Below are 288,358 nucleotides of genomic sequence, written 5' to 3' on the forward strand. Positions count from 1 at the left end.
TTTATACTAAGTCATTGCTGTGTTGCATTTCTTCAGTGGTTCTAAACTTCTAGAATTCCCAAATATATCCTTTCTAGTCACTCTTATCTCATGCCTTAGTGACGTTTCTTTACTTCTAGGTTAACCTATTAATAATATCTATTCTAACTTGCTGCCCACCCCCCTCCGCCAGCAAAGTCAAGCACATATTCCAGCTTTCTTCCTCCAGGAGCTGCTCCAGGTGACAATCAACCCTCCTCTCCTCGGCCTCTTCCTGGGTACCCCCTCCTCTTGACCCCCCTGCCTCCCAGCATATATACACGTATAATCTCCTTTCATAGTTCTTAAGGCATCAAGATAACAATGAGAAGCTCCTCACCAAGAACCTGGGCTGGAGGGGCAGGGGTGGAGAGATGAGTTACACTAGGATCACATAAAATCACATGTTACGGGTTGAAGTGAAAATCTACAAAACTACCTGAAAGAGACACAATGGCTCTAAGGTCACAAAGACTTGGAGAATATGAGATTCGTAATATTAACACAGATATAGAAACTACGTAATTAGACTGTGATTTCAGAATTACAGCGGAAAGGAGAAACAGAAGAAACTGCGGTGATGGAGAGCAGACCCGGGGTTAACAAGGAGTCCGGTGGGGGGATGAGAATGGACTGCAGGGAACATTTTAAGGTGATGGAACCGGTCGACATCTTGATCTTATGATATATACAAAGCTATATACATTTTTCTTTTTTTTTTTTAAGATTTTATTTATTTATTTGACAGACAGAGATCACAAGTAGGCAGAGAGGCAGGCAGAGGGAGAGAAGGAAGCAGGATCCCCGCTGAGCAAAGAGCCCAACATGGGGCTCGATCCCAAGACCCTGGAATCATGACTCCAGCCAAAGGCAGAGGCTTTAACCCACTGAGCCACCCAGGCGCCCCCACATTTTTCAAAAATCATCAAATTCTACTTGAAAATCAGTGAATTTTACTGTAGGTAAATTATAATCCAACCAAGTTCATTTTCTAAAATTGGGGTCATCCCATACACATACACGAGTGTTCGTTAGCAGTAACAAAACTGGGAGAACATACGTCACAACTGAATCACTACCCACCCATGGGACGACACCCTGCTTACGATGCCAAGTATTGAGAATGGGTGCTCCACTCTGCTCGGCCCCCACCCTGTCTGTGGCAGTTGCTCTGAAACTCCTTTTTTCTGGGAGATTCAAGTTCTGCACAAAAGCCTTACTACATGGTATCACGATAAAATTATCCTTACTTTATCTGAATATATTGAGAATCTCCCTCCTGCACAGAGTGTACTCAGGCATTACAGCTTTTTTTTTTTTTTTTCCCCGAGAGCTAAAAGGGCACACACTAAACCTTTTATTTGTTATCAGATATTATCCATCCATATTGGGCTTAAAATTACCAGTAACAGCAGTAAAATTCTGTCCTTCACATTTTTTTCTTCTATTTGTCTGGGGGGAAAAAAAGACAACGAAAAATGATCTAATTGCATCCAGGATGGATTTTTCCCTTTTGTTACGCTCAAATAACAAACCTAGGAAATTCTAAATCCTAGAAGCCCGTCTGCCAGCATCTAGCTCCCCAGAGACCAAAAGAATGCTTTCATTTAGCTGAAGGCTGCTATAGGCAGTCACCTGCCCGCCTGGGAAAATACATCATTTTTGCAAGTCTGAAAATGACTGCTAAGGGGAGCCGGAGCCCTAGTTACATGCCCCATTGCAGAGCCTTCAGCCCCAGCTTCGGGGACCAAATAGGACAGTGTTTCAGAAATTCCATTTCTGCCTGACATCTTCGCAATCCCTAAGCCACATGGAAGGAGAAATACTTCTTTCACCAGCTCAGAAAAATCATCGATGGCAGGCTTGGCTCCAAAAGAGTCACTGTCAGCCCCTCACTCAGCTTCCCCCAGGCTGGATCCTTCTGAGAACTAGGGATGCTCTCATTAAAGGTGGTTCTGGACCCACGGTCTCTCCTCTCTCCTCAGCATCCAGCTAAAGCACCCAGGCCATCCTGGCTGTTTCTCATTCCCTGGCCCTCCATCCCTGACCCTCATCTGTACTCTCAGTCTCTGCCATCTCCCTCCCCAACAGCTTCTCAAACCCCCACACTTAGCCAGACTGAATAGGCCCAGGCCCGACAGGATTCCACGGCACCTCTGATTGTCTAATTATGTTCACAGATTTTGACGACTGCCTGGGTTTGCAAATAGCACTTTAGCATATCGTGTCTGCCATAAAATGTAGTCATTCTAAAGAGAAAATGTTCTGTATCTCCTTCAGACCTTTCACACAAATTCCTGTCACAGGATAAGGATGAAAAAGGAAACAGTCGGCCATGGTGAGTTACAAATACTGGGTAGTCATCCAGGTCCACACGGACGCGAAACTACAATGACCAGGCTTTTTGCACCTGCTTCTCAGCATGTACAAACCAGGTGCAAGTGGCCAGGGAGCTCCGAGCCCTTCCTAAACAGAGAAGGCAGGGGCTCCCAGAACCCTGAGAGCCCTCTACCACCACCCCCCTGTCCTCTGGCAGGCCCATCCCAGCTCTAACTGGAGCGTGGCAGCCTCAGCTGTATCAAGATCCCACCATGACCACTGGCTCCTGAGCCCACCCACCCTCCTGCTGAAGGGGTGCCCAGCTTTACATAAAGGCAAACAAAGCTGGCTGCGATGGAGATATTCCAATGGAGAAGCCCTCACCACAGCCAGAGGTACCGCATTTCCCGTCCCTGCAGGTTGGAAGTTTGCCAGTTATTTCCAGTCCTGTCTTGTGATGGACTGTTATTAGTTTCACTGACATTTTTCTCTGCAAAACCGTGTTTTCTCTCCACGTCCTCCTCTTAGGCCAGTCCTCTAGGTTGGCCTCTTAGGCCATCAAGTCATCACTGGATTATCCTGCCAACCCTTTTGGGGTTTTCTTCCCATTCTCAACCCCAAAAGCCAGATGTATCCTAAAGCATCACCTTTATCTTTTATATTATTTTTGAGAAACATCGGGGGATCCCCTTGGTCTGAAATATCAACTCCAAATACCTCGGCCAGGCTTTCGATGACTGCCAACATCTTCCTCCCCCACCACTTCCCAGCACTTCCCTGCAGCTCCTGCCAGCCATATTTACTTCCCTGTTTCCTCTCTTGTTACCTCTGGAATCGAACACACCCATTTCTATGGGACAAGACTTGGTTTCTCTATAAAGCCTCCCTACAATTTCTTCAGCTAACACTGTCCTTCCCTCCCTTTCTGGGGCCCTAATGCAATTGGAATGCGCACCATATGGGTTTTCATGTTACTGTTTGCAAATTATTTCACTTGTGTGTTTCTGTGTACTTTGAAACTTACCCTCTATCCCTCTAGTACCTGGAAAACTTCTGGAAATGCATGAGAGCCTTTCCTACTGATTTCTAAGCTGAAACACTTTGAGAAAATTGTTGCCAGCTACTTCCTTGTATCTTAAAAAAAAAAAAAAAAAAAAAAATTACACCTAATCCACTCAGAGTGATGCTCAAAATTCAATAATCACCCTGTGAAATATTTCCATTCCCCATGTGATTTGACATTTTTCCCCAGGAGAACATCTCTCATCTTCTACGCTGCTACTCTATGGCTTTGACAAATAGAATTCACCTAGAATCTCCCTTCAAACCATATTTAAACCTCCACCCTTTGAGCAACGTCTCCAGGCTGGATCTCATGGAGCCAGTCGGCTTTGCTAATTTGTAACCAATTTTTGATTTACTAAATGCCAGCGTTCAGCTGGAGGACAGATGGAAAAGCCCCAGGTAACTGCTGACCTTCTGATTAGAGGAGTAAGATAACCATAGCCGATTTCGCATTCAGATATCTACAGAGATGGGACGTAAAAGATCTTTCCCAGGGTTAGAGGGAGGAAGGAAAGCATATGGCCCCCAAATGGCATGTGGTTAAAGGATTTATGAATTAACAGAAGAAGGGATTTATTTTAACCTTCGAAGCTGATAAGAAATATGCTGGTGCTGGGCTTTTCTGAAAACTTAGCATTCTGTAGAGGCTCGCTCTAGCAGGCGGCTTTTGCTTTATGCCGAAGTGGAACATACTACTCACAAGAAGGGGTTCTGCCCTTAATGAGAGGGACGGGTGGGGAGAGGAACACCTGTGGCTGCTGTGTGGCAAGCAGGGCTAGCTCAAGGCAAAATCAGACGACAGAAGCCATTCAGTTTGGTTCTTTTCTGCTCTCGAGGTGTGTGTACCTGTCCCAAGCCCTCTCTCCATTCTCTTCATGGACATCTCCCATATTAACCACCTCACCCCTGTGTACCTTTTTCCTCCCTTTTGGGCCTACCACAAACTTAGCCCAGCTCAGTGTGAGATTCACGCTATTTAAAATAGATGGCTGGACGCGCGTCCTCCCCAGGAGCACGTGCTTTTGAACAGGGAGAAGACAGACATCACCCAGAGAAGTGACGTTTACAGCTGCATTTCAAAGGTATTTTGGCTTGAAGGCTCTCTAAACACAAATTACACTGCGCACCATCTGGGTGTACGACAGCTCAGGAAACACAAGGCAGGCTCTTTTGCAGTGACCCTGAGGAGCAGCACCCAATGTACTCCGGGGACAGCTGCAGCTGGGCTGAGTCAGAGAAGGCTGACCAGCTGGCTTGGGGACAGCAGCAAGGAGGACTCTGGGGAAGAATGAGTGTTGTCGATGTCACATCTGACTCACAGCGGGGAGCAGGGGGAGGGAAGACCTCTGCCTATTCCACAGGGGCCCCGGGGCAGGGGGGACCATAATAAGGAGCAACATTGACTCATCACAAATAAACTTCCACCTCTGTGGGGAACCAAGGCTCTCTGTATGGCTCAACAGCCGGCAGAGTGACAGAAACATTCCTGAACTTCAACATTTTTTAAAATAGTAAGTATTTCTATTCCTGCATGTCCCAAGGAAATGCAGAATTTCATCTTCAGTCAGGTTCAGTCTTTCTTTTTGCTGAGTCTATTTTTGTATCCAGCACGGACTAAGAATGTTTCTACTTCAGAGATTCTCTAGGAAGATGGCACTGTCATCGGAGGTTCCAAGATGGAAATAATGTGGAACGAGTACAGGAATGGGACGATGCCAAGGGTATTCTTGGACTGGAAAATGCAACAGTGAGTAGAGACTGTGTGAACTGCGTTAGGGAGACGTAAGAGACGAGCCTGGAAGGCCATGTCTGAGTCTGCAGGCCAAGAGAGTTCACTGTTGAATACAGAGATTGTTACCCAACCAAGCACCTTCCCTTATTACTTTCTGCGACCCACAGAGCAACCTCACAGGACTGGTGTTTTGCTTCTTCTCACTTGTAGATTCAGAAACAGCCTCAGAGATACTAAGGGCCTTGCTCAAGATTAAGAGAGCAACCCAATGACAGATCCAGGATTCGAACCCACTCCCACACACCTCACTCCAGGATTCGAACCCACTCCCACACACCTGACTCTAGCCAGTAGGTCTCTGAACACTGGAGAAACTGAAAGAACTGATTTGGAAACATATAAGGGGAAGTTAGTTGAATAATGGGAAACCATATGCCCAGGGAGGTGCATTAAGAACCACCTACTTACCTGCTATTTTAGGGGAAAATTTTAGTTTGACTTACCAACAAATATCTTAAATCCCAAAAGATTGAGAGAAGGAATTTCATACTCTTGAATGGTAATGCTTTCTTATTTTTCTGTTGTTCTGATTGCTCCTTAGTCTCACCTAAGTTCTCCTAGGTATAAAAGAATTGCTACTGCTTAACTGAATGCTAAAACAAATGTTTTTGCTGCCATTTTTACTTACTGTGCAATCTACTCAGTTCCTAAGAACGTGCCCTAGACTCACTGCCTTTTCAAAATATGGACCATCTAAGTTTATATATGCTCAATAACCCTCTAAGTGTGTTTATTCAAGCACCCTTCTCCTAATTATTAAGTTTGGGTGTATTTCAAGGGACATTTAATCTATCTGAGTCATTTATTTTTGAGCTCTTTCAAACCATTCAGAAGTAGACCGCAGGTAGTATTTGTATTTTAGGTAGGATGAGAGCCACCACATACCTTAAAACTTGGTTCACTGGGCCAAGATAAAATGAAAATGTCCATTTTCAAGCAAAATTTTTAATTTTGAGGTTGAAAGAACAGGTTGTTGGCAGACAAATACATCCTAACTTTATCTTCTGTGCTAAAATCTATAGCCCCTGTACAACATCAAGGAGCATGCAAGAGGCAAAGGAAGGAGTTAATTTGTGTTAGTTGCTGACATACTCGTGGCATCAGCTCTCCTGCCCTGTATTCATGTCCCTGGGTCAGTATTCATGGTTTTGCCCTGAGGCCAAACTCTGTTCTTTTTTTTTTTTTTCCTATGCAGCACATTTCCACATGAACCTCTTAGGAAAAGACAGCATTTGATAAAGAAAAGCCAAGTCAGAAATAAATCATAATATTAAGTTACACAGGAGCAAAGCTGAATACTGAACAACTGGTATACCAGGATAACACAATTTAGGGCAGCTATAAGTAATATCCAGGTCAGCATCAGGAAGTCATACAGGCTGTTCCTTGCTGAACACAGAGTAACTATGTAAATCAGAAATCAAAGGAAGACTACATGTAGGATATTTTATCCCATCTGAAGATCAACTTTCCCAGAGCCGCATAAATGATATTTTTCCCTGTGATATTGGACTGGGAAAGAAAAATCAGCGATCTCCCAACTAGGATGGGTCTTCCAAGTTTGTTATTGAAATGGTTCAGAAAAATACAAAATCCCTCAGCGGAATAATGCAATGACCAGGGCTATATCTTAAGATGCTTTAGATGTGGGACATACTGTGATCTGAGTTTGCTTTTTTCCTTTGGGTTTATGGACAACCACAGACTTCCTAACTGTCAAAAGTGATCTTGTCGTTCCAGGTTTGAATCTTCTGTCGGCCTTACAATTTCCCCAATATTCAGTTTGACCTATCGGGTCCTGAATGGCCTGCCCCTCCTTATTTCTCATACTCTCCTCCAGCCACTTGGTTTCAGGCAGACCAAAATTTCCAAAACAGACTATGATCTTTTTGGATTCTGTGGCACATCCAACTAGGAAATCCTTTTATTTCCTTTATGCCCCCCAAAATTTTACGAATCTAATCAGTTGGACTGATTGGACAAAGGACACAGTGTAGGTACCTTCATGCCTCTAACTCCAAATAAAGGGCCTGGAACCCTCTAGGAACCCTGCTAGATATAAAAAAGGAGAAAAAAAAAAAACAGTACTCAATATAAGCTGAATAAAAGCTCCCTCATATGACCTAATAACCAAGACTTTCCACAGCACTCTCAGCCAAGAGGAATCTCATACTTTTAAGGCTTTGAATAATAACTTACTTTGCTACTCGGTTTTTTTTTTTTTAAGATTTTTATTTATTTATTTGACAGAGAGAGAGAGAGAGAGATCACAAGTAGGCAGAGAGAGAGAGAGAAGCAGGCTCCCCACTGAGCAAAGAGCCCAATGCGGGGCTTGATCCCAGGACACTGAGATCATGACCTGAGCTAAAGGCAGCGGCTTAATCCACTAAGCCACCCAGGCACCCCGCTACTCGTTTTATTAACATTCCTATTATTTGGCTAGAGGTGAGGTCAAAATTGTCCACATACTCTAGAGATATCACTGCAAGTCTGTAAATGGGGGGAAATAATTCACTGTGACCCCAGAGCTGCAGGCTGGTTGATGACTTCTCAGTTGATGGCCATGTTTGATGTGAGGGGGAGCTCAGAGAACCCCCGGTTAAGAAATGGATTCTGTAGTTCTACAGTTATACTTATTTAAGAAATAGATTATGTTAAAGATCAAGCTCTAATCACTTATTGTAAATGGGACTGTATTGAAATGACTCATGGGGGAATTTTAACGTTTCATCATGGCAATCTATCCACAGTTGGCAAAAAGTCACTGGATTCTTTCTACGTATCTGGTGCAGTAAGGGGCCAAAAGTCATTTTTTCTTTTTCCTACACTGGTTGTTCTCCAAATTCCAGAACTTCAATTTTTTAGTAAAAATAGGAAACAAATTCTTTTTCAGAACACACAATTAAGGTAAAGAGACCAAGTTGAGAGTCTTCAAATTTTGAGAATATTATGGAGAACAATCTATGCAATTCTGAAGTAATTTACAGACTTTGTGCTACAAGACACACTAATCATTGCCCTCTACTTAAAGAGGGAAAATCAATTCTCTTTCCCTGAATCTTGCCTTCCTAAATCCTGCTGAATGCATGTGATAGCAATCCTCTTTGGAGAGATTTTATCATGGTAGAAGAGCATTGCCAATACAGTGGCATTAATAACTATTAAAGAAATGTAAGCTGAGAGCTCAGAGGGAAATCTATTCTGACAAGCATCTCTGGAGAGGAATTATCATTCACTTAGAGAGTTAAAATCCTCCCTCACCACTTCATCCCCCACAGGTAGCCTGGTCTTGAGGAACCCTCCATAAAGAAGGCCTGATGGACTGATTAGGGCTTTCTCCAAATTAATGGCAGATTCTCTAGGCTTTGCCTTTCTGATAAGCAAGGGAGGTTGCAACCCAATTCTCTCCTGGAATAGGAAAATAAAATTGGCTTTCTCAATGATGTGCATCCCCGGGGCCTTTGTGATGAATCAGCTTTCATAGATTCCTTCTTTGACCTTATTAAGGACAGACACAGCAGATAATTTTAATAATGCAGCCTTCAATAGATCAAGAGTATTGCTTCCAAAGACTGCATAGCTGAAAAGACTAATTAATGTTGTTTCTTTGGGGGAGGGAGCTGGGAAAGTAGTGAGAAGGTGGGGCCATTTAACCAGAGCTTGGACAATAAAATGCTGGCCTTAATATTCCTTTTTCTTATCTGGCTGCCTCACACTCTGAATCGAAAGCAGCACATTTAGCCTGGCATGTGGAACCATAACCAGCCCACAATCAATGGATTCCTAATGAGAACAGCCAGCTGAGCACTCACAATAATCACCTTTTGGACAATCGATACAGAAGGAAATGTGAAAACAGTTTGATATCAGGTATTTCTCTAATCACCCCTAATCACCCCTAATCAGAGGGGTATGGTGTGTATTCCAGAGACCTCTGATAAGTAGACAACATTGGAATCTTTTCAAATAATTGCATAATTAAGATGTATGGACTACTTGGCCTGAGACACATAAAACAGCAGGGGCCGGGAACCACATGCCGGCTTGAAGGCAGAAGCCGTGTTCCTTCCCTGAGGCTGGATAGGACAAACCAAGTGCCCAATCTGACTTTACCAGAAAAGAAGATTTGAAAGAAGATGCAAATGCAAATGCATTTGGTCAAATATCAACCCATAACTACAATGAAAGCAACCATCAAAAACCACCGCCAGAAAATGAGCCAGCGATTGACGGAGGTCACTTTCAGCCAGACACCCAAATATCCCAGGATGGCTGCAAATCCCTGACGCTCTTCAGTCACCCCGCCTCAGCGCATTCTTTTTGAAGCAAGAACTCTGGCTTCCCCTCACCAGCAAGAGCATCAAAAATCAGAGAGTGATGCATGCTTTGCCTGCAGTCTACTGCGGGAGTTTGTCTTCTGCAGCTGTGTGACTTTTGACCAGTCACTTAACCTCTCTGAGCCTCAACTTCTTCATCACCAAAATGAGGATGTGACAAGCACCCAAGCTTTTCTCAGATTTACAACTCAGGATCTGCAGAAATGTCTATCTGAGCAGTCTGCTTATGGCTTCATTTTCACTCCGAGAGTAAATTCTCTTCACCATGAGCTGCAGCTGAACACTTGGCAGGTCTGGCCCTGCTGCCCCTCCAGAGGAAGCATGAAGCCAGATGAGTACTAGTCATATATGGTGAGGGAAAAAAATTAAACACTGGAAGATGAGAATGTTTTGGCTATTTCCGATCCCACATCTAAATGACAGATGCCAGACACACAAACCATCCAGATAATTTAATGAAGAGTTTCTTTTTTTCCTCATTTTCTCATATGGTACAAACGGGAACAACCTGGATTACACTGTTAGCCCTCATTTCTCTCACTATTGCTCTTGTGCTCTAGTGAAAACCAGCACTCTGGTTGATGCAGAAAGTCACAAGCAAGTGAGAACCGAGGGCATCACTAAGACAGTAGGAACATGCCACTGCTTCCAGCTGCTCCATTTCTGTTTGGTGTCCAAGAAACTAGAATCAGACCATGTACTTTGGAAGAACCAAAAAGTGGTCAAATGACATAAATATTTTGATTTAAAAATCCTTGTAGATCACTTTCCATGAGGCCAGCTTAAGGAATGCAAGCCGAAGGAGAGCAGAATATGTCACCCCAAAATAAGACATGATTATTTCAGCTGTAGGCATTTGAAATGCCTATAGCAAATGCTGGGAGAGGCCTTCTCTGAACTCTCTTTAACTGCCTAAGGACAGATCCTCTGAAAGGAACACACCTGTCAGAAATCTCCTTCCCAGGAGTTTTACCAACCGGGAAGGACTGAGTGTTATCAGAGGAGAGAAGACTAGAAGTCAACATCACCCCCTGATAAACTTTGCTAGACACGATCATGTCTCCCATCCCTTCTTCTAAGGGTCCAGTCATCTTTCCAAATAATCATTTACTATCCCATGAGAGCCACACCTCATCTCCTTTTCCTCTTAAGATTGTACTAAATCTTAAATTAAAAAAGCTGCCTCTTTGGGTTACTCATTTTTCCTAGGTCTCTCTCATGGATACATGAGGTATCCATATTAATAAACTTTGGTTTGTTTTTCTCTTGTTAATCGGGCTTTATTGCAGGAATTTCAGCCAAGAACTCAGAAAGGTTATTATTTCTCTCTCATACAGAGCTGCAAGCCCATATTTCACAAAAACAGCAAAGTATTAAGTCAGCTAAGAGTGACCAGTGTGTGGTTCAATGCCAACAGATCCTGTTTTCCACATCCCCTTTCCTAGGATTATCATATACAGTGCCCCCCCCACCCCCTACCTGTGGTTTCATTTTCTATAGTTTCAGTTACCCTTGAAGTTCTAGAAGCAGATGATCCTCCTTCTGATTTCTCCTTAGGTCAGTGGTATCCTAACACTACATCACACTGCCCACATCGTCTCATCACCCAGACGTTTTATCACCTCCCATCCTCACAGGAAGGGTGAGTGCAGTACAGTAAGATATTCTGAGACCAAGAGACCACCTTCCTATAACCTTTATATTCTTATTAGTTCATTCTTAACCCTTATTATAGCATATTCTTAGATATTCTTTTTTTTTTATTTTTATTTATTTGTTTGACAGATTACAAGTAGGCAGAGAGGCAGGCAGAGAGAGAGAGAGGAGGAAGCAAGCTCCCCACTGAGCAGGGAGCCCAACACCGGGCTCGATCCCAGGACCCCGGGACCATGACTCGAGCTGAAGGCAGAGGCTTTAACCACTGAGCCACCCAGGTGCCCCGCATATTCTTATATATTCTTAATCTTTATTATAGTATATTCTAATAATAATCATTTCATTAGTCATTATTAATAACCTCTTACTGTGCCCATTTTACAAAGTAAACATTATCATAGGAATGTATGTATAGGTATATACAGGGCTCAGGACTCTCTATGGTTCCAGGTATCCACTGAAGGCCTTGGAACATACTCTGTTAATGGGGAGGGGGGTAGAGAAACTACCGTAATTTGTCTGCCAAATCAGGACACATTTGAGACTGAAAAGGGACACTGGTAATAATTATACCCAGTCAATAAGAGTAAATGAGGACTGAGCCAGACAAACTGGACTATAAGTCACACTATCCATGTTCCATGATCTAAAGGCTCTGAGTCACAAAAAATATCCCCATCTTCTCTAAAACATTTGAAGAGTCTCAACCAAGAGCTCAAGGACTACAACTGCACTGTACTTTCTGTATTCAGTCCTTCCTCCTTCTCATCTCTTCCTTCCTTCCTTCCTTCCTTCTTTCTTCTACCAGTATGTACTTAGCACTACTATTTGCTAGTACCTGTGCAGAAACCGGGTATCAGTCAGGAATGGTCTCCACATTCAGGTGGTCAGAGGGAATACAGCAGTTGTAAACTAAGCACACAAATAAAAGTTGAATTATGAAAGGGCCACAAGGGGAGGTTTAGGAGCACAGTGCTTAGGACATGCATATGGAACACATATATATGCTTAAATGCTTCTGGAAGTAAGGGGTCATGATGGCCATCTCCATGAAAGTGCCTCCTTCCTGCTGGTTAATGCCACAAGGCAGAATGAACACTCCTCAAGAAAACTTCATTTTCCAAACTTGTTTTCATTAATCCCAAGAGTGTTATGGAGGTTATGTCATTTGATCTTCAGCTTAAAATAATGCTATGATTTCAGCTATCTTTATCCCCAGCATAACTTCATAACTCGATGACTTGGAGACAACTGATGGTTTCTATCCCAGAGGCAAAAAAAAAAAAAAAAAAAAAAACCAAACCCCAACCTGCTATGTTCATAATATGGTTGGGGAGATAAAAATACTTGGCTTAAACTTAATGTCTTTCCTCCTTAGAAAAAGGAAGGACCCTATAAGTATATGTATGTGGATACTGTTCTATTAATAATGCAAATGGGGCTCACAAAAGAGAGAACTAAGCAGAGCTCAAAAAGAGAGAACAGAAACCCTGCCAAGACATTCCATTAGAAGCCTTCTCTCTCATCACCAGGACTAGCTCCTCACTGTTTGTTGGCTTAACCCTAAACCAAGCCTCAAAGTTCACCAAGACTTCTGTAATTTGCATTGTATCACTTAAAATCGGAATAATTCTGACTGAGGCTAAAGTCTCATTCTAAGCTGCCTGTCAAGGGACTTTTTTTTTTTTTTTCTGACACAGAGAGAGAGATCAAAAGTAGGCAGAGAGGGAGGCAGAGAGAGAGGCAGAGAGAGGGGGAAGCAGGCTTTCCGCCGAGAGCAGAGAGCCCAATGTGGGACTCCATCCCAGGACCCTGAGATCATGACCTTAGCCAAAGGCAGAGGCTCAACCCACTGAGCCACCCAGGCGCCTGGGACTTTTGATGAGTAATTAATATTGCAACGTAAATTCTTAGGGCTAAAGTAAGAGATATTTAAATCTATCTATAAATGATTTCCAAATATTTCAGTGGAATGGTCATTTACTAATAAACAACTGTGAAAATTAAAAACCATTCTTTTATCTCTTTTAAAAACTAGTCTCCTGTGGAACACTTGAAAATATTTAGTTTAAATTTCTCTTCAGAGGTAATATAGTAAGCCTGAAGTTTATAAAAAAAAAAAAAAGTCTGCGTTTCTGATTTGGCACTAATATCTGGATCTTATTGTATCTGCCAAAATATTGGTCATGAGTGGGTAACTCAGCGTGCTAATCCACTGTTGCCATGGAAATGTTTAATAATGTCTGCGGGAAATGTCATCGTGCTCATGCTTCTGCACAGAGAGGGAACTCGTTTTTCAACCAAGACTTTAAGAAGGAAGGAGGTCTTTCTGCAAAATAGAGTGGACCATCCCACCCCAAGACCCAAGCACCATAGTTCATAGAGAATCTACTTCTCCAAGACCCAAGTCACAAAAAGTTGCAGTATCACAGAGCTGAAGGCAGCAATTCTGAGACACTGTGGAGGCAAAAAATCCTTCACCAGACCTAACTAAAGGCTTTATTTTGAGTGTTTAAGCACAGACTATGCCTTCGTAATAGTACTTTTGAATCAAAAGCAAGAAACACTGTCATTAACTGATAGAAGAATACTATGGTACACCAAGAAGAAATCCAAAGTTGTATCCACGGGTGGATCCGAACTGTCCTCTTAAACACGCCAGTTCGGATCATTACCAATTTCTTATGCCAGGTGAACTGGGTGCCAATTTCAGAAACTTTTGCCTTTAAACAGGTAGTAGATATTACAGTTAGTAATTTTCCTCTACCCTCCCCCCCAAAATATTTTTATTGTCTCCTGAGTCTTAGCTTAAAAAAGACAAAAGTCCATTTGGTTTAGTTGAACTAGGAAACTCCATGTTAATATTCGAGGCAAGATTCTGATACCTGGATACCCAGGTAAGAAGACCCTTGACAAATTCTGTTTCAACCTCTCTAATGTCTCCCTGGATATCTAACAAGTTGCAATAACCCATATCACATTGGTATTTTATTAAACAATTTTCACAAAATCATTCTGAGAGAAAAAACATATGTGTGTGTGTGTATATGTGTACATATATATGTGTGTGTGTACATATATATATATGTATGTATAACTATTTATATTTTTATAAACCCTTTGTGAGGTGTATTTTTGTGTAAGTTTCATAATGTTCAGATTAGAGTGTCAAAGTGTTAGGAATAAATAAGAATAATTGGGATGAATGATGAAAAGTGTTAAATGCTGAGGTATGAGATTTAAAACACAAAGGGAACACTGTTCTATACGAGAAGATCCTTCAAACACAATTATATCTTATTCTGTTTTATGTATTCAGACCCTAGCTAACTTGCTAGAAAATAGTAGGCAGTCAATAAATGCATGTTGAATAAATTAATGACTAAATGAACATGGCCGAACTTGGTATTCCTATACTCTGTATCAGCCAATTTTCATCAGTTAAGACAAAACTTTAGGACCTGATCACAAGTAACAACTTCAATGAGACCAACCATCAGACTCCTTCAAACAGGAGATACAGTCTGAACTCATCAACTTTTCATCGGTCATCAGATCCTTTAGAGATCATGATGTTGGTTGAAAAATGCTGGCCCTTCTCATTTGCAGGCTTACCACAGCATGAAGAGCTTTGTACCCTAAGGAGGACTCAGGTGTTGGAGGAAGCGTTAGCCCCTAATAAGGCAGGTAGCTATCTGCTATGAGCTGATAAAACATTATCCAGCCTCAAACAAGCCCTTCTTCCTACCTGGCACAAACCTGGACTTTCCTACTCTGCCTTGTCTTAGGCTTTAAGTTGATGCCTCCAACCAACAGGGTTTGGCTTCTGCTTTCCTAACTCCCTTTCTTCTTCTTCTTCTTCCTTTTTTTTTTTTTTTTTTTTGTATTAAAAAAATTTTTTTTTCTTTTCAGTGTAACAGTATTCATTGTTTTTGCACCAAACCCAGTGCTCCATGCAATACGTGCCCTCTATAATACCCACCACCTGGCTCCCCCACCCTCCTCCTGCCCCTTCAAAACCCTCATATTGTTTTTCAGAGTCCATAGTCTCTCATGGTTCACCTCCCCTTCCAATTTCCCTCAACTTCAATTTCCTCTCCATCTCCCTATGTCCTCCATGTTATTTGTTATGCTCCACAAATAAGTGAAACCATATGATAATTGACTCTCTCTGCTTGACTTATTTCACTCAGCATTATCTCTTCGAGTCCCGTCCATGTTGCTACAAAAGTTGGGTATTCATTCTTTCTGATGGAGACATAATACTCCATAGTGTATATGGACCACATCTTCCTTATCCATTCATCCGTTGAAGGGCATCTTGGTTCTTTCCATAGTTTGACGACTGTGGCCATTGCTGCTATAAACATTGGGGTACAGATAGCCCTTCTTTTCACTACATCTGTATCTTTGGGGTAAATACCCAGTAGTGCAATTGCAGGGTCATAGGGAAGCTCTATTTTTAATTTCTTGAGGAATCTCCACAATGTTCTCCAAAGTGGCTGCACCAACTTGCATTCCCACCAACAGTGGAAGAGGGTTCCCCTTTCTCCACATCCCCTCCAACACATGTTGTTTCCTGTCTTGCTAATGTTGGCCATTCTAACTGGTGTAAGGTGGTATCTCAATGTGGTTTTAATTTGAATCTCCCTGATGGCTAGTGATGATGAACATTTTTTCATGTATCTGATAGCCATTTGTATGTCTTCATTGGAGAAGTGTCTGTTCATATCTTCTGTTCATATTTTGATATGATTATCTATTCTGTGTGTGTTGAATTTGAGGAGTTCTTTATAGATCCTGGATATCAACCTTTTGTCTGTACTGTCATTTGCAAATATCTTCTCCCACTCCGTGGGTTGCCTCTTTGTTTTGTTGACTGTTTCCTTTGCTGTGCAGAAGCTTTTGATCTTGATGAAGTCCCAAAAGTTCATTTTCACTTTTGTTTCCTTTGCTTTGGAGACATATCTTGAAAGAAGTTGCTGTGGCTGATATCGAAGAGGTTACTGCCTATGTTCTCCTCTAGGATTCTGATCGATTCCTGTCTCACGTTGAGGTCTTTTCTCCATTTTGAGTTTATCTTTCTGTATGGTGTAAGAGAATGGTCGAGTTTCATTCTTCTACATGTAGCTTTCCAGTTTTCTCAGCACTATTTATTGAAGAGACTGTCTTTTTTCCACTGTATATTTTTTCCTGAAATTGAAGCAGTGATCAAAAACCTCCCAAAAAACAAGAGCCCAGGACCAGATGGACTCCCTGGGGAATTCTACCAAACTTTTAAAGAAGAAATAACACCTATTCTCCTGAAGCTGTTTCAAAAAATTGAAGTAGAAGGAAAAATTCCAGACTCTTTTTATGAAGCCAGCACTACCCTGATCCCCAAACCAGGCAAAGACCCTACCAAAAAGAAGAATTTCAGACCAATATCACTGATGAATATGGATGCTAAGATTCTCAACAAGATCCTAGCAAACAGGATCCAACAGCACATTAAAAAGATTATCCACCATGACCAAGTGGGATTCATCCCTGGGTTATAAGGATGGTTCAACATTCGCAAATCAATCAATGTGATAGAACAAATCAATAAGAGAAGAGAGAAGAACTACATGGTCCTCTCAATCGATGCAGAAAAAGCATCTGACAAAATCCAGCATCCGTTCCTGATTAAAATGCTTCAAAGTACAGCTAGGGATAGAGGGAACACTCCTGAACTTCATAAAATCTATCTATGAAAGACCCACAGCAAATATCATCCTCAATGGGAAAAAGCTTGCAGCCTTCCCGTTGAGATCAGGAACACGACAAGGATGCCCATTCTCACCACTCTTGTTCAACATAGTATTAGAAGTCCTAGCAACAGCAATCAGACAACAAAGAGAAATAAAAGGTATGCAAATTGGCAATGAAGAAGTCAAACTCTCTCTTTTCGCAGATGACATGATTCTTTATATGGAAAACCCAAAGACTCCACTCCCAAACTACTAGAACTCATACAGCAATTCAGTAACAAGGCAGGATACGAAGTCAATGTACAAAAATCATTGGCTTTTTTATATTTTCTGTATGAAAATACAGAAAGGGAAATTAGAGAATCAATTCCATTTACTATAGCACCAAGAACCACAAGATACCTGGGAATAAACCTAACCAAAGAGGTAAAGGATCTGTACTCGAGGAACTACACAACACTCATGAAAGAAATTGAAGAAGACACAAACAGATGGAAGACCATTCCATGCTCTTGGATCGGAAGAATAAACACTGTTAAAATGTCTATACTGCCTAGAGCAATCTACACTTTTAATGCCATTCCAATCAAAATTCCACCGGTATTTTTCAAAGAGCTGGAGCAAATAATCCTAAACGTTGTATGGAATCAGAAGAGATCCCAAATTGCTAAGGAAATGTTGAAAAGCAAAAATAAAACTGGGGGCATCACGTTACCTGATTTCAAGCTTTACTACAAAGCTGTGATCACCAAGACAGCATGATACTGGCATAAAAACAGACACATAGACCAGTGGAACAGAGTAGAAAGCCCAGATATGGACCCTCAACTCTATGGTCAAATAATCTTCGACAAAACTCCCCTTCTTCTGCTTTTATTCTCCCTCTCTGACTTGTGATGGTCCCCTAAGAAGGAAGGATTTGCAAGTCAAAAAAAAAAAAAAGAAAGAAAGAAAGAAAGAAAGAAAGAAAGAAAGAAAGAAAGAAAGATGATGACAATATTCATGTAGCCATCTGGAAAGACCACCCATAAATATAGCAAAATAACAAAAAGAGAGACACAGAATGATGTGCATAGTCCATAGAGGAGAAAAGATATGTAAAAAAGAAATACTGGAATGATAAACAGGAAACTATTAAGTGAGTACATGAAATTGGTGAAGGGAAACGAAAGAAGACTTCTGTGTATATATTTTGTATTGCTCTGACCTTTGAATTATGTTGATAGAGTAAATTTCCTAAAAAATTAAATTAGGCGAAAAAGCCTCAAATTGAAAGAAATAAAACTAAACTACATATTAAACTGGTAACAGTGGAAAGATTTAATTCGAAAAATTTGAAAACACTGTATTTTGACTGTGAAGACTTAGTACGAGATAGTCTAAGGAAAAAATAACCACATACACAAAAATAAACCTTCCTCAGTAATTATACCGTTTGTTACAAAATTGGTGTTGGTATTTTCAAATTATATTTAATATAAAAGCAAGTCACTATGTTGATAATGGTTCAGGGATCAAAAGGTTCAGTGTAGAGTACCTGGGTGGCTCAGTGGGTTAAGCCGCTGCCTTCAGCTCAGGTCATGATCTCCGGGTCCTGGGATCGAGTCCCGCATGGGGCTCTCTGCTCAGCAGGGAGCCTACTTTTCTCTCTCTCTCTCTCTCTCTCTCTCTCTCTGCCTCTCCATCTACTTGTGATCTCTGTCAAAAAAAAAAAAAAAATCTTAAAAAAAAAAAGTTTCAGTGTAAAAAGAATACAAGTATAAAATTAAAAAGGGTAAGTGAAAACACGACAATGTTAAAAGTTGAATTTAAAGTATGAATATGAGCTCATGACTTTTTAATTACATATTTAAAGCCCTGAAAAATTCCCAGAAGCAGTGTAACCTCAACAGCAATGAACATTCCCGGCCCCCAGATTATGGCCTCTATTACCACTCTCCACGGAAAGAAACCAAGGCTTCCAGAAAAAAATGGCTGATTCATCTGGGGAGAAAAGAAACAAAATGAGCCTGGGATCTTTTATTGTATCAAAAAACAAGGGAGCCTGCGAAGATTAATGGGACTGTGCCAAACAGATCCAGGAGCCAATGTGAAAAGGCTACTACCCCTGGTCAAAGTAGTGACCATCTGGACCTCAAAGAGAATAATGAGTTTAGTGGATTGAAACAGATTGAATCAATGAAAAATCAATGAGTACATAATGATACTATAAAAGAGAAAGTCATAGAAATCACATTTGTCACCATTTGAGGTAAGTACTTACACAACTCCTCTCTTTGAAAATTGGGAAATAAAGAAAAACAATTGATCATTTATTTGTCTTTCTGGTGGCAACTTGTTTCAGGGTAATAAAAAGAGCCCACTTGGTGAGGGAAATGTGTTCTTTACCTAGAAATGTCAGCCAAAAGATAAAGGAGGAGTGGCAGAATTTTAAAAACATTTTAGAAACTCAAATTAACTGCTTCAGGGAAGGATTATCAGCTGGGGTCAAAACCAGTAGGTGAATGGTTTATAGTAAGAAATTCATTTAGTGCCAAATAATACCACGCAGATTTCTTCCTGGTTCCAGGAGGGAAAAAAAGTAATTTTTACAATGGAGAGACTGAATTGTCCTTATTTTAACCCAGGATCAATGTTAGTATCAACAAATATATGTTTTCTGGCATACTACAATATTATATATCTAAAATCAACTAAAATAGTCAGAATGTTTAACTGGAATGCATTAAGCTTTTTGACCCAACTTCCAGTATATGGGAAATTCAGAGGACAAGAGACATGTGCCAAATGACACAAGCCAGGCAGACAAGGATCGTAGTACATTCTGTCCTACTTGAACAAGTCAGTGGCATAAGAAAGAAAGGGTTGGGGAAGCTACACCAGATTAAATGAAACCAGGGACAAAGGAATGCCAGCAAATGCTTCACAACGAGAGTGAAGGGAAGCCCCAATATGCACTATTTACCAATTTCAATGCCGTGAACACCCCCATGATGATGATTTCAAGCTACCTGTGTGAGATCAAGCAGCTCGCACAACTCCTTGTGTACAGTACAAGACAGCTGTAGTTCATATACCACCGCGGAGGGGACGTAACACCTCGTGACTGCAGTCCCAGACTGATACAGGAGAAACCAACTAACTACAAGGAGTCATACGAATGTCCTCTGGGAGAACATATGACAAGTTTGTAATTCAAGAAAACGGAAAGGTGAGAATCACGACTGCAAAAAGAAGCAGGTTGGGCGCCTGGGTGGCTCAGTCATTAAGCATCTGCCTTCAGCTCCAGTCATGATCCCAGAATCCTGGGATCGAGCCCCGCATCGGGTTCCCTGCTTCTCCCTTTCCATACTCGCCCCGCTTGTGTTCCCTCTTTTGCTGGGTCTCTCTCTGTCAAATAAATAAATAAAGTCTTAAAAAAAAAAAAAAGGCAGCAGGTTGCAGTTAAGTGTGTACAGTATGATCTCACTTGGGCATCAATACGCACAGACGGATATACAGTAAGGTGCGGGCCGTGCTGACTTCTGGGTGATGAGAATGGACTGTTGTTTTTTGTTTGTTTTCTCTAAATGTCAGTGATGTACCTCCACTGGGGCTGTAACACTGGGTTTTCACCTTATAGGAATATTTTTAAAAGAGAAATGATGAATGAGGCAAAATGGACATATCCGAGCACAGCAGTACCATGATAGATGCTGTTTGAGGAATTGATGTCTGTTCTCATCCTTCAAAAGGCTTTTTCTTTTTCTTTTTTTTTTTTTCCAGTAGGCCCTATGTGGGGCCCCTGGAAAAGAAACGGGCTGCACCTGGAGCATTTCACAGATGAAACAGAAGTCATAGCTCATTAAGTCTTCCTTTTCCTTCCTAGAGTTCTCTGTGAGCCCTGCAGCCCAGTCTGTCTTGAGCCCTCTCTCCGCTTCAGTCTGACAGAGCGGACTGTCAGACTTTCATTTGTTTATTTACTCCGTCACCCGCTCCTTCACTCTGCCAGCCGTTCTGGATCCCCTGCCCCTGGGCGGCTTTGCCACAGACACTGGGCGTGGAAACTCGAACGCATGTTTGTGGCCCTTGGCAACTTTCCCGGGACTCAGCAGACTCCTCTTTTCCACTATGGGGGTGTTTTGAGGGTGGAGACCATCACTCGTGTATCTTTGTTTCTATTGCAAAGTTTAGCACAGGACTGTTCACATACTCCTAAAATAATTACTGACTATCAGAGGGGCCGACTCTGTTTTTGTAACTTCCTAAGACAAAAAAAAGCATACCAAAAAGTATAGGCCATTGGCTGGTTACACTCCCTCAGTACAAAAGTACACGAATAAAAACTGAGCATCGGGGCGCCTGGGTGGCTCAGTGGATTAAGCCGCTGCCTTCGGCTCAGGTCATGATCTCAGTGTCCTGGGATTGAGCCCCACATCGGGCTCTTTGCTCAGCGGGAGCCTGCTTCCTCCAATTTCTCTGCCTGACTCTCCGCCTACTTGTGATCTTTCTCTCTGTCAAATAAATTAATAAAATCTTAAAAAAAAAAAAAAAACTGAGCATCGTTTCTCAAAGTATGGACATTTCTTTATCTATGAAATACATGTTATATACCACTATGCTAACTTAATATGTCTAAATTTTCTTATTTTGGTACAGTAAAAGTATTTCCACATGTTCTCAAAAACACTGTGCTAAAATAGCCTTCCTTTTGTCCTTTTTTTTTTTTTTTGTCATTTTTTATCCTCTCTGCCCTTTTTCCAAAATCCACAAGGACAGGTAGCACAAAATTCTCATTTAAGGAAAGAGGGATATGGGAATCACCGCCACCCTGAATTAAAAGCGGGCCCCCAGCCTCCTCCACCTCTTCTCCGCCTTTCATTTGGAGGAAATGTCGCCCAATGGGTCTTGCTCACGTATCTCCCACTCTCCCACACCCTACCTCTTCAATCTGGAATGTAAGCCAAGTAAATATAGCTTTGTTACCCACTACATAAATAATACCAGCCCCGAGAAGCTTCCAAAGCGCTCCAGATGTGCTCTCTGCACAGCGCCAGAGAGAAAATAACTTTGAGCGAGTGTCATTTCGGCAGAGAGCTAACTCAGTGATTTTCATCTGGATGAAATAAGGAAGAACTATCAGGACTTGTCTATTACCCATGCAGGTGAGATAGGAATAGAAACCTTGGCTCCGTCAAATTGAACGGCCTCGTACTTTAGCACTCTTAGACTCTGGTTTAACATCAAGATGTCTCGGGCTTTAAATGAAATGTCAAATATAATTTGGCTCTGGATTCCCAAGATATATAGTTGCCCTTGGAGAAAACTTGATAACTCAGCGTTCCTGTGTCAAATGTGTATCTACCTGATAGGGCACTCTGTAAAGCTGGTCCCCCACTCTCCCTCCACCACATAAAAACCCTCAGCCAGCCTGATGAGCCAGACTCCACTCCTTGCTTTAACGGGCATGAGACTCCACAAGGAAAATTTTTATGCCCACGAGGCAAAGGCCACTGTTCAGAGTTCTCTCTGGGACTCCAATCTGCACGGAATATGACAGCCTGGTATTAAAATGCAGAAACTTGTGAAGTCTTTGGACACAGCTGGCCAGGCCAACAACAGTTTATCACCCATAGTACCTTCCCTTCACATCTCCTGAGTTCTGCATTTCACTGCCTTTAGTTTGGCATTAATTTTCTTAATTTGTGGGAGAATCAGACTTAGTCCCAAAATCCAAATGGAAGAAAAAAAATAAAGTGCGCACACACACACAAGAGCGCCTGGGCGGCTCAGTGGGTTAAGCCTCTGCCTTCGGCTCAGGTCGTGATCCCATTGTCCTGGGATTGAGCCTGGCATCGGGATCTCTGCTCAGCAGGGAGCCTGCTTCCTCTTCTCTCTCTCTCTACCTGCCTCTGCCTACTTGTGTTCTCTATCAAAACAAATAAATAAATAAATAAATAATCTTAAAAAAATAAAATAAAATAAAGCAAAAGAAACTCAGACTAAATTTGGTACAACTGAGGAGCTGGTATTTGCCCAGCGACTATTAGATTACTAGATACGAGAGATAGGGTAGTGAATGAGATCAAAAGATTCACAGTCTGGTCCAAAGCGATTTTTGAAAACTAACATAATAGATAAAGAAATGTGACAGCCTTAGCCTTGAGAGTACATAAACATTTTAGTGGAATTTGATCTATAATAAAGGGCCTTTCTCTCACTGATACATTGGCATGTCAGAAATCCCAAACTACAGTCAGTGTGCTTAGTGTAAATATGGCCGTGAACTGTGTCTCTGGGCAGGGCAATGAGCCATCCTATTACGAGCATACTGACCACTCCTCATTAAGCATTTAAAATGAGCCTGGTGGTTTAGATCCATTATCTCTAATCCTCAGAACAGCAAAGGATGATGCTCTGATTTGAATTGTGTGCCCCCCCGCCAACAAAATTGTGTTGAAGTCCTACTCCCAGTACCTCAGAATGGGACCTCACTTAGAAACGGGGTCTTTAAGAGGTGATCAAAGTAAAGTGAGTTCAATGGGTTGCAAAGTGCTAATCCCATGACCAGTGTCTCTATAGAAAGGGGAAGTCTGGACAAGAGACACAGAGGGAAGATGAAGGTGATGTGAAGATACAGAAGATGGAAAATCTGTCATACGAAGATAGAAGATTGGAGTGATCCATGTACAAGCCAAGAAATGTGTGAAGCCACCAGAAGCTAAGACAGAAGCATATGGCAGATCCTTTTCTGGTGTCTTTAGGGGGAAGACAGCCCTACAGACACCTTGATTTCAAACTTCTAGCCCCCAGAACTATGAGATAATACATTTCTACTGTTGTAAGTCACCCAACTGTTAGTATTTTGTTATGGAAGTGCTAGCAACTAATACAGAAGGTATCACCATGACTGTGCTACAGAGGTGGAAACTGAGGGAAACTTGAATTCAAATTCAGCTCTGTCTGACTCAAGCGCACAATTGGGCAACCACAGCAATGTTTCCAAACTGGTTTCCGCAGGCCTAGGATTCATAGGTATCTGGAATTCAAAGCTTTCAATCCAAAAAAATTCCAAAATTTTCTATTTGTACTGCAACGGTTTTTGAAATGGTGAGTATATATGGGCTTGTGTTAACGGCCATCTAATAGCCAAACACTACCCGATGATTTCCATGTCCAAGCTTGTGTTTGGGTTGGTAATGGAGCTGGTTACAACTGGTACTACTTTGTCACAAAATAATGAAAAAGGAGTACAGCATATTTATTATGTAAATAATGATTTGATTTTGGCACAATGTGAAGTCCAAACAGCATCACATGTGATTATGTGAAAAGAGGTCACAGTAGCTAAAACAGAAAAACTGGGGGCAAATAGGGTCATCATCACACAAAACATAACAGGACACTCATGCTGACCTCCAAAGGCCCAGGCCACAGCTGCCAGAGCCACGGTGACACCTTCTGTGGTTTTTTCTTTCCCCCCAAATACCATCATTATATATGAGTAAATTGTTAATATAACTTTTATTGGATTGTGCATTTGCTCCTATTTAATTAATAACTATATTATGTTTATTACTATGTAAAAAGCCAGAGGCATTAAACACCCTATAACCACTTCTTTGACTGCACAAGAGGTAAAAGGATTTACCGAGATATGAAATTGTGTTTTCTGGTCTGTATCAGGCACTTTGTATTATCACACGTCAGGAGTATTTGTGGGGTCCTACTGAAGCTGGGCTCTATGTAAAAACTTCACTTATTGAGGAAATATGTTGAGAATATCAGAAGGGGATGGAAGAAGGCAAAGATCCTTGCTAGAGAGGAAGAAGTAGAAAAAGTAATGTTAGATTTACCCAGCTGTGGAGGGGGGGAAAAGCCCTGAAGTTCCCTCAAGTAGTAGAAATCCATGTCTACTCCCCAACAGGAGTAGCACAGGAGTAGAAGATGGGATGAACGGCTGCTTCATGCCCCTTGGAGAGTCGGATCCTGGGGATTCCTGGACCCCAAACATGGTCTAGAGGGGGCACAGCAATAGACTGGAAGTTGCCTTGAGAGCTTGGACAAGACCACCTCATTGATAAGTAGTACAACTAATGGCTTACAGGCTTTGTCACTGCCTAAGGCTCTCCTAAGAACTTTGCACAACCTTTAGTAAACGTTAGCTGAGACACAGAGAACAGTAATAAGACCAAGATTCAATATCTTGCTGGCCTGATATTAAGAGCTCAGAGTCTTATTCAGTCTGAATGAAAATACATAAAGTAATATAACATAGCCAGTACACGCAAATGTTCTGCATACCTACTGAATTGATGTTATAACTCAAAATTATCTAGGTTATTACTTTGGGTCTGAAACACTTTTTTTCTTCTAAATGAAAACTGTATGTTACTAGGTTTAAAAGGCTCGGCATCATTCAGAGTTCCCTCCTATGGTATCAACTAACAACTCAGCATGGGTTAGTCTACCTGCTAGCTAGCTGTCACCGTGGAAACCGAGAAGCAGAATCCCGAGGGATAGGATGAGTGGATTTATAGACTTAAATACCAATTCCATATAACGAGAAGAAATGTCACATGATTGATTGCCAAACGAGTTGCACAAATAGGATCTGCTTAAAAATAAGAGCTCCTTACATGTTCTCAGGTTCGAGTTTATAGAACATTTCCGTACACCTACTTCACTCAGTCTTACTGAGCTACCTAAAAATGGGCTATCACCATATGAATCTGCTCCACCACCACCAAATAAATACTCTGCCACCCACTCACCCGTATTTGTCACACCCCTGGAGAAGAACACAGAAGGTGAAGAGACTCAAGAAAACACAAGACAACTGGGTATCTCAGGAAGATGTAAGAAAGTAAAATTTTGAAGGTACCTGCTATTACTGGGGGACCTGGACAAGATTTTACCCCCTACCCATAGCCCACTAGGCCCCATCTGAAGATCTTTCTCCAACCAGCCCTCCTCTCCCTGTCTATCCTGCCTACAGCCGACCTTCATTATCCTTCATCTACACATGGCATAAGTCTCCTAACCACTTTCTCTAGTTCCTTTCCAAAGCCCCTTCTGACGGGCAAATGATATGGTAGTGCCACATACCTACAGCTTGTGGGAAGCCCTCCACCCATCCCCCACCCCAGTGTGATTGGCCTCTGCAGTCCTGATGGCCACTCCTTCCTCACAGACCCTACCTGCAGACTTGCTGTGCCAGCATGGGAGTTCACCACCCTCTGTCATCAAGCTTGGTCTCAAGTCTCTGCCTAGAATTGCCTCCTTGCTGTCCTTCCTGACAAGACCCCACTGGGCCTTCTAGATCTCTCTCTTTCTCCATGCTTGACGCCTAAGGCACTCCTGCCTCTCCCTCCCGTTGGACTTGTTTGGTGCCCGGCTCCCGTTAACAGTTAACAGTGCGGTTAGGAATAGTTTGTATTTAACGAGACATCTCCCATTGTCTTAGAATCTGGGCTAAAACTGAGGACAAGAGATATGTACCTACACATTCTAGTGAGAAGCTGAAGAACACGTCACCATCCAGGCTGTGTGAAGCAGGAATTGTGAAAAGGGGGTTCAGTGAAGGAACAGAAAGTTCTTGGTTTTTCTCAACCAAGGGGCTGGAGGAAGGACTTGAAGAGCATTATTTTCAGATCCTGGGGTAGCTGCGAGAGGAGGCTGAAGTCCCACCCCCAGCAGGACACTCACTGGGCCACCGAGTTACAGGCTTCGCAGCTGGCTTCACAATCAGGGATCCAAGTGAAGCACAGAGTATTCTTGGGAGAGCTTGAGTTAAGGAACCCATGTAGACAGGGTTCCCACATGGAGGATCCTGGAAGTGTAGGGCTGGCCAGGGGAGCCCAGGATGGCAGGGGGAGGCCAGCAGGATGCGGTGGAGCAGTGTTGGACTTGACCTGTGCCTGTAAGTTTCCTATGGACCAAGTATATGGCACAGAAGATTCACAGCCGAGGTGGAGGCAATGTGATGAGATCCTGCCCAAGAGGGCTGGATGCCTCTGGACTGACCTCAGAGAATGGGAGCTGGAAAGGGGTTGCTAGGAGTCATTCGGAGGATGTGGCCCCCACATCAGGAAAACACACTGCGGAAATCCTCATGATGGAGGTGGGTGGTGGTGCTGGGCAGCAGCTGGATACCTGCTACAGGGAAGGCGTGGGTCCTATCCTACAATCCATTAATCCTGTGAATCACTGCCTCCCCTACCCTTGCAACATCTGATGCCTGACCTCAGCTCTCCTACACCACCCCCAAGCCCTGAAGGAAAATGAAGCAGGAAGAGGAAACATGGAAACAAAATGAAGAAACAGATCACACTGGTCCCCCGCCCTCCTCCCCCACAACCGTCCCTAAGCCACCAGGTCAACCTGTTCTGAGAGAAAAGAAGCTTTAAATTAGACAAGGTCTTGAAGTTTTAAAAACAATAAAATTCGGCTTCCAAATACCTGAAAGGGACTCTACATTGTCAACAATAAGGGAAAGGAATGGCATTGCTTTGGAACCGCCCGTGATGCCATCAAGAGGCAAGGAAGAGGGCGCCTGGGTGGCTCAGTGGGTTAAAGCCTCTGCCTTGGGCTCAGGTCATGATCCAGGGTCCTGGGATCGAGCCCTGCATCGGGCTCTCTGCTCAGCAGAGAGCCTGCTTCCCTTCCTTTCTCTCTGCCTGCCTCTCCGCCTACTTGTGATCTCTCTCTGTCAAATATATAAATAAAATCTTAAAAAAAAAAAAAAGAGGCAAGAAAGGGAAGTGAGATAAAGCGTGCTGAAGGATATAAGCCATTCCTGTTTATACTCTCCAAAGTTCAGCCCAAGTAATAAATCCATTTTATTTCTTACATATATATGTGTGCACGTGCATGTATGTAGGGACATATGTGTATGTGTCTGTAAATGAAATGTATATAAATAAGTACATATGCACACAGACATCCTTTTAGTCTGTAGCTTTTCATAGAAAAGGGCACATTTGTTCATTTGTAGGGCCCTAGCCCGTAGCACAGCACTTACGGCAAGATGGAGATTAAGGGGTGCTAGGGGAAGAAGGACACGTGCTGTCGGACGCACCCCCAAAATGTCAGGCTGCCCAACACAGCAACTCTGGGCCCCGCTTCACTCTCTCTTCCTGCAAGAGTCCCCTCTGATCCACGCTGCGACTCCAGGTGGAATCCTAAGAGGGCCTGCGGTCATTACAGAGACTTCCATCCTTCCAACTCGACTTGTCTTCTAAAGGCCCACTGTGATGGGGCGATAAATCCCACGGCCAGGCTCATATACTCCCCCGTCATTCACCCCCTTGTCAGAGGGTTTCTGCCGGTCGGCTGTGTCCAAATGACAAACGCATTCAATATGAAAACGGAACCGCCCAAGCCCTCTTTTACAAAAACGACTTCTCTCACAATCAGGCTTGTGTGAGGTCTCAGCAGGAAATGAAATTTCTGTGGGAGAACCTGAAGAGAAAGTGGGTGGAGAGGAGGCTGCAGCTCCGGAGTATATTTCCCAGGGAACTACTTAAAGGTGTTGTTCTAGTGACCCATTGCCGTGCCACAAACTACCCCAAAAGGTAGTGGTTTGGAAATATATACATGTATTTTTGTGTGAAATTTAAGTACATGACTGGATAATATTAGGAAGAGGTAGACATATATAAAAGCAAGTATCGCTCTCTCTTGGTTGGATTTAATTGTTCAAATCCAGAAAGATAAGGGTATTCATGCCTAATAAATTGTCAGAACCTCAAAAAAAATCCCAATTATTTTATTTGCCTCACATTTTTGTGGGTCAAAAATTTAGAAAAGGCTGGAATGAGGAGTGGAAATCTGAACCATGCAGCATCAGCTGGGGCAGCTGAGGAAGGACGAGTCACATCCCACGGGGCATCTGCCCTCACGACACTGAAGGCTGGCCGCGTGCCTGCCAGCTGGTTCTGGCTGACGACTGGGAGCCCTGTCGTCTCTCCATTGCTCAGTTTCTCACAGCAGGTGGCCAGGCTCCCCAGAAAGCTTCCCCAGAGCAAAGGTATCCAAGGGCTCAGGCAGATGCTACAAGGGTTTTTATGACTGATCTCAGGAGTCTCAGAACATTGCTTCTGCCACATTCTTTTGGTCAAGCAAATACTAGAAGAGCAAGATTAGAGTCCATCTCTCAATGAGAAGAATAACAATCTGTGGCCATTTTTTTAAAGATATATTTACTTTGAAAGAAAGAGTTCAGTGGAGAGGGGTAGAGAGAGCCTCAAGCAGACTCTGTGCTGAGTTCAGAGCCAGATGCAGGGCTTGATCTCAAGACCCTGAGATCACCACCTGCGCCCAATGCTTGACCAACAGTGCTACCCAGGCGCCCCTCCGCCATTTTAAATCCCCAAAGGGATGATGAGATGTGTTCCACTGGAAGGGAGGGTGACTCCCTCTTCAGTTACTTCTTTCTTCACCTCCTCTTTATAGAAACGGGGCACAGCATAGATATGACAGCAAGAGAAAAGCTGGGTCTTCCTTAGACCCAGAGTCAACTAACTGTTCTCACCTTAAGCAAAAGTTATGCAAGCTCTTCCTGCACATCAGAAAAGGTGCTGTTTTCCCAGGTTTCGGTGAGGTTAGAAGCCACATGTTTGCAGAGCCTGCGAGCCGAACCTCGCCTCCCAGTTTGTTTGGTATAACCACTGCTTTAACAGACATTTACACACATTTATATTAAAGCATATATTTGCTTAACTGACACACTTAAAAACTGGACGATGCCACATACCATTCAGAAACAGCAAACAGGACATGCATTCCAGCACGGCCAAAACCATTCAGAACCGAGGGTCAGTTCTGCAGAGCAGCAGCCCCTCTCTGGTGCCTGCATCACTGGGGCACAGCCCACACCGGGGCCAGAGGGCATCGGGTCTGCTTTTCCACCACGTGGGGTGATGGTTAAGAGCACACCCATGCTGGCTTTGGGAGGCAAGTACTCAAGTCCCTGCTCTGCCACTTTTAAGCTGTGTGACTTTAGGGAAGTTGCTGGACTTCTGGCTGCCTTAGTTTCACTGTGTGTCTTATAGAGATGATGACCTGCCTCCCAAGCTTTGGTGAGGCCTGAATGAATTTACATGTACTGTATTAAAAATTGATATAATGTAATAATTAATATATTAATAATATATGTAGAATAGTGCTTAGCCTGTATTATTATCACTTTCACAGTATGATAATCACAGTAAGAATCAAATGAAAGGATTAATGTAAAATTACTTTGAAAATGTGTAGGCATATACACATACCAGATTATTATATTTTTACTACATGCAGCACAGAGTTTTTTTTTTTCAAGTTGTTTTGTCTTTTGTTTTAATTCAGGTATAATTAACATGCAGTGTTCTATTAATTTCAGGTTGACAATGCTATACAGGTCTCAGTGCTCATCAAGATAAGTGTCTCTTAATTCCCTTTGTCAGTTTCATCCATTCACTCACCCCACACTTGCCTCTGGCATCCGCCGGATTCTTCTCTGTATTAGAATTCTGGTTTTTTGTTTATTTTTGTCTCCTTTTTCCATTGTTGCTCATTTGTCTTACTTCTTAAATTCCATACGCGTGAACTCAAAGGGGCTAAAATCAAAAAACACAAGAAATACTAAGTGTTGACAATGCTGTGGAGAAAAAGGAACCCTCAGGCAATGTTGCCTGGAATGCAAACTGGTGCAGCCACTGTGCACAACAGTAATGGAGGTTCCTCAAAAAATTAAAAATAGAGGAGCTCCTGGGTGGCTCAGTCAGTTAAGAATCTGACTCCTGGTTTGGGCTCAAGTCATGATGTCAGGGTTGTGAGACTGAGCCCCACGCAGGGCTCTGAGCTAGGTATGGAGCCTGCTTAGGATTCTCTCTCTAGGGACTCCTGAGTGGCACATCCAGTTAAGTGTGGAACTCTTGGCTTCAGCTTACGTCCTGATCCCATCAGTCTTGAAACCGGAGCTTGAGAGCTTCAGAAAAGGCTCTAACTCAGCGGGGAGTCTGCTTGAGCATCTTTCCTCAGCCCCTCCCCCACTCCCTCGCTCACTCCCTCTCCTCTCTCTCTTTCTCTCTCTCTCAAATAAATAAATCTACAACAAATCTACAAAAATTCTCTCTCTCCCTTTCCCTCTGCCTCTCTCCACTTCCCCCTCTAAAAAAAAAAAAAAAACAAAAACAAAAACAAAAAAACAATTACAATATGATACAGTAATTCCACTACTGAGAATTCATTCCTTCGTTAGTAGTTCTATTTTTAGAAAGCTCTTCCTTATTAAGCCTCCGTGAAAGCTGTCATAACACCTTTCCATAGAACCAAATTTCCTTGCTCCTATGAACTTCTGTAGAACTTATGTTCTGTACTTTTCCTCTGGCATCAACTTCCTTATTTCTTCCAACATACATCATCCGTCAGACACGGTGCAGGGAACCAAAACGACCACAGTGAAGAGCACCCAATTCCCACGTGAGAGCAGCTCCCAGATGAGTGCACCTGTCTACAAAGGTTGGGGGATGCTCTATGCAGTAACTATTTCACTCTTTTCTGCATGAAAGTAACACCACCCTGATTTCTCTCATGGGTTACTATTTATTAAGTGCTTCCACAGACCTTATAGCAATTGATTCTCAGAAGAACTCCGGGAATAAACACTTTTGTTCCAATTTTAGAGCAGGAAACTGAAGTTTGTGCTGTGCTCTCTCCACACCATCCCCTGACCCACTCCATGGCCTGGCACAGGGTTGGCCCCAGAGCACAATGGAAAAAACAGATCAGTAAATGAATAAACCACACCAGAGCCAGTGAGGAGCTGGAGTAGTCCTGGCCAACACTGTTTCCAAAGCTGAGCCGCTAATTCAGTCCAAAAGCAATGTAGCCCGTTAGAAAACAACCCATCTAGTTAGGAACAGTCTGAGAACAGAGGGCTCTGGGAGGCGCATCTCCAAGAAAACACAGATCATGAAATGTCTGATATGTTTAACTCTATAAAAGCCTTTGAAAAAAGTCACTGGATTTAGGGGAAAAATTAGCAACAGACATAAGGAAAAAAAATGACTACATTTTAAAATGAGGCAGTTATAAATCTGGACAAAACAAAAACATATATGAGAAAGAAAACATAATTTCTGTATAATCCTTGGCTCAGAGGTAAATGACACGAAGCATGTGTGTGACTGTATTGGGAGATCAGGAGGAGCAGAAGACAGTGGCGGCACTGCTAACTCTTTGTCTGCCAGGACAAAGCAGGGACAGAAAACCAAGGGTGCTTTGCCAGGGACAGGAGGGAATGGGGAAAGGAGAACCGGTTTCACAGGTACCAAGCTTCGCTTTTACATGACGAAAAGAGTTCCAAAGATGGGTTGCACAAAACATGCTTGTACTTAAGGCCACAATTGAACTGAACGCCTACAAATTTAACCTTAGGTGTACTTAACCACGATTAAAGAGTGTTTTTAAATTAAAGCAACAAACAAAGATATCACAATCCGAAATGTGATGGGGTGATAACCAGACCATATTCCAATACTTCCCAACCAGCCTGGCATGGCTGTGGGATAGTCAGAAGGGACACATACAGTTAAACTGTGAAAAAGTCAGCCACCAACTGCAGGCTTACTCCACATTATTCAAATCCAAGCTTCGACCTTTTATATCTATAGGACGGCTTCATGCTATGAGTACACAGTGTAATTCTGGAGGAACCGAGCCAACAGCAGAAGTCAGGAGACCCGGCATATGATAAAGCAGAAAGATCAGTGAACCTACAACCAGAAGGCGCCCGTCTAAGCTTTGTTTCCTCCCTGCTTAGCTGAGTCACTAACCTTCAGCCGATCTGTAAACTGTGTAAAGCGATCTTTACCTATAGTGCGAGGAACATAATAGGAATTCAAGAAATATTTGTTGAATAAATCAACAGAAAGAAAGCTTTAAAAGGATCATAAATATGAAAGAATACTGTGGCTGTGTGTGATGATGGGTGCTGACTAGATCTGTGGTGATGATTCCACAAATTATACAAACATCAAATCATTATGCTGTGCTTCCGAAACTAAGACAACATTGTAGCCAATTATGCCCCAAGGGGGGGAAAAATGTAAAGCAATGACCATCCCCACCCCCCTCCCAAAAAACAGAAAAGAAATCTGACCACTGATATTCTTCCCAGCCTACTCCAACTTGTTCAAACATGATAAGCCCTCCTTAATTACTAAATTATTGAACAGAGGTGGGATCAACACTCTAGGATTTTCCTCAATCAGCTCTCCATGCGAGTCACCCACTGAATTCACTCTCTCATGAAATAAAAAATAGAAATTGTACAAACAAGAAGGTGGGCACTAAATCTTGAGTCCCCTAAAGCATAAATCAGAAAAACAATACTGCCTAGAAGAGTTAGCTTCAGTGGGATACAGAGTGGGAAGGAACTGCAAAGGATGATGACATTTTTAAAGGGAGGTCTTCAAAGTGGAGAGGTAAGGGCAACAAACAAAGACCTTCTGAAATTCACTCTTGAATCAAAGGAAAGCCCCAAGGACAGACCATCTTGGGAGTTCCTTTGGCTTTCTCGTTCTGCAGCCTCCTCCCAGAATTAGGAACTGGAAAGACATTTACACTGGTAAGTCCAGACTCTTGGATTTAGTGATTCTGGCATTAACTAGTTGAATGAGCCCAGTGCAGCCCTTTTGATCTTTTTGAACATCAGCAGTTGCATCTGTTAAGACAATGGGATGGTTAAGATGGCGTCTCACGCCCCGTTAGTTCTAAATTTCTTTGAATCTGTCTGTTCCCCTGTCGTATCCAAGAGTTTCACTATGAGCCAAACTTGGTGACAGCCACTTCTAAGAAACCGCTGGGGTAGAAAGGAGAACAAAGTGGAAGTGAGGCCATTTGGCTCAGACAGTATTTTCTCCTGCTCTCAGGCATGGGGAGGGGCTGTCACTGACAATCTTAGGGTTCATGAATAGAGCTCAGTGACTATCCACACACTTCTGGGGTCAAAGATGTGCCTGGAAGACTGACATCCAATAAAAGGCAAAGGGGAAAGACAACGTAACCTCCACCAATGAGGAAATGGGAAAAAGGAGGGTTTGAAGAATTAAACAGGTTGCAAGAGCTCCAGCAGATGTGGAGTGTTTAAAAGACCCAAATCACTCATTCATCTCTTCATTCATTCTTCCAGCAGATATTTAGTCCCTTCCAAGTAAAAGTAATTAAATCAATGTTGAAAAATACCTTTCTATCTGAATGATGCTTTGTAATTTTAAATGAAGTCTTGTTTTGTAGTTTCACCTGATTATCTTAACAATCTTTTGGGGATATAAATGGCAGGTTAGCATTGTTCCTGCTTAAGAAGAAAACAAAACTTAGAGAGGTCAAGTGAGTTTAATGAGTATCACAGAGATAATTCACTGAAAGATCAGAATTTAAATACAGCTTTTCTTATTCTTGCTTTTAGGCTCCTCCTCTAACACACAGACATGACCATGTGTTCCAACAAGTTTTACTCTTGGCCTATCAAGTGGATGGCCTTGGGCCTCACCATGTTAAAGTCCTTCTTTTCCTTTATTTGGTTACTTGAGAACAACAACAACAACAAAAAACTGAAGATAGAAGACATGTAAGAGTGAAAATATCATCCAACAGGAAATGAAAATGTACATTTTCTTCCCAAGAGGTAACAGACTTGTATTCTTGGACCATAGATGGGCTCCCAGCTCTGACACTAGCTCTGTATTAGCTTCTCTGGACCTCGGGCTTACACCTCCCAAACCAGTGATCACATTTTCCCAACCCAATGTAGAGACTAGTTTCTAGTACTGAATCAGGTAGAATATGTAGAAGTCCCTTGAAAAAAAGAAATGAAGCCATAAATGTGTGGTGTGGTTATTATGGTTGCTAAATGAGAAGATGTAATAACCGAAGCTGGCTTGACTTCAGGCTTGGAGATCAAGCAAATCCAGAGGAGAGGAATTTGGATGCAACTCCTATCCAAAGGAGCAAATTCCATAAGCAGCTCAATGCCTGGAAAATAAGGAACAGTTGGTCTCACAGCCTGGCGAGGCAGGAGAGTTGGCACGTACCCCCGTATCATTGTGCTCTGCTGGTGAATCAAGTGTGCCTCGCCAGGGGCTGGACATTAGCCTCCTTCTGGCCGGAGAGAAGCAAGAGAGGTTGTGACCACCTGTTCTGCTCAGGATGACACTGTACCTCTTGCACATCTTGCTGCAAAGGCAAAAGGAGTCCAGGTCAGGTCCTAGGCAAAAATCACAAAGCAGGAATCTCCTGCCATCATCCTCCCCCATTTCTTCTTCAACATCCTTGTTTCCTTACTTCACAGTCCCCTAGAAGTGCCCAGTGGACCCTAATAGCTCACGCCCCCGGCTCTAGGGGCCTGGGGAGCCAGCATTCTGTGCTGCAGATATTTCTGTTCCCTACCCCCAAATTCACTGAAACTGCACTGCTCCTTCCTTGTCCTGCTCTCAGCAAGCTGCCAGCTAAAAATCAGAGCTAATGAGTAGCTCACACTGAAAAGCTTCTAAAAGATGACCAAATGTAAAAGTAACTCTTCTCAGGATCACTAGTATAATAATAAGCTTTTGAATAATTTTTCCCAAGAGAAAGAATTCATGAATATCAAATGGATTATCTCCAGGAAAATTAGCGGCATCACAGGGCTGACATCTTGAGGCTAAGGCTTGAGGAGTAAGGGGAGGATTCTGCTTACTCTCCTCTAAAAAGCTTGCATTTCAGGTCCTGATAGAGTTCTCCTAAAAAAAATAGAATCATTAAACAAAAGCCAAAAAACAAATATGAAGCCTATTTGACAAAATAAAAGCTTTCATCAGTTTAAAATGCAGGCATGTAGAGATTATATTTCTCTTTTTTTTAATTAAAAAAAAAAACAGACATTGAATTGGCTCTGGAAACATCAGATGGATAGTGCAATGTTAGTAAGTCAAGTGGTTTGCTGTCTGATGTCTGCCGAGGGCTCAGAGTGACACACGCCCAATTCTGGTTGTGCACCTTGATTCAGCTCGTTTTAACAAATTCTTCGCTCTTCAACACATTAAGATCTGAGGTCACTAGGGGTTTCACTAGCCATTGGGAATATCAGTATCCTCTAGAAGACACCTGAGAGTCTGAAACCTGCCTACCTGCTCCCTACGAGCACTTGTTCTGTATCCTCTCTGTAGAGTGACCCATACTGGAGAGAGACCCAAAGACAGTCTGTAGCAGGCCCACTTCCTCTCCATCCCATATGGTTCTAGTCTGCATCAGTCAGGTCCTCCAAGAAGTAGACACCAGGTCTGGATGAGTAAGCAGGAGACTTTTAGGAGGAAACTCCAGTGAAGGATTGAGAGAGAAGAAATACATAGTGAGAATCTTCATTTTAGACCCCAATGGAGGTTTGGCATCTATAAGAGAGAAAGGGAAGGAATAATTGGGTGGAAAGGGCCTCAGTCTACAGGGCAGTTCTGAGAGTCTCAGTTAGACCAATGGTGGGGGTGGGGAGTGCCCAGAACTCACAGAGCCCATTAGAGGAATCAATCCGTCCCCCTCACTGGGCTCGGTCATTGGCTGGGAGCAGCCCAGTGAAAATGTGGCCTGGCCTGAATGAGGCAGCAAATCCGAAGAAGCAGCAGATGCAGGCACTCAGTCAGCTATGCTCCCTGCAGCAGGTGCTCTAGACGGGAGATCCATCTAGAGCATCTCCATCTGGTGGGCTGTCAATCATACCACCCAACACAGCGAGAGAGGGACAGAGCAGCCAAGTAAGACCCCTTAGAGTCCATCTCTGGAGCTGATACACAGATATTAGAAGGAAGCAACTCCTGTTCCCACTGAGGAATCCACGGGGCCACCAACTTTTCTTGGCAAATACTGGAAGCTAAATTGCAGACCGGAGAAAATAAGACCAAATCACAGATGAAAACGAATTCAAATTGAGAAGCCCAGAGTCATTAAATATCTTCTTTTCATTTTTTTCCCATTCTAGTTTGAGTTGTATTTCTGCTGTAGTAGTAATAGTTATTTGCCTAATACTGGCATGTTTTCCCTGTCGTTATCATCATAGATCAGATCTTGAAAGGCCCAAGTCACCTAGTCCTTACTATACATTATAATAATCTATGGAATTTTGTTTTGTTTTTAAAGATTATTTATTTATTTATTTGACAGATGGAGATCAGGAGTAGGCAGAGGCAGGCAGAGAGAGGGGGAAGCAGGCTCCCCTCTGAGCAGAGAGCTCAATATGGGGCTCCATCCCAGGATCCCGAGACCATGACCGGAGCCGAAGGCAGAGGCTTAACCCACTGAGCCACCCAGGCGCGCCCGGAATTTCGTTTTGATACCTACATTGGACCCCACACTAGTCCAATTTAAATCAGAATCTCTACAGGTAGAGCCCACCTATCAGTTTTGTTGTTGTTGTTGTTAAATTCTTTTCAGCATAACAGAATTCATTGTTTTTGCACTACACGCAGTGCGCCATGCAATACGAGCCCTCCTTACTACCCTCCACCTGGCTCCCCCAACCTCCCACCCCCTCCCCTTCAAAACCCTCAGATTGTTTTTCTTTTTTTTTTTTTAATATTTTATTTATTTATTTGACAGAGAGAGATCACAAGTAAGCAGAGAGGCAGGCAGAGAGAGAGAGAAGAGGAAGCAGGCTCCCCACTGAGCAGAGAACCCGATGTGGGGTTCGATCCCAGGACCCTGAGATCATGACCCGAGCCGAAGGCAGAGGCTTAACCCACTGAGCCACCCAGGCGCCCCTCAGATTGTTTTTCAGAGTCCGTAGTCTCTCATGGTTCACCTCCCCTTCCAATTTCCCTTAACTCAAGTGATTCTGATGTCTACCTAAGGTTCAGAACTACTGGTCTTATCAAACCCTCATTCTGAGGATGTGAAAGCTGAGGTTCAAACAGAGAAAGTGATTGGTTCCAAATGCACAAGTTCTTGGAAACAGAGCCAGGAGTTAAACACAAATTGCCTTATTTGTAATCTGATTTTTTAAAAAACATGGTATGTCATCTTACCTTTGTTCTTTAAGAAGTCTATGTTACTCTGTCTCTCCTAGTGCTTAGAGTTATTTATTTAAGTATCAAAACAGGAAGAAGTTACCCTTCTCTGAAACAAGACTCAACTACAAAATAAAGAGTGCATTACTCCACCATCACAAGTCCCTCTCTCACAGCGCCATCCTCCCCTTCACAGCCCTCAGATACCCAACACTGGAGGAGAGAATAGGAATTCTAGGAGGAGCCACACCATCATAGAGAGAAACACGGAACAGGAGAAGATTGTTGGTTTTCACAGTGGCTGTACTCACACACAACGGTCATTTGTTCTATAGCCTGACGTAAAGATGCATCCCCTTCACTCTTGGGAAATAATGATTCCTACCACTCAAAACCCAATTAACAGGGTGCCTGGATGGCTCAGTGGGTTAAGCCACTGCCTTCGGCTCAGGTCATGGTCTCGGGGTCCTGGGATCGAGTCCCACATCGGGCTCTCTGCTCAGCTGGGAGCCTGCTTCCCTCTCTCTCTCTCTGCCTGCCTCTCTGTCTACTTGTGATCTCTATCTGTCAAATAAACAAATAAAATCTTAAAAAAAAAAAAACCAATTAACATGTAACATGACTCAGGTTTTTGTCTTCTGAAAAGCCACCCTATTTGAGTCCTCTAGCATTTCAACATCATTATTATAAACACGTTATTATTTAAAATGTTAGTAGAAGGAAGAATGCAAATTTGCAGTTGTCGCTGCAACTAAGCAAAATGAATTAAAAAAAAAAAAAAAAAAAAGCATGAGTTAATGATGACCACGTCTGGATGATGGGGTTTGGGATCTAACACAACATGGCAGGGGCCAAAGTAAAGGAGACAGTAACCAAAAGTCTAGGCAAGCTGAAGGATGAGATAATAGTCAATAGTCTGAGGACAGGTACCAAGTCCAGGGCAAAGGTGAATGGATATAGGGGGAAGACCCACAAGGCCTGGGGAGATCAGGAACATATCATATCCCTGGAAAAGGGATTCATGTTCTGTTATGTTGTTGGTGTTGTTTTTAATATGATATATTTCTTTTTGGCTTTATTATTTTTAAAGATTTTATTTATTTATTTGTCAGAGAAAGAGCACAAGCAAGGGGAGCAGTAGGCAGAGGGAGAAGCGGGCTCCCTGCTGAGCAAGGAGCGCAATGCAGGACTCTATACCAGGACCCTGGGATCACGACCTGAGCCCAAGGCAGACACCTAACTGACTGAGCCACCCAGGCACCCCAGGGGATTGATGTGTTAAGGGAAAATGGTTTCAGTTGCCAATGCAATAACAATTGTACCAAAAGTTTTTTTTTTCTTAAAGGACAGAGTAGAAGCACTGTATGTTATGACTTAGTACCAAGAACTCCTGATTCTGTCACTAATCAGTTTTGTGACTTTAGAGATGGCATTTCCCCATTCTGGGCCACATTGAAGCAACAGTCTTCAGTACACAGTAGACTGTAAGATAAAAGCAGTGAACTAGATCAGTCAGCGAATATTTTTTGATACTTGTTTGTGTGCTAGCTATAGGACTTTCAGTTCCCTGTTCTCATGGGTAATGGCTTTTAAGCATTTTGATATGACCCACTGTAAGAAATATACAAATATATTTTAAATCATATACCTGTATGTGTGCATAAAAATAAAAATTCCATGAAAATTCTACTAATCTTATTATATGCAGTACACTTTGCTGTACTGCTATGTTCTAATTTTTAAAAACGCTGTCATTAAATTGATTTCATGCCTGACTAAAGGGTTATGACCAGTGGTTTGCAAAACATCATTCTAGAGGACAGTCTCTAAGATTTCTTACAGCCTTTTAAATCAATGATTCCATCACTCATCTCTCATCTCTTTAAGCTTCTCCAAGCAAGTGACCATTTATTTAATTTGTGTTTAAAGCTGGGCCCTTTATAATCATGTGGACAGTCAAAGTGACCTTCTAGATCCAAAAAATATCCACATAGGGAGTGACTTTGGCCAGAGCACACAATATTATTTCTAACATGCCCTATCTACTGACTTTCATGAGTTTCCTGATGTTGAGTAGCTTTGAAATGCTCTTTTTTCCCCTCAAATTTCATGATCTTTTATTATTATTATTATTATTATTATTATTATTATTATTATTATTAGAGAAAATTCACATTCTCCCAACACCTCAGCATTACAGAAAAAAGAAATACTGCCCATGGCAGAAGGTAATTTCAAAAACAACAGTATCAACCAGTATTTCCAGGAGAATGCCTTTCTTCCCTTGTCATTTTGACCCAACAGAGCTGGGTTACCTAAGAACACAGTGCTTGCAGCAACAGGAAAGGTACTTTTGAAACAGAGCTGTGCAACAGGATGAAAAAAAATTTTTACTTTCTGATAAAGAAACTGTGCTTTTCTTGCTTTACGAAGAACAAATTGGGCCAAAGATGATACTCCAATCTGGTGTTTGGTCAATTGCTTGTTAGTTCCCCAAAGAAGGGAATTTCTAAGAACTGGAGAATAAAAGGAATTTGTCAAATGTGTGTTATTAAGAATGTGACACACTCACGTCCAAGAGCTCCTGACTGTCTCTGTTCTTTAATTGGGCAGTGTGGTCTGATGGAAATACCATGGAATCAGAGACAGAAGATAAGAATTTGAGTCTGGCTTCTCTTACGAGTAGGTTGATACAAATAACGACTAAACGCCTTTATTCTTCCCACTGAGAAATCTACAAAATATGGGGTATTATATAATATAAGAAAATAAATAGGTAGATCAAAGAGTTTTTGTAAGACTTGCCTAACAACTGTGACATCTCTCGCACCTGGAAACTCCACAAATGTCAGCTCCTTCTCATTCCACGTGTCAAACAGGTGCTCTGCCAACTAACAGAGAAGCCAGAGGTCAATGGGGGTTGGGGGAGGGCGGTGAGGTGGAGCCATTATACTGAAGGCTTGGGACAATCCAGGTAGATGGCCAGGATTTCTAGAATCCAAGGAGAGGGGACTCTGGCAATCATCTCACTATGGACACAGCGAAAAATCATTCCGCTGAAGTCATCAATAATGATTTGAATCCTACATCTTGTGCTTTCTAACTCAGATCTTGGCCAGATTCCATCCCATGCGAATCTCATCCTTTCATGTATTTAAAAAAAAAAAAAAGTTAATGTTGCCTGCCTCACCCATATAACCTCCTTGCTTTTGTTAAAAGAGATGGTTCTGATAAGAGAATTTTATAAACTGTGTTGTGTCTTAGAATTCAAATTAATAATATTCTTTCCCCCAAACCAACATCGAGGACCTGGGCTGGAGTCTTCGGACATAAATGCCAGTAACCTGGCTGCTTTTCTCCAACTGCCTACAAGAAGGTCAACGGGAGGCGAGAGCTAGGTGAGGTTTCACCAACAGTTGTGGATAGCAGGTTCTTGAGAGATAAAAAGTAGCTCACTATTTCAAGCCGGCAGTAGGGTTGGGGGAAACATGGCTGGAGGAAAGACTTAGGAGATGATTCCCAAAGAAGAATAACATGAGCGGAAATCTGTGGTTAGTTCAGCTGAATCAAATATACAAGCTTCACACTGGGAAACCAAGATGAATGTGCCATAGGTTCTCCCCCCTAGAAAGACAAGGTCAGGTTTACATCCCATGCGAGAGGCATGCCCGGGATGCCACAGGTGAGTCAATCAATGCATAAAAATGCAGCCAGATGACCCAGAGAAGTAGATCACCTCTCAGAACAGGAAACCAGCCTGTATGAGCACACGAGGACATATGAAAGTGTGTAGCATGCAGGGAAGGAAGATGGCCAGTTTGGGGGAGAACAAAGAAGCCAACCTATCTGGTCTGTGTTTGTGATGATAGAACATAAACATGGCTTGCACACAGCTTTCAGGAGACAGCTAATGAGTCTTGATCCTGTCAGTGGTGGGGCACACAACAGTCTTCTGAGCACACAGATGATAGTATCAGGGGGAATATTTCCAGCAGCAGTGACCTGGACATTTTAAGGTGGAGAACTAGAGCCAGAGAAGACTGGTTGCAAAGTAAAGGCTGAAAAAATAAACCAGGCCTGGTGATAGCCCAGACCCAAAATAGTGGCAGGGGAAATGAAGAGTTTGGACATATTTTTCTCATCTGTCAGATGGAGGTAGAGTTCTTTCATAGTATCCGTTGACGATATTAACGTGGATTTCTTTCATTTTAAAATTCTGATGCCAGGATATTTTCTGCTGGTTATTCCTCAGCATATATTTAAAAAGATCAACAGCAGAACCATTAACACTGCAAGCCCAGCCCTGAACTGGACCAATGAGAAGCCTGAGGCCAGAAAACAGAGAGGACTGTCTTAAATCAGCCAGTCTTGGGGACCAGTAAAGGGGAACAGCTCCATTTCTGCAACTCCAGCGTACCTCTTGTCATACTCACATTTCTCTCTAGGAAAGATCCATCATTTTCTCGAGAGACCAATGTACAGAGGGAGGGTTGCAGAGGTGGAGGAGGGTGGAAGATGCTCTCGGCTCTGGATTCTCCCGGTTACTCCAAGTGAGAGGCGGGAACTTCCCACCCTTCAGGCCCTGCAGTCGCAGATCACACGTTTACCATGGAATAGTAAATTCTGAGAAGCAGCCCTGATGCCTGAGGGTGGAAATACAAAGACAAACACAATCCGAGGCCTGTGAGTGTCTACAAGGAGTCCTTATGAAGATGAGCAGCACTTTGCTGACTCCAACAGCCAATGGGATCTGGAATTCCTTCTGTACGGTTGGGTCCGGAACGATCAATGCATTCACTAGGGCTGACACATAGATCTGAATCTCAGTCTCCCTTGGATGATACCCCCTCAAGCCTGCCTTACCAATCCCCCTCACTGGAACCGAGGCTATGCCCCCGGAATCTTTAGCTCCTGACTGGGATCTGCCCTGCAAGCAAATGGGCACCCTGCCATGGGTCTGACTTTGAGCATTCCTACTACACAAAGACACCCCCTGCTATTTCACCTGTACTGCAATCTCTTGGCTTGTATGGGAATTAAATCTCAATTTGCCATGCATGTGTATCCAAACATTTTTCACTAAAGATGCCTCCTTTGGGGTCAACGTGGCCAGTTTGGTCAGTCCTCATACTGCCTGACCCAAGGTACCCAAAGTTACTCCTCTTCACATGCTCCCTTACTGCAAACCCAGATACATGTCAGAGCAGAACCCTGTGGGGCAGGACAAAAGCAACAGGTAGGCAAGACAGCATTTCCCAGAAAACCCAGAATAAAACGGGGCTTTCCCTAAATACTGTCAGCAAAGTACCAAGAAGTAGAAAAAAAGAAACGCATTGACCCTCCCTGAGACTAGTGAAACCCAGATATATGGCTGTTTGGACACGGCTTCATTCTTAATCCAGGCTCAGCTGACCCAGTTAAACTGCGTAGGTTATTTACATGGAAGTGTTGAGCTGCGGTAGGGATTCTTCACCTACAGCTCCCAGGTTTATGTGTGTTCCAACCGTTCATTACAGTTCTCCGAACACGATGGAAAGTAAAGCAGAAATAAACCAGCCAGAACCATCAAAGGGGGGCCCCCTCCCTCCGCTAATGAGCCACCACAGCCAAACAAATGATGCTTTCTGATAATGCACATATATTGCCGTAGCCATGGAAACATACTTAGCAACAAAGAAACCTTGACCTTTTCCCATCTGTTTAGAATCTTCACAATGACACATTAATTTCAACATATGAAAACAAAAAAAAAAAGAAGGGCACAAATGTTACATTTTCTGTCATGCCCAGGCAGCACCTCGCCAGTGTGGATACATCTCATAGATGAGGAAGGGATGTTGCTGTTAGTTCTAGCCCAACACCCCGAGGTGGGACCCAGGTGACATTTTACTGGCATTAAGCAAAATGACTCAAAAATGCTCTGCAGCTTACCGAGAGACTCCTGGAAAGGCTCCAAAATTGGGCCAGAGATGGACAGCTATGACAGCCAACACTAGCCAGTGTAAATATTCCCAAGAGACAATAATGGAGATCTCCAGAATCTAATATTCTGTGAACACTACAGCTCTCTTTCCATGCAAGCTATCGTTAGCAGCCTAAGGCTGAAGACAATTGAGACAGATTCAGTTCAATTCTATCCAATCCAATAAACATTTCAGGAGACTGTCTCTATTTTCATTGACGGATAAGAATTGGATATAGAAGAAGTATACAACACAGGTTTTCCTCTAAAATAGTACACTTTTTGTAAATAAAGAGATTTTAACTCACTTGAATCGATTACAAAAACTCTGTGAAAGGCAAGATGGATGCTGCGGAAAGAGTAAGCGAAGGTTTCTGTATGAAGTGTCGCCTGAGCTAAACTTGAAGATATCAGAACATTTTTCAATAAGGTAACTGTCATATGAGTAGAGAGATGAGTCAAAGATGTATTTAACTCTTTAATAAAAGGACCAGCAGGATGGCAAAGCCAATTGGAAGGAGGTGAGAAACTGATATATGTCAGTGGAAAAAAGAAGATTGCAAACTTCGATTGAAAACTGGTTAATGTCCTAACGGACAATAAAACCATAGCCTCTGGAGGGATATTTTCCACCTAATAAAAATCATTTGCAACCACATAAATCTTCTACAATTTAGAATCCAGTTTTAGAGAATCTAAGCCTTAATCAAATAATAAATAATAAACCAAACAGTCACTTTCCTCCAGTGTGTGAGATGACCCTTGGGTGAATTTGTTACAAAATGCTCAAGGATGACACTGGAAGGGGCATGCCTGATTTCCAAGTGCTGGATAATCTTCCTTAACAAAGACAGAATATAAGTAGAGAGCAACAGTGGAAAGGAACATCTTTAAAACTAAAGGAAGAATTGGGATGACAGGGTCATTATTCAACTCTCCACTCAAGTGCATTGTTACAAGAAAAACATCACTCTCAGCTATGGACTGAATAAGAGCAAACAGAATTCTGAGAAATATAAGATTGAGCAGATAATCTTTACAGGATTAGAAAAATGTTGAGAATCCTTTTTTTTTTTCCATTTTCTAAAAATCCTTGTGGGTAGGTTACAAACAGACTAATTAGAATTACTAATAATTAGTAATTCTAATTCTAATTCTAATTCTCTCTTCTGAGAATTACTGACCTCCTAGGGGGAAAAAAAAACAAACAAACAAACCAAGAGCTACATACAAAAAGGATTTTGACTTGGTGCTGTTTCCCTTAGAGAAATATGAAATACTCAACACCTGCTATTTTTTCAAGATTTTATTTATTTATTGGAGAGAGAGTAGGGGGAGGGGCAGAGGGAGAGAAACTCAAGCAGACTCCATGTTGAACATGGAGCATCGATTTGACGACCCTGAGATCACAACCTGAGCCAAAATCAAGATTCGGACACTTAACCAACCGAACCACCCAGGTGCCCCAACACTTGCTCTTGTTAATTAAGAGCTAATACTAATACACTCAATATAAACAATGTGTGCTGAAAATACATATCGTCCTTCAATGTCATGTTTATGCAAAGTGGATGGGAAGAAAGCGGGGGGATAGATAGGAAAAGGCAGAGAAAAGGAAAAGCAGAAAAGAGACCCATGAGCCAACTGTCTGACGGGAATAGAACAGACAAGGAAGGAGGCTGGTTGGAACAGGGGACGCGAACAGTGGAGAGAGGGAGAATCCGGAGAAGTCACAAATAAGGAGGAACAGATGGAGAAGAAGACATTTAAAAAGAGGTGAGGTTACCATAAGTGACTCTGAATCTCACAAAACAAACTGAGGGTTGCTGGGGGGAGGGGGTTTGGGAGAAGGGGGTGGGATTATGGACATTGGGGAGGGTATGTGCTTTGGTGAGTGCTGTGAAGTGTGTAAACCTGGTGATTCACAGACCTGTACCCCTGGGGATAAAAATATATGTTTATAAAAAAAAAAAAAAATAAAAAAAAAAAAAAAAGAGGTGAGGTTAAAAGAGCAAAGTGAGAAGGGGCAAGCAAAGAGAGGGCGGTTCAGGAGAACCGTAAACAAAGGCAAGTTGAAATTTCCACTTGCCCTCTGAGGTCAGAAGCAGGGATCCCTTGACTGGCCATTACTCAAGGTCCTTTAGTCACTCTTTTCCTTAACCCCCGAGTGGGGAAACTGCACTCTATTGCACCGGAGAACATCACAGTGCCTGGATGAACTCAAGCTGGAGTCCGAGACTGATTCCCGGAAGTAAAAGGTTTCTGCTCCCAGTGAAACTGAGCAGCTGAGAGGAAGCGACCCATGTCCATGGTCCCGCGGGGCTGTCACCTGACTCTGTGACCTAAGCAAGACCCGGGGCCCTGGCCATCTGCCATCTTCTCATGGGGCAATAGGAACAGGGGCTGTATATTGCAAGGACATAATCAAGTTCGAGTGAAACAACAGAAGAGAACATGTGGCTGGCGGCAGGGGGCGGGGGGGGGGGCTCCAGTCCCCAGGCATGACGGCCCCTGTCTGGACAGAGTGGGCCAGGGACCATGCTTTCAGGGGACAGGGCACACACGATGATTCCACAGCCACCTCTGTGCTCCTGCTTCTCTGACTAAACCTTCTTCCACTTTGCCCTGGGCTCCAGACATAACCGACCCTGCCTTTAAGTGGTTAATACAAGTTAGAGACTGGCTACTTGGAAGTTTTCTGCTTTTAATTTCTGTTCAATGACATATTGGCTGTGGCGCTATCACATCGTCTTACTTAACAGCCTTTCCTGGACAATAAACTGTGCTTGGCACCCACCTCGGCCCACAAACCCCACAATTAAGTGATCGTCAGTCCTCACAAGCCTGACAGAAACAGGAGTCTGAGGCGGGCTGGGAGGAACCCAGATTTATTAAAGTAATAAATAACCCGGAAGCCCCCACCAAGCCGCTGACTCCCCCTTATTTACTTCCTTTTTGCGGCTTCTGAGATGAGGAGACGGGGGTACTTAATTGCTTGGAAAGAAAGTTGCCTAAAAGCTGCGTAGCGCTCTCATCCCAGAAACAATAAAATAAAACTGGGAGGCTTTCGGGCTACAGCTTAATAACGGCTCTGCTGCTGGCTGGGCTGGGCTTCTTGGCAAGCGCTCACTCATTCCATGTTTCTAGAAGAGCAACACTCACTCCTGCCCATAAATGCGCCCACTGAGGCAGACGGCCGCCACCGTGCCAGCCAGGGGAAGGGCCTCCAAGATGAGGTCCTTATTCACCTTGTCATTTGTTCCAACCCCTTTATTTTGTTGTTAATGACCAGGTGTATTTTTGGTTTGGGGTTTTGGGGGAGGGGTATTTTGTTCGTTTGTTTTTATTTTTGTTTTTCTCGAAAAATCATTTGGCAAATGCGATCTTAGATGTAGAAATTCCTGGTTGTTATCTTGTACTTCGTATTTTTAAATGTCATTCTTTCCCTCAGATGTTCTATCTCATTTGATCACAAATTTTAAAATTATCATCACAAAATGTAGGCTCCTGGCCAGAACTCATCTTTGTAGGATATTCTTGTATCCACAACTTTATATCATTATATATTTCTCCTTTTTCAATTCAATTTAGTTAACATGGGGTGCATTATTAGTTTCGGGGGTAGAATTCTGTGATTCATCAGTTGCATGTTCATACCCAGGGCTCATTACATAGAGCATTACATAAAAGTCTTAAGTAAACAAAGCAGTTTTCTAGAAAATTAAAATACTGTCATACATATATAGTTGTCAATCTATATATCTATATCTACACACACACACACACACACACACACTGCTCACTTTATTTTATACAGAATTCTCACAAATGTATTTGCATATTTTATGAATCCCCAATCTAGAAAGTAATAATCCTTCCCACAGGCACATTCTTAGAGACAAATCACTCCTCCTGCTACCTTCCTTGTCCAAATTAACTTTGTGAAATTTACATAATGTAAAATTTACCACTTAAAGTGAACAATTCAGTGGTATCTAGCATATTCACAATGCTGTATAATCACAACCTCTGTCTTCTTCCAAAACATTTTCATTGCCCCCAATTTTGACAGTAAGAACCTCGACTCAGTGACATGTGTATCAACCACAAACACAGCCTGAGCCTCCAGCATGTCAGTAACACCGAATCAGGCATACAGGGAGTCAATGATTAAATCTCATGGCCAATATAAATCTAGTAAAAGAACTCGAAGAAGCAATCTCAAGAATGTTCTTCTCTGGAATATTACCAAAGGAAATATCAAACTTTTGAATCCTTGAGCCCAAAGAACCATAAATTGATCCTAAGATCATTTCATTATTTAGAATTTTTCTTTGCTGTTTCCTCTTTTCCAAACCATTTGCTCTGACGGCATTACACCGGGCCAGGACAGAATGTCAAGTGTGGCGGCTACTGTGGACATTAGGAAACTTCTCAAACACCAGGGATCTGGAAGCAAAGCGGGTTTAATTAGTAGTTTTCCTCATGTCCTGCCAAAGTTTTTTTTTTTTTTTTTTAATCTATTAAACAGAGACATCTAATTATAACCTGTAATTATTTTCTTTTGGGATGTTTTACTTTCATCTTTGGCCCTCTCATACAGTTGATATAAATTATCAGGTATCGTGTCTTTTAATAGCAGCCAAGTCTATAGATGTTGCACATGAGAAGGAGGTCCCAACTGCATATACTTGTACAAAAAAGTCTAGAAAGGCCCCACTCCACAGTTGTGTCTATATATAAGGAACCACCCAATGCAACTATCTGAGTTAAGATTACATAGGACAGGTGGTTGCAGTATACTGAGGGGTTAAAACTCGAAGGGCATGTGAAATGTTGCAGTGGAGAAGAGGTTTCCTCTTATTGTATAAGCCTTGTTCATAATTTATATTTCAGAGATAGGAGGGAGATGTCCACATCTGGCTTCTGCATCATAATGTGAATTATATGAATCAGAAAGTTCTTTGACTTCTTACCAGTTATTTCAGGGCTACTGCAAAAGGAGTCCTCATTTGAGGATCAGAAAATAGCAGCTCATTTTTAAGGAAGGACTAGAAGTATGAAAACACATGCAGACACCCTTGACGTCCAAACGACCCAGCTCAATCACCTTATAAAACACTGATAAGTCATCTGGTCTTTATAAACCTGGCTTTCCCAATCTGTGATATATGAAAAGTAATTCCTTTCTTGGTTATTTCACTATATTTTATTTAATACTAACATTCCACTGAGCAGTTCTCTGTACCTCACTTTTCTGAGAGATTTTTTTAATCCCTAAACATCCTTTCAATTATAATAGTCTCTACATCTGTGAAAGTAAAATTAATCACTCTGAGCATTGGCTACATGAGGAGGAAGTTAGCTGAGCTTCAGAGAAATTCCAGGAGCAACTGAATTTGTCCTTAGAAAAGAGGTGGGACTTAGTGGAAATGAGAGAAAACAGTTGGATCATTTTCATGGTCCTGGGAGAAAGCTAAGACTAAACATTGGACAGTTAGCTATTGTAGCTACATCTTTTAGCACTGTTGGCATTAAGTATTAATTATAAGACAAAACTAGATGTAAAAGAAATATATGTTTTTGGTTCCTTGGTAATAAGTATTTCTTGAGATTATTATGAATACCTCTAACTTTATCTGAACCTAGGCTTTTCTCATTTCCTGACATCTATATTCTATTCATTTTCTTATTTTTTTGTGATTTTTCCCCCTTTTAAGGATGTTCATAGGACTTCTGCTTCTGGCCAAGATAGAGCAGCAAGAACCAGATTGCTTCCCCTGGAACCAATTTTAAAAAGGTAACGTATAAACAATTTTTAAGAGATTACACATCAAGCAATGAAAGAGAGTGATACGATACCCAAGAGACAGAAAACATTTGACTGTCAGATTGCTGCAAGAGTGCATCTAGACAAAATGCTATTCTGGTCCCACCTAAAAAAATTTTAAAAATTATTCCCAAAAGGATCAAACTATTTCCAGGCAATTTAACCATTAACTACAACAGCATTTTAAAATATTTATAAGAATACACAAATATCTACCACCCCCCAAAATAAAATTCACCATGTTTGGCATCTAATTGTTAAAGCCAGAGAATACAACCCCTAATAAGGAAAAAAATTAAGCAACTAAACTAACCTAAAACTAGCACAAATGTTATAATTAGCAAACAAGAATATAAAATAATTATTATATGGACACTGAGGTGGCACAGTCCATTAAGTGACCAGCTCTTGATTTCAGGTAAGGTCATGATCTCAGGGTCCATGAGATCAAGTTCCATGTTGGGGTATGCTCAGTGCAGAGTCGCCTGCGATTTTTCTCTCCCTTTCCCTCTACCTTCCTGCTTCTGCTCTCTCTCTCTCAAATAAATACATAAATCTTAAAAGAATATATAGCTATTATAACAAGTAGAAAATCCCAATATAGGAAGAATCTGAAAGGTAGCAAGAATACAAGTACTTGAGATAACATGGCAATGAGTTCCCTGGGTTTCCGTTTTGTCTTCCATATATCCAAGAGAGGGTGCTGGGGAAGCCTGAAACCTTGAACTCCAAAGAGGCACAAAGCTCCAAGAAAAGTTTACTCTCTCTAGCTAAAAGAATGGGAAAAGAGCAGCCTCACAAAACAAAAAATATTTTTGACAATACTCACCCTACTCCAGTCAAACACTGATAGAAAACAACGGGAAAATGCACTGTGGTATCTGCGGGGCCAATCAGGTGGTTAATCATCCAGCCCCCACCCACAGAAGTCAGTGGCACTCCAATTCCCCCATCAGAGTGCTGATGGCACAACCAACTGGTGAGTTGGGTTTCCATACCCATTCATCAGCAACAAGGAAGTAGAAGTTCATGCTTCACTTTCTCCAAAGAGACATCAGCAGGGCCCAACCAGAAGCTTAACACACACCACACTCCTGTGCAATAAGGCAGTGTTAAATCAGTACTTCTTTTTTGTCAGGGTAGTGTCACCAAGACCCAGCAGGAAACTGAACATTCACTCCCCAACCTGGACCTATCCTTTGTACCTAAGTAGAATGAGTGCCAGTTAAATCAAAGAAGAAGAAGAGGTTAAAAAGGATCCAAAGTTTCATAATACAATACCAAAAATGCTAGGATACAACAGAAACCCCTCCTCATGCCAAGACCTAGGACAATCACAAACAGATTGAGAAAAGACAATCCATAGATACCAACACTGAGAAGACTCAGATGTTGGAATCATCTGACAAGACTCTTAATGCTATCATCAAAAATTCATCAATTAGCAATGATAAACAGTCTTACAACAGATGAAAAATGGAAAAATCTCAGCAAAGAAATAAAAGATATATTAAAAAAAGAAAAAAGAAAAAAATGTAGAGATGAAAAATACAATAAGCAAAATAAAAAACCAAACAGGCTCAAAAGTAGACTGGAGACAACAGAGAAAAGAATGAATGAAATTGCAGACAGATTAATAGAAATTCCCCAACAGGAACAACAGAGAGAAAGGAGATTAAAAAAAAGAAGAAGAAGAAAGCCTCAGGAACATCTGGGACATTAATAAAAGATCTAGCATCTACATCACTGTCTATACAAAGAGAGAGGAAAGACTTGGAGATTGAAAAAAATAATAATAACAGATACAATGGGTGGAAAATTTCCAAGTTTAGTGAAAGGCATAACCCAATAATTCACGAAGATAAGTAGCCCTAAATAGAATGAAGCCAAAGAAATTCACAACAAAACATATCATAATCAAACTTCTTTTTTAAAAAAGATTTTATTTATTTATTTGACAGACAGAGACCACAAGTAGGCAGGGAGGCAGGCAGAGAGAGAGGAAGGGAAGCAGGCTCCCCGCCGAGAAGAGAGCCCAACACGGGGCTCGATCTCAGGACCCTGAGATCATGACCTGAGCAGAAGGTAGAGGCTTTAACCCACTGAGCCACTCAGACACCCCTTAATCAAACTTCTTATTACCAAAGACAAAGAAGAACCCTTGAAGAAGTTAGTCTTTTCTTTAGGGGACAAAAACTTTTCAAATGACAGCAGATTTCTCAGTGAAACCCTAGAAGCCAGGGAGATGGCATGAAAGAGGCACATTTTCCAAACTCTGCAAGAAAGGAACTGTCAACACCAAATTCTGTATCCAGTGAAAATATCCTTCAGCAATAAAGGAAAAAATAAAGTATTTCTCAGGATAAATAAAACTAAGACATTTTTGCCAACAAACGTACTCTTAAAGAGTGATCAACAGGACTTCTCCAAACAGAAGAGAAGTGATAAGAGAAGGAGACATGAACAATAAGAAGGAACAAAAGAAGGGGCAAAATAGGCATAAATAGAATAGACCCTCCTTTCTTTATGAGTTTTTTGTATTATATGTAATGGAGGAAGCAAAAATATAACATCCTCTGGTGTGGTACTCAGTGTACACAGAGGAGATACTCAGCAACATTTCTCAGCAACGTTTATGTCTTAAAACAGGGAAACAGAAAGGACCTAAATGGAAGTAAGGCTTTTACATTTAACTCAAAGTAATAAAATGTTGATACAAGTAGACTATGCTATGTTACCTGTGCATATGTAAGAAACTATGCACTTTTATGTTTAACAACACTAGAGGGAAGTGGAAATGGAATTCTAAAAATGTTCAAATAAGTTACCAGAGAGTCAGAAAAGGTAAACAGAGGAATAAGAAAAAGAATGAACAAATAGAAAAGATATAATAATACAGCAGACACAGGAACTAACATTTTAAAAATGTATTCCAGATGTTCAATAAAGAAAAAAAGTAGCACTACGGATGATATGAATACAGGTCCAATAAACATCTACAGTTGAAAATTACAAAGTTTGAGGAGGAAAAAAAAAATACATAGTACGTATCTAGTGTTAGATTAGCCATGGCAGATAGGAGATTAGTGAACTTCAAGACACAGAAATTAAAACTACTCAAAACGGAACACAGCAAGAAAAAAAAAATTAAAAACCTAAAAATTTAAGAAAAATATTAAAAATTAAAAAGGGCTGTGAGCTGTGGAACAAGCACTCTAATAATGTGTAATTGGAGTCCTTAGGGAGAGCAGTAAATAAATAAATAAATAAATAAATGAAATAACCAAAACTGTCCAAAACTTGATAACTATAACAGATCCACAAATGTGAACAAATCCTAAGCACAAGAGCATAAAATTAAACCAGGGTAACTCATAACCAATTTTCACAAAAGCAGTGATAAAAAGAAAAAAATACTTCCTCTGACCTTAGTGGAATATAAATTACAAGTAAAAGAAGGATATCTACTCCTCCAATATTTATGAAAGAAGTAGTACACTTCTGCCTAACCCATGAATTAAAGGAGATCAAAGAAGAAATTAGAAAATATTTTGAACTGAATGAAAATGAAAAAGTAACATATCAAATTCTGTATGAGATAGCTAGATCAGTACATAAGAATTTACAATAATCATGGTAAAGACAGGGAAAAAAACAAATAAGGCCTCAAATTAATGACCATCTTAAAACACTATAAAAATAAGAATAAGTAAAACACAATGTCAGCAAAAGAAGGGAAATATTAAACATGGGAATGAAAATCAAGGAAAGAATTCTGATATTTGAGAAGTGCAATGGGTCCCAAGCAGGACAAAACAAAACAAAACAATAAATCCACAGTAGCCGTCTCCCAGTGAACCTACAGAATGTAACCGAGAAAGAGATATCCCAACGGCTACCAGAAAGAAGTGACTGCTTCTCTAAACAGGAATGACAGACTAATAATATAGATTTTCATAAGCAATAACAGATGCCATAAAACCAAAGATTGATATCTTCAAAGTAGTGTGGAAATTAATGTCAGCCTAGATTTTGACAGGGAACTAAAAAATCATGCAGGAACAAAAGGCGCAATAAAAAAATGTTTTCATAAATACAAACACTGCAAGTGCTCACTGTTTCCAAATCCTGAAGCAAGTAACTATGTGAGCGAGATACTTGCCCAAGAGGAAAACTAAACCAAAGAGCAGAAGCAGAGTGCAAGGAGCAAGAAAGAAGATGGCCACCACTGGGAAGAAGAAACCTGTGTTGAGCATTAAAAAAAAAGGGCAAAAATAAGAATGAAACTTCAGAGGATGTTTCAGAGAAGAAAAGACACTAATTTTAACCTTTTCAGAGTAAGTGTACATGTTTAAAATGTAAGAGCAACTACGAGAAGAAAACAAATTATATGGATAACTTACAAAGCAGTAGAAGTAAAAAGAGAAACTTAAAAATCTCGGTCATTGTATAATGGACCTTGGGGAGGGTATGTGCTATGGTGAGTGCTGTGAGGTGTGTAAACCTGGTGATTCACAGTCCTGTACCCCTGAGGATAAAAATATATGTTTATAAAAAATAAAAAATTAAAATAAAATAAAATCTCGGTCATTGTAACAGAAATTAGAAATGAGAGGAAGGAAAAAAAGAAAGGATAATGCTGTCTACTTTGGATTGAGAGGGGTCAGAGAAAGCGTCTCTCCAGGAAGTGACACTTGGTTGAGAGGTGAATGACAAGTCTCCAGGCCTGCAAAAAGCCAGGAGAGAACAAACCTCATAGGCTGAGTTAAAAGCTATAGTGAAAGCCTGAAGACAAGAATGAGCTTGATTATTTCTGGGACAAGCGCCTAGTCCCTGGCGGGAAAGCCCAGCAAAATATGTCAAAAAAGGAAGAGAGATATAAAGTGCATTTAGGATCCCAGGGAAATTAAAACTTTTTTTTTTCTTCCCTGAGATGGAAGCAGTAGTTTTGGTGGAGGAGGACCTGGTGATGATACAGGGGTTGGAGGTAGGTGCCACCCAGGCAGAGGGAAGAAAGGCAAACAAGCTCAGAAGATAAGTTAAGTCTAGGGGCGCCTGGGTGGCTCGGTGGGTTAAGCCGCTGCCTTTGGCTCAGGTCATGATGTCAGGGTCCTGGGGTCGAGTCCCGCATCGGGCTCTCTGCTCAGCGGGGAGCCTGCTTCCCTCTCTCTCTCTCTCTCTCTGCCTGCCTCTCCGTCTACTTGGGATCTCTCTCTGTCAAATAAATAAATAAAATCTTAAAAAAAAAAAAAAAGATAAGTTAAATCTAATTTGTGGGCACACTCAGTGCCAACTGAGATCAAATACCCTGTCTACACTGGTGGGTCATCCTTTCTATGGCTTGGATTCTCCCTTTATGGCATGTGTTCCTGTGAGTACCACCCACCCCAAAGAAGAATGAGTTCTCCATGTCTGACGTCAGCATATGTGAAGACTCATCAAAGTCCTCAGGAATAACATCCACGTAGAGAAAGTAAACTTCAGAAAACTCCCTGCCTGCATGCAATCAATCTGCAGTCATCAAAGAGACTCACAGAACATTCAAGCTATGTGCAAACTTAGAGATAATTCACTTTTACTACTTTGTATTTTACATCTGAGAAAATTGATGCTTAGAGATGAAACAGTCTTTCCTATCTAGAAGCAGAAACTTCCTTGAAATCCACGCACTTCTTTTACATGCAGATGCCCTAAGAAGGAAGAGAAGAAATAAGCTTTTATGTCAGTGCAAGATAGTTTTAAAGTAGATCCAAAACAGCAAGTCCTTTAAAGAGAATTTAAGACAAACAACAGACTGGGGGGAGGGGGGGAATATTTGCATAAAGACATATTTAATAAAGAACATATATCCAAAATATACAAAGACCTCTTAATACTCAACAGTAAGAAAGCAATCCAATTTAAGAAATGGGCAAACAACCTGTATAGACAACTCACCAAAGAAAATAGCACATAGCAAATAGATATCAAAGATGCCTAACTGCGGATTAAAACAATAAGATACTGCTACTACACTCCCGTGAGAATGGCTAAAGGCCAAAACCCTGACAACACCAGTGCCAACAAGGATATGAAACATCAGGAGCTCTCATTCATGCCCATGGGGGTGCCAAGTGGTACAGCCGCTCTGGAAGACAGTTCGGCAATTTCGTACAAAGCTGAACATACATCTCTGTGACCAGCAATCATGCTCCCAGGTATTTACACATGACGTGGAAACATATGCCCACATAAAAACTTGCACACAGGGCGCCTGGGTGGTTCAGTTGGTTAAGCGACTGCCTTCGGCTCAGATCATGATCTTGAAGTCCCAGGACCAAGTCCCGCATCAGGCTCCCGCCTCAGTGGGGAGTCTCTCTCCCTCTGACCCTGCCCTCTCGTGTGCCCTCTCATTCTCTCTCTTTCAAATAAATAATAAAATTAAAAAAAAAAAAAAAACTGGCACACAAGTGAATAAAGTAGCTTTATTCATAGTGGCCAAAATTGGAAGCAATCATGATGTCCCTCAGTAAGTGAATGGGTAAACAAACTGGTACATCCAAGTAATGGAATATTATTAATTAAAAAAAAAAAAAAAAAAAAGAGCTACCAGCCATGAAAAGACAGGGAGGAATCATACACTCATACTGCTACGTGAAAGAAATCAGTCTGAAAAGCTAAGTACAATGATTCCAATTATAGGACATTCTGGAAAAGGCAAAATTATAACAACAGTAAAAAAATAAATAAACAAACAAAAAAACCACAACCCACTATATATAAAGTCAGGGGTGATCCAAGTTTGGGGGCCCGGGGAAGGAGGAATGAACACTTTGTGGAGTGCAAAGTAGTTCTAAGGGGTAAAACTATTCTGTATGCTGCTACAATGGTGGAAACATGACACTACACATTGGTAAAAGCCTGTAGAATTGTACGACACAAAGGGTGAACCCTAATAAAAGAATGGTCTTTAGTTAAGAAAAATCTGTATCCATATTGTTTCCTCAGTTACAACAAAGACATCACCCTAATGCAAGACATTAATTATAAGGAAAATTGGCACAAAGAGTGATCTGGGAACTCTCTGCATTTTCTGAGCAAGTTTCCTGTAAACCTAAAAATACTTTAAAAAATAAGTCTCTTAAATAGAAAAAAAATAAGGATATTTTTTAAAAAGCAAATCACAACAGTAACTAGGACAGAAGTATTTATCACGCAAAATATCAACAGAGATTGCAGTGCAACAGCTAAGACTAAACGCAAGCTCAAGGCCAGGGTTTTCTTATATTTATAAAGTTAATATTTTTAAGAGAATAGAACAGAGTGTATTAAACAAAAAAACTGGAACTCCAACCCTATGACGGTATCTCTTGGGTATCTGTAATTCAAAGAGAATGAAGTTTCAAGATAGCATTTCTCCTTTTAATTTATTCTGTGTTATTATTACCAAAATCTTATCCAAATGATGTGATTTTCTTTTGGCAGTCATTCTTTAATTGTTAATCTTCATTTCTCTCTAGCCCATATTTTGTCTGGGATGTCACATTTATTTTCTTGATACCTATCTTGACGTTAGTCATGTAAACCAAAGTTCTAAAAAGTGATCCAATCTTGAAAGTTTACTTTATAAATGCTGCCTCCAAAATGGACAGCTACTTCAGGAATACCGTGTTCAGATCTGTACCTCGACACTAACCACACTAAATGACAGCTGAGCTGAGAGGAGTTAAGAGTGACCCCAGAGGGGCGCCTGGGTGGCTCAGTGGGTTAAGCCTCTGCCTTCGGTTCAGGTCATGATCTCAGGCTCCTGGGACCAAGCCCTGCATCAGGCTCTCTGCTCAGCGGGGAGCCTGTTTTCCCCCACTCTCTCTGCCTGCCTCTCTGTCTGCTTGTGATCTCTCTCTGTCAAATAAATAAATAAATTTTTAAAAAATATAAAAATTTAAATTTAAATTAAAAAAAAAAGAAAGACCTTAGAAAGGGCGCCTGGGTGGCTCAGTCAGTGAACCCTCTACCTTCGGCTCAGGTCATCATCCAAGGGTCCTGGGATGGAGCCCCGCATCGGGTTCCCTACTCAATGGAGAGCCTGTTTTTCTCTCTCCCTCTGCCTGCCTCTCCCCCTGGGTGTGCACTAGGCTCGTTTTCTCTCTCTCTCTCTGTGTCAAATAAATAAATAATTAAACACTTCTTTAAAAAATAAAAATAAAGAAAGACCCTAGAATATACAGAGAGGCTTTCTTCTTTTAGTTATGTAAGGAGAAAAAGCTCTTTTGGCCTTGTTTCCTGAAAAACAAGGTCCCTGGACTGCAGGCAGTACCGTACCAACCGTCTGGTGGGCAGCGCCATCTAGTGGCAAGACTTTGTATCTAGTCCCAGTTTTACCAGCAAGAGGGGTGGATGGCTTCAGAAGTCCTTCATCTGCCTCAGCTGTCCCCTGCATAAAACTGGAAATGGCAGTGGCTGCTCTGTCAACCTTCTCAGCTATGGGGATGATAGTACAAAGTAATGCAAAGCCTTGGGGTCTCTGTCCTAAGTTCATAGCTTCACTTCAAAGATGAAAGTTAATTTTTGCTCTAACAGACAGTAGAACCCCTCAAGGTCTTTTGAATTTGGGGAAGTGTGGCTGAAAACCATGTGTTTTCCCTCCTTTTGGGACTGCAGCACACATCAACCCAATTAGTGCATCTGAAAATTAATGAAGTGACTGTGTAGAGTCCAATAACCTTTAGGTCGCATGTGGTCCACACAAGCCAATTATGTGGGGGAAATTACAGGCCCGGTTCTGAAGCAATCCTGGTAAATCTCACAGGAGGGTGTGAGGGGACCTGACGCTCCCTGAGAAAGCAGACAAAACCAGATGCCGACTTCCACCCGGCTTGGCCACATTGTCCTGCCTGGGATCCTATGGCACTGAGGGGCTCAGGCCTGAGTCCTCTAATTGGCTTTTCTGGCCTCTGGGCCTCCTTGGTCGCCTCCTCTCTCATTTATATTCAAGACCATGGGCGGAAGCCTTGCACGGGTATGCAAAGTGTTTTTTAAATGTAGACATTTGAAATATAAATGTTCCTCCCATGCGTTATTAATTAGTTTACAGCGTTCCCCAAGCACCCTTTGTATAGTTAGTGACGTCAGTGCTGACCACAAAATGTGAAGTGAATTTTCCCCCAGTTTTTCTGCCCCTGCTTCTTAGAGGCCTCTTGGGTCTACATCCAACTTTCCCCTCTCCCCTCTTAGATTTCAAGGAGGAAAATCTGCATCAAAAATATGCTATGCCTTTCTTTCTCTCTCTCTCTCTTTTTTTTCTTCAGTGAGATGGTAAAGAGCCAGAAGCTCTTTGAGTACAATCCCTGCTACTAATCACCTCTGTGACCCAAGTGAAGCTGCCGCTCCCTTACCTTCACCTATGGCACGAAAAGAGCAGGAGCGGACTCCAGAAAAGCATCAGCACTGCCTAGCACACAGTAAATGCTCATGGACCAGTATTTTAACTAGCTGGGGACGGAAGCATTTTTAAAATAAAAAGTGTGGCCGGTTTCCTGGTAAGGGAGAATGAGTTCAGTCCCGAAGACCTATCAGTGCTCTCGCAGGAGAGAAACTGTGGAGGTCACTAGGGAGGAATCTTCGACTCCACGCGATTCACTGACTTTTGTCACTGACCCCAGTGCCTAACACAGAGTAGGTTCTCAGAGAAATCATCAACGATGAATGGGCATGCCACTTATGGGGAGACAATCCTCTGTGGGTCTTTGTTGTGCCCCGTAAAGCAGAGGCACCGACTCTATTCTGATCTTTATAAGGATGTTTGTGAAGCGAATACTCTTAGAAGATCTCTCTCCAGAGCCGACAGCAGGTCTATTTCCTGTACAGTAGAATAAAGATGACTTCTGAGGCACATATTGGAGAGTCTATTATAAAATGTGAGGGTTTCCTAAATTGGGGAGTTCTCAGGTATGATACAAGCTACTATGTACACAGCATCTACTTGGGCTGCCCATGTCTTCAAACTTGGGGGCCAAAGGGAACTGATATGAGGCTACAGCTCACGCTGTTTGCTGTGCCATGAGCAATGAAGTCCTTTCTTTTTGACTTGGGAGATGTATGCCTTCCACCAGTGCCCAGGAGACTGGCCAACTGGTTAGCATGCAGTGTTGGGTAAAATCATCAGACCCTGAGGTGCCTGGGTGGCTAGTCGTTAAGTGTCTGCCTTTGGCTCGGGACATGATCCTGGGGTGCTGGGATTGAGCCCCTCATCGGGCTTCCTGCGCATCAGGGTCCCTGCTCCGTGGGAAGCCTGCTTCTCCCTCTCCCACTCCCACTCCCCCTGCTTGTGTTCCCTCTCTTGCTGGGTCTCTCTCTGTCAAATAAATAAATAAAATCTTAAAAAAAAAAAAAAAAATCAGACCCTTCAGAGTGTTGACATCCGGGCTTTAAGTTCGTTTTCTAGTCCCCAAAATGAGTCCTCCAAATGGGCATCTTAGGCAGGCAACTGTGAGAACTCAATAAAATGAGACTCCATCTCCACTTAAAAACCAGTTTGGAAAACCCAAACATGACTGAATCAACTAGCCATTTCATTTAGATAAGTCATTCCTTATCTAAATTAAACCTATTTTCTGCGTGTATAAACACTTCTATGTGTACCTTGAACTATCTTCATTTGCGTCTTCCTCATTCTCCAAAAAGAAGAAGGTCAGTGTGAGGTATTAAGAATCTGAAATATTCAAGGGGGTGGGATTATGGACATTGGGGAGGGTATGTGCTTTGGTGAGTGCTGTGAAGTGTGTAAACCTGGTGATTCACAGACCTGTACCTCTGGGGATAAAAATATATGTTTATAAACAATAATAAGCTGGATTAATAACTGAATTCTGTCTGATTCCACATGGGTTTTGCTTTCCCATATTATTTGTTGGGATGAGGAAGAACAGAGGGCCATCCTCAAAGGGCTGAGTAAGCTTCTCTAGCCAAAAAAATCTCACTTCCTCTTCTATCCTACCACCTGAAACTCCATTACTAGAGAAGTCAGGCAGCTGGGTGGCTCAGTCGGTTAAGTGTCTGCCTTTGGCTCAGGTAATGATCCCAGGGACCTGGGATGAGTCTTGCATTGGGCTCCCTGCTCGGTGGGGAGCCTGCTTCCCCCTCTCCCTCTGCTAATCACCCTGCATGTTGTTTCTCTCTCTCTCTGACAAATAAATTAAAAAATCTTTAAAAAGAGAGAGAGAGAGAGAGAGAAAAGACAGGTAGTGCGTGTCATGGAAGGAAAAAGTACTTGTGAGATGCAGTGAATCCTCCTATCTTTGGGCTGAGGCTTACTGTGGCTTTAAATCTTTTACGTCTCTAAATACCAGTTTTAGCATCTGTGGAATATACATAATAAAATCTGTCCTTTCTATTGAATAGGGCTTCTGTAATTTAGAACGAAAACCTAGAATAAGATATATGCAAAAACAATCTTTCAACTAGGTTTGCTTTCACTGTTGAAATTCTTAAAGCATTCCGTGTTTTTAATCTTAGATATCGCAGGTCTTCAAGAATGCCCACTGAAAACTCAATAGAAGGAAAGTGCATTTTAAATGATAACTAGTGAACATCAGGACTCCAAAGAAACCCTTCAGGAGAAAGACACACTGTAGGTGGGTGGTAACAGAGGCCGGGCGGTGGGAGAGGTCCTAATTCACTAATTTGCCTTACACCCAGCATTAATCCCCAAAGGTCAAACATCCCAAGGGCACAAAGCACTTAAGACTGACAGTGAGTCAGATCCTCTGAGCTTTTCATCTTCATTTCAAATATTAATTCATTTTCCAAACAGAAACTGGAACACTAAATCAACTAAGAGCATCCATCTGATAAAAGATATGCAAATATCTTTATAAATATACAGTATCATCTATAATGTTGACAGGTCAGATAAAGGCACCAACCTTCCCTTAAAACTTTAAATTCCAAACACAGGATGGAAATACAGAGATTTTATACAGACGCACACACAGTCTGTTTTACGTTCAGCTCCACAGATGGTTACAAATTGCATATATTATTCATAAACTTCCCAATCCGAACCCACCTTCACATACAACCCAGATTCGAACGTTGGAGGAACCTCCGACGCCAAGACTTGAATTTTAAAAACCACAGGTTATCAGAATTGTCAAGAAATGATCTAGAAATACAATTAGGGCACCTCTCCTCTCTGGATGAGTTCAATAACAACAAAAAAACATCTGAACAGAATAAAGCTGGTTGAACATTTGAGAAGCCCATCCTTACATCCAGAAGCCATGTGCTGCTCTCCAACCATGGGCTCCAGCAACCATTCCTTTTTGTCTCCTGAATAAGTAACTGGGATGTGAAGCCGCCGAAGGTAGCAGGAGGGCCCTCATGGGAAAGGCAGGGTGACCACACAGAGGTGGCCCTAGGGTATGACAGGTGACTGCCTAAACAGCTCTCACTTGGTCCAAGCCGGCCCTGAGCCAGGAGTCCTGGAAGATGATGGATGGTTCCTCACTGACTTTCCTAAGGCAGGCGCCTGTGAAGAGAGGTCCCAATTGGTAGTTCTTTTGTTCTTGTGTTTCTGTGAGCACTGACCTCCTACTCCCTCCTCCTTGATTCCGTCCGCCCCCCTCCCCCTGGCTCCCCTTGCCCACATAATTCTGTAACACTAAGAGAGAATCAGAACAAGAAGAAAGAATAATCAGGGTCAAAAGACCAGAGGGCCCATCTCTGATCTGTCTCGTGCGGCTGACAAGGCCACAGGCTCCTGGGTCTCTGACAAGACATCGATGAAATCAATGTGGCTAAATTAAAACATGCAGAACATCCTGTGTTTTACATGCAGCGTTTGGGAGAGAGGAGACACAGGCAGCCGGAGCGGAGGGGACATGCGAAGGCTGCACTGGTCACCAAGGCTCCTGAAACCGGCGGATGGGGAGGCCAGCAGGAGGTGATGAGAACCAAAGCATGGAGATACACAGAAAGAACACCCAGAGCAGGGGACACTGATCACAGTGCTAATTAGTTCAGGTGGGAGGGATCTGTTATCTGACTATAAAGAACGTGTTAATTTTATAAAATTTGGAAAACCCCTAAAGGACCCCCAAAACAAGGCAGAGCACGTTGAATGAATGAAGGTCCCTGGGTAGGCCAGTGAATGAGCTCTCTCTGCGAGGCATTCCCTGTGCTCAGGATGCATGCTTCGCGCCTTTCAGGAACCCAAGAACAGAGAAGACACGGAACCAACCCAATGTCTAAACCGGACAAGAACTCAGCTGCTGACAGGAAGATAGTGACCGCCATGGGCGAAGGAGTTGACATCTTAATTCTTATTGGGCTTTGAGGCTGTCTGAAACCTTAGCCAAATCATTCAGACACTGTTTGAGGAGTAAACTGAGGTTTTAACGTTTACCTGGTTCACTGAGTCACACATTACTTATCATATACATTTAACAAGGCAATATGTCCCATCAATTGTTTCTTCCAAGCCAGCCAAATGCAAAATTCTAATATTTCACTGCCTGAAGCCAAGCTCAAAGAATTTCAATAATACTGTATCTAATTAGCTACTTCCTATCCAGAGAATAAACTGTGTGGACATAGGTCCCCCCACTCCTAGTCCCACGTCTCCCGTGAAGACTAATCCTCTCGCTTCCCCCACCTCTGCCTACACCCTCTGCCGCAAGTCGGGGGGAACTAGACGGTTCATCCACATGGCATTGTAATTATGATAATAGCTGATACTTACATGGCAATTACTATGTGCCAGGATCTGGTGTAAGTGCCTTATACACATTAACTCATTTAACCTTCACACACCCTCTGATGTAGGAACTATTATTATCCTCATTTTCCATGTCTGGAGGGTCTCTGGAGTGGCCCTGCTCTGAGAGGGAACTGCAATCTAAGGAAAAGAGAAGAGAAGAAACTTTCGGTTCAAGGACATTTGCTCAGGACTGAAAGGAAGAAGAGATTCAAAGCCTAGCCGTATTTTCCACTCAGCGTCTCCATGGTCCAGCTTCTCCTGTGGCCCGGCCCTATAACGAAGTGTTAAGGAGGAGACCACAAGTGAAAACTCTGTGGGACCCCTGCAGTAAGGAAGTGCTCAGTGGACTGGTCCCCGACTCCAGTAGAAGAAACGCGACAGGACAGGAGGATGGCTGGTGCACAGCTTGGGAGGGAACATGAAAGAGAGTCACTGTGTTGTTGGGCCAAAATTGTGCAAGAGTTTCTCCTGGACCAGATGTGGTCCAAACAGAGAACTGGCCAGAAGCCACGATCAATCCCACACAAAAATAAACTGGCAGGAAGGATGATGGGTTCCAGCAAACAGAGTGTCTTTGAAGCAAACTGCCAAAAAAGAAGGGTTGAGAGCAAAGCAGCCAGCTGGAGGAAGTCACTGGCAGTGTGGTCCCTCAAGAAGCCTCCGGGAAGCCCACTAACGCCAGCACCTGAGAAAGAGACAGCTGTCAACAGCAACTGGTCCAGAACGTTGCAAAGCTAGCTCAGGGCAGCACCATTCGAGCGATGACTTTCCAGAACCCCTGCTCACCTCCTCCCCTCTCCCTACCTTCAGAGTCAGAAACCCACCTGAATGAGACAGGAGAGCAGAGGTGTGGAGAGAAGATGGGTGATGTTCCCGCTGCCTACCCCTTCACCGGCTATGGGGGTCTTGCCTACATCCGACTACCAGAGAATGACTCTCACAGTCCAGCTAACACAACTCCAGGACATCTGCATTAGGGAGACAGACATCTCGAGGGATGGGGGGAGGAAGGGGAGAAGGGGAAAAAAACAATATGCTACATATATCACACCGCCACAGCCAGCCCTCTGCAAAGCACAGTGGAAGGAACAAAACCTTCCCAGAAATGAACCGAGAGAATCACTGCTTAAGGACTGATGTTAGCAGCGGTACAAGTCCCTAAGCAGCAGGTAATACAATAAAAGCATCATGGGCTGCAAAGGGAAATCTTCTAGACACAACAAAGCTGCCCCTTCAGTCACACCTGTTACAGGTTTTCCCTCCTTCCAGGAAGCTCTCCTTATAAATTCTTTCATATCAGTGATGCACACACAGGAAGGTGTAGACAGACTGCTCTCCAGAGCACAGGTTAAGTTATTCCCAACACATCTCCTGGCTGCACTGGAGAATTTCTCTAGGTATTACTGCACAGGGGGGCAGCTGTATGGGTCACACCTCACCACCAGACAGAAGGTTCTATGCAAAATCCTCCTGGAGCACCACAATGGGGCCTCCCTGCCCAGGGGGGATACAGACGGGTTACACGCTTTAGAAGAAGCAGGTGTGAGGTGTGAATCGTGCACTGCAACTTCACAATTTTTTCTCTGAATCATGACAGGCAGAGGGGAGCTGGAGAAAGGAACAAGTGCTTTTTGCACCCTGGCAAGGACTCAGTGAAGTGATCTACAATACCACAGGAGGAACTCCTGATCTACTTTAGAGAAAAGAGAAACACATACCCCTGCTACCTGAGCCCTGTCAGCCCCTGCCAGCCAGCAGACAACAGCTATTTGATCCGGACAAGTCCTCAGAGCCCGACAACGGAGGTGGCAGCAGGAACATTCTTGTCAGCAGCAGGCAGGTCTTTTGTCAGAGAGTAAGAGTGAGGACCAAAGTCCCCTGGCAGCCGGCAGCCAGCCTAGAACCGGATCTGCTCGCTGGGCTGCACTGAGGGGGACCCGGCCACAGGTGTCCCCTGAGGCAAACAAGAGCTCTGATCACAATGTCTGAAGAGGGCAAATGAGTAAGACAAACACAAACCAGAGGAACGAAGATGAGGGCCTGGACTCAAATTGGAGTCCTGGAAAATGAAGGGGTGGTGAAGCCACCAGAGGAAGGGGGGTCCGGGGTCCCGTCAGAGAGTTTCATAGACTCCAACCTTGTGAACTCACTGACGTTGCTCTGTCATAACCAGGTTACTACAAAGAAATAGTACTTTTCTCATGTAGTCGTCAGATGTCATAGACCCTTCATTAAAAATGACTGAATCTCAAATTATGCCTTCTCTTCAACTAAGCATTCCTAGGTTACCCCTGACGCAGGATTGGAGACATGACCCCAGAGGAAAACCTCTCTGAAACTTTGCCAATGGAATAATTTGCAGATTTTAGAACAAGGCTCACATAATCACCAGTTCTAAAGGAAATTCATCCAAAGGCTGTTCCCATGTTTCAAGCTTTGTGTTTTCTTGGGTTTTTTTTTTTTTTTAATCTTCCATAGAGCGCTTTAATGCCAAGACTTCCGTTCTCCCCGTCACTGTTAGCTTGTTCTGATTCAGTCTGTAGAAAGTTGTCACTGCTAATTTGTCTTTTTTGTGTATTTGAACATTCTAAGAAGCAAGCTCAAAATATCTCTCTACGGGGTTTTTTTCTGTATTCAGCAACATTAAGCAGCTTATTTAGATTCACAAACCTCTGCTAACTCTTGCTTTTTGATTCTTTCCATCAGTCATATTCAAAGAGAAATGCTTCTTCTCCAGTAACCCAACCAATTTTTCAGCTTGCTGGAGACAGGATGATGGGTATCTATCTGTTGTCCTAATGAAGCCCCCAGCAGCTCTTCCTCCTCCTCCCGTTTCGTCGCTGCTTCTGGGTTTCACTTGCTCTCACGCTCAATGATTTGTTTCACCTGGGCTCTGTTTTGCATTTCTCTCAAAGTCAACAGCAAAGGGACAAAGTCAGTGACCTCCCTCTGAGAGGATACCTCCACCTCAGCTTACGACCTCTTCTGGCCAACTTGATGAAGTCATGGAATCTTCCCTGACACCCACGTGCTCACCTATTGTCAATCCACTCAGGTCCAAAACCGCCATACGTGTTGAAATGGACTTTAAAAGTCATACATATTTATGATATATATCTGATATTTATAATATATATATATACATATATTTTTTTTAATTTGGCTTTTTGATATTTTACCTTTCTAAGCCCATGGCGAGGTCTTTTTACTGACATCTCCTTGCTTAAAATTTCCTTTCAAAACAAAATCCACCTTGCCATTTAAAACACTGATGACACAGGGCACCTGGGTGGTTCAGTCGGTTAAGGGTCTGCCTTCAGCTCAAGTCATGATTCCCGGGTCCTAGGATCGAGACCCCACGTTAGGATCCCTGCTCCGTGGGGAGCCCACTTCTCCCTCTCCCTATGCTCTTCCCCCCTGTTCAGAGTCCCTCTCTCTCTCTCAAATAAATAATCTTTAAAATTTTTTTAAAAAATAAAATACTGATGACATAAAGCAGGCACAACAGAGAGCCCTCCTCAATTCCATTCCCTCTCTCCTCAACCCCCAGGAGAAGAGGCCACCCCCCCCACCCCCCAAATCTCTGCTTCTGCCACTTCCACTTCCTATCAGGATGTCCATTTATCTTCCATTCACCCAGCCCTTCCAACTTACCACATTTTGGTTATGTTCAGGTTTCTTATATTTTTCTATTATTAATGCTTAAGTTTCTCTTACTATTTTCTTCTAGTAAAAATTACGCACACTTACTACAAAAATACTGTGAAATATAGACAAGCAAAATGATACAAAGAATCTATTCATGACACTTGAGTACCCAGAGTCACCTGCTGATAATACACTGGAATATATCCCCTTATAAATCTTTCAGTAGGCACATGCATTATTTTATTCAAAAGTAGGAATATGCCATCTATTATGTTTTCCTAACCTACTTTATTCCCCAAACCCATCAGTGGTTGTGCAATTAGTATACCAGATTTCTCTATTACAAATAGCACTAAGAAAGAAAGACTTATTTAGAAGCAAAAATAAAGAGAAAAGCCATACAAATTCCAAGCCGAAAGGAAATGCTTAAAAAGTTACTAAAATACTCCATGGTACATCACAGTTACGAATACTAGTAAATCCTTGCTAACGAGATATTCTTTTTTTTTTCCCCACCAAATCTTTAGTTCTAACGACGTTCTTTTCAGACTAAAACATCTGGAACCTCGGTATCTCAGGGGGTCCTCACCCTATCTTGGGGGCCTTCTCCAGATTCTTCAGCTGATCTTGACTCCCCGTTTCCACAAACCATGGGTCTTAAGGTTGGTATGTTGACCTTCTCATGTTCTGACCTGCTCCCAAGCTTCATTTTTTGCCCTGTCCTCAGTTTCCCTCCCCCTAAGTTAGGGTGCTTTGCATATGCAAAGTGCTCAATAAATGAATGAGTAAATAAAAATAACTAAGGATTGTGGGCAGTCTTACCCACTACCCTTGGGATTTATTCTGAAGCTTTTTCCTGACCCAGTTTCAATTCCCCTATTGGGCATACATAATAGCATTTGTCAGGAGTCTTTCAGATAAAGGTGATAAAAAACCAATTCAAATTAGCTTAAGCAAAAAAGGAGTAATTTCCTGCTTCACATAATTGGGAAGAGCAGGAAGACACTTCGGGCATAGATAAGGCCAGGACTCAAATGAACGCCCTTGCCTCTGCCCCTTCCCCGCACTCACTCGCCTCTTCTCTCGCTTGTCATATTTTCTTTACAGCAGGAGTTTGGGGGCTAGGGTCAGAGTTGGAAGGTTGGGACTACAGACCCACGGAGAGCTCCAGGATTCTATCATCCCAGCTGCTAACCCCATGGCAAAGACTTCTTCATTGCCTGTCTCAGTGACAGCCCACAAGCTTCCACTTGTATATAACACAATACATGGGTCCTCTGATTAGGGCAGGCATGAATCGCACAGCCACCTCTGTTGCTGGGGATGCTATGAACCATTAAGCGGAAGGTCCCCTAGAAGTACACAGAATGATACAGAAATGTAAAGAATTTCTATATTATTATTTTGAAGAGAAAAACATGACTGAAATTTGCAATGGTGTCAAAAGTCCCATTGAGCACATTCTTTTCCGATCACTCGCATTCCTTTTTTTTTTTTTTTTAATATTGTATTTACTTATTTGACAGAGATCACGAGTAGACAGAGAAGCAGGCAGAGAGTGAGAGGGAAGCAGGCTCCCCGCCGAGCAGACGGGACCCTGGGATCATGACCCGGGCCAAAGGCAGAGGCTTTAACCCACTGAGCCACCCAGGCACCCCTCACATTCCTTTTTATCTAAATTCAGAGATTACGATCATCTGGTTTTCTACCAGGCAGAACTCTAAAGTTTTAATTCAACTCCTTTATTAGACAGATGAGAAACCGGGATCTCATTGCACTTCAGTGAACCACGCGGCATTGGGAAAGTCATGCAGGTGCCTCACCACACGGAGGAGGAGCTAGTGTGGGAACTGGGAAATCAACCCACAACCTTAGCCTCACACGCATTCAGCTGTGACTCAGAACACTCACTTGCCCTTTCTGGGCCTCAGTTTCTTCCATGAAATGAAGAGTTTAAACTCTGTGATTTCTAAGCATCTTGTGATTTTAGGCATTGTAATTGTGAGTTAGAAAGATTCATTTTTTACGGCTTCAAACCACTGCCATCCTATAAAATCTTGAAAACAGGGCTTTTTAGATATTTCTCATAATGATGAACACTCTACCCTGCATTCCATGAAAAATGGTGGAAACCTCCAGTCACGTGTAAAGAAGCTGAAGATTCAGTTACAAGCAACATGAGCAAAACTGTTTGCCCTGGTATTTGCCTTATTCTCCAGATCCAAGGTACTTGTGAATTTTAAATGTAAAATCTCACAAATGCTATATATAAAAATCTGTATGGGAATGCTTTCATAACATGATACGTTTCGATAGCAACATTCATTTTTAGTTCCGCACTATGTATTCTCAACTAAGCAGAAACACGTGGAAGTGGGAATTCCACGTCGGTTAACTTGAGGAAGACTGAGGATGGGGAGGGTGAGTGGGATGTCTTTTATATCGTAAGATTCCCACAAAGCACAAAATGAACTTTTATTTTGAAGTCCAAAGGGAAATTAAGATGTAGGAACCGGAGCACCATGTTTGCAAACCATAGTTACAACTCCTTTCTTTTTTATGAGAATGGCTAGGAATGGGGTTGCAAAATGAGGTCATTAGAAAAGTTGAGAAGATTACCGGTCGCCATTTCCTTGGCTAAGCTCAATTCTTCCAGTGCCAAGAAAATGCCCTGCCTGGGCCCGTGAGCAGAACTGCTTGCTTTCTGACTGACTGAAATGCTGAGGAAGGCCAGCTACCCTGGCTGAACATTTAAATGACAGGAGGGCTGAAGTAAAATTTAAAAAGATATTTGAAAAAGAAGGAATGTTTGATCATGAGAGGCAGCTTTCAGACCATCCCCCATACCAAGAGGAAAGAACCCGAATCTCCTTTTCTCAGCAACCTGCATATCCCCAGGAGGAGAGTTTGGGAATTTGTTCAATGGCTGTGATTTGGAATCAGGGCAAGTAGCTTCCAGCAATAAGTTCTTGACACCAGATTTCAGAAATCCTTCAATCCTAAAGACTTCAGTGACACATATCCTAACACAAGACTACCAAATGTTCACTCCAAGACATTCTAGGTTCCTTGTCTTAAAATGTTAAAGTTTAGAAGACAAATATATCAAACAAATCAAATGAGACAATGCTAAGAAAATAACTTCAGGGGCACCTGGATGGCTCAGTGGGTTGAGCCTCTGCTTTCGGCTCTTGTCATGATCTCAGGGTCCTGGGATCGAGCCCTGGCATTGGGCTCTCTGCTCAGCAGGGAGCTTACTTCCCCCCGCTCCCCGCCTGCCCCTGTGCCTACTTGTGTTCTCTGTCAAATAAATAAATTTTAAAAATCTTAAAAAAAGAAAAGACAAGAACTTCAAAAGTAATAATTATAAATGAATCTGGGCAGGTCTAGTGATGTCAGCAAGACAAAAACATGTGACCATTAGGACCTTCAGTTCCTAATGGTGGATCATAAAGCATTTATTAATGTACACACTACAAACTTCACCAGCACAAGAGAATTACCAAGATATATAAGAAGTGACCATATTGTGTACACTACTCTACCGTCTGTCACACCAGGAGCTCTAGGGAGGGGGGTCAGCTCTAGAGCTTGTGCCCCAGAACTTGCAGTCCCTGCACATTCCTGCTACAAAGTATCCAAGGACTAAGAATTTGTCCAATAAATAAACAGACAAATTAGAAAATATAGAACTAGAGAGGCCCACAGAGCAATGGAATGTCCTTAGAAAATATAGAACTAGAGAGGCCCACAGAGCAATGGAATGTCCTTTCGGATATGGAGTAATAAAATTGTCCCACAAAGAAAACCTTTTAAGATTTTTCTAAGTTTTAAATGAGAGTGTATAAGGATCCTTGGTACACACTTAGATATGACCACCGAAAGTGATTTCCCATGTGTAAGTGAGTGACAGTGATTCTCTGTAGATAGATGTTGCAAGGTGTTCTCTATTCAAGTCACACTGAGGTGTCATTATAAAGTAGATTTTGGAAGCAAAAACAACTACTACTGCCATGAGTAGTTTAGGGGACCATCATTTTCACCCTCTTCTATATGCACACAGACAGTCCATCCAATGCCCAGGCCTCTCAACTGAATATTTTAACTTTTTTTTAAAACATTTTGTTTGTTTATTTATTTATTTATTTATTTATTTGACAGATCATAAGTAGGCTAGAGGCAGACAGCGGGGTGGGGAAGGAGGTTCCCTGCTGAGCAGAGAGCCCTATGCGGGGCTCTATCCCAGGGACCATGAGATCATGACCTAAGCCGGAGGCAGAGGCTTAACCCACTGAGCCACCCAGGTGCTCCTACATTTTACCTTTTTTTTCCTCATCCCTTTCTTAGCTATACATTTGCACTGCCCTGTTTAGCACAGACTACGTCAACATCAGAAATTCCATTATCTACAAAATCTCAGCTTCAGCTGTCCCACTCGGCGACTATCACCACCTACCTTTCTATCTTACTTGCTCACCCATGCCTACCACATTTTCAGTCTCCTAAACACCTCCAACGCACTGCCTCTATCATTTCCACAATCTACTCCCTCTCCGTCTTCACATATCTGGGTGGAGCATGGACGTCAGGCCTCACCAACTCAAGCATCCCCTGAAAAAGTTGTAAAATCTTCACATTTGTGGAGCCAAACCCAAGGTCTGGATACCTCCAATAATCTCACTTTTCCAAGCCTGAAAATGGAGACTGTCAGGAAAAAGAAATCACCCAACGCTCTTCACTTCATTTCATGACCACAATCTTGAAATGGGCCAACCATGCTGTCAATTATTTACTGGGGTAATCATCCTAGCTAGAGCGATCAAGCGAGAAAAAGAAATTAAAAGGATCTGAAATAGAAAGGAAGATGGTCTCTGTTTACAGATGACATAATCTTATACATAAAAAATCTTTAAAACTCCACCAAAAAGCCATTAGAGCTAGTAGGCAAATTCAGGGAAGCTGCAGGATATAAATGCAACATACAGAAATCAACTGTGACCCTTTATACTAACAACAAATTATCTGAAAAAAAAAAAAAACAATCTAATTTACAATAGCACCAAAATTACATTACAAAATTACAAATATAAAATTCACTAGCACCAAAAACAATCAAATACTGAAAAATAAATTCAGCCAAAGAGGTAAAAAAAAAAAAAATCTATACACTGAGAACTATAAGACATTCATAAGAAAAATTAAAGAAGACACAAATAAATAGAAAGACATTCTGTTTTCAAGAATTGGAAGAATTAATATTGTTAAACTATCCATACTATCCAAATCTACAGATTCAATGTAATCACTATAAAAAGTCGAAAGGCACTTTTTCTCAGTAATAGAAAATTCATATGGAGGCCACAAAAGACCCTGAATAGCTAATGTGATCTTGAGAAAGAACAAAGCTGGAGGCATTTTACTTCTTGATTTCACACTACAGTACAAAATTATGATGATCAAAATAGTATGGTACTCGAGTAAGAACACATGGAACAGAATCAGGGGCCCAGAAATAAACCCACAGAGATACGCGCAACAAATATTTGCCAAGCAATTAAGGAACACTCAATGGAGAAAAGGCAGTCTGTTCAATCAATGGTGCTGGGGAAACGGGACATTCACATGCAAAAGAATGAAACTGGACCCCTACCTATACCACTCCTACAAATTAACTTGGAATGGATTAAAGAATTAAATATAAAACCTGAAGCCATAAAACTCCGAGAAGAAAACACAGGGAAAAAGCTCCTTGACATTGGTCTTGGCACTGATTTTTTTGGATATGACCAAAAGTGCAAGCAAGCACAAATAAACAAATAAGCACAAATAAACAAAAGGGACTAAAACAAACTGAAAACCTGCATAGAAAAAGAAATGATCAAAAAACTAAAAAGGCAACCTACAGAGTGGGAGAAAATATTGCAAATCAGATATCTGGTTAATCAGATCAATTAATAAAATTCTTAATGTATAAACTTATTAATTATTATATTTGTTATTATATTTGTTAATTATGGGATTAATATGCAAAATATATTAAAAGTTCACACATTAGCAAAATAACAAATAATCTGATTTTAAAAAGGACAAAAGACCTAAACATTTTCCCAAAAACATCCAGATGGCCAGGAGACACATGAAAAGATGCTCAACATCACTAATCATCAGGGAAATGCAAATCAAAAGCCACAATGAGATATCTCCTCACATCTGTTACAAAGTCTATTCTCCAAAAGACAAGAGATAGTGTTGCTAAGGATGTGGAGAAAAGGAAATTCCTGTGTACACAGAAACCCGTATGTTGAGAATGTAAGCTGGTGCCATCACTATGGAAAACAGTATGGAGGTTCCTCAGAAAGTTAAAAATAGAACTAATAATATGATCCAGCAAATTCCACTTCTTACGGTTTATAGCCAAACCAAACGAGATCACTACCTTGTAGAGGTATCTTCACCTCCATGTTCACTGCAGCATTATTTACAACAGCCAAGACATGGAAAAATTTACATGACTGTGGATGGGTAAATGTATAAAGAGAACCTCTCTCTCTCTCTCTCTCTCTCTCTCTCTCTCTCACACACACACACACACACACACACACACACATTGGAATGTAATTCAGCCATAGAAAGGAAATATTACCATTTGCAACAGCATGGATGGACCCTGACAGACATTATGCTAAGTAAAATAAGTCAGAAAAAGACAAATACCGTATGATCTCATTTATATGTGGAATCTAAAAAAAAAAATAATAAAGAATTAAAAAAAAAAGAACTAGAAACAGGGAGTAGATTTGTTATTGGCAGAGGTGAGGGAACCCATGAAGTTAGTCAAAAGATACAAACTTTCAGCTATAAGATGACGAAGTTCTAGGAATGCAACATGAAGACTATAGTTAACAATATTGTATATTTGAAAGTTGCTAGGAGAGCATATGTTAAATGTTCTCAACACACACACATACAACACCATAATTAATTGAGGTGATGAATATATTAAGTAATCTATTGTAGTATTCATTTCTCAATATAATCTCTCCCACCCAACCTCCTACACTTTCCTCTTCTATCACTCTCAACTCCTACCGTTGCACTGTACAGTTGAAAACTCAAATTAAAACTCCCTCATATTTATCAACTTTCTTATATCTCCCCAGGTCCCACCACTGCCTTCCACCCTTTACAATGGGAAAATCACTCTCCTGCCATCTAAAACCAATTTCTCCATCTGCCTGTGGGATGACATGCCTCCTCACTTTCCTGGGAACGTCACTTTTTACTTACAGCCCCCTTTCCATAATCAGCTTCCTTCCTCCGACTCATCACCATCTTCTTATGGCTCTATTATCTAGTTCTGTGCTTTTTTTTTCTTTTTCTTTTTAAATCATCCCTTCCCCAATAGCCTCTTCTATCTCTCTCCTCACCTACCTGCTCCGTCAGTAGTCTGGAAAGAAATGTCTACAATTATTGCTTCCTGTCCTTCACCTGCCGTCCCTCTACATCCCACTCCAGCTGGCCCTGGCTCTGCTGTCCCATACAAATTGATGGTCTTATCAGCTTGCCTTCAAGGGACTTACAGTCTAATGAGACAAAGATGATGTTGCTTGGTCAAACATAATGGCCATTTCCTCATACTCAATTTGCTCGCCTCTCAGTAACATTCTAAGACACTCTTCTAACTGGCCTGTGTCACGCCACACACGCATTTCTCTTACTTCTTGGGCCATTCCGTCTCAGTTCCTCCTCCCCTCCCCAATCTCTGAACATGGAAGTTCCTCCCAAGTCAGGCTGTGTACGTTCTGTTACCCTTTTATATTTTTTTCAACATTTTCTCCCTAGGTAATCTCACCAAATTTTACAGCAGTTTTATTGAAATATAACTCACAGACCATAATACAGAGTTGTACAATCCTGACCACTTGTGAGTAGTTTCATCATCCACAAACGAAATGGCATACCCACTAGCACTCACTTCCCCATTCCCCTCCTCCACCCACCCCTTGGCAACCAGTAATCCGTTTTCTGTTTCTAAAGATTTGCCTACGCTGAAGATTTCTCTTTTTTTTCAATTTTTTTATTTACTTATTTGACAGACAGAGATCACAAGTAGGCAGAGAGAGGTGGAAGCAGCCAAACGCAGAGGCTTTAACCCACTGAGCCACCCAGGCGCCCTGAATATTTCATATAAATGGAACCATACAATATGTGGTGTTTGTGGCTGGCTTCTTTCATCTAGCACATTCTCAAGGTTTATCCATGTTGTAGCATGTATCAGAATTTCAATGTTTTTGATTGATAGATAATTTCCACTGTACTATATACCACAATGTTTTATCCATTTGTCAGTTCATGGGTTTTGGGGGTGCTCCTACTTTTTGGCTATCATCAATAATGCTGTTATGAACATGTGTGTACCAGTTTTTGTGTGGACGTATGTTTTCGTTTATCTTAGATATATCTAGGAGCAAAACTGCTAGGTCATATGGTACCTCTGTGCAACATTTTGAGGAAATGCTAAACTGCTTTCCAAAGTTGCCTGAACTATTTTACAATCCTACCACCAGTGAATGAGGGTTCTGCTCTTCCTACATCCTTATCCACAATTATTGTTATTATTACACCTACCCTAGTGGGTTTGAAGTGGCATCTCCTGAGTGACTAATAAGGTTGAGCATCTTTTCATGTGCTTAGTGGCCATTTGTGTACATTCTCTGGAGAAATGTCTATTCAGATCTCCCATTTTTCAATGGAGTTATGTCTTTTTATTGCTGAACACTAAGTGTTCTTTATATTCATGTTTATTTATATTCTAGATACAAGGCCATCATCAAATATATGATTTGCAAATATTTTCTTCCAATAAGGGAGCTATGTTTTCACTTTTTCAATGGTATATTTATAAGCGCAAAAGTTTTTTCATTTTTATTTAGTCCAATTTATTTTTTTCTTTTGTTTATGGTTTTGGTGTCAGCTAAAAAGCCCTGGACTAACCCAAGGTCACAAAGATTACCTCCTATGTCTTTTTCTAAGCATTTTAAATAGGTTTTAGCTCTTCCATCAATGTCTATATCTATTTTGAATTGATTTTTGTGTGTAATGTGAGGGGACAGCTACAACTTCATCCTTTTACACAAGACTATCCAACTGTCACAGTAACATCTGTTGAAATGACTCTTCTCCCCAGTCCCAACCGCCAATTGGATTTTCTTGTCAAAAACCAATTGACCATACATTAATGATTAATTCTGTATCCTGAATTATATTCCATTGACCTGTATGTCTTTATGGCAATACTCTATTGTCTTGATTACTAGAGCTTTGTGGTAAGTTTTGAAACCAGAAGCTTGAGTCCTCTAAATTTGCTCCTTTCCAAGACTGTTCTGGGCATCTTTGGTCATTTACACTTCATCAATTCTTATCCCTTAAATATCGTTTTTTTATTTTATTTTTTTTTAAAGATTTATTTATTTGACAGAGAGAAATCACAAGTAGACAGAGAGGCAGCCAGAGAGAGAGAGAGAGGGAAGCAAGCTCCCTGCTGAGCAGAGAGCTCGATGCGGGACCCGATCCCAGGACCCTGAGATCATGACCTGAGCTGAAGGCAGCGGCTTAATCCACTGAGCCACCCAGGCGCCCCAATATCGTTTACTAATAGAAAACCCATGAGATTATACCCCTCCAAATCCTTCACTGAAGCTGTGGCTCATAATGAAGCTGAGCCTTTGATGGGGAGCCCCAGCTGACTGTCTCACAGCTACCTCCAAGTGTGCAAACTACACTGAAAATTCACCCTCGTAACTCCCCCCCCATCCCACTTCTTCTTCTGTTCCCTATACTTAATCACTGCAGGTGTCCACATGATTGATTCATCCCATGCTCAGGCCAGAAACTGTTCTTCATCCCCACCCCCTTCCCAGGCACTCTATCAGTAAGTCTCATCTGTTCTTCCTCCAAACCAAACTTCGAATCCATTCATTTGTCTCCATATTCACTTTCAAAACCTTAATCCGAACCACAATAATTATCTCCTAGATGACCAACTGCTCTCTCTGATTTTTCCCCAAAGGTCCATTTTTTATACCAGAAACTAAGTATTAATTTAATAACTTCAAAGAGACCACTTTGGTCCCCTTCCTAAAAGTTTTAACTGATAGGCTTTACACTTCAAAGGAAATCTCCAATCCTCCCCATGGCTTATAAGGCACTGCAGGATTGGATTCCCACCTGCCTCATCTTTTGCTGTCTCCCCTTGCTTAAAGGTCCTAGACAAACCAACTTTCAGAATCTTGCACAAAGCAACTTTTTCTCCTGGCTTGAGGTCTTTGCACATGCTGTTCCCTCTGACTATAATGCTCCTCCTGCCACGCTGACACCACACTCTTCCACAGAGAGTTCCTTTGGTCCACCTTTTCTTGGCTTAAGTATCATCTGCTCAAAGAAACACTTCTTTGGTGCCTTTATCTAAATTAGGTCTTTCTCCTGTGTCCTCTTTCACTGCACACAGTTGTTCCTTTAAAAATATTTATTCCATTTTGGACATTCATTTAATAGCCTGTATGCTTGCTTATGGTTTGTCTCGAAGATCCATGCAGTAGGAACCCAATCTGCTCCGTCTAATACTGCATCTTCAGTGCTAAGCATACAATAAGTACTGGTCAAATAAATGGTCACTTGAGTAAATATCTCCTTTTTAGCCATTTTGGAGAAATTAAGAATACAGAAGAATTTTATAATGCTTAGTTTAAGCCAAGCAGTATTACACAAGCTTCACATAGAGAATTTATTTAAACCTAACAACGATTTAATGAGGTAATTCCATTCTTTTTTTTTAAGATTTTTTTTTTTTAAATTTCACAGAGATCACAAGCAGGCAGAGAGGCAGGCAGAGAGAGGAAGAAGCAAGCTCCCCACTGATCAGAGAGCCCTAAGCAGGTCTCAACCCCAGGACCCTGGGATCATGACCTGAGCTGAAGGCAGAGGCTTTAACACACTGAGCCACCCAGGTGCCCCGAGGTAATTCTATTCTTACCCCATTTTTTTTTTCTTTTGGAAAAGGCAATTGTGGCACAGAGAAGATGAGCAACTTCCTCGGTGTCACACAGGAACACATAAGCAACTGTGGAATTCGAACCCAGGCACTCGGGCTCTGGCGCCTATGTTTGTAACTGCCGTGCTACGCTGATGTACATCGAGAAGGCACAAGACCTACAGAAAAGGGGGAAGTGGGCTTTTGGTTCGACTTAGGGAAGGTAGCATCTTGTCCCTAGCCCTCACTGTGTGCAGACTTTGGAGACAGGATGGAACAGCTTGCTCGACAATCCCAAAAGACTGTGAGGTAGGAAAAAAAAGCACCTGTTGCAACTCTGAAATTCTGAGATCATGGGAGCATCACAGGATGAAAGTAGGTGCCTCCTAAAAGCTGCATGGAGGGTAGCAAGGACCTCAGAGTAAAGCAGACTTGAAGGAATCAGAAATCTAGGCTGGTAACCTAGGGTCAGTGCACAATACAGGACAGGTGGCTGAAACAGTGAGCTCTTTCAGGGAAAGCTGTTGGTCTTAGGAGAAAATGACTGAGCCCACCCATAAGTACGGGAAATTAAGAGTTGCAGGTGAATCAACACCACAATTAGCTATCACCTCACACTTGTTGGATGGCTTTTATCAAAAACACAAGATAACAAATGTTGATGTGGAGAAACAGGAACCATGGGAAAGTAAGTTCGTACAGCCATTATGGAAAACAGTACAACAGTTCCTCAAACAATTAAAAACTGAACTACCATATGATTCAATGATTCCATTTCTGGGTAAATGTCCAAAGGAACTGAAATGAAGTATCACGAAGGGATACCTATACATTCATGTTCATCACAGCCAAGATACTGACAGAATCTAGAAACACATTATTCACGATAGCGCAGATAGGGAAACAATTTAAGTGTCCATCAGCTGATGAGTAGATAAAGAAAACATGGTATGTCTATATATTTATATATAATGGAACACTATTCAGCCTTAAAAAGAAGGAAATCCTGTCATTTGCAACAACATGAATCAACCTGGAGGGTATTAAGCTAAGTAAGGTAAGTCAAACAAAGAAGGATAAATACATCACTTTTTTGTGGAATCTTAAAAAAAAAAGAAAGAATTTATACAAAACAGAGCAGAATGGTGATGACCAGAGGCTTGGGTATGGAGGAATTGGGAAGATGTTGTTTACGGGTACAAATTGGTAACTGATAGACCCCTAAGATCTGGAGAGCTAATGCACAACAGAGTGATTAAGGTCAACAATACTATATTATAAATTTCAAAGTTACTAAGAGACTAACTGTTCTCAACAAAAAAAGATTGATGGAGACATGAAAAGAATGTTAGCTAATGTCACTGTGGTACTCACATTGCAAGTAGATGAATGTACCAAACCAACACATTGTACACCTTAAGTTTACACAGTGTCATATGTCACTTTTATCTTAATTTAAAAATATTTGGGGGGCACCTGGGTGGCTCAGTGGTTTAAAGCCTCTGCCTTCTCAGGCCTTCCCAGGGTCCCGAGATCAAGCCCCACATTGGGCTCTCTGCTCCATGGGGAACCTGCTTCCTCCTCTCTCTCTGCCTGCCTCTCTGCCTACTTGTAATCTCTGTCTGTCAAATAGATAAAATCTTTAAAAAATATATATTTTTAAAAGAGTTGCAGATAGGGGTGCCTGGATGGTTCAGTCAGTTAAGCCTCTGACTCAGTTTTCGCTCAGGTCATGATCTCAGGGTCGTAAGACCAAGTCCCACACTGGGCTCTGCACTAGGCATGGAGCTGCTTAAGACTGTCTCTCCCTCTCCCTCTGCCCTTCCACCCCCTCCCCAACATGCGCTCTCCCTTTTCCTCCAAAACAAAAAAGGGGGTGGGGTTGGAGAGGGAAGCCTCCTAACAGGTGCTGCTGTGCTGAGCCTTCACCTTCCCACTATCATCCTCACGTCCCACAGGGGGCACACACACAGAGTTCCCTGACCTTTCAGGATGTGCATAGGGTTTCTTGGTTATTTGCATTCTTAGAACACCACTGTTTTCTTTCTGCTTCCAAAGTAGGTTCTGGTTCAAATGAAAGAGTGGTCTCTTAAAGCTGTCAGTGTCCCCACTTTCAGTCACAGAGGCCAACACAATGATCTTGTTCTCTCTTTGAGCTTCCATGGACCCCCACCCCACCCCCGTGGCCTGTGGGCCTCCCGGCGTTCTGTGCTCACCCCGCACTGTAAATGCTGATGGAGCAGCAAGGGCATGGGACAGTGACAGATGCACAGATAACCCATCTCCTCTGCTCCTGCACAGGCACCCCTGTCTCAACTGACTTCAGTTAAACAACACCAGCTCCAAGACGAAAGTACTAAGGCTCTTACCACAGCAACAGCAGAGCATTCAACTAGCCCGGGGCCCTTCTGAACGTGGAATTTTGTGCAGCTGCAGAGCTGACCCACCCACCTAGCTGGCCCCAGGCATCAGCACATCACTCGTGTCTAACTCCACGGGACTGGATGGGAAGTGGAAGTGCGGATAGAAAGCACAAAGGGGGGGCGCCTGGGTGGCTCAGTGGGTTAAGCCTCTGCCTTCGGCTCAGGTCATGATCTCAGGATCCTGGGATCAAGCCCCTCATCAGGCTCTCTGCTCAGCAGAGAGCCTGCTTCCTCCTCTCTCCTCCTGCTTTCTCCTCTCTCTCTGCTTGCCTCTCTGCCTACTTGTGATCTCTCTCTCTGTCAATAAATAAAAAATATTAAAAAAAAAAAAAAGAAAGCACAAAGGGTCCCAGACATAAGCACTGTGGTGCTTCAACATCTAAAGGTTGTTCAGGGGAGAAAGTACCCACAATGAGTGATGAGAAAGAGCAGACAGGAAGGTAAGGACAGGACAGTTAGACATATCTGGACTTGGTGCTGTTAACTGTGTTTTCTGGGCCTTTTGTTCTGTGACAGACTAAATAGGACGACACTGATGTCTGAGGGGCTCACTACTGAGTTTCTGGTGTAAGGACCAGTACTGTGGGTGGGTGTGGCGGAAGGGAGTCATTGCCTTGCAGTGGGGCAGGCGTCAAATGCTCTCGCAGGAAAGTGCAGTGACATTGGAAAACAAGTTCTAAGCAGTTTTTGGATTCAGAGAGAGGCTCATAAGGAAATTTGAGTTAGGTGCCTGTACACATGCACCAGATATTTGAGGATTAATTTTGCTGACTCAGTGGCAGCAAGGTATATGTGGGGGGCTTTTTCCTAAGGAAAGACAAGCCAAACCCCTACCTGTCAGTGGATGTAGCTACTGCAGCAGCAACTCTAGGAAATGGATTCGGATGGCTGAAAATTCCCAGCATGTATTTTGGGAAGGGAGAGAAAATACCTCAGCTCCAGAATACCAACTTGGGGTTCTTGTCTCATTACTTAAGCATCAGTTTGCGGGGGTGCCCGGGGGGGCTCAGTCTGTTAAGCATCTGACTCTTGGTTTTGGCTTAGGTCATGATTTCAGGGTTATGAGATTGAGCCCAATCATGAGATTGACCACGTCGCACACTCAGCAAGGAGTCGGCTTGAGATTATCTCCCTCTCCCTCTCCCCTCCTCTCTCTCTCTCTCAAAAAGATAAATTTATTAAAGAAGCAGCAGCCCCAATTTACAGAACTGAAGTTGCCACTCACCAGGAACTCACCACCCACACTTGCCCTCTATAAAAGGACTACCAGGGGGCACCTGGGTGGCTCAGTGGGTTAAGCCGCTGCCTTCAGCTCCGGTTGTGATCTCAGGGTCATGGGATTGGGTCCCGCATCGGGCTCTCTGCTCAGCGAGAAGCCTGCTTCCCTCTCTCTCTCTGCCTGCCTCTCAGTCTACTTGTGATTTCTGTCAAATAAATAAAATCTTTAAAAAAAAAAAAAAAAGGACTAACAGGGGTTACCTTTTATGAAGGGAGGGCAGTGCTCAAAGACAGGTTATTCTCCTCATTGTGGCAAAAGAGGTGGTGCTTCCTCGCTCCAGACCAAGGCAGCAAGGCCCCCAGAGAACTGCGTGGACGTTTGGAGGTGTCTGCTTACATGGCGTGCTTGGCCTCTCAATTTGATGGTCTCCTACCCTATTCTCCAGTCTCCAGGGTTTTCTGAACCGAAGATTCTCCATATCAAATAACGTATAGACTTCAAGCACCCCCCTGTGTTTCAAGATCTCAGTCTCCTTAGCAAAGCGAATGTGTCATCTTGCACGGGGTTGGGCCAGCTGGTCGGGATCCGGCGCCTGTGGGTGCCCGCGACCTCGGCGACCTCGCACCCAGGCCTCGGTTTCCTCCACCGCTTCCCCCGAGGCAGCCTGGGCTGCTCCTTCCCACCGGCCGTGCTGGAAAGCTGGAAATATGCAACCTGCCTGTTTCCGTGCCTCAGAGAGCGGAGCTGGAAGAGCTGGCGTCCGCCAGGGTCTTGGAGGCTTACGACCTGGAACGACAGCCTGGGCGAAATCGGAGACCCCGGCGAGGCGCGGGGAGACGCTTGCTGGGAGCCACGGGCTGGGGAGGAGTCGCTGCGGGACCGCCCTCTCCCGACGCCCAGCGGGTGCGGAGGTGGAGCTTCCTACCCCACCCCACCCCCACTGCCGCCTCCCGGGAACTGGAAAGCCCGTGTCACCTTACCTTAGACCTTGAGTTGCCTTGGATCTCTTAAGGCAGGTTTCACTGAGGTGCCACTCAGCGTAATTCTGTGGTTTTTAGTAAACAGAGTTGTGCAACCGTCACCGAAATGGTTTTAGAACATCGTTATTGCAGCAAGTTTCCCTCACTCTCCCTTTGTAGTTCATTCCCGTTTTTACCCCCAGTGCCTGGAAACCTCTGATCTGCTGCCTCTGAAGACTTATTGTTGGTGGAAATGGAAGCTTATACTAGGTGGTATTTCGTGTCTGGTTTCTTGCACTTAATGGAACATTTCTGAGGTTTGTCCATATTGTTGCCCTGGGAGTAGGGTTTTTGTTTGTTGCTTAATAGTATTCCCGCCCTTGTATGAATGTATCATGTTCTGTTTAGATAGTCATCAGTGGATGGACCTTTGAGTAGTTCTACTTTGGGAGTTATTATGAATCATACTAGGGACATGTATTTACTTGTATGTAAAAACAAGTCCTTGGGTGGACATGTTTTCAATTCTCTTGCATATGTCTAAGGGTGGGATTACAGTTTTGTAAGCTAAGTTTATGTCCAGCTTTTTCTTTTTTTTTTTTTTTTTTGGTCCAACTTTTTTTTTTTTTTTAATGCTAAGCTCCCATCTCTTTGTATTAGATTTAAATGAGAGATCAAGAATCTAAAAGAAATTAAAGTTGGTGTTGGAAGTTCTACTATCTTGTTAACTGAGAACCATTATTTTACTCACTTTTGAAACACAGAGCTAGATAGACATTGTACTAACCATTCAGTACTCAGTATAGTTAACTAAACACAACTGTTTTCTTTGATGACTTGTAATCTTATGAAAGATCATGATTATGAACGTAGCAGTCATGGTTCGGCGTCATTGAAGAGAGTGAAGCTGAAGGTACAGACACACTTGGATATGCTCAGATTTTTTTTTTTTTTTTTTTTACTTCTTACTGAATTCCTGAAACTTGGTTTTACTTTTCTTCTAAAAAAAGAAAAAATATATACATCAGCAGTATCTAGTTATACAGCACATAGGTAAACTTTGAGCTCATAGATTAATTTTGTTGACGACGGACCAAGGAAGTCCAAAGGTCTGGGAGATGGGATTGTCTAAAGCTGTATGGAAACGACAGACTCTGTTATAAGGAAATGACTTTAGGGAGGTCTGAGTGTCTTGTGGTGACTAACATCATCAGAGATAAAGAGCATAATAATAAGACTAGTCCTCATGGTCTCAAGGCAGATGGTGATGATCGAAAGCTGAGAACTGAAAATACAGCTAAATTCAAGTTAAATTCTGTGGTTCATTCATATATGGATTACACTGTTCTGAGCTTATTTATATCCAATATCACCCTATTCAAACTCGAGTTTTAGAATGGCAATACTGGGCTGCTAAATTAACTTCTATTTTAGAAAAAATCAGATCTTTTATTTGGGGAGTTATCTGCTAAAATCAGACCAGGAAAGAACCAGGGCTCCTAGGAGAAGTGGCTGACTTCAGGGCTGAGGCAGAGAAGCTAGATGATGAGCCTGGAACATCTTGTGCAATAAGTAAAAAGGGATTCAGAGAATATTGGGGCTATGTCAGGAGACACAGGCACCAGCTTGAAGACAAGTCAGTTCTGGGGGAACTTTACCGTCAAAATAAATAATATAGGAATGCACTGTATAATAGATAAAAATCCATTTAAATATAAGCAAATGAATGCTTATTTTTTCTAATGTAGAAAGGAGAATTCTATCTTACAGCAGAACACTAACAAGTATAGAAGCACAAGAGAGTTTAAAAAAAACTATTTAGTGGGCGCCTGGGTGGCTCAGTGGGTTAAGCCGCTGCCTTTGGCTCAGGTCATGATCTCAGGGTCCTGGGATCGAGTCCCACATCGGGCTCTCTGCTCAGCAGGAGCCTGCTTCCTCCTCTCTCTCTCTCTGCCTGACTCTCTGCCTACTCGTGATCTCTCTTTGTCAAATAAATAAATAAAATCTTTAAAAATAAAATATCCTTAAAAAAAAAACTATTTAGTTTTCACCATAATAATAATTAATTCAGGCAGGGATCATCAATCCATGCTAAACTTGGTGGGTAAAAGTGTGGTAAAGAACAGGATATTTACATAGTTTCAAAATGCTTCCTCATAGAATTTGCAAATTACTTATTTTATGTGTCAAATACAAGTTAACTTCAGGATGGAGAAAGCTTGAAACTATCTTAACCAAGGGATAACAATTACCACCACCAGGAACCTCTTGTGCCTGCTGGTAAGATGCCTTGAGAACGTGGCACTACTTAAGTATCCTTACCAAAAATGAGTCAACCTTGAGGAAAATTAATATCACAAGTATCTGCTTTGTACTTTTAAAAAATGTCAAGGTCAGAAAAGATGAGAGGGCTGAGGAATCATTTCAGGGGGAAGATCACCTTCTGATGCAGTTCACTTTCTCTGGTGGTCACCCAGGTGGGACATTCACTACCTTCTGAGACTACTCATTCCTTTTTTTTTTTTTAAACTACTACTTAACTTATATTCCTTTAGTTTTTAGCCAATGTCCTTTCTCTTTTCCAGGATTCCATCTTAGTCCAGTAGTATGTATTTTTTTATGGTGAAATGTTAATATATCAAATTATTCATTTTGGCAAACCAATATACTTTCTATATTTAATTAAAGATAGTCCATGCTGTTTCTGCAATTTATTTTTTTAAAAATCCTTTTAAGTCTCACTCTGGCTTTTTTTTTAATTGCAATGTTAGGTCTATGTGCAAAGATATAAAGTACATCATGATTGTAGGTTAACAGTTGCATGGTTAAGATTTATATAACCTTATGTTTTTACTGAATGATATATGCCAAGGCAAGTATGAATATGTGGTATGATGATACAACTCCAATTTTATAAATTTGAAATTCACTTCAATTTATTTTCTCAGGAATTTTTAATTTATTTTATTGATTACTGCCTATATCTTTGGTAACCCTGTTCATGAGAGTAAACAAAATCAATAAATGAATGAACAAACAAATAAATGGAATTTTGTTTGGGGGGATCCCAGTCTAATGGGCCACATTCACACACGTGTACATACTAGAAGACAGGGCTGTCACTACTGACTCAGTGAGAAATGAAGGCCAAGAGAATTTGATGGTCAAAATGTGGTCACTGGAATCTAAGTAATTCAACTTCAGATCCCAATTCAGCTCTCAAGTACAGCCTAACTTTGGGTCGATGGTTCAGTTGTCTTAAAATTCTGGAAAACGGGGACACAATTCTATCTCATAGGACTGTTATATAGAATAATGGGATAAACACATGAAGCAATTGGCAGAGTCCTAATATGTAACCGTAAGGCCTTATAATGTCCACTTTTGTTAGTACATTACACACTCAACTGAAAACTCTGTAATATAAGTGAGCTGGGGAACATCAAACCCTGGTGTATAGAGACTGGCAGAAATCGGGTGCTATCAACACTTTAGCTTTAGGAATGTGAATCACACTTTACTTCCTTCTTCACCTTTGCAGCCCTACTCTCAGCAGCTGCCATCAACATTTTTTCTCCCCCACTCAGAACTGTCACTCTGAATACTTGAAGTACATGACTAGGGTACCCACACTTTTGGATTAAAACACCATGTCCTCACACAGTTCTCAAAAGTCAAACACTGACAGAATGTGAAAGGCAATGACAATCAAGAGACCTAAAGACCACACAGTAAAGATCCCTGAACAAGAAAAACAATGGAGTTTGGGGAAAACAGTAGGAGCAAAGAGGTTGCTTTGAGCAATAGAAACTGGGACTGATAAATCACTTTTGTTTCTGATGTAGGCGCACCACCCGCAGCCAAAATGCTCTCAGCAAAACGATGGCCACTGTCTGTCTTCAAAGATGGTCTTTCCTTACCCAATACTCATCTTCCTCCTTAGAAAACATTGTCTCCCATATAATTCTTACCTAGTTTGCACTGAATACAAGGTTATTCATGATCAACTCTCCTTAACAACTGTGTTGGCCCTTATAGAATTTTGTATTGGTCCAAAATAATTCATAGAGGCATACTATAAACATATTACTATCTATGCAAAGTGCAGTGGAGTTTATAAAGGGTAGGATGATAAGTTTTTGCCTTATACTTAGTTCAAATGGATCAACAGATTAAGGCCCAAGTGTCAGATCTGACCAGGCCCATTTGCTTATAGGTTGTCTCTGGCTGCTTTTTCTTCTCTAACAGCAGAGTTGAATTGTTGTGATGAAGATTATATGCTTTCCAAAGGTTAACATATTTACTACCTTGTCCCTTTATAGAAGTTTGCCAAACCTCTGAAATGGAAGATGCAAGTATAATAAAAACACCCACCTTTACTAAATGCCAATTAAAAAACTGTAAACAATTATAAGACGGACGCCAGGCTGGCACAGTCAGTTGATCATTGGAGTCTTGGTTTTAGCTCAAGTTGTGATCTCAAGGTGCTGAAATCAAGCCCCAAGTCAGGCTCCACATTCAGCACGGAGCCTGCTTGGGACTCTCCCTCTCCCTCCACACGTCCCTCCTCGCAGGCATGCGTGCGTTGTTTCTCTCTTTCAAATAAAAAATACATCTTAAAGAAAAAAAGGAATTTTAAGAGTTCAGAAGGTTGGCCACTTTCAACAGGGCCATTTCAGGAAAAGTTTTCAAAGCCAACAGAAATAGAGAAATAGAACTCAAAGAATGAGAATGCAGATGGGTTCAGAACTTCTTGGCAACAGAAAGTGATATAAACATGTCAAGCACAGAAGAAGCAAGATAGAGAATGGAACTTCCAGCTCATGTGGGCATCACTCTCTTATGATGCTTTGCAGAGATCTTTTCATGTTTTCTGGTTTTCAAATCAGCATGTATGTTTCCCACAAACCATACTCCATGAGCCTCTAGGTCGTCTCCTAATTATGTGCTTTCTATCCAGCTGGGAACCCCACTCTAAAAAGGGCCAAACTCCCAGATACAAGGATGTGGTAACAAACAAACACTGTAATTAAGGGCAATCTTTGAAACCGTGCCTCCATTTAACTTTCTAATCTTTTCTGTTATTGGATATTAATATTCAGCACCAGAAGAATGAGATACTGTTTTTCTTCCAAAACAAAATCACATAACTATGCCACACATTAATATGCAAGGATTAGGATAGTGTTACTCTTCTATTTTTGTATGTGCTCTTTTCCTAACGTTCCATGAGGCAAGGAGGCTAGATGAATTAGCAGGACTTTTAGTCTTAAAAGATAAGAAATCATATTGCTTAAATCAGAAAGGATGTATTACATGAAGGTCTAGTAAAGCTATTTCAAAAACCTTTTGAAAAGTAAGTTTGCATCAAAAATGTATTTATTGCAGAAAGACAATTTATGCTTACATGTATATGTAAAAATATCTTGGGCTCAACACTAAAAGCTGCTGTCATTATGACCTTTTGGCAAGTAATTCAGATTGCTACATTTACATATCCTGCTTGATGTACTTACAAGGTAGGAGAACTGTAAACTAACCATAGTTTTCAAATAAGATTTATATTTAAAAGTGAGAGAAAATGACTGTCTTATTTGACGTATATGTAGTAATTGTTGAACTGTAAAAGAATGAGCCACAATATGTAAAGCTTCAAGTATTACAACTTAAGCAAAAACAAACATGAGTGGGGAGAGAGAGGGAAATGGCAGAGGGAAAGACAAACCAAAAAAGTCTTCTTGACTGAGATAATCCAAACTCATAACTACTGTTCTGATGTGAAGAGATTATTTTTTTTTAAAAAAAGGACATTCCAAACTCAAAGACTAAAATATTTTACTATTTCAACATAAAATTCTTCCAGAACTCTTATAATATGTACATGATCCTGGAATACATTTCTCACTTCTTAGCTTATTAACAATGTGTATATTTGAAAATAAATATATACAATATTTCAAAACAAACCCTTCAAGACCATATTTAAGCAATGACATCCAAAGAAACTGAATTCAGGCACCATATAACATTTAGGATATATGGTATCTTGAATATCAAATGTTCTCTTGTTACTCAGAAGTCTTCCTTATACAGAGGTTGCTTCTAAAGTAGTTTTCTTACAGAGCCAAACATCCTGATGTGCCAAGTCCAATTTCATTTTCTCCAGTACTATAAAAAAAAAGATAAACAAGTAGAAAGTAATTAGCTTCAATTTCACAAAGAAAGACAAACAACAGAGTCTATAGTTCTAAAAAATGCTTAGTTCTTGGCATGACATTTTTAGCTACTGAAAAGCTGTTAACTTATTCCACAGAGTGCACCCACTTCATTCCAGAACCGATCTGGAATCAAATCAAAGACAGCAGTCCTGAAAGAACAAGGAGGCCCAGTCATGGACTGTGTGGTGGCCAACACAATAACAGTGTTTGATATTAAAATATCAATTGGAAATGAAAGAAACCAATGTTTGTAGTACCTATTTTATGCTAGGCACCCCCACAGTTACCTCAGATATTGCTTATAAAGAGATGTGGAACACTGTACCTCTCTTCATTATTTCTCAAAATTAGCATTCAGTGAAATTCAGAGAATGCTACCCATTACTTCTGAGAACTGGCTAATATAAATTTAATCTGCAAGGGTTAATGGTTGTCTTTAACATGTACGGATGCTGCCAGTCACCACTCCCAGTACGGACAACTTTTTTTTTTTTTTTTTTTAAAGATTTTATTTGACAGATCATAAGTAGGCAGAGAGGCAGGCAGAGAAAGAAAGGCTCCCTGCTGAGCAGAGAGCCTAACGCGGGGCTCTATCCCAGAACCCTGAGATCACAACCTGAGCCGAAGGCAGAGGCTTTAACCCACTGAGCCACCCAGGCGCCCCAGTACGGACAACTCTTAATTGTTTGCGTGAACATAACTGAGTCACCCATAACTCATGCGCCACCTTGTTCAGTAAAATATATGCTGGCAACATCTTGGAGGAAATAAGAATTCTGGACATGGGCAACATAATTTTGTTTCCATTAACTTTACCTCACTATTACTCTAAGAAAAAACAATGAAGGGGGAAAAAAAACCCTCACTGACAAATATTTGTGGGTATGTGTGCATATTCATGTATATGTGTAAAAATGTGACAGATGTTGACTGATTTTAATCTGATACAATTTAAAGTGATTCTAGCAATAATATGGTAAGATTCAGCTTTAATGCTTTTAAAAGGAATATAATTTCTGATTTAAGAAGTTGTTTAAATATCTTCTAGAAGACAATATCAGAGAAAATAAAAATAAACTTCTCAAATGGTTGTTGGCACGTATATAAAATCACATACATTTATTTGTTGCCTACTATGTGACTATGTGACAGGAACAGCTCAGGTTTTGTGAGAGTCCCTGTGATACTCAAGACAAAAAAAGCCTGAAGACCTATACGGCTCATACACAGGTCACCACTCATACACACACAAGTATATCCAAACGTTGGGCAATGGGTGGGGAACTCATTCCAGGCAACAAGCAGAGGTGGATTGTTTGTGAGGGGTTGAGGGAATTATTGGGTATGAGAAAGAGCCATGGGGGTAAATCATCAGAGCTACAAAGAAGACTCTTTTTCTTTTTGAAGGCTGGTGGAAGATTACTGAAGTTGAAAATGCGGGTTAGAGCCAAACTGTGGAGGGTTCTCACAGACATGCTACGAAGTCTACATATCCTGGAAACAAGGAAATCCACACATGTGGATACGTATGTTTGTATGTGTGGGAGAAACACTACTACTGAACACTCTAACAGGTCACCTAAATACTTGTGAGCGTCTGTCTGCGGGGGAAAAGAAATCAGTAATACTATGTAGCAGAGTCAGTCCCAAAACATTCAACTCCCTGATGAATTTATATAAAAGGGTTTGATACAACAGAGGGGCAGGGAAACAACAGCATGACAACTAACTTTCCTAAAAGCAGTTAATGAAGCAAACAGACAAATCTTACCATGGATTATACTCAAGTGTTTGAAAACTTGCCCCCCAGAAGACAAGGAAATTAAATCTCTACAGATGAAAAATAAACTGTAGGGCATTTTAGCCAAAAATTATGGGGCACTCTGCTAACTGCTGCTATTACAGTAATTATTCTTAAGACTTTAAAACATTTGTAGTGTCACAAGTGCCTGTATGCTGTTTTTAAACATGGTGGGTTCTGATGGCTACTCGTGCAGCAGGGCTGACTACACAGCCACCCGAGAGCATGTGGGGGGCAATAAAATTCAGGACTGGCTTACGGTCAATGTGCAAAATAAATGTTACCCCACATTTATCATATTTATCTGGGATTAACTGGTTCCAATGACTCCTTTTTATAGCACACTCTCTTAGCTGTTTGCATAGCTGTTTTGTTTTGTTTTTTTTCCTTTTGAGGGGCAGATGAAACATTAAGGAGAGCAAAGTTAAAGATCATTTTCTTAAATTTACAAGTATATTTTTTAAAACTCACAACTCACAACAAAATCCACTCATCTCTAATAATTTAAAGCTTAAACATATGTATCAAGAAAAACATGACATAGAAACTAAAATTTCTACAACCTGTGGTCTGGGTTTGAATCTGTCCCACATTAACCCTAAGACCATGAGTTACTTAATCTCAGCCTTGGTTTTTCTCTTCTGTAAAACAGGCCCGGTAATTCACGCACAGGCGTGAGGATTAAAAAGGTGATACAAAAAAAAAAAAAAAAAGGTGATACAGAGAAAGTTCTTTATGTAATTTCTCATACTTCTAAGTGTACAATAGGCTGTAATTATTACTATTACTATTGTTTCTTTGTTGTTAATTTTTATTCCTCCCAGGATAATTCAGATAAATGAGGAATAGATCTGGGACACAAAATGATACAAAATACTTTCATATGGTATAATGGTATTGTGATAGTTATTTATTTAAGCCACTGGCCTGGGAATCATCTATGTCTTTAGAAAGTTATTAACTAAATTAAAAAGAAAAGCTTGGTTTTTGAGAAAAATTTCTCTTTGGCTAAAGAATTCAATACTTTTTGTTTTGTTCAATTAAATATTTTATACTTTTTTTTTTATTCCTAATGATAAAATAAGGTACATAACATAAACTCAGAAAAATGCTCTATTCTCTTCTCCTAGGTTATTTTTTGCATCTATGCGCTCTCAAAGTAGATCAGAGAGTACAGCAGTTACAGACCAAACATCCTACATGGGGCTGAGGTGTTAGGGTCAGCACATAAAGGTAAACCAGGAACATAAACAAACAAAATTACTCAAATAAAACAAAACAAAAAAAACTCCTCAGAAGGCAACACATTACATATAGTCATCTCTCCAAAAGTTCAGAACAGGAAGCTTTTCCCTTAATACTAATGCAAAAAAAAAAAAACCCCTCGGGTTTCTTTGAGCAGCAGAAGGGGCAGATGGATGGCCTGCACTTAGAAGCCCCATTGTACAAAAAAACGAGAATCCCCGGTAATTGGAGTCACACTCAGCATGGCAAGGTGTCATGTCATAGGAGACACTTGGGATCTGAAACATCCCTGAAGAAGCTCTTCTCACCTTTATTAGGATATATGCTGTTAAAAAAAAAAAACATGAGGCAGAATAACCACACTGTCTGTCTCCTTTCACTGTTTGTTTGTCTTTGAAATCACCACAAATATATAAAGTTGAATTCTCTTCAGTTAAAGGCACATAATATATGACTGCATGTTCATGTGCCCCTCTGCTTGGATCTGAGCTTTTCTCCCCTTGAACACCACGGGGGTTAATTAAGGATTCTTACCAAATGTAAAGCAGTGCTCCCAGTATCTTGAGCTGGAACTTCGGTAAACTTTCTGAATGCCATCTGTTCTTACTGTTTTACTCTGTCTACAAAAAATACATCTCTAACCCTGGTTAATCTACCAAGATTCAATTAATTAGATCAGTATGTACTAAGATGAAAGGAAACCACACCTCGCTCTTCAGCCTTCTCTCATCAATCAGTGGAGAGAGAGAGACAGGAGAAAGCAGAAACAGAGAAGAAACGGGCTGTCATGTGAGAGATTACCAACCAAAGGCTAGTTTTAGAGCAGTAAATGACACAAACTAAGTGACCTCTACCTTTCTGTGCGGACAAGAGTAGAAAGCCCTTTAAAGATCATTTCAGTGGGGACAAGAGTTCTGATGATGCAATCTCAAAGACAATGACCTAAATAAAAGTGTTTTTCAGTGGAAAATTTGTATCACTAATAGGTGGGTGTTGCTAGGCAACAAATATTGCAGTGCTTAATCTCTACCCTTCCTTCGGAATGGTACGATGGAAGAAAATAAGTCTTTTCAGCATGCAATATAATAGTTGTATGTGGCAATTTTATAGTCTTCTTTTAGACTATAATTTCTTTTATGCTGAAACAACTATAATTTTTGTTAACATGTATCAATTACTTTACCTCCATTTTTAGAAAATTGTCCTAGAATCCACAGTGATTAACAGAAATGCAGTAAAATTAGCCTAAATCAATTAGCAGTATACATCCTTATTATAAATGTTATGAGTGACCAAAAAAATAGATGTTGATCATCCAGATTTGCACATGCATGTCATTTATTCTAAGTATTACTTAGAAAATATATAGTCACTACTTAGAAAATATACAGCATCTAGAAGTGTCAGTTCAAAGAAAAAATAAACTGCAGAGATTAATTAAGAAATAGCTAAGGGGTGCCTGGGTGGCTCAGTGGGTTGATACCTCTGCCTTTGGCTCAGGTCATGGTCCCAGGGTCCTGGGATCGAGCCCCACGTTGGGCTCTCTGTTCAGCAGGGAGCCTGCTTCCCTTCCTCTCTCTCTGCCTGCCTCTCTGCCTACTTGTGATCTCTGTCTGTCAAATAAAGAAGTAAAATCTTTAAGAAAAAAAAAAAAAAAAAGAAAAAGAAAGAAATAGCTAAGCTTCAGGGTGCCTGGAAGGCTCAGTCAGGTAATCAATTCTTGATTTTGACTCAGGTCATGATCTCAGGGTCCTGGGGGTCTCACTGGGCTCTGTGCTCTGGACAGAGTCTGCTTTTCCCTCTCCCTCTGCCCTTCCCCTCATGCTCACTTGCTTGTTCACTATCTTTAAAATAAAATAATAAATAAAATCTTTAAAAAGAAATAGCTATGCTTCGTAATTTCTTAATTTGAAAAGATTTACATGAGGTTAAAATTGTATTTAGTACCTCTTGTAATCTTCAATGCCTAAGCAAATTCCAGTGAAATTAAACATCCTTGGGTTACTCTGATTTTGATATTGTTTCAGCTGCACAAGAATATAGGCACAGGTAATGAGTACAGGCAGTGGTGACTTATTTAACGAAACCCAAGCATTGTCAAGTTCATTTCTTAGGATGTAGAATATTATGGATATTCTGGTAAAGACTTGAATTTGGTAAGCTAGGAAACAACTTTTTATGTGGGTCAGCCCACCCATCTTTAAGTGGGGAAAATGTTAAAACTCACTTTTGTGGTTACAGTAGAGCTTATATAATGTTAAAAAATAGTGAAGTACTGTATGAAACACAGCTCAAATAAATAAAGGTATTGTCCCAGATATGATTATCTCTCACTGTAAAATGGAGCACTGAGATATGATGATGTAAAAAATTTTGTCTATATAAATACTCATGCTGTATTAAGTCTCCACTATTACCTATCTAGGATGACACTGGTGGTCTCTACATTGCTGGAATCATCTAGATAGTTGCTCTTAATTCATATTCATGCTGCTACGGCCTTGATTTTTTTTTCTTTTTTTAAAGATTTTATTTATTTATTTAACAGAGAGAGAGAGAGCACAAGCAGGGACAATGGCAGGCAAGGGGAGAGGCAGAAGCAGGCTGCCTGTTGGGCAAGAAGCCCGATGCAGGACTCAGCCCCAGGACCCTGGGATCATGACCTGAGCCAAAGGCAGATGCTTAACTAACTGAGCCACCCAGGCACCCCCTTATGGTCTTGATTTTAGATAAAAAGTACTATTTTGTTATTAAGAATCTAACCTAGTTCGAGAATTTGTAATGACGAAGGCCAAAGTAATTTAAAATAACTATTTATCCAGGATTACTACATCTTATCTACCATTTTAATGAAGAACTAAAAAATAGAAACCTAAGAAAGACTTAATATTTCTTTCCAGTAAATATGATCCTGTTAGTTCATGCTTATAAAATTATCTTTCCCAAGTCTAAGTTAAAAGTACATCCACCTCTATTACCAATTTATAATTAGCCATATTCTTATTTTCTCTATGAATAGAAAAGGTATATGCATTAACTCTTGGTTCTGAACAATCTTCGTAATTTAACCATCGGTGCTGAGGGTTTCATTTACTTTCAGTCTTGGCAATAGTCAAGATCAGCTTTATATGCGGAAAGCAATTAACCTTTGTGTCTATCTCTGACAAGAGATCAAATTTAGTTTCTATCTCAATGCCAATCACTTTACAGATGTGGAAACTGAGGCCCAGAGACATTGGTAAAGAAAGGTCCTTCTGTTACTACCTCCTTCAAATAAGAATGTGGTCCCTTTTTAATCTAGCCTTTTCTCTCCTGTATTTTTAATACAAGGAATTTTAAAAAGTAGTCCTTCTGGGGCACCTGGGTGGCTCCGTCAGTTAATCCATCGGACTCTTGATTCTGGCTCAGGTCATGGTCTCAGGTCATGAGATCAAGCTCCACATCAGGCTCCCTTCTCAGCAGGGAGTCTGCTTTAGATTCTTTCTCTCCCTCTCCCCCTGGCCATCCCGTCTCAGTCCCAGGCTCGCTCGCTCGCTCTCGCTCTCTCTCTCTCTCTCATAAATTGACAAAACAATTTCAAAACTAAACTAAAGTATACCACTAATTCAGGGGCACGTGGGTGTCTCAGTCAGTTAACCATCTGCCTTCAGCCTGGGTCATGACTTCAGGGTCCTGGCCTCAAGCTCCACGTCAGGCTCCCTACTCAGTGGTGAGTCTCCTCCTCCCATTCCTTCTCCCCCTACTCACACTCACTCTCTCTCTCGCTCGCTCGCTCACTTTCTCTCTCTGATTAGTAAATAAAATCTTAAAATAAATAAATAAAGTATACCACAAGTTCATTCACAGACCTTGCATGAAAGCTCAAACTTTAAGCTAGAATGTATTAGATGAGTGGCAGTTGAGTTTTCAAGGATGCCATACTTAATCCCTCTCTTGTCCCTGAGAGCCAGGGCTGGCCTCCTGACTTGCTCTAAGAGGCCTGCTGCCCCGCTTTCACATTCCTTGGGGGGACAGCCATCATCATGCAGAATAGCAGCCCTGGCTAGAGTAGGGAACAGTGAGAGAAGCAGAGACAGACCATCTAGAGCAGCTCCAAAGTGAAGGTGTGTGAAACCTATTGGATCCTTCAGAAAAATCCAATCACCAGCTGAAAACCACTGAATGAGTGAACTTACCTGACGTAACAGGAAACAAAAGAGCCATATAGGTGGGATATGGCTGAAATCTTGACTGAAAAATCATAAATAATAAATCATTATTGTTTTTTGAGCTATACAGCTACAGATAATCTGAAATGAGGTGTCAGGCAGCAGAGTTAATTTTAAGTGTGGCGTTTTAGCTCTATTATACAGTAAATGCTGAGGAACTAAAGAAGAAAACTGAGAAACTTGAAGTATGCAAGACTAAAAACTCTTGAAGGAGAGAAATTTGTTCACCTGTAATAAGGACAGAGCAAAAATGAAATATAAATGACCAACTCTGAAGGAAGAAGGAAGACACAGAAGTTAGCTAACCTCAAGCATATTAAAACTATCTGAGTTTTAAAAAAGAAAAAAAAAAAAAGAGTGTACACACAAAAAGGGAGAGGGAAAGTAAGTGGATTATGAGGGCTATGCCTGGGAAAGTTTCAGTAACTCCTAACATAATATAGCAGTAAGCAAGACACTGACAAGAAAACAAGTTTCAAAAATACTAGATATGGGAGTCAAAAGATTTGGGTTCAAGTCTTGATTCTGTTCCTTGTTAGTCACATGACGTTAGCGAAGTCATTGTCCCATTCTTGGTTTCTATCCCTGATTGCTCCAAAATACCCTGCTGTGCTATACGGAGACTCAGATCTACCATTAGCTAGACAAATCACTGACCATCTGAATCAGTTTATTCCTTTGAGAGGTGACCAGTTAGGAGTAATAACCTGGGAAGCAATCCCTGATTGGTCCCTGTAATATGACAGGACCCAACTGGTGTTCTGGGAGAAGAAACTTTTGTTAAGCCAGAAAAAGAGAATAAGCTAACATTTACAGGAAGAAACTCCTTTATATTCCTTGGATATTTTTTAAGTAGATAAAGCACTGTGCTAATATGTGAGTAACAGATAGAGCCCCATCTTCAAGAAGTTTGTATTTTAGGAGTTATTAAAAAAAAAAGTATCCAAGTATCTATAATAGAAAGCAAAATATAAGTGCAACTCATAATAAAGATAAAAGTCCTATAAATATCCAGAGGAAGATCAAAGTGGCATTAAGAATAGATCTTAGACAACAGCTTAGATTTGGTAGGCAGAAGTTTACCAAAGATTCACTGAAGAAGATGGATATTCTATGCTGAATAAATGGCAGCTGCAAAGTAATCACAGAGACAGAAAAGAACAAAATATTCAGAGAGATTATTAGGGAAACACCTTGGAGAGTAGCTTGGAATACAATATCCTAGAAAGCCTTGAGCTGCCAGAGAATGGACTTCACTGTTAAGCAATGAGGAAACACTGTACACCTTGAAATTTAAAAAGGAAAAAAAAAAAAAAAGACATTATTTTGTGAAAATATATCTGACTGGGATATTTAGAAGGATAAAAAATGCTTGGAGAAAAAACTACTACAGAAGAATTATAAAGGGTTTTAGTTATCCAAGATATCTTAAAGAACAAAAAATGGATTAAGATGTTAGTTGGAGGGCTCCTGGGTGGCTCAGTGGGTTAAGCCTCTGCCTTCAGCTCAGGTCATAATCTCAGGGTCCTGGGATCAAGCCCCGCATTGGGCTCTCTGCTCAGCAGGGAGCCTGCTTCCTCCTCTCTCTCTGCCTGCTTCTCTGCCTACCTGTGATCTCTCTCTGTCAAATAAGTAAAAAATCTTGAACAAAAAATTTTAGTAGTCAGAAAATGATAGAAAAGGATAATTAAAGAAATGGTTAAACTAAAAAGGAAATGGTTAAACTGAAAAGGCTTAGTGACTCAGTAGTACTGGGTGAGGAAGAAGGCAAAGTAGATAAGCAATTAGTAGAATTAGATGATTAGTAAAATTATAATAGAATAAGCAAAGTCAGGAAGGAGTGTGCAAGAAGAAGAGTGTGAGTGTGTGGAAGGGAAAGGGGCCTAATTTTTCTGTTTGCTTACCATTTTCATAATCATCCTCATTAGGAAATTCATAATAAAACCAGGTTTTAAACTTGGGGTTTACCATCACAGGCTAGTGTGAAAAGGTCTCCCTCAGACATCTGCATGCAAGATTCTACTAACAGTAAGTCTACAGATAGACTTTTTCAGTGCATGGTATGCACTGCTTTTCTCAGCTTCTATACTCCTTTCCTAGCACTTCTCTGTTTGTCAAAACCCAACAACAGTTCAAGTCTCACTTGCCAAGGCCTCTGCTAGACTCAAGATCATTCTCAAGAAAGATTTACAATCACCACTGACTACAAAGGACAAATACCTATGCTGATACTCCGCAGTCTGGTTAACAACCATGAAAATTTAAGTGGGATGACTCAGAGTTAATAATGTATGCAACACATTCATATCAGCTGGCTGATGTCAAAAAGTCTTGACAAAATGCAGAGAAGACATCACTAGCAGGAGAAAAGCATGACTCCCTGAGGACTCTGGGTAGGACACAGAGAAGCTGAGATCAATTGCACTGCCTTCAGAGAACTTACCTGGGCAAACTTGTGAATCTGCTCCACCACTGCAGCAAAGAGAGCATGGACACTTTCGTCGATCAGACTCTGCATGTAATGCACCGCCTCTTCATCAGACAGGTCCAGCCGGAATTTATCCTGAACCTATGAGGTCACAGTAGGTTAGTCTTTTGAATGAAAAATAAGGACTCAATTTAAAGAGACAGCATCAGATTGATATAGATGTTGTTACAATATATTATGACCTATTTCCATGACAAAGAAGTAATCCATAAAGTACAAGAAGTTCTGAATATTATTATTCTTTGAGTGAAGTTTATTGTTTTTGCTATATGCTCTTTAATCACCCTTTCTTAGTTGGTTGTTAGATATTTTTTTAAGAAAAAAACAAACAGTAAACGTGATTCTGCCAGGTGCTGCAGATATAAGACAATAAACATAAATTGTTCTTTTAATTCAAAAGTGTGCTTTACTTTTTTGCATTTCTTTTTTTTCCTCAAGTTTTATTTATTTAAATAATCTCTACACCCCACATGGGGCTTGAACGCACGACTGAGATCAGTCCTATGCTCTTCTGACTGAGCCAGCTAGGGGCCCCTATTTTTTTTTCCTTTGCATTTCAAAGCTAGAACTATTGTATAAAATTTAAAATGGGACATATTTGCTAATAATCTCCTTCACTTTATCCCTGTTACTTATTATTAAATGAATATACCAAGGTGAGATTATAGTAATATTCTCCCACACCGTTTCAATTCCTCTACAAGAACAGGAATCACGTCAATCACTGGCAAAATTAAGATATTCCAGAATGTCTCCTTTCCTATAGCAATTCCTTATACTTCTGCCAAGAACTACTTCAATTGGTCTGCAATTTCCAGAGAAGAATTTTCCTTTATTTCATATTTAAAGTTACAGATGACTCCCAATAACAGTAACTAGAATTTTTATAAGAATAACTAGAAAAATTAGTAGAGATATACATGAGAATGGTTCCTAAAAAATAAAAGCCAATGTAATTGAATGACTTTTCTGTGCAAAAAACACTTTACATGCAGTATTTCACCTCTCAAGTAGACAGTATCTCTACCTCTAAGATGCAGAAACAAAGGCAGAGCGAGTTTATGAAGCCAACCAACCCAGAGTAGAGTCCCTTCACTGATGGCAAGGGTCTCATGCTGCCAGATAATCTCATGCCACTGCACATAACCATTATAACTCTACTCCTTTCTCCTCTTGTAAGTGACCCAAATATACTTTTGAAAAAGCAGGCAAGGAGAAAATGTCTCTATGCAATTAAAAAGTAGTCACATTTAGTACTTCCTTTTAAGTACAGAATTTAACTACTAGGAAACTAAGAAGGACACAGTAGAACAACCCACGGCCCTGATTTGCACTTATTTCTTCACTAGATTGGGAGTATGCCAGATGATCCAACAGCTCTGCAGCTTCAGGATGGGGAAGTAAAAAAGACGTGGATAAAAAAGATGTGTCCTTCACTAAAAAGTGAAGGACAGTTCAATGGAGGGATGTCTTAAGGAATATCTTGAATGAACTAGCTCTCCCACTTCTGAATCCCAATGGTGCATCAGTTCCTTGAGTTTAACCCTTTATTTTCTTTGATTTAAGATGTCTGACAATGGGGTGCCTGGGTGGCTCAGCAGCTTAAAGCCTCTGCCTTTGGCTCAGATCATGATCCCAGGGTCCTGGGTTCTAGCCCCACATTGGGCTCTCTGCTCACCAGGGAGCCTGCTTCCTCCTCTCTCTCTGCCTGCCTCTCTGCCTTCTTGTGATCTCTGTCTGTCAAATAAATAAATAAAATCTTAAAAAAAAAATAAAAAAAGATGTCTGATAAGTCTGGAACTAGTTTTAAGGACATGAAAAAACTATAGGGCAGGAAAATCAAAACCTTAGCTTAATTTATCAAAACTTACATGCTTCTATAAGTGCTACAACACAGACTATATGTATTTTGCATAGAATATTTATATTTCATATTTACCAAATATGAAAAAACCACCCTTAACTGCATATAAATGGCTGATTTGGCATCATATATACTGACCAGGCTACTTGTTACTGTTCCATAGATCCTTAAGGTTCTAATCCTTTTCTTCAAGATACCTTCTCTCTGCTCTTCAGGTTATAGTTTAGGTCTATTCATGTGTGTGTGCACACATGCATACACACACATACACACAGTCTAACATTCCAATTAGTACTAAATATTGAATTTTGTCTTTAATAGCATTTTGATGTATATTCTTCTTGCATCCACACTCTCAGATGTGTATATGCCCCATACAAAAACCCTGCAACACATTTCAAGACTAAACTATACTGTCTTTCCTAAGGAACACAGAGATTTCATTTATATGTAATCTTTACCCTTTGTCTTTCAAAGCTCAAAATACATCATTACAAGACTAATTTAACATTCATTAATAAAAAAGACTCTTGCTTAAACTAATTTAGTATTTAGCATCTCTGAAATAAGAGTAACTTTTGTTAAAATAATAAAGCAGACATTCCTTATTAAATATTTTTAATTCCAATTAGAATTTTAAATTTTTTCCTTGTACTCATTTCCTAATAATTTAATCACAGAAGTGATTACAACAAAGGAAAAATTTTCACTCATCAGAGTAAAAGGAAGAGTTTTAATGTAAACATTATTTCCTTGCTGAGTTCATTTGATTATCTGAGCTGCAACAGAACAAAAAAATTCCATTACACGAATAAAAACCAGAATTTAAAATAAAGAATAAGGGGTGCCTGGGTGGCTCAGTTGGTTAAGGGTCTGCCTTTGGCTCAGGTCACAATCCCCAGGTCCTGGGATCAAGCCTGGCATTGGGCTCCCTGCTCAGCAGGAAGCCTGCTTCTCCCTCTCCCACTCTACTTGCTCGTGTTGTCTCTCTCTGTCAAATAAATAAATTGAAATCTTTAAAAAAAAAAAAGAAAAGAAAAATTATAAAAATTGAACCCCTATCCAACTACTGCTAAAAGAGAATTAATGCTATAATTATTTGTAATAAGACACAGGACTAGTAGAGAAAAATAAAAGCTACGTTACAAAAATTCAATGTGCATGGATGTTACGGCTTGTATTTTTTTTTAATTTTTAATTTAATTTTTTTAGAGTTTCTTAAAATTAACATATAATGTATTATTTGTTTCAGAGGCACAGGTCTGTGACTCATCAGTCTTACACAACACACAGTGCTCACGACAACATACACACTATCCAATGTCCATCTCCCAGCCACCCCTTCCCTCCAATGGATTGTATGTTTTAATAAACAAACTTTGTATGCACCAAAGGTAATTTAATTTTATAGTTCATTTGAAAGAGATCTTCACACAATTTGTAGCTGCTTGTAATATATATGTTTGTTTTAAGGTTTAGTCAAAAATCAATTAGAGAGGGGTGTTTGGGTGGCTCAGTCAGTTAAGCATCAGTCTTTGGATCAGGTCATGGTCCCAGGGCATGGGGATCAAGCCCAGCATCTGGCTCCCTGCTCAGTGGGAAGTCTGCTTCTCTCACCCTCTTCCTCTGCCTCTTCCCGTGCTCATGCTCTCTCACTCTCAAATAAATAAATAAAATTAAAAAAAAAAAATCAGAGAAAGAACACATCCATTTATTCTTCAACACAAAATAGTATTACCTCATTAAATTACTATGAATAAATTTATTACCAAAGTTTAAAAGATTTCCTTATTACTGATTTAAAGAAAACACAAATGAAAAAGCACTATCAAGTAGTTATGTTTATCCATTAAACTATTCTATTTCTCTCCCTCACCCCATTTTTTTAATAGAGATTCACCTATATCAGAAGCTAAGCAAATTTAAAACTCTCTGAATATAGGCTATTGTCTTATCAATACACTCTCCCTAGTAACAAAGTTAATAATATGCTAGAAAATATAAGTTTTCTTTTCTTTTTTTAACTGAAGTATAGTCAACATACAACGTTACATTAGTTTCTGAATACGTAGGTTTCTTATCTCAAATATTTTAACTTCCCTTTATTCACTAGGACAATCTACAGGAGTTGACTAAAATGTTTTATCCATACCACATGTTCATAAGATATCTCCTTTTCATTTATTCAGAAAAAACTGACACACCCTACTTCATGAGCCTTTCCTGGCCACAAATTTTAAAATTTCCAAAATCAATGTCAACTCAACATTTACTTTTCCTCTCTCATTTATTTTTTCTCTAAACACTAATCATGATTATTATGTTATATATTTTATTCATTTTACCCTGTTTCTTTTCTGTTTCCCTTATTAGAAGGTAAGCTCCATGAAGGCAGAAAATTTTGTTTTATTATTACTATAACTCAAGCACCAAGACAGTGCTTGACACTTAGTAAATAGCTAAATAAATACTAGTAAGTATTTATCAAAGTAAGTAAGTAAATCTTTAAAAAAAGAAAAAAACTAGTATGATCTATTTGTTCATTTTTGGAAATTAGTCTTCCACCATGCTTTAATTATACTTGTACATACCACTTTGCTTTATATCAATATGCATTATTTTTATTAGACTACTTGGGTAACTTTGTACTAAATTATTAAAAGGATTCAAGCAACTTTTGTGGAAGCTTCCTATGGCACAAAGCACAGAGCAGCACACTAACCTACTACTCCCAGGTACTTGATGTTTGTGATTCATGATCATATGTTTTAAATTGTGATTCCACCTCATATTTTTGGGCAATTGTGTTTTCTAAGAAATAAATAAATCTGATTTTAAAATATCATGTATTTCATATGTAAGTATGCAATTTTCAAAAAATTAAAACAAAACTGATATATATTAAATTAAGTTATGGAGACAAGAAAATATTGTTGTACTTCGTTATGATGACTCAAGTAATTCAAATAATCTGCACTTCTCTCAGCTTCAAATATGCTACCCTATTTCCATAGTTAGTCTTCATTCATGAGGTCAACACAAAAATTTTCCAAGTGGTAAGACTTTGAAGTAATGTTAGCAACTATGATTTCAACAAGGTATAAAAATCTGTACCTTATTTTTAAAGATTTTATTTATTTATTTGACAGACAGAGATCACAAGTAGGCAGAGAGGCAGGCAGAGAAAGTGGGGGAAGCAGGCTCCCTGCTGAGCAGAGAGCCCGATGCAGGGCTCAATCCTAGGACCCTAAGATCATGACCTGAACCGAAAGCAGAGGCTTTAACCCACTGAGCCACCCAGGTGCCCCTAAAATCAGTAATTTTCTAAAGAGAAACAGAAATAGAACAAAAGATCTAATAAGAACAACATAACTAGCAGAAGAAATTGGAAGCCTCAATTTAACAAATACCACTAGAGAACTTTCATAATTGACCTCTGAACTTGAGTGGAATCAGGAAAAAGTGACTATATGACCAAAGATAAATGGATTTAAAGTACACATCAAAAAACAAGTCCTGAATAAATCAATGCAAAAAAAGGAGGGCCCAACAATATTTGGAAGCTAGTACACCTATTAATTAGTCCATCTGGGCTGCTATAACAAGGGAAATTTTCATCAACCAATTAGATTTCTCGATGAATAAGCTTTAGCCAATTATGACAAAAGGAAGTCATGCTAAAAACCGGTGTGATAACTAGTCTATTTCCTGTGGGGAGAAGAGAGTTTACTGAAACAGTGCTTGCTGGATAAAATAATTAGTGAAGTCTTAAAAAGAGCATAATTTTCTTAAATGGCTCAATAATGAAGTATTTCCATTAAAACCCCCTCTCAAAAAAAAAAAAACCCCTCTCAATATTTGTGATAAACTTATAAAACTAGGTAAAAGAGTTTCTTATTTGTTGGCAATGGTATGAATACTTGTGCTCCTTTCCCCCCAAATACATGTTGAAATACTAATGCCCAATGTGAAAGATACTGGGGTAGAGCCTTGGGAGATGCTTAGGTCATAGAGTGGAACCCTTAAAGAAGAGATCCCATAGAGCTCCCTAGGACTTCTGCCAGCTGAAGATACAAGAAGTCTTCAACCCAAAGAGGGCTCTCATCTGACCACACTGGCACCCTGATCTTGAACTCCTAGAAATAACTGTAAGAAATAAATTTCTGGGTTTTTTTTTGTTTTTTTTTTTTGTTTTTTTTTAACTTTTTATTTTTTATAAACATATATTTTTATCCCCAGGGGTACAGGTCTGTGAATCACCAGGTTTACACACTTCACAGCACTCACCAAAGCACATACCCTCCCCAATGTCCATAATCCCACCCCCTTCTCCCAAACCCCCTCCCCCCAGCAACCCTCAGTTTGTTTTGTGAGATTAAGAGTCACTTATGGTTTGTCTCCCTCCCAATCCCATCTTGTTTCATTTATTCTTCTCCTACCCACTTGAGCGTATCATGCTTAGCAAAATAAGTCAAGCAGAGAAAGACAACTATCATATGATCTCCCTGATATGAGGAAGTGGTGATGCAACATGGAGGCTTAAATTTCTGTTTTTTATAGGTCATTCATTCTCTGGTACTTTCTTATAGCAGCCCAAACGGACTAAGACAATGTTCAATCTCCAGAGAAATCTTTTTTCTTTTTAAAAGATTTTATTTATTTATTTGACAGAGAGAGAGAGATCACAAGCAGGCAGTGAGGCAGGCAGAGAGAGAGGGAGAAGCAGGCTCCCCACTGAGCAGACAGCCCTATGCGGGGCTCGACCCTAGGATCTCGAGACCATGAACCAAGCTGAAGGCAGAGGCTTAACCCACTGAGCCACCCAGGCGCCCCAGATGAATTTTTAAAATAATGTTCAGAGTCTACTATATCAGAAGTTAGAGCTTTTTGGTCCCAATTATTACTTTCATCCCCCATAGAGACTCTATCTCTGAGACTGCTACTGTCCTTTAGTAATTATATATTTCTGCAAGGCAAAAATCTATACTATCTTTCAAGTTCAATACTGATAATTACACCGATACTGAAGATCATCTTATGTTATCTTTGAATTTTAAAAAAGTCCTTACAGAGGGCAAGTACTATGATGAACACTGGGTGTGATATTCAATAATGAATAATAAACATCATATCAAAAACTAATGATGTAGTGTACCTTGGTTAATTGACTTTAAATTAATAAATTAAAAAAATAAAAAATTTAAGAAGTACTTTCTACTTACCACCTCCTACCCCACCTCCCCCACCAAATCAGAGAATCAGAAGCTAATTCAGACAAAAATCTTCAAATCCGCTGCCCTTTCTCCCATCTCTTGTTAGAATTCATGATACAATAACTCTGAATCACTGTTCATCTACACGAAGACTACCCTTTTTTCTTTTCCTTGTAGGCCGAATTAAAACGCAGGTCTCTACTCTGCTGACACAGTAAGAAACCTCTGTAACCAAAGATATGGATGGGAAAGATAAAGAAAGGGATTTTTCTTCCTAGTTAGAACTATAATAGTTTGTCTCTGATCTTTAGCATGCATAGCGTAGGAGTGCCAGGAATCAAATATCCTATCAGGAGTATTAAAGAAGAGCTAGAAAAAAAGAGCAAGGGCAGTAGTAGTAAGCTTTCTCGTAGATACAATGACCTAGTCATGTGACTGTGGGTATGAACAGAACTGGCTTGACTGCAGGGACAGGAGAGGCTGGTACATTCTGGAGGGTGAAAAAATTATATAAAATGTTTCTTTCTTGGGCGCCTGGGTGGCTCAGTGGTTAAGCAGCTGCCTTCAGCTCAGGTCATGATCTCAGGGTCCTGGGATCGAGTCCCGCATCGGGCTCTCTGCTCAACAGGGAGCCTGCTTCCTCCTCTCTCTCTCTCTCTCTCTGCCTACTTGTGATTTCTCTCTGTCAAATAAATAAATAAAATCTTTAAAAAAAAATGTTTCTTCCTTAATTTATGTTACTTAAAAGTCTAGAGTCAGGGACATCAAGGGGAAATCTGTTATTAAAACCTTAACATCCTTTATATACGAAAAGAAGACTATAATACCTAACATTGTATAAAAATTACCTTTTTCACAGTTTTATCTGGTTCAAGAGCAATATCTGGAATGTTTGCATCCACCATCAGGGAAAACAAGTTCAAAATCAGGTTAGAATACCTATAGGAGAATGAGAAAGAAAAAAAAATAGTGATGCGTTAGTTCTGCAGTTCTTTCTTCTGCCAAGCATACTCCTAGAAGTAGTTGTACTTGGATCTTTATGATGACTCCTATAGATGTGCCATTGTCAGCTGTCTCACTGAAAAGCAAACCTTAAAGAAATATCTTATTCTGGGATGTTGATATAATGTCCTTTCTAGGTTCTACACTATGGGATAAACTTTTGGAGTAGCCATCTAATGGCATTCTTTTCATTTTTACATTAAGGATATTCTTTTTAGGAGAAATCTAAGGAGAATCCACTTTATATCTAATTAGCATTTACTAAACACTGGAGATCTGTCTTTGCTAGATGATGTTAAGAATCTGCTACCTTAAGACTACCTCAGCGTGTCATGGCTAAAGGAAAGAAAGAGCTAAACAGTCATCCCACTAATCATTCAGGAATATTCCCCCAGGGATATTAATCACCGTTTTGAACCACAGTGGCTTGTCTGGATATAAGCAATCCTAAATGAAGGAGAAAATAGCTAGTACTCTACTATACTAAGGATAGGCTAAGTATATAAATAATATCATCTCTGGACTATGCTGTTTCCTATAGAAACTAAAGGTTTGTCCTCACCAGTCCTCAAACTCTTCCACTTCCTCTCCCTCTAGAAAGAATGGTGTTATTCCAAATGCTCATTTCCAGAGGTGAAGCCTTGTGGGGAAACGTTTAAGTGTATACTGGGGACAATTCGCCTCCTCCTTCAAAACCCTCTCTCCTTAGAGAGTTATAATTTCTCTGGATGGCCCTTTCTTAGCACTGTAGTGATAAAAGACATTTAAGTTTGACTTTGGGGATGGAGGTGAGCAAACTAAACTTTGTTTTTAATGTAATAAAGCCTTTTCGCTGATCTCAGTAAAAGTTTCAACAAGTACCTTGCATGTCTCCTTTAGGGATGGAAGTTGGGCATTAGGTGATACAGCACCTTTACTCTAGCCATCTACTTATGCACTATATAAAAAGGTACAACTTTTTACCTGAAAACTGGTTACTACTGAACTATAATGATAATGGAACCTGAAGACAAAAATGATTATTCATATAAACTTCAAATTACCTATTTTATCAATATTTTTGAATTTTATATTGTCCATAAAAATCAAGAGGGACTGTAAGTGGGGGGGGGGGAAGAGGGACTATAATGAAAACTTATACCTTGAAGTCATCTTCTAATCAAATTAGGATAACTCACTTAGACTCATACAGTAATAGCTAAACAGCCTTAACTTAGCTTTAAGTTATTCATTTCCTTAAGGGAATTTATTTTTAAAAAGCATTATCCCAGATGTCATTCCATTTCTACTCATACAATAACTGTGTTTATTCAACCAACAAATATTTACTGAGTATTCATTCACTCTATACATTGTTTTAGGCACAAGGGATATAGTGGTGAACTGAACCAACAAGGTCCCTACATTCATGAAGTTTACATTCTGGAAGAGAATGGGGACTCACAAAATAAAATGATAAACAACATAATTTCATATCTGACTGACTGATAAAAAGATTTTTTTAAAAAGGAAAACTGAGGGAAATAGGTCACAGATTGATAGGTTAGGGAGAAGAGCCATCTCAAGCAGGTATGATTTTATTCTAAATGAGCTGGGAAGCAGCAAATGAAGGTAAAGTTCGGAGTGACATACTCATATACATTTTTGTTTTCTCTTTTTTAGGGGAAATATGAACACACTCCTCCACTACCACAAATTATGCGGTCAAGTTTCCCACATTTGGGGGAATTGCAGGGGTAAGCATATCCAGAGTGCAATGAATAAGGCTTGCTGTAGGAAAATCACCTTCATGATCATGGTATCTCCCCTGCCAGGTAAGTAGGAGGTGTATCAAAAGCTTGCACTGTCCATCTTGTGGGAATGGAGAATGGAGGTAGGGAAACTATTACACTGATATCTAGGTAGAAAAGAAACAATATAGATGTTCCCAAGCTGTACTTTGGAAATGGATTGAAAGACAGTTGTTGATGGTTTCAATGGAGCAGGGGAGAGAAGGCAGAGGAAATGAATATCACCAAGGATTCAGCCTAAGCAATGGGAAACTACTGTTGATCATCACAGTAAGAAAGAGAATGAAGAAAGAGCAGAATTTGGGACAGGGAATCAGTAATATTCTGTTTTAGACATACTGAGTTAGAAGTGCCTACCAGATTCTTAGTCAGGATGTCAAGTAGACAGAGAACTCAGAGGAGTTATCAGGGCTGATGGCATCAGTTCAAAACATTGGCATCTGGATCCTAATTAAAGTCACAGGTCTGGATGAAAATGCTGAAAGAGAGTTTGGGGGGAAAATGATCTAGAACAAAAAGGTTTATACTGAAAATGGAACTTCTAGACAGTTGAATATGTAAAGGTCAGAGAGAAGAGGGAAGAAATCAGTAAAGCAGAAGTAGCCAGCAAGGCAAAAAAAAAAAAAAAAGGAGAGGTTACACCAAATCTAAGAAAGGTTTTCAGGAACAAAGGAGTGCTCAACTGTGTCAAAGATGCTGGGAAGCAAAGTGGCCACTAGATTTGGTTTAGGTAACTGTTTACTTTGATAAAATTAGTTTTAATAGCAGAGTAAGGCTAGAAGTCTTCCTGGAGAAGGCTGAAGGAAGAAAAGGAGCCAAATCAGTGGAGACAGTGAGAACAGGTCTTTTTAAAGCAGATGGGCTGTGAACGAGAATAAAGAATTGGGCAGGAGTACAATGTCTAGTAATACTCCTAACTTACCCCACTAGACGCCAGTGGTGCTTACCTAGCTGTGACAACCAGAACTGTCTCCAGACATTGCAAAATGTGCTTTGGGGAAAAAGGAAGTGTAAAAGAGCTCCGGTTGAGAATCACTATTTAAAACCAATGGTGATGGAACGCCTGGGTGGCTCAGTCATTAAGCGTCTGCCTTCTGCTCAGGTCATGGTCCCAGGGTACCAGGATGGAGCCCCATATTGGGCCGCCTGCTCCAGAAGAAGCCTGTTCTCCCTCTCCCACTCCCTCCACTTGTGTTCCCTCTTTCACTGTTTCTCTGTCAAATAAATAAATGAAATCTTTTTAAAAAATGGTGAAAACACCATGAATGCTGGCTTTTCTTTAGTGACATACAGCTGATGCACTGCACAAAAAGAAGACACACAGTTCTGATTAGAGATAAAGTATCAGCATGTGAGGTTACAGACTGGATAAAAATTGTGCAAGAAGGTTCAGAGAAGGGCAGTGATCATAGTTTAAGGCCATAAAATTCAATGGGGAAAGGAGAAAAATGAGACTGTAAGGCAGATTTTATATGGTGGAAGGGTGGCAAGACTTGGATGTATGAGGCTGCAGAATTCCAGGAATGAGTATAATGCAAAAATAAGCTGTAAGAATAGAAGATGTTGGTAAAAGAGTGGAAAGCTTGTGACTGAAATTTTGGAGGGTTACGTTAATGGTACTGATGAGAAGTTGACAAGTTTGGCTCTACATGAGGAGAAGAAGGCCCCCAGAGGTCACGTCGTGGCTGGAGCACGCAACATATGAATGGTGAAGTCACAGCAGTAGTCACGAAGAAGATAATACAAGTTTTCAAGGAACACTGGGTGATGGGGAGATACATGATAGGTAGCAGTGGGGAGGATATCTATTGGTGTGAACTCACGGTGTGTGTGCTATCGCTTTTCTTTAAGCAAGCAAGGAAAGACAAGATTTGGAAGTTGCAAGAGGGAGCATGGAAGGCACCAAGCTTTGGGACATGTAGGATACGGAAACCAAGAAGAACCACTTGAAAGGACTGCAAGGACCATGGCATCAGCAAAGTACAGCCAGCTGCTATGTATTACATCAGGGAAAAAAATGTGTTTTCAATGAACCTTCAATTACTTGCATTCTACTCTGTTGACTATACAGGTTTTCCCAGTCTTGCCATAAGGGAATCTCAGAATATATCACAGGGTAGATTCACACAGTAACACAGGGAGGGGAAAACAAGGCTCAGTTTTGAAAGAGACATTTCAGACGTTCTAAAAACGGGTTGCCCATTAGACTTACCTGGGAGCTTCTTAAGAATATCAGTGCCATGGTGCCTGGGTGGCTCAGTGGGTTAAGCCACTGTCTGCACCTCAGGTCATGATCTCAGGGTCCTGGGATCAATCCCTGCATCCGGCTCTCTGCTCAGCAGGAAGCCTGCTTCCCTCCCCACTCTCTCTGCCTGCCTCTCTGCCTACTTGTGATCTCCATCTGTCAAATAAATAAATAAAATCTTTGGAAAGAAAAATATATCAATGCCCTAGCCCAATCCCAGACCAAGTAAATCTGATGGGTCTCAAAACTATTTTTCCCCCTAAAGTTCCCCCAGGTAATTCTAACGGGCAGCCAGGATCCATGATAAAATGTTTGCCTTCATGGAAGCATATGTGTGTTTCTTTTTTAAAAGGCAAACATTAATGTTTTCTGGAGTATCTGTTGGTTTTAATTAAGCCACCCACGCTGCTATTATTGTAGCAAAAGAAAACAAAATGTAAACAAATATAAAATGGATATTCCATAAGAAGTTTAAACATCCAATTATTTTGTAGAAAATCTGTCACTACCTTAACTGAATTAATCTTTTACATCTGTTGCTATGAAGCTGAATTTTCCATTTAAGATAGGACACATGACCCCCCTCAAAAGAAAGTATATGTATTAAATAGTACAGTAATTCAATATTCTACACAGAAAAATAGATTTAAAAGTTTACTAGACATCTTTAAAACCATTACCAAAAGAAAATATAAGGTCATCCAAAAATGGTCTAAATTGTTCACTGAAAACATTCAATACTAGAAAGAGAGATGCATTTAAGCACATCAAGTGAGGTTTCCTATAGTGTAGACCCTATAGGGTCTATTTCCCCTACAATATATCCACTTTGCATGCAACAAATATCAAGAATCCTACAACAAAGATGTTTACCGGAAAACTTAGGCTGTCTTTGTATCCTAAGTGTATTAATGTTTGCTATATATGTGGGTTAAGAGAAGGAATTATGTTTTCCTTGGACACTTAAAATGTTTTAGCATTACTCTTGCCACAAAACAGTACTCAAAAACCAAATTTACCAATAATTGGTGTGTTAGGTATTGATTAATAAGAGATGACAATGTATTCTGTTACATGAAAATCAGAACACCATAAAATGTATTCTGACATCTATACAATTGTAATCATTCATAAGTTAGTTCAAAAGGAAGTGCTCTGGTTACAAGGTCCAATGTTAGTGAACGATTTCCTGCTGCAGAAAATGATCAACCATCCACAAGAACCATGAAAAGAAGGTGGTTTGTCAAACCTACAAATCCTAATTTTAAAAAATGCCAACTAACTTTAGCTCTAAACACACTTTTAAGTATCAGGTTAACTCTTATGGTATAAAGGCAAGTCTTTAGTAACAGAACCATGTTCTAAAAAACAGTCTTAAAAAATTAATGTTGGGGTGGGGCGCCTGGGTGGCTCAGTGGGTTGAGGCTTCTGCCTTTGGCTCAGGTCATGATTCCAGGGTCCTGGGATCAAGCCCCGCACCGGGCTCTCTGCTCAGCAGGGAGCCTGCTTCCTCTTCTCTCTGCCTGCTTGTGATCTCTGTTAAATAAATAAAATCTTAAAAAATAAAAATTAATGTTGGGGGCATAAGTGTCCAACTCTTGATTTCTGCTTAGGTAGTGATCTCAGGGTCCTGAGATCTAAGCCCCACATCAGGCTCTGTGCTCAGCATGGAGTCTGCTTGAGATTCTCTCTCTCTCTCTCTCTCTCTCTCTCCTTTTGCCCCTCCCCACCACACTCTCTCCTTCTAAAATAAATAAAATCTTGTAAAAAATTCAAAGTACGAAAAATAAATGTAGATTAAAAGATTAGGGTCCCTTGATCTTAACCGAAGTACAGGGAAATCTAAAAAAATTAAAAAGCAGTTTTCATGAAGACTTAACATAAAACTATTTAGATTAATCTCTGTGATTTTTCTTAGTAGTGATGAAAGTTAACTTTGGCTCCACATTAATAACCTGCCTGTTTTTTCATTCTACTGAATTGCTACTAATCCATTATCAATGACAGTTTATAAAGCACATTGTTTTCCTTCTGCTTTTAGTAAGATAGAGCATCTCTGACATTTCTCTAGTTTTCATATCATTCTGTCTGTCTTGTCACTGAGAATGCCATGGTCCCATCTAGTTTTCAGTAGGCTTTGACTATTTTAAATTAAAAATTCCAGATATTAAAGTGGAACTCTGATCTCATTTCTCTGAAAGTGCTTCTGCATCAACAGACAAATCAAAGAGCACTGATCTCATTATTCTTTCAGCTTCTGTGGTAAGTAAAACTGAGTCACTCTGCCACCTAAAGGATAAATAGTGCGGCTGTTTGTAACATGCACGTCAGAGTTCTTGACACATGGTACAGACTGAGTTAACAATGAAGGCCTAATGAGTCACTGCGGAGATGAAATCTGATTATTTAATAGAGGACAGCCATTCTCCTAGGACAAGCAGCATCAATATCACCCAGGAACATAACCTCACCCCAGGTATGAGGCAGAAATTCTGGGTGTTCTCATTTAATAAACTCACAGAGTGTCTATGTTCTAACCACTGCATGAGTAAGTGAGGTTACAAAGACACAAGACAGAGCCGACGTGCACAGGCAACTTCCTGTCTACTAGCTATATATTTTCACTGGGAAGAAGTGAAAGAAGGTGTGCGTCCTGGGCTGGGAGTTTCCACATAGTTAAGTTGGGTAAAGCGATCCTGCCATTTTTGACTAATGACCAGAGCCATGTCCTAAATTTAACAAACATGACTTACTTTTTTTTTCCTGATGGTATATGTTAAGTCCTAAGTAAACTAGGATGAACAAAGCAGAGATGGAGTGGCACTGGAGAAGGAAGAAAGGATAGAGAAAAATAAACTTTTTTCCTTTAGCAGGATGACTGATGAGGTGCTAAAAGACACAAAATCATATGTAACATTTATTCTTCCATCATTTAACAAACTTCTAAATGTTCCTTTAGAGCAACTGAAACTAAGGCTGATAAAGTTACTACAGAACAAAAATGAAATGATACTTTTACTTAAAGTATCACTTTAAATAAGTTTAATGCTTCATTCTGTGATAAAGAAGTAGGGAGAGAGCTTGGGAGAAGGACAAGAACTCAACCTCGTGATTATAATCCTTCAAGACTGGCTTCAGGGAGTTGTGAATGGTTATGAAGCTTCTTAATCTTTTCTCCATCCCAACAATGTCAAAGTATACAGAGTGTATTTTACTAAAATGATTTTAGCCCACTGATTTTGAAGCCTCCATGTGTGCCTAATCTTATGTAATGTTAGCTTCCTATTTGGTGGCATTTAGCAATCAAATAATTCGTGGGAAAGCAAGAAATTCTTTTTTCTTTTGCTATCAGTTTATCAAAATAGATACCATGCATTAAGAAATACTCTGCCTGTGTCATTCTGGAAAAGAGTGATGCTAAAGAATGTATGCATTTGAACAACTCCTTTTCTTGCTCTATGAAATGAATTTATTCTTTACGTCAAGCAAATCAACTTACCTTCGAAGGTGGAGAAAAGCCGTGTAACACTGTTTACGGAACTCTTGGTACTGCTCACTCTGGGTGCCCCCCATTCCTTCTACCATTTCTTTATTCAGCTTCATGGGAGGAGGAAGAGGCTTCGGATCCCGACCCAAAATATATCCGAAGTCTATGTGGAAGAGTTTGCCTGGATGTTGATAAGAAACTCATTTGTTTCCAGAAATATCTTTAAAAACTGAGAAGGGGATATGTCATATAACTGGTATAAACAGTATCTTTTGATAATATTAATTCATGATGAAGTCTATTAAATTGTTTAATCCTCTAAACCCAGGCTTAGGAGTGGTCTTCAGAGCATTTTGCAGTTCATTTTAACTTACATTTATTTAGATGAAACTACAGTTAAATTAATCTCAGGGTAATATTAATTTATATTCCACTTTTAAATCTTCAGAACCAAAGACAGCCAAAGGCTAGATAACTTTTAAAGGCATTAGCAGAAATCAGTCTCCTGTAACAAATTTCTCATGCTGAAGTTTTACACAAATTCCATTCATAAGCAGAAGGTCTCTTCTTTTAAATATTACTGAAATGAATCCTTTAACTTATTGCTATTCCCCTTACCAAAACAAAACAAAATCCCCCAAATTTCAAAATTATATTCTTAGCTTCATCTGAACCATTTTTAACTAATCCATGTCACTTGGTAGCTGCAGACTAGGAAGCCACAGTATTTATGTCTGCCGAGAGCTGACGACAGATGTAGTGCCCATGATGACAAACCCTAGGACAGTTACCTAAACCCACAGACAAGATATATAATAAGAATGTGACCGATCATTCACTTTAGAGAATGACTCATCATTTGAATTCATAAAGCATCCTGTGACTTACAAGTAGGTAAGGGAGGCATATATTTTAACACAAAAAGTAGCTCCCTGGATCCTATAACCCACGCTCTATCAAGGAAGGGATTTAGGCCTGTTTTGTGTATCCCCAGCCTCAGAATAGTTTCTGGCACACAGTAGGCACTCACTGTTGAATGAAGGAATGAATTCATTTAAAAAGCCAGCCAGGGGTGCCTGGGTGGCTCAGCCATTAGGCATCTGCCGGCCTGGGTCCTGCTCCCAGGGTCCTGGGATTGAGCCCCCAAGTCGGGCTCCCTGATCCATGGAGAGCTTGCTTCTCCCTCTCCCACTCCCCCTGCTTGTGTTCCCTCTCTTGGCATCTCTCTCTGTGTCAAATAAATAAAATCTTAAAAAAATAAAAGCCAGACAAAAAATTTCCCTCATGCAATCTGCCCACTCTTATTTGTCTTGTAATACATTATATGACCTATTTTATGTGAAAACCTATCCTCCATCATGTATTTGGGAAGCTCAGGTATCCGCCTCCTGCCTCTTCAAGGGTAGCAGCCAAAAACTTTTCTTCTTCAAGTACATGTACTAAGTTTGGGTATACTTCTGGCATCTTGCAAAATATTTTTATATATCAATTCTACCATTAATATGTTAGCTAAACTCTCTACCTCTTGCTCTGAGCATTATTACTATTATCTGTGAATGTTACACTCCACCTTTAGGTCACTGTTGGAACTAGAAAACGATGAGGTGCACAGAATGACCTCAGGTGTGGCCACGAAGTCCCAGGTGAACAGTGATACACTGGGATGTTGTGTAACTGCTCTTTAGTACAATGGACACTTTCATGTTTCACTTAATCAGGTATGTGACCCTGACAAAGCACCTTAATGTTTCCAAGCCTCACTTTCTAAACTGCAAAATAGGTGATTACTGTTAATTACCTTATAAGACAGAAGTAAGAGATAATACATTTAATATTTAGCACAGTACCAGGTACACAGTCTGGTACACAATGTCTGCTGTCATTGTAACTATTTCCAAATAAGCTATAGATGAGTGTGTCAAGCAAAATAACTAAAAAACCTCAATTAAGTCAAGAATGATTACATCCATAGCCTTGTCCCATTTTGGAAGCTATGACCCCTGAGGAAAAAAATCATTTTAGTCTGAATGTAAAGCCAAAGCTATCTAATATCTATTTAATAAGATAAATTAAGCTACTTAATATCTAATAGCCAGGTCTTTTAAAGGTGTTTACAAATGTTTATCTTAAATACTTCAAATACCACTTTAAAAAAAATTGTTAAATACTAAACTCTGTTCAAAAATAAATATTAACTGCCATCTTAAAGATGTTTAAAATATACTGAATTGGTATTTATATCCCTTATACCTGAGACCACAACTGCCAGGAATTAGTAAAATTAAATATTAAAGGGATAAGCAATCTTATTATTTGCAACTCTTCCCAAGCACTGTTCTTACAATGAAAAACTAAATAATACATTAAGTTGGAAATTCTATACAACTTTGAAAATGAGAAAGAACTTCAGGTCTGCCAAGGCCAAGTAATTAAAAAAAAGTCCAAATGTAAGGCAATACTGATACCAAATTTAAGTAAAATTCATAGACACTGGTGCTATTTTCACACAACGGTAAAGAAAACTAGGCTGAAAATGATCGGCAGTAGAGAGCAGACATTGTACTACATCTAGGACATGGAGTTCATAGATAAAGAAAAAGAACAGTTTATACATGAATATGCATATTAACAAGTTTCCCAAGTTTTAAATACTATCATCACCCAGTTATGGAATAAGTGGCCATTATCAGTGCAACCACTGCACTGAAAACCAGTTTTCCATTTATCCATATCATCTCCTTGTCTTTTTTTTTTTTTTTAAACTTATACCAGGTTTAAAATGTTCTGTTCAAATTGGGGGAACTGATGGAAGTCTCATAAAAACTTTTTTTTTTTTCAAAGATTTTATTTATTTGTCAGAGAGAGCGAGCGAGAGCGAGCACAGGCAGACAGAGTGGAAGGCAGAGTCAGACAGAGAAGCAGGCTCCCTGCGGAGCAAGGAGCCCGATATGGGACTCGATCCCAGGACGCTGGGATCAGGACCCGAGCCGAAGGCAGCTGCTCAACCAACTGAGCCACCCAGGCGTCCCTCATAAGAACTTTTTAAACAAATGTTTATCTATCTAGTATAGTAAATGACAGCTAGGAGGTGAGGGGAGAAAAAATTACAATTAGATATAGAGAGCAAGGGACCTGCAGAGAATTGAAAAAGGGTGTTGTTTCCCCAAAAATAACAAGTAGAAGCTAAGTGAAATGGTTCCTCTAGCTCACACCGGGGCTACCTACAAGGCATCCATCTGGCACGCATCTGGTAAGAAGTTACTAGTGAGGCTCTTACCCCACCTATTCACATCAAAAGAGCTCAGCGAAGTGTGTAATGAAATTATTTGTTCACTTAGCTTTCTGCCCCAAACTAAACTCTTCCTGAACCTTTAAGAGTCTTATAATCAAGAACCTTGCTTTATTTATTTTTGTAGAGCACTGAAACCTAGGCTAATGCTTACCAAGGAAAAGCACCCAGTGTGACTAGTTTGCATGTATTTAACCAATGATATCTCAATTTCACATTTACAGCTTAGACAACTTTTATAAACATTGTTAATACAAGAAATTTCCTTCTAGAAACTAGAGAGTTCTTGCAGGAAGTTGTTTTGTTTTAAAATTTTTGTATCTTTGTTTCCATGAACACCTACAAAAATTAACAGAGGCTGAATCTGGATCACCTAGATCCTTGCTACTTAGTACTATACTGTAATTTCACTGTTTTTGATTGGGTTGGTATTAAACAGCAAGGCTACTTCAATTGTTTCAGGCTAATAGTAATAAAAGCAGAAGTGGTTGGTTATATCCTGAAAGTACATGACACCATCCTGAACAAAGGTTATAAAGTAGTTCACAGAGAGAAAAGCTGCATAAGCATATTCACATGGGACACAATATTAATAGCACCCTGACCTCAAACTCACACTATACTATCTGTACCATATTCACCCTCCAAATGACAATTTAGTTTCAGCATTACTTCATCCATCACAATAATGTTGCTGGATTACATCTTGCTAGTCTGTAACATGATTTAATTTATAAATCTGTTTTTACCTTATAGTTATAGAAGAATAGATGCATAAGAAGTTAATATCAGGTTTTATGTTGTACATAGTTTAAATTATAAAATGTAATTATCAACACAATGGGTTTTACTTCTATTTAAAACAGTTCTGTGCCTTACTCACGACTGAAAAACACCCTTTCTGAATTCCAAAATGTGCTTCAGAGGTTCCCAACCACAAATAAAATTGATTTTTGGAGAAATCCATAGACTTCACCAAATTCCCAAGGGAAGTCCATGATTCCAAAAAGATAAGAAACTACTTTTAGAGTAAGGAGTTTGATAATTGTAGGACTTACTGGGAAAGCTTCATCTCCTAATCCTTTGAAGTTCAAGGGAGTATGCTATCATTGAATTTTCCGTGATTTGGTAAAAAGTCCCTGATCAACTTCTGTTAAGGATTTCACTGCCTTCAACTACACATGTATCCTCTGTTCCGCTAATCTAAGCTCTTCATTTTGTGCTTTACTCTGAGTTCCCATTTGTCTTCTACAATTTGTTGGACAAATACCATTCTACCCTTCAAGACTTAAAGAGATGAGAAGCTTATAATATTATAGGTACAGATAAAGTTTCCTTGGTTTTATTTAATTATTTAAATAATGTTTTGTTTTGGGGTAACTGAGTAGCTCAGTCAGTTAAGAGGCTGACTGCTGGTGTGGTCTCAGGTCTCAGGTCTCAGGTCATGATCTCAGGGTCATGGGATCCGGCCCCCTGCTGGGCTCCTTGCTTAGAGGGGAGTCTGCTTGAGGGATTTCTCTCCCTCTGCCCCTCCCCCAATCTGCACATGCTCTCTCTCTCTGAAATAAATGAATCTTTAAAAAAAAATGTTTTGTTACCAATATAATTTCTAATGATACTCAGCACTTGAGCAGATAACTTATCTGACCTAACTTTGATTCAAAACTGATTTTTTAAAATAAATCATGCTATCCTAATATCAAACTGTATTAGCCATCACACAAGGCTTACTTAGTGGGATCCATCTCTTAATAGGAAACCTAACCATTTTTCTCCATTTCACTACAGGCATTACTGGAACGCCAATGTCAGCTCTGCGTCACTGCTTGCAAATGGAGAGTATCCTTCTTAGAAGAAAACTCTCAAAGAACAGGATTACTGCTTAATTATATGGCATAAAAGATTCAGTATCTAACAATAAAACCATTATTATGCTTTGCAAGTTCAAAGAGTCATGTATTCTGAGAAGAGGCTATTAATGTTTTAAGGAAATTCATCCTCGCTGGTACCAAAGGGAATGGCTCTTTCAAACTTAATGTCTAAAGTGAAACTTGTAATGATTTTAAAAACGCGCTTCATGAAATTAAAAAAAAAATGTTTAATTAAGAAGTTCAGAAAGTATGGATTTACTCAAATCTATTAACAGATCTATTAATCTTAAACAGTCAAGAGATAAAGTGTACATAAAACAAACTGAATGTTGATTGTAATTACCTCCTTTTGTCCCTGACTTGCAATACAAAGGGAGTAAGAGGTGCTAATTAAGTTTCCTTGTTATCTGAATAAGTGACATTAACTTATTTCTAAAATTGTGGTTCAAAGCGTTTGTAGTTCTTGTATTAAAGAGAACAGATGCTGCTGAAATGAACAGTATTTCATAGGAGAGCTTTTTTTAAATTTCCCTTTTGTCTATCCAATAATTACAAACAACCAATCTCAAAATTGTACTTATTTCATTTTTTTACACCTCTGCTTAATCCTTCTACCTGACTCTCTTCTTCTGTTCCCCATGATTCAAACTCTATTTTTGAAAACCCTACACAATACTCAAATTGAAATATTCTTCCCTGCCACTCTACTTTATATTAAGTTTCCCACTCTTCAGTTTCTTTGCATATGACCTGACATTTTACTATTTTTCCACAAAATGCCTTTATTTCTTACATGAATGTTGTATTTTTCTTATGTTAATGTCTTAGCATGAAACCCAGGAAAAAAAGAAGGTGGTGAACCACCAACCACTTACTGATGCAATGGAAGCTATATTTTTGGAATTAAAAATACTCCCTAAGCTACACTCCCAATACTCCTAATTAATAGTTAGTTAAGCCCTTATAATATTAGTTAGAGCTATTTTCACTTACAGTTAAAAGCACAGTAGTAATGAAATATTTTTCAGTTTTTCAGTTTTTGAATAATGAAGAACAATAAGACATACCTAAGTACAGATCAGTATAGACACTCCAATTATCTGCTAAGTATTTCCTATAATTTTTTTCGCATTCAATTGTTAAGATCTTAGGTTTCTTATGAATAGGGACGAAATTAAGCTAACTAATGAAAAGGGGGCAAACTATTCAAGAAAAAACCATTTTTTTTTTTAAAGATTTTATTTATTTATTTGACAGAGAGAGATCACAAGTAGGCAGAGAGGCAGGCAGAGAGAGAGGAGGAAGCAGGCTCCCTGCCGAGCAGAGAGCCCGATGTGGGACTCGATCCCAGGACCTGAGATCATGACCTGAGCCGAAGGCAGCAGCTTAACCCACTGAGCCACTCAGGCGCCCAAGAAAAAACCATTTTTAAATGCTATGTATTTTCATTTTCCCTGTAGTCATTAAAGTATTAAAGTCAATAAAGGTTTCTCAGACCCTACCATATGTACTGAATGAGAAACTGAGCCTAAGGCCCCAGCAATCTGTAATTTAACTTGCTCTCTAGGTGATACTGATACAAGCCAAAACTTGAGGACTTCTGACTTACTTTATACTGACTAATGCAACTCTCAACTGTAGGTAAGTCACTATAGAGGGGACACTGGCTAGGAGAATTACCTCAGTGAATTAAAATTCATATTCAATACTAATGGTTACAGTTTCCCTGTGTTGTATAACCCCATTACTTTAAAAATTGACACATTTTTATGTTCAAGGGGTTACTAAAAAATGTACTAACTTTTTATTAATCTAATTTATGGTTGCTAGTCTATGGTAGAATTTGAATGCTTTAAAGTACAATTTAACCCTGTCCAAAATCATTCATTACTTTGAACTACTGTGTTATGCCCCATGGTGAAGAAAGAAAAACAAAACACAGAATCAAACATGTTTCTTTTCAAAATCTTAAGGTTTACCTTAAAACACAGAAAGAATAAGATAAAATTAATGATCAAATTGGCTGTCTCTCTTTTATAAACCTTCCAATACTGGGGCACCTGGGTTGTTCAGTCTCTTAAGTGTCCAACTCTTAATTTCGACTCAAGTCATAAACTCAGGGTCCTGAGATCAAGCCCCACATCAGGCTCCATGCTGGGCATGGAGTCTGCTTAAGATTCTCTGTCCCTCCCTCCCTTTGCCCACACCCCTCTCAAAAGTAAACAAATAAAACAAGCAAATAAACTAATAATAAACAAGTAAATAAACAAATAAACCTTCCTATACTACCAAAATAAAAAGCCAGTCAAAACATAATTTAAAAGGCAGTAACCTTAAAAGAGTTTGGATTTTATGATGGGGAAAAAGGAATTTTTGAAGTTTTTTTTTTTATGTCTAAATTTATGACTCCAAATAAAAGCTTCATAAGCCAAAAAGGAAAATATTCTTTTTTCCTGGTAGTGAAACAAACAAAACCATAACAGTTAGCCAGCCATGAAGGAATGTTTACTATAAGCTCCAGACACACAAAAACCACATTATCTTACTCAACCCTCACACTACCACCAAAGAGAGGTTCCGTTATCTGCACATTGAGAAAAGTGACTGAGTCACAGATGTAAGTAACTTACCCAAAGTAACCCAATGGGGGAGGGACAATTTAAACCCGAAGACTTTTACTTTAGAGCCTGAATATTAACTCCTATGTGAGAATGTTCCTCAGAATTAAAAAAGAAAGTAAGTCAATTTCATATAAAATTAAAGAATGATAAAGAAGAAAAGTGCCCAATTAGGCTAACAACGACTTTCTTAACTTCAAACTTTCCGACAAAAGATTCATAGTATTTATTACTCTGAAGTGCTGAGACAGACAAAAAGCCACCAACTCCTCTCACTACACAAAACAACTCCAGATTGGATGAGCCATCCTTGGGACCTACAAAGAACTTTTCCATTTACTACAGACACCAAGTTCCCTGTTCCACTTGTGAATGTTTTTCAGTTACTTAAATACTAATATTAAAAGTTAATCCTATTATAAAGTCTGTATATCATAAAGAACAAAGTTTTTCAGTTATACTGGTCTTGTTTTTTCCCCTCAAATTTTAGAAAATTAAAAATCAAAAAACAAAACAAAACTTTCCCAAGAGTTGAGATAAACTCATATTATGTTCTATTTGAGCCCTGCCACAATTGAATTACCCCGGATAAACTTCTGAAAGCTTCCTCAAAGGACACCAACTCTGAAAAAAACTTTTTCAATTCCATTGTAGAGCCTAAATTTTTAATTTCTTGCCCAGAAAATGCTATATCACTGGATTAATAAGTGAAACACCATTCACTCCAAATTTGCTTCAGGAAAACAATGTTGTAAGGGACCACAGGGCAATACACTGACAAAGGAATTTCCAGACTTTCACTTCTAGGATGGACACACATCGCCCTCTGCTGGACAAGCTAAGGATACTTCAACTATGCAAAAGTATCCACAACCAATAAATACAGTAAAAACAAAACAAAACAAAAAAAACTTCTGGGAAATCTGGAATCGAGACTCACATTTTGCATTTTTGCACATTATTATATAAATTTTACAATTATTTCTATGTTGTGAAACACTTTCCTCCACACACTTCTAAAGTTACCAGTCTGACCGTTTTGTGTCTCATCTAAATTTATAGGTAGAACAGTGTGTTGGAGGTAAATCCCTAAGAGATCCCCAGTAAAATGAAATTTAGCAGTCTTCTTCCTCTCTGTTCCATCTCTCTTACCGGGGAACTAGAAATAGATCAATCAGTGGAACTGTGATTACCATTTCAAATCACTTTCATCCCGAAGAAAAGACATAGACACTGTATCTATTCAGGCTGGTAAATCAGAGGACAGAAGGTATTTTATTTTGAAGAATGAGAGAAATGTTATTTTTCATTAAAAAAAAAATTATTTTTTCTCCTCCAAGACTGAGATTGGAGGGTTATAGAAGAGAATCTCAAATTTTAACATGTCATAGTCGGTGTTGAAGGCATAAGGGATCTAAAGCAAATGAGGGAAAGGCTTCATGATATTTGAGGCATTTTATTTATTTTTTTTAAGAGATTTTATTTATTTATTTGACAGAGAGAGATCACAAGCAGGCAGAGAGGCGGGCAGAGAGAGAGAGAGGAGGAAGCAGGCTCCCTGCTGAGCAGAGAGCCCGATGCGGGACTCGATCCCAGGACCCTGAGATCATGACCTGAGCCGAAGGCAGCGGCCTAGCCCACTGAGCCACCCAGGCACCCAATTTGAGGCATTTTAAATACAAGTACTGAAGTGTATTTCCTGCAATGAACCACATTCAAAATTCACTTTCAACATATAATAGTTGTCTAAACTATACAAAGTCTAATTACAACATATATGTAATTAATACAACTTAATATCTCTTTGAAATACGGACTTTCTGTAAAAAATGCATATAAACACCAAAAAAACTCAAAATAAATCACAAATTCTTAGAAGTCACAGAATGCATTTTATTTTCATTTGTCTTGACATATTTGGTGTTTCCTTATATATATCATTCAAACTGAACTTGAAAATTAAAAACATTTATGCTAGTAAGACTTAACATGATAACTGTATGATATAAATGGATAAAATAACTAAAGATGAGTTATGAAAAAATAACTGAAAAAAACGCTATCTAGCACGAGGTAAGGTTTGGATTTTTAAAGTCAAAGTTAGAGCACCCTCTAGTGGAAAACTGGTGACAAGATGCTTAAAACCTGATTCTGAAATTTTTATACTTCTAATTCTATTAAAACATGTAACTGTGATAAGTAACTGACCACAGAAGTATATTAAATTGACTCCGCTTTCCAAATCTTATTCCTAAAATATCCCTATCAAAATATACACACACACAACAGAAGAGTTCTCAAAGTTCAAAAGAAAGAGGTCTATTATTTAAAAATTTCCAAATGAAGAGACAACATATGTGAAAATAACATTATAAACGTAATGCTACTCTATACAGCAGATAATTCCAACGTAATTACCAAATGATTACAACACAAAAACAAATGGAACCACTCTGGCACTCTGATTCTTATGATTAAAAGATTTAACTGAAAAAGGCAGTTAAGGGACAACACGACAACTTTTTCCAACTTACAGTTCTCTCCAAACACAGTGCAATATCTTATAAATATCGTTTGCTAAATTGGCAAATTTGGCAAGAACCTCTATGGCATTCCTTAGTCCTGGTTAGTAAAACTGCCTGGCCTTGACAGAGACATGGTTTCCACATGCAATTTCTTTTTTCTTCTTTTTCTTTGTTTAAAATAATTTATTTGAGAGAGAGAGGATGAGAGAGACAGAGCATGAGGGGCAGAGGGGCAGAGGGAGAAGCAGACTCCCTGGTGAGCAGGGAGCCCGATGAGGAACTTAACCCACTGAGCCACCCAGATGCCCCCCCCACATGCAGTCTCTACCATAGATAATTTTTCACACTAAGCAAAACGAAATATATGAAATTCCAGATGATGAAAATTAATAGGGTTAGTCGCATATAATAATTAAACTAATTTGATGTATGAAGATACATTTGATGTGTTAAATTCTTGGTATCACATTTTGAAGGAATACTAACAAAACGGAAAATGTTCTTACCTAAGAGACCATTTTAAGAGTAATTTAAAATCTATTTTCTGTGGAAGGTTTGAGGAACTTGAATTATTTAGCCCAGGAAGAAAAGACTACACAGAGAGTGCAATATTTACTCATTCATTAAGTCAACAGTGATTTATCAATCACTTTAGCTAGGTGTTGTTCAAGGCTCTACAGGTACAGGAGCAAACCAGATGGACAAGGTCCCCGCTCTCATGGAACCTGCGTCCTGAATAGGAGATGATGATAAGAAGTCAACAAGGCCCACAAAGACCTTGATTTATGTCTATTCTGTTCTTTTTGGTATCCCCAATACCTAGAACAATACCCGACACACAGGAGGTGCTCAGTAAATATTTGCTGAATTATACAAAAAGAAGGGCTTTGGCTAGTGGTTAAGTGCTTCAAAAAAAACAAAACTATAATAGAGTAATGGAGAAGGGCAGTGTGCAGGTATCCACCTTTTCAGATAAGACAGTTGAAATGGCTCTTCTTAGGAGATGCCCCTGGAATTTAGGCTTACTAACCAAAGATGGACTTGAAATGATTTGAGAGAAGAGCTTTCCAGAGAGAAAAACAACGGGGGCATTTGCCTGAGGCAGGAATAGTCTGACATTCACTCATTCAACCTGGTCAGTATGGGGAAGCCACAAATTTACCACAGTGAAGAGCTCAGATTCTATTCAGATAGTTTGGGCAAAAGGCATTGCTGGCTTCAACTGGGGTCAAGACAGTGGAAATGAAGAGAGTGGGTAACTTAATGATCCATTTTGGAGAAGAGTAGACACAATCTGCTAATACGTTTAATAATGAGATGATGCCAAGAGTAAAATTAAAAATGATTCTCAAGCCTGGGGCTTAAACAACTGGGTGGATGATGCTACAATTTCCTGAGACAGAAAAAATGAAGTGAGGAGCAGGTATTATTATGCAGGTAATGGAGGAAGGGAACAACTTTTACAACTGGCCACCTAACTGGGATGTCAAGTAAGTGGTTGTATATTTCAGGCTGAAGCTTCACGAAATGGACTGAAGTACAGAGCTGTAAGTTTGGAAGTTGTGTGCTTAGAGATGGTGTTAAAGCCACGGGCTCAAGAGTTAACAGAAAGAGAGGGATTAGAATGATTATTCCATGGAACTCCAAGGGGAAAAGCAAAAAATTAAAGATAAGGGTTAATGTGAGTTAAGTACAGTTTGTAAGTAAGAGAAAGAACATTTTGACACTCTAACTAGAGCTTTAGAGTAAGAGACTCAACTGCATGCATACATTATGGGCCTTCTACCCAAGGAGGCATTTTTAGAAGTAAGGGTTAGATGACCACCTGTTATTACTAAGTGATTCTTAAAAGGGATGAGAGTTTCCTTCAAACGTTATCATATAAAGGAACTTTTAAGACATATATGATTTATTTCCACTTATGTAACTTGTTTTGTTACTAAGCAGATTCCACAGTAAAAATCACTGGCATATAAAATGTATGTATGTGCTAGTGTAGCCACTAGTTATTACCTGTTTTTGTTAGCAAAAGGTTATCCAGATGTCTGTCTCCAACTCCAAGTATGTATGTAATCACACAATATCCAGCTGCAAAGTAACAGTTAAAAACAAAAAATAGTGAAAAACACATGCAATCCAGGTTAAAACCCACAAATGAATATAAAAGCAGTCTGTGTTACTTTAATTTCAATTTGAGGACTACTTTTTGATACCTCACCTAAATTCACAAATATGGCATCTTCTTTGATTCTATGAAGAGTTTATCACTTGAAACTCAATATAAATTACTACTTGCATGAGAAATAACATCCTGTAGAATTTTGTCAAATTACAAAAGTCACTTGTATCAAAAGTTAATTCAGGCTTCAGCAGCCTTAATTATAACATGATTCTCCCACTTCTCATTTCAAATTGGACACATGTTACAGTTGACAGCAAAAAAGAAGTATCTACAGAAATACACATAATGAAATCAATCATCCCACTACCCTATTATCTATAAGATAACAAAAGTAAATGCAGGGTTTAAAAGGAAAATCTTTAGAGAAACAATTGTGAAGTGTCAGCAGATAGAAAAACAACAGAATTCATGCGAGTGGTAACAGCACTTAAGAAGTTCAAAGCATAATCCTCTTAAGTACTCAGAAAAATTACATGAGCAGAGCCAGGGGCAAAGTCACTCACTGACTCTAGCTTTATTCTTTTATCTTTCTCTTCTAAAAAGTCTGGAAACCTGTCATGTGTTGAAAATGCTCAAACAAAATAAAGCAAATAACACCTTTTTGAAGGTTATTTTCTTCCATTCTATTGCCTGAGAAGATATACAACTGGCAAACATACAGATGACTATACCAGTATTTACAAAAACATATTTATCTCAGTATGTAGAAAAAAAGACTAATGACTAAATGACTAAATTAATTTCACTGGGTTAATCTTTAATTATTAATTAACTAATCACAGTTACAACTTATGGAAGGTTACTTAGGTACGCACATTACATCCATTATCTCTAACCCTTATAATGATGCCAATGAAGTACTACACTACCATCCAAATGAAAACACCTGAGGCTCCAGAAGTTAACAAGACTGCGCAAGGTCACTGGGCTGGAATTTATTCTAAAGTTCTTGCTCAGGCCACTTCCACACTATAAAGCCCATGTTCCCCAAAATGGCTATTTAGATAGGTGTAATACTGCCCAAGATATTTAAACTCAAGTTTATTTGTTCAGAATAACTAACCATGTTCTACAGATAAAATTCTATAGTATATGTATTTGAAACTATATCCATATGTACAGAATGTAGGAAAGCATACTATCATTCAAAAAAATGCTTCTACTAACACTTTTCACTTAACTGTAACAAAATCAGTTACTCTCAAAATAGAGCCTGCGGTGTGACAGGACCTAGTCATTCGCCCATGCACTGTCCTCTCTATGCTTCTTCCTTAACACAAAACCAGGATGTGGGGGGTGAGACTGTGCCTAGGTAACAGAATGTGTTTCCCAGCCTCGCCTGCACTTAGGCATGCCCAGGGAACTAAGTAAATGTAGCTCTGTGATCAGTGTTTTCAAAGACAGAGCAGACTGAGTCAAGGAGTGAGCCTTTTAGGCTTTTTCTCCAGGCTAGCTAGACCGCAAACCTGAGGACTGTGTTGGCAAAAGTCATTTAGGACATAGGGAAAAGGCCAAGAGAATCACAAAAACCTTGGCTGGCCCTAACATCTATAAGCAGCTGAAACAACCACAGTGGCTAACATCTGGGATTCCTACAAAAGATAATGACCTGTGTGTATAAACCACTACAGGTTATGTGAACTTCAGCTGAATTCAACCACTGACACACTGAGTGATACACTGAGGAACTTGAGGGTCACTGACTTAAAGGATGAGCAAATATAGCTTGATGGCCAAAGTTGGACCCCTTTTTTTATAGTTTATAAATAAAGTTTACTGGAAGTCAGCCACACCCAGTCACATATTTCTTTCTTTCTTCCTTTTTTTTTTTTTTTTGTAAGATTTTATTTATTTGACAGAGAGAGATCACAAGTGGACAGAGAGGCAAGCAGAGAGAGAGAGAGAAGGAAGCAGGCTCCTTGCGGAGCAGAGAGCCCGATGTGGGACTCAATCCCAGGACCCTGAGATCATGACCTCAGCTAAAGGCAGAAGCTTAACCCATTGGGCCACCCAGGTGCCCCGCATATTTCTTGAGCACCACAATGACCTGGTCGAATGGCTGCACCAGAGACCACGTGGCCTGAATCTGGGCTACAGTATTTTCTACATGGAGGGCTTGTGAGAAAAAGTGGTCTGACTCTTGATCTGCAGAGCAGCTTATCAAAACATGAGACACAGACTGGAAGCATCACCCTCACCTAGAAGCTTGATAAAAACACAGATGCTTAGGACACACTTCAGTCTTGCTGCATCAGAATTTCTAGAAGCAGTGGCCATACACAAGAGAAGGTTGTTATACACAAGAGAAGGTTGGAAAGTCCTCTCTAGTGCTTTAATGTACATAAGAATCCCCTGGGAATCCTATTAAAATGAAGATTCCAATCAGAACATGAGGGGCCAAGCACTGGGATTCACCAACACGAACACGCTTCCAGACGAAGCCGAAGCTGCCGGTCCGTGGCTTGGACGTGCAGCAGCGGCACACTCTAACACTGCTGCCAAATGTGCAATTCCGCAAGTGACTACTGGTTCCCCACAGAACACCCAGTAAGTGACTTACCCAGGGATGCTGAGTCTGGTATTCACAAAGAGAACTTATAAGCACTGAGTACACTGAGCTCTCTAAGATGTGAGCCACTTGGAAATCTGGTTTGTCGCTCAATACTTGTGAAGGATACAAACTCCTACTGATAATGTGCTTACAAGGACAACTGAACCACAATTTTCAAAAAGTACATCACTATGTACCAATGCGCTTGAGCTACTATTTGGTACAATGTCCTTTTTTGTTAATTATAAATTAGCTTTGCCACTACTTTGTTTCAAATTGTTTAGCTGTCCCTACAGAGTAGTAACGATTCATATGTGCAGCAACAGTACTTTTGACCTAAAAGTTTTTACGTAACTTGACATGCCATAAATTTTGCCTGTCTCTATTGATAGGGCAAGATGTTTTGATAAACTACTATCACTTCATCTGCTTTCACAATAATATTTCGTTCTTATTATTGGATTATTTTCTAGTGGAAATGGGAAATGTATGGAAAAGCACCTTATACTCTGCCTCAGTGGGCTGGGGCCATAAATGTTTTCGATGGATATTTTTTTAGGTCAAGTGAGATACCATATGATCTTCCCTCTTTCACATTTATATACATGGTGGGGGTGTGAATTCAGAGTGTTCCAATAATTCAAACTGTTAATGCTTAAGAGAAAGAATACATACTGAAAAAGACATTTGAATTAAGAGTGGGATGATCTCCAGACATTTTTAGGACACAGATGTAGATTCAGAACACCTAGGATGGCACAGTGTAGATCAAGAGATTTTTAGAGGAACTGAAGCTATTCTTTAACTTCAGTGGAAATACTATACCTGTCCAAGAGAATCTTGTCCAAAGGATGCTGTCCATTAGTATTACGACCTCATGTGAAATGTATTCAAATTAGTTTTTTTTTTTTTAAAGATTTTATTTATTTATTTGAGACAGAGACAGTGCGAGAGAACATGAGCGAGGAGAAGGTCAGAGGGAGAAGCAGACTCCCCATAGAGCTGGGAGCCCGATGTGGGACTCGATCCCGGGACTCCAGGATCATGACCTGAGCCGAAGGCAGTCGTCCAACCAACTGAGCCACCCAGGCGCCCTCAAATTAGTTTTTAATACAACTTTGATTTAAAGTAAAATACAGAGAAATATTAGACAACTAAGCAATAATTTCCCTTTACTTAGTAAAGATATGTGTGTGAGAGTAAGTAGCATTCTCACATTTACTAGCATGATATAGACTTGACACCTTGCATAATCCAGAAATGTCACCCTAACTATTATTACTTTCTTCTTACACTCTGCCCACGACCCAAAACTTTACTTTCTAAAATGAAAGTTACACATACATCTATATGATAGTGTCCAATAACCAGATTCTAGTACAAAGTAGCTAACAACTTATTAATCACTAACTCCTCTAATGAAAAATTAAAGTAATGACTTTCAACCTCTGATATAACCTGGAATGCTACCAAACTTACTGAAACACAAATGATGATTTTGTAACACAGCAAGATATATATGAAACAGAAGGCTAATCAAAATAAGATGAAGAGAAGACTTACTATCAATCAATTATCAGGGAAGGAATAAATGTGTAACACTGGGGAAAAAAGAGAGGAACAAGATCCAATTTGAATTTAAGTGTCCAAGAGGTATAATTTAAATCGCTATTTTTTTTTTTTAATGAAAAAGCCAGTCATATTTTCATTAGGTCTTGGGAAAAAATAGAACACTATATAAAAGGTACAACACTCTGACATGTATCGCAATATACTGTTCTAGTGATTTTATTAAAATTTTCAAATTTTAGTCAATATTTATAGATGACATGTGTGTATATATATTTCAACTAGAAAAAGTTAGCATTCTTTATCAAACAGATTTATGATGTAAAAAAGTTTACAGTAACTATCTAAAAGTTCAGTAAGAGGACACAAGGTAATTGTTGGAAAGCATGTGAAATATCTCATTAACAAGATACTGAGAACTGGATAAAGATAAAGAGAGAGGGGCACCTGGATGGCTCAGTGGGTTAAAGCCTCTGCCTTTGGCTCAGGTCACGGTCTCAGGGTCCTGGGATCGAGCCCTGTATCAGGCTCTCTGCTCAGCAGGAAGCCTCCTTACCACTCCCCCTCTGCCTGCCTCTGCCTGCTTGTTCTCTGCCAACTAAATAAATAAATAAAATCTTTCAAAAAAAAAAAGAGAGACACACATTCTTTTTTTTTTAAGATTTTATTTATTCATTTGACAGACAGAGATCACAAGCAGGCAGAGAGGCAGGCAGAGAGAGAGGAAAGGAAGCAGGCTCCCCACCAAGCAGAGAGCCGGACATGGGGCTCGATCCCAGGACCCTCGGATCATGACCTGAGCCAAAGGCAGAGGCTTCAACCCACTGAGCCACCTAGGCGCCCCGAGCCACATATTCTTTAACATACTTTTCATTCAAGGTAGGAACTACAGCCCCTCCCTTTGGGTCCAGTCAGGCTCTGTGACTTTTCAGTCCAGGCCTTCAGAAACCAACAATTTCTACTTCCTGTCTCTTAGAGTTCCTCTTGGAACCCAGTTCTGAGAAGCCCAAGCCACAGAGAGGCCATGTACAGGAGATCTGATCGGCAAGCCTTGTTATAAAAGACAGTATGATCTGTCATGTGAGTAATCTTAGATGTCCAGCCTGTCTTTAGATAATATATAATTTTTTCAGAAAACAGAAAACAGAACTGAAGGTCTGAAAAAACAGGAAAGAAAAGAAAGAGGAAAAGGAAAGAAAAGAATGAAAGCAGGGAAGGTAGGAGAGAAAGATAAGAGAAATCCAGAGTGGGGGAGCAAAGGTAAATAAAAAAGAAAGAATACATTTTCTCTGGAAAGTTTTGATTTTTTTTAGTTCTTAAATCTACACTGTATGTGGTCATTTTTACGGGTAAACACAGTTACATGTAACATGTTATATTCCTTCAGTAAAAGTAAGATCAAAACCGTAAAGGATTTTAATATACATACATATTTTATTTTGGTGCTTCTAAAGTTCCCAGGAATATTACATTTTCTTTATACTTCTAAGCCAAACCTACAACATCAAGTATAAATTTGGGGAGAAATTATGTTGTCTAAAATAATCTAGAGTACTACTTCACAGGAACATTGTGAAAAATATTTTAAAAATGCCATGTATAAGAAGCAGTTTACAAGATATAAAATGACATGAAAATTTAAATGTAATTGTTACATGTCTAGTAAACCCCTTACTTGCTTCCCCCTAACTTAAGGATAGGTATAAACAGGAACATAACCATAAAATTTTAATAAAATAAGAATGACTTATTATATACCATATCCCATCCAGGGCTCAAATCTAGTATCAACTCCTTTATTAACCCTCCCTTAAACAATCCAGTTACTAAAAACAAACAACAAACAAAAAAACCTCTTCAGAAAATCTTGAAAAAATCCTCTAGAATATAAACTTCATGAGGATAGGTAGGCATAAATGATCAAAACATATGAATTAATCTCTATGGCATTCTACCACTTACTTATTTCCAGGAAGGCACCATAAAATAAAATATCTTGAGAGGCATCCTTCTAACACAGCTCTTGAAATTTATCTAAACCATAATTATTGCTGAGATTTTTCCCACAGTCTACTAACTGCAGTTAAGCAAACACAGGGAAAATCTAGGGGAAAATTAACAGCTTCCAGGAAGAGATAACTTGTAATTTTAGCACAGTTAACCCATTAAAGACTAAATAGACTTTACACCTTGTTACTACTATTATGTCAAAACATTAATGACTTCTTTTATCAGGATTTTGTATCTTTTAATCATCTTCTTATAGAGAATTTTAATCTGCCATGATCGAAATGTCTACATCCTCCCAAAATTCACACAATGAAATCCTAATGCCTCGTGTGATGGTATTAGGAGGTGCTGACCATCCTAAAAACTCAAAAACGAGAGCCCACAGAGCTCCCTATCCCATTCTGCCAGATGAAAATACAACAAAAAGTCTTCCATCCCAAAAAGGCCCTCTCCTGACCATGCTGGTATACCCTATCCTGGACTTCCAGCCTATAAGCCAACCTCTGGTATTTTGTTATAGCAGCCCACAAGGACTAAGATAAAATCCTACAAAGTGCTAAATGTAAATGTGTATGAAAACGGCAACATTGGGATAGCCTACTTCCTTGACTCCACCATACCAATGGAAAGCAGAGTTTGAAAAACTTACCACAGCTTTTAACATATGTGTCCATAACTTCAGCACTAATGCCATTTGGCCCATTCTCACTTGGTGCATACTTTCTAAAGAAGTTCTGAAAAGATAAAATTTACATGTTTACAAATTCAGTATAATCCTTAAGCAAATCAGACATTTTGAAATTATAAGAAATGACCAAATGTGTAATCTAAAGCTTAGTCAGTAATTATAAAATGTGGACTTTAAAAAGTATACTCCAAGAATAAGTCTTATTAATATGCTTACAGACAGTTAAGATAAAAAAAAGTATGCTGCTACTTTCATATCTTAGGGAAAACATTACATAAAATTAAATAAATTTACTGCTATTTCTTTATAGTCAATTTACCATTTTCTTTTACCTTTCTTCCGAATGTAAAAATGAGGGTTTTCTGGTACCATATATTCCCCTTAAAATGAACATGAGTTATTAAAATTATCTTTTAAGTATAACTTCTGTTAGCATTAAAAAACCTCCAGTTATAAAACAAATAAGGGGATGTAAAGTACATCACAGGAAATATGGTCAATAATATCGTTAATAACTTGGTGACAGATGGTGATTAGTCACATGGTGACCATTTCATAATTATATATTGCTAATCACTGTGCTGTACACCTCAAAGCAAGATGATATTGTTAATGTCAACTATATGCCAATAAAAAAAGCTCAGTAAAATTATACCCAAATTTGTTAATTAATTAGAATGCAAGTGCTAATTTGTAAATTAATTAGAATGCAAGTGCTAATTCTTACAGAAAATTAATGGAAAGATAAATATAAGAGAGATGTGAACTGAACAAAAGAATTACAGGGGACAATAAATACACTAGAGTGTCGAAAGAGTCTGGAATCAATGTGGAAAACAGTGTTTTGCTTTGTTTCTGACTACCAACTGGAACTATTCCCTTACTTATTAAATGTTGAAGAAAAACAGTATATATTATTCAAAAATACAAGTAACATACTGCTAAAAAAATTTATCCTATGTTTCAGCTTTTCTGAAAGTCCTTTCACAAAGGACTATGTTTTTGAATATATAAAGAATTCCTATACATCAATAAAAACACAAATAACCCAACAGTAAAATGAACAAAAGATGTAAATAAGCATGTCACAGAAGAAATAAATGACCTATACATATATATATTAAGTGCTCAACCTTGTGAGTAATTAGGGAAATGCAAATGAAAACAAAAATAAAATACTAAAACTCAGAAGTCTGACAATACAAAAAAATTTACAAATTAAAAAAAATAATAAAAGTTTAACAATACCAAGATTAGGCAAAGATGTATAGCAACAAGAAATGGAACATTTTTTTCCAAAAACAACCATTTTGGAAAATAGCTTTTAATTATCTACTGAAGTTGAACATGAGAATAACCCATGACTTGGCAAAACTATTTACAGAGATCAGATATGAAAACCAAGAATCAATATACAAACTACCACTGGCCTTATTTTATTAAATAACAATTGCACAAGGCAACATAATAACTGACAATTTTATTAAACAATTACTTCAGTTAGAAACTATATTAAAGATCTACCTATACTTCACATCATCTTCGAAACAATCCTAGAGGTAGGTACTATTAATTATAACCCAAATTTTACAGATGAAGAAACTGAGACCTGAAGGGTATGTTAGGGGTTCAAGGCCTCCTACATGTGTTACATGGAGTCACAGACTCAACATATGGTTGATACCACAACTGACACTTAGCACACACAGTAGATCCATCACAGGACAAGTACACATGCAAAGTCTGGAGAAACCCATGTGTAAGCCTCCTGACTCTCTTCTGTGAGGGGATACACTTATCATATTTATTACTTTTCTTCAACAATTAAAAAAAAAGGCAGTAATATGGGTGCAATATTTCTCTCCAGGAAAGCCTACTGGAGATATTATTCAAGGTTTTTATTGGGAGCTGGTCATATAGGTACCCTCTGTCTAGCAACTGCCAAAATTCTAGAAGGAAAGCAAGTTGTTTGCTATAAATCACATATCATAAACAGTCTAGGCACACTGAACTACTCTTATCAGTTAGGGAACAGAGGAACAACACACTGAAACCAAGTTCACAGATACCAGGCAAAGGCTACCCTAGCAAGTGGGCTTTTCCAATGATAAGACCCTCAAATCGGCTATATTAACTCTTCTTTGCACAAAGGGTTAAGAAGCCACTCAAGGTTACAGTTGAAAAGCTGCATGGCCAAACTCCAACCCCAGGCAGTTCCATGTTTTGAGCACAAACTTTTTCCCTTTTTTTTTTTTTTTTTCCCCATTTCCTCCCCACCCTACCTCCTCTCCAGTAACCATCTATTTGTTCTCTATAGTTAGGAATATTTTTTTGGTCTTTTTTTTCCTTTGTTCATTTGTTTTGTCTCTTGAGTTTTACATATGAATGATATCATATGGTATTTGTCTTTATCTGACTGGCTTATTTTACCTATCATTATACCTTGTTTTTTCCATTATACTTTTCTAGATCCATCTATATTGTTGCAAATGGCAAGATGTCATTCTTTTTTACGGTGGAATAATATTCCATTGTGTATGGTGTGTGTGTGTGTGTGTGTGTGTCCCACCTCTTTTTTACCCATTCATCTATTGATAGACACTTGGGCTACTGCCATAAATTTAGCTACTGTAAATAAAGCTGCAATAAACAAAGTTGTATATATACCCCTTCCCTTCAATTTAGTGTTTTCATTTTTCAGTTAAACACCCAGTAGTGGGATTACTGGATCGTAGGATAGTTCTACTTTTAATTTTTTGAGTAACCTCCATACTGTCTGCCACAATAGCTCTACCACTCTGCAATCTCACCAACAGTGTTCCAGGGTTCTGTTTTCTCTAACTCCTTGCCAAGACTTGTTACTTGAGTCTGATTTTAGTCATTCTAAAATGACTAAATGGTGTGCAGTGGTATCTCACTGTGGTTTTGGTTTGTATTTTTCTGATGATGAATGACGTTGAGCATCTTTTCATGTGTCTATTGGCCATTTGGATGTTGTCTTTGGAGAAATGTCTGTTCATGTCTTCTCCCCTTGTTTTAATTGCATGGTTTGATTTTGGGGGTATTGAGTTGTGTAAGTTCTTTTTATATTTTGGATATTAACCCTTTATCAGATATGTCATTTGCAAAAATCTTCTGATTGTCACTTAGTTTTGTTACTTCATAGCTGTTACTATGAAAAAGCTTTTTGTTTTGATGTAATCCCAACAGTTTATTTTTGCTTTTGTTTCCCTTGCCTCAGGAGATGGCTCTAAAAGAATGCTGCCATAGCTGATGTCAGAGAAATTAGTGCCTGTGCTTTCCTGTAGGATTTTTATGGTTTCAGGTCTCACATTTAAGTCCTTAAGCCATTTTGAGTTTATTTTTGTATGTGGTGTAAGGAGTGGCCCATTTTCATTCTTTTGCATGTAGCTGTCCAGTTCTCCCAACACCATTTGTTAAAGAGACTTTTCCCATTGCAAATTCTTGTCTCTTTTGTCAAAGATTAATTGACCACATAATCGTGGGTTTATTTCTTTGGTTTCTATTCTGTTCCATTAATCAATGTCTATTTTTGTGCCAGTACCATACTGTTTTGATTACTACAGCTTTGTAAAATATAATCTAAGGTCTGGAATTAGGATACCTCTAGTTCTGTTTTTCTTCTTCAAGACTGCTTTGTCTATTTAAGATCTTTTGTGGTGCCACAGAAATTTTAGAATTGTTTGTTCTTGTTCTGTGAAAAATGCTGTTGGTATTTTGGTAGGGATTGCATTAAGTGTGCATACTGCTTGGATAGTATAGACATTTTTACAATATTTGTTCTTTCAATCTGAACATGGATTATTGTCTTTCCATTCCTTGTGTCATCTTCAATTTACCAGTGTTTTATAGCTTCTAGGGTACAGGTCTTTTTTAACTCTTTTATTCCTAGGTCTTTTGTTTTATTATTTCTGGTGCAATTTTAAGTGGAATTGTTTTCCTAATTTCTCTTTCTGCTGCTTCATTATCAGTGTATAGGAATGCAACAGATTTCTGCATATTGATTTTGCATCCTGTAACTTTACTGAATTCATTTATCAGTTCTAGGAAACTATTATCTCTCATGAACATAGATGCAAAAATCCTCAAAAAATATTAGCAAACTGAATTCAAGAATACATTAGAGGGCACCTGGGTGGTTCAGTTGGTTAAGCAACTGCCTCCAGCTCAGGTCATGGTCCTGGAGTCCCAGGATCGAGTCCCACATCGGGCTCCCTACTTTGCAGGGATCTGCTTCTCCCTCTGACCCTCTCCCCTCCCATGCTCGCTCTCTCACTCTCTCTCTCTCAAATAAATAAATAAAGTCTTAAACACACACACACACACACACACACACACACACACACACACACACACACTAGAAAAATCATGCGCCACAATCAAGTGGATTTATTCCTGGGATGTAAGAGTGGTTCAATATTCACAAACTGATCAACATGATATGTCACATCAGTAAGGGAAAAGATGAAAATCCTATGATCATTTCAAAAGATATACAAAAAGATTTGACAAAGTACAACATTCATTCATGATAAAAACCCTCAACAATGTGGGTTTAGAAGGAACAAATCTCAACATATAAAGACCATATGTGAAAAAAAAAAACATAGCTCACATCATACTCAGTGGGGAAAAACTGACAGTCTTTTTCCTAAGGTCAGGAGTAAGACAAGGATGTCCACTCTCACCACCCTCGTTCAAATAGTACTGGGAGTCCTAGCCACGGCAGTTATACAACAAAAATAAATAAAAGGCATCTGAATTGGTAACAAAGAAGTAAAACTTTCACTATTTACTATATATTTGGGAGACCTTAAGGACTTCAGTAAGCCTGAGCTTTTAACCACTGCATGTGACTGTTCCCTAAACCAAAGAACAGAATAACCACTTGCTTTGCCAAGAAATCAGAGTAATGCTTTTCTGTAAATCTAAACTCCATACTGAATTACTGTGACATGTTAAACTAAGAAAGACAAAAACACACTGTAGCAAATATCCTGTCAAGTCCTTCTCATATTATCTTTCATCTCAGGTATATTGGGTTTTCTGTGCAAATTACATACTTTTTTCCCACTGGAAAAAAGAAAAATCGTATTTAAAAAACAACCAAAATAAACTACTGAAATGTGATAAGAAGTAATCCGTGGATTTAAAGTGTTAAAAAATTCAAAGACACAAGTGTCATGATTCTAGAAACTGCTTACCTTTTCTTACATTAAAGGACAGCAATGAGGCTGGGGGGTCATTTTTTTTTATTAATTATTTTTATTAACATATAATGTATTACTTGCCCCAGGGGTATATGTCCGTGAATTGTCAGGCTTACACATTTCACAGCACTCACCATATCACATACCCTCCCCAATGTCCAGAACTCAACTCAACCCCTGTCCCCTCAGCAACCCTCAGTTTGTTTTGTAAGATTAAGAGTCTCTTATGGTTGAAGTCAGGGTCTTACAAACAAATGTTCGAACCATGTAGGAGCAATACTATGTAGTACTGTTCTGAATGACAACAAAAATTGGAAATAATCAAATGTTCAATTAGGATTAAAAAATTATAGAATTTTCCTAATTTGGAATATAACCATAAACTAATATATTTTTAATTTAATTAATTCCTGCTTCCCTATTACATGCCAGGCACCACTGAAGGAATTGAGTATCTGTATGTACTAACAAGAAAGAATTTCCACCTGTTAGCACTGTTTACGTCCAAGGAAAGGAAAACAATGTGAGGGGAAAATGGTGATAAAAGGAGACATTTAACTGTATTTATTTTTTATAAAGATTGCAATTTTTAGAAAAGTAATATATTCAAGAATTATATAACTCATTTTTTTTTTAAGATTTTATTTATTTATTTGACAGTAGATGGACAGGCAGGCAGAGAGAGAGAGAGAGAAAGAGAGAAGCAGGCTCCCTGCTAAGCAGAGAGCCCGATGCGGGACTCGATCCCAAGACCCTGAGATCATGTCCTGAGCTGAAGGCAGCGGCTTAACCCACTGAGCCATCCAGGCGCCCCTATATAACTCATTTAAATTCTTTTTTCTTTTTAAAGATTTTATTTATTTATTTGACAGAGAGAAATCACAAGTAGTCGGAGAGGCAGGCAGAGAGAGAGAGAGGGAAGCAGGCTCCCTGCTGAGCAGAGAGCCCGATGCGGGACTTGATCCCAGGACCCCGAGATCATGACCTGAGCCAAAGGCAGCGGCTTAACCCACTGAGCCACCCAGGCGCCCCATATATCTCATTTAAAATTAGTTCTGTACCTGAATGCTTCCTTCTGTATCAAGAACTTCAGCAACAGGAACTGACTGGATAAACTGCATGAAGCCTGCACAGAAATATATGCATTGAATTAAGCACAACTATTGATTAAGCAATAAAAATAATGGTTCTACTAAGAATAACCCTCATTTTCAAATGCATACACTACATACCTGAACAACTTAAAGAGGTCTCTAAACAATATACTTAGACTGGCATTTAAGTCACAGGAACTGTAAGAAAACTTTTATTTCAATAAAGCTGATTTATCTGTATGTTTCTCCAGGACAGTTTCCATTACTGTATACAAGGAAGAAAAAATAATAGCTAAGCTTCCTAAATTGGGCACAAAAATTTCTTCTTTCTGTACTTTTGTAACATATACCAATTAAAAATATTCCTAATTTAAAATCACTTTAAGAAATCTTAAGTTATGTAATATCAATTGCCTAAGCCTAAAACTGAATTATGTAGTTTGGCTTTTTTAATCTAATATTCCATTTTCTAACATTTCCTAGAAGTGATAGAAGAAAGTATAAAACCCTTATAGTACCAAAAAGAAAGAGAAGAGGACATTACATGGGAGAACAAGAAGGAGAAAAGGTAAGTGTAGTAAGTCTAGAGACCACAACAGTAGTATAAAACAACAAATCTATGAAAATATCAAAGTTGAATGAAGGAAACTACTGTATACTCCTTTAGAGTAAGGAAAGTCTCATTCATTGCTGAATTACAAACAGGGAATAGTCTGCATTAATTCACTTGAAAGATATTTATTGTCTTTCTCCCATGTAGTAAATACTTGGCCACATAAAAAGCATAGCTTTGACCCTGCCTTTACAGACTGTATCAGCCTGCAAGTGTTACTGGGATAAATACTAGGAAGAAGAGGGTTCTATGAAAGAGAAAAGTATAGGGAGACATAAACCGCCACAGAGATCAGAGGGCATCAGACATTTGGGCCATGTTTTGAAGGACAATGAAAGTTAATAGGTAAAGCTGTGGAGGAATGGATGCTAAATATGATGACCAAATCATACATGAAAACTGTAGGCTGAAAAGAGCACGGTGTGTTTGAGAAAATGGAAGGTGGCCCGTGTGGCTAACGCCTGGGAAGCAAAGGGGAGACTGGCTAAAAGAGAGGCTTGAGAAACGGGCACATGAGCATGTCACAGCAAGCCAGAACTTGTGAACCAAGCTAAGGCTTTTGTGTTTGTCCAAAGAGCCAAAGGAAGTAAATAAATCAATTTATGCAGGATAGTCAAAGAACATAAGTACACTTTAAACAAGATCATTATATTTTTTTAATTTTTTCAAAATTTATTTGAGAGAGAGAGAGAAAATGAGAGGGAGAGAGGTCAGCAGGAGAAGCAGACTCCCTACTGAGCAGGGAGCCCGATGTGGGATTCAATCCTGGGACTCCATGATCATGACTTGAGCCAAAGGCAGATGCTTAACCAACTCAGCCACCCAGACACCCAACAAGATCATTCTGAGAGAAAAATGAGAAGAGGAATTATCCCACCAAAAAGATTTGAGGGTGGCCCCGGGAAGACCAGGAAAACTAAAACAGATACTTTTGTTGTTCCCAGTTACCTAAGGTCGAAGCTCTGAGAGGAACAAGACTAGGGAATTTACAACGGGTTTTAGGTAAGCATTCCTAAGGAATCATCTATCAAAGTTCCAGAGGTTATTCCATCCTAGAAAGACTTAGATGCCATAAATCTATATTAAAAAAAAATTAGTTAGTAAGGCATCATCATTTGCTGAGTGGCTTTTTTTTTTTTAAAGATTTTATTTATTTATTTGTCAGAGACAGAGGGAGAGAGAGTGAGTGAGCACAGCTAGACAGAGAGGCAGGCAGAGGCAGAGGGAGAAGCAGGCTCCCTGCCGAGCAAGGAGCCCGATGCGGGACTCGATCCCAGAACCCTGGGATCATGACCTGAGCCGAAGGCAACTGCTTAACCAACTGAGCCACCCAGGCGTCCCTGCTGAGTGGCTTTTTTAAGCAGAGCACAATACAAAGCCACTTTGCATCATAGTAACTCTCAAATGATGATTCAGGACAAAAATTACTACGTAAGAAACTACTGTGAACTCTAAGTGGCTTTGAAGGCAAATAAATACAGTACAAAAGGTGTTAATTTTTCCTTACAGATACGCTGTTTAATGTTTTTAAGAGGAAGCAAGGGAGAAAAGAAGAGGCACAATCAGTCTTCAGTGCTACAAATTAATTCAATCTCTAATGTTCTTCACTTTCAATTAAAACATTAAATCCTCTTTGGATGTTGAAATAAAAACCATGGTGTAACGTAAACTTACCATGTTTTGTACTGGTGGCTAATACCTTGTAGGGTGTTAACTTCAAATCCAGATTTTCTTTCCGTAGCAGCTTTTGATGAAAAGATAAAATATGTTAACCAAATATAAAGACTGTTCTAAAAAGTTTTGTAGGCAAATATTGTAATAGCTTAACGTAAGGGATTTAGGCAATAAATCTAAATTTAAATTTAACTAAATTCATCAGTTAATTTTACTTAGATCATTGAAATAAACTTATTAAGCACTTACTTGATGGTATGCCAAATTTTTTTATCTTATTCTAAATCACTGCTGATAGATTTCAATGAACAGTAGGTTTCCTCCAACTCATTTAAGCAGTTCTCTCTAGTCACTAAGTATTTCAGAACTCACAAAAAGGAAAATGAGGGCAAGGATTTAAAGATGGGCAGGGATGCAATTTAAAGAATAAAAAGAAAAAAATAAAGAACAAAAAGATCTAGCAAGAGAAAGGGAATTACTAAACATGACATCAAAAGAACTTAGCTGAGAAGAAAGTTTTAATAAAAAGAAATGCATGCAGTTTCATTTAATACTCATCACAAGAGTCACTCTGCAGTGTACAAAAACAACTACACTTGGGCAAGGTCAAGCAGAAACTGCTGAGCTTCCTAGGATTGTACCTGAATGTTAAAAATACTTCTGAGTCCATACACAGTGTATACACTAAACCACAGTTTTCCAAAATTAAAAAATGTTCCCTGCCAACATAAGGTTATATAGTCACCTTGTCCATGAGTGAAATGATTTGAAGAATAAGTTGATCTTGCCGTAAATCATCCCCATGCTTAAATATAACTGGGTATTTGCCTCCATCTTCCGTCTTAAAGAATAACTGTGCAGGCATAAGAGCACTCTGGAAATAAAAATATTGTTTTCAAATTTGGATATAAATCAATGCACAAAGATTTACTATACACAGGAGGAAATGGTGACCTGTAAGGTAAACAAGTAAGTTACCAGAACCTAAAGAAACAAAATGGGCTGGCAGCAAGATGTAATCAGATACCTTGGAGAAAACAATCAGCGAGCTACCAGACAGAAGACTACATGGCTTAAAGAACAAGAGCTCTAGGGTCAGTGACAGAAATCCAAGTTCCACCAGGTACTAGCTGGATGACCTCTCACGTGTTCTTTAACCTGTCTCCTCACTTGTAAAATAAAGATAACTTTTCCTCTGCACAGTTCCTAAGACATGTGACAGAGCAAATACAGTAAAATGTTAAGAAAAGTCAAAACAATAGGTATCTATCTAGTTGTTCACCATGTAATTCTTTACTCTTTGCTGTATGCTTGAAAACTTTCCTATAAAATGGTGGGGTAAAGGTGTCAAAAAAATGCTTCAGTGAATTTATGTTCAGAACTTACAACCTCTTTTGGATTAAAACTCTGAATTTTAAATTATCTTCAATTTAGAGTATCCTTTTATCACCTCAAGCAAAAACTGTATTTTGTAAATTACCTCAAAAGCATTTGTGACGCCAAAATGATTAAGAATTACTATGACAGAGTTATGTAGTAAATGACCTGGAACCATTAATCCAAAACTCTAACCCAGAATTTTTAAGAATGCTTACATACTTTAAGGATTGTAAGAAAAACAAACAAAAAGACTGGCAATCAGGATCAAAAATATGTCTCATGATAGTTTACTGACCATCCACTTTGTGCATTTAAGACGTAATTATAATACTACACATTTAAGAAGAAAATGGGTCCAGAATCCACCTAACAATAGTGGCAGATGTACACTCCTATACCATACTCTTACAACTCCTATTCTGCCTTAAATATTTTTTCCCATCTTGTTTCCAAAAAATGGTATAAAACTACCTTTTTGATATACTGCTCTTGATTAGTCCTCAGGGAATGAGAATATTAGAAGCTGGTCTTGTTTGAGACTTCCAGCCCAAAGGAATACCAGTTGTACACATGTATACCAGTTGTTACATGTCTGTGTGTACCTTTTAAAATCTCAGCTTCTGGTGGGTTTTAAGCACAAGCTAAGAAATATTTGCATTTTATCTCCTGCTCCAGTGCTTTTCAAATTGCAGGTTATAATCCATGAATGAGTTTTAAAACCAAGTAAACACGTTGCAAGTTATATTTAAAATGTAATACACCAGAATAATTCTTAAAAGAATAGAAACTACCAGAGTCTATAACATGCAGAAAGGTTCAGTGCTACTTTAAAAACTTATGTTTCAGTTGTGTGAGCTGGGATGCCACAGGTTGCCTTTAAACACCCCCTTGAAAAAAAATCCAAACTACTTCTTACTATAGTCACATCCCTTTTTATTAAAAAGTGTAAGTAGTTGTCCTATGAGCTCTTTCATTTCTGGTACAAAGTAGTATTACAGCGCAACATATGCCCTTCCACCACTAGAATCACAAAACGTAAAACACCATGTCTCAGAGACCTTTCTTTATGATGCCCAACAGAAAACGATGCTTCACAGATAATGATGCCCACCAAGTACTTTGGCCCAACTGGAGAGAGTGGCTACCATCAGGCTTTTCTAAATATCCAAGCTGTGGCCAACCAAAAAAAGTCTGGCATGCTATCAAGAACTAAAGAGAATTACTACTTGAAAGCACAAGAAAAAAATTTAAGTCACAGTAATAAATATCAGAGCAAGAAATGTGAAAAGGGGGGTGCCTGGGTGGCTCAGTGGATTAAGCCGCTGCCTTCGGCTCGGGTCATGATCTCAGTGTCCTGGGATCGAGCCCCACATCGGGCCCTCTGCTCAGCAGGGAGCCTGCTTCCCCTCTATCTCTGCCTGCCTCTCTGTCTACTTGTGATCTCTCTCTCTGTCAAATAAAATAAATAAAATCTTTAAAAAGAAAAAAAAAAAGAAATGTGAAAAGGCTAACCAAGACTATAACCATATGAACTTATGAACAGAATAGGTAATACAAGTTTTGCAAGTAAAAAATTTTTGTTAAAAGCTTACATTGAAAAAGTAGGTGTGGGTGTAATAAAACATTCAAATAATTAAAGATTAAAAACAACCCACAGATAAAAAAAATATTTGACACATTTCATATAAAAGTATCTACAGGGAAATCAAAACACAATGATTAGAAAACGGTAATTTTTTATCTAGCACTACTATATCAAACAAAATTACAGATATTATCTGCATTGTAATCATTTTGGAAGGGAGTACCTCTGTTTTTGCTTTACAGAATTAGGTTCCAATCATATACATTAGAGATCCATCACAATTACCTTAAATAGTGTAGCTGTTTCTGGGATTATTCCTCTAATTTTCACCTGAGGTTCTAATGGCAATGGGATAAGTTCCACATCTGACAAGTTCATCTTTTCATTGTCTCCAAGCAATGCCTGTAGTCTCTCATTCTAAGAGAACAAATCAGAAAGAACTGATTACATTAAAATGAAAACGGAGTTTATAAACACATGATAAAGACATAAAGACTACTCCTATTAACTTAAAATGTCTCCAAAGCACCATAAAAGTAACACAAAGCAGACAGTGCAACCCTAAGAGACAAGCACTCACACTCGGAATCTGCCTGACGAGAGAGAGCAGTGGCCCACTTCAAGAGGAGCGACTTGACTGTGAAGAACCAGATTTACACAAGGTTAGGCAATACATTTCTCTTGCTGCAACTGAGAATAAGGAATACACTCATGCCAGATTTTAAAACTCCATTTCTGTTTTCAAAGGATGTGTGAAGCCACAAAGAGAAACTCATTTCATTTGAAGCTTAATTTTATATGATGAAATATTAAGCAAGAATTTCAGTATATTGCTCCAGGGCATATTTCAGGTTTAAAAAGTAAACAATTCACTTGGAGGAACTTGAACCCTACATTTTACTGTTCATTGGATCTGTCTGATCAACTTTTCCTAAGAATATCATCATTTATTTTCTTCAGCTCACATGCATACTGCCACTGAGTCAAGAATTCAGAAACTGAAAATTTCAAGTCACATGGCTTTGTCATGTAGCAGCATCTATACTGCATAGATCAAGTCCTTCCAGTCAATTTCAAAAGAACAATCCACTTGAAAGCTTCAAGAGTCTTGCATTCTTTTAACAGGTGTGTTTGTTCTTTAAAGGGGAAAACCTGACCTGCCGATCCTAGCAACATAAAGCATTTCAACTATAAAGCTACTGAGAGGATGCGGTGTCACAGGAGCAAACTCTGCAATCAGTAAGGTGGAAGTTCAGAAATATGTTCCCGGGACCACTAAGACAGAAAGATTCTTCACCTCCAGTAATATTCCAATTCTTCCTCTGAATTGCAGAAAGTCCAAGTTAAGGTCAACTGAAAACCAGTACAAACTTCTACAAAGCCCTTATAAAAATCAGTAAATCTATTCCCTAACCCAATGTATGATCAGATATACAAATAAGAAGTAACGTCGATTAACCTGAATTTCAAGTTATCCTATCATGACCAACTTCTAATTGTTGTACTAATAAACAATAAAATAACCAGAAAACAGATGAAAGAAGGGTGAGAAATCCAGCCACTTCTCACCACGTCCACTGCTCTAAGCCCTGGGCTCCAAGCTGCCCTCACTTCTCAGCTTGACCACTGCAGAAGCCTCCTGACAGCTCTTCTTCAACTTTGCCTCTTACAGTCTCTTATCAAAAACAACTAGAGTCGGGTTTTTTGCTGCTAAAACCAAGACCTGATCCCCTGCCTTTGAGCTCCTGACTCCATTTTTCACTTTTTTGTCTCTCCACTTTCCTCTCACAAGTCTGGAGAGCAGTAAAATGTGTTGTGCTCTTTCACAAAGGTCACCAAGAAAGATCTGCCTATGGCGGGATTAGTTAAAGAGAAGGTATCAAGTGAATTCTTTATACCATTTGGGCTAATGATAAGGGAGAATGACATATGAAGAACAGATACTCGGCAAGCAGAAGCCTTATTTGAGAGAAAGATCCATGTCCTCGCCATTAGAACAGAAGCAAAACCAGTGCTGTTACTAACAATTAATTGTGCCACCCTGGGCAAGTCACATTGGACCTTTATTCTCTCAGAGTAGTTCCAGTCTCCATCATCTGCAGAGATCTTTCCACATCAAACACACTATATACTAAGACGCTAAAATTTTAAAATGAGACCCAATAAAGCATTATAGATTAATAATACGGATTTAGAATGCCTGGGACCAAATCCCAACTGTAATACTTTCTAGCTAAGGACACTGAACAAATTACTTAAACCCTCGAACCCTCATACACTGTTGGTGAGAATGCAAAATGGTGCAGCCACTCTGGAAAACAGTATGGAGGTTCCTCAAAACCTTAAAAGTAGAACTACCTTATAACCCAACGACTGCCCTATTAGGTATTTATCTAAAGGATACAAATATAGTGATTCAGAGGTGCACAGCATCCCAACATTTATAGCAGCAATGTCCACAATAGCCAAAATATGGAAAGAGCCCAGATGTCCATCAACAGATGAATGGATGAAGAAGATATGGTATATGTGTGTATACACACACACACACACACACACACACACATTAGGTCATCAAAAAGAATGAAATCTTGCCATCTGTAACATGGATGAAACTAGAGGTTATTAGGCTCAGCAAAATAAGTCATTTAGAGAAAGACAAATACTGTATGATTTCACTCACATGTGGAATTTAAGAATCAAAACAGACGAACACAGGGAAGGGAAGGAAAAATAAGATGGAAATAGAGAGCGAGGCAAACCATAAGAGACTCTGAACTCTAGGAAACAAACTGAAGGTTGCTGGAGAGAAGGTGGGTCAAGGGATAGAATAACTGGGTGATTGGCATTAAGGAGGGCACCTGATGTAATAAGCATTGGGTGTTACATGCAGCTGGTGAATTACTACATTCTACCTCTGAAACTAATAATACAGTATATGTTCACTAAACTGAATTTAAATAAAGAATTTTCAAAACATTACTTAACCTCTTTCCCACCTTTTTTTATAATTGAGATAATAGCATCTAACTTACAAAGTTGTTGTGAGGATTAAATCAATATACATATATGTACATACACAAATTCATAAAACAGGATCCTGTATGTAATCAGTGCTTGTAAGTCTCCCTACTGCTATAATTACATAAGAATTTCATAAAATATATCAACCCAGAGAGACAGTACCAAAATTCAGTATTTTATGATACTGAAACATCATTAGTAATAAACAAAAAGCAAAGCCCATAGGTTTACCTTTTTCTTACGATTTCCGCTTTCACGCTGCACTGCCTTCATTAGATGTACCAACCGATCTACAAACGTCTGCTGTGCAGCCAGCAAAGAACGCATAACTCTGACAGACTTATCACCCTGAAGGGATTCAAAGGAAAGGAAAATTAGTTCTGTGTAGCATAATGATCAGGGTTTCTTTAATAGCATGGGTGATCTTTATTTATTCTTCTAATAGCTACAAACTTCAATACAAAGTGAAATTGAAAAAGATTAATTATCTTGATTCAGAGATAATGAGAAAGCTGCTGGCTTATTTAAACACTGCCAACTCTTCCACAGTTGAAAACTATCTGAGCCTTCAGCAAATACTGATCTATCAAAAACAGCACTTTTTTTCACATACAACCACGTGAGAAGAGAATTTGTTCACCCAAAATGCATTCACTCATTCACTCAATAAATATCTGGAAGCCTATGATGTCTTCAGAAATGCACTAGGCCTATGGCAGAAACAATATCATCTTCAAGGACTAAAAAATCTACTGGAAAAAAAAAGAAAAGCATTCTTAAATAGTACCATAATGCATGCTTGCTTAGTAAAATATAAGTCATAAAAATTAAATGCCATAAAGTCTTATGCAGTGAATTCCCAGTTCATAAAATATTATAAAATACATTTTTTCCCTTAATCTTCCCAATTACACTGATAAGGGTGGCTAGGCAACTGTTATTATCCTCATTTCAAAGGTGAGGAAATTTAAGCTCAGAGAAAATAAAATTTCTTCACAGCATAACAAAAACTGTAAATGCAGAATTGAAGTTAGAAGAGAAAACCAACTACTTTATCTGCCAATAGATGAATGCGGAGAAACTCTGAGCTCTGAGAACTATAGAAAAGTTTAGTCTCCAAGATTTCAATAAAATGAGATTTAAAGTAGTAAAAACATGAAACATGCTTATCTGCAGTTGCAGATAAAAGATGCTATGAAGTTAATTATTTCTGTAGCAAATCACAGATCAGTGCTGTGAGAGTCCTCACTACCCATGCACCCTCTGCTGGCTGAACTGTGCCACAGCACTTTAAGAATCACAACACCAAAGAGGTAAAACCAAAAATGGTTTTACATAGATTCTAAAAACTGTTTAAGAAGCAAAATATGTTATGTAGTAAGTACCTGCAATATGAGCATTGTCAGATTTCTGAAAATGTGAAAATGTACCTAGTCTTGATAAACCAAATGAGAGGGAAGAAATAAAAGAGCAAATCTTTGGAATTTGTTCCATATATAGGTTTATTTCATTAAATAAGAGGTCAACAAACTTCCTATAAAGGGCCAAGGAACAAATACTTTAGGTCTTGTTGGCCATGCAGTTTCCATTTCAATTATTCAACCACTACCGCAGTACATAAGTGGCCATAAATATATGAAAACAAATGAATATAAAATTTTATTTAGGAATACTGATATTTGACTTTCATATAACTTTCATATGTCACAAGATATTCTTCTTCTTCTTTTTTTTTTTAACCATTTAAAACATAAAAACCACTCTTAGCTCATGGGACATAACAAAACATGCAACAGACCAGATCTGGCCCATGCCTGGTGTTTTTGCCAACCCCCATACGAAATGGTTACCTTCAACAACGCTTGGCTAAATCGTCTCATTACATTCAAGTACATCTCATGGGTCTTCGGGTCTCTTTGCTGAGTGTCTTGATCTTCACATTCCACAATCACGTACCTTAAAAACATGTTAAGTCATTCATAAGAGGTGAAATAAGAGTCAGATTCATTTTGTAAATATTTCTACTTTTCCACTCAATCAGGCTAGTTCACATTTGCAAAAATAAATAAATGGAAGTAATGAAACATATTTTTCATCACTCTTTTAAAAGTAAAAAATTAGGGCACACACACAATCATTTATAAAAGGTAAATTAATAATAATAATGCCTTAATTTGTATAATATCCTAGAGTCTCTAAAAAGTTTGGGATCAAAAGAAGCATTTTCTCCTAATCCGTTATAAGGTACATACAGCATTACCATATTCAGAAATCATCTAAGCTCACATATCTACCAAGTAACTCACAAATAATATTTTCAAAATCTATGTAGTCCTTCTGTACAGCTCTCTTATTATGAGAACTTCACTGAGCTACTTCTCATTAATATACCTCTGCAAAATGAATACAATTTTAAATTTAGTTTTTCCCATCCAATCTCCCCATTTCTCAAAAATCCATATATAATCTCCCATTTGTGTATCACAAAATTGTGGTTTTAGAGGGTTAAAGAAATTTTAAATATATTCTTAAACTTGGACTGCTTCTATAAGTACCAAATCTTATAGCCAAGGATTTGAATTAGATCATAGAGGCCAATGTTCTCTGTTCTGATAGCATCAAGCCATACTAACAAACATATTTTATATTACAACTCAGGACACACAGCCCCATGTGCGACATAGATGCCCCAAAACAAAAAAGCTTCACAAGACAATATTCTATGTTAATATTTACTACTCTCTTCTATTTCATTTTTCTTTAAATAACAAATAGTAGATCATGAGCCTGTAAATTGATTTCAGTGGATCACGACACGTAGTTTGAAAAACACAGATCTATCTAGACCAACTTGCTTATTTCATCAATAGTGAAACTTAAGAGGGGTTGTGTCTTGGCCACAGCACAATGGCTGTGCTGAAATCAGAGGGGGCTCCTGCGCCAGAACTCTTTCTGTCTTGCTAAGCTTAACTTCACCCTGTTTTATCTTTAAAAATCACATGAAACTTTTCAACTACCTAATCTGATAATGCTTTTCAAATCTCAAGTCACAGCCACTTAATTATTTTCTTTTCTATTATTTCTGGGAAAAAGTATAGTGTGCCAGTAGAAGGTGATGTTTATAAGAGCAGAAAGCTTACCTGCCTTGTTTACACTATACCCTCAGCACCTCCAGGCCTGGCTCCTAACACTGAATAGGCTATTGCTGAATGAATGAATGACTCAAATCTCATAGATCTAGCCATTATCTCAACACTGATCATTCTCAAATATGAATATATATCCCTTTAATCATACCAAAAGTCTGACTTTGCATTTCTTCACATGTCCTCTTACATTCAGCCATCCTAATTTTCAAGCAGCATAGTCCTTTTCCAAGACACTGTCATTTTTACCTGAACCTGTGTAATACTGAACTTAACACATTATATGAGTTATTTTTCAATCTCTATTGAATCTACCAATATTCCAGTCATTTGGACTGGGAATCCCACTGTTGCAGGGTTTGCAAACTCAAGTTTTCTCAGAAATCAGGTAGAAAACATAAATGTTTTCCCATCCAATCTGAATACACAAAAAAGAGGCGAGGCAGTAGCCAGACCAGAGAACATAAGCTCTACCCAAAATCAACACTGGCACTTTGTGTTTCATTTGCAGTCCATGCACGTAGAGCCAAGCCTAGCTCCCATTCCCTTGCTTCAAACATCTATACTCAATTAGTCACCAGACTGTGTTGACTTTTTCTTCCCTATAAAATGCCTCTTACAATGGTTCTATACTACTAGCCAGTCCCATCTAGAATCAAGCAGCAGATAACCTATTACCTGGCCTCTCCAACTATAAGAAACCTGTTATTGCTCAATAAAATCATCCTAAATTTTTTTCTTTAAACTATCTTCATAATGTCCCACCTCTATTAACACCAATGATTCTCTTATCTACCAGTTTAACATAGATTTCGTGGACCCAGCATCGGATTCAAACTTCCACTATCCTCAATTTATGCACACACACTGCAGTCAGGTCAGGCCCCTAACCACTCCTAGTATATGCATCCACTTGGAACTTTTGCTCAGGTTGCAATGATGTTCAGAAATACCTCCCCATCTCCTATTCACCCTTCAAGTACAGGAGAAATTTTATCTCTTCTAGGAAGTCCCTCCTTCTCTGACTTCTCGTCTAGTCCTTTTCTGACTAGTCTCTTCTAGGAAGTCCCTCCTTCTCTGACTTCCTAGAAGAAGCCTAGCAGACAACTTGTGTTGAAGTTACCAAACTGTTTCACGTGTTTAACTCTTATTCCCCTCATATGTTATAAAGAAACTGAAGCCACAGGCCACATCTTAAAATTTTTCAATAGCCCCTGACATACCCATAACAGTCTTACACACAGAAATATTTTAAGGGCTCATAAAAATAAAAGCCTTCTTCTCTTGACTTCCCACAACAAAGGTTTACCATGATACTAGCTGCTGTTTAAAGCCCTAGAGTTGTATAGCCCAGAATTCTCTGTAAAGTAGAATGAAGAACTGAACCATGACACTATTTCTACCATATCATGTTCCCAACAGAAGTTCTAAGTCAAAATTTCAAGAAGGCATTCTTGAATCTTGAATCAAGAAAGTGTTCTAGAGGGGCACTTGGGTGACTCAGCTAGTTAAGCATCCAGCTCTTGATTTCGGCTCAGATCATGATCTCAGGGTTGTGAGATCAAGCCCTGTATCAGGCTCCACACAGGGCCCATATCAGGCTCCCTGCTCAGTGGGGAGCCTGCTTCCTCCTCTCTCTCTGCCTGTCTCTCTGCCTACTTATGATCTCTCTTTCTCTGTCAAATAAATAGATAAAATCTTTATAAATAAATAAATAAATAAATAAATAAAATAAAGTTAATTAGGGGCGCCTGAGTGGCTCAGTGGGTTCAAGCCTCTGCCTTTGGCTCAGGTCATGATCCCAGGGTCCTGGGATCAAGCCGTGCATGGGGCTCTCTGCTCAGAGGGGAGCCTGCTTCTCCACCTCTTTCTGCGCCTGCCTCTCTGCCTACTTGTGATCTCCATCTGTCAAATAAATAAATAAACACTTAAAAAAAAAAAAGGAAATAGAGGCACCTGGCTGGCTCAGTAGGTTAAAGCCTCTGCTTTCGGATCCGGCCATGGTCTCAGGGTCCTGGGATCGAGCCCCACATCGGGCTCTCCGCTCAGCAGGGAGCCTGCTTTCCTTCCTCTCTCTCTGCCTGCCTCTGCCTACTTGTGATCTCTGTCTGTCAAATAAATAAATAAAAATCTAAAAATAATAGTAATAATAATTTAATTAGTTAAAATTAAATAAAAATAAAAAATTCAGTTTTTCAATCATACACTTTATATTTCAGGCACTTAGTAGCCATATGTGCAGCATTATGGATAATTTCCATCACTGCAGAAAGTTTCATCAGACAACTCTATTCTAGATAAATAAGCTAAGAACAGTTAAGAGACACTCTTATTTCCTAGTTGCGGTATTCCAGAATATTTGGTCATTTCAGGATACCACCTAGGAATGTTAAATAGACAGTGATTCCAAACAATGAAACTGTCAATATACAGTCCTATTCAAATCGTATTCAGACCTTTCCATCCTTTAAAGTCCTTGACTATCTCCATTACCTTAGTATATTGTCCTTTTCTGTGTTTACACAGAAATTCAGTTCTAAATGGGTAATAGAGATGACCAGAACATACAGGCTCTACTGCTTTTGTTCAGGTCTCCCTGAATGACCATGAAGTTAACACAATGGTCACAGCTATTTCCTATGATTGAGGGTCTATACTGATGCTCATGGTAAAGGTCAAAAAATCTTCCAAGCCAAAGTTCTGCTGCATAAAGATAAGTCCATCTAAAAATACAAATGACAATGTCATCTCCAAATATGAAGGACAAATTTAGAACAAGACTAAAAGACCTAGATTTGAATCATTTCTGAATTCTCAGTTCACAGCAGTAAGTAGATTCTACAAAGCACTCTAAGATATTCCCTTGAAACCTATCATCTTCAAGTAGAAATGAGACAGAACTGTCCAGGTACCCATTGTAATATGACTGCAGTGGGCTACCTGCTTCCTGGCAATTCCATTTTGTGGGGTAAATAACCTTTATTACTTTGAAAGGTCTTAAAAGTTATAGAAAAACATGTCAAAGCACCCAAAGTTTACTTTCAATTTCAACATACTGGAACAGCTATAAAAATAAAAAACTGGAACGATTTATAGATCCTGATGCCCAACACTTTACAGATTGGAGACTATAACTCCCCTCTGTGGCTTAAAAGGTTGACACTCTTCATTTTAAAAGGATTGTCTGCACAACTATAGGCCCCTAAGGATTCAGCTATAGCAGGAATCCCATTTAAATCAATGGAAAGGGAACAAATGAAAAGGGAAATTCAAAGGTTCAGAAAGAAACAGCACAATCAATTAAAATGTTTATTTTCATGCATTTGTTATAATAAGAACACTCTTAGAATGAGAGCCCTTTAAATTGTTACACTTAATTAATATTTTTATACTACTCTGTCCATGTTCAAAGGAAGCGAATGATCATTTTAAGCCAACTACTGAAATTATTTTCCATATTTTCACCGGGCACTCACAAAAGCAGTGTCTACCAATGTCAGAAGCCCACGCCAATAGCTTTTTTCTCCCCATGAGTATTTCTGAATATGTAATATGCAGACTGTAAATACAGGAAAAGCAATTACTCCTCAGAGAAGGAGCAGACATAGCACATGCTATTGCTTCAATGAATCAGAGATATAGTGGGAAAACACAAATCAAATCTAAGTTTGATGGAATGCTTATAAGACTGGGAGTTGGAGCTGCTCTTTGTTTACTGTCTATGGAGAAAACAAAGCACTCTTTCTGAATGGAAACCTTTGCCTTGCTGGAAATTGCTCATCTAATAAGTTTCCTACTGTTTAGCTGCTTTCAAAATGGTTTTAAAACTCTTACCTACTTGAAATAAGAGATCAAAGGTTCTATCACAATTTCAGATTTTACAATGAAATCTCTTCTACAGTCAAATCTGGAAAATACATAATTTTTTTTAAAGATTTTTTAATTTATTTATTTGACAGACAGATCACAAGTAGGCAGAGAGGCAGGCAAAGAGAGAGAGAGGAGGAAGCAGGCACTCCGCGGAGCAGAGAGCCCAATGTGGGGCTCGATCCCAGGACCCTGGGATCATGACCTGAGCCGAAGGCAGAGGCTTTAACCCACTGAGCTACCCAGGTGCCCCTGGAAAATACATAATTTTAAAACACCACATAATCAGTATATGCACACATAACTCCTACAGTAGTGACTACTCTAGACTATAAATTCTGAGCCAGAGAAAACTTTTCATGAATATTGCAAGAAAATAAAAATACCTATAAAGGAATTCTCAGAAAATGATTTTTAAAAATAAAAAATCTTAATTTTAAAATACTAAGAAGCTCACCCCAAAACTTGGCAACATGCTTAGTGCTATATTTTTTTAATTTCCTTTTAAATATTTACTTAAATGTTCATGAGTAAATATTCCATAACACCAGTGAATTGACACATACTTACGAATTCAGACTGGAATATGGAGAACATTAGGAAGCAAGAAATTACATTAAAAGGAAATAGTAGCTATGTGGTGCTATGAGAATTGCCAAGTAAACTTTTCAAAGTAAAAAGAGTGATTAACAACTAATCAAAACACTCTGTGGGTCTTTTTCAAGGATAGACTGACATTTACTGTGAGGGTAATGTAGTTTTATGAATATTATATTAAACTGCTAAAATAAAGAGATATTTTTCTTGCCATTACCAGGACCAATAGGAAAAAAAAAATTACAGATTCCAAAATGACAGATTTAGTTAAGACTGTTGATAGCAGCTTTCTTCACTATAGAGGGAACCATAAAGGTTGAAATGAAACAATTATTTATTGTGTATGTACAAAATAGACAGCTGTGTTTGTTAAAAGAACCCTCTGATTTAGTTACATATTTCTTGGCTACATGGGCAGTATCCAGAAAAATGTTGTTTGGAGAGTGGGAGAATGAAATTAATACCTGATTTGACCTGTAGGACAGTTTTCTAAAACTCAGTCTAAAACAAGATAGTTCTTTGATTAATTTCTTCATGAAAAGCAAAATGCCTCAAATGAGCTTTCAGAATGGGTATCTATCTATTCATTTCTATTGTTAAGTAAATCCAATAAATCAGGCAGTATTTTAGATCAGGAACAATTTCCACAGTTAAACACTATCAAGTATGTTGTAAGTTTAAAAATGTTTCCAAATGTACAGAGGCTTCAGGTAGCGAATGACCAGCTGGCTCAGCTCTTTGCTTGCTCTACAAAACTAGAGGAGGCTCTCTTGTCTAGTGTTTAATCCTAGTACTTTCTCTTATTGAACCAAAAATATTGCTCATTGTGGCTTAAGCTAACTTGTCCTTTACCCTTAAATATTCTGTGACAGATAAAGGGAACTGAGCCAGGCTTCATACTACTTGTGTCTCAGGAAGTCAGTCAGCCTTTCTATGGTCTTAGTTGCTTTTCCCTTCACCTCACTCAGGAAATCTTCTCATGTAAAGCAGAGGCACTTCTACATGCCCCATTTAACTTCATGAGGACAAGGGAGAAGAGGTCACTAAAAGTACTCTGAAAATAGCAAAGTGCTAAATAAACGATCTAATTCTTTTTTTTTTTTTCTTAAGATTTTATTTATTTATTTGACAGAGATCACAAGTAGGCAGAGAGGCAGCCAGAGAGAGAGGAAGGGAAGCAGGCTCCCTGCTGAGCAGAGAGCCCGATGCGGGGCTTGATCCCAAGACCCTGGGATCATGACCTGAGCCGAAGGCAGAGGCTTTAACACACTGAGCCACCCAGGTTCCCCAAAAGATCTAATTCTAATTGAGATTTCAAGTTCACCTACATCATGCCTCTGCCTCAGTTTCCTCATCCATGAGAGAAGGACCTTCAAATTCCAGTTTCCTGCTTTTGCATGATTCCAATACCATGGTAAACAATGTAAAACCACACACTGCTAAAGGATTGTGAGGAATCATACTTAAACTACTTAAACAGCATAAGAGGCAAATAGATACCAAACTGTAAAACCTATTATCTTACTCAGTTTTATCTTGGATCCTGGAAAGTCAGTGAAGGGAAGAGAAACCACAGTGCTAACAAACATTTCCATGAACACAGTGGTAAAGAAATACAGCCAGATAGATGTAAATACTACATTCTGAGTTCTGATGACTTCTCATACCTTATTTTAAATTACCTTTATGTTTATAGTATGGGAAAAAATAGTCCTAACCAGTACAGAAAATTAAATACATACCAGTATAAATTTCACATACCAGTATAAATAATTAGCCAGTGTTGAGTTTTTGCAGGCCCTTGATATCAAGAAGGTGCAGAGATCTTGCTGAAAGAATTAAAAGAAAAGTGTATTTATTACCATCTGCTATTCACAAGGGGAAAAGAAAAGAGTCTACATTTGTCTATCAGTTTTCATCTATATATCTCGTCACAGAGCAGATTTTTACACATCCATCTATCCCTCCATACTTACATCCAATATTTATTCTAAATTAGGCACTATATGAGAGGCTAACGACACCATGGTTCAAAGAGATACTTGCCCTACTGAAGTTTAACATTTAATGGGGAAGAGAGACATCAAAGAAATTCATGGAAATAATTTAGATCGGGAGGTCACGAAAGGCAGCGATGGGAATGTGATATTAGGCAAGACCAAAATGACACTATGGACAGAGGCCCTAAACTTGACAGTTCAAGAAATTTTAAAAAGGCCCACTGTAGCTAAAATGCGGTGAACATGAAAGTAAAGGAGGCTAAAAAGGTAGGCAAAGCCCAATTGTACAAGACCTTTAAGGTCACACTATTGAGTATGGATTTTGTTTGCAAAGCAATGGATACTGAACAAAAGATCTTAAGCAGGAGAGGGAGATGATCTGATTTCCATTTTATGAAAACGACTCCAGCAGCTCTGAGAAGTAGAGGCCGGAGATCAGTTAGAGGGCTATTACAGGAGTCTACAAAAGTGAACCCGGGGAACAGAGAAGGAGAGAAATAGACAGATTTTTAAAACATCTGGGAAGTGTAATTAGTAAGACTTGCTGATGTTAAAGGAGGGAGGAAGGAAAGAAAGGAATGGAGAGCAACTCCTAAATTTATGGCTTTAGCAAATGGGCTGATTTGCTATGTCATGGATGGAAAATTCCAACTGAGGAACAGGCTGGAGTGTGGGGAGAGAGTTGTATTTTGAAATATTAACTTCGAAATGCCTGTCAGTTATACAATGGAGATCAAGTAAGGGTTTTGGATATATGAATTTAGAACTCAGATGAGAGAAATTGCAAGACATATAAATTTGAGTTTATCAGTGCAGCCTTGGGCAAGAGTATAAATTGAGAATAGAAGAGGACCTTGAGGAACATTAAGATGTCAGGCCACAAAGAAAGTGCTGACAAAGGAAACTGAGAAGGCACAGCCAGAGAACTGGGGAGGAAGACACAGGCCTTACGGTAACTTCTTAACCATGAGAAGAGTCCTTCAAGAAGGGAGCCATTTACTTTGCTGAATACTGCAAAGAGGAACTGAGTATACATAATTGCAAACATTAAAGTCATTTCCTACTTTAGCAAAGTAAGTTTTCAGTTAACAATGGGAGGCAAAGACCCGAATGATGTGGCTTAAAGACTGGGGGAAAAAAAAAAAAGGAAGACAAATCAGTATGTACAAACAACTCCTTTTAGAAGATTGATCTTATTTAAAGAAAAGTAAGAAAATAAGGTGCTATTTCAAAGGATGTGGTGTCAAGGGGGAATTTTTGTTTTGTTTTGTATGTTTCTGAATTTTATTTGAATATTTCTACCAGGAGAAGAGAGCATATCTTTGAGGACAGTTATATTTCTTCTGTATAAGAAAACAGATAGAAAGAATGAAAAAGGATTAGGTTCCCATCTGGTGATGGGAAACAGACCAATCTTACCTAGTGACTTCTATTTGTTTCCATTAGTATGAAGCAGGGCATGAAGGACAGAACAGAAAAAGGACGAGAGTCACTACAGAGCAGGGAGAGCAACCCACCCAGAGAAATGTAAGATGGCACACAGTGTTGAGTATCCCCCTGATGTCTACGATCATGAATTTACAGTGATGCCAACATGCTAGGCTATGTGCTTCCTGCAGCAATAGTCAGGCATAGAGCAATTAGGTAATTCATTAGGCTTATCAAGGGCTGAGATTTCACCAGGGGAACTGAAAGTGCTTATAAAAGAATGATAATAAAGCTGAGCCATGGGATTAAAGCTATATTCAGAGGAAAGCAAATACTGAAGGGGGCTGATGAACAAAGAAAGGGGTAGAGATCAATGGATTAGAACTTTCTATGTGGTGGGGGTATTTCAGAAGTAAGCTAAAGTAATAAAAGGTTATTATCACAAAGCATATTTGCCAGTGCTTTCAGAAGTGGCAAGAATCTTATCTCTAATTTTAGAGCTAAAACCTTAGCACTAGATTTTAAATGTGAAACATTTAAAAGCCCAGTAGGGAGATGCCTCAATCAGAAAGCCATAGTAATGAATCCATGAATTTAACAGGTAGAATCTAAGCCTAAAGTTTATCTTTGACTTTATGAGAAGGATATTACACTTTTATATAATTGTATATATATTATATATATTTAAATAGAAAACACAGATAGCATTTGATACTATTTTTTATTAAATAACTATTGATAGAGCATAGACAGGGAAGAATTAAATGTAAAAACATTCAGTCATTAAGTCTGAGCATCTGCCTTCAGCTCAGATCATGATCCCAGCGCTCTGGGATCAAGCCCCACGTCAGCAGGGAGGTCTGCTTCTCCCTCTCCTACTCTCCCTGTTTATGGTCCCTCTCTCACTGTCAAATAAATAAAATCTTTAAAAATAGTAATAAAATAAAATGTAAAAACAACTGTGAAGGAAGCCTGGGTGGTTCAGTCGATTGAACATCTGACTTTACTTAGGGTCACGATCTCAGGGTCCTGGGACTTAATCCCATGTCAGGCTCCCCACACAGCAGGAAGTCTGTTTCTCCCTCTCCCTTTGCCTCTCCCCCTACTCATGCTCTCTCTTTCTCTCTAATAAATATATAAAATCTTAAAAAAATAAAAATAAAAACATATGTGAAACAAGAAACTTGTAATATAAATTTTTAGATTCAATTTGTGTGAGCAATTTTTAAAATTTTAAAACAACCAGAAGAAAAAAAATATGTTATAGGAAAAAAGAAAATGATCTCATATTGAAGGTCAGAGATATAAAAAGAAATGGTAAAACCTCTAAATAGTTACTGATGGTATACAATAATATTATCTAATTAGGGAGTTAAATAAGCTAGAACTAAGTCACTGGGTAAAAGTGACATACAAGTATACAAGTATACTGTTTTGGTAAAGGATAATACTTCTTACACCAAATTTAAAGGATGGATGTGAAAATATCTAGCACGGCCAATAAAAGAATTGATAGAGACAATATAACCTCCAAGCTGAGGAGAGAGACAAAGCATAGGGAGGGGATCCAGGCAAATATAGGCAGGAGAAAAATAGATAAGACTAGAAAGTACCACCATTTATGATGATGAAATCAATCCAAGTATAGCTCTAATCACAATAAAAATGGGGAAGAAGTTTGGTTAAAAGAGAACAGTGCTGGGGCACCTGGGTGATTCAGTTAGTAAGGGTCAGCCTTTGGCTCAGATCATGATCCAGGGTCCTGGGATGAGCCCCACATCAGGCTTCCTGCTCAGTAGGGAGACTGAGACTGCTTCTCCTCTTCCCTCTGCCCCTTCCCCTTTCTGTGCCCACACTCTCATGCTGTCTCAAATAAATAAAATCTTAAAAAAAAAAAAAAGACAACAGTGTTACACTGTATTAAAGATAAACCCAATATATAAGATTTTATATATATATATATATATAGTAAGAGATAACCTACATATAAGGCCCTAGAAATACTGAAATGAAAGGACTAAAAAGTTGGGGCGCCCAGATGGCTCAGTGGGTTAAGCCTCTGCCTTCAGCTCAGGTCAGGATCTCAGGATCCGGAAACTGAGCCCCACATCAGGCTCTCTGCTCAGCATGGAGTCCGCTTCTCCCTCTCTCTCTGCCTGCCTCTCTGCCTACTTGTGATAGCTCTCTCTGTCAAAGAAACAAAATCTTCAAAAAAATTTAAAAAGGACTAAAAAGTATATCAATGTATACTAACCAAGACAAAATTCTATTACTATCAGACAAAAGACTTTAATGCAAAAAAAAGAATCAATATATTATACTAATAAACAGTGATAAAAGATTCAATTTACTTGAATGCACCTAATAAAATAGTTTCAAAATATTTAAAGCAAACATCAACAGAAAAAGGAGGAGAAACCGACAATTCCACCATCATACAGGGGGAATTTTACCCTAATTCTTAAGAGATCAAGCACAGAAAAACATCAGGAAAGGGTTCATTAACACAACGAATGAGCTTGCCCTAGTGACATATGTACAATGTTGTACCCAACAACTGGGGAATATATCTTCTGTTCAAGAATCCAAGGAATTTATGGAAAACAACCATATCTGAGCAATGAGACTTGAGTGTCTATCTTCTTTCTAATATTTGGCCACACATGAACAGTAGTTTCTTAAAACTCCAAGAACAGGGAAAGGAAAGGAGAAAGCAAGACAATCCTCAGATGTCAGAGAGGAGACAAGAATGTTGGTATTTGCAGTGATAAGCAGGGGAATTTCAGCTTGGTCAGATGCCACCTGATTATCTCCAGACACTGAATTGTTTACAGGTCTCTTAAAGGTGATGACTGCTTATACAATATTATTATTACTCTGCTGGGGGCAGTGGGGGAAAAAGTACTCAAAATGAATCCCAGTGCTTTCTCCAATAGCTTGAATTACTTAAACTCTTTATAGAACTATTCAGCTGAGAAAAGGCAAAATGGCTTAATCATTGAGTAATAACAGGTTCAACAGTCACAAGAGAAAAGTAAGAAATAAATAAAAACTTTTTATTTTTAGTCTAAAAGTTCTGAGTCACACTGTGTAAAACTGTATTCTAAATATAACACTCAGAATCCAATCACTTCAAACAATCTTCAATGTAAACTACCCTAGTTGAAGCCACCAACAAGTCTCACATAGATTATTTCAACAGCTTCCAAGTAAAAGCCATTTGATAACATGACCTCCAAGACTCTGCTTGACTCCTACTCTCTCTGACTCATTCTTTCACCTTGCTCCCTTCTGCCACTCCCCAGAGCCAGGCATCCTCTGCTGTTTCTCACACTTAAGCTCTGGTCCTCAGTCCTCTATATTTGCTGTTCCCTCTACCTAACATACTCCGTTCCCCAGACCACTCACATAGTTATTCTCTCACCTGTATCACCTTTACAAAAGATGTCACTTTTCCAGGGAGGCCTTCCCTCACCACTTTTCAAAAATGCAACTGTCTAACCCCACCCAATACCCCCATCATCCTCTGGTTTATTTTTCTCCTTAGAAAGAAGATATCATTATGTCTCCTACTATATATAAATATTGACTACTATCAGCACAAACACTAGAATGTAAGCTCCAGGAAGACAAAGATTCTGACCATTTTGTTCTCTACCTCCAGCACCTTGAATATTTCTGGCAAATAATAAGAGCTCAAAACATATGTGCCAAAGAATGAATTACTGAATCAGTATATTCATACCTTAGACTTGAAAAGGTTAAACAATTAAACTTGAGCTGAATGTCTTAAAGAGTTCCTTTAAGGATTCTATGACCCTGTAATTTAAAATTCTTTTTTCATTATTTTCTCCTGTATCAAGAGGTAGGCAGATATTAAACTCTGGTTAACAGTTAGTGATAAAAGCAAGAGTCATTCAGTCATTAACATTAACTTCTAAAATTTGACTAAAAGCAATACATATATATATATTTTTTTAATCCACTTTACCTTCTAGTATCAAAGCCTATATTATTTGTTTTCAACATCAGAGGTGAGAAAAGTTCTCAAATTAGAAGTCTTAGGGAGAAATTCAAGAACATACTCTATGAGCTTCTGCAAATGTACTTCCAAATGTATCTCTCAGAGTAGTAATAGCCTATTTGACCTGTACCCTCAAAAATCAGTCTAATTATTTAGAAAGCTTTCACTTAATTTTTCTCTATGAGTTAAAAACAGCTACTTAGTATATAATCCCTAGTATGAAAGTCATACATTTTCTACAGTGTAATCACAAACACCAACAATTACAGTAATGTTCATAAATTTGCTAACAATAAATATTCTGAGTTTCTTTAATAAAATATTTAAGCCCAGTTTATTTTCATATTGCATTTTAATCCATTTATATGCCCAAAGCACAAATAAAACGCTTTGAATGAAGATCATGGCACTTTTTGCTGAGAGGAGAAGTCATAAACATGTATCATAAAACAAGTTATTTAATAAAGTTGTAATATTTAGTTTATTAATCAAAATCAATTTTTAAAGACCAAGATAAAATGTTTATCTGTTAAGACAGCTCCCATAGGAAACTTGAGAACTTTGTACTTACCTCCAGATTTTCGCCATCTGAACTGTCCTTTGTTTTAGCTGCAGGAGGAGGAGAAGACACTGGAGGAAGAGGGCTGGTTATAATTTGGGAGCTGAAAAGATAAAGGAGATATCATTGATATGTCAAAAATTCTGTGTGTAAGAGAAGATACACTTTTTTTTTTTTTTTTTAGCACAGTTCACCTCAGTTGTATCTGATTAAAGCATCACTTCTAAAGCATGTTCTGTGCAACACTAGAGTCACATTATGTCCTAGAAAAAGCCTACAATCAAAATATACAGATAACAGCCTCTTGGAAGATTTTTGTGCAGCCTGGTATATTATAGGTTTTTGATAAGTACTGCAGTTTTTTAATTTAAACCAGCATCTCCCAAACATATCTGGCCACAAGACCATCCCATCTCTTTTATTTTTTTAAAAAACATAAACTAGTGACCAGCAGACCACAATTTGTGAAATACTGGGTTACATTTCACATGTTATCATAAAATCTTAAAAGACTTCTAGTAAAATATTCTTGATGGCATAAGGGAGGAGGAAGGTAAATAAGCAAGTATGACTAGAGAATGAAGACTTCCAATGTATGGTGGGAGACAAAGTAATGGGGTATCTTCTCTTAAAAACAGAAAAATATAGGGGCGCCTGGGTGGCTCAGTGGGTTAAAGCCTCTGCCTTCGGCTCAGGTCATGATCTCAGGGTCCTGGGATCGAGCCCCGCATCGGGCTCTCTGCTCAGCGGGGAGCCTGCTTCCCCCTCTGTCTCTCTGCCTGCCTCTCTGCCTCCTTGTGATCTCTGTCAAATAAATAAATAAATAATCTTAAAAAAAAAAAAAAAACAGAAAAATATAAAGCAGCCTAGAGAAGAAAAAAATGGTATTTCCCATTTTTCAGTTCTTCATCAAATGAAATACAGATGATAAAAAACAGCACCATCATAATAATAATGAAAAATTCAGAAATACAATCGAGCTCATGTGATAATTATAACAGTTGGAGTAATTTAGGAAACCTGAATTCTAGACCTCATCTGTCATTAACAAATCTCATGACCTTCACAACATAATTTATTATTGAGCCTCAGGTTTCTCACCTAAAGGTTCCTATTTATCTCTAATTTTAAGACTTCATGAAAAATAAAATGGCAATACATAAACAACATGAGCTTTGGAGTCAACTCTACCATTTGCAGGATAGAAGACTCTGGACAATTAACTCTTGTTCAGTCCATCTCTAAATTAGGGATATGAACACCTACTTGAGAGGATTAGTAAAATGAGTTAATGTATGTGTACCACCTCACAGTGTTTGCTACAGAGGTGTGAGTTCTTAATTGTTGTTATTATTGTTAACAGCTTTTAATCCACGTATCACGATATTTTTTCATTGTAACTACTAAAAGGTGAAAAATAGCCAATAAAACATACAATAAAATATTTGAGCCCACTAACGTGCCCCATCCTCTTTATTTCTGCTTGAACGATAATAGTATCTAACCCTGAGAAGTATCCTAAAGGCTTCATGTATGTTAACTCATTTAATCTTCCAACAGTCCTCAAAGATCAATTACTGTTATTATATACCTATTTTTAAGATGAAACTGGGGCCACCCAGAAAATATGCACCTTCCACAAGTTTACACAGCTAGTAAGTGGCAGAGTGAAGATTTTCACTTAGGTATTCTGACTCCACAGCCTGCAAAACACTGCTATGCAATATAGTAATCTGTGTTCTCTAAGTGCACACACTACACTCATTGGTAAAACTTTAAACTTAGTACCAAGGAGTGTTTGGTACATCTGGGGAAAAAGGAAAGGAGAAGAAATCTGAAAAGGGGGGAGACTATTAGATTTGAAAATAAGTCCTCTTGGATATCCATACCTATCTATTTCTGCAGAATTTATTCCAGAATTTGACACACTCTCTGACACTGAACCCTGACTATCCTTCTTGGTAGGTTCTAATCCATTCTTTATGTCATCAAAATTTTCATATTTGAGAGCTTGGACCAGCTGTAATAGGTACATCAACAAATCCTGGAAAACAAACACAAAAAATAAGCTAATATTAGAAAAACAAATGCAATAGGATTATAGACATCATTTATTCCTAAATATCAAGAGAACAGTTTAGTTTCATCTACCACTTCTCAGCTGTGTTACCTTTGGCAAGTTATAGGTTATTTAAGCTCTTGGTGCCTCACTGGGTCCTCAACTATAAAATGGAAATAATTATATATACCTTAGAGGTCAGTTGTTAGAATTAAATCAGTTAATAGAAGAAAGTCATAGAATAGTGCCTGGCACAGAGTAAATGACCAATAAATGCCTTATTTTTTTTTTTAATTTTAAAGATTTTATTTATTTATTTATTTATTTATTTATTTATTTGAAAAAGAGAGTAAGAGAGCAAAAGCAGGGGGAGAGGCAGAGGGAGAGGGAGAAACAGGCTCCCTGCCTGAGTTGGCTTGATCCCAGACCCTGAGGTCATGACCTGAGCCAAAGGTCCACACTTAAGAGACTGGGCCACCCAGGTGCCCCTAAATGCTTTGTCTGAAGTAATATGCAAAAAGCAAAGCAAAAAACAAAAACAAGGATTAAGATGGTTCATGGAAAATTAAGAAATTAAGGACGAATCCTTCTCTCAACAATAGATCAGATAACAGCATTTTATGTCTAAGATTTCGTAAGAAATTCCAAATTTTCAAGTTCTAAAAGACTTTCTATTTCATATGCTTTTCTGGTTAGGATTCTTTTGAACCTTGAGATCTTACTTCCCACCCCCCTTGAAAGGTCAGGTTTCGGAGAATTTGGGTTACTTCCTAAGTGAAAAATCCGATAAAACACACATTTTAATTTTAAACACTCTTGGTTAAGGAAAAAGCTTACTTTTCTGCCAACTAGCAATAATGGCTTAAAGAAAATAAAACCTAAGACTAAATTTCTCATACTGCTATTGACAATCAATGGGATAATTAGGACTCAAAGTGTTAACAAAGTATTTTTTACTTTTCTGAGTTTTCCTTTAATGTAAAAAGACTCTTCAGGTTTAATATTTTGGATGGAAATGCTTCCTGTCATAATCTCTTGGCCCTTCCCAATGACTGTTAAGAGAATTCCAAAAATCTGGGGCGCCTGAGTGGCTCAGTGGGTTAGGCCGCTGCCTTTGGCTCAGGTCATGATCTCGGGGTCCTGGGATCGAGCCCCACATTGGGCTCTCTGCTCAGTGGGGAGCCTGCTTCCCTCTCTTTCTCTCTCTGCCTACTTGTGATCTCTACCTGTCAAATAAATAAATAAAATCTTAAAAAAAAAAAAAGAAAATTCCAAAAATCTCATTTAAAAATAATTACAAACTGAAGAAATTCACAAAACTCAAAACATGTCTTATAAGTATCATTACTGTTACGTTTACGTTGTCACTCACCGAGTTAGTACCTCAAAACTCATAATTAGGGGCGCCTGGGTGGCTCAGTATGTTAAAGCCTCTGCCTTCGGCTCAGGTCATGATCTCAGGGTCCTGGGGTTGAGCCCCACATCGGGCTCTCTGCTCAGTGGGAAGCCTGCTTCCCCCTCTGTCTCTCTGCCTGCCTCTCTGCCTACTTGTGATCTCTCTCTGTCAAATAAATAAAATCTTTAAAAACAAAACAAAACAAAAACCCCTCATAATTAGATAATTTTTGAAACTTGGTGACCACACCTCAATCTCAGTCTCCTCTTTAAGCCCACAAACCAAATAAAATCCCCTGTCAAAACTTGAGGGCCTACACTTTCCTTCACTATTTGTAACAAATACAGAATTTGTATTTATTTGCTATATTATTTACTCTTGGTCTTCTCCAGTTTATTAAAAATGTCATGAGGACAAAGACTACTTCCAACAACCCGTTTCCTTTACTTAATATCATACTATAAACTTTTAATAACTTTTTTCTTACATTAATATAGTCAACATTTTTATCACTTTCTAAACACTGACAAAGAATAACGTGCAAGATTTCAGCATTAAATATGATTTTGTCACAAAAAAGTTAAACGAAAGGTTAACAGATTTATTCATCCATATTCAAATATACTGATGTTGGTGGCCAGAAAAAACAAAATTACTCTGTATCAAAGCACCTCTATAGTGTTCTGCTTCTAAAAACCATTTTTTAATTGAAGCATAAACATCTGATTTCTTACAATTCCTCTGAGACTTATGACATCTAATAGCAATAGGCATGCTTTTTCTAAGAAAAAAAAAAATGAATTAAGTAACAGAAAATTGATTAATATATTTAATAACAAGTATCCTTCTCAGGAGATATAAGTAACTAAGTTTCACTGCTAGCCTTCCTTACCAAGGCATGCTTCAAAAATGCTGCTGAATATATTACCTGTTATGTTTTCTCCAGTGTAGAAGACTTAACCACATGAAATAAAAAGGCTGTATCATTATTAAATTCCCTAGGAAGGGGGAATTCAAAAGAAAACCTTCCTCTTTTTAAGTCACTCATTACTATCTGATTTGTTGGCATGGTATTCTATAGTCAAACTGCTCTTCGCTTCATTTGTATAAAGTCTGTTTGCTCATTATACAGTCACATCTTGAAAAACATCAAATTCTTCTGAGCATGAAGGACATAAGTATCCGAGTAAAACAAAAGAAAAAAATCAGGTTTCCGACTGAGGCAATTCAGTAAAAATTTCCCAAGATATCTAGATAGTGATCACCATTCTTCTTGATAACATGTTAATTCTAATGCTTCAGAGTGCACAGGCAAAGTTCCATGTCAAAAATCGCTCACTTACTTCTCATTTCTTATTGAATTAAGAGTAATTCTTCATATAGGCATTTACAGTTAGAAGGACATGGGTTCTGATCTTACTTCCTGAACAGCTAGCTACATACAACCCACATTCCTGTTAAAGTAAAATACTTTCTATTTTTCTTCTACTTTTCATTCTCTTTGCCTTTGCTCATGCAGGTCTCTCCGCTTAAAATGTAAATTCATGTCCAATGGTGAAAATTTATTCTTCCTTCAATATCTATCTTAAATGCCACTTCCTCCTCAAATTCTATGGGGTATCTCTCTTTTTGAGCCACAAAGCAGTAAGAAATATGGCTTTTAAAAAATTCCTAAATAGAGTATCAGCAAATTAAATTCAGAAAAGTATTCAAATATTGGGTAAAATTTATTTTACAAATGTGTGGCTGTACAACATTAGGAAATTCACCAGCAGATTCCATATTTAGCATATATTGTATGCTGATGTTTTCCAGATAGCACAATGCCATACCCACAAAATATATTAAAACATCCAACATCTATAAAAACTAACAACAGATATCAGTGAAGTGATTAGATAAAACATAAATATGAACACACAGTTTTGGGGTGCCTGGGTAGCGCAGTTGCTAAGTGTCTGCCTTTATCTCAGGTCATGGTCCTAGGGTCCTGGGATCAAGCCCCGAATTGGGCTCCCTTGCTCAGTGGGGAGCCTGCTTATCCCTCTCCCTCTGCCTGCTTTTCCCTTTCCTTGAACTCTCTCAGTCAAATAAATAAATACAATATTTTTTTAAAAAGCCCACAGTTTTTCATTTAACTAGGAAATAAAAGGGGTGAGGTAGTTCCTAACAGTAACAATAATTGTCAGGGAATAAACCTATTTTTTAAAATGTGTAAAATTTGAAAATTTCAAGACTTAAATGAATACAAAAATCATGTCTCCAAGAAGGAAGATTTAACATCATAAATTTGTCAATTTTTTGTAACATAATATATAAGTTAAATATAATCCCACCAAAGATTCTGGTGGAGTTTTGGGGCACCTGGGTGGCTCAGTCGTTAAGTGTCTGTCTTCAGCTCAGGTCATGATCCCAGGACCATGATCCCAGAGTCCTGGGATCAAGCTCTGCATCGGCTTCCCTGCTTCTCCTTCTTCCACTTCCCCTGCTTTTATTCCCTCTCTTACTCTCTCTCAGTCAAATAAATAAATAAAATCTAACAACAAAAAAAAAAGATTCTGGTGGAGTTTTAAGAAAATGAAAAAATTTTTCTTAAATTCTTGAAAAGAAAAAATGTATAAAAATTCTAAAGAAAATTATAAAAAAGAAAAAAACAGGAAAAGGATTTGTCCAATCATACTTAATGTTATTGTGAAGAAACTGTAATTTTTTTAAAGTATGATACAAGTCCCAAAATAAAAGATTCATAGAGGATTATCAGGAAAATGTAAAAGGAATGTGTCTCTTGGCCTAATAACTCCAATATAAGCTACTTCTTCAACAATACAGAGAAATATATACATAAATCTGTTCACTAAAATACAGTATAGCAAAAGAATACAAATAACATACAAATCAAAAGAATCTGACTGGTTAAATAAATTATAAATTAAATTTGCAATAAAATACTATGTTGCTGTTTAAAAAAATAAGGTGAATCTTTAGGTGTCCATAAAATCTAGAAACACAGTGGTTTCGTTTTGTTTTTTTGCAGATTAAACAAGCCCTTGACATCATTTGCCTTGATACTTATTTGCCTATGTTTCCAGACTTCATGGAACCAAATACATTGTTGATAATGAAAGATGTCCAAGATTATACTGCTCAGTTAAGAAGGTGAGTTTTTAACAATATAAATGATTTTAGTATAAAATTTACATAATATCAAGATCATGCAATCTTTCTGCATATGTGTATGAGTACAGTTTTCAAAACTATGACCCACATAATCTTTCCTCATAGCTGTCAAGTGACATAAGCAGCAATTATGATTATTTTTCTGGATAGGAAACAGAATAATATAAGATGTTCCCAAGGACATATATTTAGGTACACAGAGCCAGAGAAAAGACAAAATTCATCTTAATATACATCAGTAGTAACAGAATTAAAAGACCTTTATACAATTTATTACTGAACTAAGTTCAGAGAAAAGAAAATCAAGAGATAACTTAACCATCATACTATTTATGCTATCTAGATCTCTAAAACCTCAAAGGGTACCTGGGTGGCTCAGTCAGTTAAGCATCTGAGTCTTGATTTCAACTCAGGTCATGATCTTAGGGTCATGATGGCGAGGCTCTGGCCTAGTCCCTCAACCTGCTCCATTCAGCCAGGAGTCTGCTTCTCTCCTTCTCCTCCTCCCTCGCCCCCTCCCCCGCCCCCGCCATGCTCTCACATGCAAGCTCGCTCTCTCTCTCAAATAAATTAATAAATCTTAAAAAAAAAAAAGACTTCAAAAAACTACCATATTCTGCAATTTAAAATGTACACAATGCTTCTACCATTATCCTCTATCTCATAACAAAAGTTATAAAATGGTCTAGAAATAGTTCAGTACCTACACGAATATGGCTATCACTACAGACAATCAAATACTTAGTTTATAATCCTGTGAGGGAACTTAAGACAGACAATAAAAAATGAGGACTTAAATTTTTCTATTTAAATTCTGAAACCACATTGAGAAGCTGTCTTGACTATAGCCCAAAGGCTTTTAGCTAAACTCTATGACTCATGTCAAACATAGAGAATTAATGATTTTAGTTAAATTTTGAATGAATTTAAAAATAAATATTTCAGTATTTCCACATTTCAATTTTTACTTGTGATACGGTAAAGACAATGAGGAAGAAAGATAATATGCTGAATCACAATGCTTAGGATTGCTCTTTAACAGGAAGGTGAAAAACATCCTATTCCAATAAAATTATACAATATCTGAGATTTGCCTCCAAATAATCCAGTGGAGGGTAGGGTAGGGAATGGACAAGAGAAAATAAGTGGTGTTACAGTTGAAACAAGACCAGCTGTGAGCTGGCAAATGCTGAAGATGGGCAAATTATATGTGAACATTCACTGCACTATTAATTGTTTACATTTTACAATAATTAAATACAGATATACATCAACCTTACCGACCTTAATAAATGCTGTGTTTGCCACTATGAATTCAAAATGATTTTTTTAAAAAAAGATCTTTGATGGGGGCACCTGGGTGGCTCAGTGGGTTAAAGCCTCTGCCTTTAGCTCAGGTCATGATCCCAGGGTCCTGGGATCGAGCCCTGCATTGGGCTCTCTGCTCTTTGGGGAGCCTGCTTTCTCCTCTCTCTCTCTGCCTGGCTCTCTGCCTACTTGTGATCTCTGTCTGTCAAATAAATAAATAAAAATCTTTAAAAAAAAAAAAAGATCTTTGAGATGTTACTTGTTGTATGGGGTCAACATTCACATATTTTATATTATATATATCATATAAATATATATATATAATAACATATGAGATATTCATATAATATAACTTATGATATATATATACACACACACACACACATATATATCTTGAGGCTTGAAAAGAGTTATCTCATATCCATAAGTCCTGCAGCTAGCATAAACTATTAGGTTATATTTGGAAAAGACATCCACCATATAAAAATTAATAAGTAAAAACAAAACTGCTGGATTACTCTTATTAGCAATTACTAAAATTCAAAATCTAGCAATGCTTTGTGTCGACATAGAGTGTTCCTCCTTCCCTGGTGGCTTTATATGTATATAAATAGCCAGCATAAAGTTTGCAGTCTTTGCTTTCCAGAGGATTCAAAACCACCTTCAGGAAATCTACATATACATGTAATTGTCAGCAGCTGAAAGTTTAAAGGAGAAGTTTGAAGGAGAATAAGATGACCATGCATCTTTATGCTTTAAAGGCCCCAAGGGCTTTTCAAGGCTGCAATTAAATGTGGCTTGTTGTATACTGACTGATAGAGGGGATCTGAATTATTCCCTAGCTGGTGCTGCATTAAACCATTTTTCATTAGAATTCTTTTTTCCAGACAGAGCAATACAAGCTCTGCTGCCAGGTAAATGTCCTGGGAGAGATTGTCCTATCATGTAACAGATCAGGAAGTAAATTTTCATTTCACAGAAGAGTCCTTGGAGGAATATTTTAATTTTACTTCTGAAAACACACCTAGTATATCCTCTTCCCTTCTAAAAATCTCTCTCCCTCCCTCCCCACACACCCCCCACTCCTTCCTTACACACACACACACACACACACACACACACACACACAGGTGGCAGGGATATGCTATAAGAGTCTAAAATCAGGGTCTAGTTTAAAATGTACCCAGTCTGGGCCACCTGACTGGCTCAGTTGGTGAATCGATCTTGACTCAGGTCTTGATCTCAGGATCATGAATTCAAGCCCTGCACTGGACTCCAACCTGGGCACAGAGCCTACTTTAAAAAAAAAAAAAAAAAAAGTATCCAGTCAAAGAGGAGTAATGAATAATAATGTACCTCATCATCTGCTTGTCGCAACCGGGCAACAGCGTAACGCCTCACTGTTGGATTGGTGTAATGGGAGGATAACAGCTCCAAGGAGTCCTCTACATCCATTGGCTTCCATTTCCCTAGAAGTTCTAATGCCTGTTTGGCCTCCTGAGGTAGATCCCAATTAACACATTTCAAGAACTTTGTCAAAGCCTGAAATCAGAAAAGATTTCAAAATTAGAAACAACAGCTTATCACCTGGGGTAAGGAAGGTCAAGGGTGACTAGGCAGAGTTTCACTTAGTGCTGATGGCAGAGCCACGGAGTCGATGACAGACTCCTTGTGTAATCACTACACATAGTTATACATATGATCCTAGAAAATGCTACAGGACAGAGAAAAAAAAGAAATACATTCCCTGTAAACTTTACATTTTTCAGGTTAAACCACTTATAGAGCACTAAGAATTATTAAATTTCTTTGGCTTTTCATTTTCCTTTTTTATTTTAAAATAGTGCAGGCCTTAAGACATGGAAATAAAGAGATGAGGCACATTCTCGTGAAATGCCTTAAAGACAATCTTCATTTTAAAACATCAACATGTGGGCGCCTGGGTGGCTCAGTGGGTTAAGCCGCTGCCTTCGGCTCAGGTCATGATCTCAGGATCCTGGGATCGAGTCCCGCATCGGGCTCTCTGCTCAGCGGGGAGCCTGCTTCCCTCTCTCTCTCTCTGCCTGCCTCTCTGTCTACTATGATCTCTCTCTCTGTCAAATAAATAAATAAAATCTTTAAAAATATAAATAAATAAATAAAAGATAAAACATCAACATGTGACATAAAACACTGCAGCCAACAAATGAAGAGTCCAAAGTCAAGTGAGGGAAGAATCCCCAACATTAACCTTACTCTCAAACAACTCCCCAGATCACTGGGTTTCCTAAACACTCACAAATGAGGGCTCAAACAAAGTATGTACAGCTCTTACACAGAGAACTATTTGAAAAGACAGTCAATCAAAAAGCTCCACAGAAAGAAGCATATAGATAAATACAGGAGCAGCAGCAAGTATTCTATGATTCAGCTGCTGAGACTGCCCGTTCATAGTGCCTTTCTGGAACCTCACTTCTTTAGACAGGCAGCATATTTATCTAAAGTTTTCACAAGATCGTCCAGGTAAATAAGTGACCTTGGAGCATAACACTCATGGTTGCATACATAATAAATGCTCTTTTAAAAAGGCTGAATACTTGTCTTCCATAAGGAAAAAGAAAAAAAAAGATCTCTATTGTCACATCTTCCTACTGAGAACACTTTTCAGGCTGATCCCATTTTCTTCTTTCCCATGACTTCATCTTTTGAACAAAGATAACTTTAAAATTTTAAATTCCTACTCTGCCCAACTAAATCCTTTCATTAGTAAACTATCAAGTTCTCAAGAAAATGTCTTTTTGGACAATAAAACACAACTACTGGTTAGTATGACATAAGTGAACCTTGATGCCCATCACCTAACTTACTCTTAATTTAACTAAATTAAGCAAAAAAGCACAATGGAGATTATCTAGTCCACGGCTCAAAGTGTATATCATCTCAGTTAAGTGGCTTACCTATCACCTCAAAATGGTGGACAATCTACATGCAAAATCCACATTATCTTGAGTATGGCATAGCCTTCTAGCTAAGAGCCTTAATACCAGTTTCACTTCTAATCATTTCATACAAACTCTCAGATGCTCAAGTTAGAAGTGATGTTAGAATGACTCTTCAACTATCAAAAGAAATTCATCTTCTAACATCCCTGACAAAAAGAGACTTAATATTTAAGTAATTTCAGTGACTAATTTCCAAAGCACCCATTCTTTTTATGGACAGTGAAGCCATTTTTATTTTTTAACTGTAATGTACCAAAAAACAAATGTGTTTTCATATAACTTCTTCCCACTAATCAGTTTATTTTTTTCCCACTAATCAGTTTAAATGGGAAGAATGAGTGTAAATTTAACCCCACCACATGGACATCTTTTCTAACAGTTGATGATGACTGCCATATGGCTACAGTGTGGTGTCCTATTTATAAAAACAAATAAACAAAACCAATATACAAACGTAACAACAAAACCTTGGCTTCTTTCCCAACACCGAAACTTTGCACCACAATCCTCTAACTCTCATTAAGCGACCTTTAATTCTCCTTCTATGTTTCAACCAAGCTAACCTATTTTTTACATGACTTTGTTTAACTCCCATCTATAAGCTCTTCACCCAAATAGTAGTGTCATCTTCAAGGCCAGCTTGTCAAAGACTCAATTTTTCCAGTAAGTTTTCAGCAACTCTGAGCTCTTCCTTTAGTAGCTGCCTTAATTTTATTCTCTTCATTCAAACGATGCTCTTCTAATTTGGCAGGCATTCTTATCTCTACAATTGGAGCCTGCATTGCGCAAGACTGGCTATCCATTTCTTCTGTACCTTCCGCGTGCCATTTAGGACAGTGCTCCCTTCTCCATGTAAGAACAGACCACCCTTCTAACTTATTCCATGCATTTTTCACTTTTAAAATGTATTTCTATGTTGAATGTTAAAACAAAGCAATATTTCTTAAGTACCTACAATGAAAAATTTTTCATTTCACAGCACATCAGCAGTCTTAATAGAAATGTGTGGATATGTACTTATAAGCAAATCTCATAGCATGCTGATGTACTCAATTCAATAACTGAAACAATCTCACCCCCAGATTCTCAGATTTACAGATTTACTAGTAAGATTTATAGATCATGCTGCTGCCAAGGAACTTAAGGCACTGTACAAAAAAATTCACGACTTTATAATGCTTAATGTCACAAATGTAAACAAAGAGGTAGTAGAATAAAAAAGGAAACAAGGAGAAGAGAAAAGAGAAAGGCAGGAAGTGCAAGAATTTGAGGCAATAATAATGATGATACTTAATCTCTGGCCCTTTAAAGATGCTGTACTGATATAAAGGTACAGGATTCAAATGATGCAATTTTATCCTTAGAGTTTCCACAGATAACTGGAGGGTACAGGCTTTAGAGCAGAGTGTTTGGGATCAAATCCTAATTCCCAACTCCATCAATTAACTAAGTCATTAGAAGTACATTATTTAACTTTAAATAACATATCTTATAAGGCTGTGGTAATGATTAAATAAAGTTACTGAGTGTAAATGTTTAGAACAGTACTTTTTAATATAATAAATATAATTAATATTTGATGTTATTTTATCATCTGATATTACTGTTATTCTATTTGACATTGAGTCAACATCAAATGTTAATATTTACACATTTATTGCCATGTTTCATATTAATAGGAATATTATATTAACCTCCCTTCTGATCTTAGAACCTCCCCACTATTATCTCCAACTCTTAGAATCATGTTCCTAATCACTTCAAAGATGAAAAAACTATGTTCACCATATATATATGTCTAGTTTTAACGTCTACTGAGTAAGTTATTGGAAATTTCTAATTTGTTGCTAAAGAGAAACCCATTCCTCTACTCAGAACACTTCTGACAACAAACGTGGTTTTCCACACCCAACAATTCCTTAATTTTCTAAGGACAGGAACTAGGTGTCCCACAATCTAACTCAGTTTGAAACTACCTGGGAATTTCTGAAGATTCCATAGATTAAAGAGTCGGTCTCACAAAACTGCTTCCCATTTCAGATGTCAATTGCAAATCTGGGGTCCCCACATTGCCCACACTGCTGTCTGACTTGGGTACAATCAAAAGTTACCAACACATTCCTCAAGTTCAGGAATTTGCTCTAACAGCTCACAAAACTCAGAGAAATATTCTACTTATTATTGCCAATACACTGTAAAGTATATAAAATGAATAACCAGATGAAAAGGTACGTTGGGCAAGGTGTGAAAGGATCCCAAGCAAAGGAGCTTCTGTCCCTATAAAAGTCTTGGGTATGCCACTCTCCTGTCACATGCATGCATTCACTGACCCGGAAGCTCTACAAACCCTGCCATTATAGGTTTTAATGAAGGTTCCATTATGTAGGTATAATTTCTCAAATTTCTGGCCAGTGGTGATTAAAGCAATTCCTAGTCCCTCTCCTAGAGGTAAAGGGGTAAGGGTGATAATTCCAACTCTATAATCACTTGGTTGGTTCCTCTAGCAACCAGCCCCCTCAAGCAAGAGTCACCTTATTAGGAAAAACTCCAGTATGGTTGAAAGGGACTTTTCATGAGTAACAAAAGACACTCCTCTCATCCCTACTACTCGGGAAATTCTCAGGACTTTAGAAACTCTGTGCTAAAGACAAAAACCAAATATGTATTTCTTATAATATGACAATATCATACTAGTACTTCTAAAACTTTAGACTGAAAACTGAAAATATCTCCCCACCCTGCTCCTTCCATTTGCCCTATTTCCATATTTTAGGCACTCAAGCCAAACTCCTGGGAGGTGTCACCAAGTTATTTTATCCATTCTCCTCTCCTTCCCTTGCCCTCCAATATCACTCTTAAAGTCATACGTGAGCCTCCTAATTAGGTCTGTTTCATTCCCAGATCTCCTCCAATCCACCTTGGCTTGACTTCCTTAAAACAATTACTTCTTAAGACACATTCTGTTGCTGTAGTGGTTTGTTTCCTATGGCCAGTGAAATCCAACTCCCAGGTGTAGAATTCAAGGCTCAAATGGACTCCATCTTTTCTGTTTCTAAACCATTCATATAATTTTTTGTCTCTGAACCTAACACATTGCCTTACTCATGCTTTTCTTCCCCATGAAAAATTATCATCAAATAAAAATATCATCGAAGCTTATTCAAACTTCAAGACCAATCTTTGCTCTGTGAAATTTCCTTCATACCACTGTGCACTGTTTGCTCTACTCCACATTTCTACTATAGCAATTACCTAAATGTTTATTAAGAGTAACCTTTAATCAATTAAACGCTTATGCTTCTCCATTTTAACTGTGTAGAAATATTATTTCCCTAAAACAGTTTCAATTTATATGGAGACAGAGAAATGGTTTTTTGAAGCCCAGAGTCTTGAACAATACTAGGCCAAGAGAGGTAAAAAACACTTTCTGAACTGAATTCATTACTGCTATGGTTCGTCATCAATTTCTTGACAGAAAGCACAAATATGATTATTGTCCTGATGCTACTGTCTCAGTAGCTACTTCAGAAACAGCTTCACAGAACAGTCAATGCATCACTATTATCTTTACCACATGTGACTCTTCTTACTGCTTTTTCCCCCCAAAGATAATAAAAAGCCATTAAGAAAGTTATTTTCAATTAATATTTTTATAAGCAGAAGCCATTTACCACTGACTCGTTTCAAAAGTTACAATATTCACATTTTGAATTTCATAAAAATAGGTCACTTCCTACATAGTATGGACCACAAATTTAAAAATTCTTCCTAAATGTCATTGGTTTTGCTAGACAAAGTGGTTATTGTGAACTTTTTAGGCGCAATATCAAATCCAGACTAGATGGTTTTCATCTGAAAGTACTTAAGAAGTACTTTCATCTGAAGTACTTAAGAAGTCATTTAGAAAAAAGTAGGTGAGAAGACGGAATTTAATTAAAAAGTAATAAGAAACGTAACTTTGTAAGAACTAATTTCTATCAATTTGTCTTCTAAGTACTGTTTTCTCTCCACTAAATCTTTTCAGCCCTGGGGCCCAAATGCCAAATAGCCTAAATAAGTTTCTGAGAAACTGACACTGAAAGAATTTCTTAGTATAAATAAATTAAGGGACAGGGGTATCAGAGTATTTGTTTTCTACAAAACCCATTTTAAATTATTACAAAGATACAAATGCAGCTGTGTGAATAATTCCTCTGGTCACTTCAAGGCCAATATATATATTTGGTTTACTGAAAAGTGCTTCCCAAACATTAAAAAATATTGTTTGTTCTACTCTAGTGATCATAAGAATCCTATAATATGTCCTGAGAATTGAAGTTTCATCACCCACCTTTCGAAAACTTGAAATCAACTAGTTAAATGAAACTTGTCACACACTTTATATCACTTGAGCATTTTATTTCTTTTGCACATATCTAGAAGTAATTGAATTTCAGTGAGAAGTGACTACTTGTTTAAACAAACAATTTTTCTTGCAAGCCTTTCTATCTAAGGCAGTTCTGCTCTGTAAATCTTTTCTATGCTTCTTGAACCCATACATTCTAACAGGTTTAATTCAATATCTCACTGTGTATTTTAGAAAACACTGTGCTAAATTCAAGATGCAATTTCTGGGACTAAGGTTATTCTTCATTTAACTGAATATCATGTACTAACCCAAACTTTTTTATAAAACACAGAATCATTCCCTGAGTTTCTATTGATGAATATTTCCCTTTTTGCAGTGATGACGAAAATAACACTTAAAGTTATACTAAATTTAAAATTCTTCTCTCACTCTTGTTAAGGACGTAAAGAAGAGTTAATATGACTTATCTACAAAGAATTTCCCAAGGCATCAATAAAAGATAAAGAAGAAAAGCTGAAGAGTTAAGATGAACTGCAAATGAATTTTTATCTTTACTTCAGAAACTAAAAGAAATGCAAGTGTTTCAGAAAAGCAAGTTCAACAAAGTAGCTAAAGACTGTCTCATGAGATTGTAGAACATATTCATTCATTCTCATAGAATTATATAATAGCTTTCTGACAGATATTAATTTTCCTAACACTTCTATGTTTTGTCCCCAAAAAGTTACAGAATGCCTGCTCAGGCACATGCATGACGTTGCAAATATTTCCCGTACAATCCATTTTTCTACAGCTTCACTGACTGAGTTCGCTTCTAACTCAGAGATATGAGCACATCACGAGTTAGCATCTGTAAGTTCTGTGCTGCCGCACAGGTCTCCTCATCTGTAGAAGACTAACATTAAGACTGATATTCTGGGGTTGTTGTGGGACTGAAAAGATCCCTGGCACACCGTGGATGGTGAATCGATACTGGTTACTACTACCTTATCTTTAGAGTTAATCCTAGAACCTATGTTCTAAGAATTGACAGTTCTAAAAATTGACATACTTTAAGTATGAAAAGAGACCTAGAAGTTCCCAATTATTTAATAAACTCATATTAAATATGAAAACCACAACTCAGACAGGTGAAATGATTGACCAGCTGTCAAAAAGTTTCTTAGTAGCAATAGTAACACAAGGAACCAAGTCCCCAGACCCAAATCTAGTGCTAATTTATCATAATTCTCTCTCCAGAAATTCATCAACTCCTTGGTTTCATTAAGAAAAGCAAATGTCTAGGGGCCCCTAAATGCCACAGTCAGTTAAGTGGCCAACTCCTGATATTCGACTCCTGATTTCAGCATAGGTCATGATCTCAGAGTTGTGAGATTGAGACCTGCATCAGGCTCCATACTCAATGCTGAGTCTGCCTGAGATTATCTCTCTCCCTCTCCCTCTCCCCCTGCCCCTCCTCTCTATTTACACACTCTCTCTCTCTCTCAAATAAATGAATATATCTTAAAAAAAAAGGAAAGAAAAGAAAAGCAAATGTCTCATTCTAACCTTGCCTCCTGCATGCCAAGATGGATGCCACTCCACAAACTCAATTTACACATTTCAAATTATACTTCTCATATTCTCTCTCTAGCTACATCTCCTCCAAAATTCTATAGTCCCTTGAATAACATAAATAGTTGGCTAGTCATCTAGGCTGAAAGAAGTGAGAACAATGAAGACAGAAGTGATTCAACATTCACTGTGCATCTACTAAGTGCCAGGTACTTGGCCAGTTTATTCACCAGTATTACCTCACCTGTGAAGGGCCGGCATCATTAGAAAATTGAGGAAACCAAGCTTCCAAAGAAATTCTCCTAATCTTACACAGTTAAGAATAAGTAGAAGTGCCAGAAACTGAACCCAAGTCTCTCTGACTTAACCCATTCAAACTATGCATGTATGCATAAACTATGCACCATGTAACTGGTACCTGTGTCTCTGTGCATATACCCTTTGTAATATTTAAAAAATAATGTATCATACATATACACCTATATCATATTTTTAATTTGACAGTAACACTCTATTTCCATGGGAATTTAACTTCATCTTATTAGCAAAAATCTTACAGATAAATCAGATATATGAAAATATTCAAGATACTTACCTTTTCTTGATTAGTAAGATAGTATCTAAACTTCCAAACAAGATCTTGTTCTTCATACGTAAGTTGCTTGGTTGGTGGATAACTCACAATAATCTACAACAAAGGAAAAAAACTACTTTTGTCAAATATATTCTTCCTATTTACTTCCATTTCATTAAAAATTTTTCATTTATTTAAATATTTCTATAGAACTTGTATAGAAGTAGGGAGAATATACATGCAACAGAGTAAAACTTAAACCTGCTGTACTTATTAGTCTAAAAAGAATATTATTGGAGTGTAGGGGGAGAAAAAGACGAAATTTAAAAATTAACACTCCATATAAAAATCTGTAACTACAGAGCTCATTTCATTCAACCAAAAATAAAAATAAACCAAATCAAAATAGCAAAAGTCCCCTTTTAGATAACTGAGTTTGTAAACAATAAACATTTCCCCTATGAAGTTAACATACACAATGCATTTGTGCACACCAAGGTTTCTCTGAACCAGTACCTTAGGGCCATTTTCTAAGACCACTATATCAAGAAAGTATATACTATTTGTAGATCTGCCTCCAGGGTTAATATATTTTCTTAAAGCCCCAAAATGATTTAAAACAAATACAAAAACTACAGAAAAAACAGATCTGTTGAAATTACGCAGATTTTATTACCCTGGGGAAAAAATATGCATCTGAACCACTTTCAAATGAGTGGCTAACATATCAGCTGCAACCAAATTACACATTTCATTATTTTTATATTAATACTTTAAAAATTCTCTTACATTTAGTTGATCTCTTGTGGCAGCATTAGGTTTGAGATCATGGTCAGACGGTCCACTTCTTAAACTCCGGGCAAGCTTGTGGTGTTTGCTCTCAACTAAATTCTCCTATAAATTATTTATAAATACTTATCAATAATGTAAGTTTCATCAAAAGGAAGTTTCAACAGCCAATTAGAAATGCAAAAATAAGTAGTTGCTTACTCAAGACCACTTTATAACACTTAACATCTTATTCTTGTTACAACTTTTGTCCCCTATGTATTTTTTTTTTTAAATACCTCATCTCAGGGTCATGATTTCATAGGTCCTGAGACTGAGCCTCAAATCAGGCTCCACCCCTGGCAGGAGTCTGCTTCAAGATTCTTTCCCTCTGTCCCTCCCCCTATTCTCTCTCTAAAATAAATAAATAAATCTTTAAAAAAAAAAAAAAAAAAAAAGGAATGAAAATTAATTTGAAAAAAATAATCACCATTTTGTGACAGGGAAACTAAACATGTCTTATGCTTCTCTAGTGCCATAATAAGTATTTGCTGTTCCAGCTTCTTAAAACATCTCATAACACCCCCTATTCTCCATACAGTCAAGGTTTTTACATCCTCTACCCACACAGATAAAACCTTTACTCTATAATCTTCCCTGACAACCCAGGCTAAAGCATTCCCTCTTCCTATGAGCTACTAGTGACCTTGTAATATCAGTGTACTATCATCTTAGCAGTTTAACTTGCCAGTAGTGACTGAGGGCAGGGAACTACACTGAAAGTAAAGTACTCATAAGGCCTTGTTTTTTTAATACTTAAATCCGATCCCTGATCTATTTGGAGTTTTTCTTTATGTATGATGTGAGGTATGGGTCTAATTTAATTTTTTTAAAGATTTTATTTATTTATTTGACAGGCAGAGATTGCAAGCAGGCAAAGAGGCAGGCAGAGAGAAAGAGGGAGGAAGCAGGCTCCCCACTGAGCAGAGAGCCTGATGCGGGGCTGGTTCCCAGGACCCTGAGATCATGACCCGAGCGGAAGGCAGAGGCTTTAACCCACTGAGCCACTCAGGTGTCCCGGGTCTAATTTAATTTTATCTTTTTCCAAATGGCTCATCATTAGTTCCCCAGCACTATTTTCCAGTGATGAAATGTCACCTTTATGATATTTAGGATGTTTGTTTCCAAAAGATTCCCAGGTTGCCTTTTTTTCTAGTTTTTTATACTCTTTCTCCCTATCTCTTCCTTTGATGTTGGAACATCAGTCATTACTTCTTGCTTTAATGACCTGTATTTACCTCCATCATCATACTTCTATCTTCTAATATACTACTTTAAATTCACTTTGGTCTGATTAAGAAGGTAACTAATCCAATCAGAAACATAAAAAATAAGAATAAAATGGTTCAGGGTGATGTCATGAGTTGTAAGTGTGAATATCATGGTATTATGCTACTAAAAGGATTTTTTGCTGAAACTTTCTAAATTTAAAGTCATCAAATTAAACCACTATTGCAAAGAATTCTTCCTGCTTCACATCCCCAAACTATCACCTCAAAAATTCCATAGATGGGTATCTCAAAATCATCCAAGTCACCAAGATCCAAATTAAACAGTTCTAGCAGCTACAATGATCTTCCAGATTTTTCAACAAAATTAATCTCCCTAAAATTCTCATCCATTGAACCCAGTGTTACATCCTGGAATAAAAAACTTTCAAATACCTGCTTCCCAAGCTATCACTTCATGACTACATCCCTTACTCTTCCAATAATTCAAATAAATGTTTCCCCAACAATATGTTATTCTAACCGTATTTTTAGATGTTGATATTGTAAAGTTCCATCTGAACCTACTTCCAGTTAGCTAAAATGGACTTATAAGTCACTTTTGGAGAACTGACTTAGGTACAGATATACTTTTTTAAAAGAAAATGTATGCTGTAGATCCAAGTCATAATCACTCTGGAAAAAAGCACTTTTGTAAGAAATTTGGCAATAACTCACCATAGACATCTGAGGGTCAGGAACTTTTACTATCTCAAAGCTTGTTAAAATTGGAGATGACTCATCACCATCCTGGATTATAGTGTAGTAAGTTAAAAAAAATAAACAAAATTTAACCAAATGGTAAGAAATAATACATGATAATGTACACTCCAAAGTATTTTAGTTCTATTTAATGAGCACTATTCCTCCCTTTTAAAAACGCATCTTCTTTCAACTGCAATTTAAAATACATATCCAATTTTTACCTGTTATTGCTAATGAATATTTGGGGAAAAATAAAATCTAACAATAAAAAACTTGTTACAGTTTTTAGATATATGAGGTCTAAAAATCAGTAGATTGTTTTTGTCAGTTATTTTTAACTCTGCTTATAACCCTAGTGGGCCAAAGTAATAATATCCTAATTTTCAAACTTACAACTAGAAACCACAAAGTATGGTTAAATTATGGCACAGGGATGTGTTGCATCATTTGCAAAAAATACTAAGTAGATGTTGGTAACTTTCAAATTAGCACAACTGAGTTCCATTCAAAGAAGTTGGATTTTAAGCAAGGTGTTAATGTTAGCTGAAATTTATACATAGCTAGAGACTCAGCAGCGTTGCTTCTACTCAATACAGTGGAAACTTGAATAAGAAGAATTAATCCATCAATTCTTAAGACACAAAGCTGCTTTACTTTCTTGGTATCATTTTTGGTAATTCAGCATAGTAAATGTCACTGCATACATACCAGAAAATGGTAAACTAATTAAGATCAAAATTCATTTCCTCACAACTATATACCTCGCATCAAGCTTTTCTGTCAATTTCCAAATGCTAGTATTTCCAATGTAAGATATGTGCAGGCAAATCAGGAAAGAGTGAAAGAAGGGAAGTACTGGGACTTGACTTTAGTTCAGTAATTGAGTCTTACAGAAAACCACAAATTCCCACAGCCGTTGTTTAACAGGCTGGTTCTCAGTCACAACACCAGAAAACACATTTATCAGCCCAACTGTGACAAGTAATCTTCACTAAGGCTATCTGTCACAAAAGACAGGTGACAAGAAAGTCTATTTCCATTAGATTCAATACACTAGCCCAGCAATCTTTACACTAAGTGGAAATATGACAGGGTAGGTAGACAGGCATTAATTTATGAGCAATTTTCAAGAAGCAGCAGAAAGGGGCCAAGAACCTTTTCAAAAGGTTGAAATTCTTCTAATTTTTATTGTTATTATTTCATCTATTATCAAAGCTGTCTTTCAAAGATTCTTCAAATCTCTTCTGCTTCAAAGCACCATTTCCATTAGCATGTTTTTGCAATACAAACCCTATATGGAGGAGAAATACTTTTTCATTACATAGTATAAGATGTAAAATGTTAGTTTATTAAAGTGACAAAACAATTTCACTCACCTATATTTCCCCTTTTTAATGTAGCTTTTCTAATGAATTAATAAGCTATGTTAGTTTATCTTCCTAACTTCTTTTTACCAAAGACTATTATTTATCAACTAAAAGTTAACTTTTTCTAACCTTTTACTAAAGGGAAGGGATACAAGCTAAAGAGAAAAAAATATGTGTTAACTTGAAAGTTACCAGAAAAATAATCATAAATTAACTACACAAACTCAAAACTCCATTACAAAAACTTCTTTCAAGTAGTAACTTACATTTATGAAAAAATTTATATTTTAAAAAATCACTATGACAGCTTTAGTAAATAACACTAAAGCATAAATATAATTTAGAAGTGTTGCTTCTAATACACAAATATATTGCATATAAGCTTAGCTATATACTAGAAGAAATATTATTCCATTATGCCATGTATCAAAAGTCTGCCCTCACTCATACTGATTTAAGCACCTGTCTAAGGTTATTTCCACAATAATACCTGGTTTATGTGATTCTGAACTACGTGTGCAATTATTTCTATAGTGCTTAAATTAAGACCCTTCAACAAGCATTTAAGGCACAGATATTTTTCAAGTAGCAACATATCAAACACAAAACTACTTTATTTTGGATAATGAGCAGACCAGAGCCAATCCATTAAATGCATATTTGTTATCACTCAGCCTACTGAAAACATGTTTTTTTAAAAATTCTGCCTTTATTACATAAATACACACTTAGGAAGTTTTGATAAGCATGCATATGTTAGGCTCACACATTATATATACAAACTCAAATAGTAAATATACCCTTAATTTTCAAAAGCTTATCACTTAAAAACTGATTCCCTTTTTATTTTTCAAATGAATACTAACTGTTAATAAAGTTATCACTTTAATGTCCGACTTGCCAATTTGCAGAACGATTAATCAAAAAGTTTTTAATCTGTTGCATATTTATTGAATTCTGGAACCCAGAACTGCATTACATGAATGATAGGCTTTTGTAATCTTGTTGTAGCTATATGATCTGATTTGTGTATATACAAACAGCTGCAGCTGACAGCTGTCTGCTGCTTTCCTGCAACCAAATAACTCATCTCAGCAGGTACAACAGTAATTTTTTTTAATGTTTCCCCTCCCCTCTACTTCAGAGACCATAAACAGTTCCAAGGCAAATACCTTTTCATAATAAACAATACCATATTCCTTATCATCACACTTGACACATCGAAACTCAACCATCAAGTACATGAAATTAGAACTTCGTTTCTCACTCTAAAAAAAAAAAAAAAAAAAAAAAAGATTTTTATGAAAAATCTTGATCTTCAACATTGTCTTAAAGGATCAGTATGTATCATTATTTCCAATTCACTAATACATGATCTCTCAAGTACAACTTAAAATATAACAAATATTTATTCCATTATTATAAACAACCTTCACAAGTTTTTCACAATTTACGAGTGGTCTTAAGATAACTCGCAATCATTTGTAAATTTTTCTCAATATACTTTAAACATATTGGGAAATAGTTCCTTTCTCTCCAACATAACAATGTGTCCCCTTTATTAAAAAAAAAAAAGGAAACATGTAACAAAGTGAAAATAAAATGAAGTCCAAAAGGGTGATAAAGGGTGATAAGACTTAAACCTATTTTTAAAATGGCTTTAAATCATTACGTGTAAAATCATAAAGGTCTAAAGAAATCACTTAAATTGTTCAGCTTTATGATACATATTACAGTCTAATTATGGTAATGGCAATGCTCTCCTACCTTTCAACGAGTGGCGGTAGAAAAGGTAAGTACGACTGGACAAAGTAAGCCCTAACACTGCCTTTTCTACACCATAGGCTATTTAAGTTAAAGAACAGAAAAACATAAGTAAACATTTTGATTTAACTAATTTAGGAATGTGACTATTATAAACATTTAAAAAAGTGAATTTTTCTTCTCATTTCAGTAAATGAGAGTGTATTATGAATAAATTTAGAAAAAACTCCCAGTTTATTCATACTGAATATAAACAGCTAAACCAACTAATTTCTTTTTTTAAAAATGAACAATAGTAGAATTTAACTTTTATTAAGCGTTCATTATAAAATTAAAATTTTCTCTTTCAACCCAGTAAAAATCATTCAGAGAATATAAAATAAGTCAGTTATGCCCTGTGGTGATCACAATAAATTAGGCATATCACGAAAGTTGACATTCTTCTCTGCTAATGTGATTAAAATAATTGTTCTTTCTACTCTCTAGACACAGAATGTTAAGCCACACATCTAGTATTTCAGTGTAAATATATAAAAAAGAAAATTTTGTTCTAACTTTTTTTGGAAAGTTTCATGGAAGCCATCTTTTAATGAAACATATTCTAGACCAATAAACAAGATCAAGAAACAAATTACTTTGAACCATGTAAGTTGCAGAGTCCTGTATGTAGTATAGCACATACTACACACAGTATCTTAACTGGGGACAGGAATTACTAAGAATGACTTAGGGTAAGTGAAGTAAACGGGCAGCACTGTTTCGGAAGAATCCAATACTGAACTGAACCTAAACATAAGCTGCCAAATGGAGAGAGAACATACAAGTGAGGCATCAAGCTTAACAGTGGCTTCACTTGTATAATACAAGTACACTTATGATGTCCACTGCCTTCTTCATGGTTCAATATAACATTAAAACAAGAAAAACAGATATTCCAAGTTTTCCACTTATTAACACAAAACTCACAATTACAGACTATCCTCAATGCTCTCACATTTGTGAGATAACCTGGCAACAAAAGTGCTTCTCAAAAAATCCTGACTTAGACATCCTGACAAGATATTTAGGGGAAGCAGGGGAAAGAGGGATACAACCCACCTCATTTATCATTTCTATTTCTCTAAATGTCAATCTGTCCAGCCAATCCACTTTCACCATGTGTCCTTGTCGATGAGCTTTGGTGAGCTGTGAATAAATTAAGAAAATTTTAACACAGATTTCATAGAAAGGAGGATAAAAATGGTAATGATCATCAACAGGATACTGCAAGTACTAACTAATGCGGTAAGACAATATATTAAGAGAAAATTAATGATATACAAATGGTGAAGAAAGAAAACCGTATTTGCAGATGACATGATCATATATGTAGATTAAACAAAGAAAAGTCAAAAACTCCAGGAACTAATAAGCAATTACAGCAAAGTTGTATGATATAAGGTTAACACAGAAAGTCAATCTCTTTTCTATATAGCAACAATAAACAAGTCAAATTTGAAATTAAAATCCAACATCATTTACATTAGCAACCCCCCAAAATGAAACTGGCATGAATCTAACAAAACATGGTCTCTATGAAGAAAACTATAGGGACGCCTGGGTAGCTCAGTTGATTAAGCAACTGCCTTCAGCTCAGGTCACGATCTGGAGTCTGGAGATCAAGTCCCACAATGGACTCCTTGCTCGGTGGGGAGCCTGCTTCTCTCTCTGCCTGCCATTCTGCCTGTGTGCGCTCTTTCTCTCTCTGACAAATAAATGATAAAATCTTTTAAAAAAAGAAAACTAAAAATCTGTGGAACAAAATCAAAGAACTAAATAAATGGACAGATTTTCTGTTCATGGATAGAAAGACTCAAAACTGTCAAGATGTCAGTACTTCCCAGCTTCATCTATAGAGTCAGTACAATCTCAGTCAAAATCCCAGCAAGACATTTTATAGAGATCAATAAGCTGATTCTAAAGCTAATATGGAGACACAAAAGACCAAGAATTGCCAACACAATACCAAAGAAGAACAAAATTGGAGGACTGACACTACCCAACTTCAAGACTTAATATAGAGCTACAATAATCAAAACAGTTTGGTTTTGGCAAAAGAATAAACAAATAGATCAATGGAGCAGAATATAAAATCCAGAAACAGATCCCATAAAAAGAGTCACCTGATCTTTGGCAAAGAAGCAGGGGCAATATAATGGGGCAAAGACTTTTCAACTAATGGTTTTGGAACAACTGGAGTTCCCATACAAAAAAAATGCATCTAGACACAGAACTTATACACAAAAATTAAGTCAAATGGATCATCTAAATGTAAAATGCAAAATTATTAAACTAGAAGATAACAAAGGAGAAAATCTAGATGAACTTGGGTATAGGGATGACTTTTTAAATGCAACACAAAGGCACAAGCCATGAAATAAATCACTGATGAGCTGGACTTCATCAGTATTAAAAACCTCTGCTCTGTGAAAGACACTATCAAGACACTAAGCCACAGATTAGGAGAAAATATTTGCAAAAGACACACCTGATAAAAGACTGTTATCCAAAATACACAAGAACTCTTAAAATTCAGTAAGAAAATAAGCAGTTTAAAAAAAAAATGTGCCAAAGAATCTTAATGGATAGCTCATCAAAGACACATAGAGGGGTGCCTGGGTGGCTCAGTGGGTTAAGCCTCTGCCTTTGGATCGGGTCATGATTTCGGGGTCCTGGAATTGAGCCCTGCATCAGGCTCTCTGCTCAGCGGGGAGCCTGCTTCTCCCTCTCTCTCTGCCTGCCTCTCTGTGTACTTATGATCTCTCTCTCTCTGTGTCAAATAAATAAATAAAATCTTAAAAAAAAAAAAAAGAAGAAGAAGAAGACACATAGATAGCATATGAACAATATGTCAAGGAAATGCAAATTAAAGATATCAATAAAATGGCCAAAATCTATAGATACCTATAACACCAAAGGCAGATGAGGATGTGGAGCAAAGGAAGTTTCGTGGATTGCTAGGAATTCATTGCTACACTGGGAATGCAAAATAGTACAGCCCCTTTGAAAGTCAGTGTAGCAGTTCCTTACAAATTAAATATGTTCTTTTACCATACAATCCAGGAACTGCATTCTTTGGTATTCACCAAAATGAGCTAAAAACATGTCCACACAAAAGCCTGCACGTGGATATTTATAGCAGATTTATTTAGAACTATAAATATTTGCAAGAATTAAGATGTCCTTCACAGGTGAATAGATAAATATGGTACATTTAGACAATGGACTATTATTCAGTGCTGAAAAGAAAGGTGCTATCAAACCATAAAACGACATGGAGGAACTTAAAGTGCGTATTACTAGGTAAGAGAAGCCAACCTGGAAAAACCATGTACTATATGATTCCACCTATATGACATTACGGAAAAGGTAAAACTATGGAGACAATAAAAACATAATCAGTTGCCTGGGATTAGGAGAAGAAGAAGAAGAAATAGGTAGAACAGAAAATTTTCAGGGCAGTGAAGCTACTCTGTATAATACTATAATGATAGCTAAGTGTCATTATATGTTTGTCCAAATCCAAAGAATGTACAACACCAAGAGCGAACCCTGGGGAAAACTGCAAACTTTGGGTGATTATGATGTGTCAATGAAGATTCATCAATTACAACAAACCTACCACTCTGGTGGGTATTGCTGATAATGGGGTACACTATGCAGGTATGAGGACAGAAAACATATGAGAACTCTCTATGCCTTTCCCTTAATATTGCTGTGAACCTAAAACTGCTCTGTAAAAATAAAATCTTTACAAGTCTAAAAAAAAAAATGGTAATGTCACCTTCACATTTGATATATTTTTATATGTAACAAAGCACATACAACTATCAGTATAAGAAACAGAGTTGGCTAGAGACTAATCATTATATTTTTTAGAAAAAAACAACTTAAAAATTTTTGTTTAAAGGTCCACAATCAGTCATTTAAACATGTTAAAAAATAATCAAGGCCTTCCTCTCCATTTCTCCATTTCTTATATTTTGATTATAAAGAGAGAGATTTATAATAAGAACAGTTTCCCAAATGGGAAATAAACTACTTTGTCTATTTCCTTCCTAGCTCTGAATCTTAAAAAAATTATAAAAAATAAGTTATATACAGTAAGGCATTTCTCTGAGGCCTATAATTTAATATTCTAAGATTTAAGGGCATAGGTGTACAAGTGTGTTTTATTTTTAAGAAGCAGTGATTAAAGGATTAACAATAAAAAAGAATTAGTAGTAAGGAAGTAATTTCTGGAGTTGCAGTTGGTACAGCTCTCCAAAGATCTTACATACCAATCTACCCTTGGTTTCAGAAATCAAGTAATATATTCGCTTCAAACCCACAGAGAATTCAAGACAATTTCCAAGGTGCTCAAACTGGAACAAGATTTTTGTCTTTGAAAGTGTAATTTAAACACAGCATTATTCTTTTTCAAGACCTCTTTTTCTTTTTAAATAAGCTCACAGAATAAAGCAAAACTGGGCGACAAAGCCTACCATAATAGTTTGTATTTATCTGATGTCTTCCTTTCCATTATATATGTTATGATGGTATTCCTACAAAGATGTTAAGCATTTCTATCAATTATTATCTCTCAAAGAACTAAAAATCTTCACCAGCAATATTCTTTATCTTCTTCAACTAAGGAACTCTCATCACAACTATGTGGTCATGCTATTTCAGAGGTGAAAACAGTAACTTCATACAAAAAAGTTTGATGATTACTATAATATAAAAATATCAGCTTAAATTTCTTCCAAATAACTAATTCCTTTTCACTTGAGGTAATTTCTTTTTTTTAATATTTTTTAAATATTTTCTTTTATTTTTTTGACAGAGATCACAAGTAGGAAGAGAGTCAGGCAGAGAGAGAGGAGGAAGCAGGCTCCTGGCGGAGCAGAGAGCCCAACACGGGGCTTGATCCCAGGACCATGGGATCATGACCCAAGCCGAGAAGGCAGAGGCTTTAACCCACTGAGCCATCCAGGTACCCCAATAAATAAAATCTTTAAAAAAATTATCCTGGGGGCACCTGAGGGGCTCAGTGGGTTAAAGCCTCTGCCTTCGGCTCAGGTCATGATCCCAGGGTCCTGGGATCGAGCCCCACATCGGGCTCTCTGCTCAGCGGGGAGCCTGCTTCCTCCTCTCTCTCTGCCTGCCTCTCTGCCTACCTGTAATCTCTCCCTGTCAAATAAATAAATAAAATATTTAAAAAAAAATATCCTGGATAAATGCACATTTGTGCTTCATTATTTGCATACAGAAAATTTAGTCATAAAGAAATGTATGGTACACATACACTATGGAATACCGTATACCTGTATAGGGAAAAAAAATCAAGGTTTCTGTTGAAAGCACAAGTGACTGCAAAAGAGGTACCACTTATACTACGACTGTTTGTCTCCTGAAAACCTGACCCTGAGATTGAGAGAATTTCTAGATAATTCTGCTTGAATTAGTTTTATAATTTCTGCAGAATTGGGAAGTTGTCACTCAAAATGTCCACTAGCCACCTGTACTATTTATCTATTATTATGTAACAAAGCACTCCAAAACTGAGTGCCTTAAAACAATAATCAGTTTCTTATTTCTCATGATTCCTGGAGAAGTCAAGAAGCCATCTTCTTGTGGGTATCTAGATTTTTTTTTCCTATTGGCCTAACGGTTTCTAATGAGACCACTGTCATTTTGGTGGCTAGAGCTAGAATGTCCAAGATAGCTTCACTCACATTTCTAATACTTTTGTGGGAAAAGGTGGGTTCATCTGGGAAGCCAGGGTGGTTGGACTCCTCTCTTTCTGCATGTATGTTCAGTACTGCTCCCCTCTCCAGGTCGTCTTTCAACATAGGCAGTCTAACAGGATACCCAGACTTCTTACATATGGCTCACTGTTCCCACAAGGGCAAAACAGAAGCAATCAAACTGTCTTAAGGTTTAAGCCTGCAACAAGCATAGCATCACTTTAGATGGGCTGTATTAGTTAAAAAAAAAAAAAAGTCACAGAGCCCCTACGACCCAACAATTGCACTACTGGGTATTTACCCCAAAGACACAAATGCAGTGATCTGAAGGGGCACAGGCATCTCAATGTTTATAGCAGGAATGCCCACAATAGTCGAACTATAGAAAGAGCCCAGATGTTCATCAACAGATGACTGGATAAAGATGTGGTATATATATATTTTTTATATGTATGGATAATAATAATATATATATATATATATATATATATACACACATACATACTGATATACCTACAATGGAATATTAATCAGACATCAAAAAATGAAATCCTGCCATTTGTAACAATGTGGATGGAACTAGAGGTATTATGCTAAGCTAAATAAGCTAATCAGAGAAAGACAATTATCATATGATTTCACTCAATGTGTGGAATTTAACAAACAAATCTGTAAAACCCAAATAACAGCATGTCCAAGATACTGCTTCAAGTACCAACCATGTACTGACAGACTTAATGGGAAGACAGAAACAATGTATTGGCATCTTGGATGTTCAATACAAGTGCTGTACTGTATATCGACTAACCATAACTGGGAAAACAAATGCCAAACCTGACAGTTATCTATGGGAATACAGACTTCCATGATCAATGCAACTCACAGATCATCTCTCCTTATCCGTCTTACTAGATAGAGTCATATTTGCCCTATTAGACTATTAGCTTCTTAAGCACTAGAGCTATAATGGATGACAGAACCCAGCACACATTCACTCAATGAGTATATTTTGAAAGGCCTTCTAATGTAAAAGGGTGACAGATGGAAATCAAATGTTCCTATACTTCAGAATTTTGCTTAAGCTTTGGAGAAAGGATGGGAAACATGGGGAGGGGTGATACTCAGAAGGAAGCTGGAGAAAATGATTCATGCCCTTGGGTCACTTATCTTAGAATTTATAAACCTTCAATGTAATTACATATTACTTGATTGCTACTGTAAGCTGCAAACTTCCATTAGGCCCTCTGTGCTGGAAGTAAGCACAGAAATGTTGAAAAAGAGATGCAAGTTTCCTCCCCTCACAGAACTTAAAGGTAAGACCATAAATGACCATATGTATACCTATAAATTGAAGCCATAATATGAAAGCACTGAACAGAATGCTGTGACACAAAAGAATGGGGGATCTTGAGAAGGCCTCTCAAGAAGATAACATTTAAGCAGAGACCAGAAAGATAAAAGAATCAGGGAAACCAATAGAATATCTCCCAGGCAAAGGAAAGAGTTTGTCTGTAGGCACAACAGTGACATTCATGTGCCAAGGGATTAAAGACAGACCAGATGGTAGTCCTCAGTAAATATTTCATTAAATAAACCAAGTTCTCTTGAAGGTGGAGGATAGAAAGATCATATATATGCTTACTTGGAATCACCATTCTTGAAGTTAATCATCATTTAGATTTTTCCTTATAATAGACACTACACTTAAAGCCTAAAGAAGAAAAGGGAGGAGTAATAAGAAGGACTGAAAAATAATGTTTATTTATTACAAGTCTGCACAGAAATCTGTAGTGAGGTAAATGGGGAGAGGAGGAGGGGAAGGGGAGGAAGAGACACACTGACTCAAACAGAAACTGCAGAGAAATGATTTCTGCTTTACAAATATTCCTTGGCCGATTTCTTCCACATTTACATAGCTATTCTATCTTTACAAAAGACATCAATCAACATGTATTTATCAAACAATACCAGACACATGGCCCAAGTTCACAGATGCTATGAAAAGGGGTTACTCTTGTTTATTAAGAGATGATATGATTGCACAAAAAGCTTAGTGTCTAGGTGTGAAAATGAGATGAACAAATGAGACAGAATATAACTGATAAAACAAAAGAACTCAAAGATGTGTACTGAACTTTAAATCCTGATTTTAAGCCCTTATGACTACATCTGATAACCTGGAAATAGAGTATATGAACAAATCAAATAAACCATTTAAAAACAACTTAAAAGAAAAATGCTCCTCTTTTATTTTTAAGCCAATAGAAAATTTAAATTGAATAATGGCTTTACAATAGCACAGAACTGCAAACATTTTGAATATTCAACCATAGAGGACTGCTGAAATTCATTACAGCACAGCCATCGACACCATGCAAATTCCTGCAGTCTTTACAAATCATGTTATAGAAGTATCTTAAATGACCTGGAACAATTTTTAAATGCCATTAAGTGTAAAATCACAATTCAATTAAACACATATACAATATGATTCCAATTTAAAAATAGATACATATACATTTATATGCCACATATACTAATTTGAATACTGAATACATTATCAACTAAAATAATAATGCTGGCTATTTCTGGGAAGAGGGTTAGAAGAGATTTTTATAGTCTTTGTGCTTTACCAATCTTCTTTTTAAAATCTTCTACTTCAAAAATGTTATTTAAAAGTCATTTTAAAAACAATTAATTGTGAGATCTCAATGTTGAGAGAACCACTAAAGACTGGCATTTATCAAGATGATACAAAGGGAAGAGTCAAGATGGCAGGGGAGTAGCAGGCTGAGGCGACATCAGGTCACAGGAATTTAGCTTGATAGTTATCAAACCATTCCAAACACCTACAAACCCAACAGGAGATTGAAGAGAAGAGGAGCAGCAATTCTAGAAACAGAAAATCAACCACTTTCTGAAAGGTAGGACATGTGGAGAAGTGAATCCAAAGCGAGGTGAAGATAAACCGCAGGGGGAGCGGCTGGCTCCTGACAAGTGGTGGAACAACGGAGCACAAAATTTGAAATTTTAAAGTCTGCTCCACTGAGGGACATTGCTCCAGAGGCTAAGTAGAGCCCTCACGGGGACAGTGTGGTCTCAAGTCCCATAGGGTCACAGAAGGATCAAGGGTGTCTGAGTGTAGCAGACCTCGCAAATATCAGAGTGGGGAAGCAGTCTACAGAGACAGAGCTGAGGAGTGAGCTCTCAGCTTGGAGTTACCTTAAACTGTGATCCACAGCACAGTGAGACCACTGCACTTTGAGCAGGGACCCCACAAGTGTCAGATCCGGGGAGACCCACCTTCATCTGCCGAAGAGGCAGAGCAGCAGGAATCTGCTGGGTTTGGAGAATCCAAATGGAACTGTCTGCCAGAGACAGAAACAATAGATCACCGGCCAGGTGAGCCCAAGTGCAGCCAGAAACCAGGGAGACAGGAGTAACTGAGCACTTTTCTCCGAAGGTGCTCTGAGGAGTGGGGTCCAGAGCTCTTGGCTCCTCCAGGTTGGAGACTGGGAGACCACCATTTTCGTTCCCACCTTCCAGAGCTCTACGGAAAGCATGCAGGAAACAAAAGTTCCCAAGAGCGGAACCCGAGATTACTTGGCGTTGCCCCTGGCAAGGGTGGCACAATTCTGCCTCAGGCAAAGACGTTTGAGAAACACTACAACAGATCCCTCCCCAAGAAGATCAGCAAGAACATCTAGCTAAGACTAAGCTCATTGATCAAGGAGAACAGTGGAATTCCAGAGGAGGGGAAAGCAAAACATGGAATTCATGGCTTTCTTCCCAAGATTCTTTAGTCTTGCAAAGTTAATTAAATTTTTTTACTTTTATACTTTTTATTGTAATTTTTTTTAAGTTTTCTTCTTTCCTCTTTTAACATTTTTAACTACTTTATCTTAACAACACCTTTCTAAAAAAAATCTTTTTAAACCATTATTACAGTCATACTTGATCCTTCATTGTATCTAACTTTATTTTTTGTATATATACAGGGGTTTTTCCTCTAAAACATTTTTGAATAGAATTTCTTGTGATATCCAAATATACCCTAAGTCTAGCACAGTCTCCAGCCTGGGCAAATTCTCTCCACTTTCTTATTCTTTCTTTTTCCAACCAATTTATCTCATCAATTCCTTTTTCAGAACTTTTTTTTACATTTTCAACTTTACAGTCATATTCTATCCCTTCATGTTTACCCTTAATTATGATTATATATGTTTTTCATTCTTTAAAATCTTGGGACTTGGTATCTTCTAAGAGACCAAAATACACCCAAAATCAAGTGGGTGGCTCTGTTCCATCCACCAGTCTAATATGTGTGTGTGTGTGTGTGTGTGTGTGTGTGTGTGTGTATTTTTTTTTAATTAAAAAAAATTTTTTTTTAACTTCTTTTTACTCCCTTTCTTCTCCCCCCAATTTGGGGTCTCTTCTGATTTGGTTAGCATACATTTTTCTGGGGGTTTTGCCACCCTGATAGTATTTTATTTTCTCATTCATATATTCTTATCTGGATGAAATGACATGGCAGAAAAACTCACCACAGAAAAAAAGAACAAGAGGCAGTACCGAAGGCTAGGGGCCTAATCAATATGCACATTAGTAAAATGTCAGATTCAGAGTTCAGAATGATGATTCTCAGGGTGCTAGCTGGGCTCGAAAAAGGCATGGAAGATATGAGAGAAATTCTGTCTGGAGAAATAAAAGCCCTTTCTAGAGAAATAGAAGAACTAAAATCTAACCAAGCTGAAATCAAAAAAGCTATTAACGAGGTGCAATAAAAAATGGAGGCTCTTACTGCTAGGATAAACGAGGCAGAAGAGAGAATTAGTGACATAGAAGACCAAATGATGAAGAATAAAGAAGCTGAAAAAAGAGAGACAAACAACTACTGGACCACGAGGAGAGAATTCAAAAGAAAAGTAATACCGTAAGATGAAACAATATTAGAATATACAGGATTCCAGAAGAAGAAAGAGAAGAGGGCAGAAGGAATATTGGAGAGAATTATTGTAGATAATCTCCCTAATATGGCAAAGGGAACAAGCATCAAAATCCAGGAGGCAGACAGAACTCCCCTCAAAAGAAATAAAAATAGGTCCACTCCCTATCATCAAATAGTAGAACTTATAAGTCTTAGTAATGAAGAGAAAATCCTGAAAGCAGGCCAGAACATGAAGTCTCTAACATAAAATGGTAAAAATATTAGATTGGCAGCAGATTTATCAACAGAGACCTGGCAGGCCAGAGCACTAAATAAAAAAACATGCAGCCAAAAATACTATATCCAGCTAAGCTATCATTGAAAATAAAAGGAGAGATAAAAAGCTTCCAGGACAATCAAAAACTAAAAGAGGGGGGCGCCTGGGTGGCTCAGTGGTTAAGCCGCTGCCTTCGGCTCAGGTCATGATCTCAGGGTCCTGGGATCGAGTCCCGCATCGGGCTCTCTGCTCGGCAGGGAGCCTGCTTCCTCCTCTCTCTCTCTCTGCCTGCCTCTCTGCCTACTTGTGATTTCTCTCTGTCAAATAAATAAATAAAATCTTTAAAAAAAAAAAAAAACTAAAAGAGGTTGTAAACCTCGAGCTAGCCCTACAAGAAATATTGAAAGGGGTCCTCTAAGCAAAGAGAGCATCTAAAACTAGTAGACCAGAAAGAAACAGAGACAATGTAAAGTAACAGTCACCTTACAGGCAATATAATGGCATTAAATTCATATCTTTCGATAGTTACCCTGAATGAAAAATGGGCTAAATGCCCCAATCAGAAGACAAAGGGTATCAGAATGGATAAAAAAACAAAATCCATCAATATGCTATCTACAAGGAACTCATTTTAGTCCCAAAGACACCTCCAGATTTGAAGTGAGAGAGTGGAAAACAATTTACCATGCTAATGGACATCAAAAGAAAGCTGGGGTGACAATCCTCATATCAGATAAATTAGATTTTAAGCCAAAGACTATAATAAGAGATAAGGAAGGACACTATATCATACTTAAAGGGTCGGTCCAACAAGAAGATCTAACAGTTTTAAATATCTATGCAACATGGGAGCAGGCAACTATATAAACCAATTAATAACAAAATCAAAGAAACACATAGTCAATAATACAATAATAGTAGGAGACTTTAACACCCCCCCTTACTGAAATGCACAGAAAATCCAAGCAAAAGATAACAAGGAAATAAAGACCTTAAATGACACACTGGACTAAACAGACATCAAAGAAATATTCAGAACATCCATCCCAAAGCAACAGAATACACATTCTCTAGTGCACATGGAACATTCAGAAACATCCATCCCAAAGCAACAGAATACACATTCTCTAGTGCACATGGAACATTCTACAGGAGAGATCACATCCTGGGTCACAAATCAGGTCTCAAGCAGTATCAAAAGATTGGGATCATTACCTGCATATTTTCAGACCACAATGCTCTGAAGCTAGAACTCAATCACAAGAGGAAAGTTGGAAAGAACCCAAATACATGGAGGCTAAAGAGCGTCCTATTAAAGAATGAATGGGTCAACCAGGAAATTAAAGAAGAATTGAAAAAAATCATGTGAACAAATGATAATGAAAACACAATGGTTCAAAATCTTTGTGGCACAGCAAATGCAGTCCTGAGAGGAAAGTATATAGCAATACAAGCCTTTCTCAAGAAATAAGAAAGGTCTCAAGCACAGAACCTAACCCTATACCTAAAGGAGCTGGAGAAAGAACAGCAAAGAAAGCCTAAACCCAGCAGGAGAAGAGAAATAAGAAATAGCAGAGCAGAAATCAATGAAATAGAAACAAAAAAAACAGTAGAACAAATCAACAAAAGTAGGAGATGGTTCTTTTGAAAGAATTAATAAGATCGATAAACCCCTGGCCAGACTTATCAAAAATAAAATGGAAAGGACCCATATAAATAAATCCATGAATGAAAGAGGAGAGATCACAACCAACACAAAATACAAACAATTATAAGAACATATTATGAGCAACTACATGCCAGCAAATTTGACAATCTGGAAGAAACAGATGCATTCCTAGAGACTAAAAACTACCAAAACTAAACTAGGAAGAAATAGAAATCCTGAACAGACCCATAACCAGTAAGGAGATTGAAGCAGTCATCAAAAATCTCCCAACAATCAAGAGCCCAAGGCCAGACAGCTTTCCAGGGGAATTCTACTAAGCATTTAAAGAAGAATTAATTCCCATTCTCCTGAAACTGTTCCAAAAATAGAAATAGAAGGAACACTTCCAAACTCATTTTATAAGGCCAACATGACCCTGATCCCAAAACCAGAAAAAGACACCATCAAAAAAGAGAATTACAGACCAATATCCCTAATGAACACAGATGCGAAAATTCTCACCAAAATACTAGCCAATAGGATTCAACAGTTCATTAAAAGGATTATTCACCATGACCAAAGGGATTATTCCAGAGCTGCAAGATTGATTTGACATCCACAAATAAATCAATGTGATACAATACTTCAATAAAAGAAAGAACAAGAACCATATGATACTCTCAACAGATGCTGAAAAAGCATTTGACAAAGTACAGCATCCTTTCCTGATCAAAACTCTTCAAAGTGTAGGGATAAAGGGTACATACCTCAATATCATCAAAGCCATCTATGAAAAACCCACCACAAATATCATTCTCAACGGAGAAAAACTGAGAGCTTTTCCACTAAGGTAAGGAACATGGCAGGGATGTCATTATCACCACTGCTATTCAATACAGTACTAGAAGTCCTAGCCTCAGCAATCAGACAGCAAAAAGAAATTAAAGGCATCCAAACGGGCACAGAAGTCAAACTATCACTCTTTGTAGACGATATAATAATTTATGTGGAAAACCCAAAAGACTCCACTCCAAATCTGCTAGAACTTGTACAGGAATTCAGTAAAGTGTCAGGATATAAAATCAATGCACAGAAATCAGTTGCATTTCTATACACTAATAACAAGAGATAAGAAAGAGAAATTAAGTATCCCATTTATAATTACACCCAAAACTATAGGATACCTAGGAATAAACCTAACTAAAGAGGCAAAGTATCTGTACTCAGAAAGCTATAAAATACTCATGGAAGAAACTGAGGAGGACACAAAGAAATGGAAAACTGTTCCATGCTCATGGATTGGAAGAACAAATATTGTGAAAATGTCTATGCTACCTAAAGCAATATACATGTTTAATGCAATCCCTATCAAAATCAGATCAATTTTTTTTTCAAAGAAATGGAACAAATAATCCTAAAATTTATACTAAACCAGAAAAGACCTTGAATAGCCAGAGGAATCTTGAAAAAGAAAGCCAATGTTGGGGGCACCTGGGTGGCTCAGTGGGTTAAAGCCTCTGCCTTCAGCTCAGGTCATGATCCCAGGGTCCTGGGATTGAGCCCCGCATTGGGCTCTCTGCTCAGCAGAGAGCGTGCTTCCTCCTTTCTCTCTGCCTGCCTCTCTGCCTACTTGTGATCTCTGTCTGTCAAATAAATAAATAAAATCTCTAAAAAAAAAAAAAAAAAAGAAAGAAAGAAAGAAAAGAAAAGAAAAGAAAAGAAAGCCAAAGTTGGTGGCATCGCAATTCCAGACTTCAGGCTCTATTACAAAGCTGTCTTCATCAAGACAGTATGGTACTGGCACAAAAACCAGACACATACATCAGTGGAACAGAACAGAGAGCCCAGAATTAGACCCTCAACTCTATGGTTGACAAAGCAGGAAAGAATATCCAATGGAAAAAAGACAGTCTCTTCAACCAATGGTGTTGGGAAAACTGGACAGGCACATGCAGAAAAATGAAACTGGACCATTTCCTTACACTGCACACAAAAATAGACTCAAAATGGATGAAAGACCTCAATGTGAGAAAGGAATCCATCAAAATCCTGGAGAAGAACACAGGCAGCAACATCTTCGACCTCAGCCACAGCAATTTCTTCCTAAAAACATCGCCAAAGGTAAGGCAAGCAAGGGCAAAATGAACTATTGGGACTTCATCAAGATAAAAAGCTTTTGCACAGCAAAGGAAAGAGCCAACAAAAACAAGAGACAACTGACAGAATGGGAGAAGGTATTTGCAAATGATGCATCAGATAAAGGGCTAGTATCCCGAATCTATAAAGAACTTATCAAACTCAACACCCAAAGTAGAAATAATCCAATCAAAAACCGGGCAGAGGACATGAACAGACATTTCTGCAAAGAAGACATCTAAATGGCCAAGACACATGAAAAAGTGCTCCACATCATTCGGCATCAGGGAAATACAAATCAAAACCACAATGAGATACCACCTCACACCAATCAGAATGGCTAAAATTAACAAGTCAGGAAATGACATATGCTGGTGAGGATGCGGAGAAAGGGGAACCCTCCTACACTATTGGTGGGAATGCAAGCTGGTGCAGCCACTCTGGAAAACAGCATGAAGTTCCTCAAAAAGTTGAAAATAGAGCTACCCTAGGACCCAGCAATCGCACTACTGGATATTTACCCTAAAGATACAAATGCAGGGATCCAAAGGGGATGCATGCACCCAAATGTTTATAGCAACAATGTCCACAATAGCCAAACTATGGAAGGAACCAAGATGTCCATCAACAGATGAATGGATAAAGAAGATGTGGTATATATATATACAATGGAATACTATGCAGCCATCAAATGAAATGAAATCTTGCCATTTGCAACAACATGGATGGAACTAGAGGGTATTACGCTGAGCAAAATAAGCCAATCAGAGAAAGAAAATTATCATATGATCTCTCTGATATAAGGAATTTGAGAAGCAGGGAGGGGGGTCATTGGGAGTAGGGAAGGAAAAAAAAATGAAACAAGATGGGATCAAGAGGGAGAAAAACCATAAGAGACTCGTAATCTCACAAAACAAATTGAGGGTTGCCGGGGGGAGGGGGGAGGGAGAGGGTTTCGGGGTTATGGACATTGGGGAGGGTATGTGCTGTTGAGTGCTATGAAATGTGTAAGCCTGATGATTCACAGTCCTGTACCCCTGGGGCTAATACATTATATGTTAATAAAAATAAAAATTAGGAAAAAAAAGATGCTATATGAAGTTATTTCACCTCATAATAAAAACTCAAAAAATACCTATCTGATTAATTTGAGCTACTAAAATGGAAACCAGGCATCAATATAATTTTCTCTCTCAAATTGTTTCTTCCAAAAGCCTTTCAACTAGGGCCAACTAAAAAACTGTATAAATTTAAAACTACCATTTTTTTTTAAGATTTTATTTATTTATTTGACAGAGAGAAATCACAAGTAGATGGAGAGGCAGGCAGAGAGAGAGAGAGAGAGGGAAGCAGGCTCCCCGCTGAGCAGGGAGCCCGATGTGGGACTCGATCTCAGGACTCTGAGATCATAACCTGAGCCGAAGGCAGCCCACTGAGCCGCCCAGGCGCCCTAAAACTACCATTTTTTAATATGTGGTTACTAAAAACTCTTATATAGAGGGATTTATAGGCTTTATATATCAAACCTTACTCATGTCAAGAAACCTTAAGAGGAGAGTTACATGATAAGTGGATTTTCCTTCCAAAAAAGTAGCTATAGAATACATGATACTTGGGCCAGATATATATATACTCTCTTAGGGAAACTAAGGGGGGAAAAAATGGCAAAGTTGTATTTTTTTTTTCCAGCTGCTGGAATATTAAATGAAAAAAACCAAGTCCACCTGTCACCAGAAAGAGAACTTTCAGATTCACAAAGTCTATGTGAAAGTCCAAAATTTCTCTCTTGAAACATATGTGAGAATATTGACCAATAAAAGTACTTGCTACTACCACACACAAGACTATTTTTCTCCAGCATGACTATGTAAGTGCTGTTTAATTCAACTATTTCATTATCTTCTTCCTCTAAATTCCCTCAAGTTAAAGGCCAAAACATAACTCTTTCAAATATAACACTTCCCTGAGCCTAGACTGGAATTGAGCAAAATTAATAAATATTCATTGAACAGAATAGCATTATAGGTCAGCTAATGCATTCACATGATGCACTATGGCTCATAAATTTCTATTGTTAAAATGTATAATTCTTCAATAAATGTAAGACAATGAGTCCTATTTGTATCAAATTAAATACAAGCTATACAGTAATTTATAATTCAAGACCAAATATAGTTGTATTTAAGAATTCACTTAAACTACTAAGAATAAAAAAGGAGCTGTGTGTGTGTGTGTGTGTTAGAGTATTTGTTACATACGCATATGTATTTAATTCTTAGGAAGCACAGGAGTGTCTATCCTCCTGATTAATGAAGTCTTAGCTACAAATCTTCAATTTTACTTTGAAACTTTACATGTAAATCTTACTCAGGAAGAGTGGCTTTTGTATCATAAAAGTTTCATTCAGTTAAACTTCTCAGAGATTAATCTAGTCTTAAAAGCATGTTACTTCCTATTTTTCTGGCAGAAACTATAGCTGTAAAGACAGACAACAGATTTATAGAACATCAATCAATATTCTTTTAGGGCTCAATCTTAACACTGACAAAAACTAATTTAGTCTATTTGCTACCAATGCTTTCAAGACAAATCTAAAAGCTTTGACAGTATTAGACAACAGTAAGCAAACCAAAGTGATTGATAAAGAAGATTCTACCATGTATCATTAGGAATAAATGTATAAGAGATTCCCAAATCCTTCTTTTATGACAAAAAAGAATTGCAAGAGAGAATCAAATCAAATAAGCTATGTTTATAAAAGTTACACCTATTATTTATATAAAAACCTATAGCTAAGAGGAATTTTTGATGATGTCAGTGGTGCCACTGAACAAGTTTCATAGCCTTGAATAATTTCAGCAGCTGTCATCATAATTCTATTTATTACTGTCATTTACAAAAGATCTGAGGAAGGAATAAACCAAAGTGAGATGCTTCTGCCTAACTCAAATTTTATAGCAGGATTCTGTTCTTTCATTTTTAAAGTAACAAATCTCTCCATTAACACTTTTGACCACTGTTTTCCTTCCCCAAAATGTAGATATTTAAAAAACAGGAGTTTTTTTTTTTGTTGTTGTTGTTCCTGGTTTCTTGTCACTAAAATGCATTATTACGGCAAACAAAAAATGTAAGTGGGTGTCTCATTTTTTGAGAGCATGACATCACTTCTACTATACTCATTATTATTTGTTTTTCATTGTGATGATAATAATAATAGTAACAATAATTTCATTTTTATGATTCCTATAACAGAGTCCAACTAATCACTTTACCAATGAAAAATATCCACAAATACAGAAATAGCTGGTTATGCAATGAGCCACTGTGACAGCTATAATCTGGAGTTTTGATGGCCAGTCTTTCTACCCAGTTATAATATATCTCATTACTATTTAAATCTTCCACCAGTTTTGATAGTTCTATTAATTTTAAAAGTATAAAATAAAAGATAATGCCTTCATTTTTCAAAACACCTCTTTGGATAATTTCATGTTTCTCAGATGTCTAAAACCTAAGCAGAAAATACCATTATGCAAAGTTCACATTTAAGTCACCAGTTTGATAACGGGTCCTAGAATTTATAACCAGAAATGATGTCCAGCGTATAACAAAACTCATTTCTTTAATCATATTTCTAAAAACCAAAACACTTGCCAATCTTAGTTTTCCAATATATGTTCTCTATAGCTAACATCAAGAGCAGATAAGCAAGTAACACTGGGTTTGAGTTCCAATTTCAATAATGTGAAAGACTAAGATAAAGTGAAAATCCTCATTCAACAAACAGCTAAAACATGAGTAACAGTAAAATAGGTATAACAACTTAGAAAGGCAAGCCTCACAAAAGGTAAGTTTCCTATCTACAATTACAATCCAATGAAAAGCTAGAGTCAATAGTCATAACAAAGAACTGGAACAAATGATTTTACAATCTGGATCAACAAAGCCGCTGAGATCAATATGACCGTAATTATTAAAATTAGAGAAAGAAAGTCAAAGAAAGGAAAGCGATAGGTAATTCTTACTTATAAATATATATGCAAAAATTTCAGCAGAAAATTAGCAAACTGAATCAAGCAATTAAAAAAATATATATCGGGATGCCTGGGTGGCTCAGTCAGTTAAGCGTCTGCCTTCAGCTCAGGTCATGATCCCAGGGTCCTGGGATCAAGTCCCACACTGGGCTCCTTGCTCTGTAGGGAGCCTGCTTCTCCCTCTGCCTGCCACTCCCCCTGCTTGTGTGCTCTCTCTCTGACAAAAAAGTAAAATAAAATCTTTAATATACATACGTACTTACAGAACACATCGGGGCGGGGCGCCTAAGTGATTCAGCCAACTGAGAATCTGACTCTTGATTTTGGCTTGGGTCAAGGTCTCAAAGTTGTGAGACCAAGCCCTGCATCAGGCTCCACTCGCATCTCTCCCTCTACTCCTACCCCTGCTCACAGGCACTCTCTCAAATAAATAAGTTAAATATTTAAACAAAACATATCATGATTCCAAGAACATAAGAACAGTTTAACACAGAATACCTATTAGTGTAATCCTTTACATTATTAAGTGTATCAAGGGTTCCCAAAATCAGCAAACTCACAAGACTCAGCGGCAGCTGTAATCACAGTTAAGATTCATCACATCAATACAGTAAGAATGGCTACATGGCTGAGTAAGAAAAAAGAAGACAAGGCAGGGTCTGGGGAAAATCTATATGCAGGCTTTCTATAACTTCCCCTCCTTGCCCAAAAAGTAACATACTTGAATAAGCTTCTTTCTCTATAAAGCAAAATGCAGCCTAAGAAAGTCCATTTGAGACTGAAATTAGAGATTTTTATCAGGGGTTGGTAACACAAGCGTTCTCTGCCTTCAACTACCTAAGTTCTAGGTTCCCAGGAAGAAAGCAGGTATTTACCATCAATCACAATGTACAGACAGCCTACGCACAGTCAAACATCTATACCAGTTAGGGAATGTTTCAAAAGCTAAGTTCTCAAACAGCTGAGAGCCAACCCTGCAAGCAGGACCTCCTAAAGATGGCAGCCTCAGGCCTACTACATTAACTGTTTTGGAAACAAAATATGGTAAAAGGATCCCAAAATTATACATATTATACATGATTATACATATATATGTATATGTATATATATGTATACACATACATATATATACACATATGTGTATAGTATATATCTGTGTGTGTGTGTGTGTGTGTGTGTGTGTATAAAGAAGTAATAGCCAACATCTTATCACATGGTTAAATGTAAGAAGCACTTTCATTAAAGTCAGGAACAAAACAAGAATGCCTCCACTACTGTTTCTGTTATACACTATATCAGAGTTTCATATACCAGTCACAGAAGAAAAACACAAATGAAAGAAATAAACATTATTTATAGGTCATTATCACATAGAAAAGTCAAAAGAACCATTAGACAAACTATTAAAAATGATGAGTTCAGAAATGTTGCTCAATATAAGATTAATGAAAAGAAATCAGTATTATTTGAACCATTAGATAAACTATTAGAAACAATGAGTTCAGAAGTGTTGCTCAATATCAGATTAATGAAAAGAAATCAGTATTATTCCAAAATTCCTACTATTCCCTCTTTCCCAATCTAAAAATACAGTCTTTAGAAGACACAATAGTAACAAAAGCTACCTGAAATTTGGAAAAGAAAATGTATAGATGGTCATCTTTGCAATTTCACTCCTAAATTTCTACCCTAAAGAAATCACTTGTGGGCATAAGGTGGAATATGAAATAGCATTCACTTCAGCCCTGTAAGTAATACAAAAAACTGAAATTGCTGGGAGAACAAATAAACTAATCTACTTATCCAATGGAATACTATACAGTAGTTTAAATGAAAGCACTCAAGCAAAGCACTGCATATACTGACATGGATAAATCTCAAGAAAAACATTAAGTTTAAAATGTAAATTACAAAACAAAAAAAAAATGAGGGAAGTTTTAACAAATACCTATAATTTTTTTTTAATTTTTTAAGATTTTATTTGTTTATTTGAGAGAGAGCACAAGCTAGGTGGGGAGAGGTGGAGGGAGAAGCAGACTCTGCACTGAGCAGGGACCCTGCCCCTAACGCAGGGCTCGACTCCAGGACCCTGGGATCATGACCTGAGCTGAAGGCAGACACTTAACCAACTGAGCCATCCAGGTGCCCCTTAAATCTTTTCTAAAATAATGTGAAACAAGGCAAAATGTTAAATGTTCAATCTTAACAATGAATACATAGATGTCTATTACATTATTTTATGGGTTGAATTTATAAAAAAATTTAAAACTTGGAGCGCCAAGTTTTCCCTGGTCAGTGGAAAGGCTGCTTTTCCCTCTCCCACTCCACCTGCTTGTGTTCCCTCTCTCGCTCTCTGTCAAATAAACAAATAAAATCTTTTTAAAAATGTAAAAACTTAACAGTACACATAATTTTAAAACCCAGGCATTTAACTTGCAAGGACTGGAAAAACTGAATGAAGCTACAGTCTGTGTGTACGTTCTCACTATCTCTTCTCACCAGTCTTGAGGTTCAACTACCGCTTAACTTATTTAGTTAACTCCCTTGGGCTGAAGAACACTCTGATGAGGAAGATAGAACAAATTCAATTGGGTTATCTCACATAGACCCCCTTCTTCCATATGATTTTAATGCTTCCAAAATAAAATAAAATTTATACTTAAAATATAAATATTCTGGGGCACCTGAGTGGCTTGCCTTTCTCCACTCTTGTTGAAACTGTTTTCTCAGAGTCCAAGACTAACCCCAAATTCAATCCATTATTCCATTCCTTGGCTATAACTGCAATCTTGATGTATAATGTGATATCCTTAGTTTTTTTTCCCGAAGTTCCTATTTTCCCCCTTTCACCAACTGGTTCCTTCATACTGGCTATAATTTAGTGCTAAAGTAGCCATACTTTGTTTCCTTAACCTTCTAAAAAATTACCCTGTGATCAAGCAATTTGACAAAAGCCTGGGCTGAACAAATGAGACTTCATTGCCACTAATTTTCTAGCTGCATCATTTTTTGTGATCACACAAAGAAACTACCAACACCTTCCCTTCCACAGCTCTAAAATATTTCCACAATTTTATCAGCATCTGTTTTCCTCTTTTATCTTTAGCAAAGGATTCTTACATCCAGTTGTACCATGAAGTTCCTACCATATTGTTTCTTTGAATAACACATACCCTCTTTCACTGTTACATTTCTTTTCCTCCTAAACCCTAGTCATTTGACGTCTGTGGGTGAAAGAAATCTTAAGAGTGACTGTTATTTATTGCTTTTAACCTATGCATTGGTGACAACTAAAGCCACAAGTATTGTTTATAACTCGGGGTGCCCGGGTGGCTCAGTCAGTTAAGAATCAGACTCTTGATTTTGGCTCAGGTCACCATCTTGGGGACACAGGATTAAGCTCTACATGGGGCTCTGTACTCAGTGAAGTCTGCTTACCACCCTCCCTCTGCTCCTCCCCTCACTTACTCTTTCGAGTTCCAAAATAAATTTGTTTCTAACTTCATTCATAGCACATGTTTGCAAAGGTACTAACTGGCCATGGGCAAATCCTTATTTACTAAGTTCCCAGGCACCATTTATTTATTATGCCCTACATGTGGACCTCAGGTATATACGTGTGGTTTCAAGCTCCCTCTGCCTTTTCCCCTACTTTCAATTCTTATCTCCCTGATAAGAAAACATATTCCCCATACAAACAAATCCTTCACAAGCCTTAAATCTTAAAAAAAAAAAAAAAGTCAGATACTTATCTTCAGAAAAACATTTACATGAAGAATTTAAAGACCTGAATTTAGGTCCTGGTTCAACTTACCAAGCATGATACCCTAAATGAATCATTTAGCTTCTCTAAGCTTCCATTTTCTCAGGAGTTTAAAAGCAATGTATGTTACAAGTCCAATCATTATACTCATAAAATCAAATGAAAGCACATAAGTAATAACAACAGCTAACATTTGTTAGTGCTCAGTGATGTCGAGCAATATCAAATCCTTTAAATAGTTTATCTCATTTATATTTAGTCTTCACAATAACTCAAAAAAGTAGATGTTAGCTATTCTTACTATTGTACAGATGAAAATTTCATGGCTTAGAAAAAGTTAAGTAGCTAATCTAAGATCACAACAAGAGACAACTGAAATCTAAATGGAAATCCATATTCAAAGTCATGATTTTAATCACTGCTCCATTTTAGTCCTCAATCTACACTAAAAGGCTTTATAGGTATTAAAACACTTTATACATGCAAGATGATTATCATTATTAGTATTATTATTACTCATAATGGCACTAATAGTAACAACAGCATCGACTTAGTAATACCTTTTTTTTTGTCTCCAACTTACAGAAGTATGCCTTCAATAGAGCAGGTGATGGTGGTGGAGACAAAGAGGGATAAAAAACAGTGTTGGGTGACTACACTTATCACGGTGAGCATTTCATAAAGCATATAAATGTCAAATCACTATGTTGCACACCTGAAACCAATATAATATTGCATGTCAACTAAAATTTTTACTTATGAATGTTCCCGAATTTTATTTTGCCAAGTAAAGTCATTTTTTTAAGTGCTACTATCAAACGAGACATTTTAATACTCAAAAACACCAAAAGAACACAATCTTAGAATAAAGTCCTTTATATTAAATAAATTTTTATGAAAACATTAAAAAGAGGACTTTTGCACATATTTAACATAAAAACCCCCTCTAATTAATGTCTCTAGACTAGTACCCGTTCAATGTAATCCATTCAATGTAAAATATTTTCTTTCAAGGACAAATGTTTCAGCAGGTCAAAGAGTACTATAAATAGCCTCAATCCCACTTCACAAAGTTATGTCATGAGAAAATTTCCTATTACCTTAATCTCAATTTTAAAGGATCATTTTGTAACCATGATAGTATGTCAGTGTTTATTCATTCCATAGATAGAGTGTAGACAGCATATTCAAGTAATCCTGTAACTAAAAAGATTCAAGAGAGAAGGTCCTTTTAAGATTCCCCCAAACTGAAATTACTCACGGCAGTTTCTAGTTCCTTTAGGCTAGCTCCTTCATGGCTCACTAAGAAATAACAATCTCCTGAAGACCAATTTAATTTTCAAGGTGCCTTAAAAAAACACATCCTGGGTAGCAGACACAAGTAATATAGTTACCAGAAAGATAATAATATGGTTACTAACCCATTACTAATTAGTAAATTGGCATTCTAGACCAGTGCTGTCCAACAGACCATTTGGCAATAATGGAAATACTCTATATCTGTACTGACCAATAGCTGCTGGCCACATGTGGCAAAGGAGCATTTGAAATGTGATTACAGTAACAAAGCAACTGAATTTTTAACCTTATTTAATTCTAATTAACTTAAATTGCCACATGCGAATTATGGCTATTATTTTGGTCAGTACAGCTCTAAATTATAAATAACCCTTCAAATCGATTGGCATAAGCCTATTCTCAAGACACTAATTATTCCTCAATGAACTAAAAACACCCAGTTTCTATTGCTATAAACCTTAAGTCTGGACCCTGGACCCAGAGACCCAGATTGATCCCATGCAGACAATATGAGGGTCAGCCTGAAACTTCACCTCATCTTACCACAACTTCACTATCGCAGTGCTCACCTACATACTCAACTTGCCCCAACCTATCTGTGTCACACAGACCACAAAGCATTTTTCATCTAGTCGTTATTTTCTCTTTGCCTCCTCTTAATCAAATTGACAGAAACTAAAGCACATTCCAAAGGCATCAGGCAGAGCTGCTAAAATGAAAAGGAGACAGTGGAGAAGCATGCTTTTGCACTAACCTTTCATGTCTAAAGACATGGATTCAAATATAAATCAAACACTGAAGCTTGGTAGTCACATCCAAAACCCCAGGTGGATATGCATCCTAGTCATAAAACTCTTACAATATGACAAGCTGAAAAACGGAACAGATGGGAACAATGGGCAAATTTGCTCAAGTAAGGCCCACAATCATTAAAAGGCTGGGTCATGGACAATGAAAGGAGAGTAAATGCTCCAGAGGACTGGCCTTTGATTATTGTCACAAATCAATTCAAACAGAAAGATACTATACTTGTAAATATTAATTAGGAAAATTTAGAGCTGGGTTAAAAAAAAGATAATGAGGAAGAACTGGGTGGGGGGGTGAGTCTATTTTAATGCACTCATTTCTTCCTATCCCCTACTAGTCTAAGAAATCTAACCTAGAAAAAATGAGAACCAAACTGAAGACTGCCCCATTTTGTTTCCTTTTCTCACATTCCTTTACTCAAATGAAAACTAGGTATAATGTAAAATCATCACAGAGGTTAATTCCACTAAAATCCTGCTGAAAGGATTTGACTTTTAAAAATATTCAACGTAGAAATCAGGCTTTTAAACTTCAGTTATTCATACTGCAGTTGTAATTCAAGCTTCATAGCTGAACAAGCAATAAGTCAGAGTAAGAACAGTTAGTCCAGCTTGAGTTTGAAGTTCTTTGCTTAATAATTATCTAACGCCATCTTTCCACAAGCCATTTAAATAGTTCATCTTCATTTCACAGTCCTCTTGTCCCATTATCCCCAGGCAGCCAAGACTAAAGCACTTCTGTAACTGAATAAACTTTCTTACACAGCAGTTTGAAAATTGTCACTATGCTATTTATTTTGGCTCATGGGTACAATGCATGGTAACTACGCTTTGCTATTATTAAGATTTATGTATACCTTTCCACTCTGAGTCCAACTGCCTTCTCAACAATTAGAAACAATCATAGTAAATTCACTGGCTGGAAAATCAAAGTACAAGAAATAAACTATTCAGTTCTAACCACATCAGCCCCTTCTCATTTATTTCCTTAAAATGGTAGTGTTAGAAATAAGAATATTGTTAATCTAAAATCTGTTCCTTGGTGCATCTGGGTGGCTTGGTCTTTAAGCGTCTGCCTTTGGCTCAGGTCATGATCCCATGATCCCAGAGTCCTGCATCAGGCTCCCTTCTCAGCGGGAAGCCTGCTTTTCCCTCTTACACTCCCACTGCTTGTGTTCCCTCTCTCACTGTGTCACTGTCAAATAAATAAATAAAATCTTTTTAAAAATAAATAAATAGGGACGCCTGGATGGCTCAGTTGGTTAAGCAGTAGCCTTTGGCTCAGGTCATGATCCCAGCATCCTGGGATCGAGTCCCCCATCGGGCTCCTTGCTCAGCAGGGAGCCTGCTTCTCCCTCTGCCTCTGCCTGCCACTCTGTCTGCCTGTGCGCTCGCGCGCGCTCTCTCTGACAAATAAATAAATAAATAATATTTTAAAAAATAAATAAATAAAATAGAGAGAAAAAAAAATCTGTTTCTTTTGTATAAAAATGGAAACAAAAGGACACACATTCTTTCCTGGTTTTTTAAAAATGTATTGTACCAGAGACAATTTCAAAGTGTTTTGAGGAAAAGAATCACAATCTAACTGAACAAACTTTTTAATGTGGAACCAGAAAAATGAGAGCGGAAGGAAAATGAGAGGAAAAGAGAGCTACTATGGCACAATCTAGGAACAAAGCAAATATGGAGTATAATTTTAAGTTCAGACATAACAAGTATCAAAGTATACTTTCTCTGGTATAAGGCAAGGGAAACAGACTCAGGAAGCTAGTCTGAAAACCTAAACTAAAAAAGCAGGTACTAATCAAACAACAACAACAAAATCAGATTTAAGAGCAGAGCCACATCATTCACACTAGGTAGGTCCTGAGTAATGCTTTACTCTAAGCATACAGATTGCAGGAAAAAAAGGAATGACGTGAATACAGCACATTCACAACTGCAAATATATAATTACATGTTTATTCTCTACTAAGATGATTACTATAAAATCCTGGTAGATATATAAAACTGCTATTCCAGTACCTTTCTTTTCTTTAAGATTTATTTTTTTTAAAGATTTTATTCATTTATTTGACAGACAGAGATCACAAGTAGGCAGAGAGGCAGGCAGAGAGAGAGGAGGAAGCAGGCTCCCTGCGGAGCAGAGAGCCCGACATGGGGCTCGATCCCAGGACTCCGGAATTATGACCTGAGCCGAAGGCAGAGGCTTTAACCCACTGAGCCACCCAGGCGCCTCAAGACTTATTTATTTGAGAGAGAAAAAAGAGAAAAGGTGTGCACATGAGCAGGGGGAGGACAGAGGGAGAGAAAGAAGCCTCAAGCAGACTCCCCAGTCAGTGCAAAGCCCAACACAGGGCTCCATCCCAGGACCCCAAGATCAAGACCTGACCAGAAATCGAGAGGCAGATGCCTAACCAACTGAGCCACCCTGCTGCCCACCATTTCAGTACTTTGAAAATAACTGAATATGAATAGCTACACAGGACCCAGAAACCATCCATTCTAAACTTCTGACTCTACAGGCTCAGAAATTATTTTCTGCGATTCAACAAGATGGCCAAGTCTCTGACTCATACTACAGTGCTCTTCCCACTGAAAAGTGCTTCCAAGTACCCAAACTTCCAATATCATTTTTTAAAACATTCTTCCTCTACAGCAGCAGGGATAGAACAGGTTTTGAAACCTCACACAGCATGACCAACTGCTATACAGAAAAGAATGAGGCACATAGCCTCAAAAAAGCTGTTAAGATGCTCATTCTCACTAATTTTTATTCCCATTTCAAAGGTTTATAAACCAATGAATAAAGACTTATTTGAAAACTGTTAACATACTCTGAGAAATACAGACAACATATATATGTTAGTATCTCTTAAAAAATTAGGACCCAACTTGCCATATTCTTTAATATAAAGAACTGAGACTGCAGACGATTCCTACCAATTGACAAATATGTTAAGAAAGCTTCTTCCTGATACCTCATTTAGCTCTGCATATGCAGAGACATCATTCCTAGAGCTGCAAATGTGCACTAATGACTAATGACCAAATGTGCACTAATGAACCTTGATGAACACATGAAAAGCTTGAGAACTTTCCTATATCCCATGTAAGAACGTAAACAAAATCTCAGGAGTAACTATACTGAAAATAGATTTTATTTATGTAATTATGAAGGGGAAGTTGACAACAGTAATTTGTTTAGAAAGCTTATGAGGAAACTATGGCATCATTTTTCCATAAAAGACGGAGAATGAACTTGACAATAAAAAATTTGTGTTGAAAAAAAAAGCCAAGCTAATGCAAGTAATTATTCTTTATAATTAAATTTCTCCTATATGTAGGTTGAGGCAACAAGCTATAAAATACTTAGCATCAAAACTTTCTCCAGGGGCGCCTGGGTGGCTCAGTGGGTTAAGCCGCTGCCTTCGGCTCAGGTCATGATCTCAGGGTCCTGGGATCGAGTCCCGCGTCGGGCTCTTTGCTCAGCAGGGAGCCTGCTTCCCTATCTCTCTCTCTCTGCCTGCCTCTCCAACTACTTGTAATTTCTCTCTGTCAAATTAATAAATAAAATCTTTAAAAAAAAAAAAAAAAAACTTTCTCCAGGCATTAAAGAGTCATCCATACAAATAAGACTGCAAAGGAAATTTACATCAAGAATTAAAAGAGTCTCTTAAAAGAATCATAAAAGGATCTTTACACAGTATCTGACATAGTGTTTTGTGAACAAATATTCACAAAATAAGTTATAGTGTTGTGATTTAAGCACAGAATTGAATCTAGTTTTTCTTTTCTCCTAAATGAAAACACTACAATAAAACAATTTTTAAATAAAAAGGTAACAATTCATTCTGCTTAAAAAAAAAAAAAAAAGTGAGGGAAGTATGAGAACAATTGAGATTGAAGAATAACATAAGCTGGTGATATATTGCTACTTCCAAGCAACATAAGAATGTCTAGCATGTAACACTTGCATCTTTAAGACTAAGTCACCAAAAAAAGGAGGCAGTCATCTTGAAAGTATCACCAAAAACTCTATGTTCTCAAATCTGGCAGAATTATAAACACAAAAGGCCACATATTGTATAATTCCATCTGTATGAAATGTCCAGAATAGGAACATCCACAGAGACAGAAAGTAGATTAATAGTTGCCAAGCCAGGGGCCGGAGAGCAGAGGGAAAGGGGACTGACCACTAATAGGTAGAGTGTACGGTGACATTTTTTATGAAAATGTTCTAAAATTCAATAGCGGCATGACTACACAATTCAACATTTCGTGAATTTACTAAAAAACCACCGAACCGTACACTTTCCAAGAGTGAATTTTACGGTATGTGAATTATCATTCCAATTAAATTATTATTAAAAAATTAAATTTAGGATGGGTGGCTCAGATGGTTAAGCCTTCAGCTCAGGTCATGATCCCAGAGCTCCAGGATCGAGACCCGCATCAGGCCCCCAGCTCCATGAGGAGTCTGCTTCTCCCTCTGACCTTCTCCCCCCTCATGGTCACTCTCTCTCTCTCTCTCTCTCTCATGGAGAAATAAAATCTTAGAAAAAAATAAAAATTTAAGTCAAAAGAATGGTCTGACAATTCATAATGTCAATTTCTATTACAGCAGGCATCACTCAGAGCTTTCCACCTGTTTCAATAGTTTCTTTTTTACCTTGGCAAGGCGACTCATCTGATCTTCAGAAAGAGTACTGCTTGTTCTGCCAGGAGTTTTTGTGGGTTCTGACCCATCTGCTTCTACATTAGGCCAGACTTTCAAGTCATGCATCCCTTGGCGAAACATGCTAGGCGAAAAGAGAATGTTCAGGGTAGAAGTAAATTAATGCAGTTCATTATAGGACATTTCAGTTCCCAAACAGAGAGAATTCCACAAAGGAAAATGCATATCTCTCTTGCCAACCTTGAAGCCTCCAGTGGGTTGTAAAGCAATTAATTAAATAACTAAAATCCATGTAACACTTTTTTACAAGGTATTCTTTGCTCCTCCACATAGAACTGTTACAGAAATTCTAAAGGTAGAGTAGAAACAGAAAAAGTTCAGTGATGGACCACACTTCATTACTTCAGTGGAGATCCTAGAAAAAATGAGAGACTAAATTCCTACCCAATGAAAGAATGTCACATTTACAATGACTGAAACCAAAATTTAAGTAATTTCATAACTCTACTTTAAATGACAATTCAGCATCATAGACTGTAAAGTAAAAATGCTGAGATCTGAATCCCAGCTGTGCCATCTATCATCTATTACCTATGCGACCTTGGGTAAACTATCTAACCTATGTGCCTCAGTTTTCTCATCTATAAAGTAAGATTATAAAGAATATACCTGCATCTTGTTAGAAAAGTTAAACAGATGGGTAGAAGTAAAAAGAACTTAGAATAGTGCCGGCATTAAATGTTAGCTAAATGTTAAAATGTTAGCTACTATTTTCTGTTTACTAAGTAGCTGATGTCTCTCCTGTCTTCTCTTGCCCAGGAGGTACATCTTAAACAGAATACGATTACAGATTCACATGAGAAAAAGCTTCCATGTCTACAAATTAGAGATTTAACATACAGTCAAAATTCAGTCTGAACATGGAGATCCTATTTTATTTTATTTTTTTTTAAGATTTTATTTATTTATTTGAAATAGAGAGAGAGAGAGATCACAAGTAGGCAGAGAGGCAGGCAGAGAGAGTGAGAAGCAGACTCCCTGCTGAGCAGAGAGCCCGATGCGGGCCTCGATCCCAGGACCCTGAGATCATGACCTGAGCCGAAGGCAGAGGCTTAACCCACTGAGCCACCCAGGCGCCCTGGAGATCCTATTTTAAAGTGAAAAATTCTATGACTGTTGATTGTCAAATTTCCTTCAAAAAGCTACCCAGAAGATCTAGAGTAAAGGTTGAGCAAACCTGTAAAGAAGCCTTACATGAACTTTTGAAATATGCTACTGTTTAGTATCTGAGTGTTTTTTTAATTGGGGGGGGGTGGTTACAGACGTTCTTCTGTTACTGTGTTCCTTTTTTTTTTTTTTAAGTGCTTCTTCTTTTAAACAAGACCTTCCAAACAGTATAAATTCTATTCATATCCTCCCAAAATCAAAGAACAAGCTGCTGACTGCAATTGTAAGAATAAGACTTCAGGTGTGCACAGGTAAGGAGGTAAGTCCATTTTGCACACTCTTGCATTTAATAATTTTTAAAATAAGGTATATGGTAGATATAGTAATCTATAAGTTTTAACTGTAAAAGGTTTACATAAAGTTTATAAACCATTACTATCATGTTCTAATGGAAAATTTCTTTAAAATTTTCCAAAGGTAATAAAGAGAATTTTCATTGATTGTGTAACGTATATAAGCTATGATGCCATGAACAATTAGAATGGGAGTGATAAAGTGATCGCTATAAGCTCACGAGCACAATAAGGTTAAGGTATAGCTGTACTTGTTGTAAGATCTCTAAGGCTGGCAAGAATAGGTGCTACCCAGCAACTATATCTGCAGAAGCTTCCAATGGAGGCTCAATAAAAAATGCACTGACTAGCTGTAAAGAATCAAAATTCTCAATATTTATTTATCATATGAAAGATCAAAAAAAGTTACATTACAAAAAGCCATATGCAAGCCTTTTATAAAATCTTTCAACTCAGGGACAGATTCAACATCAAGTAGACCCACTTAGTATCCAGGAAACTCAGTACAGTGAAACAGTAATGCCACTTTTAGATGAATATCCTTAAATGTACCTGGAGAAGCAGAAGGCCTGCCTTCCTTCTCTCTACCTCTGTGTCCCCCAGTGCACACTGTGACTAACTGAATGTAACTAAATCAAAAATAAGTACATTTGGCAGGAAGTCAGTTTACTAAATGATTTAGGTGCCTTGGGATGGATCTGGAGAGAAGATTTAAAGATATGGGATGTGGAGGGTAGGGGTGATGCCAAGTGACTCAAATAATCAAGTGAACATATTACTTTCTTTTGACACTAATGGAACCTCTGCAGAGTTACACAGCCTCCAGGTGGCAAGCCAGAGGATACTCAGACCATCATGTCCACTTGGGAAATTAAGCCAAACAGGCAAGACAAAAGAAACAGCATAGGGGGATATCCTTCAGACTCCAGCAGAAGCCCCAGCAACAGCTGTGGCTGCTGCTCCCACTCCCGGTGCCAAGCCACAAAAGCAGCCACTGCCCTGACTTCCAAACTCATATTTGGAAAAACACCTGCAGGAGAAATCTGCGGCTTGCCTTTGGTTCTTTGCCAATTCAACCTACTGATCAATCCATTCTTTAGCTACTTAGAAATCTCACAAGCTAAACTTCCAAAATGAAGACAATTAGTTATTCTAGCTGTATCTTAAGAGATCAGTCTTTCAATTATTAATTATACTATAGTCCAAAAAGCACTGTTTCACACAGACTAAAGTATATCAAATAGACATTAGCAAATACAAAACTTGGTAGTAACAAGGTTCCCAGTATTATACTACAACTACTACACACTCTGAAGACCACTTTTTTAAAAGCTACTAAGTCCATACCAGGACTATTTAGGGAAAAATAGACACACCCGGGTGACATCATTGTTCAAGAAACATCTGAAGAAACTATAGTCTAAAGCACTATTTCCCTAAGTCACAAAAAAAAAAACTGTGGTGGCCCATGATGTGATTTTTAACAACTGGCGGAAGAAAATTTGCACAGGCTTCCTGCTCAGGATACCGAGAAGACGTGTGCACCCTGCCGCAGTGCCGGGAACATCCTGACCAGCGGCACAGAGCACCAGTACCAGCAGCTGCACACAGAGTCCTGTTTCGTGTTAGGGGATTCCTGGGCTCGTAGCCACTGCAACCCACTTTGCACACTCAAGGAAAAGCCCCAGGATACACAGAGAAAAAGGAGTTCTTTCAAGATTTTACTTATTTGACAGAGAGAGAGAGAAATCACAAGTAGGCAGAGAGGCAGGCAGAGAGAGAGGGGGAAGAAGGCTCCCTACTAAGTAGAGTCCCATGCGGGACTCAGTCCCAGGACCCTGAGATCATTACCTGAGCCGAAAACAGAGACTTAACCCGCTGAGCCACCCAGGTGCCCCAAAAAGGAGTTATTTTAATCTCATCCAGTTTCTTATGCTTTTTGCTGAGGTGAAGGTCAGTATAAACATCAGGCTGGAGGGAAGAGGGGTAGGTGATGAAGCTTTTCTGCATTCCTTTGACACTGTTCAAAGTATCCAGAAATCTCTACTAAAATCTGATGTCATCATTCGGCTAACTGATGACGTACAACCACGCACAAGTTGGACTGATTAAAAAAGAAAATGTTGGTGTAAAAACCTTATCTTTACCTTCAATTAAGCGACAGTGAGCTAAATATCTGACTAGGCACAAAAAGAACCATTCTAATTAAAGAAAGACTTTCTCTGCAGATATTGCTTATGTATTTTGCAAATCAATACATTTACTATCAATTATATTTCACTGCAGTTTTCTTCCTTCAATTTCTAAAACCTAATAACAGTTATTCTCATTGTATTTATTTTATTCTTACCCACCAATGTCAAATAATATTTGCTTCCCATGTGTATTAGGGATATTAAGCTTTTGCTTCAAACTAAATTAAAGTTAAAAAAAGAAGTGAGCTGGTTCAAATAAAAAACCAAGTATGTAAGAGTACACTTAGTACAGAAATAAGGCAGGAATTCTGAAAGTAGTAAGTCAACAACTCCTATCTGAGAAACCCTGCTCTAAGTGAAGGAATGTCACAGAATCAGTACTACTCTCCAAAATGTTTCATGTTCATCTGACATCTCAGGTGTTCAAGACATGGAGGGACAAGGTGACCTACTGTCCAGTTAAGAGAAAACAGATGACTCTCTAAGATTCAAAGTCTTAATTTACTTAATATCAGAAGAGAGAATTGAAATTTAAGTCCCACTTACTGTTACTACTACATTCATGGAAATATCTGGGGTTTAATTACTTCATAAAGTAGAACAAATACTACTGATTAATCTCCCAGGCACGTTTCCAGCATGGTTTGGGTGGGAGGTAAAGGAATTTGTCTTTTACTGGGATTCATACAGAAATACAAATAAAGCGAGCAATGGGATAAAGTCAAGAAAGAAACTGAAAACAACTGCAAGCCTACGTCCAACAAATACACTACTAAGAAAAGGTTAATGCAGTTTTTTGCAAACTGTGATCCACAGGTCTGCAGAACCACTCAGGATGCTTACTAAAAATGCTGAATCTCAGGCCCCATCACACTCTTAACAAATTTAAAGAGAATGCAGGAAGACGCTTATCTAGTTAGCTTACCAGGTTCTTCCTAGTCATAGGTTGATTACTACTGACTTCATGTACTTTTCAAAACCTTGCCAAAAGTCAAGTCAAACTGCATCACAAATGTTAACCTAAGAGTTTGTTTGGCTCTAGGTAGTTCATTTCACTGCACTTCTGTGGAAATTCCGGCTGTCTCACACTTACCGGCTAGTCAAGGTGTCCTGAAACTATATCCTAAGGTCATCTAAAATGCTCAAGTGTCCTGAAAGAGGTGCTTTTATGAGGGAACCTCTGGCTGATTATTCCAGAAGGTAAATCACTTATAAAAAAGCCAAGAGGAAAAACCAAGAGGTCTAGCTGGTAACTTCTCAAGAACATTTAACTACTAACTATATGGTAAGAGTAATAAACTGTTGCCCATTTTTCATCTGTGTGGCAAGCAAAACCCACCCGAGTAAAGTAAAAAGGAACAGACACACTGGAAAAGGAACAATACCGGATTTAATATCATCTCCAATCTATTGTAACATGGTATTTTACTCAAATTCTATCTATTGTGTCAGACTATGTCTAAATTTGTTCTTCCATGTATCTCAATAATAAATATGTAATAGTTAAAACATTAAACAAAAATACCTTCATATACTAAGCAACCAAGGGATTCTAAAGGAAATTACACCTAGGTTTTATTCATGAGTTGAAGCCTTTCTGACACACCCTATTTCTGGATGGAAAAATTCAATATTACAAAGGTGTCAATTTTCTCCTTAATTAACATATATATTTCAATATGATTTCCTAACAAAATAACAATGAGCTTTTCTATTTGAGTAAATAATAAAACTTATCTAACAAAACAGAATATCCAGGGAAATTATAAAAGGCAGGTAAATAAGGAAGATCATCGCCATCTAGTATTAAAACATTCTATAGTATAATAGTATTCAAAACTAACAGAATAGCACAGAAATAATAATAGCTAATATTTACTAAACATTCATTAAGTTAACTATGTGTCTTCAGTAATTTATCATCATAAACTACTCTATAAGGTAAATACTATTCTTACATCATTTTACTGGAGGAAACTGAGGCATAAGGAGATTAAATAACCTGCCTAAAAATACAGACATTAAAGGAGTCAGGAGGTGAAGCCAGATAACCTAGTTAGACATCCTGCGTGCCTAACCACCACCATCTGATAGACTATGCTGTTTCTCTCAGACTTCAGTACTTGATGATTGAACATATAAGGGTACCATTTCAAAATATTTGGAAACAATGGTGAATTTAATGGTGTTAAGACAAATAACTAGCCATTTGTTGGTATTTTTTTTTTTAAGTTGATTCCCAATACATCACTCCTTTGACAGGGAGTGTCTTTCAGAAGATTTATTTATTTATTTATTTATCTGAGAGAGAGAGAGAGAGACAGAAAGAACATGAGTGGGAGGGGTGGAGGGGGGAATCTCAGCAGAAGCACAGAGCAAGATGCAGGGTACTATCTCAGGACCCCAAGATCATGACCTGAGACGAGTCGGATGCTTAATTGATTGCGCCACCCAAGCAGTCACAAAAGTGGTTTTACATGAATCAAATATTTAAAGGTAAAAGACTGAAATCATAAAATCATACAAAGAAATATTTTTTTTTAAATAGAAAAGGACTTTCTAAAACATTAAATTCACAGGCCATAAAAATAAAAGCTGATCAATTCAACATAATTGAAGATACATGAATAGCAAAGAAATATATACTAATTCAAAAAAAGCCACAGGAAACAGTATTTGTAACATGTAACATGCAAAAGGTTAATTTCATTAATATACAAAGACCCCCTACATATTGATGAGAGAAAATAACAACTCAAAAAAACAAAATAAAACAAAAATCAGAATTTTATGGCATGTGAATTATATTCCAATTTTTGAAAAAAAATGGGAAAGAACATCAAAAAGCAATTCACAGAAACATATACACAAATAGTAAATGAACATATCAAAATATGGTCACATTCATTTACATTTAATAATGTGAAAATTAATTCAGGAGATAAAATTTTCCAACTTCAACATCGACAAACACTAATTAAGTTCAGTAATACCAGATTTAGTTCTCTACCATTTCACCCTGAAAAGAATTAGGGCTCCTTGGGCACAGTCATTAAGCATCTGCCCTTGGCTACAGGTAACGATCCCAGGGTCCTGGGATAGAGCCCCACATCATGCTCCCTGCTCCGCGGGAAGCCTGCTTCTCCCTCGCCTACTCCCCCTGCTTGTATTCCCCCTCTCACTGTCTCTCTCTCTCAAATAAATAAATAAAATCTTTAAAAAAAAAAAAAAAAAGAAAAGAAAAAAAAATTAGGACTTCTTTCAGAGATTCCAGTTCTGGGGTGGAAAATTGACAAATGAGCCTGAAATAGCTTGCCCACCAAAAAGCAAAGAAACTATGAATGTTTCTAGAGTACTATCAAAAAAACATGGAATCAGCTTGAAGGGACTCTTACCAACCAAAAATGGGAGTTTTTGAGCATTATAAAGACTAAAGACAGCAATTAATTGAAACATTCCAGAAATGTTTAAGACTAAAAGTTCATGACAAAATTTAAAAACAAAAAGAAAAAAAAATCAAATATCCAAGTTACCAGGACACCAACTCATTCTTAAAACTGGTAAAGGGGAAAAAAATTAAACAGTCATCCGTCTTTCTTCCATGAACTGTATACCAAAGTAACTCGATACTTGATGAATGACCATGTTCTTTAGTGGAAAATTCGAGTTAATAAACACAGAAAAGAGTAATAGAATATCACCAATTCTCAGGGCTCCGGGGTGGCTCAGTCAGTTGGGTATCTGCCTTTGTCTTGGGTCATGACCTGAGGGTCCTGGGTTCAAGCCCCAAGTCAGATTCCCTGCTCAGCAGGAAGTCTGCTTCTCCCTCTCCCTTTGCCCTTCTCCCACTTGTGCTCTCTCTCTCTTTTTCAAATAAATAAAATCTTAAAAAAAAAAAAAAAGGAAATCACCAACTCTCTTAAGGTAGTGATCCTTCTGTTCCAAGAGAAAAAAATACCCTCCAAGATTACACCTTTTTCCTTTCTTTTTTCTTACGATTAGCTCCTATTATCTGCAATTTTCTTTTTTAGATTTTATTTACTTATTTGACAGAGAGAGAGACAGTGAGAGAGGGAACACAAGCAGGGGGAGTGGGAGAGGGAGAGAGTGTTCCCTCTCTCACTGTGTCTCCCTCTCAGCAGGGAGCCCGACATGGGGCTTGATCCTAAGTCCCTTAGATCATGACTTGAGCTGAAGGCAGAAGCCTAATGACTGAGCCACCCAGGTGCCCCTATTACCTGTAAATTTTTAAAAACCGAGTTGACAACTCTTCTATTACAATCACTATTAGCAAATTTGTGCTTTTTAACACTGCTCATTGTCCTGTCACTATTTTGAGAAAGCAAAAACCTTCTATTAACAATGAAGGTACAGTATACACCAAATATTCTCTTTTTCCAAGCAAGATTCTAGTTTCTAATGACTATATTCAAACGCAACTCACAATACCAAACACTAACAGGAGGTTTCTTAACTAATCTATCTGCGTATCCCATAGGAAAATGTGTCAAATTCAGTCTTGAGAACGAAGGAATCATATGTATCAAACAGGTTTTCATTTCCTACAACATAGAGAATCAGATTGGGTATAAACTATTCAAGCACTCGCAAAAAGAAAAGCTCTCCCAACACTCCTAAAGAGAAGACAAAAATGCTTACCCATATTTTCCAAAGAGTGAAACCGTTGTTCCTCCCACAGGCACTGCCTTCCCTGGTCCATACACATCCCATATTGTGAGGGCCACCTGGGCATTCCTGGGCAGGTCAGGGTACTTTACAGGCAGTTTCAGCCATTCATTCCAGCTATGGGAATAAAGTCAACGTAAATATAACACTAAGAAAATAAAATATAAATACATGTGTGTGTGTGTGTGTAAACTTCCTTTTAAATTAACAAACCATGTAAGAAGATTTGTCCAGAGAAAATGTCCCCGAAGTTTAAGTTAATACTACAAAAAAATGTGGCACATACCTTAATTTTAATGAGGGCAACTCCAAGTTTAAACAAAGAACACATGAAAAAAATTTTTGAAAAACTAAGCTCATAAAAATTAACACTGGTGAATTCTTTAATCAAGAAATTCAGGGGCACCTGGGTGGCACAGTCGGCTAAGCAACTACCTTCAGCTCAGGTCATGTATCCTGCATTAAGCCTCCCAAGGTACTGAATAACACACACTGAAGGAACAACAAAACTGTACCACATAATCTACCAAATAAGAAGAGACAAGACTTTAAATTCAGGACCCACAAGAGTGTTCTGGAAAAACGGGACCTTCATGTTCATTATTTCTGTTGCATCTCAACAGGAGTTTGCTAACGTACCATGCTCAAAAAACCATGAACTTTAAAAAAGTTAGTTTCATATTTTAAATAATAATAAAAATCTGATCCGAATAGATGACAACAGGTGTGTTTTTCTTGTTTGAGAGATTTCATCAAATCTGAGCACCAAATATCAGGTTGGACAATTCATACTATCTATATAGAAATGTGCACATGTTTGGGCCATAGGGTGGCAGAAAATGTAAAGATGTTATATCTGTTTTTTGGTTTGGGTCATTTTGTGAATCAGTCTAGCTCCTACAAAAATATGTCAATATACTAAACACAAACATAATTCAAATATAAATCCACTTCTACTTAAACAGCATAATACTAGTATATATAAGACCTTATTCTATCTGAGTAGGTTACTGCTTTAAACTACTGGATCAATGCTTATAGGTCTTAAATCCAATTTTTTTTTTAAATTTTCCTCTTGAATCCCTATCAAATCATACTTGCAACATCTATAAAGAAATGGGAGAATAGTCTGGAACCCACCATATGCAAGACACAACTTACTTCCACCTTGTACTAAATGCTTTGTAGGATGTTCTCACTGGCAAGGCCAGAGGCTTCCCTTCTGCAAAAACTTGACAGGTAACATAAAGGTCAGAGCATGTCTCTTGATACAGTCCTGAAAACTTCAACATTGGGTCTTCTAGAACAGCTTTATAACTTTTCTGTTCTCTCTTCCCTTCCAAACTTCCTCTGGAGGCATAAGAACAATAATGATTAGATGTATTTTTTAAGCATATACACAACAAATACTAAGAACAGTTTATGGTTGTATCACAGTAACCTTCTGATACCTCAACATTTTCTTGCATATAAAATTAAAATAAACTTTACATCTAATAAAGGTAAAAATAAGTCCCAACATATCTAAGATCATTCCAATCTTCACCAACATATTTCTCTATTTTAGGCTTTTACTTTATTTTAAATCCTCTCACCAACTCTTGATCTACCTTCTAGACATCATCAGCTTTCCAGACCTTAGTTTCCCTTTATTAATTTCAAGCTGAGCACTTACTCATGTATTCATCCAACAAACACTCACTGTACTAGGCACAGAAGACCAAAAATGAAAGATGAGATAAATACAAGATAAAATATTAAAACTTCATTTCCACTTCTTTTTAATTGAATATTTTTCAATACTCTTTTAATTTTGTTACTGTGTAAATATATTATCTGGTAAGTTCTTTAAATTAAAAAAATACAATGTTATAGATCATAAAAGATATGTACAAGACATTAAAAAACAGGTAGGAACATTGCTTGGCTATCAAGATTATGTCAAATATTGTGCCAGAGATTTTATATATTCTCTCTTTTCACCCTTTTCTCATTTTATAAATAATGAAGCAGACACTCAGTGATCAAACTCATTATTCAAGTTAACAAAATAAGTAAGAGAGCTGGCAAAAGAGGCCTAAGTGGGGTGCCTGGATGGCTCAGTCAGTTAGGAGTCTGCCTTTGGCTCAGGTTATGATCTCAGGGTCCTGGGATCAAGCCCCATGTCAGGCTCCCTGCTCAGTGGGGAGCCTGCTTCTCTCTCTGCCCCTTCCCCTGCTAGTGCTCTCTCTCTAAAATAAATAAATAAAATCTACTTTAAAAAAAAAAAAAAGAGGCCAAAGCCAATGTCCTTTCTACTACAGAAAGGCATACCAAAAAGTCTCAGGAGCAAGTCTCTTGCTTGGGAGCAAGAGCTTAGTACCCCAGATTGATGACTGAAATGAGCCCAAACAATTTATGAGAAATGAGAGCCAAAAAGGCAGGGAGTCATCCTAGAAGGAAAAAACACCATATACAGATGCAAAGAAGCAAGAAGGTATGCTTGGGAAACTACAAGTTGTTTGGCATAGCTAAAGCATAAAGCTCACAGGGTAAAGATAAGAATGAAAAGTAGGTAGAAAATAAAGCGAGTAGCCACCATATTCCCTACAGTGCCTGACACAAAGTGAACATTCAAAAACATGATTAAAAAATTATTTGAAATGAGAGTAATGTAATCAGAGTTGTACTTTTGGCAGGAGTGTAAGAACATAATGGAGAGGAGGGACTGAAAGCGAGGAAATCAGTTAGAAGAATCTCAGCCGCATTAAAAGGAAAAAGGTAGACTAAGGCCAGGGTTGTGGGGTTAAAAAAAAAAAAAAAAAGTGGCATCGATCAACGATATGAAGGTAGATTCAAAACAATTTGTGAATGATTAAACAGAGAAGTTAAGAGAGGGATGTATGCAGAACTCAAGTTTCCCGTCTTAACCAACTCAATTAATTATGCCAACAATCGCCAAAATAAATGAGACAATACAGGAAAAGCAGAATCAGAAGAGTAGGCTAATGATATGCTATTCTCAGACAAGTTGCTTTCAAAGTGCTTTGGCACATCCGAAGTGACCATGTCTTGCAGGCAGTTTGATATCCAGTTACGGGGATAGGAAAAGAGACTTGCAACTTGTTAATTGCAACTAGTTAATTAAAACTGTCACAATAAACTAAAACCCTGGGGAGAATAAACTGAATTAAAGAATTCATTATTCTTTCATTATATGATTCTAAGTTGATACTCCTTGCCCCCAATGACCAACAACGGCAGTCTTAGAAGCTAAAAGATAGTATTAAATTTTGCCAAACTTCTAACTTATGCTTTAACTTTGCCTCAAAATACTGAATGTGTGTCTGGTTTTTCTTTTTTTTTTTTAAGATTTTATTTATTATGTGACAGAGAGAGACACAGTAAGACAGGGAACAGAGCAGGGGGAGTGGGAGGGAGGAAGCAGGCTTCCCACCCAGCAGGGAACCCGATGTGGGGCCCGATCCCAGAACCCTGGGACCCTGACCCGAGCCAAAGGCAGACACTTAACGACTGAGCCACCCAGGCACCTCTGAATGTGTGTCTGTTAATGACAGACCAGTGTTTCTTACTTTTCTTCTTTCCTTCTAGGGTTCAAAAGTGTAAAAAAAAATAAATAAAATAAAATAAAATAAAATAAAATAAAATCATTCCTATGTCCAAAAAAATACTGAGAGGAATGAGACTGAAGGAAAGCCCTTTATCAAATGAGCGCAATGCAGTCCTGTATAAGCATGTAGTGCCACATGCTGCAGAAATTTCCTGAAATGGGTGTGTAAATTATTTTACAAAACTATAGTTTGGTTCTGGAAATATTATTTTTACTATCACCACAACATGGACAGTAAAAGATCTGTCAGAGTCTGAAGTAAGTAACTTCTGAAAATAAAAACAATCCTTAAAAGGTGCACCTGACAGCTGAAAAAAAAAAAAAAATGTATTCACTGCATGTATGAACGTAAGATGAATACTGACTAAACATATAATGAATGATGATAGGATTAATAATTTGTGACAGATTTCACATAGGAAAACTTTTTTAAGACTGCCTTAAAATGACCTAATTTCCAACTCAGTCCTACCCACCCCCAATCTCGGTTTCATTAATCTCATCTCAAAATATCATGCCCTTGGCCTTTACTTCAACTGTAATGCTCCAAGATCTTCCTGCAAAGCCTTTTCTCCTATCTTCTGGTCCCTCCGCAACGGACACTCTCTTCTTCGACTGACTCCTAACTTCCCTGGCTAAACAATGCCACCATGTCCCAAGATTCAACCTAAGTCTCCATCACCCCCCCGTGATTCTAATACTGTATCCATGTACTCATGCTATTCTCAACTACCAGATCTGCCCGTGTCTAATTTCTGCACCCTCCATTCCACCTGCCAGCCCGGTTCTAAAGATCTTCCAACTATTAACAGCAGGAGGACGACTCTACTGAAACTTGATGTCTTAATCTGTAAAACGTAAAAACCCTCAAAAGGTTGCTGTCAGCAGCAAAATGCTTTGAAGAAAGTAAAACAGCGTGGAACTTGAGGGCATCTTCCGACGGCTATCCTTGTCCCACAGACCCAGGGCTCAATCCCTTCACAAGGCTCCCCTCTCTGCCTCCGGTTTTCCTCCGCCTCCCGGGCTACAGCCCTCCCAGCCACCCCCAGGACGGTCTTCAGGCTAATAGCCACCTTCTCCCCGCCAACCCACAGGCCCCCATCTCAGCGTCCCGAAGCCCCAGCAATCCCAGTCACTGTCCCGATTCTCTTACATCTTAAGCTGCACGTTGATGTCCAGATCACAACTGTAAATGTAGTGAAACTTCTCCGCTTCCCCCATGGCACTCCCTGCAAAAGCAGAACCAACTGCTGGAAGCAAGGCGCTGGAAAGACGCCGGGAGACAACAGGCTAAGCCCCACAACACAGGCGCTTCCGGTTCCGCCTCTTCGCACCAGGCGCCACCAATCCCTGCCTGGAGCGCGACCCGGCGCAACGGAACTCCCGCCCAACTTTTCCTTCTGCGCATGTGCAAAAGGAGCCAAACTAATGCTGAAGGGTAAAATTCCGGAAATACTGCCTATCTAGTTACATTCCAGGCTTCCTGTGTTTTTCCGGTCTTAACAGAACTTTTTTTTTTTTTTTTTTTTTTTTTTTTTTAAGTAGCGCTGTCGTTTGAGCTTTAACTGTTTCTAAAATCAAAAGAAAATTCGACTCAAAAAGAATATTAACAGCCTTCACTGGCTGCGGGTTAAACAGAGAGCAATCACTTGAATTAGAATTTTGCCAAGTTTTCTTTCCAGTGGCCTTTCCAAAATTTGCAGATTTAATCACTTATTTGCTATCTCAAGCTAAGATTTCCTCTTTGTGCTGTAAAGAGTGGAGAAAGAACTGGACAAAGAGCAGTTTGGCACTACCGATATTTATGCACTTTGGGCAAAGCATTTGGTACTTGTTTACACTGGTAATATTCAGACCCAATGTAGTTTTTAAGCCAGCCCTAGTTAGAACTAGAAATATCCAATAAGATCTAGAACTCAGTTTTCTGAATCATCTGAACTCCTAAAATTCTTGTTTTTAATAATATTTAATATTATTTAAACTCGTAATCTCCATTTCCAACTAGATTCAATATTCTTGGAAGGCAAGAATAGTGTGTCATTTATTCTATCCCCATTAGTGCTTAATACATTTTTGAGTTTAATAATTCCTATTTTTATTTTTGGTGATATTGAATAAAATTCTCCATTCTGTATATGTTTCTTTTGAGGTGCACACTGTGACAAGGACGTGGCTAGAGTTTGTATAAATTATAGTAATTAAGGGGAAAACCTTTCAAGGAAAGGTTAGAAGGAGTGTAGCTGTTGAAGCTGGAAAGGCAAAACATAGTTCATGCCCAATGTTTTGGCCAAAGTAAGTTCTCAAAAATATTTGTGAAAGTTAAGACTATGGAAAAAACATGATAGTTATCCTCCTGTAACTTTAAAGTTCCCACAAAAAGAGAAGAGAATTGATAGGTTCTTAAGCATAACTACTACCAATGGTTGGAAATTATAGGAAAGGTAGTATCATCAAACAATAGAAATTAAACTTTCTAGTCATCAGAGGTGTCAACAGTAAAACAAATAGTTACAAATGCCCTGTCTATGGGATAATTCCAGCAATGAGTGTGAGGTTTGATGTGAAACAGATTTATCAAAATTGAATAAAATAGTGACAGTTATGAGAAATTAAACCAGGGTCTCTTATCTAAAAAAAATTAAAATAAAATAAAATAGTGACAGTTTGTGAAGGACAAATTCTCTGAACCGGGTGTTGACTTAAATTACTTTTATTATTAGACCTAAGGAAAACTTAGTAAAAAGTAAAACTTAGGTAGGCACCTAGTGGCTCCATTGGTTAAACACCTGCCTTCGGCTCTCGCCATGATCTTGGGGTCCTGGGATTGAGCCCCATGTCAGGCTCCCTGTCCAGCAGGGAGTCTGCTTCTCCCTCCCTTTCTGCCCCTCCCCACTGTTCCTGCTCTCTCTTGCTCTATTTCTTTCAAATAGATACATAAAATCTTTTAAAAATAAAAATAAAATGATCATTAAAAAGAAGAAAGAAATGATTATATCATGAGGTTAAATTGACATAATTTATTCCTTTTCTTCAGTTTAAAAAAATGCTTTTACAAGTTTTCTATTTACTCAAGGTGTTTTAGAACTTAATTACATGATAGAACAAATAATGTCAGGAAACTTGAAAACTCCTACCTCATAAACCAAGACTCTTAGCCTCTTACCAAGTTACAATGTGGGAAATGATGGACTTCGAGAAAGCCTGCCCATGTCGAGCTCTGGATGAGGAGTCTGCTTGAGATTTTCTCTCTCCTTTCCTCTGCTTCTCCCCCCACTCATGCTCACTCATGGGGTCTCTCTCTCTCAAATAAGTAAATAAAATCTTTTTTAAAAATTTAGAGATTTATTTATTTGAGAGAGAGAGCATGCGCAAGCATGGCAGAAGCAGAGGGAGAACAGGCTTAGCAGGGAGCCTGAGGTGGGGCTGGATCATGATGTGAGCCAAAGCCAGATGCTTAAGCAACTGAGCCACCCAGGCGCCCTAAAAAGATTTTAACTCTGGGCTTTAATAAAATCATACTAGATCCTGGAAGAGTCTCTAACCCCCTCCCCCACCTCTGCCAGAGGAACTTCTGTTACATCTTTTCCCTGCAAGCCTAAGCTGGTTTCCTCAGAGAGAGACCTCCTCTGACCTCACCTTTCTTCCCAGCACTGATTAACTCATCTCACTCAAAAATTCATCCCTCTTCACATTCTTCACAAATTTTCAAGAGTTTCTGTCACAATAATTTGGTTAGTGGCTGTGTCCCCCAGTAGGCTACGAGCTCTGTAAGAGAAGAGTTATGTAGACTTTATTCAGCACGGCATCCTACTTCAGTTCCTAGCACAGGGCAGATGTTGTATAAACAAAGTAGGGAAGAAACTAGCATTTGAAAAACTACTATATGTCAGATAACAGGTTGGGCAATTTTACGCGTATTATTTAATTAGTTCAACAAATTAATGAAGTAGGTGTTCCCTATTTTACAGAAAAGTAACAATAAGGTAGATTAAGTGATTTGTATATCATGAATGACTTAATACGTTGCAGAGCTAAGTGGGTCTGACTCCAAAAGTCATGACATTTTTACTGAACTACACAGGAATATTCCAGAACAATTTCTGAACTTATTTTTTGCAACAGAAAATAAATTATTAATGACAGTATCTTTAGCATCCTCCGTGTTCTTTAGCACTGCTGTTGATCCCTCTGCCTCTCTGTAGATTACCTTCTCAGGTAAGCATCTTGATTTATTACAGATTAACTCCAGGGAGGGGGTCCACTTAGCATCCTTGCAGATCATCCTTTTATGTAGCAAATATTTACTGAGTACTTAAAAGGTGCCATGAACCACACCAAGCATTATACTAGACCCCTCCAGTATCACCAGAGAGAAAATGGTATTCCCCATCTGTTTGTGATGCCACACTGGCATCCCTCAGTATGCAATGTTCCCTATGTAACCATGCAGCATGTCCTGTCAGATCTTAGGGCACAGTGAGCTTTAATTTGTTTTGTGGATATTGTGGGAAGACAATGACTTTAGATATTCCTGAGTATTCACTCTTGTTAGGAAACCCATTGCAATGAGTACATTGTCAGCTCACATTATGTTTGATCTGCAATTTTGATCTGCGTTCATTCTTTACATGTGCTTCTACAAGCTCCACAGGACAGAGATGCTGCTCTTATTTTTGGCCCTTCTTATTGCCTTGCCTGTGTGCATTTGTGTTTGTGCATGAATATTTAATCACAGAGAGGTTGCTGACCCGACACTCAGACTTGCTTCTCTGAGACGGAAGAGGCACAATCAGGGTCGGAGTCCGTAGACAATAATTGGTGACACAAGTAATTCCTTGTGATCTCTTGAGTCATTTTAAGTCACTTTGCCACCTACCCAGATGCTGTAAATGCACAGGGAAAGAGTAACAGAGACTCTAAAAGAAAAAGACCCTCACTGTGTTGTAGGAATTTATCTTTTAATAAGAAACAAAACAAAAAGCTAATGTAAACACTAAAAGAAACCCTGGAATGAAAAAGAAACGGGGGCGGGGGGGGGGGGGTTAGAAGGAGAATCATTCACTTGAGAGTCTGCCTGGATTTAAGCCATGCATTAGTGTGAGAGCTCCAAAAGTTAATACTCTTTCCAGAACGAGAGGGATACTTGTCAGGCTGGAGGGGGTATTTAATAAGTGAACAGGCTTAAGGCTCAAAGGGGAGAATGTGAGAAATAAAACACTGGGATTTCCTCTTCTCAGAGAAACCAAGTCTAGCCAAGGTGCAGAGGCAAAACATTGTCTCTTTTTCTATCTTAAAAACTGTAGGAGGATGTCATGGAGAGGACGTGACCACTGGCTGACCCTGGAGCTGGCTCTAGGCAGTCACAGGCTCCTCACCCCCCCCCCATGCCTTGTCCCATATTATACGTTGTACTCACCATTCCCATAGTGGAACTGTTTGGAAGGATTCAGCCTTGTTGAGCAATGTGTGTTGAGACCCTCCGGACAGTACATGTGACTGAGCCCTGTTAAGGCCTCAATATAAACCGTCAAGATTCTAACAGGCTGGTACAGAGATCCACTCATCTTGAGAGAGTCAGTTACCTGTTCGTAATTCCTTTGCTTATGAGACCACAATTTCCCAAAACTGGAGGGGCCAGCCTCTTTCTTCCCATCTCTCCTGGCTCTCTGTTTTGGAAAGGGATGAAGTTTCAGATTTTCCCTGGGGACTCCCTGTTTGGGGAACCAACAAAGACAAAACAGCACAAAAGTGCTGTTCAGTACTGGGGTTCTTCATGGCAGTTAAGAGGAAGCAGAGGCTTTCCAGACCTCAGAGACTATTTAGAATTGGAGCTAAGTTTTTGTTGTTTTGTGTAATGGTAATTTTTCTCTTTGTCTCTTATGTTCACTTAAAGACATCAGTCTCAAATAATTTCTTTCCTATTATTCTATATTCAGATTGTACCTTTATCTTCACCCAGCAGGGGAACACCGATTCCTGTTATTTACAGTGGTTATGTTCTAGAAGGTCACAGAGCAGTGAGTTAGTGAATATTGAAATATTGCTCTTAGGGGAAAGAAACGGTTATGTTCCTACAAGCCCCCGACCATAGCATTTTCATCAAACAATGAATATATAAGCTTCTTTGGTGTATAGGTCTGCTTAAAGACACCTTATTTCATTTATTTATATAAGTGTGTGTGTGTGTATACATATATACATGTATGTATGTATGTATATGTATATATATGTATATGTATATATACACACATATATACGTGTGTGTGTGTGTGTGTGTGTATATCTCGTTGGTTTGTTAACATTGAACTCATGGCCAAACCACTATAACTCACACCAGAATGAAGCTTACTACCACATGTATTTTCTCTAGGAGGCCCATTACATTCTTCTCGTGTTAGAAACACCAGAGGGCACTTCAACACTGCACTTGGGGGGCCATTTTAAACAAGGAAATCACCACCGCAAAACACACAAACAAACAAACCACAGCCTGGCACTAAAAGACTGCAAAAAAGACCATTTGGGGGCGCCTGGGTGGCTCAGTGGTTTGGGCTGCTGCCTTTGGCTCGGGTCATGATCTCAGGGTCCTGGGATCGAGCCCCGCATCGGGCTCCCTGCTCCACAGGAAGCATGCTTCCCTCTCTCTCTCTCTCTCTCTCTGCCTGCCTCTCTGCCTACTTGTGATCTCTGTCTGTCAAATAAATAAATAAAATTAAAAAAAAAAAAGACCATTTGTTCAAATTATGAGGAGTTAAGAAGACCCAGCATTGCTGTGTTTGATCTCAGCTGGGAATGTGTACATCAGGGGACTCCGACATTCCACTGCTCTTTGCCCGTCTGTAATGGCTGTGAATATTCATTTGGGGGTTACAGATAAGTCTTAATGAGCAAACAAATGCATAAATATGGAATCCATGAATAATGAGAATTGGCTGTATTCGTTCCCCCAAAGACAAGGAAAAGCCTCTCTAGATCAATGTGCATATGAAGTGCCAGGGAATCCTACTAAAATGAGGATTCTGATTCAGTGAGTGTGAGCTGCGGGGTCTGAGAGTCTTCACATACAATGAGTGATGTTCAAACTGTCTTGAGTAGTACTAATCTGCACTGTCCATTTCTCTTCAGTTAGTGACACAGAAATTGAGCTCTGAAGGGATTAAAGCTAATTGCTGGGGTCAAAATTATAGAGTTGGAACTGGAGTAAAGTGTGCCTCTGTGCCCCTGGAGTACAGTAGACCCCTGGTGATGTTAACAGACACAAAATTAAATTTCTGGTTCGGACTTCCTCTGGCTGCTCTCTACTTCTCCCGTCTCCATTCCCTTCCCAAATCTTTTTTGCATTTCCTGGAAGCCAACTCTATCCTATGGAGGGTCTTTTTGATACTTCTTAGGAAGAACTAAAGGTTTAGAGTGCCTGGGTTGCTCAGTCAGTTAAACCAGCTCAGGTCATGATCACTAGACCCTGGGATGGAGCCCTGGGCTTCCCACTGAACGGAGAGTCTGCTTCACCCGCTCCCTTTGCCCTTCTCACCACTCGTGCTCTCTCTCCTTTTCTCTCACTCTCAAACAAACAAATAAATTAATAATATCTTTAAAAAAAAAAAAAAAAAAGAAAAACAAAAGCTTTCTAATAGGATTTCCATAAGCCCAGCTAAGGGTCCTTCCATTTTCTTCTACCATGCCTACATCTTATTATATATCAAATTATTATATATCAAAAACCAAAAAGACCTACTCTTTGTGATCAAGGAAAATGGCTTACTACAAAGAACCACACTTCTCCCTATGATTTAGATAAAATTTGCTAATTAATCTTTGTATTACGGGACCAGACACAGACCCTCCAAATTTCCATTCTTTGTCTCATAATTAATTAAAGTGTCTATTGTCCAAAAATTACCTAACACAGAGAGAAATATTAATTCCCATTTAAGTGCTAAGAATCCTTCTGATTATAGAAACAATCCCTACTGTAAAATCATCCTACCTATAACCTGTCTCCTTCTTCCTATGAAAGCCTAAGATGAAACCATCCTGCTAAGAAACTCTGATCTACTCACCTGAGGTGTTCTCCCTGTGGTAATTGCCTAAGTAAAAGTAATATCCCATCCCTCCTTGTTTGGTTTTTGTCTTTGACAGGGACCAATCTCAGATTCCAAGTGCCACCAAACTGCCTTGAAGTTGGAATTAAATCCAGAATTTAATAGACAACTTGTAGGTTCATTGAAATCATTATTTTCTCTTCAACCTGAGTTCTAATGTCAAGTCTATTCACCTTCCCTTCTCCCATTCCACAGCTGGAGTCACCTCCTGCAGTTTTTGCATCTATTGTTTGAACATCTTTCTATTGAGACCCTCTGTGAGAGGGCTGACTTTTCTCTACAAAATAACCCCTTAATAAAAATTAGAAAAATTTCTTATTGGATTTAATTACTTATAATTACACTAAAACAATTAAAATGTATACAAAGAAAGAGAAAGAAAAATTCTGAAGGTAAATTATACAATATGCTATTTTGTCTTTACTGATACTTAAAGCATTAAGTTATTTAGTACCACGCAAATTTGCTGATACACATTTTAGTGCTCACATTCCCAGCTGACTTGAGGATTATTTAAAGTGTTTTTCAGTGTAAGGCACAGAAGCTATGGACTCCCTTTTTCTTTAGAAGGCACCCTGTTAAAACACAAGTTTTTCTTATACTGAGTTTAAAAGTTCAGCCATGGGGCACCTGGGTGACTAAATCAGCTGAGTGTCTGCCTTTGGCTCAGGTCATGATCTCAAGGTCCTGGGATTAAGCCCAGCGTTGGGCTGCCGGCTCAGCCAGGAGTCTGCTTCCTCCTCTCTCTCTCTGCCCCTCCCCAGGCCCCCGTGCTCATGCTCTCTCTCTCTCGTAAATAAATGAAATCTTAAAAAAATAATAAAATAAAAGTTCTGCTGTGACTTAGAATCTGTCAAGGGGTTGTGTTTTTTTTTATTGTTGTGATTAGCTTCACAAATGATCTGTGCTATAAAGGACCTCATCTTTTAAAATTTCATTTGAACCAGATGATTTGCATATTATGTGGCTGAGGTGGCCAGCATTACGAAATAGCATAGTGTATTTACAGGTCAGTATTACTATGGAGAAGATATAAGCTTTATTTCTACCTGTATGGAAAACCTAGAATGTGTAAGGTATATGCTACTGCCTGCTGGTACTTGTTTACTTAGTATGCTTTTTTTTTCCTGCTATTTTTTCACATGTTTGCTTTTTCACCCCACACTGACCAACATGGCATATGATCTTTTTTATCTTACACTCACAAAAGACCCCAGAACAGAGCCAGTCAGATATTGGCACTCAAAGAAAAAAAAAAAATTGATGTTAAATTGATTATCTTTTGAGTAATTGCTTCCAGGTGAGTGACAGTAAGCATTTGCAAATCCCTTTTCTATTAATACACTAAGCTTTTAAATACTGAGACAAATAGTAGACAGACACATAGTAAACAAAGTAACCTTGGGGCATCCCCACTGGAAGTAACTTAAATAAAACTTTCTTTCAATGTGAACCAGTATGTTCAGTTTTCCTAAAGTCCCCAGAGAAGAGTAGCGATTAGAACAAGGACTCTCCATTTCTGTTTTGCTTTATGGAAGAAGAAGGAGGAGTGAGACTCTATTGTGCAAGTTCACTAGGTTGTTAAGTGAATAAATGCAGATGTAGAGAAAAGGGGGAGCAAGCGAGACATCAACACAGTTTGCTGATCTCTGCCTTGCCTGGTTTTCTGCCTAAGGAGACTGGCAGGGCCCCTGACGTGATTTGAATCTGAGAGTGAATTCATGAACTCTCTTTGGTCTTTTTCCTTCCCTCCCCACACCCCATCAATCAGAGATTATATCTGCACAGAGGCAGTCTCCATCATTAGGAAGCTAGGCTGTTTCCCAATGTAAATTTGTATTTTAACAAAGACAGAAAGAGAGAAAAAGGGAAGGAGAGAAAGATGCCCGGGGCAGGTTCATTCTCTGACCCTAGGCGATCGTCCTTCCCAACCGAGCAGTCCCCAGACCCAGCCCAGGCTAAAACAAACATACCTGCCCCATCAAATGCTTCCTTGCCTCCTGCTTTTTGAAGAGGAGGCTTCTCCCCATGCCTGCCTAATGAGTGCTGCCTGCCACTCTCAGGCTGGCTTTTACAGCATGAAGAGCCCTCTGCACACCCATTGAGCCCTTCTCTCTACTTTGCACTTCAAGAACTTAGCAAGCTTCAGGGGATATAAGGATTCAGGATTTTTTTTCTCCCTCCATTGTGATGAGCATTTGCTTTCCCTACAGGATGCACTGAAGGACCTTGAAAACTCAGCGCATTTTCAGGACAGGGGTACTCAGAGGCTGATGTCATGTGGTCTGCAGAGTTAGGACTGGAGCAGCGCAGGGGATTCTTCACAACACTGGGCCATGAGCATCCCCACCTGGCATCCCACCCTTGGCTCACCCAGCCCTGCTGCATAAATGAGAGTGGCTGAGGCTACAAAAAGGGAAAGAATAATGGCTGAAAGACCTGAAATGGTTGTGCCCTCTTCAGTCTCCATTAATTGCTAGTCCTCTCTCTGCCTTCCCCAGCTCTTTCCACCAAAACTGCCAAGGCGTTCTGCTTACAGATTCAATCACTTCCCAGTGTCTGAAATTATCTGGACCAAACAGGAAATATACACAATGTTCCAGCCCTTAGCCCTGTCCTTTTCCTTAGTCTCCACCCCCAGGTACCCACCAAAATACACAGCTACTTTCCCCAGTCTATTGGGGAGGTCTGATCTAAAAGGGTGGCCTCTTGCATTAACGCCTCAGTATGTACTTAAGCCAACTCTGGATATTAGAGTTTGGGTGGAGAGGAAAGTGGTCAGCTGGAGCTCAGGTCCTCAGTATGTAAGGACAGAACCCTGGTCCTCAGACGGATCGCAGTGGAGTAGAGGTGATGGACGTTGACAGCAGGAGCTAGGGAAGAGCTAGGGGTCTAAAGCAGGCCCACATTATGACTTATCTAGGCCCTAGGCATATTAGCCCCTTCCTTCATAAAAAAACTAAAAAGTATATTCACAATTGTTTGAGTAAAAGATGAATACAATTCAGGTTGGATTATAGTCATTTTCTGCTTCAAATTTTAAAAGAAATGGAAATATTTTCCTAGTCCCCTAAAAGCAACACAGGCACTATGTCTGCTGTGTCCAGTATGCCAAATGGGTAAGTTAACCTTCGTGTAAAGGACGATGAAGGAGAAATGGCTAGAAGCAGCTGTGGGGATCAGGTGAGTATCTAATCTACTTCCTGGCCCTAAGGAGTTGGGCAGGAGAAGGAAAAAGAAACAACAGCCTTCATTTGAAAGGAGGCATGGAGTCCTCAAGAGACAGACACACTTCGAAAAAGCATGGAGGTGAAGGAGTTTTTCAGAAATGGAGCTAAGGCTGATCGCAAAAAGTTGTTCCAGAAGGTCCAGGGAAAGAATTCAGGGAGAAGAGATGGCATTGAGTCAGATTAGGAGTGGTATGTCCAAATAGGAATGATATTTCAGGTGATGATGGACGCCCTGGATGCTGGTGGAGAGGGTCAGCACACACGCAAGGCTTGATGTGGTCATAGTGGTCCTGAGTAGTTCAGAAGTGGGTGGACAGTTGGTCCATGAGAGCTCTGCTCAGGCAACTCAGCTCACTGACATGCATGCCAACTTTAACCTCAGAAGGATAGTTCCTCTGCTGTGATCATCTACAAAATGACTGACAGGCTGCAGACTCAAAGCACGTTTTATGCTCTATCCAATTTAACCCTTATACCAACCCATTTTACAGAAGAGAGAATAGAGAAATAAAGAGGTAGATTCTTGCCTACGGATACTCCTCAATAATGATTCTCTGTGCCGTGTGTGTGTGTGTGTGTGTGTGTGTGTTTTATATGTACAAGTGTATTTGTATATGCTTATGTGTATATATGTATATCAGAGGTATATGTACAATTATAGAAGAATATATATATAGAAGTATGTATATAAATATATATGCAGAAGTATACATGTATATACATATACACACACAAATATATATATACTGATATATATATCGCATGTTCCTGCTGTAGTTTTAAGTGTAAATTGAAAAGGGAGGCCCCTAAGCAATATCTTATGATCCATTAATGTATAGGATAATGTTTTTGTTCTGTAGGCTGTATGTCTTTTATGTATCTGTGCTCCCCATAATGTGATTGCCCTAGATTCTAACTTCCAAAAGGCAGGAACCATTTCTAAGGCAATCTCGGTATACATAAGTGTATACATAAGTGCTAAATAGTGTTCTGATGATACTGAAAAGATAGATTTTTAAGTTTCTTATATTAAAATATTGGCTAAGTCACAGTTAGTTATCACAATGAGGTGAGAGAAAGAGAGATTCCTGTATTCATTTAACAAATGAGTGAGGCATTACTGCTTGAAGGAGGCCTAAATAATGGGGCTAGACTTGCCCCCACTAGCCGGTAACCCTGGACACTTACTTTAATTCCTTTTAATTTCTGTTTATCATCCATGTAAAATTACTTAGCATAATTCCTGGGAATCAGTACTTGCTCAATAAATAAAAATTATTACCATCAAATTACTACTACATGCTAGGTACTTTGTAAGGCTTTAGGGATTCAAAGGTACTCTCAAGGAACTCATAAACAAGTGGTGAGACTTTAACATTAAAACATTAACCCTCGCCTGGCACACACACATGAACACACAACACACACAAGGAGTTGTGCATGTTTATTAATAGAGATAGGCACAATGGATATTGAAATTAGAGTGGAACTAACTAATTACCAAAAAGAGCCAGAGAACTCAGGACAAAATGGTAGCATTTGGTTTCATTTGTGTGTTGGGTGGGGGACTGTCATAGTTATTGAGGGCATCTGCTTTTTTAACTTGAGCTGTTTAAGATTCCCTGCTCAGTCCCACACTGACAGGAAGACTTAGTGGAAAACTGGTGTCTACCATGGGGCGCCTGGGTGGTTCGGTCAGTTGAGTAATGTGCCTTCAGCTCAGGTCCTGATCTCAGCTTCCTGATCTCAGGGTCCTGGAATCAGCCCAGGATAGGGTTCCTTCTGCCCCTTTCGCCACTCATGAGAGTATCTGGCTCATTCTCTCTCAAATAAATAAATAAAGTCTTATTTAAAAAAATAAAATTGGTGCCTGCCATTTATATTCTTCTCTGGATGAGCAAAGCAGCATGGAGGAGGAAGGAAGCAATACCCCAGAAGCTTGAAGCTCCTGTCCCATACTTGCTTCTATCGGTGCCCTCCACACCCCAAACTTCTACCAGCATTCATCCTATGAGCCAGGTGCATAAACAGGCTCCTTGGTCATGCGATACCCAGGTAAACACAAGGAAGTTTTCTCTCTGTGGCTCCTTTTTCTCTTTTCTCTTTCTTTCTTCTTACTTTTGGTCACTTTATTTTTGCTAAATGAGCAGCAAGAATTCCAAACTTACTGTTTCTCAGAATCAACAGTCAAGAGCCCTGCACTGCTGATAATGTTTGGAGTTTTTCTCTCTCTGGGATTATAGGCCTTTTCACAATGCTGATGCACGGTTTTTAGCTATGTTAGTTCTGTAATGTTAGTTCTGAATGTTTTCATAATATTCCCCTGGTAGTTAGAAGCAGGGAAAGATTTATTTTAAAGGGAAAAAAAGAGATCATTATTTCAGCCCCAGAGTCACAAGTTAAGAAAGGAAACTTGGAATGTATGAATGCGGTACTCCCAGCTCAAACTCCAAACCACCTCAGGTTTTGCCCAGCTCCATTTTTTATCATGTCAATTACAGAAGCGATCTGTTGCTACAAAGAGCCAGCTTGTGTCTATTTTCTAAAGGAAGAAAAAGCAGTTTAAGGCAATTTAATCTTTAAACTCTTTATGTGAATATTTTTTCTCCTGTCAAGCATTTTAGGAAATGAAGAACTTTACCTATAACTAGTTTCCTTTCATCCTCAAATCATCTGAAGTCAATCTGGTTTTCATCTTTGGTGATACTCCTCATATTCCTTTCTACTGAAGGTTAATTACATGCTTTACAGTGATAAACAGATTTCATTTTTTTAAAAAAATCATATGATTCTTATAAGCCAAAGTTCTTTAAAAATTCCATTAATTTACATGCTACCTATGGTCATCCTCAAACTGTGTGTTTAACAATGTTTTTCCTAAAGAACATTCAAGAAAAATTAATACAATATATTTTTTCTCATGATACCATAAAGACCTTGTGTTCAGGTATATTTTAAAGATATTTTTACTATTTCAGAGTAAAATACGATCTTCACACTTCAGTGGGAAAATAAATGTCACGTAAAAACCACTCATCATTAACTCAGCGTAGTTAAGGAGACCATTGAAAATATCAAAAACTCTATTAAAGTATCTAATAACAAAGATGTAAATATGTGCTAGAAACATGGAGCTCTCATTTTCCATAGACATATATATATATATATATATATATATATATATACTGTGTACATTTATACAAATGTAAGTACAGTTAGCATACAATGTTGCATTAGCTTTAAGTGTACAACATAGTGATTCAACAGCACTATGCATTATGCTGTGCTCACCACAAGTATAGTTACTCTCTGTCACTATACAACGCTACTACAATACCATAGACTATATTCTTTATGTTGTGACTATCATCCTTGTGACTTGCTCATTCCATAACTGGAAGACTGTACCTCCCACTATTGTTCACCCATTTTGCCCATCTCCCCACTCCCCCGCCTTCTGGCAAACACCAGTTTGTTCTCTGTATTTAAAGTTCTGTTTCTGCTTTTTTTGTTTGTTTGTTCACTTGTTTTTTTAGGTACCACATATAAGTAAAATCATATCGTATTTGTATTTTCTCTATCTGACTTATTTCACTTAGCAGAATACTCTCAAGGCCCATCCGGGTTGTCACAAATGTCAAGATCTCATCCTTTTTTTAAGGCTGAGCAATAATCTATCTTCCTTATCCTTTAATCTTTTGGGGGACACTTGGATTGCTTCCACATCTTGGCCATTGTAAATAATGCTGCAATTAACATAGGGGTGTATATGTCCTTTTGAATCACTGTTTTCATATTCTTTGGATAAATAGCCAGTAGTGGAGTTACTGGATCATATGGTATTTCTACTTTTAATGTTTTGAGGAACCTCCATACTGTTTTTCACAGTGGCTGCACCACTTTGCATTCCCACCAACAGTGTACAAGGGTTCCTTTTTTCTCTGTGCCCTAGCCACTTGTTGTAATATTCGTTATTTCTTGTCTTTTTGATACTGGCCATTCTGACTGGTATAAGGTGAGATCTTGTGTTTTTGGTTTGCATTTCCCTGACAATTAGTGATATTGAGCATTTTTAAAAAAGACTTTATTTGTTTATTTGAGAGAGAGAGAGCGAGAGAGTGTGCATAAGCAGGGAGGGGCAGAGGGAGAGGGAGAAGCAAACTCCCCACTGAGCAGGGAACACTACAAGGGCCTCAATCCCAGAACCCTGGGATCATGACTGGAGCTGAAGGCAGATGCTTAACCAACTGAGCCACCCAGATCCCCCTGTTGAGCATATTTTTAGGTTTCTTTTGCCACCTTTATGTCTTCTTTGGAAAAATGTCTATTCAGATTCTCTATCCATTTTTTTTTAAATGAGATCAGTTTTTTGGTGTTGAGTACTATGCATATTTTTATAGCATATCAAAAAGTCCAAAACTGGGATCTCAACTATTTCTCTACATTTATCAAACAGATCAAAATATTATTTTTAACCTTATGGGATGAATTTGCTCTTCAAAATAAAGATTGAAGGTAACAAATCTGTCTTAAGGAAATAATCACAATTATATAAAAATGGACATTTATTTAAAAAATGATTCTTTGCAGCTTGATTTATAGTAGCAAAATATAAACCATTTTAATATTCAGCAAAAGGGGATTATCCAAATAAATTCAGATTTATCTCTAAGATGGTAAACTATGTTGCCATAAAAATAACCTTTCCCAATATTTTTAGTCTCATAGGAAAATGGTCAAGACAGTGTTAGATGAACAAAGGAGAATTTATGAATCTGGTTAATGCATCTCAATAAACACACAAAAAGACTGGAAAGAAATATTCCAAAATATTAAAAGTTAGTAAGATTAAAAGTATTTTTAGCTTTTTCTTTAAACTTTTCTATACTTTGAGGTTTTCTGTAATAACCGTGTATTGCTTTTCTAATAAAAATAAAAATGAGCTTTTCAAAAGTTGAAGTAAAAAGACTTAAAAATCAGATTTGGAGACAAGCTCAGTATTAGATTAAAAATGCAGTATTTATTCTTTAAAAGCTTGAAATATAAACATTATAATTAGAGTGTTTTTATGTTAATTTGTCTAATTGTCTTAGTAAAATGTCTTTTTTGTGTGTTAGAGTGAAAATAAAGGGTGGTTATATTAAATCACATGAAAACGAATGACAGCTGGACCTTCTTTTGAAACTACACAGCAATGGCTAAAATTTTAGAATATATGATATTCATCCATTCATTCATTGATTCCTCTAAAGTATTTTTGCTTAGGAATATTTTTGGTTGGGCTGGCTCCTGCCTGAGATTCAAGAGACTGTCTCAATTGTCTGAACCAAAGTATCACATCCGAGATTTTTGTCCTGACCAAATTAGAGGTCAACTAAAAAACCCTGGACATAAGAGAACAAATAAACATAAGAAGACTCTGAAAGGTGGAAAGAAATTGACTGCTTAGGGACTTCAGGGCTTGAGAAGTCAGGGGAGTGTGTCCCCTAGGTTTCTTTATTATCTCTCATATAGTCCCAGATTGGATCCAGGGGGTAAAAGCTTCCAAACTGGAACTACTAATAGACATAGACTAAAAACCTCCAAGAAAGTCTTTTCTCCTAGCCAAAGAATACAGAAAAGGTGACCCAATGGGAAAACTAGCCCAGACCCCCAATGTAGTTTCAGCAGCGCTGAATGAGAAACTGCTTTTCCATCCCTTCCTCGCCCAGTGCAATAAGCTCCCTGGACAGGGCAGTGGCAGCAGGGCCCTATATGGAGCTGAGCCTCCACCCTCAGCAGGCAACAACAGACTTAAAGAGATGGTGCAAGGTAGGCTAGTGTAGGGGACTTCTGGGGGTTAGGGTGTCTCGGTGCCAGTATATTTCAGTCCTCTCCAGTCTAACCCACATCGGGGAGGTTTAATGAATGGGGAGCTGAACCACTACGTACACCTGGCTGCAATGAGACTGAATGAGGCAATGCAAAGCAGGGCTAGTCTACACTCCAGTCCCCCTTTTCCCCTTAAGCTCTCCTCCACATCCCACCCTCTCTCTCCTCTCAAAAAGCAAGACCAGGCAGGGAACCAGTCTCTACCCACACCTGGCATCTAACAGGGCAGAGTGAGTTGCTAGGAGGCAGAGCTGGTTAACATGTTCTCTCCTCCCCTCTTCTGGTATCAGTGGAAAGCCCAGCTTGGAGCTGAGTTTATACTCCCACTAGAGGCTAGGATGAGATGTTAGTGTTATCTCACTTTCTTGGGAATGTGTCAGCCAGGCCAAAGCAGGAGATGAACTTCCACTGCATACATCTGCAAAGAGGCAATAGGAATCAGGCTCCACTTTTGCAAGACAGTATGGGAAGCAGAACATACACACCCAGCTGGCCTCTCACTATACTAATAGGTGTGCTGTCTAAAAAAAATAAATAAATAAGATTAAATAGGATCTAGAGGGTCCTTGTAGACTATCCAAAATATCCAGGATATATTTTTTAAAATCACTCACTATACAAGAACCAGGAAAAGCACAACCTGAATGAGAAAAGATTAACACATGCCAACACCAAGATGAATGATAGATTACAATTATATGGGATAAAGATTTTAGGGCACCTGGGTGGCTCAGTGGGTTAAAGCCTCTGTCTTCCACTCAGGTCATGATCCCAGGACTGGGGTAGAGCCCCACATCGAGCCCCACATCAGGCTTTCTGCTCAGCGGGGAGCCTGCTTCCTCCTCCTTCTCTGACTGCCTCTCTGCCTACTTGTGATCTCTGTCTGTCAAACAAATAAATAAAATATTTTTTAAAAAAGATTTTAAAGCAGCCCTCCCTGAATGCTTCAACAAAAAAATTAAAAATTCTCTTGAAACAAATGAAAAGCAGAAAATCTTGTCCAAAAAACAGAAGTATTTAAAAAAAAAAAACAACCCACCTGATAGAGATTAGTAGTACAGGAAAAAACTAGCGTGATGGGCACAGTAGTAGAACAGAAATTACTTGAATGAGGTGAACTTGAATAAAGATTAATAGAATTTACCTCACCTGAACAATAAAGACAAAATGGACCGGAAAAATAAATAAATAAATGGTGTCTCAGGGAGCTCAACTAATATTTGTGTCGTTAAAGTCCCCCAACAGGGAAGAGAATGGAACTTGAAACTTATTAAAAGAAATAACATCCAAAATATTCCCAAATGTGGAGAAAAACATAAGCCTATAGATTAAAGAGCTGTGTAAATATCACAATAAATCCAAAGTATCACATATAAATGTCATCATTTATGACATGTCATCATTTATGACAAGGTCATTATCACATATAAATAAATCCAAAATATCACAATAAATCCGAAGTATCACATCCCCTCTGATCATAGGTATTAGTTAGGAAGGGCAAAAAATATTTGGGTTACAGAGAAAGGGCACATCTTATTGCTTAATGATTCCTACTGTTCTTTTCGAAAATGAAACAAAACAAAACAAAACAAAAAACCCCACTCCCTAGAGCAGGTAGAATTCTACTTGGAACTTTATTAAGGTCTCATTACTCATCTGCATCTTACTTTTCAAATTTTTACTTTTCTTCCTCCCTCCATTCCTTTTTTTTTTTTTTTTGATGGTATGTTCATTTTATAAAGAAACATTTGTGTTTTCTTTGTCCAAAATATTTATTGAACATCTACTGTGTTCTCTTCTATTCTGATCCTACAGACCGTTAAAGGTCCAGGTAACATGAAAGGTGAAAAGGCAAATTATCTTCACCTTAGGGTTTAAGAGTTTGATGCAGGACACTAACATTGATACGACCATGTGGTAAGAGGGGCCAGTGGAAGTGCCAGTTGGAGTAATGCTTACACTAATGTAGGTTTAGATTTTATAGAATAATATATATTTATTTGAAAACATTAGTGCTAAACCTATTATCAAGTGATGGCAGCAAAAACTACTTAGATCACGTATGCCTTCTTATTTGCTGGCAGGTAGTAACATATGCTACTGGGAATAGGAAACTTAGATCAGTAAATAATTAAGGGTTGGCTTTATGAAAAGATCAACTTCCCACAAAGTGGCTTTGTGTAGAGCTGCTAGTATTCAGCATTACAGAACAGCTCTATCCAAGTTCAGGGTCTGATGTCTATACTCAGACTCTGCCCCAACTTCCACAGTGCAAAGCATCACAGGAAGGGAACAGCAGCAGAAGGCAAGTCCTTATCCAGCCTCCTGGTGGGATCGGTGCTACTCAGCCCATTACCATTGCTCCACAGGATGGCATGAGAGCTGGGGAGACATATATGTGCCAACCCCATCTTTGGTGTCCAGCCCGAACAAAATGATGCTTTCTAGTGTTGCTCAAAATGCTCTTTGTTAAATATGTTTAAAAATCAATACCCATATGAAGAAACAAAGACTCGGACTGCCTCAATTCCTTGTTCAAGGACTCCAATCCAAGAGAGGTGGAATTATGATTTCAGAGCAGGTATTCTAACAATCAGGCCCTTTCTACCTCATCAAACTGTCATTTCTTATAGGATTGAATCAAAAGAGGGTATAAATTCTGAATGAAAAAATATATGAGAAAATATATTATTCATAGCTTGAAAAGTTAAACAGAAAACTCTTCTGACTTAAATGTTTAAAGATAGGGGAGATGCCCATTATTGACCAGAAAGAAGGCATCAATGTTTCATTTACTAATGTTATGAGGTCTATGTATATTTATCTTTAAAATTTGAGAAACTGATTTGATTGGCTCCATTAAAAAACTTTTTTCATGTTACATATGCCTCTAACTGAATAAGAAATAGATTGTCCACACAGTATTCAAGTCCTATAATTTCAAACAAGAAGCAATCATTATTGTTGATATGATAGAATTGAATTTTCCTGCATATTTACTTTTATTTTAAAATGACAATAAATTTTACTAGGATACATGTTTACCTGCATGTTTCTTGATCTATTCTATCCCTGATCTATGCTGATCTTGATCTAGTCTGCTTAATATTACCAAGGCAATTTTTCTAAAATGGCTTTTATCCTATTATTTACATGTTTTTGTTGCATAATGTATCATATGTCAATTCATCTACGTTCTGTAACAAATAAGTTGGGGGCGAGTCCAGCCGCAACGCCATGACCCTTCTGGAGACCCTTGATTCAGAGACTGAGCTTCCAGCATCCCTGAATGTATGATGTGACCCTCCTTCCTGGCTACAGTTGATTGGGTCCATGGGGGACATCTGACTTGTACAGCACCCAAAGGTCATGTTTCCTGGGATGTGATGTTGCAATCCCGACATGACCAGTCTGTGCCTGAAATTATAACATGTAAATAGAAGCTGACAAAGCCAGTCTGCAGAGTGAGTGAGAGAGGAGAATGAAAAAGACATGCCAAAAGAAAAAGTAGAGGGGAGATGGTCAAAGAAAGGATTTCTACCAGCTTTCCCGGATCTGGTTCTCAACCTTTTCTGAGCCTTGGAGCATTTGTCCATGTGGATTCCTTTCAACTCCACATCATTTTAGTGATTTTCTCTATTTCACTTAGGCTAGCTCAAATCACTTTGTTTCTTGCAGTTAAAGTATCTCACGTAATGCTTTGGGTTCAAGGACTGTGATATCTTGTCTAATACCATATAGCTAACCATACTGTCTAATGTTTTCTAGACATTTGTCATTCTCCTCTTTTACTCAATTGGATTTCACACCTCTCCTTCTGCTCAAATTGCATATACTAGCCTAGATTTTTTTTTTCCAAGTAACAACCTTTCTTGACAAAGAAGCTGAACACCCTTTTCATACAGATTTGCTCCATCAAAGCCTATATTACTCAGGATTGGTAGGTTATGTTGTGACAATGAATATTAGACTTGAAATATGTCATTTAAGAAAGCTTCATTTCTTGTTCATGCTGCATTTCTAATAAAGGTTATCAAGGATTTTTCTTCCACACAATCACTTAGAGAGCAATACCTGAAAAAAAAAAAAATAGCTGTACCATCTGGAACACACAGTAACCTTAATTACCAAAATTAGATTTGTTCCTTCCAAATAATTTCTGGAATATAATATCCCATTTACTTAGAAATAAGACTTCAGATATACTCAACCTTGTAGCATTATCTGTGAACCAATAAGTAAATGAACAGGGACCCTGAGATTCCAAAATATCTCTTGTAATATTTTAGCATTCAACAATCTGATTATTTTCTATCCATGTAAATGCAAAGGCTATTAAAGTTTTGTTTGCAATTATGTAACACGGAAGTGTTGGGAAGACAAAAGAGGGAAAACAGGTGGCAGCCAGTTTGGGAGAAATTTTCTCCTGCAGATACTTTTTCCTTTCTCTAAGGGGGAAAAAAAAAAAAAAAAAAAAAACCCCAAAACCACAAAACAAAACAAAACCCAGAAGCCAAGACTATGTCAATACTCAGGGTTCAGTGATGAAAGATGGTACATAATAAAAAATAATCCTGTTTGGCCAACATCATGCAGCCAGAGAAATGCATTAATTTATTTAAGTTGTATCTTTAAGTAAGATTAAGAAGCTAATACTATGGCAATTAATTCCTATTCTTCTGCTTCTGTCTTAGAAGAAAATAAGTCAATGTAAGAACCATGCTCTTGCTTCCTTTGTGCCCCCTCATCTTCTAAAATCTCCCCACATTCTCCTACCTTAACATCTTTAAGGAGGGAACATTAGTGAGAAGGGAAAGGAGATAGGAGTAGGGTTCCTTGTGACAAAATGGGGCTGCTGGGAGTGACATCATATCTATTTTATGGGGATGAAGGCCTGGTGCCCACTCCAACTCCTCTGGCTCTCCTTGGAACTGAAAGGTGGGGATCCATCCATCCTTTAACAGAGTTTACCATAAGCCATCACTGCTTGAAGGAAGAAAGGCCGAACGCAAGAGCCTTCAAGTCTATCAGTTGAGCTGGGATCCGATTGAGTTATGAGAGTGCAGGCCAAGTGTCCTTCATTTTCATTTTCATTTTCTCTTTATAAAAAGGTCCCATTTTCCCCTCCAAAAGTGACCGATGTCGAAGACTTTGTTCAGTTGAAACATGAGGGAGGGTTTGGGAGAAATGAAATAATCCCTCTGTACGCCTATAAAAAAGCCTTCATGGAAGGCATTCTGCGATGACAGCAGAAGTGACTGTTGACAATCTGGGAGGGGAGGATACTCAAAATCAACGAAGAGCCAGGTGGTGTATAATAGTGTATTACAGGGAATGGACATTAAGAATGCTGACCCCGATTCATGAAAGAAAGGTGGGTATAGTTGCTATTCTTTGCTTCAGAAGTCAGGGAAACAAAGCATTTTTGAGATATTTCTATCAAGTGTGATTAAGGAGAGCACAATATGGGACTTGGCTGTGGATAAATTTCAGTTATTGTGTTATATTTACCTATATGGAATCTTTTTTCCTTAATAATGACAGGTGAATATTATATCACTGAATTTTGATTTCCACAAAGGTTTTTCCTCAGATCTGATGAGAAAGAGAATACATTTTGTATTTAGAAATAAAACCTAAGAGAGAAACAGAAGAAAAATCAATATTTGGTAACAGGAGTCTTAGACTCATTATTGAATAATACTGAATGAAATCTCATAAAAATTCTCTGAACTAACCTCATGTATTCAGATTAAAAAACGTCTAAAAACATCAAGATAGTTTATAACACATTATCTTCTGGGACCCCTCTCCAACAATGCCCACATATTATCTGGAAGATTTCTAAACAATTCTAATAGGTTTAATAACTATGATAAGACTTTCTTTAAAAATGTAACCCCAAATTTCCCCCCTTTTTACTATTTTTATTTCTCTCCTTAAACTTTTCAATAACAGCTTTACTGAGATGTAAATCACATACAGTGACATTTACCCTTTTAGAGTATATGTATAATTCAGTGGGTTTCAGTATATTCTGAGTTGTGCATCCTTCACCACTAATTTTAACACATTTTTATCACCTCAAAAAGAAACCTTGTACCCATCAGCTATCATTCCCCATTTTCTTTTCCCTTATCCTTTGGCAGTCACTAATCTACTCTCTGTTTCTATGAGTTTGCCTATTCTGGGCATTTTATAGAAATGGAATCATATAATATGTGACTTTTTAAGTTTGGCTCCTTTTACTCAACATAATGTTTTCAAGGTTTATCTGTGTTATAGCGTATATTATTACTTTATTCCTTTTTAGGGCCAAATAATATTCTACTGTGTGACTATACCACATTTGTTTATCCATTCATTAGTTTATAGACATGTGGATTAATTCTACTCTTGCACTATTATGGCTAATACTACTATGAATATTTGTGTCCAAGTTTTTGTATGAATATATCCTTTAAATTCTTTTGTGTATAAATTTAGGAGAGTAATTATTAGATAATATGGATAATTCAATCTTTAACCCTTTCTATTAAAAATATTTATTTATTGGCGCCTGGGTGGCTCAGTGGGCTAAAGCCTCTGCCTTCGGCTCAGGTCATGTTCCCAGGGTCCTGGGCTCAAGCTCCGCATCAGGCTTTCTGCTCAGCAGGGAGCCTGCTTTCTCCTCTCTCTCTGCCTGCCTCTCTGCCTACTTGTGATCTCTATCTGTCAAATAAATAAATAAATAAATAAATCTTTAAAAAATGTATTTATTTATTTGAGAGAGAGCATGCATGCATGTGAGTGAGGAGAGGGGCAGAGGGAGAAAATCTTCAACCAGACTCCTTACTGAGCATAGAGCCTGAGGTGGGGCTTGATCTCACAACCCAATGAGATCATGACCTGCGCTGAAACAAGAGTCAGATGCTCAACTATCTGAGTTACCCAGGTGCCCCACTATCTATAACTCTTTGGGGGAACTTTCACACTGTTTTCCAAAGTGGTTGCACCAATTTACATCCCCACTAGTAAAGAATGAGGGTTCCAGTTTCTCCACATTCTTGCCAGCACTTGATATCATCTCTTTTTTAGATCGTAGGTATCCTAGTGGGTATGAAGGGGTACGTCATTGTGGTTTTATTTTAATTTCTCTAATGGTGTTGAACATCTTTTCATATGTTTATTACTCCTTTGAATATTATTTGTATATTTGTGTCTGTTCAAATCCTTTGCTTATTTAAAAAAGAGGAACTGTCTTTTTATTGTTCATTTGTAAGAGTTCGTTATATATTCTTGACATAAATCTCTTATTATATATATAGTTTGAGGATATTTTCTCTTTTTACTTTCTTGATGGTAGCCTTTGAAACACAAAAGTTATTAATTTTGATGAAATCCAATTTACCTATATTTCTTTCATCCCTTGTGCTTTTACAGTCATATCTAGGAAAGCATTGCCTAATTCAAAGTCACACAGATTCCTATTTTTTTTCTAAGAATTTTATAGTTTTCAGTGTCAATGAAATATTTTGAGTTAATTTTTGTGTATGGTGTGATGGTCCACTTGATTCTTTTCCATGCGAATATCTAATTGTTTTAGTACTATTTGTTGAAAAGACCATTCTTGCCTCATTGAATGGTCTTAGCACCCTTGTTCAAAACTGATGGACTATGAATATAAGGGTTTACTTCTGTTCTCTCAATTCTATTCCATCGATCTATATATTTGGCCTTATGCCAGAACCACTATGTTTTGATTACTCTAGTTTTCTAGTGTTTTTTCTTAAATTTAACACAATTTCCTTTTCCTATGCTAGAAAGAACAACTTGACTGGCCCACCCCATCATGATAGGTTCTTTTCAGTTATTAAATATTTTAGCTAGAAAGGAACTTGATGATTAGCTGGCCCAGCTATTTCATTTTATACTTGATAACTATAAGCCCCAAAGGTTTGTTTGCAGAAAGTTATTATGTGGGCCTTTCTGCATACATAGTACCAAGTTTAAGAAATCTCATCTATTTGCGTATTTGCTTCAGACTTTTTTTTTATAGACTTTGTTTATTTGTTTATAAATAAATGTGTGTGCACAGGAGAAGCAGAGGAAGAGGGACAAGCAGACTCCAAGCCCAGTATGGAGACCCTTGTGGGGCTCCATCTCAAAACCCTAAGTTCATGAACTGAGTGGAAATTAAGAGTTGGATGCTTGGGGCGCCTGGGTGGCTCAGTGGGTTAAAGCCCCTGCCTTCGGCTCAGGTCATGATCCCAGAGTCCTGGGATCGAACCCACATCGCGCTCTCTGCTCCGTAAGGAGCCTGCTTCCTCCTCTCTGCCTGCCTCTCTGCCTACTTGTGATCTCTATCTGTCAAATAAATAAATAAAATCTTAAAAAAAAAAAAAGAGTTGGATGCTTAACCAACTGCACTAGCCAGGCACCCTTTGCTTCAGACTCTTTAAAAAGAAAAATCAAACATCACAGACTCCATTTCTGCCTGATTGTATTCTTCCAAATCTCATCCTTGGAAAAACCTCCACCCTAAATCCAGTGTGTATCATTTCATGATTCTGCACTTTTCCAGGACCAATACAGGTAGTATAATATTTTTTAATCATTCAACAACATTCTTTTCTCATTTTACCATTGTTTTGTTAGGTTTATCCAGGTTGATAGATGTAATTTTGACTCAGTCATCTTAGGTAGTATAATATTTTTTAATCATTCAACAACATTCTTTTCTCATTTTACCATTGTTTTGTTAGGTTTATCCAGGTTGATAGATGTAACTTTGACTCAGTCATCTTAAATGGTCTATCATATTCCATTTAACAAATAACTTTCATATATTCATTGTTCTGTTGAGAGACATTTATATTTTCTCTTTTCCCCCACTGAAAGCAATATTTGTGCATGTGGCTTCATGTTCAGACACATGGAGAGTGTCTCCAGTGGAGAAATCCCACAGGAGAGCAGTAGAGGACCTGCAGCTTTTTAACTGGATATTGCAAATTGCTTTCCCAAGTGCTTCTCATAGCTCCTGTTTCTCACATCCTCACTTGTGTTTGATATAGTCACACTTTTTAATTTTTGCCAATCTGATGTGTGCATAATAGTATCACATTATTTAATTTGCATTTCCCTGATCACTAGTAAAACTGAACTTTTTTTTATATGTTTATTGGCCATTTGTTTTTTCCCCTTCCATTAAATGCTTAAAAAATACATTTCAGGACATTGTTTTTTTTTCCTTTCCAGTATGAAATTGCTGCTTTGTATTTAGCCTGTCGTTACATATGACTCCCCAAAGCCTAGTCTACTGCTCCTGTTCCTGCTGTCTTACTTCTGCTGCTGCCGCCGCTCCCACCACTGCCATCACCAATACCTCACTACTGCTCTTCGCTGAGTGGCTATGCTGAGCCTGGGATATTTATTATTCTAATTCTCACATGACATTTGTAGACACATATTGTAATTTCCATTTTGAAGATAAGAAAACTGAGGTTTAAAAAGGCGAAGTATTGTCTATAAAGTTATCTAGCTAAGAAGTGGAGTTTTATTCACTTTCAAATTCATTTTCTTGAAAGTTCCTTTTCTCCCCCAAAGATGTTTCTTCCAATCTAGTTCTTTCTTTTTATTTTCTTTACATATGCCTCCTTGTCCCATTGATTTTTGTCCTACTTAAAGACGATTTGCCCAATTTCTTGGGAATGCTTCAAATTTTCTTTGTCTTCCAACACTTACTTCATGATATGTTGAAATTTCTTAACTACTGTGTTAGATTTCTGAAAAGAACTAGTCATTGTTTTCCACAAATAGACTGAATGGAATGGGTGCTAAAGATGTGTCTTTTGGGCCACTGTTTGAAATTGCCAGATAAAGAGTGAGTCATTTCTTTTAAAAAAAATTTTTTTTAAAGATTTATTTATTTGACACAGAGAAAGAGAGAGAGATCATAAGCATTCAGAGGCAGGCAGAGAGAGAGGGGGAAGCAGGCTCCCCATTGAGCCAAGAGCCTGTGTGGGGCTCGATCCCAGGACCCTGAGATCATGACCCAAGCCAAAGGCCAACGTTTAACTCACTGAGCCCCCCAGGTGCCTCATGAGAGTGAGTCATTTCTAATTCCATGAAACATGTATCTTTTATTTGTGTGATCTATGCTTTATCATAGGAGGAAGCGAAACTAGTCCAAAATGTTATGTTCTTCTGGAGAACACGTTGATGTTTGCATATTTTATGCACAAAATATCTGCTACATGATTGATGACTTGTTCTGATATTTCAGGCCTAATCTGGCCTAATCTGTCTTTATTCACTCATTCCATTCAACAAACACATATCTAGTTCCAATTATGCGGCAGGTACTGCACTTGGTTGTGGGGATAATAATCCTCTATCTAATACTATTAAGGCATAGGCGTAGGTGTTTTATATGAGCTCACCTCATTTAATTTCCCCCAGACCCTTACAGGGTTATTGACCCAATTTTACAAATGAGAAAACTGAGGCTTAAGATATGAAATGACATGCCCACCAAACATGTAAATGGTGAACCCTCAATCAATCACACATAGTACTTAGTTGACTTATAAGTTAGGCAATTGCCAATCAGGCCAAATCCTTGTGTCTGCTGACCTATGTCTCGAGAGAAAAAAATGAGACAAGTAAGTACTGACAGGGAGGAAGAAGGCAAATGCTAAGGTATAACTTGAAGCACCTGAGTGTGGGCTCCTGGGAAAGCCAAACATCATGAGGATGCTGGGAATTGGCAGTTAGGGAAGTAATAGGTAAGCTTGTTTAAAATTTTGCTTGTGACAAGAGCTGCTATTACCTTTAGTTGTTGGAGGCAGGTGAAGTAGAGAACAAAGACCTGTCTCCTGGAATGAAATTGAGTAATATATACCTCTCTCTTTAGATATTTGTTTTTTTTGTGGGGTTTTTTTTGGCTATTAATTAACCAGAGACTTTATTTACAATAACTGATTTTTCACAAAGAGCAGCGTCGTGGTCCATAAACAATTATTTTCAGACTCACTTGTTGGAAGCCATCCTCTGACCTACATTGCTCTGCAGTGTGCTCTGAATGTGGTACAAATGGATTTAATCATTATTAGAATCACTATTTTTATTAAAGGTGAAATATGACAAAGAAGATTCATGCTTGTCAACAAGGCTACTTAGCATTTCATGGTTTTCCTTTTCAAATGTGCTTTTGCAAATATTAAACAGACAAATGATTTTACTGTGATGTGAATAGAAGCCACACAGCTGTAACTCCACGGACCCTGTGAATATGTTCCCTGCAATGTCAATTAATTTTGCTTCCTGAAGCATATTCTTTCATGTATAGTTTCATCCATGCTGTGTGTTCTGCCTGGAATGATTAGAGGCCTGCTAAAGTGGATAAAAATAACAAATTAAAAACAGAAAAAAACAACAAAACATAATAGCTTTTCAGGAGTGAGGCCAGAACTCAGAGACTGTTTTCTTTCCATTTTCTATGTTTTAATTTATAGTGTAAATTAATCGCCTTTCTCCTACCCCTTGATAAGAATGGTCTTTTGCACTCTATTAACCCCAGGTTCTAGAGAGAGGCAATTTCCTAACAGGTGAATTAACACTAGATAACATTACCTCAAATGCCAAGTCATTTAATGTGTAATTGAAAAAAAAATTTTTTAGGAGGAAGTAAAGCAGTGTCTTAACTTAAAAAAAAAAAGTTATAAAGAGTCTTTACAAACTATAGACTCCCTACCTCCTGCGAGTGATTTGCCTATTAACAAAGCACAAGAACAACTCCCACTACCCATACACGAAGAAATAGCCCCAATTTCCAATTACTTTTGCCGCTGACAGTTCACTGGACTGTTAAGGCTCATTCGGCACCATTGTGTGGATGTGGTGAAGCCAGGCAGCCGTGTGCGCCTCTCTTTTTGATTATGCAGTAATTAGACTGTTCCACTAATGGAAGGAGGGGAAAAAAAGTTTCTAGAGAAAATGACATCTAGTGAAGCTCGCTTTGAAAAAATCACGGGCACAAAAGAATAAAGAGTAACCTTTTTGTCATAAACTCTGTGAAAGGTTTTATGCGTTAACTAAGCTGCATTAAAAATGAAAAGTTGGAATCTCAAATTAGCTCAGGCATAATTGTATGTTTGCTTGCAAATAATAAAGCAAATAGGTGATTCAGACAAGCTCATTAGTCAATAATAAGGCCTTTCAGCGATGTACACAAGAGACTTTCTGGACGCAGACAAGCATTTCTAAGAATTCCGGATTCTGTGTCTCTGCTCCGTGAATTCATTGAAGATCCCTTGACACTGTTCGGAGAGTGGGAGCTTGCCCTTTTGTCCTTGAACTAGCTTCACCTGAGAACTCAGCTCTTCCTGTAGGTTATTAATGTATTAGTCACCCTATAAAAGTTCCCTTGATTTATTTTTCTAGTGAAGAATTTAATTCCTTCTCCTCTTGAAATTAAAAACTCAATTCAGTCCCTGCGTTTTCAGTCTGGCCCAACACCCACAGCCTTCTTTTCCTTTTCTCCTTTTCTTCCCACTCCCCCCCCCCCACACTCAACTTTGTATTTTTAGTATTTTGTGTGAATGTGACATTTTCCTTTTTACCTATAGAATTTCCCCCATTCTCTCTCCCCAGTGTGAATTGAAAACGGCAATTCTTTATTCAGTGCACTGCAAATGACTGGCAATCTCTTGCAGGTACGAATATAACCAAATGTCTCCCTTTTTGGTCTTATAAATTCTTAGAAGCTTGGATGCCCTTTGCAGTTTCTTCTCTCTCTTTTTCTTGTTAACAAACGTAGTAAAAAGAGTTTAGAGATGAAAAACGTTGAAATTATCAGTTAAATGCATTGCTCTGATGAAAGAGAATTTTTATTTATGTGGGTTTTCATGTATTACTGGTTTATACCTAATTAAATGTCTGTACAACAGTTTTCTGGTTCTGTTTCTCATTTATATGGCAATTAACAAACATTATATTTTTAGCTATTGCCATGGTGACCATATTTTTTAGACAAAAATTCAGGATTCAGAATTTGACAAAAGATTTTTGTGCCAATTCTGCCATCGAGAATCACATTGTTAGATTTAGATTGTGAGATTGCAACAGACTTAAACGCTGGGATATTTCCTTGTTTATGGGATGACAGGGCATTTAAAATGAGGATCTATGAAGGTTTTCAGCATGGGGCTTGGTATGGACAAAATAGAAGGGCTTTCGGTACAATTTTTAATGTACTCATTATATCATCATTTTTTCCTCTCTCAGGAGAGCATATTTGAAAGAAAATGTGTGAAAGTGACATCGTTCATGGAAGAACCTCAAAGATACTCTATTTTCTCAAAAACCACATTTTAAAGTATTTTGCCTATTAATATCTCATTACTTACATCATACACTAAGATTGATTTTGAAGTATTCCATCGTTGTTATGAACAAATGAGTATGTCATGACACCTTGGTTGAGAACTGGTGATTTAAGTTATGGTTCCCTGTGTCAAGGAATAGAATGTAGTTTGAAGTTATTTGTGATTCTCTACCTATTATTGCCAATGGAGAAAAGGGAAAAAATAAAAGGAAGAAATGACAATTTAAAAGGGCACATTTCAAAGATGAGATTTTTCATTTTGGCAGTCTTGACTACCTTTCCCATCAACATTATTACTGTCATTAACATCATTAGTGTGATCACCGCCATCATCAGACCCTGCATATCTGGGAATAACAAAAAAGACACCCTGGGTCTCTGCTCTTGAACGCCTTTGTTGTTGCCCAGCATTAAAAAAATACCCCAAAGTTAAAAAAAAAAATCTTTCAACTGGTACTTGGAAAATGAACTTTTAGATTAGTTAAATTACCCTTGAAATAAATGTTCTCGGACTTCTCTAGTATGTATTTGATATTGCATGCTTCATTCATTATTAAGATATATAACATGTAAACTGAAGTCAGAAAAGCAGAGTTTCAACAACAACAACAAAAACAGAGCTGCTTCTCTTTATGAAATATTGGTGTGAGTTAAATTTTTATAAGTAGAAGAACATTTTAATTGAAACATGCTTTTACATGAACTGGACTGCTCACTTTTAAATTAACCTTGGAGCAAGTTATCTATTAAATAGGACACGTTTTTTTGGCAATAGAAATAATTGCTTCCCCATCTTTTTAATATATGTTTTAGAATTTTTTATCCATATTTCCCTATATTAGATTTTCTTAAAGTTTGATATCCACTTAATGTGCAATCTTTTTGCTTTATTGTATAAGCAAAGCATATGTAAGAAAATATATACATGGGTAGGGTTATGATATTAATTCCCAGAACTGTTGAAGGATATTGTAATAATTGTTACCTAGAATATAAGTATATATTTATGAATATATTTAAGACCCCAGCTGAGGAAGGTTGACTTTTAAAATCTTCTTTAGTTTACCTCATACCATCTCTACTACTTCATGCAAAGCCTTTTCCAGGGGTGCCTGGGTGGCTCGGTGAGTTAAGCCTCTGCCTTTGGCTCAGGTCATGATCCCAGGGTCCTGGGATCAAGCCCCGCATTGGGCTCTCTGCTCAGCAGGGAGCCTGCTTCCACCCCCCCCACCCCCACGCCTGCTGCTCTGCCTACTTGTGATCTCTGTCTGTCAAATAAAACAAACAAACAAACAAACAAAGCCTTTTCCATCACTGTACCCTACTCCTATAATTATGTCCTTCTTCCACAGCTACTTTATTGAGTTTAATATATATCTTTTTGTTTATATAGATTTTTATAAGATGCATGTTTATTTGTCTCTGAGTATGTTTAATGTCCACAAATGGTGTTGGCATAACACTGTGTTTTTTTACTTTTCCACTAAGCACTCTCTATTAAAGACCCATTCATTTTGCTGTGAAAATGGATTGGGTTTAAAAGTTAGGAAGGAGCTAGAAAGCAAGCAGCCTTCACTCTGCTGTAGAGTAAGAGAAATGTGGCGACTGAAATATGGAAGCAGGTGAAAATTAGAAACCTAGATTGATACACAAAACATACAAAAGTCATTATATCATTAAGTACCCAAATATGAAATACATGGTAATATTTGGTAAAATTCCAGAGCAGGAAATCAGTAAGGGATGGAGAAGTATAAGAAATCGAGAAATGGAAGGATCCAAGATTTGAAAATGCATCAGGAAAAGAGATCCAAGGGTTGCAAGTGGTCTGAGGGGAGAGGACTGACAAAAGAACAATGCAAGTGAAGGCATGAACTTGGAAGGTGAGGGATTCAGGGGAGTGAGAAATAACTAAAATGATGTACTATAGATTTATAGCAAGATTGGAAAATTGGTTTTCCTATGGACTTGCTCTGCCTTCTTTGTGCATATTTGCTTCTTTCTACTGATTGTCTTTTCTCTCTGCTATTATAGACAGCTTTCCTTATATGATTGGGGAAGATGGGGTCTATAGTCCCAGCCCAAATCCTACATACAAATGGTGATCCAAGAAGAGGCTGTTTTCTTAACTAAGAGTCTGTTCTTTTTTTTTTTTTTAAAGATTTTATTTATTTATTTGAGAGAGAGACAGTGAGAGAGAACATGAGCGAGGAGAAGGTCAGAGGGAGAAGCAGACTGTGGGACTCGATCCCGGGACTCCAGGATCATGACCTGAGCCGAAGGCAGTCGTCCAACCCACTGAGCCACCCAGGCCCCCCCCCCCAAAGAGTCTGTTCTTATCTAAATTCATGGATAGGGGCGCCTGGGTGGCTCAGTGGGTTAAAGCCTCTGCCTTCGGCTCAGGTCATGATCCCTGGGTCCTGGGATCGAGCCCCGCATCGGACTCTCTGCTCAGCAGGGAGCCTGCTTCCCTTCCTCCCTCTCTGCCTGCTTGTGATCTGTGTCTGTCAAATAAATAAATCAAATCTTTAAAATAAATAAATAAATTCATGGATAGACTACTCCTAGTTCTTGGATCCATTGCTGAAAAGCATGAGAATGGAATACCGAAATTGATCTGGCATCTACCACATGCCCAGGTTTGAGACCAGAAGAAAGCAGATCCCTATGATGGACAGTCCCCCAGGAGACACGCAGTTGGAGAAAGGACACAGTTCCTCCAAGGGAAGAAGGAATTAGGCAGACAAGAGCGGCTGATATAAATTTTCCCACCTGATCCTCTCAACAGTTCCCAATGGCAGATAGAACAAGAATTCCCATGATCATTAATAGATGAAGACACGATGGCTGACCTAAAGTCAAATAATTTGGAAGTGGTTGAGCAAGAGCTTGATCAAAATCCACTGAATATTTTAAAGCAGGGAAGTGAAATGATCAAAATGATATTTAAGAAAGATGAACAATATAGAGAAAAGCTCTAAGAGCTACATTTTATTTCCTACCATTCTATATGTCTGCTTTCTTTCTATAACCTACAACCTATGAGTCCTATAATAGTTCTTTGAAGATAAAATTCAGAAAATCAATGCCAAAACCTTTTCATTATTTAGAAAAGTTTCTAGTTCTTCAGCACACACATGCACACACGTTCACACACTCTGTTTCACACAGATTTAGTCCTACTATGTTTATTGAGAGTCTGTTCTATACCAGGAACCTCTCACGTGTCTTACCCATATTATTTTACTTAACCCTCCCACAGTGACCTCATGATGCAGGCTCTACCATAATTCACATTTTATAGAGTCACAGAGAGATTAAAAATTTGCCCAAGTTCATGTAGATAGGTGATAAAGCCAATATTCATACACAGTCTGGTTGCCAAAATAGATGTTCTTATCCACCAAACCATACAGGTAATAATGTATGCATATGCAGAAGATATTGTGTATATATTTTACTCTCTAGATATATTTTACATAATTTATGATTATTAATACCAAGTAATCTATAATTAATGTAAACCACGTTTTTATTCCTTCAGAACTCAAAAAATTCCTTGATTTAGTTTTCCACTGTTCACTAGAATAAGTGGACACATAATTCTGGACAAATGTAAGTTTAATTGCCAAAAGATGACCAATTCCAATTCTTCCTACATACAAAAAGCCCAAATTGGTCACGAGGGGAAATTTCAGATATCAAATAGTATGATATTCACAAGTACATTACCCTATATACCATTTTGTGACTTTATCTGTTATACAAATACCTCTGCCAGGGCTGAAATCTTACTAAATGTATTTTTCATGTTTCATTCTGAATATACTTATTCTTGAGCTACAGTATAAAAGACCAGCACCTAGCAGCTGGAAAATAACATTTTGATGGTAGCTGAGACCTGGGGGGGGGGGGGGGAACTCTACTACAGATCCTGTCAATATTCAGCTGACAGAGGCTACTCCTGTGTGTTTCAGGGGAAGATTTTCAATCTGTCTGCAACTAGCTGCCAAAACTTTTGGATGAATAGGGAGGAATACAGTCAATCACCCAGATGTTCCACCTGCAGGAGGCCATGCACCTAGCTATTTAGAAACAATCAGGTGTCTGGAACATGAAGACAACACATCTGGAGGGTGTGTGTGTGTGTGTGTGTGTGCACGCACTCACGCACATGCACACACGCACTTATGGTTGTATGAACTTTTTAAGGAGATATATTGATCTCATGTAGAAACAATTATTAACCCCTCTTGCACCCAACTTCAAGAGAGAGCATGTAAGATACAGTTTAGAGGAATGTTTAAGTATAGTCCATATTATATGCTGGTCTTATTGACAGGATGTGAATAATTCTATCTCCACATATGTCTGAATGCTAGTTTCTAATGCCTAACCCTATTTTGATATTGCATATAGTATACTTCATCTAAGCAATGGTTAATTAAACAATATACCACTTCTAGTTTTTCTTGGCTTCCCCCATCTCCATCTAACTTCTAACGCTTTATCAAGATCATCTAGTTCTAAACAAATTCAAATGACTAATAAATATAAGAAAATATTCCCAATCTCTTTAACAACTCAGGAAATGTGAATTTAAATAAGAGGATACATTATAGGGATTTTAAATAGGGGGAGGATATGTTCAGAATGGTTTTTAAAGGTTTAGCTCAGGACATAAATCATACAGATCAGAGATTTTGAAAAACACACACAAAATGTAGTAATTTTGTACATGGAAATATCACAATATTCTGGAATAGTGAAGTACTGAAAGCTGGTGGTGTAGCTCTAAGATGCATTGGGATATCAGAGTCCCAATCTTAGATGGATACAGATAATGGGCAGGTGGTGAAGACAGGAACATTGGATAAGAAAACAAGAAAAGTGGGACGCCTGGGTGGCTCAGTTGGTTGGACGACTGCCTTCGGCTCAGGTCATGATCCTGGAGTCCCGCATTGGGCTCCCAGCTCCATGGGGAGTCTGCTTCTCCCTCTGACCTTCTCCTCGCTCATGCTCTCTCTCACTGTCTCTCTCTCTCAAATAAATAAATAAAATCTAAAAAAATAAATAAATAAAAAAAAAAGAAAAAAAAAGAAAACAAGAAAAGTGTACTATTACTAAAGTTGGGCATGAAGGGAGGAGGTTGGAGGGGGTACTGACTGGGCTTAGGGTCTATGCTGAAGCATAGTGCAGAGGCTGGTGTTATGACTTGAGGTAAGGAGTCAACTGGGAGCTAAGGGTTCCAGAGAGAGTGCCGTATTCTGCAGACCCTTGGACAAGTCTCTATACAAAATGTCTGAGGTCCAGATATCAGCAGTCTCTCCCCCTCACTCAGAATGAATTTATAATGGCTTAAAGTTGTGCTTTACAGTTGGAGACAGAATTCTACTTAGAAAAAAATAATCGTTTAGGAAAGTACCTTGGTAAGATTCAAAGAGAAAAGTAAAATCCTCACCTGAGACTGGGTCTGCAGGAACCCAACACACAAATGAAATAACTACATGTCTTAAAATTAGAAATAGATAGAAATTGTGATGGGAGAGAGAAGGTAGAAGAGTCAGAAGAAGGAGAGAAGAACCATTGAGAACACACAGGACTGACGCATTGTAGGTGAAGTAGCCTGTTTAAAAAAAAAAAAAAAAAAAAACCTGGTGTGGGATAAAAGTAATTGAGAGAGCAAGGCTAACATTCATTTTGAAGTTGTTTACAGTTCTATAATGCGAGCTTCCCTTTCCCTCAAACCATTGACAACATTTGGTGGGATTTTTAGTGGTAACTGAGGAAGGGGTTTATCTTCATGCCTGGGTTGATGTGGTGTAAAATACAGTGTGTACCCTGACAAGGTGAGACAAACGCCAAGCAGGAGATCGTCATCAAGACATATCCCATCCACCTCCATAGCCACAAGAATATGGAGAAAATCTGCTAATTGCTTTGGATTTCCATAAGACATTGAATGGAGTTTGAGCCAATCAAAGAAGTTCTAAATAAAGATTCTAAAGAGCAAGAAGCCATAAGCTGATCTAGGCTACTTTGTAGGTCTGGAGCCCTATTCTCTTCTTGTTAAAATAATAAACGATTTTTCTCCTTTAAGAAATAGATTTAATGCAACAGCTGAGCACTGTGATAAATTGTCTGAAACTAGTGTGGACCATCTGGCTGTCATGAATAGTCTTAAATAAATCGAATCCAAAGTAAGAAATCTAAGGAGACAGTAGATTCCATCTTAAGAGAATATGCAAGGTTTGAAAAACATGCTCTGGTTTTCAGAGGCTTGTTCCACAAGGGCTAGTCATAGGTGATAATGATACCATGTCTAGTTCTCGATAGTTGAAGCAGAAATCAGATTATCAAAGGACTCACAGATCTCAGAATACCAGAGAGACTCTTCAGATGACTAATTACTCTGTCCCTATAAATTTGTACCAGACACTCAGTGCTTATTTGGCATTGATGAAAACAGTGATGTTAGAACCACTGATGGTTCTGATGATTTCTTTTTCTTATAGGCCCAAATTTTAGGTATTCATTAATTTATTTATTCATCCATTCTTAAGCATTTACTGAGTATTCCTTTTGTGTCAAACACTGTAACACAGTACTGAGAATATAGAGATCAAAAAAATATGGTCCCTATTCTTAGGAGCACAGAGCCTAATGAAAGGACAGCAGGTAAACAATTTTAATGGAATTCCAAGTCATGAAACCTAGACGAGGTTTCAGTGGGAGCACAGTAGAGAGACTTACTGACTGGCTGAGGAAGATGAAAATAACTTCAAAGAGGTACACAATAAAGCACAATATGAGCAAAATCAGGGGCTTCTGGCATCTCCTAGAAAATAAAATATGTTTCTTGAGGCCAACTCTCCTAGGAAATAAAATAGATTTCTTCAGTCCAAATGAAGCACAGGCATATGGAAAGCTTAATTTTATCAGTGGCCATTTTATTTCTCTTTACTACTCTAACCACAGAAAAATAATCAATTTGGATGAAGACACAAACTTAAAATCACATCTACCATCAGTATGTAGCAATTATATTAGTTAATGTAGGCTAAGCTGTTGTAATAGATAGACCCTGCATTCAGTGGCTTAAGGAATATTTTATTTCTTGCTCATGTAATTCCGAGGCAGGTATTCTAAGATCAGAAGATCAGATTCTAAGATCTCTGCACAGAGATTCAGGGAACCAGGATCGTTCTGCTTATGGCTCTGTCATACCCAAAGATCTTTTGTCAACAGTATAGTTAAGTACGGTCAACAGTTAATATGAGTAATGATGTTCATGTTCAAGAGTAGGAGGGAATGCACTAGTCATGCTGCTGCCTTAAAGTCCCCTAAAGTAATATAAACTCTCTTTACTCACATTGAGTTGGCTGGAAATCCATCTCAGAGATGCACCTAACTACACATGGGGCTGGGAAATGTAATCCAGTCATGTTCCCAGGAAGAAGATATTAGGTTTTGGTGACCTGCAAGTATTCTCTACCAAAGATGTAAAATAAAAGTTGATAAAAATTTAAACAGTGGGATCATTCTAAAATAGTATAAACCAATAAGATAATTTTTTTCAGTATAGTAAGTTCCTTCCTTTAGCCTAAAAAATTAATTGCACAAGTACAGAATAAGAAACTAAAGTAACAATGCTCATACAGGAAAAAGTTGGGGATGTTTCTTGAAGACTAATTCAGTATAAGCCTGCAGTATGTGATTCTGAAAAACAAGCAAACATAATTGCAAACAAAAAAGAGGATACAATTGTAGGCTGCATCAAAACAAAACAGTGTACAGGAAAGAAATGAATTCTGATCCAGAAAGATTCAAATCAGAAACCTTTAATAGCATTCTGGTGCTATTTTTAAGAGGCACAGATAGTGAACAGAAAGAGTCTAGGATGATAAGGTGATATGGACCTAAAAACTGTGTTATTTGAGGATGAGTAGTGAAAATGTCAGGTTCTGTCCTAGAGAAGAAACAGCATGATGAGCGAAGAGTGTGTGTGTGTGTTTGTGTGTGTGTGTGTGTGTGTGTGTAAGTAGTTATGGGTATGGCTTAAAGCAGTCTTTTAAACTCAACAAATTTAAAGATTTTGAAGATTTGATTCTTGGGAGTTAGCCATATAGAAGAGAAAGTAGATTCTTTCTCTTTTGCATCATGAAATCAAGGAAGGAACATTATGGCTCAATACGATGAACATCTAATAAGCTGTCTAAAAATGGTAGAGTGGGCTTCTTCAAGAACTACTGAGATTCATGTCACTGGAAGCACTTGGTCAGAGTATGAATGATCTCATATTAAGCCTGTTGTAGAGAAAATTTTCTCATAGAGTAGACTACATGACATCTAAAATATTTTCTAGTTCTGTGATTCCCTTAATTTGGCATTATTACTATGGCTCTTCTGCATGATTCAAGCCAAAATAAAATTCCTGTTCAGATACATGAGTGAAGGCTACCACTGTTAACTTGGCCAAGAAACACAAACAATGTAGCCAATATTATAGATACTCTCTTTCCTATTTGAAAAACACTTTTGAAATCATGTAACTAGCAGCTTTTTTCATGAGACCCATTTTGCTTGAAATCAAACACTGACAGACAAATTATGGTTATTCAGACTTGAGAATTTGGCAGACATTTTTGAAAATGAACAATATGAATCTGTCACTTCAAGAAAACAATGAAAAATATTGATTGCCAATGAAAACATTTGAGCTTTTAAGCAAAAATTGGCAGTATGGACCTCTTGTATTTGCCATATGACCATGATAGTTGTCTAATACTCAGGAATTTTCTGATGAAGTCAGTGGTGATATTATTAATAAATGTGGGGGGTTTATATAATGAAATTATTATCATATAATGGTATTATATAATAAAATATATAAACATTTAGACAATCCATATAGCTCAAAGAGCCAGTATTTTCCAAATGATGAATACAGAATGTTAAAAAATCATGCATGGATGAAAGATCTACTCAAAGTATACAACACACCAGTAGATTTTTATGTTATAGAGTATGAATATCATTGATATGGTTTCAGAGTTCACGTGGTAACTAACTTTAAGGAATACCACTTGCTGAGTTTTGGTGTAGTATTAAAGAAGAGTAACCACAATAATCTGAAATTGCTAATAAAATACTCCTCCCCTGGGGCGCCTGAGTGGCTCAGTGGGTTAAGCCGCTGCCTTCGGCTCAGGTCATGATCTCAGGGTCCTGGGATGGAGCCCCGCATCGGGCTCTCTGCTCGGCGGAGAGCCTGCTTCTTCCTCTCTCTCTCTGCCTGCCTCTCTGCCTACTTGTAATCTCTGCCTGTCCAAAAAAAAAAAAAAATACTCCTCCCCTTATCAACTACATATCTATTTGAGGCCAGATTTTCTTCATGTAATAGAAACAAGACCACAGATTGCAGTATTGAGTGCAAAAATAGATATAAGAATCTAGCTATCTTCTATTAGGGCAGACATGAAAAGAATTCATTAAAAATGAAAAACGGTGCCACCTATCTCCCTGAATTATTTTGCTTTGGAAAATACAGTTATTTTTCATGCAAATATATTACTTATGTAAACATGTAGTGGGTTTTTATTATTATAAGTGAATTAATGTTTTAAATATTTTAATTTCTAAAACAATAAATATTAATTTTTTTTTACTTGCAGTATCTCATCTAACACTTTCAGTAACCATGGACCTACATATTATTATCATATTTTACTTTTGGTGAAAGGAATAGAGGGCCAGAGAGCTTATGGGACATGCTCAATGTTATATAGTAAGTTATAATTCCAATTCATATATTTTAGCTTTAGGTAGACTTTATGATTTATTTTAAGAAAAATCCTAACAATCCAGAGAAGGAAAAGAGGGCAGTGACTGAAAAGGCACCAGGGACAGCTTCCCTAAGCAGAAAATTTGAGGAAATCATTACACTGAACTTGCAACACTCAAGAGGCATAATTACAAAACAACTTGATTTATTTCTCCACCACCCATTCAAACATGTGCTGTACACATGACTAATATTTATTTACCTTACCTTTTGAGTGAAGACTAAAGCATGGTCCAATACTCTTAGTAAAGCTGAGGTTATAAAAGTGGTTCCAACCCAGGAATTAGTATGTCCAGTGTAACAATAAAAAAAGCAGAACTTCTCTTAAAATTACAGCTTCTCTGCCTCCCTAACTCAAGATTAGGTCTGGTGGAGGGGAAAAAAAAAAAAAAAAGGAACTATAGATCTTTTTCCTTCACATAGTCCTTCTGCTCTTTGTTCATCTTTCTGAACATAAATTATCTTGGTGGATTGAGGGTTGGAGAGGAGACAAAGGGAGTCAGTGGCAGCAGGAAAGTTCTTACTTGACTTGTGGTATCTCTATGATCTGGGTTTCTTCTACCAAAGACTGATTCTTTTCCTCATGAGGGGTGTATCTATGTCTCTTTGGAACCCTGCCTCCAGCCTCCTCCTAATCTGAGCATCTTTGATCATCAGGTGCCTCACAATGGGTATTTGTACTCCTTTTCCAACTGGTCACTTGACTTCCAGGCATTCCATGGTACACATTATGCTTCCTTTTGCTTGAGTCCTTCTCAAGGCTGTCTAGATGGGGATCCAAGACAACCTTATATCATCTCTTTAAAACTCTTAGTTCACATCTCTTCCACAGGAAGCCTTGCACTTGTGACCCATCATTGGTGGGAGTTCAGTGATTTCTCAAACTACAGTACTTTATCCAGCTGTCCTTACTTCATATTTATCCTGATTGAGTCAGACAGCAGTTCACAGCAATCTCCAGATTTTAGGAGACACATTTCAAGCTCTTTAAGAAGTCTCACTGAATTACCTCTTTGTACACTTAGGTTAAGGAAGGCACTTGTTACCCTTTATCTTGGGGTGTGTGTAGGAGGGAATGTTAATTATATTCAAAGCATGGTACCCTATCTCTCTGATCCCTAATTCTTGATGAGAGCAAGGATTTAGGAACTGCAAACCTAGTTTCAGATAGTTCCTTTTGAGTTCTACAGAGGGACTCTCATGTTGTTTTGAAATAAAGATCTATGGAAGACTTGAGACAGGCTGACTGCTAAAATGACCATTTTTCTTAATTTCTCTGGTATTTATATTCTGTACAAGGTGACTGTAATTCATCCTATCAGAAGGTGGAGTCTATTTTTTTTTCTAAGATTTATTTATTTGAAAGAGAGATTGACAGAGCACATGAGCCTGGGGAGCAGCCAGAGGGAGATGGAAGGAATCTCAAGCTATCTTCTGGCTGAGCATGCCAGGGGGTGGGGCGGGGGGGAGGCCTGAGGTGGGGCACAATCCCATGACTGAGATCATGACCTGAGTCAAAATCAAGAGTCAGATGCTCAACTGACTGAGCCACCTAGGCGCTCCTAGAGGTAGAGTCTATTTCTTTGTAATTGGAACTGATCTTGTGATTTTTCCTGGGCCAACTGATTGTAGTAGAAGTGACAGAGCCCCAGTTCCAAGCCTGGAACTCAAGAAGCCATGATGGTTCTGCTCTTTCTGGGTACCTTGTTCCACTATGTGAGCAAACCCAGGCTAACCTACTATATAGGAAAGCATGGAGAGAACAGTCTAGTTGTCACAGCTGTGACCATCTTAACTAATTAAACAGGAAATTATTCTTCTGTAGTTGTCTCAGAACATTTTTGACATCAAAACACATGGGATTTTTTTTCCTTCAATCAATCAATTCTCCAAATCTCTGGATACCAGCTGAATATCCTACAATTTAACTATAACCATAAGGTTAGTGGTTTGGTCCCACAAGACTGCTCTCCACTTCAGACATCAGTTCCAAGTCCCATGTTGTGGGACATGTTGTTCTCTGTACTTCTGACCAACTGGCTATAAATTGGTGTTCCCAAATCCTCTTCTCAGGTTTGATCATTTACTTTAAGGGCTCACAGAATGCAGGGAAACACTTACTTACATTCGCTGGTTTATCATAAAGGACAGAGATGAATAGCCACATGAAGTGATACATAGGACAAGGTTGGGAGTGTCTTGAGACAGAAGTTTCTGTCCCTGTGGAGTAGAGGTGTGCCACTCTCCCAGCACACGGATGTGTTCACCAACACAGAAGCTCTCCAAACCTGGTAGTTCAGGGATTTTTATAGAGGTTTCATCACATAGGCATGACTGATTATTAATTCAATCTCCAGACTGAAAGTTCTAAGCATCTAATCATAGCTTGGTCTTTCTGGTGACTAGTGCTCATCCTGAGGCTATCAGGAGCCCACCAAGAGTTGTCTCCTGAAAATAAAAGACTTTCCTATCACCCAGGAAATTCCAATGGGTTTAGGAGTTTTCTATCATGAACAAAGACCAAGACAAAATATTAGAACAAATGACACTCCTAGGACTCCTATCACTCACTTAATTCCAAGGGTTTTAGGAGCTCTGTGTCAAGAGTCAGGAACAATAACCAAATATATATTTCTTATTATGTCACACCAACAGACATGTAAAAGAGCTGGACCAGGAATAGGACAGTTGCCCACATGACCCACCACTGAGCACAGATGCATGAGTAAGCCTAGTCGAGGCTGCAACTACCCAGATAACTCATAGGGTTGTGAACAATAATTAATGTTCTAGTTTAAAGCCACTAAGGTTTGGGGTTATTTGTTATACAGCAATAACTAATTAAATATAGATTTCAATGTGATACAAGACTATTTTTTAGTCTTGATATCCATTCTGATATCCTATTACAGTAATATATAACTTGAAGAATGAATAGGATTGAATAAGCAGGGAGAGGAGAGAAAGAATATCGCAGACTAGGGGAGGGGACAATAGTAAGAAAATGGAGAGAGGCTAAAATATATATTTATTCAGGAGTCAACGGATAGGATAAAGTGGAGATCAAACTTTGTACCAGGGCACAGAGGACAAAGAGGCCAGAAAAGTGAGTCTGTCTCAGATTTTAGAGATTTTGATTTGGGTGTGGTAGCTTCTGTTGTTATCCTATATGCAATGGGGAAACACTGAAGGTGATGACTGTCCTTGGTCCCTCCCAATTTCTTGCTTATCTTTCACTCTAGTCACCATTCATTCCTAACATGTTTGCTAAAGTTGAGTACAATGTTAATATAGAAACACCTCGATTTTATTCCACAGAGTAGTGACTGGTGATAAAGGAGACATTCTCAATGTGTTTCCTTGTGAATAAGCCCCAGCCTACATTTTACGGCTCGAAGCACATTTTGACAGAAAATGAGCCAAGATGCTTCTATCACAACCAAAGAGAAACAGATGGAAGAAATAATTCCTTTAAGAAAGAAGGCGAATACAGAAAACTCGTCCCGTTTAAGTAAAAAAAGAAGAAAAAAACCACTTCTGGTTATTCATGAAAGGATTTAAGTCTTTCTTTTCTGAAGAGCCATGTTAATTTACTGACGACCACTAGATGGCACTTGTGTACAGCATTTGAAATCGAGTCCAGTCAAAACAAGAGTACCTGTGGGGCTGTCAGAATAGAATCTGAGGTTTTCCTCCTAGGCAGCCTGTTTCCTCCCCTCACCCCCCTACAACCCTGAGTCAAGAGGGGGTGTAGAAGAGAGGGCCTAAATCTCTTCTTCGCTTTTTTGACTTATAAAGAAAAATGAACATGGCAGAAGCGTTCCTGATTAGATTGGGAGAAAAAGGATGATGCATTCTTGCCGGATGAATCAGGAGAGATGATACTCTGTCATTCTTTAGATATAGACCTGAAATACTAACTTTAAATTTATGGTTGCTGGTAGGACCTTCAGTTTTCTGTTTATCCAGTCAGTGCATTTGGGTGAAGCATGAATAGTGTGTCTTCTAGTTGGTTACTTTATCACATTGATGATTTCAGAAGATATAATAACTCTTACCCTTTTGAGTGAAAAACATGGATCTCACAAGTCTTCTTATCAGATCACCATTTTTTGATTCATCTTTATGAGAACTGGCTGCCTGGTTGTTCATTACTGCCTCCAACTCATCCGGACATTTTCAGATGATACAAAGTGCGATAACAACTGTGAATGCCATCCATGACTGTATTGAGACCAGTGTAAGACACATCTTCAAGAAAAAAAATAATAAAGACAAGCATAGATGCAGGCAAGCAAAACCCCAGTAATACAAGACATCCCAGTGAAGGGCCAGAGAAACTGACAGTCTTGTCTAATCTGTGCCCCCCATTTCTCTGGGCCTGGAACTACGATCAACATTTAGAACCACCAAGCAAACGGGACTCCATTTCTGCAAGGTAAAATGCTGGCAATCTGCCAGTTACAGCTCTGCCAGCCCGGTTAACTTGTCACCACGGTGCTGATGCTGATCTCTTCTGGGTCTCATCTAATCTGGGTCTTTCAGGAGCCTCCGTTTCCTACTTTTGAGCCTACACTGGTGTAGCATCACATCACCCAGATCTGACACAAAAGAGACATCTGTCCTAACGAAGATTAGGGTGGGGTCAGGTGTCCCAATATGGCAAGAAGAAAACAGCAGATTGTGTCATATGAGTAGAGGAAAATCAGAAACAGAAATGTATGTGCTAGGGAAGTACAACACCAGAGACAGGAGCCCTTAATGTCTGCAGTCCTGTGGTTTTGACCTCTTGGATGGTGTCTCTTGGTCCTCATTTTGGTTACTTGCAGGTTTTATGTCCTTTTATTCTCCTGGGAATAGGATTGATAAACCAATTCCAACTGAAGATTGCCATTTTGACTGTAGATAAGAATCTGATAAAGCCACAGAATCAGATTCTAATGGTAGAAATGCAAGTTTTGGCAAGCAATGTCAGAGATACCTCCTTCTCGTTTGTGAAGCCACCATTAAGGCTTATTACTTTTGTGTTTTTTACAAAACTATCCCTGGCCTCATACATTCATGCATGACTGGGAGCCTGTTTAGCTCCTTGGTTTTGACAGCACCAAATATGCCCAATTTGATTAGGAAAGAAATAAGGGCTGAATTATTGGTGAAGTGCCAGAGTTGTAATTTGGGGAGGGACACATATAAGAACGTGAAAAAACATATACAAAAAACATTATGCATGAGAAGGTCAAGAATCACGTGGAGGTAGAGATAGCAAAGGCCCTTGGGGGCTGGGTGAGTTGACGGAATATGAAAGGTGCCAAAACTCCATGAAGGAAAGAGATAGAGCTCGTGGAGGGTTAAGGCGGGAAGTCACAGGTCCAGAAGGCATTCAGGTTCCAGAGCTGACAAAGTTCCCAGTGATGGCAGGCACTGTCAGGCATGATGAACTGGCGCAAGAACAGAGGCTTGTTTCCTTGCTGCTCTGTTAGTCTTTCTTGTTTTCATGGTGCCCTGAACCTGTAGGCATTAATCACTGTCAGAACAAAGTTTGAGGATTTGGGTGATGCCTACTACTGTTGCCAGGGGCAAACAATGAGATGACCACAAAATTCTTAAGTAGACTGAAGTGGGTTTTTATGATCCAAAGGAAGTGGTCATAGGCAGGACTTCTTGTGCTGGACATTTAAAAAAAAAAAAAATCTGCTCAGCATACCTTTCCTCTTTCTTCTAGTATAAATATGTCCCTTCCTTTGCACAACTGACCATGTGGTACTTTTGAATCTGCCAAACAGTATCTCAATCTTCTGCTTAAGCATGTTATCAGGCCTCATTAATCATAGTAATACCTGGCTTGTGATCCAATCCCGGCCAATCAGACTTCTTCTTTGGGATTTTGTATATGAAAAAAATGTTGTCTCTTGAAGAGCAATGCTGGGATGATGCAACTGGAACTTTTGGTGGAGCAAGACTGTCTGAAGTCACAGAGAATGAGGCTCATGTGCAGAGAGAAGCAAAGGTGTGAACTGAGCAAATAGAGAAATGATGAAATAGCTGTTTTGAATATCCTCCCAGTTTGATGGCCCAATGCAGTCCCTTTTTAGCTTAAACTGTTTGAGATGGGTATCTTTCCTAGCTACCATGAGAATCTTGACTAATATATTCCACCAACCAATCCAACTAAGTTTTCTAGTGTAGCATATACTAGGAATTTAATTCAATAATTAATTTAATAATATGAGGAATTTAATTCAATTATTTTATATCTGTAGCTCAGCTTACCATCTGTCTTTAAGAGAGACAACAAACAATATCTTTAGAAAATATAACTGTAATTCAAATTTTGGTCATCTTGACTCAGGATCATTTTATGACCTGACGCCTTAGCTATCCCCACAAGAGGTATTATTTAGGACCAAACAAATAATATTTACAACAATTTACCAAATTTTCATAGGTGAACTTAGAATGAATGTATTTTTCATCAACTCCTGGGCTTTAAAAAAAAAAAAAAAACTTTGATGACTGGCAGTGTGCTGAGCTGACCAACATTTTTCTTTTATGTTTTCTCCTAATAAGGGCCAAAAGTAGAATGTTAAGAAAGATTTGTTGAGTTTTTGAGGCAGTTTAAGCCTAATAGCAACAAGATTAGAGGAAGGAAATGCACACATCAGCAGGAACTCGAATGTAACCTATTGCTTTGGTCCCATGGGTATTCTCCTTACCCCCCACCCCTCCACAGTAGACATGCAGGGACCTCAGTCCAACTCCTTTATTTTGTAGAAAGGAAGACCTAAGAGATTAATGGAGTCATCTAGGCAATGTCACAAAGCATGTTCATGAGGAACCAAGACTCTTCATTCTCTTAATATACTAAACTGCATGTATATACTTGCCTTCAGAGAAATTATTTGCTATCATTTATGGTGGTTATTTCCTCTAACTAATGAGTCCCACAGAGCAGATAAAGAGAAAAGGTAGGTGACCTCTATACAAACATAAAAACAAAAATGGTGCATTTATAGCCTGTCTTTTTTCCAGAGTACCATCACTCTTTTTTTCCCCCTTGTACCCTGGACATGCCTTAGTTTTGGAACCTGTGCCACTATTTTTGTTGTTTGCTTGTCTTGGAATTGCCTTCCTATCTCTTAGTCTGGTTCTACACACACAAAGAAGGTGGTGAGCACCTTCTTTATGTCAGACACTCTCAACATTGGTGCTGTCTGACAGAAACAGAGTACAAGCCACATATGAGAGTTTAAATTTTCTAGTAGCCACCTTAAAAAGATGGAACAATAGAAATTAGTTTAATAATATATCCTATTTAACCCAATATATCCAAAATATTATCGTTTCAACCTATAACTGATATCAAAAATTGTTAATGGGATGTTTTAAATTATTTTCTTTGTACTAAGGCATCTACTTCTGGCACACATTTAACACTTATTGTACATCTCAGTTTTGACTAGCCACATCTTAAGTGCTTAATTGCCACTGACTATCACATAGAACAGTGTTGATGAAGAGTCTTGGAATAGACTCATGGTACCGCTTAATCTTACCAGTTTCTGAAGATTAACATCAAGCTTCATTTCCCAACTGTAATTTTTCCTCTCTTTTGCAGGGCAAAAGAATTTCCTACTCTGAATTACTATTTCTATAAGTGTGGAACTTCCCTTTTGCCATGAGTACAAAGAGCCAGCATCATGCTAGATCTTAGGAAAGTCTCTCATTATTCCTTGAGTCACTGGAACACTTTGCCTTTATCTCTTGGGACACTAATATACTGTTATACTTTATCCTATGTATTTTCTTCATGCATGCACTTTACTAGAGTGGAGGCAATCTGCCTGCAGGAGCTATCTCTGTCTTATACCTGTATATTCCATCCTGTTTCACCTGTGGTGGACCATTAATACAACATTGTTGAATTATAGGAGTGCCTGGCTGACTCACTTGGAAGAGCATGGGATTCTTGATCTCCGAGTTGTACGTTCAAGCCTCATAACGAGTATAGAGACTTCTTTAAAAAAAAAAAAAAAGGATTGGGAGGGGTTAAATTGTATAGATGGGTTGGAATCAAGTCCTGTATGTTATGTCTTCCTACTCTTGAAGGAAGGGTCCATATCTTTTTTCTGTGTGCACTCAGAAACTCATAAGAAAAATATTTATCCAAAAATATGCTTGCAAAATATTTACTGATTGGTTTTGTTTTAAAGATTTATTTGTTTGGAAGGGAGGAGGGAGAAGGAGCTGAGGGAGACAGAAAGGGTGTCCCAAGGAGACTGCATGCTGAGCATGAGCCCCACATTTAGCTTTACCTTGTGACCTGGACATCAGGACCAGAGCTGAAATGAAGCATCAGATGCTCCACCAACTGCACCACCCAGGTGCTCCTACTGATTGGTTTTGATTTCCACCTACAGTAAAGGCAGGTGTTTTCCTGTCCTGAAGCATGGTGTAGGAGAAAGGAGAGGAAGGGCCGGTTTTCACCAGATGTTTACCAAATGGGCTTACTACCAACCACACCCTGTATCTGTGTAAGATGATTCATTTCCCAGCAAACTTTTTTTTTAAAGCCAGAATTTATTTCTATTTCAAATGTCCAAAAGGCTGCAAAAAGGCCCAAAGGCCCAAAGATGTCTGTATATAATAGAAGACTATACTGAGGTGGCGACTGTTGGTTCCTCCGTTGCTGAGTTTTAAAAATTTTCTGTCTTATAAAATTAGATTTGTATGGAATACAGATTTAATGAAAGGGGCAAGAACTTCAAATTGAGAAACACCTGGATTCTAATGTGGGCTGTGCTGCCTTCAACTTACATAGTTGGGTTCATTTATTTAATCTTTTAAACCTTCATTTTCACATCTGTAAAATGGGATTCATGATATTAGTGTTAGTTGTTCTAATGATGACAAGAACCCATGGGTTCAATCAAGGCTATGTTCTTTCCTTATTTGTTGCCAGAAGAAACGCAATTACTAAATGATAAGCTAGGGTAACAAAAGAGGTCTAAGCTCTGATGCTATATTATTTCTCTTTCTTAAGACCCCCCATGTGGCCTCAGGCAATAGTGCAGCTACAAGATAAATGACCAGTAAGCTGGAGGTGAATCTTTTGGAGCAAGTCTTGGGGCTCTGTCCAGGATTTTGTCTAGTGACTTATTGAAGACTTAGTGAGGATAGTGAGAGAATGCTGATAAAATTTGTAAGTGGCACAAAGCTAGGCTGAATATCTAATGTGTCAGAGGTCAGAATCAAGGCTCAAAGCGGTCTTTAGATGCTGGTATTATGGCCTAAATCCAGTAAGACAACATTTACAGGGAATAATGTGAGGTCTTGCACTTCAGTCTGAAAACTCAATTGGGGGAGATGTAACTTAACAATAGATCTGTGAAAAAAAATCTCAGGGGGGTCTTAGCTGACTATAAACTTGATATGAATCCATAGTAACAGGATTGTTCAAAAAGAGAAGTCAGTCTTATGTTGCATTTCTGGATGTTTAGCATCTAGGATGGAAGTAGTGATCACTCTGGTTCTCTGTTCTTGCTGGACAATCCCCAGGTTTTACACTATTTCGGGTGCAACAATTGAAGAGGAAAGGAGATAATTGAGGATATGCTCCTTATAAGTCAAAAGCTTTTGGAACTATTTGTTCATTCACATACTCATTCAGTCCGTCTTTACTAAGCGCCCACTGTGTTCTAGGCACCTCCCTTGGCTTTTGGGATACAAGAGGAATTAAAGACAAGTAATTCATGAGAGAACTCTGGAAATTTAGTCTGTAAAAGGGAAAACTTAGCAAATACGTGCCATCTCTTTTCTAGTATTTGATGAGCACAGCATCCTTCTGGATGATCACAGAGCTAGTACTAATGTATGTATATTAAAAGAGAGTAGTGTTTGGGCCATGACTTTCCACCAATTAAAAGCATCTGCTGGTGGAATTGGTTGCTTTGCAACTGAGGTATACAGCTTAAGTTGATTGACCACTTATAGGCCATAAGAGGGAGTCAAATATAGTAAAATCCTGTGACAACGAGCCTATCCTAACAGGAATTCTAATATAATGTACTTAACAACTGGCCCCTTTATCCATTCTCTTCTTCTAGAGAAGTTGGCTAAATTTTTTTAATTTCTTAGGGGCGAAGGGAATGGAGAGGTCATTGAGACATGAACAAGGAGGGATTTTAAGTAGGGAAATAGCAGGCAACCCCATCTAGGGAAGCAGGTCTCTGTTCTCCTAACCCAATCTCTTCTGACCAGGCCTACAGAATGGTGGCATTTCATTAAATGATTCTTGTAATCGCTATAGGAATCTTAGAAGTCCCAGCCAGCCCCAAAACACTGAATGGTCCTCATTAATATTAATCTGGAAGAGATAACTACCATCAGGTGGCCCCAAACCATATCTGGGATCTGAATAGATCCAGATTATACCACCAAGTAAAATGCCACACTTGTCATTTTATTAACTTCATAATAATCAACCTAGACATTTTATGTGATTAAAAATTTTGAGCCCACTTTTCAAATGATGGAGGGATTTTACAATATCAAATGCACTGTTGGACTGCATCACCAATAAACTTCCATCCAACTTTCTGTTTATCTAACTGTCCTAATTTTGTAGTGACCCACTCATCATTCAGGGCTCAGTTCGAATGCTATGTTGCAATGTGTGATTCCTCCAGTCAGAAATGATTTTTCTTTATTTGTATTTCTTTTGAATTCTTTCGTGTTTACCCTCAAACAGTTATTAAATTGCATTACAATTCTCCAGCCCCAATACATTCATCAGTAAATATTTGCCAAGCACCTGCTCTTGCATAAGCACAAGGAGAAAAACTGCTTCTGATTTAAAGGGCTTTCAGGACTTTTGGGCAGATCGGATCTGAACAACATGGGCCCTCAGACAGCTTTGCTGCATCAGACTCCATGAAAGGGCACTGAGATTGTGCATTGCTCAGAGATGGGAGAGGCTTATGGGGACAGAGGAGATGGGAGGACCCCCCCATGGTGCCAGGCAGGATTCATCATTGTTCAGATTACTGTACTTGGGGATGCCCAGGTCTTTCACAGCATTATTCTACCACGTGACCTGATTTCTCCCAAGTTAACAGTGGACTAAAATGGTGTTAGATGAGAATATATGTATTTCAACATTTCAGTGTAAGAGGTCAGGTTTTCAGGGCGATGTCACAAAGCTATCATATGTTATATCCTAGCAACTATAGTTCCATTCCAAAACAAAACTCACCTGCAGTCTACAAATATTATTATCTTGATAGTTAGAGAAAAGTGCCAGAAAATCATTGTCAACATAGCTGCCTTTAAACACAGATATTTGGAACAGGATCATTTCCCCACACACTTGGCCCTTTAAAAACAAAAACAAAAACAAAACAAAAAAATCAAGACATTGGCTTTATCTTTTTATATTAATTTATTAACCGTGTACCTCTAAGCCATTTTCTCTCTTTGAGTCTCAGAGTTATCTTATATAAAAATATTACCCTACGTTTCAGGGCTACCAAGAGCATCAAATGTGATGTTTAATATAAAATTACAGAATAAATGATCTTCTGTGGGTATTTTCTATACCAGGCAATTTTTGCCTCAGTTCCCCATTTTCTTAGTGCTTATTTCCTTGCTTTTGGCCTGCCGTTGACTTTGCTTGATGAAGTTTAATTGCTGTTTTTCACGATCAATTGCTGTTGGCAAATCTCTCCAAATACCTCATTTTTTTCCCATCAATAAATAAGGGATTAAAATTATTTCATTGAGTGCAGAGCAGCGTATTGGTCTTTGGGAGGGTTTTAGATGATCTAAAGAAGACTCTCAGTCCTTGCCCTCCAGAAGTCAATAGTCTTAAGGATGTATTAACCAAGACATAAAATTTTCTATAAACACATATATTAAACTCTGTGTTCCATCCACCTAAAATTTATTCTAGCAAGGCATTAAAGAAGAGGTTGTGGGAGCCTCCAGCTCTTCTTGGAGCTAAGGAGTTAGGAACATTTTCCCAAATACTCTGATTCTTTTTATTTTTTTTTTAAAATTTTTTAAAGATCTTATTTATTTATTTGACAGAGAGAGATCACAAGTAGGCAGAGAGGCAGGCAGAGAGAGAGAGGAGGAAGCAGGCTCCCTGCTGAGCAGAGAGCCCGATGCGGGACTCGATCCCAGGACCCTGAGATCATGACCTGAGCCGAAGGCAGCGGCTTAACCCACTGAGCCACCCAGGCGCCCCTCTGATTCTTTTTAAGAACACCTTTAGATCTATTATCTATGAATTCATATCAACCACTTTTGAGCTATTTGTAAATTTCTAGCTCATGTTACAACTTGTGAGATACCAATGACAATTGTGAAAATGTATTATTTATTATGTTTTACTAGACTATATGCTTCACGGACATTGTCTTGTTTTATCCTTATAGCAACCTTGAGAGGGATGATACTCTGATAACCCCCATTTTACAGACTATCACACTGAGATTTTTTGGAAGATTATTTGCCTTAGAACATACTTAGAATAAAAGTGAAAGAGCCAGAATTCTAATTCATGCTTCTGATTGCAGAATTTTGTCTGCATGATGGGTTTGCTAAACGGACTTAACAACTTTATTCATCTTTAAACTGCTTCTTTCAATTTTTAAATGTTTCTCCACTCTGCCTTACCCAGTTCTGACATTCTGCAATGTCAAAAATCCTCTCTCTTCCACCCTTCCAACCCTTCCATGAGCAAGGAGCCGCAGTGCAATGGAAGCACATTGGGTTAAAGATTAGAAGACCCTCTAATTTTGGCTCCACCTACATCTGTCTGGATAAATATGAGAAATACACAACTCCTCTGATTTTACTTCTGCCTCTGAGAAATAAAGATGAATAATGTCTTCAGTATAGGCTGTGAGAAGCAATAACTTGACACACATGAAACTATATTGTAAACTGTAATAGATAAAACTAATATAACATGTAATTAAAACCATAATTGATTTCAACTCTGTATTGTCAGATTTTTTTTTTTAATTATGTATTTATTTTGAAAGAGAGGGAGAAAGAGTGAGAGAAAGAGGGAATGAGAGAGGGGTGCGTCAGAAGGAGAAGCAGACTCCATACTGTGCAGGGAGCTCCTGGGAGTCCCATGAGGGGCTCAATCCTGGGACTCTGATCCTGGGACTCTTGAATCATGAGCTGAGCCAAAGGCAGATACTTAACCAATGGAGCCACCTAGGCATTCTCTACCTTGTCAGTTCTTACCCTTCCTTTGAATCCTTGTAGTTTGATATTACAGAGGAACTCTCCATTTCCTTAGATATCTTCAATGTCTTTTCTGGATCTTTCAGAACAACATGAAGCACTTCAGAAGTACAAGTACTAATGGAAAAGATATTGTCTTGTTTTTTCATTTCCTGTCTTATAAATGTGCTTCTTTTTTATTCCTTCAGAAGATTCTGAGATGGGCTGAGTAAGTGCTAAAACACAGAAGGGTCATTTTGCATAGCAGTGAAAGATGGGAGTCATTTGGGTTGCCTTATAAATGGCTGGTGAGTGTTTCATAGTCAGTGCTAGAAGCAAGAATCAACTGGCTTTTTGTGAGATGTGGGTCAGCGATGACCAAATAAAACCATTTCTTCCTTTCATGTGTAAAATTATTGTGCTATCTAGGGAGAATTCCAAAGGGTATTATGGTTTAACAGTATGGACTCCCGTTGCTGCCTGCACCTTCAGGTCTACTTTTGTATGAGGAATAAATGGATCTTCCGGAAACAGTGGCACTCATAATCTAGCCCTAATGCTGAAATTCTTAAGCAAGCAATGTGTAAATGACCATTCTTAAATGGGGAGATGGAGGTTCACTGATTTTTTTGTTCACTGATTTTGGGCCAGGATGATGATTCAGTTGGGTGACAAAGAATGGTTTTTAACAGTGTATCATTTTAAACTTATGTATATTGCTGTCTCCCTAAGAATCTTAGTCCTGCAGCCATTCTTTGCTAACTATGCATAGGACCTATGAAATAACCAGTGAAGAGAGAAAGAAGGATGTGGGAGTGAGAGTTAGGAGAGTTTTTACAATCCTTTTGTTAACAGGGATTCTAAATCAGAGATTTTATGATGGCATTCGCCATGGGTTTATGACATCTGGGAAACTTTGACTTAACGTTCTTGAGTTCTCTGTTTGGTAGGAAAAACAGACTCAGATCATGGGATACTATGTTACTGTTCTTACTTCATGCACCCCCACCACCATACATACTTTTTACTACCTACAGCATCATCTTGGAGAGTACTGGAAACGTTATTTATGAGAATTAATTGCTGTGAGTGAAAATTATAAAGTAGGAGGTTATTTGTATTAGATCAATGTAACATAAAGCATAAGTTTCCCTATTTACTGTAAGCTTATGAAGATTATGACAGAGGAGGGCATTAGCAAAAATGTTAAAAGAGTAGTTGAGGGCTGATGTAATAACCCAGAGAAAAATCATCCATAACATGGAGGAACCATTTGCCAAGGCAGAGGGTCACCTTTTGAATATAGGCAGGGAGGCTGACTGATGAGGAGAAAACACCTCCACTCTCTGCTGACTTATTGTAATATACCCAATTGAAAAGACAGGACTATGAACAAAACTTCTCAAAGATGGAGAAGCTTCCATGTCAAAATTCTGAGAGGAGCACTTCTGCTATTTGAGCATCTGCCAAAGGGCACAGTGGCCTTTCCTGTCACCTCTGGCAGTGACAGAGTACCTTATTTTATCAGCAGAATAGAGCCTAAGAGCTAGTGGAGGAACTATATATATCAACATACCATTCTTCTTGTTTTTCCTTTTCTCTTTATTTTTTTAAATGTCTTTCTGTCTTTCCTTTCTCTCTTTCATGTTAACTTCTTTTTTCTGTATGGAGAACAAGCCTTCATAAAGTTAAGGAATCTTATTTAATAAGTTTTGAAATTCAAATCCAAGATAAGGGGTCTGTTCTAAGTCCTGTGTTTTGGGAAAATACAAGAGGTAGCTTGGAAAGTTGAGATAGGACAGGGGATTCTCAAAGCATAAATGATACTAGAGTAGGTTCCAGAAAGATGAGCACTGTGTTTAGTGACATCATATTAACAGCTTAAAATTAACTATGGTGGGTGTATTTTCACCATGGAAATCAGTAGACTCTACAGATCAGGTTTTGATTTACTATTATTTTTTATTTTTTTGATTGTATGGACTCCAAAAGATTAAACCCAAAATTGTGTTGTCTCCATAGTTATTACATTGTGAATGTGATAAAATTTGAGGAAATCTTCTTCTACTATTCAAAATATTATTGAGCAAAGAATTCTCTCATGAGTGAAGTTCCAACATCTTCATTTTTTCAGTATCATCTTACTCATTGACATTTAATTAATTTTTTCCCTAGAGAACCAGATGGTTAACCTTTATCATAACGTCACTGCTCTCAGGCTAGCATTCACTAAGAAAGGCACTATCAGAGAACCTAGAGGTTGGGGGGATGAGGACCGTTGGGGACGTAGTTTTATACCTTCCAGCATAAGAAGTAGGTAGTAAGAAATGAGCACATGACATGATAAGTTTAATAAGGGAGATAGAAAATGCAGGGGAGGCCATTGTTAACTGAAGAAAATACGGCAAAGTTTATGGACATTTTCATTGAAACACACAAAAAAGGATGGCCTTTTGATGGAGATGGTAGGAAAAGACAGTTCAGATTGAAAGAGTGGTGAAAGTAAAGATACTGAGTTAGAAGAATGTAAGATGATTTTAGGACACAGTTAAAAGTCAAATTGGCCTAGAAATTAGGGTAGATATAATAGGTAAATTTGGAAGATCTTATTAGAAAGGTAGACTAGGATAATAATAGAGGGCGTATTGATCACCAGTATGAGGTGCCTACTGAAGAAATATGAGATGAGATGAGATGAGATAAATCACAAAGAAGGTATTTTTCTGTAAAATGGACAGTGTGTGGGGGGGTCTTCAATAGATTTCTAAATTTATAATTTTAGCGCTGGAAGAAAAATTATTCATTCAGTCCTGTTCCCTATTTTTATATGAAAAATAAAAATATACACAGATTTTTAAAAGTTAGATTCAAATTCAGAACCTCAGCCCCCTGGTTTAGACCGCCCCCAACCGAAGCTTGCAGGTTTCTAAACTCTGCCTCTGTGTTGAATTATTTGTTTACATGGAATGCCTACAGTCCTACTGGCATCCAGCACAGTTCCTGGCACATAGTAGCAGCTCTATAAATATATTAGCTGAATAAATGCATGAATATCATGGGAATGAGTGAAGACATATTATATGTATATGAGAGCCAGGGAAACCACAACCAAAATAATAATAACAAGAAGAAGAAGAAATGAGAAATTTTGGTGAAATGGTAAGAGTAAATATTTCAAAAGCTTATTCCTCTAGCCTGATAACTGGTTAAAAGTGAAAGAAGCACAAGAAAGAAAAAAAAAACAATAAGGAAGGAAGAAATGATTTTGCCAGCAGTAAAAATGGTGGTTTGGATACCAGGAAGAAGCCACCAAAATAAATAATACGTCTATCTATATGTACATACATGCATACATAAATGGCTTGATACAAATTTATTGTTAGCTAGGTGAGATTGCTCCCCTGGATATGCCTGTGAGATGTCAAGAGATATTCAAGAAACCCTTGAGGGGTGGGAGTGTATTCAGGGGTGGGAGTGTATTCAGTCATGGTGGCATGTCCTGACTCCTCATAGTACTGGCTGTCAAATAAAACCAGTATACAGAAGACTTGGCAGCCTGATTCAAACGCCAACCAGAAGCCACTTCATGAATTTAATTTAGGGTGAGCACAGAAATGGTGATTTAGTGTCAAATACTCTATAAAAAGCTTTCCAAATTGAAATTAGAATTTGCCTCTAGATTACTAGAAAAGATTTGGTAGAATAATTTGGTTCATAATTAGACAGTAATAGAAGCATAGATGGGACCTCTCAGAGGATAAATATAGGCACATATTATGTTAATATGTAAATATATATACATTTTGTCAGTGGGATTTTTCCAGTTGCTGACACAGGCATATGAATAGAGGGACAGAACTCCTCTTGAAAGATTTTCCATGAGTCATAATTCTTGATATTCAGGAGGTATTTCAATACATTTTGGTTAAATTTCATTAAATAAAAGACTTCTCTACCTATAACAAGCTGGCCTTCCATGTTACGCTATTTCATTATTTCTTTCCTAATACATTTTAAAAGTATCTGCTTACTGTATGTTAGAAGTTGTGTTTAGGTGCTGGGGAACTGAAGATTAATACTACTTTCTTTATGATGTTGGCTGAAGTTTCTTTCTTTCACTTGTTGAGTTGAGTAGTGAGTGGAAGGTAGGATTTGAAAATCAGATACAGGGTTTTGGAATCAGGTATGGTATGGCCTTGGGAAAGTCATTTCATTTACCTGTCACTACTCTGCCTCCCTCTTCCCTTGCCTCTAAAAGTTGGGCTATTTACTGGGGGTACAGATGTTCCACCTCCATGCCTTTGCTCACACTGTTTTTCTTCCTTCCATAGGCACAAGTGATGTCCTCCAAAACTAGGGGAGTTGAGGAAAATTGGAAAGGGAGATGAACCATGAGAGACTATGGACTCTGAAAAACAATCTGGGGGTTTTGAAGGGGCAGGGGGTGGGACATTGGAGGAGCCAGATGGTGGGTATTATGGAGGGCACATATGGCGTGGAGCACTGGGTGTGGTGCATAAACAATGAATTGTTTTATGCTGAAAAGAAATTAATTAAAAAAAAAAAAGAAAAAAAAACAACCCTAGGCTCCATGCCACGTGATTTTCCTATAGGGAACAATCTCTTTCTTCTCCCTGAATTTCCACAACAAAGTACTTGAAATTCTTTTAGGGCACTTACATGTTTGTTTACAGGGAATTGGATTAGTTTGTTTACCTGTAAGCTGATCTTCCAGAGAGTCATCAACTCTCTGGGGGGTCCGATGTAGAGGGGTGGGTCTTAAGATAGTTAATGGATTATAGTTCTCAGGATAATATTATATTAACCTGTTCATTTTTTTATCTGTGTTCTATTTCTTCACATTTCTAGGCACTTATCTGGTTTTACATTTCAAGACAGGACAGACAGAAAAATAATAGGACCAACAAATAATATAGAAGCAGTCAACAGTTTTTGAGCACTTAGCATATAGTCAGGCACTATCTAAATGCTTTTCTTTTATCTCATTTAATCCTCTAGACAACTTTGTGAGGTAGGTGCTATTATTGTCTTTATTTTACACTTGATGTTACTAATTTAAGTAATAAGGATCCAAGTTTCCTTCCGCTTCTGCCACTTTTGAAACATTGATTTTGAGAATAAAACAAACTTCTTACCATCCCCCCCTCCCCAATTTCTTATCCTTATATTTACATCACACATGTGACCTATCTCCCTAGCTGGTTCTCTGGTCAATAGTTCTTGCTTCAAGTGCTTTGTGAAATGTCTTGATCTTTTGTCTTTGTATGCATTTTATAATCCTGAATCCAGTGAATAATATCATTGTTGCTTTCTCTGGTTAGTGAGTCACTCAATCATTAAGTATTTATTGGATTAGTACATACCTTTTGACCTTGGTCTCTGCTGGAGATATTTTAGGTTTGGTTTTGTTTTTGTTTGTTTGAGGAAAAAAGTTACTTTTAATTTCTATAGAGAAATTTCTCTATTTCTATAGAGAAATAGAACCAGTGGAATATGTGTGTGTGTGTGTGTGTGTGTGTGTGTGTGTGTGTGTGTGTGCATTTACGCACACATGCATATGTATGAAGAGATCTAATATAAGGGATTGGCTCATGCAATTACAGAGGTTGGCAAGTCCCAAGATTTGCAAGGTGGGCCAGCAAGTTGAAGACCCGGGAGAGACAGTGTTCCAGTTTGAGTCTGAAGGCCATCTGCTGTAGAACCAAGAAGAGCCAATGTTGCAGATGAAGTTCAAAGGCAGTCTGCTGGAGAATTGTTTCTTACTCAAGGGATGCTGGTCTTTTTGTTCTATTCAGGCATTCAACTGATGGATGAAGCCTCTTCATATCATAGATGGCAATCTGCTTTACTTGAAGTCCACTGATTTAAAAGTAAATCTCATCCAAACACACCCTCACAGAAATAGAATGATGTTTGACTAAATGTCTGGGCACCCTGTAGCTCAGCCAAGTTGCCACATTAAATTAACTACCATGGGAGTATTCTAAATATTTTGAACTAATGTTTGTAGAATATTGGGGGCTCCTAGCAGAAAGAAATGAAGGAAACTGTCTAGTAGTTTTGGAGGGCATGTTGACTATAGTAGCTGCATTGGCTCCTATCCCTCTGGGGGAGCCAGAAATAGAAAATATCAGGTATAAAAGGCAGAGCTAACTCAAGTTCAATTCAAGCTGATGTCAGTACACAAACAAGATCAT

The 288,358-nt window shown here is 38.4% G+C and overlaps 1 protein-coding gene and 2 long non-coding RNA genes across 4 annotated transcripts in view; 1 reads left to right on the forward strand and 2 right to left on the reverse strand.

Annotated features, from left to right (window-relative positions):
* The window catches only part of LOC309847665, a 559,315-nt gene extending 501,486 nt beyond the window's left edge, over positions 1-57,829 (reverse strand). Inside the window, exons 1-2 of the long non-coding RNA XR_014302550.1 lie at positions 57,662-57,829; positions 30,365-30,499 (exon numbers count right to left, since the gene is read on the reverse strand). This is a non-coding gene — a long non-coding RNA (uncharacterized lncRNA). The remainder of the gene's footprint in view (positions 1-30,364; positions 30,500-57,661) is intronic.
* Positions 57,830-88,087: 30,258 nt separating this feature from the next.
* Positions 88,088-229,847, reverse strand: PIK3C3 (phosphatidylinositol 3-kinase catalytic subunit type 3). Of its 2 annotated transcripts, XM_082698239.1 has the most exons (25): positions 229,645-229,826; positions 226,043-226,231; positions 224,855-224,998; positions 216,475-216,604; positions 188,240-188,326; positions 186,550-186,645; positions 183,984-184,055; positions 181,999-182,103; positions 181,231-181,323; positions 173,109-173,294; positions 165,702-165,856; positions 163,825-163,915; positions 157,563-157,630; positions 150,042-150,147; positions 148,423-148,539; positions 145,453-145,584; positions 142,948-143,076; positions 142,203-142,272; positions 139,883-139,947; positions 133,552-133,636; positions 126,604-126,678; positions 114,300-114,468; positions 106,612-106,702; positions 98,642-98,767; positions 88,088-88,894 (listed from the first exon to the last, which is right to left on the reverse strand). In XM_082698239.1, exons 1-25 carry the CDS (start codon positions 229,710-229,712, stop codon positions 88,880-88,882), a joined length of 2,664 nt encoding a protein of 887 aa, XP_082554365.1. In that variant the 5' UTR covers positions 229,713-229,826; the 3' UTR covers positions 88,088-88,879. The 2 variants fall into 2 exon arrangements, with proteins under 2 accessions (XP_082554365.1, XP_082554366.1); XM_082698240.1 differs by lacking the exon at positions 186,550-186,645 and having other exon boundaries at positions 229,645-229,847.
* On the forward strand, positions 103,768-120,627 carry LOC309847664. Its single transcript, XR_014302546.1, has 4 exons — positions 103,768-104,698; positions 108,428-108,516; positions 115,881-116,005; positions 119,365-120,627. It is a non-coding gene; the product is annotated as an uncharacterized lncRNA (long non-coding RNA).
* Positions 229,848-288,358: the final 58,511 nt, after the last annotated feature.

The sequence above is a fragment of the Mustela nivalis genome, assembly GCF_964662115.1.
Source record: "Mustela nivalis genome assembly, chromosome: 14".
NCBI lineage: Eukaryota > Metazoa > Chordata > Mammalia > Carnivora > Mustelidae > Mustela > Mustela nivalis.

Coding starts and splice junctions, on each gene's coding strand:
- PIK3C3 (XM_082698239.1), bottom strand. CDS start 229,712: ATGGGGGAAGCGGAGAAGTTTCACTACATTTACAGTTGTGATCTGGAC. Junction 216,605..224,854: donor TCACTCTTTGGAAAATATGG/GTAAGCATTTTT, acceptor CTTTTCGCCTAG/CATGTTTCGCCAAGGGATGC. Junction 126,679..133,551: donor CACATATGTTAAAAGCTGTG/GTAAGTTTTTCA, acceptor GTTACTTTGCAG/CTGGATATTGTGTGATTACA.